Genomic DNA, 228,302 nt, shown 5'->3' with positions numbered 1-228,302 from the left:
CAAACAACTAACAAGGCTGAAAATTGAATGTAAAGACTGCAAAATTCACAGATGAGTCCATTTTTGACTTCTTTCGCTGAGATAAAGCGTTTTGCTCTGGCTTTCTGATACATTTGTAACTTAAGCAGATCAACTAATTTCAGCTTATTACAGCTAGATCTAGTGCTGCTCAGCATTTCGGAGCTGTTCCAACAACTAACAAGGCTGAAAATTGAATGTAAAGCTGCAAATTCACAGATAGTCCATTTTTGACTTCTTTCGCTGAGATAAAGCGTTTTTGGCTTCTGGCTTTCTGATCATTTGTAACTTAAGCAGATCAACTAATTTCAGCTTATTACAGCTAGATCTAGTGCTGCTCAGCATTTCGAGACGCTGTCCAACAACTAACAAGGCTGAAAATTGAATGTAAAGCTGCAAATTCACAGATAGTCCATTTTGACTTCTTTCGCTGAGATAAAGCGTTTTTGGCTTCTGGCTTTCTGATCATTTGTAACTTAAGCAGATCAACTAATTTCAGCTTATTACAGCTAGATCTAGTGCTGCTCAGCATTTCGGAGCTGTCCAACAACTAACAAGGCTGAAAATTGAATGTAAAGCTGCAAATTCACAGATAGTCCATTTTTGACTTCTTTCGCTGAGATAAAGCGTTTTTGGCTTCTGGCTTTCTGATCATTTGTAACTTAAGCAGATCAACTAATTTCAGCTTATTACAGCTAGATCTAGTGCTGCTCAGCATTTCGGAGCTGTCCAACAACTAACAAGGCTGAAAATTGAATGTAAAGCTGCAAATTCCACAGATAGTCCATTTTTGACTTCTTTCGCTGAGATAAAGCGTTTTTGGCTTCTGGCTTTCTGATCATTTGTAACTTAAGCAGATCAACTAATTTCAGCTTATTACAGCTAGATCTAGTGCTGCTCAGCATTTCGGAGCTGTCCAACAACTAACAAGGCTGAAAATTGAATGTAAAGCTGCAAATTCACAGATAGTCCATTTTTGACTTCTTTCGCTGAGATAAAGCGTTTTTGGCTTCTGGCTTTCTGATCATTTGTAACTTAAGCAGATCAACTAATTTCAGCTTATTACAGCTAGATCTAGTGCTGCTCAGCATTTCGGAGCTGTCCAACAACTAACAAGGCTGAAAATTGAATGTAAAGCTGCAAATCCACAGATAGTCCATTTTTGACTTCTTTCGCTGAGATAAAGCGTTTTTGGCTTCTGGCTTTCTGATCATTTGTAACTTAAGCAGATCAACTAATTTCAGCTTATTACAGCTAGATCTAGTGCTGCTCAGCATTTCGGAGCTGTCCAACAACTAACAAGGCTGAAAATTGAATGTAAAGCTGCAAATTCACAGATAGTCCATTTTTGACTTCTTTCGCTGAGATAAAGCGTTTTTGGCTTCTGGCTTTCTGATCATTTGTAACTTAAGCAGATCAACTAATTTCAGGTTATTACAGCTAGATCTAGTGCTGCTCAGCATTTCGGAGCTGTCCAACAACTAACAAGGCTGAAAATTGAATGTAAAGCTGCAAATTCACAGATAGTCCATTTTTGACTTCTTTCGCTGAGATAAAGCGTTTTTGGCTTCTGGCTTTCTGATCATTTGTAACTTAAGCAGATCAACTAATTTCAGCTTATTACAGCTAGATCTAGTGCTGCTCAGCATTTAGGAGCTGTCCAACAACTAACAAGGCTGAAAATTGAATGTAAAGCTGCAAATTCACAGATAGTCCATTTTTGACTTCTTTCGCTGAGATAAAGCGTTTTTGGCTTCTGGCTTTCTGATCATTTGTAACTTAAGCAGATCAACTAATTTCAGGTTATTACAGCCAGATCTAGTGCTGCTCAGCATTTCGGAGCTGTCCAACAACTAACAAGGCTGAAAATTGAATGTAAAGCTGCAAATTCACAGATAGTCCATTTTTGACTTCTTTCGCTGAGATAAAGCGTTTTTGGCTTCTGGCTTTCTGATCATTTGTAACTTAAGCAGATCAACTAATTTCAGCTTATTACAGCTAGATCTAGTGCTGCTCAGCATTTCGGAGCTGTCCAACAACTAACAAGGCTGAAAATTGAATGTAAAGCTGCAAATTCACAGATAGTCCATTTTTGACTTCTTTCGCTGAGATAAAGCGTTTTTGGCTTCTGGCTTTCTGATCATTTGTAACTTAAGCAGATCAACTAATTTCAGGCTTATTACAGCCAGATCTAGTGCTGCTCAGCATTTCGGAGCTGTCCAACAACTAACAAGGCTGAAAATTGAATGTAAAGCTGCAAATTCACAGATAGTCCATTTTTGACTTCTTTCGCTGAGATAAAGCGTTTTTGGCTTCTGGCTTTCTGATCATTTGTAACTTAAGCAGATCAACTAATTTCAGGCTTATTACAGCTAGATCTAGTGCTGCTCAGCATTTCGGAGCTGTCCAACAACTGACAAGGCTGAAAATTGAATGTAAAGCTGCAAATTCACAGATAGTCCATTTTTGACTTCTTTCGCTGAGATAAAGCGTTTTTGGCTTCTGGCTTTCTGATCATTTGTAACTTAAGCAGATCAACTAATTTCAGCTTATTACAGCTAGATCTAGTGCTGCTCAGCATTTCGGAGCTGTCCAACAACTAACAAGGCTGAAAATTGAATGTAAAGCTGCAAATTCACAGATAGTCCATTTTTGACTTCTTTCGCTGAGATAAAGCGTTTTTGGCTTCTGGCTTTCTGATCATTTGTAACTTAAGCAGATCAACTAATTTCAGCTTATTACAGCTAGATCTAGTGCTGCTCAGCATTTCGGAGCTGTCCAACAACTGACAAGGCTGAAAATTGAATGTAAAGCTGCAAATTCACAGATAGTCCATTTTTGACTTTCTTTCGCTGAGATAAAGCGTTTTTGGCTTCTGGCTTTCTGATCATTTGTAACTTAAGCAGATCAACTAATTTCAGGTTATTACAGCCAGATCTAGTGCTGCTCAGCATTTCGGAGCTGTCCAACAACTAACAAGGCTGAAAATTGAATGTAAAGCTGCAAATTCACAGATAGTCCATTTTTGACTTCTTTCGCTGAGATAAAGCGTTTTTGGCTTCTGGCTTTCTGATCATTTGTAACTTAAGCAGATCAACTAATTTCAGCTTATTACAGCTAGATCTAGTGCTGCTCAGCATTTCGGAGCTGTCCAACAACTAACAAGGCTGAAAATTGAATGTAAAGCTGCAAATTCACAGATAGTCCATTTTTGACTTCTTTCGCTGAGATAAAGCGTTTTTGGCTTCTGGCTTTCTGATCATTTGTAACTTAAGCAGATCAACTAATTTCAGGTTATTACAGCCAGATCTAGTGCTGCTCAGCATTTCGGAGCTGTCCAACAACTAACAAGGCTGAAAATTGAATGTAAAGCTGCAAATTCACAGATAGTCCATTTTTGACTTCTTTCGCTGAGATAAAGCGTTTTTGGCTTCTGGCTTTCTGATCATTTGTAACTTAAGCAGATCAACTAATTTCAGCTTATTACAGCTAGATCTAGTGCTGCTCAGCATTTCGGAGCTGTCCAACAACTAACAAGGCTGAAAATTGAATGTAAAGCTGCAAATTCACAGATAGTCCATTTTTGACTTCTTTCGCTGAGATAAAGCGTTTTTGGCTTCTGGCTTTCTGATCATTTGTAACTTAAGCAGATCAACTAATTTCAGCTTATTACAGCTAGATCTAGTGCTGCTCAGCATTTCGGAGCTGTCCAACAACTAACAAGGCTGAAAATTGAATGTAAAGCTGCAAATTCACAGATAGTCCATTTTTGACTTCTTTCGCTGAGATAAAGCGTTTTTGGCTTCTGGCTTTCTGATCATTTGTAACTTAAGCAGATCAACTAATTTCAGCTTATTACAGCTAGATCTAGTGCTGCTCAGCATTTCGGAGCTGTCCAACAACTGACAAGGCTGAAAATTGAATGTAAAGCTGCAAATTCACAGATAGTCCATTTTGACTTCTTTCGCTGAGATAAAGCGTTTTTGGCTTCTGGCTTTCTGATCATTTGTAACTTAAGCAGATCAACTAATTTCAGGTTATTACAGCTAGATCTAGTGCTGCTCAGCATTTCGGAGCTGTCCAACAACTAACAAGGCTGAAAATTGAATGTAAAGCTGCAAATTCACAGATAGTCCATTTTTGACTTCTTTCGCTGAGATAAAGCGTTTTTGGCTTCTGGCTTTCTGATCATTTGTAACTTAAGCAGATCAACTAATTTCAGCTTATTACAGCTAGATCTAGTGCTGCTCAGCATTTCTGAGCTGTCCAACAACTAACAAGGCTGAAAATTGAATGTAAAGCTGCAAATTCACAGATAGTCCATTTTTGACTTCTTTCGCTGAGATAAAGCGTTTTTGGCTTCTGGCTTTCTGATCATTTGTAACTTAAGCAGATCAACTAATTTCAGCTTATTACAGCTAGATCTAGTGCTGCTCAGCATTTCGGAGCTGTCCAACAACTAACAAGGCTGAAAATTGAATGTAAAGCTGCAAATTCACAGATAGTCCATTTTTGACTTCTTTCGCTGAGATAAAGCGTTTTTGGCTTCTGGCTTTCTGATCATTTGTAACTTAAGCAGATCAACTAATTTCAGCTTATTACAGCTAGATCTAGTGCTGCTCAGCATTTCTGAGCTGTCCAACAACTAACAAGGCTGAAAATTGAATGTAAAGCTGCAAATTCCACAGATAGTCCATTTTTGACTTCTTTCGCTGAGATAAAGCGTTTTTGGCTTCTGGCTTTCTGATCATTTGTAACTTAAGCAGATCAACTAATTTCAGCTTATTACAGCTAGATCTAGTGCTGCTCAGCATTTCGGAGCTGTCCAACAACTAACAAGGCTGAAAATTGAATGTAAAGCTGCAAATTCACAGATAGTCCATTTTTGACTTCTTTCGCTGAGATAAAGCGTTTTTGGCTTCTGGCTTTCTGATCATTTGTAACTTAAGCAGATCAACTAATTTCAGTTATTACAGCTAGATCTAGTGCTGCTCAGCATTTCGGAGCTGTCCAACAACTGACAAGGCTGAAAATTGAATGTAAAGCTGCAAATTCACAGATTAGTCCATTTTTGACTTCTTTCGCTGAGATAAAGCGTTTTTGGCTTCTGGCTTTCTGATCATTTGTAACTTAAGCAGATCAACTAATTTCAGCTTATTACAGCTAGATCTAGTGCTGCTCAGCATTTCGGAGCTGTCCAACAACTAACAAGGCTGAAAATTGAATGTAAAGCTGCAAATTCACAGATAGTCCATTTTTGACTTCTTTCGCTGAGATAAAGCGTTTTTGGCTTCTGGCTTTCTGATCATTTGTAACTTAAGCAGATCAACTAATTTCAGCTTATTACAGCTAGATCTAGTGCTGCTCAGCATTTCGGAGCTGTCCAACAACTAACAAGGCTGAAAATTGAATGTAAAGCTGCAAATTCACAGATAGTCCATTTTTGACTTCTTTCGCTGAGATAAAGCGTTTTTGGCTTCTGGCTTTCTGATCATTTGTAACTTAAGCAGATCAACTAATTTCAGGTTATTTCAGCTAGATCTAGTGCTGCTCAGCATTTCGGAGCTGTCCAACAACTAACAAGGCTGAAAATTAAATGTAAAGCTGCAAATTCACAGATAGTCCATTTTTGACTTCTTTCGCTGAGATAAAGCGTTTTTGGCTTCTGGCTTTCTGATCATTTGTAACTTAAGCAGATCAACTAATTTCAGCTTATTACAGCTAGATCTAGTGCTGCTCAGCATTTCGGAGCTGTCCAACAACTAACAAGGCTGAAAATTGAATGTAAAGCTGCAAATTCACAGATAGTCCATTTTTGACTTCTTTCGCTGAGATAAAGCGTTTTTGGCTTCTGGCTTTCTGATCATTTGTAACTTAAGCAGATCAACTAATTTCAGCTTATTACAGCTAGATCTAGTGCTGCTCAGCATTTCGGAGCTGTCCAACAACTAACAAGGCTGAAAATTGAATGTAAAGCTGCAAATTCACAGATAGTCCATTTTTGACTTCTTTCGCTGAGATAAAGCGTTTTTGGCTTCTGGCTTTCTGATCATTTGTAACTTAAGCAGATCAACTAATTTCAGCTTATTACAGCTAGATCTAGTGCTGCTCAGCATTTCGGAGCTGTCCAACAACTAACAAGGCTGAAAATTGAATGTAAAGCTGCAAATTCACAGATAGTCCATTTTTGACTTCTTTCGCTGAGATAAAGCGTTTTTGGCTTCTGGCTTTCTGATCATTTGTAACTTAAGCAGATCAACTAATTTCAGGTTATTACAGCTAGATCTGGTGCTGCTCAGCATTTCGGAGCTGTCCAACAACTAACAAGGCTGAAAATTGAATGTAAAGCTGCAAATTCACAGATAGTCCATTTTTGACTTCTTTCGCTGAGATAAAGCGTTTTTGGCTTCTGGCTTTCTGATCATTTGTAACTTAAGCAGATCAACTAATTTCAGCTTATTACAGCTAGATCTAGTGCTGCTCAGCATTTCGGAGCTGTCCAACAACTGACAAGGCTGAAAATTGAATGTAAAGCTGCAAATTCACAGATAGTCCATTTTTGACTTCTTTCGCTGAGATAAAGCGTTTTTGGCTTCTGGCTTTCTGATCATTTGTAACTTAAGCAGATCAACTAATTTCAGCTTATTACAGCTAGATCTAGTGCTGCTCAGCATTTCGGAGCTGTCCAACAACTAACAAGGCTGAAAATTGAATGTAAAGCTGCAAATTCACAGATAGTCCATTTTTGACTTCTTTCGCTGAGATAAAGCGTTTTTGGCTTCTGGCTTTCTGATCATTTGTAACTTAAGCAGATCAACTAATTTCAGCTTATTACAGCTAGATCTAGTGCTGCTCAGCATTTCGGAGCTGTCCAACAACTAACAAGGCTGAAAATTGAATGTAAAGCTGCAAATTCACAGATAGTCCATTTTTGACTTCTTTCGCTGAGATAAAGCGTTTTTGGCTTCTGGCTTTCTGATCATTTGTAACTTAAGCAGATCAACTAATTTCAGCTTATTACAGCTAGATCTAGTGCTGCTCAGCATTTCGGAGCTGTCCAACAACTAACAAGGCTGAAAATTGAATGTAAAGCTGCAAATTCACAGATAGTCCATTTTTGACTTCTTTCGCTGAGATAAAGCGTTTTTGGCTTCTGGCTTTCTGATCATTTGTAACTTAAGCAGATCAACTAATTTCAGGTTATTACAGCTAGATCTAGTGCTGCTCAGCATTTCGGAGCTGTCCAACAACTAACAAGGCTGAAAATTGAATGTAAAGCTGCAAATTCACAGATAGTCCATTTTTGACTTCTTTCGCTGAGATAAAGCGTTTTTGGCTTCTGGCTTTCTGATCATTTGTAACTTAAGCAGATCAACTAATTTCAGCTTATTACAGCTAGATCTAGTGCTGCTCAGCATTTCGGAGCTGTCCAACAACTAACAAGGCTGAAAATTGAATGTAAAGCCGCAAATCCGCAGATAGTCCATTTTTGACTTCTGTCGCTGAGATAAAGCGTTTTTGGCTTCTGGCTTTCTGATCATTTGTAACTTAAGCAGATCAACTAATTTCAGCTTATTACAGCTAGATCTAGTGCTGCTCAGCATTTCGGAGCTGTCCAACAACTGACAAGGCTGAAAATTGAATGTAAAGCCGCAAATCCGCAGATAGTCCATTTTGACTTCTGTCGCTGAGATAAAGCGTTTTTGGCTTCTGGCTTTCTGATCATTTGTAACTTAAGCAGATCAACTAATTTCAGCTTATTACAGCTAGATCTAGTGCTGCTCAGCATTTCGGAGCTGTCCAACAACTTACAAGGCTGAAAATTGAATGTAAAGCTGCAAATCCACAGATAGTCCATTTTTGACTTCTTTCGCTGAGTTAAAGCGTTTTTGGCTTCTGGCTTTCTGATCATTTGTAACTTAAGCAGATCAACTAATTTCAGGTTATTACAGCTAGATCTAGTGCTGCTCAGAATTTCGGAGCTGTCCAACAACTAACAAGGCTGAAAATTGAATGTAAAGCTGCAAATTCACAGATAGTCCATTTTTGACTTCTTTCGCTGAGATAAAGCGTTTTTGGCTTCTGGCTTTCTGATCATTTGTAACTTAAGCAGATCAACTAATTTCAGCTTATTACAGCTAGATCTAGTGCTGCTCAGCATTTCGGAGCTGTCCAACAACTAACAAGGCTGAAAATTGAATGTAAAGCTGCAAATTCACAGATAGTCCATTTTTGACTTCTTTCGCTGAGATAAAGCGTTTTTGGCTTCTGGCTTTCTGATCATTTGTAACTTAAGCAGATCAACTAATTTCAGGTTATTACAGCTAGATCTAGTGCTGCTCAGCATTTCGGAGCTGTCCAACAACTAACAAGGCTGAAAATTGAATGTAAAGCTGCAAATTCACAGATAGTCCATTTTTGACTTCTTTCGCTGAGATAAAGCGTTTTTGGCTTCTGGCTTTCTGATCATTTGTAACTTAAGCAGATCAACTAATTTCAGCTTATTACAGCTAGATCTAGTGCTGCTCAGCATTTCGGAGCTGTCCAACAACTAACAAGGCTGAAAATTGAATGTAAAGCCGCAAATCCGCAGATAGTCCATTTTTGACTTCTGTCGCTGAGATAAAGCGTTTTTGGCTTCTGGCTTTCTGATCATTTGTAACTTAAGCAGATCAACTAATTTCAGCTTATTACAGCTAGATCTAGTGCTGCTCAGCATTTCGGAGCTGTCCAACAACTGACAAGGCTGAAAATTGAATGTAAAGCCGCAAATCCGCAGATAGTCCATTTTTGACTTCTGTCGCTGAGATAAAGCGTTTTTGGCTTCTGGCTTTCTGATCATTTGTAACTTAAGCAGATCAACTAATTTCAGCTTATTACAGCTAGATCTAGTGCTGCTCAGCATTTCGGAGCTGTCCAACAACTTACAAGGCTGAAAATTGAATGTAAAGCTGCAAATCCACAGATAGTCCATTTTTGACTTCTTTCGCTGAGTTAAAGCGTTTTTGGCTTCTGGCTTTCTGATCATTTGTAACTTAAGCAGATCAACTAATTTCAGGTTATTACAGCCAGATCTAGTGCTGCTCAGAATTTCGGAGCTGTCCAACAACTAACAAGGCTGAAAATTGAATGTAAAGCTGCAAATTCACAGATAGTCCATTTTTGACTTCTTTCGCTGAGATAAAGCGTTTTTGGCTTCTGGCTTTCTGATCATTTGTAACTTAAGCAGATCAACTAATTTCAGGTTATTACAGCCAGATCTAGTGCTGCTCAGCATTTCGGAGCTGTCCAACAACTAACAAGGCTGAAAATTGAATGTAAAGCTGCAAATTCACAGATAGTCCATTTTTGACTTCTTTCGCTGAGATAAAGCGTTTTTGGCTTCTGGCTTTCTGATCATTTGTAACTTAAGCAGATCAACTAATTTCAGGTTATTACAGCTAGATCTAGTGCTGCTCAGCATTTCGGAGCTGTCCAACAACTGACAAGGCTGAAAATTGAATGTAAAGCCGCAAATCCGCAGATAGTCCATTTTTGACTTCTGTCGCTGAGATAAAGCGTTTTTGGCTTCTGGCTTTCTGATCATTTGTAACTTAAGCAGATCAACTAATTTCAGCTTATTACAGCTAGATCTAGTGCTGCTCAGCATTTCGGAGCTGTCCAACAACTTACAAGGCTGAAAATTGAATGTAAAGCTGCAAATCCACAGATAGTCCATTTTTGACTTCTTTCGCTGAGTTAAAGCGTTTTTGGCTTCTGGCTTTCTGATCATTTGTAACTTAAGCAGATCAACTAATTTCAGGTTATTACAGCTAGATCTAGTGCTGCTCAGAATTTCGGAGCTGTCCAACAACTAACAAGGCTGAAAATTGAATGTAAAGCTGCAAATTCACAGATAGTCCATTTTTGACTTCTTTCGCTGAGATAAAGCGTTTTTGGCTTCTGGCTTTCTGATCATTTGTAACTTAAGCAGATCAACTAATTTCAGCTTATTACAGCCAGATCTAGTGCTGCTCAGCATTTCGGAGCTGTCCAACAAACTAACAAGGCTGAAAATTGAATGTAAAGCTGCAAATTCACAGATAGTCCATTTTTGACTTCTTTCGCTGAGATAAAGCGTTTTTGGCTTCTGGCTTTCTGATCATTTGTAACTTAAGCAGATCAACTAATTTCAGCTTATTACAGCCAGATCTAGTGCTGCTCAGCATTTCGGAGCTGTCCAACAACTAACAAGGCTGAAAATTGAATGTAAAGCTGCAAATTCACAGATAGTCCATTTTTGACTTCTTTCGCTGAGATAAAGCGTTTTTGGCTTCTGGCTTTCTGATCATTTGTAACTTAAGCAGATCAACTAATTTCAGCTTATTACAGCCAGATCTAGTGCTGCTCAGCATTTCGGAGCTGTCCAACAACTAACAAGGCTGAAAATTGAATGTAAAGCTGCAAATTCACAGATAGTCCATTTTTGACTTCTTTCGCTGAGATAAAGCGTTTTTGGCTTCTGGCTTTCTGATCATTTGTAACTTAAGCAGATCAACTAATTTCAGGTTATTACAGCCAGATCTAGTGCTGCTCAGCATTTCGGAGCTGTCCAACAACTAACAAGGCTGAAAATTGAATGTAAAGCTGCAAATTCACAGATAGTCCATTTTTGACTTCTTTCGCTGAGATAAAGCGTTTTTGGCTTCTGGCTTTCTGATCATTTGTAACTTAAGCAGATCAACTAATTTCAGGTTATTACAGCCAGATCTAGTGCTGCTCAGCATTTCGGAGCTGTCCAACAACTAACAAGGCTGAAAATTGAATGTAAAGCTGCAAATTCACAGATAGTCCATTTTTGACTTCTTTCGCTGAGATAAAGCGTTTTTGGCTTCTGGCTTTCTGATCATTTGTAACTTAAGCAGATCAACTAATTTCAGCTTATTACAGCTAGATCTAGTGCTGCTCAGCATTTCGGAGCTGTCCAACAACTAACAAGGCTGAAAATTGAATGTAAAGCTGCAAATTCACAGATAGTCCATTTTTGACTTCTTTCGCTGAGATAAAGCGTTTTTGGCTTCTGGCTTTCTGATCATTTGTAACTTAAGCAGATCAACTAATTTCAGCTTATTACAGCTAGATCTAGTGCTGCTCAGCATTTCGGAGCTGTCCAACAACTGACAAGGCTGAAAATTGAATGTAAAGCCGCAAATCCGCAGATAGTCCATTTTTGACTTCTGTCGCTGAGATAAAGCGTTTTTGGCTTCTGGCTTTCTGATCATTTGTAACTTAAGCAGATCAACTAATTTCAGCTTATTACAGCTAGATCTAGTGCTGCTCAGCATTTCGGAGCTGTCCAACAACTTACAAGGCTGAAAATTGAATGTAAAGCTGCAAATCCACAGATAGTCCATTTTTGACTTCTTTCGCTGAGTTAAAGCGTTTTTGGCTTCTGGATTTCTGATCATTTGTAACTTAAGCAGATCAACTAATTTCAGGTTATTACAGCTAGATCTAGTGCTGCTCAGAATTTCGGAGCTGTCCAACAACTAACAAGGCTGAAAATTGAATGTAAAGCTGCAAATTCACAGATAGTCCATTTTTGACTTCTTTCGCTGAGATAAAGCGTTTTTGGCTTCTGGCTTTCTGATCATTTGTAACTTAAGCAGATCAACTAATTTCAGCTTATTACAGCCAGATCTAGTGCTGCTCAGCATTTCGGAGCTGTCCAACAAACTAACAAGGCTGAAAATTGAATGTAAAGCTGCAAATTCACAGATAGTCCATTTTTGACTTCTTTCGCTGAGATAAAGCGTTTTTGGCTTCTGGCTTTCTGATCATTTGTAACTTAAGCAGATCAACTAATTTCAGCTTATTACAGCCAGATCTAGTGCTGCTCAGCATTTCGGAGCTGTCCAACAACTAACAAGGCTGAAAATTGAATGTAAAGCTGCAAATTCACAGATAGTCCATTTTTGACTTCTTTCGCTGAGATAAAGCGTTTTTGGCTTCTGGCTTTCTGATCATTTGTAACTTAAGCAGATCAACTAATTTCAGCTTATTACAGCCAGATCTAGTGCTGCTCAGCATTTCGGAGCTGTCCAACAACTAACAAGGCTGAAAATTGAATGTAAAGCTGCAACTTCACAGATAGTCCATTTTTGACTTCTTTCGCTGAGATAAAGCAGATCAACTAATTTCAGCTTATTACAGCTAGATCTAGTGCTGCTCAGCATTTCGGAGCTGTCCAACAACTGACAAGGCTGAAAATTGAATGTAAAGCTGCAAATTCACAGATAGTCCATTTTTGAATTCTTTCGCTGAGATAAAGCGTTTTTGGCTTCTGGCTTTCTGATCATTTGTAACTTAAGCAGATCAACTAATTTCAGCTTATCACAGCCAGATCTAGTGCTGCTCAGCATTTCGGAGCTGTCCAACAACTAACAAGGCTGAAAATTGAATGTAAAGCTGCAAATTCACAGATAGTCCATTTTTGACTTCTTTCGCTGAGATAAAGCGTTTTTGGCTTCTGGCTTTCTGATCATTTGTAACTTAAGCAGATCAACTAATTTCAGCTTATTACAGCCAGATCTAGTGCTGCTCAGCATTTCGGAGCTGTCCAACAACTAACAAGGCTGAAAATTGAATGTAAAGCTGCAAATTCACAGATAGTCCATTTTTGAATTCTTTCGCTGAGATAAAGCGTTTTTGGCTTCTGGCTTTCTGATCATTTGTAACTTAAGCAGATCAACTAATTTCAGCTTATCACAGCCAGATCTAGTGCTGCTCAGCATTTCGGAGCTGTCCAACAACTAACAAGGCTGAAAATTGAATGTAAAGCTGCAAATTCACAGATAGTCCATTTTTGACTTCTTTCGCTGAGATAAAGCGTTTTTGGCTTCTGGCTTTCTGATCATTTGTAACTTAAGCAGATCAACTAATTTCAGCTTATTACAGCCAGATCTAGTGCTGCTCAGCATTTCGGAGCTGTCCAACAACTAACAAGGCTGAAAATTGAATGTAAAGCTGCAACTTCACAGATAGTCCATTTTTGACTTCTTTCGCTGAGATAAAGCAGATCAACTAATTTCAGCTTATTACAGCTAGATCTAGTGCTGCTCAGCATTTCGGAGCTGTCCAACAACTGACAAGGCTGAAAATTGAATGTAAAGCCGCAAATCCGCAGATAGTCCATTTTTGACTTCTGTCGCTGAGATAAAGCGTTTTTGGCTTCTGGCTTTCTGATCATTTGTAACTTAAGCAGATCAACTAATTTCAGCTTATTCCAGCTAGATCTAGTGCTGCTCAGCATTTCGGAGCTGTCCAACAACTAACAAGGCTGAAAATTGAATGTAAAGCTGCAAATTCACAGATAGTCCATTTTTGACTTCTTTCGCTGAGATAAAGCGTTTTTGGCTTCTGGCTTTCTGATCATTTGTAACTTAAGCAGATCAACTAATTTCAGGTTATTACAGCCAGTTCTAGTGCTGCTCAGCATTTCGGAGCTGTCCAACAACTAACAAGGCTGAAAATTGAATGTAAAGCTGCAAATTCACAGATAGTCCATTTTTGACTTCTTTCGCTGAGATAAAGCGTTTTTGGCTTCTGGCTTTCTGATCATTTGTAACTTAAGCAGATCAACTAATTTCAGCTTATTACAGCTAGATCTAGTGCTGCTCAGCATTTCGGAGCTGTCCAACAACTAACAAGGCTGAAAATTGAATGTAAAGCTGCAAATTCACAGATAGTCCATTTTTGACTTCTTTCGCTGAGATAAAGCGTTTTTGGCTTCTGGCTTTCTGATCATTTGTAACTTAAGCAGATCAACTAATTTCAGCTTATTACAGCTAGATCTAGTGCTGCTCAGCATTTCGGAGCTGTCCAACAACTGACAAGGCTGAAAATTGAATGTAAAGCCGCAAATCCGCAGATAGTCCATTTTTGACTTCTGTCGCTGAGATAAAGCGTTTTTGGCTTCTGGCTTTCTGATCATTTGTAACTTAAGCAGATCAACTAATTTCAGCTTATTACAGCTAGATCTAGTGCTGCTCAGCATTTCGGAGCTGTCCAACAACTTACAAGGCTGAAAATTGAATGTAAAGCTGCAAATCCACAGATAGTCCATTTTTGACTTCTTTCGCTGAGTTAAAGCGTTTTTGGCTTCTGGCTTTCTGATCATTTGTAACTTAAGCAGATCAACTAATTTCAGGTTATTACAGCTAGATCTAGTGCTGCTCAGAATTTCGGAGCTGTCCAACAACTAACAAGGCTGAAAATTGAATGTAAAGCTGCAAATTCACAGATAGTCCATTTTTGACTTCTTTCGCTGAGATAAAGCGTTTTTGGCTTCTGGCTTTCTGATCATTTGTAACTTAAGCAGATCAACTAATTTCAGCTTATTACAGCCAGATCTAGTGCTGCTCAGCATTTCGGAGCTGTCCAACAACTAACAAGGCTGAAAATTGAATGTAAAGCTGCAAATTCACAGATAGTCCATTTTTGACTTCTTTCGCTGAGATAAAGCGTTTTTGGCTTCTGGCTTTCTGATCATTTGTAACTTAAGCAGATCAACTAATTTCAGCTTATTACAGCCAGATCTAGTGCTGCTCAGCATTTCGGAGCTGTCCAACAAACTAACAAGGCTGAAAATTGAATGTAAAGCTGCAAATTCACAGATAGTCCATTTTTGACTTCTTTCGCTGAGATAAAGCGTTTTTGGCTTCTGGCTTTCTGATCATTTGTAACTTAAGCAGATCAACTAATTTCAGCTTATTACAGCCAGATCTAGTGCTGCTCAGCATTTCGGAGCTGTCCAACAACTAACAAGGCTGAAAATTGAATGTAAAGCTGCAAATTCACAGATAGTCCATTTTTGAATTCTTTCGCTGAGATAAAGCGTTTTTGGCTTCTGGCTTTCTGATCATTTGTAACTTAAGCAGATCAACTAATTTCAGCTTATCACAGCCAGATCTAGTGCTGCTCAGCATTTCGGAGCTGTCCAACAACTAACAAGGCTGAAAATTGAATGTAAAGCTGCAAATTCACAGATAGTCCATTTTTGACTTCTTTCGCTGAGATAAAGCGTTTTTGGCTTCTGGCTTTCTGATCATTTGTAACTTAAGCAGATCAACTAATTTCAGCTTATTACAGCCAGATCTAGTGCTGCTCAGCATTTCGGAGCTGTCCAACAACTAACAAGGCTGAAAATTGAATGTAAAGCTGCAACTTCACAGATAGTCCATTTTTGACTTCTTTCGCTGAGATAAAGCAGATCAACTAATTTCAGCTTATTACAGCTAGATCTAGTGCTGCTCAGCATTTCGGAGCTGTCCAACAACTGACAAGGCTGAAAATTGAATGTAAAGCCGCAAATCCGCAGATAGTCCATTTTTGACTTCTGTCGCTGAGATAAAGCGTTTTTGGCTTCTGGCTTTCTGATCATTTGTAACTTAAGCAGATCAACTAATTTCAGCTTATTCCAGCTAGATCTAGTGCTGCTCAGCATTTCGGAGCTGTCCAACAACTAACAAGGCTGAAAATTGAATGTAAAGCTGCAAATTCACAGATAGTCCATTTTTGACTTCTTTCGCTGAGATAAAGCGTTTTTGGCTTCTGGCTTTCTGATCATTTGTAACTTAAGCAGATCAACTAATTTCAGGTTATTACAGCCAGTTCTAGTGCTGCTCAGCATTTCGGAGCTGTCCAACAACTAACAAGGCTGAAAATTGAATGTAAAGCTGCAAATTCACAGATAGTCCATTTTTGACTTCTTTCGCTGAGATAAAGCGTTTTTGGCTTCTGGCTTTCTGATCATTTGTAACTTAAGCAGATCAACTAATTTCAGCTTATTACAGCTAGATCTAGTGCTGCTCAGCATTTCGGAGCTGTCCAACAACTAACAAGGCTGAAAATTGAATGTAAAGCTGCAAATTCACAGATAGTCCATTTTTGACTTCTTTCGCTGAGATAAAGCGTTTTTGGCTTCTGGCTTTCTGATCATTTGTAACTTAAGCAGATCAACTAATTTCAGCTTATTACAGCTAGATCTAGTGCTGCTCAGCATTTCGGAGCTGTCCAACAACTGACAAGGCTGAAAATTGAATGTAAAGCCGCAAATCCGCAGATAGTCCATTTTTGACTTCTGTCGCTGAGATAAAGCGTTTTTGGCTTCTGGCTTTCTGATCATTTGTAACTTAAGCAGATCAACTAATTTCAGCTTATTACAGCTAGATCTAGTGCTGCTCAGCATTTCGGAGCTGTCCAACAACTTACAAGGCTGAAAATTGAATGTAAAGCTGCAAATCCACAGATAGTCCATTTTTGACTTCTTTCGCTGAGTTAAAGCGTTTTTGGCTTCTGGCTTTCTGATCATTTGTAACTTAAGCAGATCAACTAATTTCAGGTTATTACAGCTAGATCTAGTGCTGCTCAGAATTTCGGAGCTGTCCAACAACTAACAAGGCTGAAAATTGAATGTAAAGCTGCAAATTCACAGATAGTCCATTTTTGACTTCTTTCGCTGAGATAAAGCGTTTTTGGCTTCTGGCTTTCTGATCATTTGTAACTTAAGCAGATCAACTAATTTCAGCTTATTACAGCCAGATCTAGTGCTGCTCAGCATTTCGGAGCTGTCCAACAACTAACAAGGCTGAAAATTGAATGTAAAGCTGCAAATTCACAGATAGTCCATTTTTGACTTCTTTCGCTGAGATAAAGCGTTTTTGGCTTCTGGCTTTCTGATCATTTGTAACTTAAGCAGATCAACTAATTTCAGCTTATTACAGCCAGATCTAGTGCTGCTCAGCATTTCGGAGCTGTCCAACAAACTAACAAGGCTGAAAATTGAATGTAAAGCTGCAAATTCACAGATAGTCCATTTTTGACTTCTTTCGCTGAGATAAAGCGTTTTTGGCTTCTGGCTTTCTGATCATTTGTAACTTAAGCAGATCAACTAATTTCAGCTTATTACAGCCAGATCTAGTGCTGCTCAGCATTTCGGAGCTGTCCAACAACTAACAAGGCTGAAAATTGAATGTAAAGCTGCAAATTCACAGATAGTCCATTTTTGACTTCTTTCGCTGAGATAAAGCGTTTTTGGCTTCTGGCTTTCTGATCATTTGTAACTTAAGCAGATCAACTAATTTCAGCTTATTACAGCCAGATCTAGTGCTGCTCAGCATTTCGGAGCTGTCCAACAACTAACAAGGCTGAAAATTGAATGTAAAGCTGCAAATTCACAGATAGTCCATTTTTGACTTCTTTCGCTGAGATAAAGCGTTTTTGGCTTCTGGCTTTCTGATCATTTGTAACTTAAGCAGATCAACTAATTTCAGGTTATTACAGCCAGATCTAGTGCTGCTCAGCATTTCGGAGCTGTCCAACAACTAACAAGGCTGAAAATTGAATGTAAAGCTGCAAATTCACAGATAGTCCATTTTTGACTTCTTTCGCTGAGATAAAGCGTTTTTGGCTTCTGGCTTTCTGATCATTTGTAACTTAAGCAGATCAACTAATTTCAGCTTATTACAGCCAGATCTAGTGCTGCTCAGCATTTCGGAGCTGTCCAACAACTAACAAGGCTGAAAATTGAATGTAAAGCTGCAAATTCACAGATAGTCCATTTTTGACTTCTTTCGCTGAGATAAAGCGTTTTTGGCTTCTGGCTTTCTGATCATTTGTAACTTAAGCAGATCAACTAATTTCAGGTTATTACAGCCAGATCTAGTGCTGCTCAGCATTTCGGAGCTGTCCAACAACTAACAAGGCTGAAAATTGAATGTAAAGCTGCAAATTCACAGATAGTCCATTTTTGACTTCTTTCGCTGAGATAAAGCGTTTTTGGCTTCTGGCTTTCTGATCATTTGTAACTTAAGCAGATCAACTAATTTCAGCTTATTACAGCTAGATCTAGTGCTGCTCAGCATTTCGGAGCTGTCCAACAACTAACAAGGCTGAAAATTGAATGTAAAGCTGCAAATTCACAGATAGTCCATTTTTGACTTCTTTCGCTGAGATAAAGCGTTTTTGGCTTCTGGCTTTCTGATCATTTGTAACTTAAGCAGATCAACTAATTTCAGCTTATTACAGCTAGATCTAGTGCTGCTCAGCATTTCGGAGCTGTCCAACAACTGACAAGGCTGAAAATTGAATGTAAAGCCGCAAATCCGCAGATAGTCCATTTTTGACTTCTGTCGCTGAGATAAAGCGTTTTTGGCTTCTGGCTTTCTGATCATTTGTAACTTAAGCAGATCAACTAATTTCAGCTTATTACAGCTAGATCTAGTGCTGCTCAGCATTTCGGAGCTGTCCAACAACTTACAAGGCTGAAAATTGAATGTAAAGCTGCAAATTCACAGATAGTCCATTTTTGAATTCTTTCGCTGAGATAAAGCGTTTTTGGCTTCTGGCTTTCTGATCATTTGTAACTTAAGCAGATCAACTAATTTCAGCTTATCACAGCCAGATCTAGTGCTGCTCAGCATTTCGGAGCTGTCCAACAACTAACAAGGCTGAAAATTGAATGTAAAGCTGCAACTTCACAGATAGTCCATTTTTGACTTCTTTCGCTGAGATAAAGCAGATCAACTAATTTCAGCTTATTACAGCCAGATCTAGTGCTGCTCAGCATTTCGGAGCTGTCCAACAACTAACAAGGCTGAAAATTGAATGTAAAGCTGCAAATTCACAGATAGTCCATTTTTGACTTCTTTCGCTGAGATAAAGCGTTTTTGGCTTCTGGCTTTCTGATCATTTGTAACTTAAGCAGATCAACTAATTTCAGCTTATTACAGCTAGATCTAGTGCTGCTCAGCATTTCGGAGCTGTCCAACAAACTAACAAGGCTGAAAATTGAATGTAAAGCTGCAAATTCACAGATAGTCCATTTTTGACTTCTTTCGCTGAGATAAAGCGTTTTTGGCTTCTGGCTTTCTGATCATTTGTAACTTAAGCAGATCAACTAATTTCAGCTTATTACAGCCAGATCTAGTGCTGCTCAGCATTTCGGAGCTGTCCAACAACTAACAAGGCTGAAAATTGAATGTAAAGCTGCAAATTCACAGATAGTCCATTTTTGACTTCTTTCGCTGAGATAAAGCGTTTTTGGCTTCTGGCTTTCTGATCATTTGTAACTTAAGCAGATCAACTAATTTCAGCTTATTACAGCCAGATCTAGTGCTGCTCAGCATTTCGGAGCTGTCCAACAAACTAACAAGGCTGAAAATTGAATGTAAAGCTGCAAATTCACAGATAGTCCATTTTTGACTTCTTTCGCTGAGATAAAGCGTTTTTGGCTTCTGGCTTTCTGATCATTTGTAACTTAAACGTCAAAAGCAGAGCAGGAGAGAAGATGAAGATCGATCCCTGTCTAGATCCCTGTTCCAGTCAGCCCCAGTGAGAGTGATTCTGTGTGGAGAGGGATTTGAGACATGGACTCGAGTGAATCAAAGGAAGGTTGTCTTTGCTGGAATCGAGAAGTGGGACAGTTCTCCCAGAGGAAGGGAGGTCCCAGAAGAGTACGGGGACGAGGTCGTGCGGAGCGTGCATGGGGCCCTAGGACATGCAGGCGTGCGATCCACCCGTAAGGAGCTGGTGGAACAAGACCTTTGGACGTCCCTTCAGACCGTCCGATGCAGCTGTGAGACTGTGAGTATGTGGTCCATACGCAGGGCTCTCAGGGCAGCGGATGGAAGGGTTGTTCATCAAAGAGCACATTACCCAGGGCTTTAGTCTGCATGGATGTAGCAGACCCCATGGATAACAGAAAAGAGAGGTCAGGAGTACCTCTTGGTGCTGATGGACATGATGTAACAGTGACAGCTGTAGAAGAGTAGGTCTTCCCCTGCAGAGAAACTCCGTTCACGTCACGGAAAGCAGGGGGCGGAGGCGCTTCTCCTTTTGGCCCAGAGAGGGAAAGGGGAAGTTGCGGTTTGCAGTGTCATTGAAAACAGGGCAGAAAGTTTGGATTAAAGCTCAAGATCAGCCTGCAACAACGGTGATCAAGCTGAAATTCAATGGAAATAATTTTGTGAAGCAAGTACTGCACTGCAAAACAGTACTATTAATGAGGAAAGGGGTCCACAAGGTCAGTGCTCAAGCCAGTTCTTAGCTAAAGTGAACCAGAACATTGCAAGAATCAAGCAACATGCCATCACGTGTTAGATTTTCCACTATTACAGGATGATTGCCATTCAAAGATCAACTTCAAGGCTTTGACTGGGAGGGCCCTGAAGAAATTGGATTATGCTAAAGAAGAACTCCTGTCACAAACGGATGGATTAAAATGGAAAAGGGACTGAAGTCGTGAGGAAGGAGTGGCATCATAGAGAACCACAAAGATCATCCTGCAACAAAGCATTGAACACCTGGAAGGGGAAGGGTCAACAGTTTCCTCCCAGGACCTGAACAACTTCTGATGCCTCCGACAACTCCAGTACCCCTTGATGACCTCCAGCGACGGAAAAGGATTACGATTGTGGATAAAGCATCCTGCTGCTTATGCTTTTTGTGTTGTTCTGCTGAACTTCCAGATTTTTTTTTTTTGTGAAGTTTCTGCCTCAGTCCGTCAACTCATCAACCTGTCCATAAGGAATTGCCACATCCTGAAGAATCGACAGTTCATCCAGCTGAGGATCAGAGCGACCTGGGTTCTCTTCGACATTCGTCACTTCCTGGGAGGCATCAAAACTCCAAGGAGGGGGTGTCAAAGAGCAGTGGAGTTTTGAGACTCTGCATCTTCACATCACAAGCTGCTGTGGCCTTGGTGACGACTGAGGATCTGCATCTTCACATCACAAGCTGCTGAGTCCTTTGTGACGACTGAGGATCTGCATCTTCACATCCCAGAGGACCATCTTCTCTTTCCAGAGGATGAGGACGCAGACCTGCAAGAGGGTGTTGGGTTCCCAGCATGTGAAAGGTCCGACCTCGAGGAGGGGGTGTCGAGAAAAGTCGAGCTCATCCCACTTCCCCATGCTGGAGATTTTAGTTTAATAATAACAATAAATAAAGTTATCTTTAAAACTGATTACACAGGTGACATCAAGACCCAACAGTAGAGTCAGACGGTAATAAAATTAATCTGGTTGTGTGTGTTGTTATTTTGTCCTGCTTTAATTCTACTTTTTTCTATTTAATCATAAAAAAATCATAGTCTGACAGAAGGAGAGTTATGAAACAGGAAAAGCAGGTTTCCTGGAAAAAGAGGAAGTTTCCAGCCTGCAATGATTAAAATAGTTCAGACTGCTCATTTTGGGCATTAAAGGTTTAAAGAATAAAATCTAAACATTTTGAGTAATTGGATAAAACCCAGAGTAAAATACTTGAATTAATAATGATAACTTATAATTAAGCTAATAATTAATATTGGTTGATGTTGGTTTGATTATAAGAATATTTAACACTTACTCTTACACTTATGGAAGTACTTAAAGGTGAAACAAGTAACTGTAACATGGTGTCAAATGATTAGAATAATGAATTATTATTGGTTTCTTTTCAGAAATGTCTGTAAGAACTCACATTATGATTATAAGAGTAACTAATAAGTAATGGTTATTATAATATTATAAGTGAATGCTAAATCAGAGAAACTAAAAGGGTATGAATGTGATTTTGACATTGAACTGGAAATGGTGTAAAATGTGTAACTGTAACTAAAGGTCACTGATGTTGTGTTAGAGGTAGATGGTAGGTGAAAGGTCAGGTGGAAAGAGGAACTGATGGGAGAGCGGAGGTGTCCAACGCCTTATTGCTAAACTTCAACTTTCCTAAGAGAAGGTTAGACACAAGAGGGCTGTTGAGCAACCCTGGGACATTAGAACAGACATCAGGTCATGTCCAAAGATGGTGATGAATATGAGATTATCGGTCCAAGCAGTCAGCCAATGAGACAAAGCTAGCCAATGCAAATGCACCAAAAGGGTGGGTATATCCTATATAAGGTGAGTGCAAAGAGGAGTCTTTGGTTGGATCCTTCAGGCAGCTTCGAGCCAAGATTGAGATGGACAAAGAACTCTGCAGCTGAAGAAGAGCCGGGGCCACAGAACCGAAGACTGTTCTGCACATGGGGACCAACCCGTTAGCCCCGCAACATGTGGCTTCAAATTGCACTTTTCTCAGCTGGGTTCGAGACCCCAAAGACAAAGCCAAAGACAAATACCAAGGCAAAGATGAAGATAAAGACAAAGACAAAGAACAAAGGCAAAGAGGAAGAACTGGTGTGTTCCTTCCATGAGACCAGCCCTTCTACATCTCGAGAGACCAGAAAGATGGTGAGACGAGGAGAAAGGAGCTACAGAGCTGCAAGACAAGAAGGAGAGGGCCGCTACGAGCATGAGGAAGTCACCCTGAGGCCCGAGATCTGCCGCTCTGACTCAGTACTCTTCCTGTACTGGGAGCCTCCTGCTGCTGCAACGCCTTTTTCATCATCAGGCCAGTTCTGGGGTTCAAAATGCCAAACTCCGTCCGTCTCTTTCAAAGTTTTTCTTTTTTAGTTCACAGTGTCAGCATTAGGGAAAGATAGGCTAGATTATTGATTTTACTTATTTGATTATTTCTGCTACTGATTTAAGCTGTACTGACCCTTGCAAAATTGCCTTACTAATAAAATAATTAGCATTAAGAAAATCTAAAAGATGTTGTGGACATTCAGTTAATGAGTCACCTTAAAGTTCTTTGATGGTTGTAAAATAGCTATGAAGTTTGATTCTGGGAGGAGAAGGTGGAAAATGTTTTATAGGTTGCTTTTAGCCAAAACTAAAACAACACCCTTGGGACTCGCCCGAGTCACTAAAACCAACCTGGTTCAATAACAAGTGCAAGTTGTAATAAGAGAAAGAGCGACCGTTAACAGGTGTGCTCTGTGAAACTAGCTGATTCCGGGCTGCTCTATCTGGCTAATTCACAGGGTGAAAAAGGGTGGGACATCTGGATGGAGGTCGTTAGAAACCAGGCTAGTCTTTCTCGCACCCAGCTTAAACAGAGTTTACTTCAGTTCTGGGTAGGGTAAATCTCGGCAGATTTAGGAAACTCAATTCACCCGTTAGACGGAGAGCTGGGAGCAACATCTCCTTCCTCTCAGAAGAGGAAGTAGAGAGAGAGAAGGGGGGGGGTGTTGTGCAACAACATAACTTAAGCAGATCAACTAATTTCAGCTTATTACAGCCAGATCTAGTGCTGCTCAGCATTTCGGAGCTGTCCAACAAACTAACAAGGCTGAAAATTGAATGTAAAGCTGCAAATTCACAGATAGTCAATTTTTGACTTCTTTCGCTGAGATAAAGCGTTTTTGGCTTCTGGCTTTCTGATCATTTGTAACTTAAGCAGATCAACTAATTTCAGCTTATTACAGCCAGATCTAGTGCTGCTCAGCATTTCGGAGCTGTCCAATAAACTAAAAAGGCTGAAAATTGAATGTAAAGCTGCAAATTCACAGATAGTCCATTTTTGACTTCTTTCGCTGAGATAAAGCGTTTTTGGCTTCTGGCTTTCTGATCATTTGTAACTTAAGCAGATCAACTAATTTCAGCTTATTACAGCCAGATCTAGTGCTGCTCAGCATTTCGGAGCTGTCCAACAACTAACAAGGCTGAAAATTGAATGTAAAGCTGCAAATTCACAGATAGTCCATTTTTGACTTCTTTCGCTGAGATAAAGCGTTTTTGGCTTCTGGCTTTCTGATCATTTGTAACTTAAGCAGATCAACTAATTTCAGCTTATTACAGCCAGATCTAGTGCTGCTCAGCATTTCGGAGCTGTCCAACAAACTAACAAGGCTGAAAATTGAATGTAAAGCTGCAAATTCACAGATAGTCAATTTTTGACTTCTTTCGCTGAGATAAAGCGTTTTTGGCTTCTGGCTTTCTGATCATTTGTAACTTAAGCAGATCAACTAATTTCAGCTTATTACAGCCAGATCTAGTGCTGCTCAGCATTTCGGAGCTGTCCAATAAACTAAAAAGGCTGAAAATTGAATGTAAAGCTGCAAATTCACAGATAGTCCATTTTTGACTTCTTTCGCTGAGATAAAGCGTTTTTGGCTTCTGGCTTTCTGATCATTTGTAACTTAAGCAGATCAACTAATTTCAGCTTATTACAGCCAGATCTAGTGCTGCTCAGCATTTCGGAGCTGTCCAACAACTAACAAGGCTGAAAATTGAATGTAAAGCTGCAAATTCACAGATAGTCCATTTTTGACTTCTTTCGCTGAGATAAAGCGTTTTTGGCTTCTGGCTTTCTGATCATTTGTAACTTAAGCAGATCAACTAATTTCAGCTTATTACAGCCAGATCTAGTGCTGCTCAGCATTTCGGAGCTGTCCAACAAACTAACAAGGCTGAAAATTGAATGTAAAGCTGCAAATTCACAGATAGTCCATTTTTGACTTCTTTCGCTGAGATAAAGCGTTTTTGGCTTCTGGCTTTCTGATCATTTGTAACTTAAGCAGATCAACTAATTTCAGCTTATTACAGCCAGATCTAGTGCTGCTCAGCATTTCGGAGCTGTCCAACAAACTAACAAGGCTGAAAATTGAATGTAAAGCTGCAAATTCACAGATAGTCCATTTTTGACTTCTTTCGCTGAGATAAAGCGTTTTTGGCTTCTGGCTTTCTGATCATTTGTAACTTAAGCAGATCAACTAATTTCAGCTTATTACAGCCAGATCTAGTGCTGCTCAGCATTTCGGAGCTGTCCAACAAACTAACAAGGCTGAAAATTGAATGTAATTCAATTTTCTAAAAAGGCTGAAAATTGAATGTAAAGCTGCAAATTCACAGATAGTCCATTTTTGACTTCTTTCGCTGAGATAAAGCGTTTTTGGCTTCTGGCTTTCTGATCATTTGTAACTTAAGCAGATCAACTAATTTCAGCTTATTACAGCCAGATCTAGTGCTGCTCAGCATTTCGGAGCTGTCCAATAAACTAAAAAGGCTGAAAATTGAATGTAAAGCTGCAAATTCACAGATAGTCCATTTTTGACTTCTTTCGCTGAGATAAAGCGTTTTTGGCTTCTGGCTTTCTGATCATTTGTAACTTAAGCAGATCAACTAATTTCAGCTTATTACAGCCAGATCTAGTGCTGCTCAGCATTTCGGAGCTGTCCAACAACTAACAAGGCTGAAAATTGAATGTAAAGCTGCAAATTCACAGATAGTCCATTTTTGACTTCTTTCGCTGAGATAAAGCGTTTTTGGCTTCTGGCTTTCTGATCATTTGTAACTTAAGCAGATCAACTAATTTCAGCTTATTACAGCCAGATCTAGTGCTGCTCAGCATTTCGGAGCTGTCCAACAAACTAACAAGGCTGAAAATTGAATGTAAAGCTGCAAATTCACAGATAGTCCATTTTTGACTTCTTTCGCTGAGATAAAGCGTTTTTGGCTTCTGGCTTTCTGATCATTTGTAACTTAAGCAGATCAACTAATTTCAGCTTATTACAGCCAGATCTAGTGCTGCTCAGCATTTCGGAGCTGTCCAACAAACTAACAAGGCTGAAAATTGAATGTAAAGCTGCAAATTCACAGATAGTCCATTTTTGACTTCTTTCGCTGAGATAAAGCGTTTTTGGCTTCTGGCTTTTTGATCATTTGTAACTTAAGCAGATCAACTAATTTCAGCTTATTACAGCCAGATCTAGTGCTGCTCAGCATTTCGGAGCTGTCCAACAAACTAACAAGGCTGAAAATTGAATGTAATTCAATTTTCTAAAAAGGCTGAAAATTGAATGTAAAGCTGCAAATTCACAGATAGTCCATTTTTGACTTCTTTCGCTGAGATAAAGCGTTTTTGGCTTCTGGCTTTCTGATCATTTGTAACTTAAGCAGATCAACTAATTTCAGCTTATTACAGCCAGATCTAGTGCTGCTCAGCATTTCGGAGCTGTCCAACAAACTAACAAGGCTGAAAATTGAATGTAAAGCTGCAAATTCACAGATAGTCCATTTTTGACTTCTTTCGCTGAGATAAAGCGTTTTTGGCTTCTGGCTTTCTGATCATTTGTAACTTAAGCAGATCAACTAATTTCAGCTTATTACAGCCAGATCTAGTGCTGCTCAGCATTTCGGAGCTGTCCAATAAACTAAAAAGGCTGAAAATTGAATGTAAAGCTGCAAATTCACAGATAGTCCATTTTTGACTTCTTTCGCTGAGATAAAGCGTTTTTGGCTTCTGGCTTTCTGATCATTTGTAACTTAAGCAGATCAACTAATTTCAGCTTATTACAGCCAGATCTAGTGCTGCTCAGCATTTCGGAGCTGTCCAACAACTAACAAGGCTGAAAATTGAATGTAAAGCTGCAAATTCACAGATAGTCCATTTTTGACTTCTTTCGCTGAGATAAAGCGTTTTTGGCTTCTGGCTTTCTGATCATTTGTAACTTAAGCAGATCAACTAATTTCAGCTTATTACAGCCAGATCTAGTGCTGCTCAGCATTTCGGAGCTGTCCAACAAACTAACAAGGCTGAAAATTGAATGTAAAGCTGCAAATTCACAGATAGTCCATTTTTGACTTCTTTCGCTGAGATAAAGCGTTTTTGGCTTCTGGCTTTCTGATCATTTGTAACTTAAGCAGATCAACTAATTTCAGCTTATTACAGCCAGATCTAGTGCTGCTCAGCATTTCGGAGCTGTCCAACAAACTAACAAGGCTGAAAATTGAATGTAAAGCTGCAAATTCACAGATAGTCCATTTTTGACTTCTTTCGCTGAGATAAAGCGTTTTTGGCTTCTGGCTTTTTGATCATTTGTAACTTAAGCAGATCAACTAATTTCAGCTTATTACAGCCAGATCTAGTGCTGCTCAGCATTTCGGAGCTGTCCAACAAACTAACAAGGCTGAAAATTGAATGTAATTCAATTTTCTAAAAAGGCTGAAAATTGAATGTAAAGCTGCAAATTCACAGATAGTCCATTTTTGACTTCTTTCGCTGAGATAAAGCGTTTTTGGCTTCTGGCTTTCTGATCATTTGTAACTTAAGCAGATCAACTAATTTCAGCTTATTACAGCCAGATCTAGTGCTGCTCAGCATTTCGGAGCTGTCCAACAACTAACAAGGCTGAAAATTGAATGTAAAGCTGCAAATTCACAGATAGTCCATTTTTGACTTCTTTCGCTGAGATAAAGCGTTTTTGGCTTCTGGCTTTCTGATCATTTGTAACTTAAGCAGATCAACTAATTTCAGCTTATTACAGCCAGATCTAGTGCTGCTCAGCATTTCGGAGCTGTCCAACAAACTAACAAGGCTGAAAATTGAATGTAAAGCTGCAAATTCACAGATAGTCCATTTTTGACTTCTTTCGCTGAGATAAAGCGTTTTTGGCTTCTGGCTTTCTGATCATTTGTAACTTAAGCAGATCAACTAATTTCAGCTTATTACAGCCAGATCTAGTGCTGCTCAGCATTTCGGAGCTGTCCAACAACTAACAAGGCTGAAAATTGAATGTAAAGCTGCAAATTCACAGATAGTCCATTTTTGACTTCTTTCGCTGAGATAAAGCGTTTTTGGCTTCTGGCTTTCTGATCATTTGTAACTTAAGCAGATCAACTAATTTCAGCTTATTACAGCCAGATCTAGTGCTGCTCAGCATTTCGGAGCTGTCCAACAACTAACAAGGCTGAAAATTGAATGTAAAGCTGCAAATTCACAGATAGTCCATTTTTGACTTCTTTCGCTGAGATAAAGCGTTTTTGGCTTCTGGCTTTCTGATCATTTGTAACTTAAGCAGATCAACTAATTTCAGCTTATTACAGCCAGATCTAGTGCTGCTCAGCATTTCGGAGCTGTCCAACAACGAACAAGGCTGAAAATTGAATGTAAAGCTGCAAATTCACAGATAGTCCATTTTTGACTTCTTTCGCTGAGATAAAGCGTTTTTGGCTTCTGGCTTTCTGATCATTTGTAACTTAAGCAGATCAACTAATTTCAGCTTATTACAGCCAGATCTAGTGCTGCTCAGCATTTCGGAGCTGTCCAACAACTAACAAGGCTGAAAATTGAATGTAAAGCTGCAAATTCACAGATAGTCCATTTTTGACTTCTTTCGCTGAGATAAAGCGTTTTTGGCTTCTGGCTTTCTGATCATTTGTAACTTAAGCAGATCAACTAATTTCAGCTTATTACAGCCAGATCTAGTGCTGCTCAGCATTTCGGAGCTGTCCAACAACTAACAAGGCTGAAAATTGAATGTAAAGCTGCAAATTCACAGATAGTCCATTTTTGACTTCTTTTGCTGAGAAAAAGCGTTTTTGGCTTCTGGCTTGCTGACCATAAGCAGATCAACTAATTTCAGCTTATTACAGCCAGATCTAGTGCTGCTCAGCATTTCGGACCTGTCTAATAACTAACAAGGCTGAAAATTGAATGTAAAGCTGCGAATTCACAGATAGTCCATTTTTGACTTCTTTCTCTGAGATAAAGCGTTTTTGGCTTCTGGCTTGCTGATCATTTGTAACTTAAGCAGATCAACTAATTTCAGGTTATTACAGCTAGATCTAGTGCTGCTCAGCATTTCGGAGCTGTCCAACAACTAACAAGGCTGAAAATTGAATGTAAAGGTACACACAATACCATCTATAAATTTAATAGCACAACAAAAAATTTAATCTTTACTTAAATCCAATTTGCACAATAATTTGGAGCACGGTGTACTATTTTAATCACTGATTGCAATGCATTTTTCAAAGGACTTCAAAGGACCGCACTCTAGGACAGAATATTAACAAAGCCACAAAGCTTTCAGAGTTTAATAAACAATGATAAATGACAAAATTGTGAGATATAAAATCAAAGCTGAGGAAAATTTTTATATAGAGCATACAACTATGCATATGTAAGATATTTTATTAGTAATTTCTTTCTGCAGGTCTATTTTGTTATAGAAAAGTATTGCAATATTCAAACCCAGTGTAATTTGTGTAAAGTGCTGAAGCAGAAATTATACAATGTTCAACGATTTCCGTCATCTGACAAGCAGGAGGTCTACTCAACTTTATTCACCAAAAACATGTTTTTTTAATTCACCAAAAACTGTTCTGTAATCTGGAACGTTCGCTACGTTGAGCTCCAGTTAGCTGCCTTATCTCACTGTGCGAGAGCCAATTGCGTCATGCGTGACGGGCAAAAGGTCAAAGGTAACCAGGTGGGCTTATTATGTTGTACAAAAAAAACCCCAACAAAAACCCAAATAATTTTAGTACATGTCATCATGTGTCAGAAGAGGGCTTAGGAAATAATAATACCAAAATAAAAGAAAATAAAAAATTGACCAAAAGGGCACTTGAGGGCAAGGAGCAAAAGGGCCCTCCTGACTCCCCCCCCCGCCCCCCGCACGTGCCTGAGTGTGACCCTCTCTCGCCCGATGACCGCAGGAGATTGGCACCAACCCAGCAGACCTGCTCGTGACTCTACAATAAGAATGTCATGCATTGATGGGTGGATGGAATAGATTTTTTTCCCCTTGCTCCTAGTGATAAAATTAAGAAGTTAAGGGATAGTTTACGGTTGGCCAACGTTTTAAAAGAAACATGACTAGTATAAAGAAAAGCTTAAGTTTTTGTTATTCTGCGCGTTCAAGATAAAACACACTTATTTATGTTCTTCATTTTTAGTCATGTCTAAGTATTGCGAGAAGGTTATAGGCTTTATGGTCTGTCTTATTCTACGTGGAAGCTGGCTTGACCGCAGCTTACGCAACAGCAGCTGTACCCCCATCTCCTGCAGTTGCACCATCACTGCGCTGCAGTCCTGGACACGCCCTGCAGCATCCCGCAGTGCAATTTCAATGCTCTGACATAAACTCCTCCACGCGATTAAAATAATAATAAATAAACAATTAATAAACTGCAGGACGAACAAAACATCCAAGGTAAGGTCATTTCTGAATTATATTGTTAACGGTTTCCATTATGCAAGCTCTGTGCCTGAGAGATATATCTTGGCCAATTAAAAACATTGAAAAAATTTTTAAAGATCGAGGGTAAATTCTGTGTGCTTTAATGGGAGTTGTTACGGCCGGTGCTCCTGGAGCTGTTCTAACTGCAATCATCGCAGCATCCCTGTACCATATCAGACTAACCGGACAGAACACACAGGGAGCACAGAATTAGCAAATTCTCATTGCTGAGACAAGGATGAGATGTCAGGTGCCGCATGCTTATATTCACTATATGCCACTATATGCAGTAAGCAACGCGGCTTACTGCATATAGTTTCCCAAGTGGTTCTATTTTAAGGAGAAGAGACTGAATGCGGTATGCGCTAACCTTCCCGTTTCAGTCTGTGGGAAACCTTGTGGAGTTAAATTAAAAACAGAGCAACGACGCTAAGTTCTGTCCATCCACTTGCAGAAGAATAGAAATTGCATTGTCAAGATAAGTTAAGATGTTGGTAGTGGTTTTACACCTGAGCGGCAGGAACGGAGACATGCTACTGCTGTGCAGAGACTGGTGTGTGTTAGAATCATGGCACAAACGACTATGCAAAGGCAAAGGCTTTGCACAGTCCCCACCCCCAATCTAACACAGTGAGTTGAGTAATGATGTTTGGATGCAGATAATGTTAGGTATATTATGAATAACATTAGCTAGTCATGTGTGTGAGATAAATGACTGGCATAAGTCAAAATATCGCGTTAAGCTTTTCAACAGTATAGGCAGGCACGTGCAGAAGGTGGTAAGTTGGGGTGGGGAGGTCGGAGGGTGCTTGAGCTCTGCCCCTTTTATCCTTGATATCCCAAGTGTCCTTTTTGAGTTTATTTATTTATTTAACTTTCTTTTCCTTACATTTTTAAAATGTTTTCATCTATGGGTTAGGAGGTTCGCTTGTGCCCCTCAACAGACTGTCACCGCGACGCTTCTCAAAGCCCCCGCCTGCCCACGGTTCGCTCTCTGCTTCATCAGGTAGGTTCGCAGCGCTGCTGACGCTGTTACTGCAGAACCTCAACTGCTGTTATTTATTGATAAACTATGTTGTTGTTGCTTTTTTCTGGATGCTCTTCACTGACGTCATCTTTGTGTAACCTTATTTAAGACATGACAGGTGTACTTGATTAAATGACTGATTATTTGTAATAAAGCGGTCACTTCTGTTTGATCAGCTGGAGATGTAGTGTGGCATTTGTCCGACTTTTCCCTGGCCTTAAGTTGACCACACCAACAGGTTATGGGCTTAGGAGGGAGATGGGAAGTCGATGGCAAAGACTGTGCTTTGACGGAGACGAAAGAAATTATGAGTTGTGGGAGACCATGTTCTTGGGTCACCTCAGACTGCAAGGCTTTAAGGACACGATTCTGCGTAAATTCGAGCTTGATGCCAAGGAAGAAGATGACTCGGAGAAAGATCCAGTTTCTATATGACAACTGTTTGTCTTTAGTCATGAGAGAGGCAGCAGATAACGATGGAAGGCGGTGCAGATCCTGCTAGACCAGTGGTCCCCAACCCCCGGTCCACGGACCGGTACCAATTGGTACCGGGCCAGGCAAGAAATAATTAAATATTTTTATGTATTATTTGAGTCTGGAGGATCTTTTATTTTGAAAATCCTTTAACCGGCTTCTCTCGGTTATTTGCGCGCCAACATTGAGCCCACAAGCCGCAAAATGAGTAAGAAACGGATCAGATGTCTTTGGAAAGTTTCTTTGAGAAGGGGAAAAGGCCCAGAGAAGAGACAGAAGAATGGATTTATTCCAAGCCCGCTCTACGTAACATGCGGCGACCGGCTCGCTAATGAGGTAATGAGCTCTTTAAACTGCTTCACCACTTGAGACGAAGCACGCTGTGCTCAAGCAACACATCTCGGGCATTGTCTCCCATCACTCCCAGATGGGACCGTCTCGTTGCAGAGAAACAAACTCAGAGCTCCCGTTAGTCATTATCATGAGTTAAAATTTTCACGAAAGTAAAATGTTCTTTTTTGTGGCGCATCTGTATCTTATTTTGAAGGGATATGCAAATGTTACCATAGCAACCAGAGTCAGAGAGTGTTTGGGCAGTGGTCGAGAGGAGATGAGCAGAGCTTGTGAGTCTTAAGTCTGGTTTAAACGGCAAGATTTAAGAATTGTCCGCCGATTCTCCAAACCTCTGTGACCACAGAGCTGAGAAAAGTACAACAGGTTCGATCGGTTCGTGTGTCCAGCCACAAGGCAGGAGCAATGCACCACGCAAACCGATTTCAGTCACAACATCCAGTAAAATCCCCAACATTCGGGAATGTAGAATAACCAAACACTGATGACATGTAGAAGCAATAGTGATAGTTTGTGGATTCATTTTAAGAGATAAAAGAAACAAAAAGAAAAGGTGGTGGATAAAAGATGACGGGAGCAGCTGTATTTGCTGCACTATGATTTGGAGGTGAATATGTTTTTTCATAGTTAACATTTTTAACTGAATAAACATAAACATATATAATAATGACCTTTACATATAATAATAAACATTTCCACATATCATCTCCGATATCCACCGGACTCTCAGTTGCGCGATATGTCAGCTATTTGGGATTCCCCCTTTTTCTCAGGTCACGGCGTTTTCTGATTGACACATTCAACAGGTGTGTCCCCTGTCAGGGAAAACTCCACAGGCTGCGATAAAAAAGGCCTAGACAACCCAAATTGGGTATATATACCCAATTTGGCTTTAGCGGGAACACCAACATGCAGAAGCCTTATCTGATGGTTTTTACAGGGCGATGTATATTATTGAGAGACTTTTTGTTGGTAGAGTCTTATATAGAAAAAAATAAGATGAAACTATTTAATCTATCAACGAGGAAACTTTCCTTCGACTCTAAAACGATAAATCGTTTTAGGCCTCTGTTTTAATCACATTATTACACAGCCCATCTGTGGTGACGATACAAAAAAAATAGCCTGCAGAAACTTTATGTGACATACAATGATGTCATGAGGCTACTACTCAAAGTGCCTATGTAACATAGTTAATATTGTATAGAATTCCACTTGTCATTACTTCCCAGTTTGGGTTCATGTGTAAAGGGTGAAACAGCACCCCCTCCTGGTGGTTGGCAGGGTTAAATATAGTGAACGCAAACATCTCGTTGCCAGTTCATGAGAGATGGGCGCGAGGTAGGTTCACTGAGTTTAATGCTCCAGTAAAATGCTGGAGCACCTCGTAAGGTGCTGAACCCGCTGTGATGAACCCGATTCCTGATCAGTCCATATTCTGTTTCGCACAGGTACATGTTGTGTTATTTCTTTGTATTTCTGTCCAATATTAATGTATTAAATACGGCTGTTGGCCAGTTCATGAGAGATGGGCGCGAGGTGCTGAACCCGCTGTGATGAACCCGATTCCTGATCAGTCCATATTCTGTTTCGCACAGATAAACGACGTTTCATCTCATCCTGTCTCCTGGCCCTTATTCACACAACGCAGAACTGATTTATGCTGATCGATCAGAATTACCGAGGTTACACCTAGATCAGGGGTGTCAAACTCAATTTCACCGAGGGCCACTTCAGCATATTGGTCACACTCAATGGGCCACATTGAAAGTTTTCAATAAGCTTCATTTGAAATGGTCACACTAATTTCATGTGTAATAGTGATCGGGTTAAATCAGTTATATGATGCTCAAAGCACAAGTAGTTCAGAATACCAGCCAACTCCTCCTCTATAGTAACAGACAGTTCAACCATGTTGTAGTTCTGACATGCTGCTTAGGCCTCTGTTTTAACTGAGTCTTGGCCATAGATAGAACTACAGCTATGGCAGTTATGGCTGCTGGTTTGTAGTCCAAACCAGCAGCTCTTCCTTTCTGTGTATTCTGTTGCTATAGCGATGAATCCTCAGCTGACTGCTGTGTGTGTGTGAGACAGAAAGCTGGGGAAGAATTTCTATCTTTGAGAGACCCATGAAATGCTAATGTTAATGAACTGCCTTGCACAGCAAGGCAGTTCACTATCCTGAGAAAAAAAACATAAAAAAAGATTTATATTACGGCGGTGCACTTTTGTGAGTGCAATTTTCAGAGTTTTATTTTGAAACTTTCAACTTCATTTTCATAACCACACTAATCCAATGTGTAACAGTGGTTTGGTTAATCCACCTGTATAAAGCCCCAAACAGGAAGTAGTTCTAACTGCCAGCTGAGGCCTCCTCTGTAATAATTGAGTGTTCCGCCATGTTGTAGTTCTGACCTTCTGCTTTGCCCTCTGTATTAAAGTGTTCCGCCATATTTAGAACTACAGAGTCTTTGTAGTCCAAACCAGCAGCTGTGCCTTCCTCTGTATTCTGTTGCTATAGCGATTACACCTCTGCTGTGTGTCAGAGACTTTATCTAACTTTATGAGACACCCAGTCAGTTTTAATGAAAAAAGCAGTCCGAACTACTGCTTCCCGTTCAGGATCCGTAAGGCCGATCCAAAAACCGTTTGAAGCATATGAGAGGGATATTTGTCGTCTCCGATCATACCGCGATTCATATCTGTAGCTCATTCACAGTAATTGCAGTGATGAGAGAAAAATGGTGTGCGCTGAGCTCAGAAATTTTTCAGAAAAGTCTGAAAATGAATGGTGGAGTGCCTGAAGGTACCCTGTCACTTGATTTTGCTCTGAAGCACCTTGACAGAGAACCGTCAGCCCTAGAGAAATTTCGAAAACATTTTACAAGAGCAGGCATGCGTATCAATGTCATGACCGACTTTCATACCAATAGAGCAATTTTTGCACCCATGACAGCGATTTCAAAATTATTTTGGGGTCAAAATTCCACTCTGTTTCTCACTCTAAAAAAGCGGCAGTTGGTGTCAGTTGCACACTGCGTTTCATGCATCTCTGCTTCATAAAAAGGACTGCTCCTCTTCTAAGTAAAAGGTCACATGAACCTCAATGCCTCTTTTATTTGGACAAAAATATGTCTAGAGTTATTTTAAATTATCAAACCCCAAAAATAAAATAAAAGAGCAATGTGAGGTACAGATATATGATTTGTTTCCTGAGGGCAACGCCATGCCATAGAGGGATAATTTAATTTTTCAATAGCCAAGAACTAAAGTCTTTGTATTATAAAATCCCTCTCTGAAATCATTTGAAGTCTTCTGTAAAATTCATGTTTAGTCAACCTGTGAATTTACTACATCAGGATCAAATAACATATTATTCCTCCATGAGAAATTATATTTCATTACATTTATTTTTTTCAAACTTTATTAATTTCTACAATATACGTTTTACACAACTACTACGTATTTCCATCCTGGCCAAAGCCCTATCTAGCAACAGGGTTCAACAGGTTCCACCGTAATAGTGACACTTAGTGGTAGATTCAATTACTTTGGCCATCTTCCTTCAATTAAATTAAGTCAAAAATATTCAAGGTGTTAAACAGATAATTAACCAATAACCAATATAATTACCATTGGAAAAAAAATTATAAACATATAAGTAACACGTTTTCCAAAAACTGGCATTGCCATCCCCCAAAATATCGGCACCAGTTGTGACAGCTCTGAAACATTCTAAACACCTAACGGCAGCTCTAGTGGAAGCCAGACTCAGTTGTTGCAAAGGTGCCGAAACCAATGGCATCCTTGATACCTGTTGTGTATTCGATTAATTCAAAGACGAAAGGAGTCTGCTGGATCATTCAGATGAACTTCAGTGAATAAATAGGATGAACGAATCATACATAATGATATACGAAAAAGTGAAGGAATTCAGCTAACATTAGTCTTTCTGAGAAAAAAAAAAAACCCTACAAAATTATTTTTTCTTCGTCTGGCTTCAAGTTCTTCTTCTACTAGTTATAAAGGATCATGGGATATGTAGTCCATTTGCCGAAGCCAGTGACAACACTTGACAGCTAGCCCCGAAAACAGTGGCATAATGGCAGGAGCCAGAGGAAGTGCCAGTATGAGGTGCCAAAGTCAGCCAAAGTCAGTGACAACACTGACAGTTAGCCCCGAAAACATTGGCACTTGTGGCGCCTAATGACACCTGCCACCGGAAGTACCATTAGTAGGTGCGGTGTCACGATTTGAGCTCCGCCCTGCTGCCTATAAATCTTACATCATACATCTGAAAATGGATTGGGTACTTTGTTAAACAACATTACATCAGAATGATCTTTTTTTTTTTATTCTTTGCAATTTTAACAAAAATAGTAAAAGATTATTAAGGCACCTAAAAAGGGATACTTTTTAGGTCCCTAAGAACTGCTTTTTTAGGTGCCTAAAAGGCATACTTGTGCATATGTATTAATTAGTTTTATTTTGTAACCAGGTTGCTGCATGTTGCAGACTTCTGCTCAGGTCCCAGGTCTTGAACATGAGAGCTGGATCTCAACGGGGTTCACCTGGTTAAATAAAGGAAATAAAAAAGGCATACTTTATTAGCCTAAAATATACACTAAGACGTAATGTAAAACATACTGAAATTAATAATTTAAAGTAGGGTTAAATTAATGAATTAAATTAATAAATTAAATCTATTTTTCTATATTCTATATTTTAAAATATACACAAAATATCTTTGACAGATATTTTAAATATCTTTTAAATATACACTTGAGGAAGTGTATATTTACACTTGGGCAAGTACATATTTTGTTCACTTAAGCAATGGTCCCCAAACTACGGTCTGCGGGCCGGATTCGGCCCGCCCCCTGAACAATACCAGAGAGCGTTTAGACTTTTTTTCATATACCGTATTTTCCGGACTATAAGCCGCTACTTTTTTCCTAAGCTTTGAACCTTGTGGCTTATAGCTCAATGCGGCTTATATGTAGATTTTCCTTCAACTCTTTAGCAGGAAGTGAATCAATGGAAGCCAAAATTGGAAATAAAAGAAGAAAACGCCCGTTAAAACAGAATTAGGTTTTAACAGGGAATTTAAATTTGAGAATGTTGTTGATCAGTTAAATCGCATTGAGGGGAAAAAGAAGATTTTTCATTTTATAAAAATAATACTGGGATCATTATTAGAATTTCAGGTATAGATATTAGGATCCAATAGATGGCAGTAGTGCAACAATAATGGATGCAAGATGCCGTTGAAATCTGAAGAAGAATAAGAAGAAGAAGAAGAAGAAGAAGATTTATTTTTATTTTTAACAAAGCGTTTATTTACAATAATTTAAACAATGAAAACTAAATAAAAACAAATAAATATTTACATTAGCAGCTTGTTAAAATTTAGTTCTCCCTGATTAGAAATGGTGCACAATACATCGTCAAAACCCCATAGCTGTACAAAAGCTCCCATATTGCCAGTGGCTCTGTGGAACCAAAACTCCAGCCTCAGCCTAGCTTTGACGTTGCACTTCCACAGAGCCACGGGATCAAGATGAGGACCAGCCTGGAGTCTGTCTCTTCGAGATAAATAAATAGCCATTTTGGCTTCGGCAATTAAAAAATTTAAAATCTGGCCTTTTGGTTTGTTGGCTTTGTTAAAACGCAGTCCATAAATAAAGAACTGGTAAAAACAATGCCAAAACAGCTAAAAATACTAATCAATAAACTAAAAAATGTCATCAGTCTCTTACAATCAATAAAAACATGAAAAACACTCTCAGACAGACCACAGAAAGGACACTCATTTAAAACCCCTGGACTAAAAACCAATAAAAACAAGTTGGTAGCAATGGTGCCATGTAAAATCCTCCATTGGAGGTCGCCAGTCCGTTTTTTTATCGGCGGTTTGTAAAGCGTCCTCCACTGAGGGGTTTGTCCTCCCAGGCGGTCTGCCCACACGCTCACTTTTCTGTTCCGTAAAGTTCTTTCATTCAGTACTTTGACAAAGTTCTTGTACAGTACTTTTGGGCCTGTACTTTGGAAGCTCAGCTGCGAGTCGCTGCTGGCTAGCAGGGGACCACTGTCCTTTGTGAAGCCGGTGGTCAGTGTCATATTAGGGACCGGGTCTGTCGGGTCCGGTGAAACCTTTTGTTCGTGAAGGAGCTGTAGGAGACACCTCTCCCCGGCCGTCATCATCTCCCTCAAACGGTCCAGTAAGCGCTGCACAAGTCTACTGGACCGGACCCCCATCAGAGTAGCAACTGGGCGTTGGAGAAATCCGGTCCAGCTGCCTCCACCAGATGTTTCATGGTCGTCATCTTGGACTTGCACAGCACCTCCGATAGCCCTGGTATGGTGCCGCAACACACATCCAGTCTGGACCCACAGACCAAAGGCTCTTCTAAAAACCAATGCAGAGAATCATGCGTTTTTGCTCTTTCCAATTTAAAAAGAGCACAGGATTTAAAAACACCCTGATAAAACTGAGACAACCCTTTTAACTTTAAAAAGCTAAAATCAGTTAAAAACAGAGCAGCATCCAGCCCCAGAAAATTTACACGTCTGAGGACGTGGCGCTGTGTAAAATCCTCCATTGGAGGTTGCCAGTCCGTTTTTTTATCGGCGGTTTGTAGAGTGTTCTGCACTGAGGGGTGCGTCCTCCCAGGCAGTCTGCCCACACGCTCACTGGTCTTTTTCGTAGAGTTCTTTCATTAGGACTTTGACACAGTTTTTGTAGAGTACTTTTGGACCCGTACTCTGGAGGCTCATCTGTGAGTCGCTGCTGCCTAGCAGGGGACCACAGTCGTTTGTAAAACCAGTGTTCAGGGTCACATCAGGGATTGGGTCTGTCAGGTCTGGCGAAGCCTTTTTTTCGTGGAGGAGCTGCAGGAGACGCCTCTCCCCGGCCAACATCCTCTCTTTCAAACGGTCCAAGAAACACTGTACAAGTCTACTGGACCGGACCCCCAGCAGAGTAGCAATGGCCTGGGCGTTAGAGATATCTGGTCCAGCTGCCTCCACCAGATGTTTCACGGTCGTCGTCTTGGACTTGCACAGCGCCTCCGACAGTCCCGGTATTGTACCACAACACACGTCCAGTCTGGACCCACAGACTAAAGGCTCTTCTAAAAACCAATGCAGAGACTTATGCGCCTGTGAACGACAAAGTTTAAAAAGGCCACAGGATTTAAAAACACACTGATAAAACTGAGGCAATCCTTTTAACTTTAAAAAGCTAAAATCAGTTAAAAACAGAGCAGCATCCAGCCCCAGAAAATTTACATGTCTGAGGATACAGCTGGCCACATCTTTCCACACAGGAGATCCTGTCAGGTATTTCTGAATAAACTGTAGAAGAAAAGTTGCTGTTCTGCTGGCCAGGTGGACAAGGCCCTGGCCCCCCTCCTCTCTTGGTAAAAAAAAACACAGATTGTGGCACCCAGTGTAGACCATTCCAGAAAAAATTAACCATCTCTGACTGTATTTTTGAAAGCAGGCCAGATGGTGGATCTAAAACAGAAAGTTTGTGCCACAGCTGTGATGCCACCAGGTTGTTTAAAACCAGCACTCTACCCCGGTAAGACATCTGGGAGTGCAGCCACTTCCATTTAGACAACTTGTCTTTGATTTTTTGTTCAACGTTTTCCCAGTTTTTATTTACAATATCCTTACTGCCTAAAAACACACCAAGATACTTAAAACAATCTCTTTTCCAAATAAGCCCTTGAGGGAGAACTGGGAGCCCATCAGACCACTTGCCAACGGCCAGGGTTTCGCTCTTTTCCCAGTTCACCCTCTCAGCAGACAGTACAGAGAACTTCTCTGTGATCTCGGTTAAAACACTGACATCTTGCTCATCTTTTATAAAAACAACAACATCGTCAGCGTAGGTAGATAAAACGATATTGTTATTAAAACCAGGTAAAACCAGACCATAAACACTCGAGCGTATTTTCTGGAGGAGGGGTTCCAGGGAGAGTGCGTAGAGCATCCCCAAGAGCCCGCAGCCTTGTCGAACGCATACACACCCTAAAAGGAGCACACAGGCTACCGTTGATCTTCAGCACACTCTCAATATCACTGTACAGTACCTGGATCTTGGCAATAAGACCCTCACTGAACCCGAACCCCCTCATGGTTTTCCAGAGGAAGCTGTGTTCAATGCGGTCAAATGCCTTTTCTTGATCTAATGAAATCAAGCCAGTTTGTAAACCCAATGAACCGGAGACCTCCAAATCATCCCGAATCAGGTAGATGTTATCTACCATGGACCTGCTGGGGACGCAATAGGTCTGATCCCGGTGGATGACCTGCTCCATAGCTTTCCCCAGCCTAGTGGCTAGGGCCTTGGAGAGGATCTTGTAATCGGTGCAGAGGAGGGACACAGGGCGCCAGTTCTTAATGTCCTGCAGGTTACCCTTTTTGGGCAGCAGGGTGATGACCGCCCTGCGGCAGGACAAGGGGAGTGAACCGGTGGACAGACTTTCATTGTAGACTTCAAGCAGGTCTGTGGCCAGAATGTCCCAATAGGCCTTGTAGAACTCTACCGTGAGCCCGTCAACGCCTGGGGACTTCTGGCCCTGCATGCTGAGGAGGGCTGTGAGGAGTTCCTGAAGCCCCAGGTGGCGCTCCAGCTCAGAGTTGGTCTCCTCAGAGACCTGGGGTAGTTCGTTGCAGAACTCCCTAAACAGTTCCTCATTCTCTTTGTATTCGCTGTGGAACAGAGAAAGGTAAAACTCCACAGCCCTCCTCCTGATCTCACCTGGTTCACCCAGTTGCTGCCCTGTGTCTGACAGCAAGGAGTGGGTCAGCTTCCTCTGCCTGCGTTTCCTCTCCAAGCTGAAGAAGAAGCTAGAGGGCGCATCCATCTCTGTGATGTTCTGAACCCAGGACCTGACCAATGCGCCTTGGACTTTATTCTCCAGCAGGTTTGCCAAAGTTAGCCTTTTAGATTTGAGAGATTCAATATGCTCTCGATTTCCTGTGGATTCACTAACTTGTTCTAATTCCATGATATTTATCTCCAGATCTCTGATAGATCTGGTTATGTCACGGGTGACATTCAGAGTGTGCTGTTGACTCAGCAGTTTTATCTGTACTTTTCCGTAGTCCCACCACTGTTTAAGACAGGTAAAATCAGATTTTCTCTGTCTAAAACCAGTCCAAAAATAATTTAAAACCTCCTTAAAACCCTGATCATAAGTTAATGTAGTGACCATTTGTCCTCAAACTTAAATCCAAAAATCAAAAAACTCAAAAACTCGAAAGTGATCAAAACAAAAGTAGATCCAACTCAAATAGTCACCTGATGCACCGTGGATTCTGGTTTACACAGCAAAAAAGGGAATCAAAAGTCAAAATATAGTTCTTTGGCTTTATTTGCAGTTCAGGCAAAAGGGTTACAGGCTTCTGCTCCTATTCCTGTACCTGTTCTCTGACTGACAAAAGAAACTGATGTGACTGATTGGCTGGTAAAAAACCTTATGACCACCCACGTGCATAATAAGCTACCTAAGACCCACCTATTTATACCGTGAAATACCCACATCCCAACCTGAAATTGATTAACTAATTATGGGAATTCCTAATCAAAGAAATTATAAACAACAAAACAAAAATTCTAATGATAAATCAACTGGAAAAAACAAACAAATAATAAGAATAAACTAAACAATTTAAATTCTAAGATTTAAACAAAAAATGGGAAAATAGCTCCTAAAGTTAAGGCTGAATTAAAATGCCAGTAAGCGCTTCTAGGTAAAATGTTTCTGATAAAAACACTACCTAAAAGCAACGAGTGATCTGTAAAAGCCACCGGTAAGATCTGGCATGTTTTAAACACATTAAAATGGTGTTTAAAGCAATAAAAACGATCAAGACGGGCTAAAGAGATTCTATTTTCTTTAATGTGGGACCATGTATTCTGCCTGGAGCCTGCATGTATCCTCCTCCATACATCCACCAGGCCTTGAGATGAGACCAGCTGCCGCAGAGCATGTTGGGCCGCTAGATGCGGCTCTGCATGGTTACGGTCTAAAAACTCATTTTCAGTACAATTAAAATCCCCACCTATAAAAACATAATCCTCAGACCCAGAATCACCCAACTGTTCCCCGATTTTTTCATAAAAATGCTTTTTCTCTGCATTGGCGATAGGAGCATAAATATTAATAAAAACTATACTAAAATGATCAAACTTTGTCTTGACTAAAATACACCTCCCCTGAATAACATGTTCGATTTCTATTGAGTTTGGGGTGAACGCTCTGGAAAAGAGGAAGCCCACCCCTGCACTCTGGGAGGTGCCGTGACTTAAAATGACCTCCCCCCTCCACTCTCTGACCCAGTCTGTCTCTATTAAATGATCACTGTGAGTTTCTTGCAGGTAAATTACATCAATTTTCTTTTGGTTCAGCATTTGATAAATCGAAGCACGTTTTTCAGCCTCCCTCGCCCCGTTAAGATTCAATGATGCTATTTTAAAAGAATCCATATTGGGTATGAAGCTAAAAACAAAATACCAAAAGACTATAAAAATAATAAAATGCTACTGTGCATCATTTAAATCAAAGTTGTTTTCTAACTGTAGCGAATATGTTCTTTAATCTATAGACTTCTGTGTCTGCAAAACCTGATGCCTCTTTGTTCCTGATGTGATACCTTGCTGAGAAATAAAATAATTTTAAATCAGGAAAAAAAACTTTCAATTTTTATTCCTCTGAATCCTTTAGTTTCTTTTTAAAAAAGTTCTAAAAGACTCTACAGGGTATCTAGGCGCTTTGCAACTCATTTGGTGACAGATATTTCACTGCTGTCAGAGAACCAGCTCTCATTGTTGCTGCTGTCCGACACCTCCTTCCTCTCTGCAGGCAGCTTGCAGGCCTGCTTGCTGGCCTGTACAGCAGTCACCACATTCCTCCTTTTACTTCGCCTCTTTAACGGGCTGAAGCCTCCAGATCCATCGCCTCCTCTGCTTCACCTGTCTCTCCTGTCACTCCAGCTCCAAAAATCAACTGTGCACTGTTCTGTCCTTCCACCTGCACCTCTCCTTTCCCTCCCTGATCCCCACACCCTAAATGCTCCTCATCGCCCCTCACCTCCACCTACTGCTCTCCCTGCACACGGTCTCTCTCTCCCACTTCACTTTCACCCTCAGCACCACCATTCACCTCATCACCACCACCATTCACCCCATCACCACACAACACTTCTCCACACCTACACTCATTTTCACTCCTGACACCTCAACAGTACCTTCCGCCTGCTCCTCTGCAGCGGGTTCCTCTGCCGCAGCCGCCGCGGCAGCGGGGTCCTCCGCTGCTCCAGCCTCACCAGGTGGGTCTTCTACCTGCTCAGCAGCAGCAGGCTGCTGCTTCGCTGCACTCGACAGGGCCGGGCCGGCCCTGTCGGGACACATTTTTACAATGTGCCCCTCCTGACCACAACCAAAACACTTCATGCTAGAGGACGTAGCAAACAAGATGTAATCAAAATAATCTACTCTAACATGAAATCGAAGGTTGAGTTCCACATCCCTCCGATTCAAAATCATAAACAGTTGTCTCCTATGGGAGACAACATGTTTCAACAACGGTGATTTGCACCCAGAACGTACTTTTTTCACCAATGACACCACCTTCCCGTGCCGAGACAGCTCTTTTATCAAAAACTCATCACTTATAAAAGGAGGCACGTTTGACAAAGTGACCTTAGTCGAAGGTAAAGTCAGTGGCGACACCTGTAAAAACAAACCGTTAACAGAGACGCCTACCTCCACCAGCTTTTGAGCCTGCTCCTCTTTCTCAACAAACAAGATGACAGCTCCACTCATGCGAGCTGCCGACTTGATGGACCCATGTCCGATTACCTCTCCCACCGCCAAACAAACTTCCTCCACGCTGCACGGAGAACCGGCACCCACCTTGACGCCGTTCTTCCGTGTCAGCGTGGAGAAAGTCCCACCACCAAACACCATGGCGTCGTCAGACGCCAGCCAGCCTGGCACACCTGACGGCCACACCCGAACCCAAACAAAAACCCCTTAAAACGTGACAAAACTAACACAAATTCACAACTAAACAATTAACATAAACACCCAGTGAAAAAACAGTAAGAAAAAACACAAAGATAGTTGTTAAACACTCGCTCTCACTCTCGCTCTTCTTCCGCTCTTCCACACACCCTCCTCTCACACAAAGAAGAAGAAGAAGATTTTCATTTAGCACATGCTAGTAGCAGACACAAAGGATCAGCACTTTTACTGTTACAGTTACATTTCGGAAACTACCGTAATCAGTTCAGTTAAATCTAAACTTGGCACCTTTTTCTTTTTCAACCGTAATAAATGTGATATTCAATTGACCTGTTATGACTCTCCCTCCTCTGCTGAATGCTGCATCGTTGTGGAAAACCTAGAGCGGCAGAGATATCTGCGGCTTATAGTCCGGTGCAGCCTTTAGTCCGGAAAATACGGAAAATATTTATGAAAATGTATTTCATAAATAGTGTTATTTCATAAATAGTGTTATTTCCTGGATTTTTTTTTCTGTGAAGAACTCAAACAGGGTTATTTGGTTATTATTTATTTCATTAATAGTGTTATTATTTATTTCCTGAGTTTTGTTCTGTGAAGAACCCAGAGAGGGTTATTTGATTGTGCTTTCTAGAAAACAATACTTTTTTACATTTAGGCACTCCTGCAATCGTCACACTTTTTCTTTTACAAACTGACTCCGGCCCCCCACCAGAGAAGGGAAAAGTTATGTTGCCCTCACAGGAAAAAGTTTGGGGACCCCTGACTTAAAGTATACTTTTATTTAATATATTTCTTAAAAGTGTATTTTGGTACAATTATATTTAAGTATGTTTAAAGTGATAATTTCAAAATTGGTTCAAGCATACTTTTAGTATACTTCATATGTACTGCTCAAAAAAATAAAGGGAACATTTCACTTTAATTTTGTGTGTGGCTCCAAATCCAGGCCTCCATTGGTTAATAAATTTGATTTCCATTGATGATTTTTGTGTGATTTTGTTGTCAGCACATTCAACTTTGTACAGAACAAAGTATTCAATGAGAATATTTCATTCATTCAGATCTAGGATGTGTTATTTGAGTGTTCCCTTTATTTTTTTTGAGCAGTGTATAGGTAGTACTCTTAATACTTAGTATACTTAAAATTTACTTTCACAAATGTACGGTAAGTATGTTTGAAATATACTAAAGTATGCTTTTTATTCACTTGGGACATGATGATTAAGCGGCGCAGCAGGTGATGAGTGAAAATTACTGGTGGTGAGGGTCAATAAAAACGATAAAATAAAACTAGCAACAGGAAAGAAACTAAAGAGAACATAATAATAAACCAAGAGAGGATAATACTAATCAGAGAAAACTGAATGAAAATGCATGAAGAACAAAATGCAAGAATAAACTAAGAAACTAAATTAAATATAGAGGAATAAACTGGTATGACAAGACCTTTCGAGTAGAGGTTTTATCTGAAAACAGTGTCTGTTTGTTCTTGCAAGAACAAACGGACACTGTTTTCAGATAAAATATTTTTCAGAAAAAAGATAAAATAATATAGTTATTGTCATGATATGAAGGAAGACAGGAGAAGCAATCGTCGGTTGGAAAGCCGTCTTTATTTAGCTAGAGCACGAGGTAACATGAACAGCTTCTTATTCGAACTCGTTTCCCGGTATATCTTTCTATTTTCCCCCCAGTGGTTAGGAAACCAAACTACCGTTACAATAGATATACAATAGAAACTAATCTCACAACAGTTATGTTATATGTTATATTGGAATATTTTTTCCACTCTGATTGGCTGCTGTTAGGCCTACCGATTTTAAGTTGAATGTCCATTACATTTTTTGTAGACACCTGTAAAAATAATTTCTATTCACATGGCGTTTTTGTTCTCTGGGAAATTATTTTTGATGATAAATACAGAAACAACCATAAAAATCAAAACGTCAACAATAGTGATATAAATATTAACAATAAAATAATATTCAGTGCAAACTAGAATTCAATTTCTTATATGGGGGGCATAAGGGACCTGGATAATTGGCGCTGGCCAAAAAAGGTTGAGAAACACTGTCATAGAACAAAGTCTATGGAAAACACAGAGTATGGGAGAAAATTGGTTCAAAACTAAGTCTCAAAAATTTGTGGTGACATATTTAGTGTTTACCTTTCAGCATTTGTAGATTATAAATATAATCTACATTAAATTAAAGCCTATCACCCCCAAAAAAGGGTGGCAGGGTGGTAAACTTGTGTCCCTGTCTTTTTCTATTTTGTTTAGTCTTGTGACACCAACTGAGCTTCATTACCAGCAGAATGGCTAACAATGATAAAGGTTCAGCACCAAGTCTCTCTGCACGCCAGCTCCAGTCCCACCTCAAGATGGAGCCAAAGACTTTGGGGGTAAAAAGGCATTTGAAATTTGAAAGTTTAAGATTGTATTATGTATATTGTTTTTACACTTTGATAGCAAGGTATTTTTATTGAGTAATAAAATAGGGGGATTACACTTCTCATTTTGTTTTATAAATCTGTGATGATTACTTCCTGTATCCTCCTGTATCCTTTCCAGGCAATCCAAATAGTTATTGGAGCTTTGATCCTATGTCTTAGTGCCTCTGTGCTTCAACTCCATGAAGTACACTTCACTGGGGATGTAGCCCTGTTCCTCATTGTTGTCATGCAGGTAAGACAATTGGAATTTTTAGTTAGCATATTTTTAACTGTGGCAAATTTTACTATATTTTATTGTGCGTTACTTATCTAAGACAAGATATCACTGTGATCTTTACTTTTATTTTCTGTTGGAACAGCAGACTAACCAGATTTTTCTTGAAATGCATCAGGTGACATTGTCTGGCTCAGTATTGGTCCATAGTGGCAGAAAACCAACAATGTTTTGGGTAAGTCTAAATAAAATCTAAACAGTCCTGACCGTCACGTGTAATGAGACACATTGGCTGGTGAGGCACTGACTTAATCATAATCATATTTACAAATGGTGATTGCTTTTCCATTTTTTCTTTCATGAGCTAGAACAATTAACATGCCAACTGACTCCTGAGTATTATGTTTTCTTTGAGTAATGCACAGTCCAGCTATGGAGTAAATTTACTTGGGCATCTATTGTTGAACTAGAAATATTTCCTAAAATTATGTTATTTGATGTCAACCAGAATAACACTGCACATGAATGCTTCTATTTTTATTTCCAGGTAAAATGTGTCCTGGTGCTCCATCTGGTCAGTGCTGCATTTGCTACTGCTGCCCTGGGTCTTATGTCCAAACATCTCCCCTACCGCCAGGATTCTTACCACTGTGAACACTGCCGAAGACTAGAGCAACATGCTGTGGTATTGTGTTTAAAATATACAAAAATTATTTCCTTTTATATTTACATTTTATTAACAGAAAAAACTCTGAATAAATAAACACAGATGTTTCTAGCAATAATGACGCAGAAATCTACCAAATTTCCTGCATGAGGGAGCCAAGATTTGTCTTCTACGATGATGATTTATACTTAAAGTCTTGCCTGGTGCGAGACTGAAACAATGTTTGCGGGACAGAAAGATACCTTTTGTCTGATTAATATAGTCCCTAATAGGATTTAATCAAACTATTAAATATGTACAGTTCAATTGCCCACGCATGAGAAAGGGCCTTACTGATGCCAAAGGCCATACAGAGACTTATTTGTTATGGAATAGCAGAAGTATTTTGATTCTTGAATTTATCTGAAGAGAGAAAACAACTTAAGAAGTGTTAAAATGTTGTGGAAGTTAATTAGTTGAAAAAAGTTTTTCTGTATTTTCTTATTTGAGGTAGCTGTTAGCACCACTGAATCACAGCATAAAGATTCTGGGTTAGATCTCTATGATTTCTTTTTATGTTGTCCCCATGAATACATAGGATTTCTCCATGTACTCTCAATTTTTTACACATTAAAAAACCTTCATATTTATTTGGTGACATGGGAGAAAAAAAAAGGATGTGGCAACGACTCATTCAATTCATGGGAACAAAATTAAATGAAAAGTGAGTCAGTGACTAGCAGTTCATTGACTAGCAGTTGTCAGCTGCTTTGCAAACATGGACAAGTCACTCATTTTGTTTTATTAATCTGAGAATGAAATGTCATCTTGTTCAGTCATTTACAGTTAGGCAAGTGGTAAGTGGTAGCAAGAGACACTTAATTCAAGTGCTCAAAAAGCACTTGAATTCTGAGAACAGAATGGGTCTATGACCCATTCTGTTCTCAGAGTTCTGTCAGAATAATTATTTTTATGTGTTATTTCTTTCCTGGAGAGTTCTAAATTTATTTACAAAGCATTTGAGAACAACATGGTTCTCCAAAGTACTGTGTAATAAGTTACCTGTTCTGTTCATCGTTACACTGTTATAGATTGTAACCTTCGTTGTTCCTGTTCACAGCAGCAGGTCTGTTTATCTCAACCTTTTCTGACCAGAGCCTATTCTCTCCTCTCTGGTCTTGTGCTGTTTTTTGTTATATGCGAGCAGATGCTTCATGGTGGTGGTCTGGATGGACCCAGTGAGGCATAGACTACATCCTGCTCCGCCATTAACCCACTAGCGATAGCCTTAAAGGGCGAAGCCTATACAAAATAGAACGTTGGTTACATATTGTAATCCCAGATTCTATGAGTATAGGTGCAGCCTTTTAGGCTGTGGGCCAGTATTTTACCGTTCTTTCGAAAGAACTGTAATCTACCGTTTTTCTGAAAGAATGATTAATAAAAAATACTGGTAGCTACAGACGCCAAGGTTTTTTTTAACCGTTCTTTCAGAAAAACGGTTAAAAAAAAAGCAGACGTCTGTACATACCAGTATTTTACCTTTTCAATCCTGTAATTACCTTTTAAAGTGGTTTACTGTAAGTAAATTCTGTAATGACGTCAACACACCGCAGATGTAGTACTGCCAACAGGGTTTATTAGAAATAAGAGCGAGCAGCTATTCCTTAGGCTGCAGCTCGCGCCTCTAACAAACCGTTAGACTCAACTGAATAGCTTCACTGCTAACACACATTGAACTCTCCGCTCTTCCGGTGTTCTGTCAGATCATCATCGGTCCAAGTCCTCCCGCTCTCCTGATCCCCCGCCCACATGATAGGTCCATCACATGTGATTGGAAGTCAGCAGTCAGACAGGGGAAGCCTGTCTGACTACGTCAATCCGCGTTTCCCCATCAGATATGGTTCCCCTTGTCTGAGGAATTACGGACACAGCTCAAGCATGTTTCGGCAAAGTTGTCACACTTTCTTCACGTTTTTGCGGGAAACTAATAGTAATAATATTAATAATTATAATAAATATATATGTTATACATATTATAATTATAATAAATAATATATATTTTATATATATTATAATTATAATACATAATATATGTTATATATATATAACAATTATAATACATATGTTATATATATTATAGTTATAATATATATTATAGTTATATATATATATATATATATATATATATATATATATATATATATATATATATATATATATATATATATGTTGTATATATTATTATTATAATTATAATATGTTGTATATATTATAATTATATGTTGTATATATTATAATAGATAGATAGATAGATAGATAGATAGATAGATAGATAGATAGATAGATAGATAGATAGATAGATAGATAGATAGATAGATAGATAGATAGCATAGTGCTATATGAATTAAAAACAGGGCAATGCAATTTAATGCTCAATATTACCCATCAGATACCGTTTCCCCTGTTTTAAAGTGGGGGAACGCTATCTGATGGCCATAAATGTCATCTTGGCATTTACACTACGAACCCACATGCAGAACACACTCCGGACGCGAAAGATCAGTTAAAGTGATTTATTAACAAAAGATTTCCAGGTAGGCTCTCAAACATCGAAGGGACGGCGACAGACGGGTAAGCCAGGACTTCTGGGAACAACAACAGATCGGGAGGTGAGTTCAGGGACCGTGGGGATTTTCCAGAGCTTAAAAGTTGTATGCTTACTCGGAGAGGGGAAAAAATAACGGCGTGGCCAGGTGTGGGGGCGCTGGAGGTGGAGGTTGTGCTGCGGTGGAGGGCGGACAGGTAATAGGATCCTGACGTCGTCACGGAGAGCGATCGGACTGCCTGCTTGGATTCCCAGACACCACTTCTTGTTTCACGGAGGAAAAGGTGAGTGGTGGCCGCCTTGGGCACCAACGGGTAACGTGCCCACAGCGTCGCAAGGGGAAACTACAGCCAGACTTGAAGTTGCAGGAACAGCTGAAAAAAATCCAAACAACAGAGGGCGTTAGATCAGAATCAACAGGAAGCTTGACTAGATCGCAGGAGAGGGCTCTGGGTTACCATTACTGGCTAACACTCAAGCGTTGGTATGCTGGCAGTCACCGTCTCTTAAAGTCCCGCTGACGAGTGGATTGGGAACCGGTGTGACGATGACGTCAGCCCTTCAGTCCTCCTATCCTTGCCTCCACGGTGCCATCTGGTGGTGATGGCAAGCCATAGGAACAGAAAAAAAAGGCAAAACAAAAACCCCCAACTCCTGACAGTACCCCCCCCTAACGGTCGCCACCTGGCGGCCGAGACGACCTGGCAGGCAAAGAAGAGCGATAATCAGTGATCAAATCCAAATCCAAAATGAACGAACCAGGGACCCAGCGGCGCTCCTCCGGGCCATAGCCCTCCCAATCAACAAGGTACTGCCACCCCCGACCTCGTCGACGGGAGTCCACAATCCTGCGAACAGTGTAAACGGGGTGCCCGTCAATGATACGGGCGGGAGGAGGGGGTTCAGGTGGAGGGCACAAGGTGCTGGTCTGGACAGGCTTGACTTGAGACACATGAAAAGTGGGATGGATCCGTAACGAGTCTGGGAGACGGAGACGGACAGCTGACGGACTGATTATGGATTCCACCTCAAAAGGTCCAATGAACCTAGGGGACAGCTTCTTTGACATTGATTTTAACTGAATGTTCCGAGTGGATAGCCAAACCTTCTGACCAGGAGAGTACACTGGAGCCGGAATCCTTCTCCGATCAGCGAAACGCTTGTTCTGAGTCGAAGTTCTATTGAGTGCGTTGATGGTTGATTTCCAGACGTTCTTGCAGCGCCGGATGTGGTGTTGGACAGAAGTAACGGAGATCAGATCCTCCTCAGCGGCAAGAAGTGGGGGCTGGTATCCTAGGGAAACCTCAAAAGGAGATAAACCGGTAGCGGCAGAAACATGACTATTGTGTGCATACTGAACCCATGGCAGGAAAGTACTCCAGTCAGATGGATTGGTGGATGAGAAACAGCGGAGGACCGACTCCAGTTCTTGATTCATTCTTTCCACTTGACCATTGGTCTGAGGATGATAACCGGAAGTTAGAACTACTTTGGCCTTGAGAGCAGCACAAAAATGTCTCCAAACTTGGGAAACAAACTGTGGACCCCGATCCGAAAGTATCTCAACTGGGATGCCATGTAAACAGAAGACATGTTTAATCATCAACTGAGCGGTCTGAAAAGCACTGGGGAGCTTGCGAAGGGGAACTAAATGACAAGCCTTGGAAAAACGGTCTATGATGGTGAGTATGGTCGTCATCCCTTTAGAGGGAGGTAACCCAGTGACAAAATCAATGGCAATGTGAGACCACGGACGCTTGGGAACAGGTAGTGGTTGAAGGAGTCCGGATGGCGGCTGATGAGAGGACTTGTTCTGGGAGCAAACAACACAGGCTCGCACATATTCCTTAACATCCTTATGGATGGATGGCCACCAAAACCTGCGGTTTATTAGAGAAATGGTGCGACTCGTACCTGGATGCCCTGAAAACTTAGAGGCGTGGATCCAATGTAGAAATCTGGCTCGGACAGCTGAGGGGACATAAAGTTTATTAGCTGGGCAATCAACAGGTGTAGATTCAGATGACTGAGCTTGCTTTATGAGGTCCTCAATCTCCCAGGTGACAACACCCACGGTGCAGCTGGGGGGCAAGATGGTCGCAGGAGTCTTGTCTGAGTCATCAGCAGCATATTGCCGGGACAGAGCATCTGGTTTCAGGTTGCGTGAGCCTGGGCGGTAGGAAATGGACAGGTTAAACCTTGAAAAGAACAGAGACCAACGGGACTGACGTGGATTGAGGCGTTTTGCGGTTTGAAGGTAGGAGAGGTTCTTATGGTCAGTCCAAACCAGCACTGGATGTTCGGCACCCTCCAACCAATGCCGCCACTCCTCCAGGGCCAACTTGATGGCCAGAAGTTCCCGGTCGCCCACATCATAATTCCGTTCAGCGGGGGATAACCTACGGGAAAAGAAGGCACAAGGATGTGTCTTATTATCAGTGCTTGATACTTGGGACAAAACGGCTCCCACTCCTGTATCGGACGCATCAACCTCCACAATAAATTGTCTGGACGGGTCGGGCTGAATCAGGACAGGGGCAGCGGAAAAAAGAGACTTGAGTTTCTTAAACGCTGCTTCAGCTGTGGGTGTCCACAGGAATGGAGACTTAGTGGAGGTTAGGGCGGTTAAAGGAAGAGCAGTTTGACTGTAGTTGCGAATGAATCTTCGGTAGAAATTTGCAAAACCTAAAAATCTTTGGAGCTGTTTACGTGTTTCAGGGGTCGGCCATTCCACAACTGCTTTAATTTTGTCCTCCGTAGGGCGAACCTGTCCGCCCTCAAGTATGAAGCCCAAGAAGGACACGGATGATTTGTGGAATTCGCATTTCTCTGCTTTCACATAGAGTTTATTCTCAAGTAGTCGTTGCAGAACCAGGCGGACATGGTGTTTATGTTCAGTTAAGTTCTTGGAGAAAATGAGTATATCATCCAGATATACAAACACGAATATGTTCAAAAAATCTCTTAAAACATCATTTACCAAAGCCTGAAAGCAAGCTGGAGCATTGGACAGGCCGAAAGGCATAACTAAATATTCAAAGTGTCCCAGAGGTGTCTTAAAGGCCGTTTTCCATTCATCACCCCTTCGAATGCGAAGCAAATGGTAAGCATTTCTTAAGTCCAGCTTGGAAAAAACCGTGGCACCATGGACAGGCTCAAAAGCAGACGACAACAGAGGTAAAGGATATTTATTTTTCACTGTGATTTGGTTTAGCCCACGGTAATCTATGCAAGGTCTCAGTGTTCCATCTTTCTTGCCAACAAAAAAAAACCCAGCCCCCAGAGGAGAAGAAGAGGGTCGAATTATACCTGCTGCCGAAGAATCCTTAATATACTTCTCCATAGTCTCCCGCTCGGGCCGTGAGATGTTATACAGTCGACTTGAGGGTAACGGGGCCCCTGGGAGGAGATCTATGGAGCAATCATAAGGTCTGTGTGGAGGAAGAGAAAGAGCTTTAGCCTTACTAAAAACAGGAGCCAAATCGTGGTAGTCAACAGGGATGGACGATAAATCCAAAGGATCCACTTCTTGTTGTTCTGCCGGTGGCGGACCTGGGGGAACAGCAGACCGGAGGCAGGTGGAGTGACAGTTAGTGGACCATGATACAATGTTCTTATCTGACCAGTTTATGTGAGGGTTATGTAGTTCCAGCCAATCAAAACCTAGGATGACAGATGACGTGGCTGTGGGAAAAACAAAAAAAGAAATCAATTCGTTGTGGTTACCTGAACTAACCAGGAGAAGTGGTTTGGTTTTGTGAGTTATGGGTGGAAGTGATTTTCCATCTAGAGCAGAAACTCTAAGAGGAACTGGTAGCTCGACAGTCTCAATTGACATCTGTTTAACCAATTCAGAGTCGATTAAGGTTCGTTCACAACCAGAATCAATCAGGGCTGCCAAAGGAATGGTCTGGTTATTGTAACTAAGGTTTGAAATTATCGAAAAGCGAGGAGAAGCTTGAACATGTCTGTCCACCAGATCTCCCCCCTCTACTGGCGGACTGGGGGGTTTAACCGCACCGGACAGCTCGCAATGAAATGTCCGGACGCGCCACAGTATAGACAAAGGCGAGACCTCATCCGGTTTTGCCTCTCTTCGGGGGATAACCGTGTATGTCCAAGTTGCATTGGTTCTGGTTCAGGCAAGTTGAGTGAGGAAAGGGTTGGGGTCACAGGAGCAGAGGTCTGTACGTTTCTGGTAGATGAAGTTCTGCGGCTCCTCTCCCTGTTACGGGATCTGATCCGGTTATCTAACCGAATAGTTAATTTTATCAGATCTTCTAAGGAATCTGGCTCATCGAGAGTTGCCAACTCATCCTTTATAGAGTCACAGAGCGTGAAAATAAGCGCTCTTTAAAGCTGCCGGGTTCCAAGCTGAGGCTGCAGCCATTATTCTGAAGTCAATTGCAAAGTCTGCTACAGATCTTTGTCCCTGTTTTAATGACCATAACTCTCGGGAGTTGGCGGTCTTATCTGGGTCACAAGTGAAAACCTGTTTGAAGTCCGCCAGGAACTCTGTGAATGTACAGGCAAAATTTGTGGGGTCAGGAAACTTCGCCTCAGCCCAGCTAAGAGCTCTACCTGACAGGTGAGCAATTATAAATGCAATCTTGGCCCCATCGTTAAGAAAGCTCTGAGGAGAATGATTGAAAATCAGTGAACACTGCATTATGAAGCCCTTACATTTGTTAGAGTCACCATCAAACCTTTCTGGCGAGGGTGGGCGGATCTCCGAATACATGGCGCGGCTGACTGGAGCTGGATCGGGAGTGGGGTCCGGAGCAGCGACTGGAGGCTGTTGGGATGAAGTCTGCAGAAAATTAGCTATTTCCTCAAGCCGACGGTTCGTTTCAGCTTGACTGGCACTAAAATCACGAAGGACCTTTTCATGAGACTGAATCGCTGATTGTTGTTCAGCTAAAGCCCTTCTGATTGTGTCTGCTGGGTTCGGTTGTTGGCTTGAGTGTTCTGTCATCTTGGCATTCACACTACGAACCCACATGCAGAACACACTCCGGACGCAAAAGATCAGTTAAAGTGATTTATTAACAAAAGATTTCCAGGTAGGCTCTCAAACATCGAAGGGACGGCGACAGACGGGTAAGCCAGGACTTCTGGGAACAACAACAGATCGGGAGGTGAGTTCAGGGACCGTGGGGATTTTCCAGAGCTTAAAAGTTGTATGCTTACTCGGATAGGGGAAAAAACAACGGCGTGGCCAGGTGTGGGGGCGCTGGAGGTGGAGGTTGTGCTGCGGTGGAGGGCGGACAGGTAATAGGATCCTGACGTCGTCACGGAGAGCGATCAGACTGCCTGCTTGGATTCCCAGACACCACTTCTTGTTTCACGGAGGAAAAGGTGAGTGGTGGCCGCCTTGGGCACCAACGGGTAACGTGCCCACAGCGTCGCAAGGGGAAACTCGGGACTACAGCCAGACTTGAAGTTGCAGGAACAGCTGAAAAAAATCCAAACAACAGAGGGCATTAGATCAGAATCAACAGGAAGCTTGACTAGATCGCAGGAGAGGGCTCTGGGTTACCATTACTGGCTAACACTCAAGCGTTGGTATGCTGGCAGTCACCGTCTCTTAAAGTCCCGCTGACGAGTGGATTGGGAACCGGTGTGACGGTGACGTCAGCCCTTCAGTCCTCCTATCCTTGCCTCCACGGTTCCATCTGGTGGTGATGGCAAGCCATAGGAACAGAAAAAAAAGGCAAAACAAAAAACCCCAACTCCTGACAATAAATCTCCCATCAGATACTGTTTCCCCTGTTTTAAAGTGGGGGAACACTATCTGATGGCCATCTTTCACCCATCAGATATCGTTTCCCCTGTTTTAAAGTGGGGGAACGCTATTTGATGGCCATCTTTCACCCATCAGATACCGTTTCCCCTGTTTTAAAGTTGGGGAACGCTATCTGATGGCCATAAATCTCCCATCACATACCGTTTCCCCTATGTGATGGCCATCTTTCACCCATTACATATCGTTTCCCCCACTTTAAAACAGGGGAAACGGTATCTGATGGGAGATTTATGGCCATCAGATAGGGGGAACGGTATCTGATGGGTGAAAGATGGCCATCAGATAGCGTTCCCCCACTTTAAAACAGGGGAAACGGTATCTGATGGGAGATTTATGGCCATCAGATACCGTTTCCCCACTGTAAAACAAGGGGAACGCTATCTGATGGGTGAAATATGTCCATCAGATACCGTTTCCCCACTGTAAAACAAGGGGAACGCTATCTGATGGGTGAAATATGTCCATCAGATAGTGTTCCCCCACTGTAAAAAAAGGGGGATCGTTATCTAATGGGTGGTTTTAAAATGGGGAACGTTATCTGATGGTTGAAACATGGCCATCAGATAGTGTTCCCCACTGTAAAACAAGGGGAACGTTATCTGATGGGTAATATTGAGCATCAAAATGCATTGCCCTGTTTATATATATATATATATATATATATATATATATATATATATATATATATGCTCAACATATATTTAAATTTAAAATAATCATAATATATACGTTTTGTATTATTATTATTACTCTTCTTCTTCTTATATTATTATTATTATTATTAGTTTCCCGCAAAACGTGAAGAAAGTGTGACAACTTTGCCGAAACATGTTGTTTGAGCTTTCACGGTGTCCGTAGTTCCTCTGACAAGCGCGCCGAACAAGCGCGTGCTTTCTCAGTGCTCGTCACGAGCACGCGCGTATTTTGCCGCCTGGGCGGGGCGAAGCGGCAAGAAGACGAAGGGGGAACCGTATCTGATGGGGAAACGCGGATTGACGTAACACCTGCTTTACGTCTATGGCAAGCCATTTAACATAAATTCGATTTCATCTCACTATCCGTAATTACATTCCAGATGTCTAAAAATGCATTTTGACTAGACAAAACTACATTTTGACCATCCGGAATGGTAATTTAAGATATCTGTATTTACATTCTGACTAGTAAGAATAATAATTCAAGATATCTTCAATTACATTTTGACTAGTCAAAATTTGGATTACAAATAGCTGTCTGGTTGAACGACTAATACTACTACTAATAATAATAACAATAATAATAATAATAATAATATGTTTACGGCTGAACCCCGTAAACGTAATATGGGGTTCAGCCCCGCTATGAAGGCTAACTGAGATTCCGTAAATCTAAAAAATTAATTATTCTCTAACATTGGCTTAGATTATCTGACACAAGAGCCTACATTAGAAATGTGACAATGTAACATATATTATAAAAATTATATTACTTGTTATAACATTCATCAACAAAGTTTACACAGGTGGTAAAGACTGTTATTTATATGTAATTCTTTCACTCTGTCAAACGGAAGATACCTTCCAAATATTCCGTTTCTGCTTTGAAGCTTTCATAAAGACACAATATGAGGAAGAAGAGGGAAATATCTTTAAAGAAAGACGGATTCACTGCACGGCACAGATTAATCTCGCATCGGATTTTGGACTCAATCTCAGCTGCTGAATCACTCTGAAGCTAGAACTCGTCGGCTGGAAAACAGCCGACAGATAATATATATTAGGCTGTACATATATTATTCAGTATTAATCATTATTTATCTGCGTCATTATTAATCATTATTTATTTGTGTTTTATATAAATATGTATTGATATTACAAAATAATTTATTAAATAAATTTTGAACGGCTGTGTGCTTTGTAAAATGCTAATCATACATCAATATCAGAATATTCTATTCCTATTCTATCGTTTTCCCACTAAACATATTAAATATGCTGAACAATGTATCAATAAAATAAAAAAATACAATTGTTTATAAATGTAGCTTTCATAGAAGTTTGAATATGGTTTCCAGTAATAAAAAGCGTGTTATAATCGAATAAATACGCTCATATGTTATTATGCCTGTCAAACATATAACGCTGAGTGGAGCGGTCGACCCTTCCAAGATGGCCGCCCTAAATCTCGTCAACGACAATAGGCGAGAGTGGTCCATGAGGCGTCTATTCTTATATGTCTATGAGTAAAACCCCCAGGAATAAGGTCAATACAGACAGCCAGTGCTACAACCAATTAAATTCAGGCACTTGTGTGGTGCGTTCAGAACCTACAGGGTATACTACCCCACAAAGAAATTAAGTTCACAAATGGACTCAAGATTTTTCAGTTTTGATAAAAAGGAAAATCAACGTTGTTAATTCTTCAAGTAGCTCGATGTCTCATATCTATGCTTTTACCTTGAAGTGCTTCCTTTTATTTTTAAGGTTTGTTCCATTTATTTTCTTCTTGACTTCATCAGCTGGTCTGTTTTCTGTTTACTGTTGATACTGATGTCGCAGTCATTGATGATGCGAGTAGTGGTATTAGTCATGTGACATGAATAGGTGGATGCTAATTATCACTGCTGACAGAGTTGTTTAGCTGCTAGTATATTTCTATAGTTTTGTTAATATCTGTTTTACTCTTAATGTGGTTGATTTTTACTAAAACTATCTAGCATTTAACTATTAGTTTTGAGCTTTGACCAATTATAGCTAGACTAATTCCAGGTTTTTGTATCATATAAATTTAAACAGCCCTTATCACAGAGGGAATTAATGCTGATGTTTTTTACTTACTTGTGAATTGTTAGAATTACATTTTTGCAATAGTAATTTGAAACCTTTATTATTTCTGTATTTTCAGAAACTGCTTCAATTTATTTGCACCTATTTAAACACCTTATGACCAGCGTGTTTTCTGACCGAAGCCCTGTAGTGGTCAATTAAGAAAATCCAACAACAGAGGTCGAAATCCTCAACAGACGTGCTTTAACTTCTGTATGACACAGGTTTGCTCTAATCTCAGTTACCAAGTTTGTGAAAAAAATTTATTGCCTGTAATAATGCAGACTTTTTGATATCTTCAGGGAGTAATGGTAAATATTTCTGTAACAGGGATTATGGCAGTAAAGCTAAAAAGGCAACTAAATGATGGAAATGTTGACATATATTGACCTCTGTCAAAGGTTTAAATGCTTAGCATTTACAACATGATTGTTGTAAGAAGTATATGTTGAACACAAAAACTGGTTTGTGGTTGTTTATTGCATTATGCATTACATATCTTTTATTTAAATAGCTACTTCCACATTTTTTAATAATCAGTGTAAAATGTAAAAATATTTTGTATGTGACCAATAATTACAACTGTTCAAACATTCTACTATGTTTTGTGTTGATTATTACATAATGTGTTTTTAATGACATTTTATTACATTTTTGAAACCAGAATTTGTTACAGAATGGGACGTTACAGGGTAGGCTAAGTTACGTTAAGTGTCTCTTGCTAAAAACTACACTCTAAGAAATAATCTTGTAAATTTACAGTAACATACTGGCAGCTATAGACGCCAGACGTTTACTGTAAATCCACAGTTGCTGTACCGTAATTAATCTTGACGGTAGATTACCGTTCTTCCATAGAACGGTAAAATACTGGCGTCTGTAGCTGCCAGTACTTTACCGTTTTTTCGAAATAACGGTAAAATACTGGCGTCTGTAGCTGCCAGTACTTTACCGTTTTTTCGAAAGAACGGTAAAATACTGGCGTCTGTAGCTGCCAGTACTTTACCGTTTTTTAAAAGAACGGTAAAATACTGGCGTCTGTAGCTGCCAGTAGTTTACCATTCTTTCGAAAGAACGGTAATCTACAGTTTTTCTGAAAGAACGATAAAAAAAATACTGGTAGCTACAGACGCCAGGTTTTTTTTTTTTTACCGTTCTTACAGAAAAACGGTTAAAAAAAAAAAAAAAAAAGCTGGCGTCTGTAGATACCAGTATTTTACTGGACATTTACCTTTTCAATCCTGTAATTACCTTTTAAAGTGGTGTACTGTAAGTAAATACTGTAATGACGCCAACACACCGCAGACGTAGTACCGCCAACAGGGTTTATTAGAAATAAGAGCGAGCAGCTGCACCTCTAACAAACCGTTACACTCAACTGAATAGCTTCACTGCTAAAAACACACTGAACTCTCCGCTCTTCCGGTGTTCTGTCAGCATTGGTCCTCCCGCTCCCCTGATCCCTCGCCCAAATGACAGGTCCATCACATGTGAGTGGGAGTCAGCAGTCAGACAGGGGAACCCCATAACACTCTACACATAACAGTGATCACAATGCAACTTATAACAAATACATACAACCATATGGAGCCCAGCAGAAGTAAAATACAGAATCGTTAAAATACTACGGTGGCCGACAGGTGCAAACGCACAGCAAACGAGAAAAACAAATACAACAAAGAAAAGACGCAAACAAAAAATACATGTAAAAAATATATAAAAATAAGTGTTCCAGACCACTAGAGCTTTGTGTCCGACTTCAGGGTCTGCATCCTTTCAAGCTTATGGGCTTGAGAAACGACCCGGTCAACGAAAGTTGGGTCCTGCGAAGGCAGCGCATTGCAGAGAGAAGCTGTAGCCTTCAGCTAGCTGCCTAGCCTCCACCTCGGGTTATGTTGCTTAGCAGCCGTGACACAACATGATTTAAACAATGTTTGTAGGTGAGAATGTAGATGTACAAATCTCACATTTCTGCTCGGTTCATCAGTGCATCACCTAATTGCAATATCTGTCCGACGTTTTCGGAGACGTCTGCTCCCGCTGTATTAACACCCAGCTCCCCTCGCCTGCTGCCAGCTGGTCCAGGTTTAGTATACCACGGGAGAACAACTGACTAATTTGGGCTTTCCCAAATGACAGTTAAACACATAGTCAGGTAACATCTAGTTGTAATATTTTGGTTCACTCAAATATTTAATATATTCCTGAGCAAATCGGTTTGACTGATTAAAGTTAAGTCTAAAAACATATTAGTACAGTACAGTCTTAGTTTTATACAGTGGCCCTGAGGTGCAAAACACTACAACATTAATGAAGCACAATTACAAAATCACTACAACATTAACAAAAACACAACGACATTAAGAAAAACACAACAGCATTAACAAAAACACAACGACATTAACAAAAACACAAACGACATTAACAAAAACACAACGACATTAACGAAAACACAACATTAACAAAAACACAACGACATTAACAAAAACACAAACGACATTAACAAAAACACAACGACATTAACGAAAACACAACATTAACAAAAACACAATGGCATTAACAAAAACACAACGACATTAACAAAAACACAACAGCATTAACAAAAACACAACAACATTAACGAAAACACGACATTAAGAAAACACAACGACATTAAGAAAACACAATAGCATTAACAAAAACACAACAACATTAATGAAAACACAACGACATTAAGAAAACACAACGACATTAACCAAAACACAACGACATTAAGAAAACGGAAAAGGTAGGTCCCAGTGGAGACCTAAGAAATCGCTGATTGGACTACAGCTCGTTAGAAAACGGAAAAGGTAGGTCCCAGTGGAGACGTAAGGAATCGCTGATTGGACTAGAGCTCGTTTTACTTCTGAACCGGAAATTTTTCTGGAGACCCTTTTCACAGTGATGTCAGACAATGGGCGCCGTAACTCGAAGAGGTGTATCTTTACTTCTGGTGTGATTTTGCCTCGGGAAACCTGACTGAAAAATTCACGGATACTCATTAGCTTAAAGATATACTAAAAGGTAAGGTTAATTACAACAGCATTTACGTGTTAGCCGTTATTACTCATTGTCAATCCACCATTCTCTAACTGTATATATAATAAACAGCCTCCGATCGGAGAATAAACCAGCTAGCAGCAGCTTTAGCCACAGTTGGGAACATATATTACACCGCTGTCAGTGCTGTAACGTTTAGAGGTTCACTTTCTGTATTAACTTTAATAAAACAGTATTGAAGTGTTAGCCGTTATCATTGTCAATTTACCATTCTCCAACTGTATTTAAAGAAACCAGCCTCCGATCGGAGAATAAACCAGCTAGCAGCTGCTTTAGCCACAGTTAGGAAACATATACACGCCTGCCTGTCAGTGCTGTGTTAAGTTTCACTAAAATCACTGACATCTTCCAACAGTTGTTTAGAAAAGCATTTTAAATATTGACTTAAGTGCTATCTGCCAAATAATTTACATATTCTGATGTGATTCATAATTTCTCATATTGTTTTGTTCATCTTTCTCAACAGTAGCCTACATAGCCTACCATATCTGGGATGGTCTTGTTCCTCTGTCCATGGCAGGTTCAGTCAATCAGCTGTGGGACATCTGCTGCCTAACGTCAAACTATCATGAGCCTCTTGATTTAAAAGGAGACAAACCAATACAGAGCCTCCCTGCTCCTGCAAGTCACACTTCTTGGATGAACACTCAATACTGCAGCTGTTAGAAATGAAATCTTTGTGTATCTATCCTTTAATTAATATCTATATGTATCTATTAATAAATTGATGTTGTGTAGAGTTCTGTAAAAACTATTGTAAATAGCTTCTCTTGAGTAATCTACATATGTGCAACTTTTACATTTAAATTGCTCTTTTTTTGTAAATCTTACACATCTGGCAACGAAGTATGTGGAGGAGAGGAAATGAGAAAGGAGAGGAGCTTATTAAAGCTGCCATTGTGGAACAAAGACATAAGGTTTGTGACCGTTTCTTGCAAACATTAAACACTGTACATGGATTCATATATATAAATAGATATATAGATGTAGCAGCCTCTCGGATTGAACAGCCAGACGCAGGGAGTTTCAAACGGGTGCAATTTAATCTCAACCTTTCTTTCCATTGACACCGTGAAAACTGTAGCACAAAACAAAAGAATACAGAACGGTTGGACATACTCAGCTCTTGTATAAAATCAAAATATCAATATTCAGTTATACACAAAAAATACGTTATGTCCTTTAACTCATTAATATACAGTTTCGTTTATAAACCACGACATTCTACTGTTTCTTAAATAAACCTATAACATTTCTTATTACAAATCACAATTACATATATTTATACCTCATTCTGCTTTCCGAGGGCGCTATTTTAAAGATTTTCTCCGGGTTTCTTTATAATCTAATGTTGTTTCGTCTCGCAGGGTGTTGCTAGGTAACCACAGAATAAACAAAGAAGAAATCTACCGTTCTTTAAATGAAAGCATAAATTAACCACTAGGAGTCACTGTTGGACCAATGAACAAGGAGAATTTTCCAATTAAGCAGTTATTTACACTCCCACCAAATCCTGTTACAATGAATGAACAAAGTAATACATAAAGAGTAAATGAATTGAACAGGATTTTTGACTCTACTAAATAATGTAGACTAAATATGGTTGCATAAAATTACCATGAAGTAAATAAACTGTACAAAAGTTGTTCATCCTTTCTCATCAATTTTCCAAAAGAAGAACTAAATTCTGAATTGGCCTCTCAATAATTGAAAGTTTAGAAGAAGAATTTGACTTTCGTTCACCGACTTGAACTTTGGCTCGACGGACCAATCCATCACTGCCTTGAACAGTGTCAACCACTCGTCCTAGTTGCCACTGATTTCTCGGAAGGTTATCGTCTTTGATAATGACAATGTCATCCTTCTTGAGATTGCGTTGAGCTGAGTGCCATTTCTGTCTCATGGAAATGTTCATCAAATATTCCTTTTTCCAGCGACTCCAGAATTGTTCAACGAGATACTGCACTCTCCTCCACCTCTTTGTGGCATATATGTCCTCTTTGACAAACACTCCAGCGGGAGGGAGAGCAACCTTAGATTTCATCATAATGAGATGGTTTGGTGTTATAGGCTCCAATGCTTGAGGATCATTGATTCTATCCACTGTTAATGGGCGGCTATTGACAATAGCCATGGCTTCATATAACAATGTCCTGAGGGATGCGTCATCAAGTCGGCCTGAACACTGTGCGAAGGTAGCATTCAATACATTTCTGATGGTTCTGATTTGCCTTTCCCATACACCACCTGCATGACTGGCAGAGGGGGAATTGAAAACAAATTCACACTGTTTGTCCACCAAGAAAACTTCCAGTAACTTGGTGTCACATTGTTTCAGTGCTTGTGTGAACTCGTTCCTGGCACCAACAAAATTAGTGCCTTGATCACAGTGCAGTTGTCGTACAGCTCCTCTAATACTAATAAAGCATCTCAGTGCATTTATGAATGAGTCAGATGACAAATCTTCGAGCATTTCAATATGGACAGCTCTAGAGTAGAGACATGTGAAAATTAGGCCATATCTTTTGTACTCTTTGCGGGTTTTCTTTACAATGAAAGGCCCAAAACAGTCCATGCCACTATATGTGAAGGGTGCAGAGGATTCAACACGTTCTTTAGGAAGGTCAGCCATTCTCTGCTTTTCCGTTGGTCGCCTAAGTTTTCTGCAAAACACACAATCTCGTATCAGCTTGGCTACCAACTTGCTCCCACCAATGATCCAGAATCCATTGATCCTGAGCTCCATTTGTGTCTGGCCTCGACCTTGATGGTATGTCTTAGCATGGTAGTGTGACACAATCAGCTTAGTAATATGACTGTTGTTGGGTAGTATTACTGGGTGTTTGACTTTAAAACAGAGAGATGACTGCTTCAATCTCCCACCCACGCGGAGAAGCCCTTCAGACCAGATGGGATCAAGACTAAAAAGGGTGCTGGTGTTTGGAATGTTCTTTTCATCTTCTAGTATCTTTACCTCATTTGGGAAGTTTTGTTGTTGAACAATCTTAATCACAGTTTCAGCTGCTCTTTGTACTTCTTCAACAGTTACATGTTCGCTATGCTGTTGCTTTGAGCCTAGTCTCTTGATTCTTGCAATCACCTTGAGAAGTGTTATCCAAGAGGAAAACCGATTCAGGCGTTCGAGGATGTCATTACTGCTTTTGACTTCAGTTACAAGCACCTGAATTGTCTTTACTTCAGGATCACCGACAAGCAATTCTGTTGGAGTGCTGAGTGTTAAGTGTAACTCATGCTCCCAAAGAAACCTTGGTCCTTGCAACCAGTTTGTTGAATGAATATCTGAAGCACATAGACCTCTGGATGCATAATCGGCTGGATTTTCTGAGGTTTCAACATAATGCCACTGATTAGGATCACTGTTATCTCTAATCAGTTGAACACGGTTGGCAACAAATATGTGGAACCTGCGAGCATCATTATTGATGTACCCTAGTACAACTTGTGAGTCAGTCCAGAAAAATTCTTGATCTATCTTCATATCAAGTTCACATCTTAGCATAACACTGACTTTTGTAGAAACCACTGCTGCTGCAAGTTCTAATCTTGGGATACTTGTGATCTTTGAAGGAGCAACTCTTGCCTTTGCTATCACAAGACTGCAGTGGACTTCACCCTTGTCATTTATGTACCTCAGGTAAGAACATGCACCATATCCTACACAACTGGCGTCTGAAAAATGGTGCAGCTCTACTCGGACAACATTGTGGAAGTCAGCGGGATGATAACATCTCGGAATTGAGATCTCTTTCAGTCTCTGCAGATCATTTATCCATTTCTCCCACCGTGGCTTTATATCTTCTGGGAGAGGATCGTCCCACCCTATCCCTCTGTGACAAAGCTCTTGAAGAATAAGTTTTCCACTAAGGGTGAATGGAGCAATGAATCCGAGAGGATCGTAAAGTGAAGCAATGATTGACAAGCAGCTGCGACGGGTAGAAGGTTGATCCTTTAAGCCGATGTTAAAAATGAAGGTGTCATTTTTTATCAACCATTGAATGCCAAGTGCACGCTCCAATGAGGCTGGATCCAAACCATGGGGTTCGATGGCTGTTGCTACTTCTGAGGGACTCAAGCAGGCGAGAGCAGCTTCCTTGTTTGAGTTGAATTTGTGAAGCCGTAAGCCTCCCTGTTTGCACAACTCTTGTGACTCAATGATCAGTTTTTTGGCTTCCTCTACTGATGGAACGCTAACTAAGCCATCATCCACATAAAAGTTTTTCTCAATAAATGTGGCTGCTTGAGGATAGTTAGTCTTGTGCTGCTGTGCTAGATGCTTTAGTCCAAAATTGGCACATCCTGGAGATGAAGCAGCTCCAAAGAGATGAACTCCCATCCTGTACTCCTGTGGTTCTTTCTCCAAGTCTCCTCCTTTCCACCAGAGGAATTTAAGATAATTTCTGGATTCAGGAGTGACAGAAAATTGGTAAAACATTCTTTCTATGTCACAGATTATTGCTATGGTCTCTTTCCTGAAGCGACATAGCACTCCTAACAAAGGATTGATTAAATCAGGCCCAGTAAGCAGTGTGTCATTAAGCGAAACACCATGGAATTTGGCTGAACAGTCAAAAACGACTCTCAGCTTATCTGGCTTCCTGGGATGGTAGATGCCATGATGTGGAAGGTACCACTCTGTTTCTCCCTCAGATGTTGAAGGGGCAGGCTCTGCATCACCCTTATTTATGGTTTCTTCCATGAATGTTTTGTATTGCTCGTAGTATTGTTTGTTGGCCTTTAATTTCCTCTTCAGACACTGCAGGCGAACTTGGGCTAGTCTTTTGTTGTTTGGTAGGTTAGGTAGACTGCTGCCTTTGAAAGGGAGAGGCATTTCGTAATGCCCATCATCTTTCTGTGTGATGTTGTTGCTGAGAAACTGTATAAAATTAACATCATCTTGAGACACATATTTATCTTCATAGCTTCTCTCCATGAAATCTGATTCTAAGACCTTTAAAATGTCAGTCGTCGATGGGATTGCTAGCTCCTTTACTGTGAGCCGATGCACAAAGCTTTGGCTTCCTTGTCTGTCTAGGTGGGGGTTTGATGAGCCTATTATACTCCATCCTAGTTCTGATCTTTGTGCAAAGGGTTGGTTTTTGTCACCTGTTATGACTTCTAGTGGAGCTAGGGCAGCTGGACAGTCATATCCAATGAGAAGCCCTACATCACAGTCTTGAATAGGTGGTAACTTATCTGCCAAGTTTCTGAGATGAGGTCACATCAACGCAGTTTCCTTTGTTGGGATATAAGACTTGTCTATTGGGATGAAGTCTCTGCTGTAAGCTTGGTGTAGTTGGATATAACTCTGAATTAAGTCCTCGAACTTGTAGACCAAGAACACTCTTGCTGGAAATAATTGTGTCAACAGCAGTCATAGTACTGAGTTTCAACTTTGTTGGATGGAAATCCACATTCAGTCTGTCAATGACATCTTCTAACACAAATGTTGAGTCACTCTGTGTGTCCAGCATTGCATATGTTAGTATTTCTTTGTGCGGCTCTTGTAATGAAGACACAAGTACTGGTACAATACTGGTGGTGGCAGAAGCATGCTGTGTTGATGTATGGGACACGACTCTGTGTGTTTCTTGACTAGCATGTTCTTCTGTGGAAGTGGAGCTATTTGTTGTTGTCTCCACAGGTCTTTCCTTCCTCTCTTCATGTAAGCAGGTTGGATGACGACGTCTGCATATATTGCATGTGTGTCGTCTCTTACAATTCTTTGTCACATGACCTTTTCTCAGGCACCCAAAGCAGAGCCGATTTTCATGTATGAATGTCCTTTTGTCTTCAACACTTTTTGATGCGAAAGTAGGACACCCGGTGATACTATGGGTTTCACTTTTACATGCATAGCAAGGTGATTTTGGTTCACAGCTATTTGTATCTTGTGTCTCATGACTGGAACCTTTTTGTGCATTTGTGTTGAACGTTTTGGCTCTTTTTGGGTTTCTGTCAGCTGGAAACTTGACATTTCCTCCTAACAGGGGTGAGGTGATGGAATTGCAGGCTATTTTTGCCTCTTTGCGTAAAAACTCTGTGAAGCATTTAAAATTTGGATAATCACCTGATCCATCAAGTTTCTCTACGACTATTCGACTCCATTTGCGAACAATCCATTCAGGCAGTTTTGTGAGCAATTTATGGTTCTCTTCACAGTCATTGAGGATAGCTAATCCCTTGACATGTGGAATTGCTTCTTTGCAGCCTTGGAGGAAGTCAGAAAACTCACGCAGCGCAAGTGAGTCATTTGCGTTGATCTTTGGCCATCTTGCAAGCTTGTCACGAAAGGCTTTCTGTATAATAAACGCATTTCCATATCTGTCTTGTAAGACTTTCCATGCTTCAATGTATGCACCTTTTGAGTCTCGATAAAAGAAACCTTCAACAGCTTTGCGTGCTTCTCCAGCAAGATAATTTCTGAGATAAAACATCTTCTCACTTGCTGGGATGGGCTTTCTGTCAATAAGAGTCATAAATGACATCTTCCAATCAGTAAACCTCAAAGGATCTCCACTAAATACTGTGGGCTCAGGGACTGGCAAGCGACTCATACTTAATGAGCTGGCAAATGCTTCAGCTAGATTGGATGTTTCTGGATTTATTGTCACCTCAGGAGATGATTGGTAAGGTTGGAATGATGCAGCATCTGGATTTAAGCAGGGTTTAGCTCTAGAGAAGACAGGGTTAGTTCTGTAATTAATATCTTCAATTTCTTCAACATTGTTTTCACAGTGCTCAAATTCCTCATATGCTCTCACACGAGCTGCTGCTACAGCTATTTCCTTTTCTTCTTTTAACCGTTGCAGTTTTGCTCTTTCTTTTTCCAGTTGTTGTTGCATTTCCACTTCCCTTTGCTTCATTTCTGACAGCATTTTTGACTCTTTAAGTTTCCACTCATTTTCTAATTTTTGGAGTTGTGCTTGCTGTGCTTGAATTTCCTTTGTAGCCTTTGATTGCTCCACCTTAGCAGCAAGCTCTGCTTGTGCATCTGCCTTGCTGTTATTAGAACTAGATGAACTGGAATGTCTGCTTGAACTCTCTGATGACTTCGATGAGTTTATGGTTTCAGTTTGAGTGTGACCAAAGATGGATCCATATTCATCTTTGTTTAATGTTTCTCTTACTTTCTTTCTCAAGATGACTATTATAATCTTTATCAATAGTGTCTATACGATTGTTTATGAGGTTGCAGATTTCTTTTGTGAGTGTAACACAGGCTTCCATCTTTTTGACAATCTCTGCTGTGGTGTTACTGTTACGTAGAATGGGTTCGTACTGCAGTCTTACAGCATCATACTCTGCTTGAATGCTTTCCTGTAAATTATTGAGTTCTTCTAATGTACAGAGGGCCTTTAGTTTTTTCCTAGTTTCTCTTGCTACCCACTTCCAAGAATCATAAACTTTGTTGAACGCTTTCTCACGTTTTTTGTTCTCTTGGATGAGCATCTCTTGGCCTTTTTCTGTTAGTTTTCTTTCTCTGGAACTAGACAGCATGTCAACAGGATTTTCTGTTTTCTCTGTTGGAAGTGACATTTTACTTGTTTTCTGTAACTTCTTTGGGTTCACAGAAGACCTTTTAACTATCCCTTGACACTACGCCAATTCAGTTATGCTGTGAGCTTGTCCTTGTGATTGTCCGTTTTAACTTTATGCTTTATCTTGCCTGTGTGAGATCATTGGTGCGAGAGGAGACAGCTTCGTTTCAGATGGGATGGTGTCAGTTTCACCGCAGAAAGATCTGGTCTCTTGCCTTGAGTTTTCACTGTAGCAGCCTCTCGGATTGAACAGCCAGACGCAGGGAGTTTCAAACGGGTGCAATTTAATCTCAACCTTTCTTTCCATTGACACCGTGAAAACTGTAGCACAAAACAAAAGAATACAGAACGGTTGGACATACTCAGCTCTTGTATAAAATCAAAATATCAATATTCAGTTATACACAAAAAATACATTATGTCCTTTAACTCATTAATATACAGTTTCGTTTATAAACCACGACATTCTACTGTTTCTTAAATAAACCTATAACATTTCTTATTACAAATCACAATTACATATATTTATACCTCATTCTGCTTTCCGAGGGCGCTATTTTAAAGATTTTCTCCGGGTTTCTTTATAATCTAATGTTTCGTCTCGCAGGGTGTTGCTAGGTAACCACAGAATAAACAAAGAAGAAATCTACCGTTCTTTAAATGAAAGCATAAATTAACCACTAGGAGTCACTGTTGGACCAATGAACAAGGAGAATTTTCCAATTAAGCAGTTATTTACAATAGATATATAGCTGACTGTATATATACAGTCAGCTACATATATATATATATACATACTGCAGCAGAACCCTCAAGCTCCCAGGGCTCAGAGGATGAAAGAGACCACCTGCGGAGGGTGAGAAGGGAATTTATATATATATATATATATATATATATATATATATATATATATATATATATATATATATATATATATATATATATATATATACACACACTGCTCAAAAAAATAAAGGGAACACTCAAATAACATCCTAGATCTGAATGAATGAAATATTCTCATTGAATACTTTGTTCTGTACAAAGTTGAATGTGCTGACAACAAAATCACACAAAAATCATCAATGGAAATCAAATTTATTAACCAATGGAGGCCTGGATTTGGAGCCACACACAAAATTAAAGTGAAATGTTCCTCTTTTTTTTAGCTATATATATATATATATATATATATATATATATATATATATATATATATATATATAACATTACACAAACAATTATCACAGTTAACAATTTAAGTCATTGATAGAGAAAATTTTCACTCCTCCACCAAACAATCAGATCAACCCCAGCAGCTGCTTCTGCCTGTTAATCACTGCAGGAGGCTGACTGACAAGGAAGAGGGTCTAAGCAAAAATAAATACATAAATAAATATACAATAGATCTATCATTCACATAACCTAGATCTGCGAAAATTAATTTAGCAAAAAATAAATTAATCTAATGGTTAATAGGCTCCAACATATGTGAGTAGAGCTCATCACATTCCTCCAATGAAACTTTAATATCTATCCATCTTCCTACTCGTGTCTCTATCTTAGCAAGAGTTTGACTTCTCAGTTTAGCATAACTGTCAGGTTTTGGACTTGAGACTACAGGTAATGTCGCTACTGAGAGGGTGGTGAAACTAGTGTATGACATGAGGAGGGTGACGATAATGCATTTTACGTGACAGGCGGCAACCCCAGTCTATACTATAAAAATCTGATTAAGATTAGAGCCCAAATACGGCGACGTCGGAAGCGGAGGGGAGGTGTGCTGGAAGGTCGGAGGGAGACGGCTGGAGGAAGAAGGCGGAAAAACAAATTGCAAATTGAAATTGTAAAAGGCGGATTGAGCATAAACTGGTATGTGAATGGTTTGGGTGGTAATGGAGATAGGAGATGAGGAAGATATGGATTTTGATGGGTGGACGCCAGTGGGGAGAGGAAGAGGGAGAGGACGTGAAAGAAACAAAAAAGACGAAGGAAAGGGAATGGGTGAAAGTCAAGGAAGTAAACGAGAACTGGAAGAAAGTAGCTCAGAGGAAGAAAGGATAGTTAGGAGAAAAGTTGTGCGAGAGGAATTTAAAATAATATTAAAACTGAAAAATGAGGAAGGACAAGATAACATTAGCCCCATTGTGGTGTCAAGAGAAATAAAAAAGAAAATTGGAGAAGTTGAAATGGTAAAGATGTTGAGAGATGGGAATCTGTTGGTAGTTTGTAAAAACGAAGAACAAAAGAACAAGGCTCTAAACGTGGAGAATATTTGTAAAAAGAATGTGTTGGAGAAAAGAATCATTGGAGAAAATAAAAAAACTAGAGGAGTGATTTATGGGATCCCTCTGGATGAAGATCTTGATAAAATCAAGAAAAGTGTAGTTGGTGCCAAAGTGAGTAACTTAAAGAGACTGTCCAAAACAATAAACGGGGAAAGAGTGGGGAGTCTGTCAATACTCATGGAATTCGAAGAGAAAGAATTACCACTAAACATCAAAATAGGTTATCTCAGTTTTCAGGTCAGGCCTTATATCCCTCCACCACTTCGTTGCTTTAAATGTCAAAGATATGGACACATAGCAGCAGTTTGCAAAGGAAAGCAGAGATGTCCAAAATGTGGAGAAGATCACAAATTAGAAGAATGTAAAGAAGAAGTACAAGAAAAATGTTGTAACTGTGGAGGGAATCATAGTTACATTTGGAGGATGTGAAGTCAGGAAGAAGGCAAAAGAAGTCACACAGATTAAAATGACCAAAAATATAAGCTATGCAGAGGCAGTTAAAAATGTGAAAGAACTGAAAATAAGAGAGGTTGAAAAAACGAGGCAAATTCCACTGCAAAGTGAGATACAGACAGAGGAAAAGGTTGTGATACCAGTAGAAAAACTAATATTATTCATGGCATATGTCATCAACTGTACTGACCAAGCCAAGAATAAAACGGAGAAGATTAAAATTATAGTGAGGGGAGCTGAAAAGTTTTTGGGGTTTAAAGAGGGATCATGGGAGAGCATAAACAAAAAATTGGAGGTAGACAGGAAGCCAGGAGCATCTGGTGGAAATAATTCATGTTAATAATACAATGGAATGCAAGAAGTTTGATTGCTAACGGACAGGAACTTAAAGGATATATTGATAGTCTTGAGGAAAAACCAGAAATTATTTGTATTCAGGAAACATGGCTAAAAGAAACGTTAGATTTTGTGATTAACGGATATGGTAGTGTAAGAAGAGATAGGCAGGAGGGAGGAGGAGGTGGATGTGGTATATTTGTAAAAAAAGGGATACAATATCAGGTTTTAGGGAAAGGGAAAGAACTTGAATATATAATAATTGAAATTTGGGAACAAGGTGGTAAAGTTAAAATAATAAATTTTTATAATCCATGTAAATTATTATCAATTGAAATAATGGAGGAATTAACTGAATATTTGGAAGGAAATGTAATTTGGTGTGGGGATTTTAATGCTAATAGTACATTACGGGGTAAATGTAATGATAAAAATGGGAAAATAATAGAAGAATTAATAGAAAGTAAAAATCTTGTATGTATTAATGATGGGAGGGGAACTAGACTTAATATAAGAACAGGGATGGAATCAGCTATTGATTTAACAATAGTCTCAAATGGGTTAGCTAGTATTTGTGAATGGATCATTGATAAAAATACAACAATAGGTAGTGATCATTATCCCATTACAATAAAAGTAGGATTAAATATAAATAATAAAAGTAGAAAGGTCAGTAAAAAATGGGATTTTAATAAAGCAGATTGGATTAAATTTAGATTTTTAAGTCAAATAAAATTAGAAAAAGTGGATATGGAAATGAATATAGATGAAATAAATTTAAAAATTTGTGAGATAATCTTGGAAGCAGCAGATAAATCTATGAAGAAAGTAGGTTGTAAAAATTCAAGGAAAATAGTACCATGGTGGACAAATGAATGTAAAGAAGCAATAAAAGCAAGAAACAAAGCATTTAAGGTATTAAGAGGTAACTCAAAGTATGAGAATTTAATTGAGTATAAAAGAAAGCAAGCTATGGTAAGGAGAATAATTAAGAATGCTAAAAGAGAATACTGGAGAAATTTTTGTAGCACAATAGGGAAGGAAACAAAAATAGAAAAAATTTGGAGAATGATTAGAAGAATGAATGGCATTAAAAGAGAATTTGAATATCCTATATTAAAAGTAGATAATATAAATATAATTAAAGATGATGATAAAGTAGAAATATTGGCAAGAGCATTCAGTAAAATCCACAGTTCAGACAATATTAGTGGGGAGGGTAGAAAAGGAAGAGAAAATACAAAACTCAAATATAAAGATGTGTTGCGGAATGAAGAAGAAGCAAATAACTTGTTAAATGTTGAATTCACAAAAGCTGAATTGAACTCTACATTTACAAAACTTAAAAATACAGCACCAGGTAAAGATAAAATATGGTATAGAATGATAAGTCAGCTCAGTGAAAAATCTAAAGAGATAATATTGAAATTATATAATAAAATTTGGGAGGAGGGGAAATTACCAATGGAATGGAAAGAATCAATTATAGTACCAATAGCAAAACCAGGGAAAGATAAATCAATACCAGAAAATTATAGACCAATAGCTTTAACATCAAATTTGTGTAAAATAATGGAAAAAATGATTAACAATAGACTAGTATATTATTTAAATAGCAAGGGGTATATAGTAAATTATCAAAGTGGATTTCGAAAAGGGAGGAGTACTAATGATCCAACATTATGTCTAGAGCATGAAATTAGAAAGGCACAAGTAAATAAAGAAAATGTGGTAGCAATATTTTTTGATATAGAAAAAGCGTACGATATGATGTGGGTAGAGGGATTATTAATTAAATTATATAGGTTGGGCATTAAAGGAAAGATATATCAATGGATTAGAGACTTTTTAATAAATAGGAAAATTCAAGTTAGAATCGGTGAAGTAACATCAGGAGTATATAGAGTAGAGAATGGTACACCACAGGGGAGTATAATAAGTCCGTTATTGTTCTCTATTATGATAAATGATATTTTTAAAGGTATTGATAAAGAAATGGGATGTTCACTCTTTGCGGATGATGGAGCGGTTTGGAAAAGAGGGAAGAATTTAGATTTCATTGTTAAAAAATTACAAGATGTTATTAATGAGCTAGAGAGATGGGCATGGCAATGGGGATTTAAGTTTTCGGTTGAAAAAACAAAAGTAATGGTATTTACTAGGAAAAAAATAAACAGGGAAGTAAAATTAAAATTATATAGTCAAGAGTTAGAGCAAGTAAAATGTATTAAGTTTCTAGGATTATGGTTTGATGATAAACTAAAATGGAATGTACATATTCAGAAAGTTGTTGATAAAAGTAAGAAAATTTTAAATATTTTGAGATGCTTGGTTGGCAATGATTGGGGAGCAGATAGGCAATCTTTGAAACAGGTTTATACAGGTATGATAAGAGCTAACATAGATTTTGGTTGTATTGTTTACGGTTCAGCAGCAAAAGTACATTTGGCTAAATTAGATGTAATACAACATCAAGCATTAAGATTGTGTTCTGGAGCATTTAAAACCACACCAAGAGCAGCAATGGAAGTAGAGATGGGAGAAATGCCATTAGAATTAAGAAGATTAAGGTTGGAATTAAATTATTGGTTAAATTTGCAAAGCAATAATTCAGATCATCCAGCTATGGAAATTTTAAAACCATGTTGGGAAAAAGAAACAAAAGAAATGGGGAGTCTTGGATGGACAATTGAAAACAAAATAAAAGAATTTAACATGAATAGTCTGGAAATTAGTCATACAACACCAACATCAGTAATACCACCATGGATTTTACCAGAAGCAACAGTAGATATGACAATCATGGAAAAGAAACAGGATAAATCTTTCATCATTGATAGTAGTTCAGTACAGGTACATTTAAACAATTACTATCAGTATATTCAAATCTATTCAGATGCATCAAAAATAACTGGAAAAGTAGGAATAGCGTTTGTAGTACCAGAATTCAATATAAGTATAGGAAAACGAATTACTGACGGATTATCAGTATACACAGGAGAAATGATGGCAATTTTATTGTCCTTACAATGGGTAGAAGAGATAAAACCATTAAAAACAATAATCTGTTCAGATTCAAGATCTGCATTATTAAGTATTAAAAACAAGCAATCGGATAGTAGAATGGACATTTTATTAGAAATATTTCACACATTATATAGAATAAAAAATATGGGTGTGATAGTTACTTTTGTATGGGTTCCAGCACATATTGGAATAGAAGGAAATGAGAGGGCAGATGAAATAGCAAAAGGGGCAATTCAAAATCCAATTAGCATTAAAGTTAAAACAAGTAAAGCTGAAGGAAAGAGTATGGTCAAGGAAAAACTGATGGAAAAGTGGCAGAAAAGGTGGGATGAAGAAATAACAGGAAGATGGTATTATAAAATTCAGAAGAAGGTTGAAGAAAGAAGAAAGGGAAAAAGAAATAGAAAAGAGGAAAGGGTGATAACCAGGATAAGATTTGGGCATACAGGACTTAACTACTCACTTTTTAAAATTCAAAAGCATGCAACTGGTAAATGTGAGTATTGTGGAGAATGGGAAACAGTAGAACATGTTATTCTAGAATGTGATAAATACGAAAGAGAGAGAAGATGTATGAAAAAAGAGTTTGAAAGTATTAAGGAAAAGTTTATTTTAATAGATATTTTGAGGAAGAGTTTGGAGAGCAAACATATACAAATAGTTATTAGATTCTTAAAGAAAACTAATATTCAGTAGAATTTGATAGAGTAGACATAAGAGTTAATGTGTGGATGGGTGTATGTATGAGTGTATATATAGGTATATATATACAGAGAGAGCGTTAGACCAACGCGAGCCACACTCCATACCAGTAAGTGGCGGTAATGCTACTAGTAAGTTTGTTGCCAACCGCCAATAAACACAACAAGAAGAAGAAGAGCCCAAATACGTTCTATTTCCAAAACAGAAAGGCTACGTAATGTTAGCCAGCTAACAAATTACTATTGCTAAGTAATTCCCAGTAAGTCAATATTTAAAATGCTTTTCTAAACAACTGTTGGAAAATGTCAGTGATTTTAGTGAAACTTAACACAGCACTGACAGGCAGGGGTGTATATGTTTCCTAACTGTGGCTAAAGCAGCTGCTAGCTGGTTTATTCTCCGATCGGAGGCTGGTTTCTTTAAATACAGTTGGAGAATGGTAAATTGACAATGACTGATAACGGCTAACACTTCAATACTGTTTTATTAAAGTTAATACAGAAAGTGAACCTCTAAACGTTACAGCACTGACAGACAGCGGTGTAATATATGTTCCCAACTGTGGCTAAAGCTGCTGCTAGCTGGTTTATTCTCCGATCGGAGGCTGTTTATTATATACACAGTTAGAGAATGGTGGATTGACAATGAGTAATAACGGCTAACACGTAAATGCTGTTGTAATTAACCTTACCTTTTAGTATATCTTTAAGCTAATGAGTATCCGTGAATTTTTCAGTCAGGTTTCCCGAGGCAAAATCACACCAGAAGTAAAGATACACCTCTTCGAGTTACGGCGCCCATTGTCTGACATCACTGTGAAAAGGGTCTCCAGAAAAACTTCCGGTTCAGAAGTAAAACGAGCTCTAGTCCAATCAGCGATTCCTTACGTCTCCACTGGGACCTACCTTTTCCGTTTTCTTAATGTCGTTGTGTTTTGGTTAATGTCGTTGTGTTTTTCTTAATGTCGTTGTGTTTTTCTTAATGTCGTTGTGTTTTTCTTAATGTCGTTGTGTTTTCCTTAATGTCGTTGTGTTTTCCTTAATGTCGTGTTTTCGTTAATGTCGTGTTTTCGTTAATGTCGTTGTGTTTTTCTTAATGTCGTTGTGTTTTTCTTAATGTCGTTGTGTTTTCGTTAATGTTGTTGTGTTTTTCTTAATGTCGTTGTGTTTTTGTTAATGTTGTTGTGTTTTTGTTAATGTAATGATTTTGTAATTTGTAATTGTGCTTCGTTAATGTTGTAGTGTTTTGCACCTCAGGGCCACCGTAGTTTTACGATAGAACATTAATACCTAACCTAGTGTAAGCTTAGAAGTGCTACAATTGATGCGGTTCTAAAATGCATAATCAGAACTTCACATAACACAGAAGATAAGTGTGATAAGTAACCGTCAGAACAGAATTTTTATTTAAAGGCACCAAACCACATATATTTCCAGTATATTCAAACATTCAAAATGAATAACACAAAACCATTCCTCAGAGAACTGGTAAAAAAAATAGGCCTTCAAAGTCAATATATAGTTTCACTAACACTGGAATAAAAATTGAAGACTTTCAGTTTACAGCGACATAAACTGGGTTTAACTCATTTCTACAATATTATGAACATAACAGTTCTTAAAGAAATATCCATGCTTTGGTTATCACTAAACAAATCAAAGAAAAATTACTTCCAAAACCTAAAATTCAACATGGCTGAAATAATGTGGAATTCTAACAGGGTTTTAAAATGTGAACTATTAATGGTTTTCAAGAGTCCAAGTGGCACTTACTTTATTAGATGCAGATGAAGGCACTGTCCAACATGGAAAAAGAAAAGACAATATAATTTAGATCCTAAATAATATGGAAACAAATATTTCAAATAAAAGAAAAGGACAACAACTAACCTGAATGAGATGCCACTCAAAGTCCATCATGTTTTTGATGAAGGTGGAAACCTGAACATTGACCGTCACTTTTTCTTTTGAATGGTCTTTCCTGTGTTTTTGGATACCATCTTCCCATGACTGGCTTTTGTGCCCCTTTCTGGGTTAATCCCAATGAAGCGACTAAAAAACAAAATTAAAAATGGGAAAATTCCCGAGAATACAAATAGTGAGGCATTTTGAATACAGCTGGTACAATATATAAATAAAGCTGTTTTTAATTACGTAAAGAGAAAACATCACCACTTTTGTCAAATGTTAATCATAACTTGCTTTAAAACCATGTCATTGTAAAAAAAAAAAAAAAAAATACAGGAATGGTTTTACCGTTGAATGAACCAAAGTCTTGGCTGCCTCATTGGAGGCTGAAGATGAAGAAGATGGACAACACTGTGTTGTCTGGAATGTTGGCTGGACCCTCTCAAAGACAATATGGCCTTCAATGCTGACCATGCAGAAAACTGCTTGCCACAGGGACTGTAATAAACCAAGTCCTTAATTGGAAGAACATAAAACAAATCATCTTATTGATACAGTATGCATTTAAATGATCATCATAATAAATAATAAATTCTTGTGGCCTTTGGATGTAGGACGAAGCACATGAACCAACGGAAGAATGCCTGGTTTTCCCAGCCTGGAGGAACAACAGGATAAATAGCAGACACATTAGGATAAAAGAATACAGATTTTAAAGACAAGTGAGCAAAACTAACCAGACCCAACAACATACTTTGTCCACCCGGTTTACCCTGGAGAGCATTTTTTACCACCTACAACATAAAGCATAAAAATGTCAGAAATAATTACCATGAACACAACTCAGACAGTAGGCATTATAGAAATTAGTCAGCTTATAGAAACATTCTGGAGAGGATTTCTTCTACCAACCTGTCAGAAGAAATGTGTTGAAGTCATCATAACAGGCTTCAGTCACCAACATGAAGTACTAATGAAGAAAAAAGAGGCAGCCAATGTCATTATTTATGATTATTATTTATAGAGACAAAAACATTTTGGCTTAGCTTTGCTCGCATAGATCAAACCACCGGTCCAGCACAGCCACTCTCCCCATTATGCCGTCTATAGTCGAAAACTTCAAGAAAACGACTCCGCAGCTAAATAATGTTCACTCAAACTGCCTTTCTGACAGTTTTAATGTTTGTTTAACCACCCGACACCCCGTGCTACACCTGCTTGGCTAGCTTTAACTGCTAACAAAAATAATAACCAAGGGTGCTCACGTCAAGTCCTCGAGAGGTCCTGCAACTTTTCGATGCATCTTTACTCCAACAGACCAGAATCAGCTCCGAACGGACCTGCTAACCAGCTTTTCATTTGATTCAGGTGTGTTAATTGGAGCAGGGAAGCATCTGAAAGTTGCAGAATAGCAGCTCTCAAGGACTGGACTTGAGCTCCCTGTACTGAACAGTCGTACCGCGATATTCAAACAAATAAACTTACGTCAAGCATAAGTTGATACTGTTGCGCAAACAGAAAGTTAATGCATTCATTAAAAATAATCAAAATCAAAAACCAGTGATTCTTGAGAATAGGGACAAAACAGGTCCTATGGATAAAGCACAAAATCTGAATAAAATATACACAAAATGTAATTTTTTTCAAATATCTGACTAAACTAACCTGGGTCATGTGAGCACAACAATGTATGTTTTCCTGGTGTTTGCTGAATATTTTTTTATTTCAAACATTGTAGTCGGTGGATGATGCCTGTAAAATCCCTCGTCCAGGAGCAGAACTCAATAGTCACAGGTGTCAAACTCCAGTCCTCGAGAGCCGGTGTCCTGCAACTTTTAGATGTGCCTCTGCTGCACCACACCTGAATAGAATAATTAGGTCATTAGCAGGACTCTGGTGAACTTACCTACACAAGGAGGAGGTAATTAAGCCATTTCATTCCAGTGTTTTGTACCTGTGGTACATCTAAAAACTGCAGGACACCGGCCCTCGAGGACTGGAGTTTGACACCCCTGGTTTAAAACAATTAAAGAAATACAAAAATTATACATTATGACAATTAAGTATATAAATAATTATAAAAGTATCAATAAATTGAATTAAAAATAATTTGTAGATATTTTCCAACTCCGTTGACATTTGTCCCTAGTTTTTGTCAACACCTTCTGACATGAAAAGAATGTTTAAAAAAAAATAAAAAATCAGGCATTATTGGGGGGCACCAGAACTTCTGAGGACCCCATGACCTCTTCCTTTCTTTTCCTTTGCTAGGAGGGCTAGTTAGCTCTGGTTAGCTTATGTTATTCTTTAGTTTTTTCTTCTGTTTTATTCTTAAGTTGCTTGTCACAACCATGATGTGTCAACTCCATAAGTGACAATTTTCAAAACTGTGATGAAATTTTGTGAAATAAAAGCTTAAGTTTGGTATAATGTAAGGATTTCATGGACCTGATGAGCTACAATATGGCCTCCTTCAGAATAACATCATATAAATTGAGGTAGTTTGGCATTTCGTCAACTCCATCAGTTTTTGTGACTCTTTCAGTGAAATTGTTGACAAATCTCACTTAAATGTGCAATTAATTAATTTTAATGTATTTTACATAAATTGCTCACATGTATCAAGTTTTTCATTTTACTCACTAGTTTGTCACCACCTTCAGTTCTGGGTCAACTCCGTCAGATGGACTTTTTTGTTGTTTTTTGTTTTAAATAATATTTCTTTTGTTTCTTGAGAAGCATTTGTCTGTAAAATGAGTAAAAATATCACTAATAGGGTATTTTAAAAATCATTTTATATTTATTTTTGTCAGATGGTGATGACAAAGTTCTGGGTAAGGTCTATTAAAAATGTAATTTAAATAAATTTGCAACTGGGAGCCTGTACCTTAGCATATTTACATTTCCAAAACATTATTTGTCATATTTGCATACATAAAGTTGAGAAATAATTAAAAAAGGGGAAAATTAAAACCCATTTTGTCTCTATTCTCAAGAATCACATGATGATTTTAACATGGAACTTACCTTTTTTTTTTTAAATAGATCTTTACTGAAATACAGAATACATAACAGTATAAACGCAGCATATATTGTGGTATAATGTCCGCCAGGGAGTTACAAACATTCAGACAATACATCACCATTACATTACATAAATGCATTAAAGAGAGAACATTAAAAAGACAACATAAAGACCAAAGTTTTAATAGCTTTGGGGAACTTACCTTGATAAGCTCCAGACAAGACGCCATACTGCTGTCTCCCGGGCAAACACGTGACGTCACAGATACGTTGCGATTGTGGGGGTGTTCTGTCAGATCAGCATACGTTGTCAGATAGTCGTATGACTTAGCTTAGACATGTATATGCTGTCATTACCATATGATTTTATTTAATCATCAACATAGAATCATGACATAGATCATCATACACTTTGTTATTAACAGTTGTATGGCATCCTGACTTAGCGGTTAAGTAGGTTAATGAGTTTTACACGGGCGTGTGTTGTAGTTGACTGCAGCTGCAGCCAGACCTGCTTTAAATACACTTTGAACCCACGATAACGCATGTATATCTATCTAGTTATCATATTATGTGATATTATAGACAATTTAATGACTTATTTTCGTCATAACTTGTTGCGTATGCTGAACTGACGACTGTGCTGACGGTCTGACTTCTTAATGCGCATGCGCGGGCATGCGTACTGACTGCATGTATGATATTCTGACAGTGTATGGCAATCTGACAGAACACCCGCCTCCTCATTTGGTCCGGCCCCCTGAACAATACCAGAGAGCATTTAGTGTTTTTTTTTTTTCAACCACCAGGGGGGCTCTTGAGCAGATATGAAACTTAGTTTCCCTCAATATACTAGTCAGTACCAGTCACCGTTTCGCTCACGGTTTTTTTCCATTTGCAATTCTAGGTAAAAATCTATCTACAAACGCGAATATGTCGTCGGCAGTAATCCAGCCCCCCGGTCCACAGTTTCACTCCCCCCCCGCAACAAAAGTTTTCTAAGTTTCTTTCTCGAAAAACTAAGACCGGCCCCCGACCAGAAAAGGGAACAGTTATGTGGCCCTCACAGGAAAAAGTTTGGGGGCCCCTACCCTAAAACATTTATTATGGAAAGTATTTTTTTTTCTTTCCGTTTAATATTATCTTTAAATGCTGGTTCTCTAAGATGCAAATACAAGTAAAATGTCTTTCCTGGGGAAAAAACTATATTGTACAATTATTTTACGGTAGTTTACTGCCAGTCATCAGTCTTGATTGTGACAGCAGAAGAAGACATCAAATTGACAATATCCTACCGTATTTTGGAATAACAGTATGTTACTGCTGGAATTCCACCGTAAATTTACAGCCATTTCTAAGAGTGTACTTCATATCTAACTGCAAGTGACTGAAGAATATAACGATTAATTCTCAGCTTAAAATAAAGCACAATGAAATTAGACTTGTTGTGTCAGCCACTTGGAAATATATGGACAACAGCTAGTCAAAGTACAGAGACACTTTTGAAATAATTTTTTCCCACCATTTTTCCCACCAAACAAGTTGTTCCCTCACATTTCTTGTGGTGTTTTTCTCCTGTCACCAGATGGGCTCTGTACATACTAATACAGGGGTGGCCAAGTCCAGTCCTCGAGAGCCACCATCCTGCAACTTTCAGATGCATCCCTGCTTCAACACACCTGAATCAAATGAATGGCTCGTTATCAGGCCTTTGTAGAGCTGATCCCGGTCTGTTGGAGTAAGGATACTTCTAAAACTTGCAGGATGGTGGCTCTCGAGGACTGGACTTGGCCACCCCTGCACTAATAGATCACTCTAAACTGTATCTATATGTGAGTTTGTTTGCATGGCTGTCTGGTCACTCTGTGTTGAGCTGTTGTTTTCAGTTGTACCTCACATTTTGTCCTCTGACTGGAAATAGGCATCATCCTCCTGAAATAATAATTCTGATATGGGTGTTTCATATTATAAAGTAGGTTGTTAAAACTTAAAATCTAAATTTGAACTAAGTGGTTAAATCTGTTGGTAAGTAATTTCAATGTAAGACATCAAATGAAATTTTATGTTTAATTCTAAATTAAATACGGCCAAACGGTTGCAATAAAATAATAGTATCTAACACATTATAACAAAATATACAGCAGATGTAACAAAAATTGTCTGTATAAAAATAAATATATATAAATGAAATATATTTATATCAATACATTAGACACCCCTAACTGATATCTATAAGAGATATATTATAATGTGAAGAACATAGCTTAGGTCTCAAAGATGGACTGTACAAGTTGTGAAGCAGACTTCCTATTTCTCTGTGTTTACTGTCCACTGCAGCAACATTGTTTCAGAAAATGCACCGGGCTGGTCGAGCAAAAGTGTAAAGTAAGTCACTGACTATTGCTACAACTTTGGTCACACATATTTTTAGATTACAGACAGGAGTCTAAGATAACTAGGTTGGAGAATGTATATTTTTGTAGAGGGGTAATGGAGAGGCTCCATAATACATTGTATTTTTTAGAAGCTACTTGTCTCTGGAATATCCACACTAATTGTAACCATGCTAACCTTGAAATTCTCTGGGCAGCTACTTCTTGATGGGATTTTGGGAACTCTGGTGATCTTCCTAGTCCTCGAGCTGCTGATCTGCATCACTGCCATGTTGTTTGGACTAAGTGTTCTAGCTGCAGGAGGAAGCCAGGTAAGGGTTTCATTATTTAAGCAATTTTCAAACAAAGAAACAAAAAAACAAACAGTTGGACAGAAGTGTTCCTCATTAAACTGAATTTGCTGTACTTGCTTTACTGTACTTACTTTACAGTAAATTTATTTTTTTTCTTTGTGTGTCACAACATGAAAACTGATATGCAACTTGTATGTGTCTACTGTCAAAAACAGCCACAAAGCTAAGCACCCAGAAAAACCAAGACCATTTGTAATTTTATAGAGAACAGTGATAAGTATTTTCATTATTTGATTTACAAGGAACTGATACATACTATCAGAGCCTTGTGCAGCAGCATTGTGATTGGAGGGCTGGTGTTACAGGTGGTGTTACTGGTTAGACTAGCGGTTCTCAACGTGGGCGGTACCGCCCCCCAGGGGGCGTTCAGAGGACGGCAGGGGGCGCTGGCGGACATTTTTACAAAAGGGGGGTGCTGGGATGCCTTTGGGGGGCGTTTGGTCGAAGGTAAACTTTACACCTTAAATGCACAACAATGCCAGTTTAGACTTTGAGCAACTTGGTAAAACTGTATTATTTAACATTAAACCATGCTTGGCTGCAACTATATCAATGGCAGCTCTTCTTCTATTCAGTGTTTGTTAGCTTCTGTTAGCTTCTTGGCGCAGCTCTGTTCTTCTGCTACTGGTAGGTAAAATTACGATACCCTCACTGTGTATCCCTCTGAAAAATGAACCCATTTAAATAAAGAAATAAAGAAATCCCTCCATGGTGACAGCACGATAGAGAGCGTTCATTTTATAGGGTTAACATCGGTGATCTAAGGTCCGGTATGAAACGGGGTTGATAGAACAACACAGCACTTTTAAATTTCAATAATCAGACTGCAGAAATTGTTTCCGTTGTTTTAAAAGGTTTACGTCAGTCTGCCTTTTCCCTATCGACACGTTTCCTACGGAGCCCTCCAGGGGACATGGGGAATTTTTTTTGCACTTTAGGGGGTAGAAAAAAAAAAAAAAAAGACGGCACATTGCGCAAAACTCTGAAACAGGAGAACTGTGACATAAAACGGAGCGACGAACTAGATGTGAATTATGGCATAAAAACAAAGAATCCGACGTTGAACAGTGAAAAAAAATCAACACATGATGTGAAACACATCATGACGATTAGACGGAGCAGCAGGTGATGAGTGAAGATGGTGAGCGATGGTAAACGATAAAATAAATGTAGCAACAGGAAAGAAACTAAAGTGGACATAGCAATAAACCAAGAGAGGATAATACTAATCAAAGGAAACTAAATGGAAATGAATGAAGAACAAAATGCAAGAATAAACTAAGAAACTATACAGAGGAATAAACTAGTATGGCAAGACCTTTCGAGCAATAATTAATACAGAGACTGTATGGCAAGAATAAACGGACACTATTTCCAGATAAAAGGTAAAATAATATTGTTGACGTGCCATGGGTTTGTTGAGACCATATCTAGTACTGAGAATAAATATATCTTACAGACCATAACAGTAAAGAACTTATCACTTATTTATGTTTTTAATTAGATTTGATTTATTTATTCAATATTATTTTTCATGTCAGTGTTAATGTCATGAGGCTGATGACTCCATGCCTTTCAATTTGACTCATTAGGATTTGATCAAGAACCATATTTGCTTTTTGTAATTTCTGTCCAGTAAAACTATTAATCTATAAATCAATAGACAGGTCTATATAAAGACATAATCCATGTTTCTGTCTCATATTTGGCATTAAAAGGATCTGGAAATTTTGTTTTTCCACTGACAGCTCTGGTTTGAACAATAAATGCCATGTGGGTGAATTTTTATGGATGATACTCTGATGTCCCATTTTCATGAAGGCAGCACAGAGCTGCGCCACCAGAAACCTACAAGAAGAGCTATGATTAATGTAGTTACAGTTCTATCCATGTTTTAATGTTGCAGAGTATGGAGAGCCATTTCAGCCAAAATTAAATAAATAAATAAATGGGTGAAATAAATAAAAAATGAGTAAAATAAATAAAAAAATGAAGGAAATGAGTGAAATAAATAAAACATTTGTTAAATAAATAATTTAGCTTTTTCATTAAACCAATTTTTAATTTAATGGTTAAATTAAAAAATAGATTAATGAAAAATGGGTAAATAGATAAAGGGATAAATGAAAAATGGACAAATGAAAAATAGATAAATGAAAAATAGATAAAAGAAAAATTGAGAAATAGATAATCTGAAAAATAAATAAATAAAAAAATTGGCTTAATGAAAAAGGGAAATTGAAAAGTGGTTAAATGAAAAATAGATTAATGAAAAATGGGTAAATGGATAAAGGGATAAATGACAAATAGATAAATGAAAAAGAGAAATTGGGAAATTGATAATATGAAAAATAAATAAATTAAAAATTGGTTTAATGAAAAAGCTAAATTATTTATTTAACAAATGTTTTATTTATTTCACCCATTTTCTTCATTTTTTGATTTATTTTACTCATTTTTTATTTATTTCACCCATTTATTTATTTATTTAATTTTGGCTGAAATGGCTCTCCATAGAATGGCTCTCCATAGCAGAGCTCAGTTGGTATGCAAATAGTTCAAAGTTTAAACTGGCATGTTGAACATCTTTTATCTGGTCATTTTGTGTAATATTTAACAACTAGAAAATGGCACAAAATAAGAATATTTTTTCCATTAATTGGCTGCTGTTAGGCCTACCAATTTTAACTTGAATGTTCATTGCATTTTTCATAGACGCCTGTGAAAATAATTTCTATTCCCATGGCTTTTTTGTTCTCTGGGAAATTATTTTTGATGAAACAAGCATAAAAATCAAAACATCTACAATAGTGATAGTAATATTAATGATAAAATAATGGTCAGTGCAAAGTAGCCTACAAATTCTTTGGTGGGGGTCGGTGAGGGACCTGGATAAAGGCTAGGGGGGCGCTGGCCCAAAAAAGGTTGAGAAACACTGGGTTAGACCATCCAGCAGCCTGTCAAAATAGTAAAGATCAAAAGACACAAAGGATGCCTGATAGACTGTTTACAATGTTGCTACATCATAATTGTTGGGTGTACAGACATTCCATTGGCTGAACCGGGAACATATGAGTTTGTGAGAGTACCCACATAGATTGAGTCATCCGGAAGTCCTCTTAAGGACTTAATGTATCTATTTTGCTAGTCCTCATTAAATTGATGTCTCCTCATGTTTATAAAGCTTGGAAGAGATGTTGGAGATTATCTTTTATTACTCAAAATTGCATGTATCGACTTACGGTTTGCCATGCGAACAGGGTAGACTAGCAAGGAACTGCTCCGGATAAATTCAACCTTTTAATAAAATTCACCCTACAGATAGCTACTTTTACGCCGCCCGCCGGTATAACATATTATTCAGTGCTTTCACTGAATAATATGTGCTCTTACAAGCCCTAGCGCTTGTAAGAGCGCTAGGGCTGAAACTAGAGGTGTGCAGATTGATCGGCCACTGATCATAATCAGCCGATTTCCGTGAAAAAGTGTAAGATCGGTGATCGCCGATCACGGTCTCTTGTTGCCGATCATCTGTATCTCATTAGCAGCCTGCGTGCGCTCTCTTCTTTCCTTCACACTGCGCAAGCGTGCTGCAGTCAATCCGAAGCAATGTGGTGAGGAACTTCAACGCTCTGAGAGTGAACGGGGACATTTGCGTGTTGCGGTGGAAAATTACCTCGGGGGTGAAGCACGTCAAAATGCATCAACACAACGGATCTAATGTGACATTTAAAAAACAAGCTCTAGGGTTGCCACCTTTCAGAAATCAAAATAAGGGACACCCACCACGGCGTGTCACCCTACTTTCATGGGGTGGGATGGCCGCATCAGCGATAGACAATATTTATGGCAGTGTTATTTGTTTTTAAAAAGTGATCCAGAGGGGGTGCTGTGATGGTGCAGGTGCAAAGCACAACCCACATAATGAGGCCTTAGTCATCGTGGTGGTGGTCACAGGCCGCATGTCTTCCCCCTCTCATTACTCACTTTCCTCTCAAACTACTTCCAAATAAAGGCAACTACAGCCAGCAAAACCTTTAAAATAAAACTGATCCAGAGAGCAATCATTCATACATAGAGTACTCCAAACTTGTACTCCAATCAGAGTAGCACACTTTAAACATGTTTAATTAAGTAAGTGTTTGGTAAACTGCTCAAGTACTGAGTAACTGATCATAATACCTAATTTAATAATCACAGTGTGTCCTCAAACAGGGCTCCAAAAGTATAAAAGTTATGTGAAAATTCTGGTATAGTAAAGAGTATTACTAAATTTCTATACAAGTGAGGAGTTAGGTTTGGAGGCTGGTTCTAGATCAAATTAACCACGAGGGCCGGGATAGTCAGTGTTTTTCCATGGCGACATTTAAAAAAGAATGGAACAAAAAACAGAGCAATATTTCATCATTTGATATATCAAGTAAGCCAAAGAGCCACTTGTGTCTCCAGAGATACAGGTTGCAGAGCCCTGATCTAGCAGATGGAGAAAGTATGATCCTATCTTAATACAGCAGCTAAAAGTGCAGCACTAATTTTTTATTCATTGTTAAAATAAAATTGTGAAGGTTAAAAAAAATCCACCTCTGAATATTAACAAAATAAATTTATTTAGCATAATTTCTTCTGTACCCCTGCTGGCCCCCATCTAGAACCGTCCCTAGGCAGAAAGTCTATGTCTGACATTAATAATACATTAAATGACTACTGAGCACTGAATTAATATGTCAACATTTCTTAATAAAACAAACACAAAGCCCTAACAAATCTTTTTAAAGTAGGAAATATTTATGTATTTACTGTTAATCTCTTAATATGATTTGTTCTTTAAATGGCCATTTGTATTATTTTGGCTGATATGACTATACATTAAATAAGCAAATAATTGATTATCTGATAATCAAACCATAACAGTCTACTAAAACCACAATAAGAAACTTAATCAATCATAGCAAAATGTTCTATATCATATCAGCCTCAGGAGATGATTGGGGGTTGAAGAGATGCTGATGTCTGGTTCTTTTACACTGAAGACCCGGTTAGAACCTAAAATATAAAATATATTATTTAGGTTCTAACCGGGTCTTCAGTGTTCCTCTCCTAATCCATTCTGTCTGACATCATGCAACACACCGCGGCAGGACGAACACATTTATTTTAATTGCCTGTATTCATCTTCACTAACATGTTCAGCCTGGGATTTGAGTCTTCCCTCTCACGTCCGTAGCTTTACGAGAGGTTTTGGTTCTAAGGACGGCGGAGAATCGGGTTGAGGATGTTTTAAAAAGACGCGGTCGATAGCAGCTCACCGCGACTGCGTATTGTCCGTCTCTAGGCAACCGCAAGAGCACAGGCGTAAATCCCGGGGAGGTCGGGGGTCCATTGGGAAAAGTCTAGAATTGTCTCCTCCCCAAAACAAATCATTGAAGAAACATTTGCATTTAAATTTTATCAATATAAAAAGGCAAAAGAAACAAAAATTTTAGGTCCCTCCCTTTACCATTATTAGAACAATGGTTCAGTCCATTACAATGAGTGTTGTAAGAAGAAGGAGAGATGCCACAGAGTGTTAAAAATGGCCGTGTTCCAACTTTTTTGGGATTTATAGACATTGTGAAATTTTGACTCAACATATATCTCTTGTAAAATGTTACATTTACTCAGATTAAACTTTTGATCTGCCATCTATGTTCTATTATGAATAAAATATTATATGTTGCCACCTCCACATCATTGCATTCAGTTTTTATTCACAAATTGTTTAGCGTCACAACTGTTTTGAAATCTGGTTTGTATATAAGTAGTACATGTATAGGAGATTATAGAAAAATCTGTATATAAATAAGATGATTGAGTAAGGCAGCTCTTTACATTTTCTATTTATTTTTGTATATAAAAGTAAAAACTTATTATTTTAAACTGATTTAATTTTGAAATTATAGATCATATGTGTTTGATATTTTCTGGTTGTCTTCTAGAGGTGTCCCTCTGTCATCCAGAAGTGAGAGAAGTCACTGGAAACAGAAAGTTTTTCAGCAATGTGCACGGCAAATTAGTGGGAAAAACATAACAAATGACTATTTTGAAATGCTTTTATTTTGAAATTACACATCAGAACTAGTTGCCACTTTCTGGTTCTGTTCTAGAGGTGTCCCTCTGTCACCCAGAAGTGGAAGGAGTCTTTGGAAACAGAGTTTCTCAGCAATGGGCAAGGCGACTTAGGGGGAATAGATCTAAACTACTACTTTAATGGTCTTTTATTTTGAAATTACACATCAGATCTAGTTGAAACTTTCTGGTTCTGTTCTAGAGTTGTCCCTTTGGTAGGAGTCTTTGGAAACAGAGAGTTTCTCAGCAATGTGCACGGCAACTTAGGGGAAAAAGATAAAAATGACTTTTTTGATAGACTTTTATTTTGAAATTATACATCAGATCCACTTTCTGATATATATATATATATATATATATATATATATATATATATATATATATATATATATATATATATATATATATATATAGTATTAGTTTTGTATTAGTTTCTCAGCATATTATTTTCTGTTTGCAAATGCTGCGGCTGCATTTGTGTAGCTCAAACATGGACCGGAGGTGCGCTTTTATTGTGAAAGCAGCACGTAAATGGGTGTACCATAATGTCTTGAGCGACCGCGCACTTGTATATTGTGTGCTGGGCCGGCTGGAGTCAGAGCAGGTAACACCGGCTAGCTTTACCGCGGTAAAAGCTATGTGTTTATGTTAGCGACGGCAAGATGAGATTTCGTCTATTAAATTAACTGAAAATGAATACATAAACGAAAAGCTGGAGTATAGGTATTTTTAGTATTTGTGAGCCTGCCTCTTTATTATTAAATTTAATATAATTTCAGATTTTTGTATAACTTTTCTTCAGGTTAACTTAGAAAGTGAGATATTATTGTTACGAATTAATTTTCTAAACTGCATAAAAGTTATTGTTAGGGAAGCTCAACTGTGAAAAATTGGAGTGATGTTGATATGCGATAGCAATACTGCTGTTATGCTAGGTTTACCAATGTTTTACTTTATCTTTTTTTTTATCCGATTACTCATTAATCATAAGAATAATTGATAGATTATGCGATTACTAAAATATTTGTTTACAACAGCCCTAAATGTTACATTTGCGTATCTATGCTCTGTGTTAATATATCAGCATTTATGAAGCCCTGGGGGCCTTATGGAGCTGCTGACTTAATTTGGATTAAGCAAAAGTGCAAATAATTAACATTAATTTTAATTGTGTTTTTGATTTGTTTTTTTTAAGACTAGTAGTGGGTTTAAATATTCTTTCAATGGTGATGTCTTCCTGTAACATATAATTACCCAGTAAAATTCTTACTTTTCCTGTCTACTTAACATCTTTTAATACAAAAACACGGTGGACCACTGATGGACCGCCTCGGTGCCCCGACCACCGGGCTTAGCAAGTTTTCTGGGGGAAACCCTGCAATTCTAACAAGTTGATGATTTCCTAACTAATCTCCTCATTCCCATAATTTCACCAGAACTAAAGAACAGGTTTAAAGGATATTATTTAAAGATGAGTGTTAAGCTATCTCAGATTTTAGGTTTATTTTTTGAAGAAAAAAAAAAAAGACAATTTTTACTTTGAAAATATAAATAAAATCTTTGAAGAAAATTTAATAAATGTATGTACTTTTCCTGTATCACATAAAAATATGTGAACTGTAGAAACCTCTGCTTTGCTCTGTGTATTTATCTCACCACTAGGATTCAAGTCACAGACCTGCCTATCCACAGACACGCCCCCCACTTGCTCCTGCAGTTCAGACTGCTCAGGTTCCTCAATCTGCAGTTGAACCTCCTCAGGTACTTTTTGTCTATTTTTGGTTCTAATCCAAAGTTGCAATTAAACATTTACCCTTCCCTTGTCTAAGCCTATTTATCTATGCAGTCTTGTGGGGTTCTTTTTAGAGAGGTTGCCAATTTATCACATAGCAACACAGAGACACATACATGTTGAAGCAGCCATTATCAGTAACTGAAAAACTATACCATTTTGAGTTGCAGAGTCCCTGATTCACCAATTCTCTGTTTACTTGGCAATAATACTGAGGTTGAAAATTTTCCAGGTAATATGTAGATTCACTTACTGTTTCTCTATTGCTAAGAAAACTGTTTCGCACACACGCACACACACACACACACACACACACACACAGTATTTTCAGTGAGTGATTCCTCTTGCACTGAGTCAATGACAAATATTTATGTTCAATAAAAAAAAATTTAAAAAGTGGAGGAAGTTGTGAGCGATTTAAGCGAAGATTTGAACAATTTATTTGTAGTTCTGGACGAAGAATCTAGATCAAGTGATGAAGAAGAGGGACAATGACGGATCTAGAAAAATAAGAGAGGCATGAATTTCCCAGGGTGGCAGCATATGCCAGAATTATATGTAAAATAATATGCTGTTATTTTACAGCAATGATAATCTAGTAACATTCTACACTGCACTGAATTCAGTAACTTCATTGTTCTCTGTTCATGCATACATTGCACTGACATGGCTTTTACGTCTTGCATGAGAGCAAACACTGCTGTCTTTCATTGTTTCTTTTTTTCCTATTTTGATAGCCCTGAGTGAGGTTAAAACAGTTCTTGGTGCATCAAACTCTGATGCAGATGCCAGATGAATCTATTACATCTTGTGATTCCTCATTCCTGGTCCAATCTCTGTCAGAACAGCTGGTTCTCCCTGGTCTCATCCTGTCAGTTTCCATGCTGACATCAGCAATCCCCGTCCCTCCTGGCTCCTCTTGCTCTGCCCTCCTTCACTTCATGGCCACCATCCTCATTCCTCTGCTCTGGATCCTTGATCACCTGCTCACCTGTCCACCCTCCAGTCTTTTGCTCTCAACCAACCCTGAAGATATCGTTTGGAGATCTTCGTATTGCTCCCCTGCTCGCAGCCGATCTTAGTCTCAGCAGATAGATGACCCTCCTCGGATTTTCCTCACCTTCACCTACAGTAACTTCTATCTCCCTTCCGCCCTCATATTGATCTCCTACTCAGTCTCCTTATTAAATACTCATTTTTCTCCGTCAGTGCAACCGTCTCCAGGATATACCTGATCAACTGACTGCCTTAACTCAAACCATGTCTGAAATGTCATGTCAACTCCAAGAAATATGTACTACAATGCAATCTTCTGGTGCTAATCCAGTGTGTCCCCCTACCTCGTCAGCTCCTGTCGCTACTTCTGCCTCGCCTGCCTTCCAGGAGGCTGTTTTCTGGAGAACTAGATAAATACAGAGGGTACCTCCTCCAATGCAGTTTTTGGCCGATTCCCTCAATCCTCCCGTGATGATTCCAGGAAAATATCTTATATTGGGCTTTTAAAGGATAAGGCCCTAAAATGTATGGAGGCAGTCATTAATGAAACTAATCTATACTTGAGACCTTTAACCTGTCATTCACGAGAGGACCCAAATTTGGGTCCTCTCGTTGTGAATGACAACCTGTGAATGACAGGTTAAACAGACTTTCAATCTGGGATCCAGTAGTGAGGACATAAGCAAAAGGCTCTGGAATTTAAAGCAGGGCAATCGATCTGTTTCAGAGTTAGTCACTGAATTCTGCACTTTAGCAGCTGAAACTACGGTGGCCGACATGTGCAAATGCGCAGCAACAGAGAAAACATGCAAACAAAAAAAGAGACGCAAACAAATGAAATGCACCAAACAAGAAGAGATGACGCAAACAAAAAGCAAATAAAATGCAGCAAACAAAAACAGAGACACAAACAAAAAAAGCAAATGAAATGCAGCAAACAAAAAAAGAGATGCAAACAAAAAGCAAATAAAATGCAGCAAACAAAAACAGAGACACAAACAAAAAAAGCAAATGAAATGCAGCAAACAAAAAAAGAGATGCAAACAAAAGTCCCTCCTGCTTTGGTCGACCAAAACAGCAGAAGAAGGGGCGGATCTACTGGGGTGGCATGGGGTGGCAGTTTCCACCCCAAACGAGAGCTTTGCTACCCCTGTTGCCACCCCAGCTAGCGACAACGAATTCAAAAAATAGTTATGGCAAATCGGACATTAAGCGCATAAAACTCTTTTTTCCGACAACTTTGAATGCAACACGATGTAACCTGACACCTAGTGCTGAGTAGCAGGAAGTGCGAGAGAAGGACAGAGCATGAGGCAGTAGCATTGATGGACATATTATTGGACTATTGTTGGACTTATCGTGCGCCACACATGCACCATTGCTGTCCATTGAGTCAGGAATATCGGTGGTCAGGAAAATACTACAACCACGCAAAGAATCGGAAAAAAGGACGCAATGTTTAGCAGTTAATTCAACCCTATGACAGCTACAGATAACAAGGGCTTCAGATTTCACAGGTGAGGAAAAAGCTTTAATTTAAAAAAACATTGAACAAGTGAGCAGTGGGTCAGTTATACTAGCCTAACTGTTGCTGGCCTGGTATTGACTTTGATAACCTTAACATGTGCTGCGCAGTTCGGTGTGTTTTGGTTCCGTTAGCACTAAATTAAGACAACCTGCCCACCAAGTCGTCAGTTGAGCAGCTGTTTTAATGTCCTGTTTTAGTGTTTTTACTACTTTTTTGTGTGGGAAATGTTTGTTTTTGGTGTTGATTCCCCTGATCGGTAATCTGCTCGTTGAGCTGTTTGTCGGTTGCCATGGCAACGGGTGTGTGTAATGCTGACATACAGAGCGAGAAAAGGCGGAATAGAAGTTGTTGGACCTATTTTTCTTTATTTCTTTTGAATTTTGTTACTCTTAAATGTCTATTTTTTTGTATTTACAGTTTATTTGTAGGTTGATAATTGTTGATTTCATTTATTTATTTTTTTTTGTTTTATTACTTTTCTTATTTATTTCCTAAATTTAGACAGGAAGTAATCTGGGTCATCCACTTTCTATAAGTGTAAGGGCCTGGTGAAGGACCAGCAGGCATTTGGGTTTGGAGTCGATGGTTTTTACCAGAGCAAGAGAGGTAGCATGAGAACAAAGGAAAGTTTGATCTCTGTAATTGTTTGGTAAAAGAGGAAAATAAATCACCAAGAACAATCAATAAGTTTGGACATTGAACCTTCTTTTGCCTGTGTCAAGAAACATGACCCCAGTGCCTCAGTAGTGGCTTGGGTTAAAATAAAACGATTGACCAATATAAATAGAAATTCACCCATTCTTGCATCTTGACAGAACTAACAGAAACTAAACTGTTTATAGATTTGTATCAAGGAGAATCTAATTTCTAATCTTTATTTTAAGTCGTATTTAATAGTATATCTGATAACAAATCATGGCGCTACTAATATTCTCGTGACAGATTTCTGCTCGTCCTGTATTGAAATAAAAAGGTTTTCTGGACACAATGAATCATATAGCGACTAATAGGCGCTGTCCAGTACATATCAATTAGCAGCAGTATGAAAGACTTAAAAATAATTAACTATACTACATTAAGAAATTGTTTTAAGCCTCGGTGCTACATGAAGCTCATTTTGAAACAATGCAAGTTAAAAACAGTATTTTGCAACAAGTAAATAAAGTAAATTAAGTCTAATGTTAGGTCTATGTAAGCTAAACGTGAGAATGAGATGTTTTATATATATATAAAAATTCCCTTCTCACCCTCCGCGGGTGGTCTCTCTCATCCTCTGAGCTTGGGTCCTCTACCAGAGGCCTGGGAGCTTGAGGGTTTTCCTCCAGTATCTTGGCTGTGCCTAGAACTGCACATTTCTGGACTGAGATGTCTGATGTTGTTCCTGGGATCTGTTTTAGCCACTGCTCCAGTTTGGGGGTGACTGCCCCGAGGGCCCCGATGACCACAGGCACCACTGTGGTCTTCACCTTCCAGGCCTTCTCCAGTTCCTCTCTGAGGCCCTGGTATTTCTCCAGTTTCTCGTGCTCCTTTTTCCTGATGTTGTGGTCACTTGGTATTGCTACATCCACCACAACGGCTTTCCTCTGTTCTTTATCCACCACCACAATGTCCGATTGGTTCGCCATTACCATCTTGTCTGTCTGGATCTGGAAGTCCCACAGGATCTTAGCTCGGTCATTCTCCACCACCTTTGGGGGTGTTCCCCACTTTGACCTCGGGGCTTCCAGTCCATATTTGGCACAGATGTTCCTGTACACTATGCCCGCCACTTGGTTATGTCGTTCCATGTACGCTTTCCCTGCCAGCATCTTGCACCCTGCTGTTATGTGCTGGACTGTCTCAGAGGCCTCCTTGCACAGCCTACACCTTGGGTCTTGTCTGGTGTGGTACATCTGAGCCTCTATTGCTCTGGTGTTTAGGGCCTGTTCCTGGGCGGCCAGGATGAGGGCCTCTGTGCTGTCCTTGAGTCCAGCTTTCTCCAGCCATTGGTAGGATTTCCTGATATCAGCCACTTCAGTTATTTGTCGGTGGTACATCCCATGTAGAGGCTTGACCTCCCATGATGGTACCTCTAGCACCTCGTCTTCTGTTCCCGAATGGCCTGAGACATTCGCTGAGCACATCGTCCGTTGGGGCTTTGTCCTTGATGTATTTATGGATCTTGGATGTTTCATCCTGGACAGTGGCTCTCACACTCACTAGTCCTCTGCCTCCTTCCTTACGGCTTGTGTACAGTCTCAGGGTGCTGGATTTGGGGTGGAACCCTCCATGCATGGTTAGTAGCTTCCGAGTCTTAACATCCATGGCCTTCATCTCTTCCATTGGCCAGCTAATTATTCCGGCAGGGTATCTGATTACTGGTAAGGCATAGCTGTTTATTGCACGGATCTTGTTCTTGCCATTGAGCTGGCTTCTCAGGACTTGCCTTATTCGTTGGAGGTATTTGGCTGTGGCTCCTTTCCTTGTGACCTCATCGAGGTTGCCATTTGCTTGTGGTATTCCCAGGTACGCTCTATGTCTGCTATTGTTCCCTCTGGGAGTGAGACCCCTTCTGTACGGACGACCTTCCGCACAGAAGGGGTGTATATATATATATATATATATATATATATATATAGCTGACTGTATAGCTCAGTGGGTAAGACACCAGTCTACCACCTGGGAGACCGGGGTTCGAATCCAGGTTGGGGCAAGTTACAACAGTGCAATTGAGCTATGCAGTGTGGGTCCCTAGGCAAGACCCTTGGAGCTATATAGCCTACCTCATACAATGAGAGACACTGATAAGCATGACATGCCGGCTCAGACGTCGCCCGGCCAAACAAGGTCTGCGTCAGGTGCTGGGGAACCAGAGCACCTTGATGAAAAATGGGCTACTGGAACAAGACGGAAATGGGCGAGAGACGAAAACATGGATCTGTTGGAATGCTACTACTCAAGTAACCCTAGTCAGAGGGGTTACATGCAAAGACTGAGGGTGGAATGGTTACTTCGACACCCACAGTCTACAATGACTGCCAAACAACTAGTAGCTCAGTGCTCCAACATCCGCAAACGGCAACTGCTATCACAACTTGAGATTGACGAGGTACAACACAAATGCTACGGCATAAGGGAGGAGCCCAAAGGTAAGGTCAGGGGGGAGTTAACTACTCCCCACCCCGAGACTGGGTATGCAGCCCCAGTAATGAACGAACTATCAAAGCTGAACGAGACAGCAACTGACCTGAGAGAGAGAATCGTGGCCCGAATGAACACCAGGCAACCCCGACGCCAATTACAACGGCTGAGTGAAGTACCATCAGAAAGTCTCATTGAAGATGTGTGCAGCATTGAGAACAATCCCTACCAACACCATAACAGAAACCAATGAGCTGATATACAACTCAGCATCAGTGATCCTTGAAATGCTCGGCTATAAGAGCAACCATGAGGCTAAGATCAAGATAACAAGGAGGGAAGTGAGCCAGCTGTCAGAGCTCCTAAGGGGTGCAATGAAAAGATCAGTACCCAAGAAGTACAGCCAGATGCCCATACCTGAAGCACTCGAAACTGCCAAACAAAGGCTCCAAGCCTTGGCCAGCCGCCTAAAGAGATACACTCACTGCCCTCCATGAGCGACTGGCAGCTCAACTGAACCAGCTGCTACAGAATGGGACTCACCCTGAATGGTTAACTGAAGGGCGCACAATCCTGATCCAGAAGGATCCCTCAAAGGGTTCAGTCCCATCCAACTATCGGCCAATAACCTGTCTCTCTACAACATGGAAGCTCATGTCAGGCATCATAGCGGCTAAGATAAGCGGACACATGGATAAATACATGAGCACGGCACAGAAGGGCATCGGCATAAATAGTAGAGGAGCCAAACACCAACTCCTTGTAGACCACACAGTCGCCCGAGACTGCAAAACCCGACACACCAACCTGTGCACCGCTTGGATTGATTACAATGCCACACACCTGGATCATTGAATGCTTAGAGATGTACAACATCAATAGGACTCTAAGAGCCTTCATTGCAAACTCGATGGGGCTGTGGAAAACCACCCTTGAAGCCAACTGCAAACCGCTTGCACAAGTGTCCATCAAATGTGGCATATACCAAGGAGATGCTCTGTCCCCACTGCTGTTCTGCATAGGCCTGAACCCCCTCAGCCAAATCATCAACAAGACTGGCTACGGATACCGACTTAAGAATGGGGCCACAATCAGTCACCTCCTCTACATGGATGACATCAAGCTGTACGCCAAGAGCGAGCGAGACATCGACTCACTGATCCACACCACCAGGATCTACAGCACTGACATTGGGATGTCATTCGGACTTGAGAAGTGTGGCCGGATGGTTACAAAGAGAGGGAAGGTCGTCCGCACAGAAGGGGTCTCACTCCCAGAGGGAACGATAGCAGACATAGAGCACAGCTACAAGTACCTGGGAATACCACAAGCAAATGGCAACCTCGATGAGGTCACAAGGAAAGGAGCCACAGCCAAATACCTCCAACGAATAAGGCAAGTCCTGAGAAGCCAGCTCAATGGCAAGAACAAGATCCGTGCAATAAACAGCCACGGATGTTAAGACTCGGAAGCTACTAACCATGCATGGAGGGTTCCACCCCAAATCCAGCACCCTGAGACTGTACACGAGCCGTAAGGAAGGAGGCAGAGGACTAGTGAGTGTGAGAGCCACTGTCCAGGATGAAACATCCAAGATCCATAAATACATCAAGGACAAAGCCTCAACGGACGATGTGCTCAGCGAATGTCTCAGGCAATGGGGAACAGAGGACGAGGTGCTGGAGGAACCATCATGGGAAGACAAGCCCCTACATGGGATGTACCACCGACAAATAACTGAAGTGGCTGATATCAGGAAATCCTACCAATGGCTGGAGAAAGCTGGACTCAAGGACAGCACGGAGGCCCTCATCCTGGCCGCCCAGGAACAGGCCCTAAACACCAGAGCAATAGAAGCTCAGATCTACCACACCAGACAAGACCCAAGGTGTAGGTTGTGCAAGGAGGCCTCTGAGACAGTCCAGCACATAACAGCAGGGTGCAAGATGCTGGCAGGGAAAGCGTACATGGAACGACATAACCAAGTGGCGGGCATAGTGTACAGGAACATCTGTGCAGAATATGGACTGGAAGCCCCGAGGTCAAAATGGGGGACACCCCCAAAGGTGGTGGAGAATGACCGAGCTAAGATCCTGTGGGACTTCCAGATCCAGACAGACAAGATGGTAATGTCGAACCAACCGGACATTGTGGTGGTGGATAAAGAACAGAGGAAAGCCGTTGTGGTGGATGTAGCAATACCAAGTGACCACAACATCAGGAAAAAGGAGCACGAGAAACTGGAGAAATACCAGGGCCTCAGAGAGGAACTGGAGAAGGCCTGGAAGGTGAAGACCACAGTGGTGCCTGTGGTCATCGGGGCCCTCGGGGCAGTCAGCCCCAAACTGGAGCAGTGGCTCAAACAGATCCCAGGAACAACATCAGACATCTCAGTCCAGAAATGTGCAGTTCTAGGCACAGCCAAGATACTGCGCAGAACCCTCAAGCTCCCAGGCCTCTGGTAGAGGACCCGAGCTCAGAGGATGAAAGAGACCACCCACGGAGGGTGAGAGGGGAATTTTTTTTTTTTTTTTTTATATAATGTTTTCCAGCCTACGAGTTCTGGTTTAAGAGTGATTCAGCAGCTGAGATTGGGTCCAAAATCCGATACCAGATTCATCCGTGCTGTGCAGTGAATCTGTCTCTCCCTTCTTCCTCACGTCGTAGGAAACCTTCAAAACAAAAACGGGACATTTTCGAGTTATCCTACGTTGACTGAGTTAAATAATTAAATAATAGCCATTGTCATCTGTGTAAACTTTGCTGGTGAATGTTATGATTTTTATAATATTGTTTCATTTCTATAGTAGGCTCTTGTATCAGATAATCTAAATGTTGGAGAATGACTGAAACATTTTAAGATTTACGGAATCTCGGTTAGCTGTCAGAGCGGGGGCTGAACACCAAGCACTATAGCTAGCATTAGCTGGTATTTCGCCAGTGGACATAAATACAGTATAGTAATATTCTAATCACAAAAATACACAGTAATATGTCCATCTTACTTGCGAAAAGTCTGTCGAGCCCTCACGTCAGTAGTCCGTCGATCCGATCAACAATATTCCGCAGTGCTGAAGGCATCTTCTGCTGTTTTGGTTGAGCAAAGCAAAGTGTATTTGCGCCGGAGCAGCCAATCGTGGGGGGGAGGGTGTACTCTTTTATTATGTCTATGCTTCGAAGGATCAGTTTCTCAGGGCCCTTGAAAGGATGCAGAGCCTGAATTCGGACACAGCTATTTTTTGTTAGACTCCCCATAGTGGTCTGGAGCACTTCCGTTTTCAACACTTTTTGTTTGCTGCATTTCATTCGGGGGTGTTTTCTAATTCGGGGGTGTTTTCTAATTCGGGGGTGTTTTCTTTTTTGTTTGCTGCATTTAATTCGGGGGTGTTTTCTAATTCGGGGGTGTTTTCTAATTCGGGGGTGTTTTCTAATTCGGGGGTGTTTTCTTTTTTGTTTGCTGCATTTGATTCGGGGGTGTTTTCTAATTCGGGGGTGTTTTCTAATTCGGGGGTGTTTTCTTTTTTGTTTGCTGCATTTAATTCGGGGGTGTTTTCTAATTCGGGGGTGTTTTCTTTTTTGTTTGCTGCATTTGATTCGGGGGTGTTTTCTAATTCGGGGGTGTTTTCTAATTCGGGGGTGTTTTCTTTTTTGTTTGCTGCATTTGATTGGGGGGGTGTCTTTTCTTTTGTTTGCATGTTTTCTCTTTTGCTGCGCATTTGCACCTGTCGGCCACCGTAGTAAATGTATAACGAGGCAAAAACTAAAACCTTTCTCCAGCTGACTTGTTGGGGCTTCGGATCGATGTACAAACCTTGGCCAAGCCCTGCAAGCACCTATTGTAAAAGGGCATTTTCAATAGATCGGAAACAATCGAGCCGCTTTTCCCCAAACGTGGAAGCTGAGGTGCAAAGAGCCCATTGCTGCTTTTCTAAACACCCGTTTTAAAGGATGCAGACCCTAAATATGGACACAGCTGTTTTTGTTTGACTCCCTCTAGTGGTCTTGAGCACTTCCATTTTCAACACTTTTTGTTTGCATCTTTTCTTTTGTTTGTTGCATTTCATTTGTGGTTGTAGTCGAGGAACTGAGAGGGTTTTTTATATTATTTAATTGCAGACAAATGTCACATACAGTATGTCAGACACAAAATGACTGCTTGGTCCATTTTGTGATTATATCAACATTCATCTAGGTTTTGATTCAATTATAAAATCTAAATTTTTTTCATACCAGAACAGATTTATATCAAATTTTTTATTAATTTCTTTTTTTTAAAAAGAAATTACAAATTATAGAAAATATATTACAACATAGTTACTATAATTTGGGATATTTACAGGAAAATAGTAATATTAATGAGCACAGCAGGAAAGAGGGTTAGAAAACAGTAGTTTCCTGGCTAAAATGGGAGACTTGACACGTATGGATCATCTGAAGTAAGAGTATTCTTTAAAGACCATATGTCTTAATAGTCAATCCTTTCTGCAAGCTATATTGACCTCTGACTGTTTTCTTTGTGTCTTCAGGTGGCAGTAGTTGTGACAGAACCTGACTCGGAGCAAATAGAAGACATTTCCACACCACCGACTGAACCTCAGGTGGAACCAATTGAAGACATTGCCACAGAATCCTGAACTGAGCTTTCACTGCTCTCTCTTATTGTTGTCATGTTGTTCTCAGAAAGAGAAGAAAATTTGATCATCAGTAATGAAAATTTTGTTTTCAGGAACTCCGTATGATTACACATTTGTTGATGGTTGCATTTGAAGGTAAATGATTTTAAGTTAAAAAAAAATAGCCCTAGCAATTTTTGAACCCTTTCCAATCCATTTCCCTATACTGAATTGCAATACAAGTTTATAGAGAAATTTGGACTGAAAAGTTAATTCAGTTAAAGTCAATTAAATTAATTTTATTAAAGACAATTAAACTTGGGAAGCAGACATACAGTAACTGTTGATTGAACTTAAAGCTGAGACTTTGAGGTTGGTAAATCTTGTTAAGAAGTTCAGGAATCAGGATGTACTATATTCTGTGCATAGATGTGTCCACTCTATAATTCATCTTCATAATTTGTGTTGTCTGCTAAAATATGTTTTTATATAGCGCTTTCCTTGTCCGGTTGGTCGTCCAATTTGCTTTTCACTAGCAGTACTGTTCACTTGGCACAACTTCATCTGTACAGTTTTAACAGATATTGACATACATCCATTCATCAGCAAACTTAATCATACCACACACCTTCTAATTGGCACACAGCGTCTGATCCCTAATCTATAAGTCTTAGCTGCACTTTAATTATTAGTTAGAAATGTGAGAAATTATGCACAGAAATACTTGTATCCAAGTATTATTTATTTTCTTTTTCAAAGTGTTAACCACTGAGTAATCACGGGTTCCACGAAATGTAAGCGGCCATTATTTTACTTGTAATTATAGAATAGAATTTAATTTAATTCTGCTTATAATCCAACACAGCTTGCTACTCATATGTATACTACGCACTGCTGTCACGTTTGGTCTACTGACTTGTCAGTTATTATTTATGAAAACCACATAATTATCAATTATCTTGATATGAGTGTATAAACATTGCAATCTCAGTGAAAATAAAGTTAATGATTTGAAAACTCAAACCGTATTCATAATTGATTTTTCGATTACCATGAATTTTACTGCTGTTGTGAATAAATAATACTAATAGTATGACAGCAGTTGAAAGGCCTTTAATTTGTCTTCGCAAATTCTCCCTTATCCAAGAGTTTCCTTTAGATCCAATGGAAACACCTAAAACACAAGGTGAATGTTGTAGAAGATATGTTAAAGGGAACACCAAGTCAGATAAATATTTTAAAGCAATGGAAATGGTTAATAAGAAAAGTGAATATTCATCAATGTGGAGGTGAAACATTTTTCGTAGCAGCTGTATTACAATACCAAAGCAATTGGTTACTTCTGGCAGTGATCAAAAAAAGTCACGGTTAACTTTTCTTCGTTAACTTAACTTCTTCTGAAAACAGAAGTCAAAAGGTGAGTTCTGAAAGTTGTAGAGAATGAATTTAAAGCCTACACATGATGCATTGACATAAGCAGAAAGTGATGAATCTCATAAGTGGTATTTTATTAGGTTGTATGTATTAAAATTCCTACCCCACACTGTAAAGGATTTCATTGTAAAAAACGAGTAAATTACTGGCAGCAGGAATGCCAGAAATGTACCATTTTTAACAGGTCATTCACTGTAATGTAATTTAACAGTATTTTACTGTAAATTGAATAACAGTAAATCAATGGCTTGTTGGATAGAGGAAAATGAGGAAAAACCCTTCTTTAATCTTGAAGTAAGAGGAGCAAGCAAAAGATAAAATTCACATGCTAGTTATTAATGATATTACCATTAAAACCCAAGAAGAAAGAAACAAGAAATTTTATGGTCATTTGAATAAATCAAACTATTCAAAGGATGATTGAAAACATTAAAAAGTCTCATAAAATAGTAGATGAAACAACTTCTAGCAGACAAATTATTTGTCAAGCGCATTTCCACTGGTGAACTATCTCCAACTATGAAACGGCCTCATTACTCTTATTCCTAAATCAAACAAAATAAAAACTTTTGTTGGAAAACTGGAGACCAATAACATTAGCATGTAATGATTACAAACTCTTAGCGTATGTGTATGCAAACCGATTCAATATAAATAAATAATTGAATGTCAGTCAGCTTTTAATAGAGGCAGAGTATTCACAGTCATTTACTTGTTCTTGATATGTTAGATTGAGAATCCATTGATGGTTTAACTTTATTTTAACATTTTTACAAGATCTTTGATATGGTTGAACACAACATTTTACTTGCTTTAAACTTATAAGGTTTTGCTGAAAATTTTTGGAACATTATAAAAATGTTTTACACTGATGCATTTAGCTCTGTATCTCTCAACCCTGATATGCAGGGGCACTACCAGGAATATTGGGCCCCATGACAAAAAATTAGATTGGGCCCCCCCCTGCACAACTACTGTTACAGTTTTTTGAGTCTATCTAACCCATCAAAAGCATCATAATTTTAAAGGCTTGCCACTGCCTTGCTTCCTTTGGTCCAATACTGATACTAGCACAATATTTACTGCTATTTTACCTGCAACAGTCCACATACAATACAGCAAATAGGTGGCTGAAATTTTATTATTATTAGTTTTATCTCATTGAAATGTCTCTTCCCACTTGCAACAGTCACAAAGTGCAAAATATACATAAAATAATCCAGACTTCTCAAAAAAATGCTATGTAGTTGCATTTCATTCAAGCTGCAGTATGTAACTTTAATAAAAAAATATGTTTTCTCCACATTTGTACATTTGTTAAAGCTGTCACCATGTTATGACGGTTTGCTATGAGACAGATAATCTGTGAAAAAAATCAATCTCCTCCACCTTCTCCCTGATCTACTGTTGCTAGCTAAAGTAATGCACCATTCTGACCAACAACAACCAATCAGAACCAGGAGGGTTTTAGTGTTGTTAATCAACTTCATTCACTCACTGATAAATGTGCTAATGGTGGAGAAACAACTTATTGTTTCAGGAAAACTGTTTATCTGCCGTCATTGATAGCTTTGTTAACTAAACTGAGCATTCACAGTTTGAATCTGCATAGCTGTGTGCTATGCTGACTGCAGCACAGCACAGAGCAAGGGGGAGGAAGGATGAGCAGCCACATGAGATTGTGATTGACAGTGCTAAAACCCTCTTCCTGCCTCTGGTTGTTTCTAGACGGCATTGAGAGAAGGCAGAGGAAATAATTTTTTCACAAATTATCTCTCATGCCATACTGTCACAACACAATGACATTTCAAACAAATATGTAAAACAATATTTTTATAAAAGTTACATACTGCAGCTAAAAAACAAAACAAAATATATACTTTTCTTGACAAAAATGCATGTTTAGGGAAAATGAAAAAGAAAAGATATACATTTCTTGACGGCATCAAATGTGTAAGGACAAGGAAAAACAAAATGTATATTTATGCTTTAATTTTTTATTAAGTCAGTTTTGATCCTCCATTGTTAAAAAGTACAACTACAACAAAATAAATTATTTTAAATGTACAGTAAAGGTATTTTTGCTTTTCTAAGTCATTATTAGAGATATTTGTTATGACTAGTAGTTGAATACAGAAAATTCTATGTAATCACACATGTTCAGCAGAATGAAACAAAAACTATTTCAATACTTTAGTTTTGAAAACTGATTTTATTCTATTTTTTTGCGACAGAGCTTACTTAATGAACTTTGTCATATTTCCAAGATGGCAAAAAAATACACATTAAAATTTATTAATTTAACAGTCTGCCATTTGACTATAGAAACATGTTTTTTTACTCATATAACCATCTCTTCTATGCAGCTAAGTTGGTTTGGTATAAAGTGGAGCTAATGTGCTAACAAAGGTCAAGTTAAGGACAAACATACAGCATATATAAAAAATTAAAAAATGCCTGATGTTACATTTGAAAAATAAAGACTAATGGAACTAATTTTAGTTCCATTAGTCCTTTTTAAAAGAAACTGAATGTTGTGACCAAACATTCATAGACCAAATATGTAACAAGAAATTCATCAGGAACTCTGACATCAATTGTCTTCCTGTTGGGAACCTCTGAGGGAAGGAAGGGACTTACACCCTTACACTTACGGCTGTAAGGAAGGGACTTACAGGTATACACCCGTAAGTCCCTTCCTTCCCTCACTAGATGTCCTCAGGGAGCAGGTTTGGAGCTGAGCCTCTCGGAGGTTCTCCCGCACACCTGCTATTCATCTTCCTTCATTAGATGAGGCATAAGAAGAGCCGGCTGCTGGTTCTCCAATGCCAGAGTGTTTGCCTACCTCTCAGAGTCTCAGCTCTTCGTCTGAAACCTCTTGAGTTCAGAGCTCTCCTATGTCTGTGTTCTGCCCTAGGTACGCTTCGACTCGGGACTCAGATCGTGGTTTCCTCCCTCCTGCTCCAAGTTACCCCCTACAGCGGTCTCCACCCCGCAGCAGCCCCGGCTGACTACTGCTTGACCCGAGCCCAACTGTCGCCCCTCCCTGGTGGGTCACCCTGCCCACACGAATAAGTGCCACCGGCGTTATCCAGCCTCAGCATCCCTGCTCACGCCTCTCCTTTGTCCCCTAGTGTTCCGAGCCAGCCTTCCAGTGTGGGTGTGTATCCTGGACTCCCTCATCATTACACTGTCAACTTCTTGTAAATAAATCTAAATAAACTGTTCTAATCTCCTGATGGTGTTTCTGAATGTGGGTTAAACAAATTCCCAAAAGCGTGACACTTCCTTTTCTAACCTAAGAAGAATTTTTTTAAAAAAATAAATAAATAATAATAATAATAATATCTTTAAAGAAAATAAGTACCAAATAGCTTTCTATTGCACTCCCACAAAAAACTTAAGATATTAAGTATAAAATTTTCCCTATAATGACCTTCTGCAAAAATAAAATTCAAAATAAATACCAATTCCTGTGCGTTTTGTGACAGATTTTGAGACGATGCACTTTTTTTTTTTATTGCGACTTCATTAATGTTTTTAGAAAGATTTCTGTGGATATTGTACAAGAAATCTATTCCATCTTTAAGTTTTAATATCACAAAATTTGATCTTTTAACAGGGGAAGTAAGAGCTAAATTATATTAACAATGTAATCCTTTGGCTAAGTTTTATTCACAAACAACTGCTTTCTAAAAATCACCTCCATTTTTAAAGTGAAATATTTGATTTAAGAGTCATTAAACGTTGCAACATCACAAAAGCTCAATCTTTATACAGATATGTTAATATCTTAATTTAAGATTTTAAATTTGTCTTGCATTTATGACATTTTGTTTTATTTTCCTCACAGTTTATGATTATTTTTTTCTGCTCCATACAGTTCATCATATTAAACTTTATTACTAATTTGTGCCTTGTCATGCTATTTTCTTTGAATTTTCTAAGACTGGCCATAAATCCGCCTTTCAACTCAAAACGTCTCATGCAGCAATAAATTGTGGGTAATACATTTCGAAGTCCATAAAAATGCGGACTTCGTGTAAGGGTGGAAATAGTACCCAAAATGGGCAGGGCGAAGGGCGGATGTGGACAATGTGGACACACTACGCACTCAAACCCTTTAACATGAAGTTGAAGGACATTTGAAGGACACAAGGGCGGAACGAGAGTGGGAGTGCGTGTATTGCTACAGGGCTTGTGTATGGGTCAAGGAGGGTTTTCCGCTATTGTGAGGACAATTACCAAAGATAAATAGAAATCTTTTTCTAACTTCAATATCAGACCTATGTTTTATTCACAAGCCAGGGTATATTGGAAAATTAATATTCTTGCTCATAGGAGGAGGGGACGGAATTATGTCCCCCCTAACTTTCTGTGCTACCCATGAATCTGGAGGCAAAGGCACTGAGAATCGTTCAGTTATTATTAGACTGAGGGGAGCCTGACTAATTTATTTTGTTAAATTGTTGCATAGATAAAAACAAAACAAATGTAAGAAAAAAAGTTTAAAACAAAACAAAACAAAACAAAAAACAATAACAACAAAGGGCACTTGGGGTATTAGGGTATAGGCTCAAGCTTTACTTATTGCTAATCAACCAATAAGTGAAGTTGAAGCTTATGACATCACCCCTCCTCATTTGGATAACAAAGCAGAAACACATACTTCATGTAAAAAGAGGAGACAGAAAAATCAAAACGAACAAATGAAAATAAATGACGTTTGGGCAGAGAACTAAATAAAATTGGAAAAAGGTAGGCATAAAACATAAAAATATAATTTTAAAAACATATATTTTTAAATTTATAGTATGTGTTTATAATTTGATTCAACTGAACTGAAAAAATTAATATGAAGGTCAGCTAAAATGTATAAAACATATGGTAAAGTCCTCCTTTTTAAAATTAATTGGTGCATTTTAGGTGTATTGATTTATTTATTGTGCCATTTATGTATTCCTGCTTTTGTTTTTATTTTTGTCATTTTCGGTCCTCTCTATACTTCCAAAATGAAATCCTGCATTGAGACAGTGGAGCATGTAGTAGTTGCTCCCAGCATACGGTCGAGACAACAAATTGCAGCTGGACATGCAAGGCCTTTAGAACAAAGTTTTCAGTTCAGGATATTATTATTTTTGTCGAAGTATCTTTAAAAGACGAAATGAATGGGAAGAATATCGATTTTTGTCTATTTTACAAATATGATTAGTATCTAGCGACCCGAACCACACTCAATTCCGGTAGGTGGCGGTAATGGGCGAAAACGTTGCTTTGCCAACCGCCATTCAACAAAAAGAAGAAATCGGAACTCTTTGTGTGCTAGTAACGCATTGGGTGCTGTGGTAGCTTCAACCATAAAATCGGTTTATAGCAGTTCTCTCTTTATTTTTTACAACAATATTCAAAACGTCGTACGCAATGAGGTAAATATGGTTTAATTCTATTTGGTATAGTTCATACTTTAGGAGCAGTTTGCTTACTGATATAGGTGATTATGCGTTAGAAGCCTAGCTTGGTTTAGCTTGCGCAACTGGAGGCTAATTTGAAGTGAGCGCTGTAATTAATGTATGAATCAGCATTAAGCTAGAATTACGCCAAAGAAAAGAGTCAGTTTTTCGCTGAACCTTGATCCGTTGTTCTATGGTTTGCAGTAGATTATCTGTAGTTATTGACATCCTTTTAGATTGACGCAGTGCCTGTTAAATACGGCCGTTTTTACACGAACTAATGAATTGCCCGTTTTATTTCTTTATTTTTACTAAAAATTACATTTTTAAAACCAAATTTTATTTTACCATGTTTAACTTAATGACTGGCGTGTTTCTCAAAATGCACTTCCAACGTTTCGTCCGAGTAGTCTAACATTAGCTGCATGTATTTCCTGTGGATTATCTAACATGTTTCTGTGTTAATATGCAGAGGAGACCGCGGCAGAGGCCGAGGGGGCCGCTTTGGGGGTCGTGGAGGATTGGTTCAGGGGTGAGTGTGTTGTTAAATAAGAAATGTGTACGTTATAAATATATTAGAAACGGTGCACTGATCAGATTCACGGAAATTTTGTAACAGGTTTGCATCGAGATTTTACGGGCTAAAGAGTGTAGAAGTTGCAAACTTGATTTAATGGTGGGAACAATTGTTTCATTGCAGGGTGATTTGATTGAATGATTTGATGTTTATTGCATTATAAATAATTTTATAAAGAAAAAAACATCTATAATAAAATCTGTCTATATGTATTCTTGTTTTCTTTTTTAAATTTTTAAATTTTCTTTTTTTATTGATTTGTTGGAAATAAACATATTCATATTCAATCTGGCACCGGAAGGTCCACTACTAGCTGCCACTGCCACAATTTGAGTTTGCTGTCTCTTTGGTCTTTGGAATATTTGCCCTGATGTTTACTTCTATAGCAAATGTAGAACCGCTAATGTTTTCTTACTTTCTTTTTTTACTATTTAGATATCGCCCATTTGTCCCACACATCCCATTTGATTTTTATGTGGTAAGTGATGGAAATGCGATATGGTATTACAGTAGTTCATTACTGTAATACCATATGGTATCACTGTAACAGTGATAGTAATATCACTATTACACTATTACAGTAAAATTAATCACTGTAATAGTGATAATGGACATTATATGTAGATTGCAAAGCTAGTTTTTTAGATGTGAATGGGTTCTAAGGTCTTAATGACCTAGTGTAATACCATATTGCATAGTGCTGCACAATGATCACCATTAATCACACAATAACTGTCTTTTCCAATAATTACAATAAGCTGTTAGTGAAGTAGAAGTATTGATGATCACCCATGGGTACTGAAGCAGGTTTCTGTTTGGCACCAGTGTGAGATGGCATTCCCCAGAGTAAAGCCTATGCCTGATGAAACTGCTTTCAGCGAATGTCTCCTGAAGAGAAACCAGGACCTGAGCCCCACACCTGCAGAGCAGGTCTGCCCCCGTCAACGTACTATCAAATTTTTTAATCAGACATCATGCTCTCTGATAATCTGACCACCTTCCTTTTCTGTATCTCTTAGTCCTCCATCTTATCTTTAGTCACAAAGATCAATAATGTCATTGACAACCTGATTGTAGCACCTGGGAACTTTGAAGTAGTAAGTAACATGTCTTACATGTAGACCGGTTATTTTTTTCAAAAAGTAAGCATACTTTTCTGACAAACAAAAAAAAAATAAAATCTCTGTGCAACTCTTGATAGCAAATTGAAGAAGTCCGTCAGGTTGGCTCATACAAGAAGGGCACTATGACGACAGGACACAATGTTGCTGACTTGGTTGTCATCCTAAAGATCCTCCCAACACGTGAGTTAAGGTTACAGTGAAGGAACATAAGCTCTTTGTTGCTTATTCAGTATGTATCACTTCTCCAGTGTTACCTTTGAGTCATTAAGGCTTCAAGTTTCTGCTGTTTGATTATCACTACCTATTTTCCAAGTCTGAATGTCTTTGAGAAAATATTTGTATTTCCATACTATATTCCTTATCCCATTGTCTAAATTAGGGCTGTTGTAAACGAATATTTTAGTAATCGAGTAATCTATCGATTATTCTTACGATTAATCGAGTAATCGGATAAAAAAAAAATTATAAAATGAAATATTGGTAAATCTGGCATAATACCGGTGTTATTATCAGATATCAATATCAGTCCAATTTTTCATATTTGAGCATCCCTAACAGTTGCTTTTTTGTAGTTTAGAAAACTAACCTGTAACAATAATAGCTCACTTTCTAAGTTAACCAGAAGAAAAGTTATAGAAAAATCTGAAATTATATTGAGTTTAATAACAAAGAGGCAGGCTCACAAATATGCTTATAAAAAATGTCTACAATCCAGCTTTTAGTTTATGTATTCATCTTCAGTGAGTTTAATAGATTAATTAAACTCACCTTGCCACCTAACCTGTCACGCTTTGGGTTTGAAAATACGGGAAATGCCGCCTGGAGTGGGAGGAGAGGGCGAATGAACGAACGTAAGATGGGGTGGAGGGGAGGAAATAGACCAGCGGACTGACGAACCGTTAGACCGGGGGACGAACACGGGGGGAAGCAATACGGGATATTTACGACACCTTCACTGGTCACACTCAGAAACTCAGCTACCAGCCATGTACGATGCGCTCCGCCACCCGTTTCTTCAGACCGGGATATGAAGTTTATTGTGCGGTTCGTCGGTAAAGCTACATTTACACGGTAAGCATCAGCTACTCAGCCGCCCGCCCTGTTCAGTCTATCCGCTCACCTCAGCGCTCTTCCCGCCGTTCGCTTTCAACCAGCAGCCCCGGAGGAGAAATGCTGCCGTACTCCAGGCATTCCCCAGTCATTTTAAGGATGCTTATTGGTTCCCCAAAAACGATAAAAAGTCGGGCATTATCATCAATCAATAAAATCCCCACGGGCCAATCTTGAAGATTGGACTTTATGCCGCTGAGACTTAGCTTTTGTCAACAACTCAGAGGCGGAAGTGAGAGCTCCGCGCAACGCAAATGAAGTCCCGGCCGGAACACGGTGCGCTAACTAATAAAACATAAATTAACGAAGCTTCGAGGCAGGTAAATTTTCCTCGAGGAATTTTAGTAATCGAGGTACTCGAATCATTCGAGGAATCGTTTCAGCCCTAGTCTAAATGTAAAATTTTTTCATCCAGTTAGTTCTCTGTTAATGAATAAGCACTGGAAAAGTATGGAATTTGACAAGAACCCTGAGGCAATGGCTTAAAGCTTACTGATGATCTAATATTCCACTGGTTTCAGCCACTGATGTGTGTAGACAAAAAGCAACGAGAGATCAGTTCATATGGAAGTTTTTCTCAAAAAGATTTACAAATGTATATGAAACAATGCATAACTGCGTATCTAAACATTCACATGTATAAACAGTTTCACCAAATTTTACATGTTTCATGCTTACACATGTTGTACACTTAGAAATGTTGTGGTATGCTTTGTGAATTTTTTTGAGTAATTTAGCTCCATAAGTTCAGTTTAAAAATGTCCTAGTACAAACTTTTAATCAACGCTACAAGGTAATCAAGGGTTTTTATGGAAAGCCATAGGTAATTTAGTAATATGTGTGTGTTAATCTTAAACAGTGGAGGCAGTAGCTGCTCTTGGAAACAAAGTTGTGGAGACCCTTCGCACCCAGGACCCCACAGAAGGTAAAGTCAGTGGAGAATACTGAGAGAGTTGTATCAGTCATTGGCATTTGCTACAGTCATTTCCTAGGCTTTTTCATAAAGTTGTGAAATACATTTTTAATACATTTTAAAGCCCCTGGTTAATACACATTGTGATATTCAAAGTTACTTATCACCTAAAACCTCCAACCTTGTAATGTAATGTTAAATCATGATTCAGACTTGTCCAAAAACAGGAAGATAAAAAATAAACCTTACATTTATCAGCTATGTTCCCAGTTTTGTCCAACTGTTGCAATACACTTTAACCAGCATTGCTTAAAAACAAAGTTTATTGTGTAAAAGTAGAGGTAACACTTTATTTGAAGGGGGGTGAATAAGACTGTCGTAACACTTTCATAAACATGACATAACACCTGTCAAGAGCATGAATAAACCTTCATGAATATTTATGACTGTTGTCATAAAGCATCATTCGGTAAATTATGACACTTTTAATACAAAGTTGACATTATTCAAAATGTATTTGTTATGACAACTTGACATTAATCGATAAATCATTACTGTTTAAACTTTACCTTTAATAACAAAGTTATCTAGTTTTTAAAGTGCAATCAGTAATACTTTTATAACAAATTTATAACAGTAATGATTTATTACTGTTATAGTGGTGGTAGTAACAACTTTTTCAGCATGTCAATGTTCTTCTTAGGCCTTCTAATGAGCCATCATTTTCTCCAGGTGCGCTAACCCAGGGAGAGACCTAAAACATGCAGGATGCCGGCCCTCGAGGACCCACTTTGGGGACCACTGTGTTAGAGCAATAACCGTTTATAAGCATCTGATTTTGGTTGCATAAAAATGCATCACCGTCCTATTTGGAAATGAATTGTCAACATTTAAAACAAAATTAGTAATTTAAGATTACATTAAATACAGTTAGAAAGAAATCAGAATAAAAGCTGTTTTGCAAAGCAGAATAATTAGACTTTTATTGGGGGAATGAACAGTAACAAAGTTCACAACTGGATCTGGTTGGTCATTAATTCTTTATAAATCTGTAGACCAAGTTAACTCCTTGCTCATGATGTCAGGTTCTCCGTTTGGTGCTTGATGCTTCAGCCATGAACAGCCGCCCAACAATGTTCTGAGTTTTCTAACTTGTTTTAAGATTATCTGACAAACCATTTCCGAAAACTGATTCAAATTTAAACGAGCTGACATCTCTCTCCAGTGTAATTCTGCAAAATAGTCCTGATTATTTAAACACTTTGGTTAACAATAACCCCCTCAATTTAGGTCTCTTTTTCTTTGCAATTAAGCCCTCTGCAAGTGGAGACTTGTTTTAACATCTCTACCTTAACACTCATGTTAATTCTTGTTGGATTACTTAATTGTTTCTACTGATGCCAGGATTGGGCCGCTCACCTGAAACGGACAATATTGAATCTAGATGGTATTTCTAATATTTTCCACATCACTACATTTTTTATTATTGATTTTTATCCAGGATTAAGTTTAAATTAACTGTGAAATTGTTTCATACCCTAAATGTCCTGTGTGTATGTTTATTTTCAGTGCTGTCCATGCTGACCAATGAGACGGGCTTTGAGATTAGTTCAGCTGATGCTACTGTTAAGATTCTCATCACCACCGTACCACCGAATCTCCGCAAGCTTGACCCAGAACTGCACTGTATGACCATTCACATCATGCATCATGTGCATGTCCAACACATGTCTGCAGGGATGACTACTTTGTGATGTGGCAGTGGGAATGAATGTGGTTATTTCAAAGTTAGCACCTAAAAAAAGAATGATTGACACATTGTCTGTTCTATAAAAAAATGTAGACATTTTTTACAATATAATTTTCTTAAGGAAAGTTGGTGACCTCTGTATGTTTCTATAAATTTGAAGAAAAAATTAGTGCATGACATTTTTACACAGTACGGCCTGTTCAATGTTTTGGTTCAACGCAAAAATATTGGTAACCATATTTTTCTATTTTAAATTTATGATGACTTACACAATGTTCTGACAGACTTAGAAGACAGAAGTGTCATGAATCTCGGGATAATTTAAAATGTTGGATGTTGAAGTAGGTCAATAAAAATCAAATTTTCTATGTGTTAGTGGACATCAAGGTGCTACAGAGTGCCCTTGCTGCAATCCGCCATGCGCGCTGGTTTGAAGAGAATGCTTCTCAGTCAACGTAAGAACATTTGTCAACACACATCACCACTTTTTTTCTGTTCTGGCTCCTGCATTACAATTCTGATCACCTGAACTTTCCCATTTTGTTTCTAATTTTTAGAGTCAAAGTATTGATCCGCCTCCTGAAAGATCTAAGGGCTCGTTTCCCTGGTTTTGAGCCTCTGACTCCATGGATCCTGGACCTACTTGTAAGTTCCATTCATCTGACGTTTTATAAACTGTATTGTTCTAAATATGTCAATTAGTAAAGTGTTTCCTAAAATGTTGACATGTGAAAATACGGGACTCTTTGCTGACTTAAGCTATTGTGCTTAAGTCTGCTACAAGTGATGTAGAGGACATCGCTTATAGCAGATCTAGCTGTTATTCAATCTGTGCAGTACGAATGCATAAGCATGTTGTTGTTATAACTCTGTTGGGCTTTCATTTGTCTTGTCTGTGTTTGTTTCTACTTAGTTGTGTATATTGAGAATTTTTTCAGTTACCCAAGGTTGATGTCAACTGTAAAGCAACCATCCGTCCATTAGTCAGCAAACGTCTGAGGTTGTGTTTTTTTTTGTAGAAAGACACACTCCTCTTCCTTCACATTAAAAACAAACTTTAAACAGAACGATATCACCAACTCTTGAAGTTGCAGTGTGCAAGTTTTATAATAAATATTTTTCACATGCATTTTTTAAACTGTCACTATGTTGTGACAATATATACTGCTCAAAAAATACACAACTTAGTCAGAAACAACCAATCATAGCCAGGAGAAGAGTTTTAGACCTTTTCCTGGCTAGGAGAAGGGTAGCCTCCAGTGTATCTCAGATCAAGGTTGTGTATGCGCTGCACACAGATTCCATTTCCTCTCTGCAATGCTACAGCTTCTCTCTGTCAGCAGAGCCTTTTGGAAATGCTCAGTCTAGTTAGCATGGTCACTGGTGACAGCAGATAAGCAGTTTGCACAAGAGAATTGTAAAAACACATTGTGCAAGGCTGGTCATTGTTCCATGCATTTGTGAAACAGGACTCATTCTTTGACAGGAAACCAGTATGTGGAGCAATGTGTGATATTTAACTGAAATGGTTAGGGCATAGGCACACTAAACAGCGCATACATGAGATTGATCAACAACACAAAGACACTCCTACATATTTATGTTTGCAATGTTATGTTGATTGTGTTCCAGGGTCATTCTGCTGTGATGAACAACCCATCCAGGCAACCCCTGTCTCTGAATGTAGCCTACAGGTCTGTTCTTAATTTAAGGGGTTCTTACACCTCCCGCAACTTTTTAAGCATTTTCAAATTATATTTAAAACATGCCCAGGTAGTAATAGCAACAGCAAATTGTGCATATAAATGTCAAATTCTATGGGGAGGGGACATTATGCAAGTTATCACCAGTGGGTCCTATGCTTCCGCCACGTGTCCCTTTAAATCAGGAGTGCTCAGTACGTCGATTGTGGGAAGATTTTGAGGCAATCTCGGCAGTAGGTGACAAACAACGCAGCCAGGACGCTGAGACAAGCATGTCATCTTCTAACGCGCTTATCAAAAATATTCACTAAGACCCAAACATTTGTAACTTTATTAAAGAATAAAAAAATCAACAAAACGTGTATAAATTAATGGCCCAACAAAAATAATAATCTCAGTAATTATTGTTTCAACTAGGTGGAGCTCAATTCTGTGCGTTTTGGTTCCATTACCAAAATAATAATAAAAAAGGGCAACTCAAAGATTGACTGCGACTAGCAAAGCAGGAGCTTAAAATTAGCTAATCAATTAGGTAATGAGTGGTTTTGAGTTGATCATCTATTCGAGTTATTTTACCTTTGTTTACCTTTCCTGTGGCGCATTACAGCCTTTGTTATTTCTGAACATTCAATAAATGACAAACTTGGACTAATCACCTCGTTCCCTTGCAAGTATACGTCATTTACAACAAACATCAAAAACAGTAAATATGTTTCATTAAGTATTTTACAAACAAATGGCTTCTACCGCGATAATTATGTGAAATTAAATTGTCTAATTTTTTTTTTTAAATAGTATGGTGCTCTCTGACATCTTGCTTTGAGCTCAGAATCTGAGAGGCTTTTCCATGCATAAATAGCATCAAAAATTTTCCATTTATGCATGGAATAGCATGAAACATGCTATTTATTGTTGTCTCTTACTTAGTTTAAATATTGATGTTGAGATTTTTTCCAAAATGACAACCTTTTTCAACCTTTATAGCACCTGTTGGAGGAAAAACATCCCAACTTCAGAAGATGTGCGTTTATCTCAACAGTACTCTGGTTCCTCGTGTCAGTATGAAATTTCTCATTTCATACTGACTTCAACTTTGGTTTGAAGTCATCAAAGTTCAGATCTGCCATAACTGACTGATGCCTGGTGCCCTCAGGTTTGCAACCAGCGTCTGACTATGAGAAACCAGCGACCTCCTCCCAGTATCAAAGTTTCACTGAGGAAGAAACTGAATTAGGTTTTCTATCACTTTAATAGGTCCGTTATAACTGATTTATATTCGCATATAAGATAATTAATAGAGTTTCAATTACAATTTTTATATCTTCATATCATGTGGTAGATCTCAGTTGGCTGATGAGAAACAAGTAGATTTTGGTCTCAAAAGTTTGGGCACCCGTGCTTTAAATAGATTTGATAGTTTTCACACATATTGCTTACATAAGCTTAACTCGACTTATGTATCAATAAGACTGGAAAAAACATGAACATCTAAATTTAAAAGACAAATCAATATCCCCCCCCCCCCCAAAAAAAAAAAAAAACCTGCAGTTTGATTATTGTAATTGGGGGTGGGGGGCTATTTGTAAACCCTTACCATACAGTACATTATTTGCTTAACAATAATGCCTCACTTAATTCTAGGGCTGTTTAAACAATTATTTTAGGAATCGAGTATTCTATTATTCTGAGGAGTAATCAAATAAAAATGTGATAAAATAAAATATTGGTAAATTCTACCATAACAGCAGTATTACTATCGGATATCAATATCAGCTCAAATTTTCATATTTGTGCATTCTTAGAATTACTTTTCTTTAGTTTAGAAAATTAACCTGTAAAAATAATGACTCACTTTTTAAGTTGACCTGGACAAAAAATAGACAAAAATCTGAAATACTCAATTTAATAATAGAGGCAAGCTCACAAAGACACTTCTAAACAATTTCTATACACAAGTCTTTAGTGTATGAATTCAATGTAGTCAATTAAATAGGTGAACTCTCCAAGCCATTTGTAACTTTTATGTCTATATGAAGGACTGGATGGCTCCTTCATCACACACAGTAACACATCTGCCAGCCACAGCCCACTCTCCCACCCATTTTTTGCGACAGGGGTGGTGTTAAATTTATTTTCCGGTTTGTCCTTAAAAGCTACACTTACGTTAAGCATCAACTACAGAGCAGTAGCCCGCTGTGTTTACTTTATCTGCTCACCTGTTTAAATACCGCAATCTTCTCTGCTGGGAGGAGAAAGACTTCCATACACCATGTATCGCATTAGTCAATTTAAGGATGCTTATTGATCCCCCCAAAAACTATAAAAACCCAGACATTATCATAACTCAACGAAATACCCCCGGACCAAACTTAAAAATTGAACTTTATGCTACTAGCACTTAGCTTTCGTCAACAATTTGAAGGGGGGTGAATAAGACTGATATGACACTGTCATAAACATGACATAACACTTGTCTTGAACATGAATAAACCTTCATGAATATTTATGACTGTTGTCATAAAGTGTCATTCGGTAAATTATGACACTTTTAATACAAAGTTGACATTATTCAAAATGTCTTTGTTATGACAACTTGACATTAACCAAGAAATCATTACTGATATAAATTTGTTATAAAAGTATTACTGATTGCTCTTTAAAAATTAGATAACTTTGTTATTAAAGGTAAAGTTTAAACAGTAATGATTTATTGGTTAATGTCAAGTTGTCATAACAAATACATTTTGAATAATGTCAACTTTGTATTAAAAGTGTCATAATTTACCGAATGACGCTTTATGACAACAGTCATAAATATTCATGAAGGTTTATTCATGTTCTTGACAGGTTTTATGTCATGTTTATGACAGTGTTACGACAGTCTTATTCACCCCCCTTCAAATAAAGTGTTACCTCAACAACTCATAGGCAGAAGTGAGAGTGTTACGCAAAAGAAATAGTCACTGGACCGAAACACGGTGTGCTAAGTAATAAAACAATTTAACAAAACTTTCCTCGATGATAGAAGAAAATTGCTGCAGCTAAAATTTAAGTATCGTTTGGTTTTTATTTATACTATTAGCTTTTGGTGTTTTTGCCAACTTTATATACCCTAACCCCTAACCCTAACTTAATTTTAATTTTATTTTATTTGTCTACCTGTGATGTATTTTGTGATTCACTTTGGTAAGCTGAGGCTGTTGTAAATGTGCTATGTAAATAAACTTTAACTTGACTCGAGAAATTTTAATAATTGCGGTTCTTGAATCATTCGAGGAATCATTACAGCCCTTAATAAAGCTGCTGATTAGTTAGCCTTTGCACCGTGCAATTGTATTCTTTCTTTGACAGGACGCCAATATGTGGAGCAATGTGTGATATTTAATTATACACAACTGTCAATAGTTTTGTCTAAGGTTATTCAATTTAAAATGTTGGTAAGCAAATAAGGTATCCAATCTTAGTTTTGTTTTGAGATATTTGTTTGCCTTTACCTCAGAAAGTTTTCATACTTTCACCGCTGGGCCTATATGAGGAACAGTACAAATCTCAGTATAGAGGATCTTGCTGATTACTGGTTGCTAAAGCACTTTCCCCCTTCTATGACACACTTATCTATGCACTTCATGAGCATAAATAAGTGCATACTTTGAAATTAGAATCTGCTGCCCCTTATGTGGGTTTGTTGACAGTACTGACATACTTTGTAACAAAAATGTTTATGCTTCTCAAAATCTGCACACACTAATCTGTCTAAATAGAAACGTTGTTCTGAATTTGCTTAGGCGTTGCCTTCAGATGTTGGCTGCTGGTCTCTTTCTTCCTGGCTCTGTGGGAATTACTGACCCCTGTGAAAGTGGAAACTTTAGGGTGCATACAGTCATGACTCTGGAACAGCAGGTAAATGCTTGACTCTGCAGTAGCAGGACATCCATGGTGTTAGTCAATATTTATTATTATTCTTAATATAGGATTCCGATAAATGTCTTGCAAATAGAAAAAATAAACTTGCCGCAAGAGTGGTTGTTGACACAAAGCAGCTGAACAGAAGTAAGAACTGAAATATGACAACCTGATGATGTTTCTTTTGTTTTTCTTTAGGACATGGTGTGTTTCACTGCCCAGACATTAGTAAGGGTGCTCTCTCATGGAGGTTACAGAAAGATCCTTGGCATGGAGGGAGATGCCAGCTGTAAGAAAATGGCTTTTCTTTGCTGCCTCCTGGAAATAAGAAGGATTTCCGATTTAAAACAGACCATTAGTTATTATTTTTCAGTTGGAATTTTTTACTTTTTATTTAGAATTACCCGTAGGTAAACCAGAACATATTTTGTGCAGATGTGCTGTAAGGATATGAAACTTTTACTACCGCTTTACTGCTCTGTTCAATGCTTGCTAATATTTTGAAGTAAATAGTTTCATAACATCTTTAAAAGCTGCCCAGAATGTTGAGATAGCTTCAGAGGTGGAAAGAATACCAAAATAAAGCATTTGAGTAAAATACAAGTGAAGTTGCCAAAATAAATTGTTACTCAAAAGTAAAATTTTACTTTTTTATGCTTGTGAATTTCATGAAGAAAATTAGAACATATTGGTTTCAAACTATCAATTGAAGAACTTTTATAGATATCCATCAAAAAGAAAACATACATAAACATACATACAAATGTTTAATTCCTCATGTCTTTTGTCAGCTTCTGTCTTTACAGTTCTCTACAGATAATCTCCCCCATCTCAGCATCCATCTCTTATCACACCAAACCTGCTGCATCCTTCAGTACTTCTACAAAGCTTTCCTATTGTTTTCCTCCTTCTCAAATCCTGGCAATTCTGATCTTCATTGCATCCTTTATCCAAAATGTCCACTGTCCTTCCTATCTTAACAGTTTTAAATAACAGACTTCAAATTAAGGACCTGATGGTCTGTTTTCAATTCAAATTATAATCACAAGTACCAGATTAAACTGACGTTATTTACATTTGTTGTTAAAATACTATTTAGAATGTTTACATGGTTACAGTCTTGAACATAAACCAAGCTAAATTTATAATGTATGACAAAGCTGTTGCCTTTCTGTTTATCTGTAATATAATATAGATAAACTGGTTCCATGGGTTTTTTTTCCCTCAGAGGATGATTTGAACTGCACTTCAGTTTTTTGGATAATGCCTCATGAGTACTAGCCAATCATCGTACTGTGCAAACCACAGTAACTGATCCTAGCAGAAGGATCAATGTTGTTTTTCTGATGTTTTTTTTCTTGCCATTTTAGGTTTTACTCATAAATCGACATTTAAAATGTAATTGAGTACTTCTCTAAAAAACAAAAAAAGTACCCATAAAAGTTCAGGTTTTTAAAAACAACTTAACAAGTACATACAAATACAAATTTCATTCAATTGCTGTAGCTTGAGTAAATGTAACTAGTTAGTTTACACACTGGATGGGTGTACTGCTGCCTTTTAAGTTTTAGCATCACCATCCACCTTTCCACATCTGCAGAACTGGAAATCAAAAGCTGGTTCCAAATAGTGGGTCATATAGTGATATTGCCCTAGGTTCAGGATGAGTTTTGGTCTTTTGTGAAAATCTGTTGTATTTTCCAGTTGCTTTTCTTACAACTGCTTATTTCTATGGAGGACCAAAACCGACATAAGAAGAAATAAAAGAATAAATATATAAATAAAAGAATAAATGTATAAATAAAATCATAAATATATATTTTGAGAAGAAATGAAAGCATAAATATATATTTAGTTTTTCCTTTTCCTTACACATGGGTTTCTGACAAGTAATGTATATATTTTCTTTTTCATTTCCTCTAAACATGCGTTTTTGTCAAGAAAAATAGATATTTTGCTTTGTCTTTTTTTGCTTCTCCCTTTTCTGCTTGCTGTATTTCCGTTTGCTGTATTTCTGCTTTGTCCTTTTTTGTTTGCTGTATTTCTGCTGCATCAATATGTTAATGAGGAGAGCTGTCCAACTCCTCTACTATTGGCCAATAGAGCTTTGGAACCAACGTCACTGCGTGAGACGTTGTTGGGCGTTCAGCTCGCTCGGTGCATTCTTTACAGGCCACAGACTAAAACAAACTTTATCCCGGTGGTTTTAATGTGTTACCAACTGCAGTGACGTTAGTTGTGAGTTGGATATTCCAATGTCCACCGAGAAAGTAGCGTTTAGCTCTAGGTTGATCCGATTTATGGACGCTAATTTCGGCCAGCCGTTCTCCAGCTCCCTCTTCAGCCCTCGGAGGTTCACTTAGGGCTGTCAACAAATTTCCGAATTGAACACACCTGTCAAACAAATGTTAATATTTGTTAATGACTTGCTAAGGCAAGTCATGACCAACTGATACAAAAAAGTGGTAATTCATGCTTTTACATGAAATAGACTAGCCTCTTTTAAAATGTGCTACGACAAAAGTATATGTATGTATTAGAGATGTGCCAATCAGGTTTTTTCCTCCCGATACCGATACCGATCACCCATGAGGGCCGATCACCGATACCGATCACATAATTATTATTATTATTATTTTTATCATAAACACTACTGGTTACATTATGTGGAAAAAGGAACCATGAATTCACCTTAATTTAGACAAAAACTTGTTTTTAATAACTTTTTTTCAAGAAGAAAACTAAACAAAACAGGCATTGTGCAAATTGTACTGCTATTGATAATACTACCTTTAACAGACTGATAACATATGAAGGCTCTGAAGAGGCTAAATAACACAAAGATCCAAAATAAAACCTCTCAACATTGCCAAAAAAATTCAAGTATAAAACTTAACATTCAAAGGCAAAAACTGGTTCCATTACAATAAACAATCCAGAGTTACTGAATGAAAACTTCCTGATAGCATGGCGGCTAGCTGATTAGTGCTAGTTCTGATTGGCTGTTTCTCACTGAGCGGAGTAATTATGCAGATCAGGGAGGAGATCGATTATTCTTTTTTTAGAGATTATCTGTCTCATGTTAGGACAGCGAAAGTTTTAATAAAATAAAATAAAAAAGTAAAATGTATTTTTTTTAAGTTAGATGCTGCAGCTTTAAGCAGAGGTTCGGTGAGAGAGTCACTACCAGGTGGAGCAGAAGCGAAGCTCCGTCTGTCAGATATTACTACCTGTAGCGTAGCAGCGGTTCAACAGCCAGAGCAGAACCAGCGTCTTACATCGCAGCTCGAAGACTTAAATAACTTTGCGGGTTATTTGTTTAGCTTTCTGACCGTCATGCTAATCCGGGTGAGTGTTTGTAGCTGTGCGCTGCTTTACCTGCTCCGTATGTCTTTTTTACTGCAGTGAGCCTCGATGTAGCCAAACTCCGTCAAGTATGGCATTGTTTTTATGTCGTATTAGCTTCGTTGTGTTGCTGCATTTTGACCTGCTTCAATTTTTCGCCGCAACACGCAAACTTCCTCATTCACTCAGTGCGTTGTAGTTCCACATCGCTTAGGATTTGTTGCTGCGCGTTTGCGCAGAGTGAAGGAAAAAGGAGACCAGCTGCACAGGCAGGCTGGAAATGAGAAGCAGGCAAGGGTGTAGGAACGAGTCTGTCATTGTGGGGGACGCATATCGGAAACCTGACAGATCAGTAAATAGCTTGAGCAGAATTGTCAAACAATTATGCCATCCAGGGCCGTGCAGGGACCACTAAAGGGGCAGGTGCTCAAAAAAAAAGGGGGCACATCTCATCGCATTCTAGGACAGAATATTAACAAAGCCACACAGCTTTCAGAGTTTAATAAACAATGATAATTTACAAAATTGTGAGATATACAATCAAAGCTAAGGAAAATCTCTATATAGACCATACAGCTATGCATATGTAAGATATTTTATTAGTAATTTCTTCCTGCAGGTCTATTTTGTTAAAAGAAAGTATTGCCATATTCAAACCCGCAATTTAACAGGATGTGTAAATCAGAGCTGGACCACCAGACATATTTTGTCTTTACAGAATTACACTATTAAAAATGTAAACAACAAATAATTTTCGTACGTTATTATGTGTCAGAAGAGGGCTTAGAAAATAAGACCAATTAAAAAAAAAAAAAGTTTGAGCAAAAGGGGCAGGTGCTCAAGCCCCCCCAGCCCCTCCCCTCTGCACGTGCCTGATGCCATCAACACATCAGTAATGCGTTACTCTAATCTGACCCTTGTTTCAGTAACAAGTATTCTAACACATTACTATTTACAATCCAATAATCAGATTAAAGTTATGCAGCATAATGACTGTCATTCCAGGATGAACACTCACTTTAGCATTTGCCTCACAACTAGCAAGCTAAATACTCTGGTAGCACAGAGCCGACCAGATTCTGATGTATCTTATTGGTCAAAATGCATTGATATAAATTGACTGGCAATTGAACAGGTTCTACTTATTTCTAAAACCAAAATAGAAAACAGCTCATAAAATAAGACACAACAGTTTTAAACTCAATACAGCAGTTTGACCAACCAGTACAGTGTCAGAATGTGAACTAAATATATAAAAAATGTTTTTATCATACAGAATGAGAATTTAAACAACTTAATTTTCAGATGTATACATTATTATACATCTCAACTCTATTTACCGTGTAAATAGAGTGCCTTCAAAATAAAAGCACGCGAGTGGAAGATTTTAAAATTCTTCGCAACAGCGGTGAAATTATTGGGGGGGACGAATGTGACTCTCTCCAATATTGGGGGGGACATGTCCCAAAAGTATATTTATGCTTTTATTTCATATCAAAATATATATTTATTCTTTTATTTAAATGTTTATTCTTTTATTTCTTATGTCGGTTTTGGTCCTCCATATATTTCAGATAATCAATTGAATATTTCATGTTTAATCACAAATCTAAACAAAAGATTGTCTTATCTGTTCTTTCCCAGACTTGGCCATAGAAATGTCTACTTGGGATGGAGTAATTGTCACTCCATCAGAAAAGGCGTATGAGAAACCCCCAGAAAGAAAAGAAGAGGAGGATGAAGCTCTCGAAGAAGGAGGAGATGGAGAAGATGAGAGCATGGAGACTCAGGAGTAGGAAGGTTAGAGCAGTTTGACAAATTACTGAAACCAAAACACAGCTTTGGCTTTCATATGAGTCTTCAGAAGGAGATGAATCTCTGTAATACAGTGCTACAGAAAAGGCTGCATTGTTGAAAAATGTTTGTTGTTCCAACAAGCCTTATAATTTCTGAAATGGGGTCATCACTGAATTTTTGACCTATCAAAATGTAAGTGTTCCTTTGTCTGGTCATAGCTCATAATCTGGTTAATAGCTTAATATTTTATACAATTTTCACTTTTTTCCATTTCATTTTTATGGAGTGAAAATAGTCTTATAATACCTGTGTGTGTAATACTGGATTTGTAATCTGTGTAAGCATCTTTGTGTGTAACTTTTGATAGTTGTATCTGTAAAACATGATTTGTAAACCATAAAGAGGAAATGTCTGCATAACTCCAGGTACTTGTAAGTATATGGTGAAATGCCTAATCAAAAATTAAGAAATTACGAATACAAGTACACACACACAGTTACAATTTCTACAAGCATTAAATTTCTGCACACAGATTTTTTTATCTCACAAATCTGATAATTTTGAATTCAAACCTTTTCCTACGGCTACAAATGTTTAATAAGTATGCAGTTTTGTCTGTGTATATCAGGTGGCTACCTGATATACACAGACAAAACTACATTTACGCACAGATTCAGTTAGTGCACAAGGATTTTTGAGACTCATTTCACGCTTCCGACAGCCTCAGATTCATGCGCAAGTCGTGCTTTTAATGCTGGTAGAAAGCTGGGTCATCTGATTTTTGCTTGGAGTGTAGTGTTTTTATCCTCTGAACGTCTGTCACTGTGCTTGTGCCGAAGTAGCAAAGACGTTTGCCACTGACAAACCTGACCTTGACAGTTACTGAACCTGAAAATTACTTGTATCTTCACAGTGTATAAGTAGAATTTTTTATTTTTATGTTGATTAAATTTATATGCATTAAATGTTTTGCTGTGAAGGCTATTTTGGCAGCAGCGCTTTAAATAAATGCATAAAATATTTATTTTTTTAAGTATGTGTTTATTAGCTGTTGTCAAAATATCAATTGAAAAACAAATGTGCTGTCTTCTGAAAATCTAAACCATCTGAATATATTTACCATCTGCATTAATCAACTTGACGAGAACAATGAAAGGACAAGAATACCAGGTTTGTCCTGGTTTGCAGATGAAATTTATATATATTCAAGGGCTGATGAAATGGGGTGCATTTCACAGAGATCCAGACACAAATACTGTTTGATCTGAAGATTCTGGAGGCTGTGTGAACATTAGTCTAAATCATTATTTACGTTGAGAAGTCAACATAGATAAAGAAGGTCCCTTTCAGTTTCTTCTGGTAAATGTCTAGCTGCAGACGATGTTCCTGGATTGTTGACGTTTTGCATTTGCCAGCATGTGGTGCCAGCATTAAGACGTGAACTATCTTACCATTATTTGGTGCAGGCCAACCCTTTTTTAACCATATGAATGCACTGCTATCATCACAGATGGTTTTCTGACTGCCTTCACCAACAATAAATAAAGAGCAGATGATCCACAATGCAAAAGAAGTGTATAATTATGCTGCAGAGGGAAGGTAAAAGGTGGGACAGATTCATTTCCTAAAGATACTTGCCGACTTGCTTGTTGGCATGAAAGTAGATCAGCCTGGGTTGAATTAAGATTGAAGATGGTCTCTTCAATTGTGCTTAAGTGTTGACACTGGTGAATAAGGTCTAGCAGCAGATGATGTTGTTCCTGGCATCGTAGCTAGAGTTAGCTACGAACAGCTAAAGTAGCATAGCTCACATCTAGACATTAGCTCCCAGTAACAGAAAAGTATGTGGAGGAAAGAGTATCAAACTACCAGACATATAAAACGTAATTTGAAATGATTTATAATTACTCTGTCTCATTATAAACGAAGAGCAAAGCGTGCAGGTTTAACTTCTACTTACTTCTGAGGGCAGACCACCAGGACGCTCCGTCTTCTATGACAGCCTGTTTTTCCACCCAGCGAACCATTCCACCACCCTGTGGTCATTTTTAAACCACGTAATCTCATCTGTACTGCTCAAAAATGCACAATATGTCTATAAACATTTTGAAGTATTATAAAGAAGTGCTGAGATATTCAGTTTTCCAACGAAATAACGTATTTACCACTTCAGCACAAGCACAGTGAGAGACATTCAGAGGGTAAAAACACTGGACTCCAAGCAGAAATGCTGGGTTTCCACGAGCATTTAAACGCACCACTTTGCGCACAAATCTGAGGCTGTCGGAGGCATAGTCATAATATAAGGATAGACCCTCATGGACCGCTCTCGCCTATTGTCGCTGACAAGATTTAGGGCGGCCATCTTGGAGCGGTCCACCACTCCACTCAGCGTTATGTGTTTAGCAGCACAATGACGTATCAGCGCATTTAATCGATCATAACACACTTTTTGTTACTGGAAACCATATTGAAACATCTATCAAAGCTACATTTATAAACAATTGTATTTTTAAGTATGTTTTTAATACATAGTTCATCATATTTAAATATGCTTAGTGGCTATAACAATAGAATAGGAATGGAATATTCTGATATTGATGTATGATGAGCATTTTACAAAGCGCACAGCCGTTCATAATTTATTTAATAAATTATTTAGTAATATCAATACATATTTATATAACTATACAAACACTAATAAATAATGATTAATAATGACACTAATAAATAATGATTAATACTGAATAATATATATTGGATATACGTTTATATGTATGTATGTATATACATTAGAGATGTGCCGATCAGGTTTTTTCCTCCCGATACCGATCACCCATGAGGGCCGATCACCGATACCGATCACATAATTCTTATTTATTTATTTTTTTAATCATAAACACTACCGGTTACATTATGTGGAAAAAGGAACCATGAATTCACCTTAATTTAGACAAAAACTTGTTTTTAATAACTTTTTCCAAGAAGAAAACTAAACAAAACAGGCATTGTGCAAATTGTACTGCTATTGATAATACTATCTTTAACAGACGATAATATATGAAGGCTCTGAAGAGGCTAAATAACACAAAGAGCCAAAATAAAACCTCTCAACATTGCCAAGAAGTTCAAGTATAAAACTTAGCATTCAAAGGCAAAAACAGGTTCCATTACAATAAACAATCCAGAGTTACTGAATGAAAACTTCCTGTTAGCATGGCGGCTAGCTGATTAGTGCTAGTTCTGATTGGCTGTTTCTGACTGAGCGGCATAATTATGCAGATCAGGGAGGAGATCGATTATTTTTTCAGAGATTATCTGTCTCATGTTAGGACAGCGAAAGTTTTAATACATATGTAAAATGTATTTTTTAAGTTAGATGCTGCAGCTTTAAGCAGAGGTTCGGTGAGAGAGTCACTACCAGGTGGAGCAGAAGCGAAGCTCCGTCTGTCAGATATTACTACCTGTAGCGTAGCAGCGGTTCAACAGGAGAGCAGAACCAGCGTCTTACATCGCAGCTCGAAGACTTAAATAATTTTCCAGGTTATTTGTTTAGCTTTCTGACCGTCATGCTAATCCGGTGAGTGTTTGTAGCTGTGCGCTGCTTTACCTGCTATCTGATCCTCCGTATGTCTTTTTTACTGCAGTGAGCCTCGATGTAGCCAAACTCCGTCAAGTATGGTATTGTTTTTATGTCGTATTAGCTTCGTTGTGTTGATGCATTTTGACGTGCTTCAATTTTCCGCCGCAACACGCAAACTTCCCCATTTCACTCAGTGCGTTATAGTTCCACATCGCTTAGGATTTGTTGCTGCGCGTTTGCGCAGAGTGAAGGAAAAAGGAGACCAGCTGCACAGGCAGGCTGGAAATGAGAAGCAGGTGATCGGTATCGGCAACAAGAGCCAATGATCGCCAATCACCGATCATGCACTTTTTCGCGGAAATCGGCCCGATTATGATGGGTGACCGATCGATCGGCACACCTCTAATATACACTGCTCAAAAAAATAAGGGAACACTCAAATAACACATCCTAGATCTGAATGAATGAAATATTCTCATTGAATACTTTGTTCTGTACAAAGTTGAATGTGCTGACAACAAAATCACACAAAAATCATCAATGGAAATCTAATTTATTAACCAATGGAGGCCTGGATTTGGAGCCACAAGTGAAATGTTCCCTTTATTTTTTTGAGCAGTATACATACATATATATACCACTTTTACCAAACTATATTACCATATGTTTATGTTTTTCAGCCGACGAGTTCTAGCTTCAGAGTGATTCAGCAGCTGAGATTGCGTCCAAAATCCTATGTGAGATTCATCCGTGCTGTGCAGTGAATCAGTCTGTCTTTAAAGATATCTCCCACTTCTTCCTCACATCATGTCTTTAGGAAACCTTCAAAACAAAAACGGAAGATTTGGATGTTATAACACATAATATAAGTTTTATAATATAGGTCACATTGTTTCATTTCTAATATAGGGTCTTGTATCAGATAATCTAAGTCAATGTTAGAGAATAATTAATTTTTTTTAGATTTACGGAATCTCAGTCAGCCTTCATAGCGGGGCTGAACCCGGTATTACACCAAGCACTGTAGCTAATATTAGTTGGTATCTCACCGGTGGACATAAATACAGTAAAGTAATATTCTAATCACAATATATACACAATAATATGTCCATCTTACTTGTGAAATGTTGTCTGTGGAGCCCTCGCATCAATAGTCCATCGATCCGAACAACAATATCCCTCAGTGCTGAGGCATCTTCTGCTGTTTTGGTTGAGCAAAATAGGAGGGACAACCGCTCCAAGATGGCCGCCATCTTTCCAGCGCCGGAGCAGCCAATGCGGGGTCTACTCTTATAGTAGTCTATGGTCGGAAGCATGAAATGAGTCTCAAAAATCCTTGCGCACTCTAACCGGATCTGTGCATAAATGCAGTTTTGTCTGTGTATCAGGCGACTTGTGCATACTTATTAAACATTTGTAGGCATAAGTATGTGGTCAGATGCATACAAATACAAAATAAAAGTACACACACACAATTACAATTTCTACAAACGTCAAATTTTTGCACACAGATTTTGTAACTTCAGTCTCATAAATCTGATCATTACGAATTCAAATCAGAGTTATGCACAAATTACCTCTTTAGGGTTTACAAATCATGTTTCACAGATACAGCTATCCAAAGTTACACACAAAGATACTTAGACTGAGTGTAATAAGGCAGCCTTTTGTGGCTGGATTTTACAGTTAGGAAGAATAGTTGAGGAAGAGTCAGGTGGAAACAGCAGTGATTTATTCTTCTCACAGCATCAAGAACCAGAACAATTTCACAAGTGAAACGGCAACCTTAAATAGTCCCTGCTGTGACGGACCAAACCAGCGGTCCGGTGAATTGAGGGAGATTTCAATTCACCAATCTCCACCTAAAATACCTTTCACTAAATACAAACATTTCCACTTACTTTTTATAAATATTTTAAGTATTATCTTACACCATAATGAAGCGCCATAAAAACCCATAAACAATTCTCCCCCCCACACTTTTCAATGGTCTCTCCTGGAACCTATATATGGTCTCTGGACCCCTGGGGCAGTATTTGTCCAAACATCCCAGAGAGAACATAGAAAAGGCAGGTGAGTCACTTCATATTAGCACTCCACACTCAACAGATTATACACAAACATTTCCTCAGTTTTACCTACCAGTAGCTCTGAGTAACGATTATCCTCCCTTCACAGCAACCACCTCACTTCTCAATGAGGAGCAGCTGTACCGAGCCCAGAACAAAAGGCTACATGCTAACCACTAAAAATACTCAATAAATACAGTTAAAACTTCTTGTGTGCAAATTATTTATGTGCAAATCTCTGCTTAAAGTGCAGTGCTAAATAAAGTGGTTGTTAATAAAGTGCAAAAAGTGCTTTTAAAGTGCTATATCATGACTTGAGTAAAAATAGTCCCAGTAATTACTGGTAATTACTGGGACTATAATATAATAGTATAACAGTATATATTATTACTATATATAATATGTTATATATATATAATACATATATTATATAATATATATAATATATAACAGTATATATTATTACTATATATAACAGTATAATACCCAATACTGGTATAATGAAGAGAGCTTCATGTGAAGCTCTCTTCATTATACCAGTATTACACACTCACAGGTATTTTGAGACTATTTACACTCCATATATTTGCCTGATTTCAATTTATGTATGTTAATGCAGATTGCCAGGATGGTTTTTCAAACCCTAGTTTCGAATGGGGTTTTGTTTTTTCAAAATACAGTATGGGTCAGCATTCCTTTTTCTTTTTTTATCTTTGATATTGTCTCTATAAAGATCCTTCCCTCACACTGCATCGTGTGTGGACATGGCTGCCAATAAATGAGCATTTACAGTGAAGGGAATGTTAAGGCCCTTTCAGCTGTTGTCACACAGTTTTAGTATAGCTACACAAAACTATTTTGTATCTGGGTGTATAATATCAGAATTTACAAGGGATTATTTTGTGCTTTTGTTCAGCGTCATAGTATCATGTTGTGTTACTATTGGGTGTTAAATGATGGTACCTTAAGAATCCCCCAAAATGACCACGTCTGTACTGCTGTTTTTTCATTCACAGTGAACTTGGCTAATCTTAATAAGGATGATGTGGGTACACTGAGGAACCTATCAGAGGAACTCCCTTGGAAGTCAGAATTTCCTGGAAATGGGACTGTATTGTCTTTTAATTATTGAGATGTTTTTCTTTCCCTTGATTTGGTTTTATATTTGTCTTTGTAAAAGTTGAATAAACATGTTTCCAGATTGGGTTATGTGTTTGTTCATGAAACAATCAAGTGAAATATGAAAATAGCAGAGCATCATGCAAACAAAGCAAAGCTTCCAATGAAGCATAACTGCACAATAATGTTAAGGAATGATTTCTAACTGACCCTGGAGACATCCCTTACAAAATGTTTTAATCAACATGCAGCAGCGTGTTGGGTTTCCTTTGAACAGGGGCGCGGTAAAGGGGGGAAAAGTGATGACAATTCTAGGGACCCTGACCAGCACGGGGCCCTCCACAATTTAATTATTTATATTTTGTTCATAGACATAAAATAAAAAATTTGGGGTCCTGTCAAATACAAAATTAATCATATTGTATTTTCAAAGTAAAAATGTAATGTTGCCACTCCCAGACCAAAAAACACACATTCATTTTTGCCCTGAGCCCCCTATCTGCGTTAAATGGTTCATTCCTGCTTGGAGCGCTTAACAGTGACATATGCAGCTGCAGTCAGTAGAAGCTGCAGCTGAATACAGCGGTGACTGGCAGTTACTATGCTGCTAAGAAAAGTTATAAAATCAGGTTTTCAAAAACGAGAGAGTGAGAGAGAGAAAAAGGCAGGAGTGTTAATTTATAACGCAGTTTTTCTCCAAGAGAGGTGGGTAGACTGTGTGAGATTATCAACCTTTTAGCATAATTAGCTTAGCTACAGACTACTGTTTGCCTCCATTTCACTAGCATTTAATGAATTAAGGCAAAAAATTACCAACATATTCATATATTTAACTTGTTCCCTGTGCCTTTTACTACTTAACAGATGAGTGAGTAGAAGCTCTATCCCACGTCCCTCCTGACCTGTTCTCTCCTGAGTGAAAGCTGCAGAATGTAACTTTTTTAAAACAGTATGGTATGAGAGGTAATCTGTGAAAAATCTATTTCCTCTGCTTTCTCCCAGTGCTAGAAACAACCAGTCAGAGGCAGGAGAGTTTCAGTGCTGTCAATCACAATCTCATGTGGTGCTGCTCATCCTTCTTCCTCCTCAGTTTGTGCCGTGCTGCAGCCAGCATAGCACAGAGCTGTGCAGATTCAAACTGTGAATGCTCAGTTTAGTTAGCATGGCTACTAATGATGGCAGATAAATGGTTTCTCGTAATGATAAGTTGTTTCTCCACCATTAGCACATTTAGCAATGAGGGAATGAGGCTAATTGACAGCTCTAAGGGCATCCTAGTAGTTCTGATTGGTTGTTTTGGTCAGAACGGTGCATTACTTTAACCAGTAAAAGTTAAAGTATCAGTTCCTAGTAACTCAGGAACTCAGGAAGTTCCTGAGTTACTAGGAACTTCCTGAGTTCCTAGTAACTCAGGAAGGAGATGGAGGAGATTGATTGTTTTCACAGATTATCTGTCTCATAGCAAACTGCTATGACATTGTGACAACTTTAACAAATGTGGAGTAAACATATTTTTTATTAAAGTTATGTACTGCAGCTTGAATAAAATGCAACTGCAGAACATTTTTACAAGTCTGGATTGCTTCATGTGTAGTTGCACGTTGCTTTTGACTGTTGCTCATGGGGAGAGACATTTCAGTATCTAAAACTAATAGAAAAAATTTAAGCAACCTACTTGCATACTGGATGTGGACTGTTGGATGTTAAATTCATGAGTAATAAATATTGTGCTAATTATCAGTATTGAACCAAAGAAAGCAAGGCAGATGCAGGCCTTTAAAATTGTGATGCTTTTTTGGGTCAAATAGACTCAAAAAAAATTGTAACAGCAGCTGTGCGGGGGGCCCAATCCAATTTTTTATCAGGGGGCCCAAGATTTCTGGCAGCACCCCTGCCTTAGCACAGTCTTCGATGAAGTTATAATAGACTAACTGCTAACATCCAATCTTTGCACAACAGTTGATTGACTCAGCAAATTGTTTTTTGCGTAGTAGCACCAATACAGTGCTTCTAACAAAATTAAATCTATTATGTTAAAGCTTTTCTTTTTTTTTAAAGGTTTTATTGGCTCTAGTGGCCTTTATTTGATAGTGAATTGACAGGGAAGTGGATAGAGAGAAAAGGGGGAAGACATGCAGCAAAGGTCGCCAGCCCTCGAATTGAACCTGTGACAGACCTCCATATGTGGGTTGTATTTAACCCCTGCGCCACCACAACACCTCATTATGTTGAAGCTTGATGGGGGAAAGAGGGACTTCCTTTCTTTTCTGTAGGAAGTATTGTTTCCACTTGTAGATTTTCAAGATAAAAGGTTTTCAAATGAATTATGAATATTCTATTTCTGAAGTATCCCATTAGAAAATAGTGTCTTGAATCAGTTACCAGCTTTGATTCCCATCCAGTGTACAGTAACTTCCATAATCCCCAGATTGATTAACTTAAAGGAGTAGCATAGTGTTTTCCAGGATTATAGTACCATTTTATAGCAGAATCAAGTAATTATGTAACCTTCAGTTGTTGTAAAAATAATGTCAAATGTGACTTTAAAAAAAATTACCTTGCAATTTAATATCTTGTAATTGGGCCTCTGTCTCTTTAAGAAGCTGCTCTTTCCAACACTCATCATCACAACAACATTTCAACATTAAGCTGCTTAAAAATGTTCTTCAGAGTATTAGATTCAGAAATGGTTACATATTAAAAGCTCCACTAGGTGTGTAATTGCTGCAGTCGCTAATTTGAAGAAGCTAAGTGGGGAAGGCACGAGGGAGGGTAGCTCTATATGAGGTGGGCTTGGTGAGAAAGAAGGTATAGGCAACCCCAAATGGTTGCCACAAGAGATTCAAGAATTTTTCAAACATGCATGAAAGAATCAAAGCAACACTCCATGTATATTTTTGATGAAGGTCTAACGTGATGCGAAGTTTAAAAAAAAAAAAGTCAATATTACAGCTAAGTTGCAGAAAGAATGCATGAGATACTGTGATTATACTGAGCTCCAAATATAGAAAAACTATTTTGTTTCACAAATTGTTTGGTGATGGAAAAAAAGCAATTTGTGAAAGGTTGAGCTGAGAACTAAGTGAAGAGATATCTAGCTTTATTTTGGCAATTAAACTTCTTTAAGAGTTGAAGCTAATGTCTCTTCTTTGAAGTTGATTTCTACATGTGGCACAGATGTGCCATAACAAAAGTAGGTGAATCCAAGATTAAAATCATCTTGATCAGAAAATTCATTTTTATACTTTTTTTAATCATTTAATGACAATTGAAAAATCTGATTTGTACTATGCATTTTATTAATAATTTGGTTGAGTTTGTTGCAGTGCAGTTTTAGAAATTTATAAACTTAAAATGTCAAAGTAAAAATTTGAAAATATTTTTTAAATATTGCTTAAAAGCAACTATTCACTATAATCTAATAAAAATCTTGTAGGCAATTATTTAAAGGGTAACCAATTATTAAAGCCAACAGAAATTCAGAAATTCTGCCATTCATCAGAGGAAATTAGAACTATATTTTAGAAAACCAGAAACATGACTACTGGGTTAATATTTACTGTTGAACAGCATTCTTGGAAACTACATTTTTATGAATTAAATCAATTTATCATTCCTATTATAGTTTTACTTTGACATTTGCAAAACAGGTGTATTCCTCAAACAGTAACATACCATGTCTTTCTAAAAATTCTTAGTTCATCGGTCTTGAAAGTAAATATGTGTCAAAGAACATGTTGGTGCGCTAGCATAAGTCCCTGTTTTATTGTGTAAAAACACAAATTGATTAGTCATCTTGTCAATATGACAGTGTACTCTGGAACTCTGTACTCAGTGTATTCTGTTGTAAACTATAGCTAAAGTTTTTATAAGTATTGTAAATTTCAATTGTAGAAGATTAATGGCAAGAGACAAGATTCACATTCACTTTTACTTTGTTCAGTAATTTACTGACAGATCATGTCATTGATAGAAGGAAAAAAAGAGCACAAAGAAGTAAAAATGGGAATATAAGATTTTAAGGAAAATTGTACATGCAGTGCCGTGGGAACTGCGGTGCATCTCCATATTTCCATCTCCACATGCTGAGAAAAAATCTAAAATATTCCTCATTGGGGTTGAGAAATGAAGAGTAAAGTGATAGGAACTCCACCGGCATCCTGTTGTGGGACACAAACCTTTACATTACAAACTACCATATGATGGTGTGATGGAAATTGGCATCTCCTCCTCTGCCTCTTCCTATTTTGCCTCTTTACTCCTCCCCAACGACCTCACTCTTCCTCTCTCTGGTTGTTGATCCCGTCCAAATTGTCAGCCTTCCATTGTCAGAAATGTAACATTGTGTTGTGCTCCAGCTACATATACTAACTTAGGATTCATCTGGGAGAATATATCAGTTCAGGCAAAAGTTATAAAGTCTGATGAAAATGCATAAAAATATTCTTGACCTTACAAAGAGGTTGGACAAATGTCCAACCTTTTTGTATGTTTACTTACAGTGGAGGAAATAAGTATTTGATCCCCCACTGACTTCAAAAAATAATGTATACAAAAAATGAAACATCTCAGAATTTTATGCCAGCTTTATTTTAACAGTGACACAGAGTATCAAAAGAAAAACAGAAAATTACATAAAATGAGAAATTGAATTCTATTGAAGGAAATAAGTATTTGACGCCCCCAGTGAAACATTTAATATTTGGTGGCAAAACCCTTGTTGGAAAGCAGTAGTTTTTGTTTTTTTAATAAGGTGTGCACACCTATAAGGAGTAATTTTGGCCCATCTCCAAATTCTTATTTTTAGGCTTGCGTTTGTAAACCTGGAGCTTCAGCTCTCTCCATAGATTTTCAATGGGATTGAGGTCAGGAAACATATCATGGCCATTCCATTCCATGACCTTGATATGTTTCTTCTGGAGCCACGTCTTTGTTTCCATAACTGAAAGATATAGTCTGGGTGGGAAATTTTCCAACCAAGATGGCTCATGTCTAACACTAAATAAAAAGGAAAGATTTAACATTGTCTGAACAAATTAATACCTGTAATCACAGTAAAGTTAAGTATTTACTGAGGTCATTAGGTCGAATCCCCTGAGTCCAACACCGGGATGTAAGTTTGAAAATATTTTACTTTTTTCTGAACAAATTTTAGTCCAGATTTTTTTTCCCTTATTGACAAACTAACCCCTGGAAAAAAACATAAGGGGAGGGTGGGTACTTTATATAACATAACATATCATTGTGGTTTTTCATCAGAGGAAATACCACAAGGTAGAGAAATAATAGACACTGCATCTTGTTAGCATACTCGAGTTGCACACTGATGAGTTAAAAGTCATGGTGTATCAAACGAGTGTGAAATAACATATTTCTTGGATATTAGTACCTGATAATTATTTGAAAAACTGAAATTTAGACTGCATCAACAGGGGTCAGATGCTAAACTAAATTTCCAACAAAGCCATCCACCTTTTTCAGTACATTTTAAAGAGAAAGTCACATTGTCCAGTGAGATTAATTACTGGTCTGTAGACAGAAAAACAAACTCCTGCTATGTGATTTCTGTATGTTTGGAAACTATTTTTAATTATCTTTATGATATTATGAGTTTCAGTAAAAAAAATTATATTTTCCAATAAAACGAATAAACCAATGAACCAATAAAAAAATGAACATTTAAACTGTCAAACATTTCTGTAGTGTGCGCACAGTTTTAGTGACATGCATTTGTTGGTATATTTTTTAATATATTTGGCCCCAGGTGGAGCAAGGAAATGTTTTGTTTGGAATGACAAACCACCTACTGGTGGATGGAACCGAAACATCAAACAGAGATGGCAGGACACCCTTTCTTTCACAGAATTTGGTGCGATGACCCATTGTGTATGGTTTATCTGGGTTCATGGCTTGAGTTTCAGCCATGGGTGGAGCATGGTGACAATAGAGAGGACTGATGACAGCAACCCACAAGTCCCAACAAACCCTGGGCCAGTTTGATAAATCCCCAGCTTATCCAGTGGAATAAAAATATCACAGCCATTCTTCAGCAGGTCCAACAGGAGTGGTGGGTTGTTGTACAGGACAGTTCCTATTTGATGGATGCGTTTGCGGAGCCAGACCCACATGACAGCAGGAGTCGCAGTGACTGGAATGGAAGAGGATGATGATGATGAAGACAGTTGGTCAGCCAGGATGGCACTGCTGGGACTAGTAGACAATGGTGATTTGGTACTTCTGTAACAATCCTCGCAGTCCAGGAGCAGGCAGAGTTCATACACATCTCGAGTGACATTGAGAATCAGAGCAAATAGGTAGTACCTGTCAAGTTCAACACATATGTTTCAATTGTAGATTTATATTTATTTATTTCATTCATTTACAGTTTAAGATGAACATATCACATGTTGACATAAGTTTAGAATTTTTATATATAAACACACATATGTATATATATATATATATATATACATATGTGTGTGTGTGTAAATGAAAATTTCAGATTCTTCCATGATTTCTAAGTAGGAGAACTTGCAAAATCACAGGGTGTTTAAATACTTATTTTCCTCACTATATATATATATATATATATATATATATATATATATATATATATATATATTAGTTGACAAAATAATTGACTTGACATCTTTAGGGTTTTCATATTCAAACATTTATAAATCACATCTGATCCTAAAACATTCATTCAGATACATTGACTCAAGCTGCACTATAGACTATAGGTATGTAAAAAACATACTACATTACTTTAAACGTGTTTGCGTCATCAGTAGGAACCTTGATCCTGTTGATAAACGGTCTCAATTTACCTATTTTTCAAAAGGTAAATTGAGAGCTATGCTTTTTGGCTCAGCTCTCTTTACTACGGTGCCCTCATCAAAGCACCAATTCGCCTATCAATATCCCACTCTGATTTTACCTGATTTGTGTGATTCATAAAGTGGACCCAGAGATACTTAAACTCCTCAACTTGGGGCAGAACCTTGACCTGAAGATGGCACTCTACCCTTTTTCATCTAAAGGCACTGATCCTTGTCCTGTCCACTTCACACTCAGCTGCAAACTGCTCCGGCAAGCCCTGAATGCCTATTCCTGATAAATATCCCTGATAGAAAAATGGACGGAGCTAAACACAGGGCAAGCTGTGAAAGACTTGATACAATATAGAAGAGTTATCTTCAAGCTGGCCCTAAACATATTTGTGTCATTTTAAAAGGCTGTAAATCTGATTTTTTAACAGACACATGATTTCTGTATCACTGTGATTTAAAGGCCTACCAAATTAATTGTTTGCTTTGGATATAAAAGTTGCTAAGAACATACCAATAACAGACAGTTTTAAATAGTGAAACTGTAGAATTCAGAGAAAAACCCACAGAAAAAATAATACGTAACTTACCTGAAAGATCTATGATTCCATTTCTGTTGATCAAGTTTGGAAATTATGCCAATTTTCCCTGCCCACACAACATTGTCACATGCAAAGTACATGGCTCTGTTCAGATGACCAATGGTAAGGCACAGTCTCAGAACACTGTCAGAAAGGTGAATGGTCGTCTTGGCTGCCTGCAGAGCCTCCACAGAGTTCCCCAGACGCAGCACTGTGGGACATCACACATGTCAGAACCGGCAGAGCTTCTGTACTCAAAACTCATACTGAATTTTTACACTTACACTTTCTTGTCAGGCTCATATGTGCTTCCAGTTCACTGATAGTTCTTTGGAGGTCAGTGGCTACACTGCTTTTGTGCAGAGTGTAGCCCAACAACATGCAAGCATACTGTGCAGCCCTGTGGTGGATGAAAAAACAGTCAGTAAGCAGATAGCTATTTCTCAGGTGAGAACCAAATTAAAGAAGGATGATCACAGATCAAACTGAGCTAAATTTTAAATCAACTGGATTTAAAAAAATAACAAAACTTAATACTTTAAAAACTGATTCACCAGCACATAAAGAAAATGAGCAGCTACACATTCCTAATACCATTGATCATTTTAATTGTAAGGTAAAATATTCTAATATCGACTGAGCAGGAAATGAAGGGCTTTCCTGCTCAGGTTATGGTTCATGAAAAGACTGAGTTAAATACTTTACTGAAAAGCTCAGGTTTTGTAAACAAACTACAAAGTACAGACAAATTCTGATTACAGCTATGCAACTAGTTACTTTCCATCCTCTGTGTGCCAGTACTTTATCAATCAAAATATTTTTTTTCACATTGAATTGCTTCTACTTTCTGCTTTATCTATACAGGTGCCCTACAGTAATATATTGATATGTCTTTATTTGTTTTGGTTTGAACTTTGCTTTTAGAGAAATAGAACAAATATATGTTATTGTAAAAAATAAACATTTTTATAGAACTTTGTAGAAATCATTCTTTATGTGGGCAAAAAGAAAAAAAATAAATTGTCCTTAGAGTCTCCCTAGTGGCCACGATAGGTCACGCTTCACTGGTAACATGAACTGCCGTGCAATGTGCAGAGCACATCCAAAACCTCAAAAGCACTGGTGGAAAATATGTAAGCAAAACTATTTTGCAAAAGGACTTATCCTTCAGGGACAGAGAAAATAAAGGGAAAGAGTAGAAAAAACCAACATATAAGTTTGCATGTCTCTTGTTAATGTAATTCATCCACCCATTACTGGATGGTAATGGATGGATGCCACCAGCATAATATGGATATATTATGGCAAGCCATTTTAACATAAATTCAGTTTCGTCTGACTATCCGTAATTACATTCCAGATGTCTAAAAATGCATTTTGACTAGACAAAACTACATTTTGACTATCCGGAATGATAATTTATGATATCTGTCTTTACATTCTGACTAGTAAGAATAATAATTCAAGATATCTTCAACACAATTATGACTAGTCAAAATTCCTTTCAAGATATCTCAAATGACGTCACTGGTCTGACATTTGACGAGACACATAATTACGATTTAAGACATCTTCAACACAATTATGACTAGTCAAAATTACAATTTTAGATATCTGAATTAAGAATGATGTGGAAGCCCCTTTGTGGTGTCCAAACAGTTGCCTGCAGAATTTAATGTTTCCTGCACAAAATTGTCAGTAAATGCCACAAATTAGAAAGAGCTCGACAATGTTGGAAATGCGGAGATAGCAAAACTTCATAAAGTATAAGAGTGCTTCTGATATCTGCAAAGAATTTTCTTTTCATTCATTTCCGACAAACCAAATGCACTTAAAAACAGCTTTGAAAAGCTAAAATTGCTATTGTCAAACCATTTTCAAACATCTTTTGTTGTGTTCTCTATTTTTCATTGTTTTATTAAACTTTCAAATTGCTATGCAAGTCAGGGACGTTTTGACTAGATAGAATACTAATTCAGTAATGTCATTCTGGCTAGTCAGAATGTCAATTTAAGATATCTTAAATAGAAAAGCTGTGTAATTCAAGATATCTAATTCATTAGAGAATTCAAAGGAATTTTGACTAGTCAAATTTACAATTCAAGAAATCTTTAGTTTTGTCTAGTCATTATTTGATTTTAAGATATCTATAATTTAGTTTTCACTAGTCAAAACTACATATCTCCTATCCAAAAATACATTTAAGATATCTTGAATTATGGAATCATTAGAGATATCTTTAATTGGAATTATGACTAGTAAAAACCAAAATCGAGATATCTTGAATTTACTTTATGACTAGTACTAACTTAATTGTAGATATTGGAAATGTGTATTTCAGATAGTCAGTAATTAATTTTAGATATCTTGAATTGAAGTCTCCATACAAGTCAATGGTAAATCTGACGTCATTTCGACTAGTCAGAATGTAATTAGAAATATCTCAAATAGTTATTTTGTCTAGTCGAAATATAATTAGAGATATCTTAAATCGCTGAAACGTCTAGTCACAAAACAATTTGAGATATCTGGAATGTAAGGGCGGTAAAACCGAATTTATGTTAAAACGGCTTGCCACAGATATATTAACCCTAACCCTGAGTTTGTTTCCCCCAAAGCTTATGGTTTTAGCGTAGCACAGTGTTGAGATGCTAAAGGGGCAGGGTGGAGGGGACTTTTATTGGCTTAGTCCCTCCAACTGGTCTCTAAATTTTGGTAAATGTAAATATTTATAGTCCGAATTACAGTATTAACTTAAGCATCTCACAGAGGCATATTATATACAACCTCCCTTCAACCCCCCTAAAAATATACTTCAGACCCATACCCAAAATATACTAAAATAAAACTGAGAATGGACAATGAGTAGCCTCAGGGGCACCGCTTCTTTAATACCGACAACACTGACCGTGTTACCTCAAAACTCTCTCCTTGCCCTGACTCTGGGTGTTGAACCGAACCCAGGAGTCCATCTTGGATGATGGTGTTCCGGGCCTAGGACTACTTGGCTGGCTGTAAACCTACGGAGCAGTTAATGCTACTTGTCCTTTTAGTCCTGAGCCAGTAATGGCAGGCTTAGAGCCCCCTCTTTAAGTCTGCACGCTGAAAACACTTCGTTGAAACGTTTTCTGAATTTCCGGTAGTAGACCTTGTTGTTAGATTGTATACTGCCCCCAACAGGCAAAACAACAGGTCTTTCTAAAATGATAGAAAGTGAGCGGGAAAAAATTATAATCTCATCAAGTTAAATAAATTGTTGCCAATGTGGAAAAACATCGTCTGGAATTTGGTTCTGTGTGGACCCGAATCTGGTAGGAGACAACATATAATTGATATGGGAGGTAGGTCTTTAACTATGTGTATCCAAATTTAAAAAGAAAGGAGTAACAGAAATATTTACTCTAAGCCAACAGTCGTTAATATAGACGGGCTGACACCTTCTCAGGGAACAGCAGTTGTGCACTTCTGACGACGACAATCACAAAATAATATTTAAGACTTCACCATCACATATTGACACAAAGAGTTTAATTGACATAAAATTACCTTTATTTTATTGGTACAAAAACCTGGAATCACTGTTCTTGTGTCATGTTTGATCAACTGTCTAAATTGGATCAAACATCAATGAGAAATAAAAATGAGGGGTGGGGGAGGAGAAAAAAAATCACAAACATGGCAAAAAAAAAACTTTAAATTTAACAACTGAGTTGTCATTTCATCTACAAAAAATTTGATAACAGAAATGACAGTTATTTATGGCTGTTTTTTATTTTTTTAGATTACAAATAAATTAAACATGCCAATTGATGTCAGGGTAGTTCACCAAAACAAAATCCTGCTTGTGAACAGAGATAAACTTAATCCAATCACTGTCAGTAAGAGACATTCCACATTGATCCTATTTATAAAACAACAGGGAGTTATTAAGTTCAGTTTATCATCTAATTTGTGAAAATGTTTCTATCCAAATAGCCCCAATTGATTGCATCAAGTAACTGACTGAAGCAATCAAGTTTTTGCATCAAGTTGTTACCTAAACAGCAATATTTTACTGTGTAGTACAAAAAGTAGCAGGAAAAGGAAATGTGCTCAACAGACTCAACAGACAATACAAGCCTAGCAAAAATACCTATAGAAGTAGCTCGGGATAGCATAAGATACTCTAACAGTATGCTTTTGTAAAACAAAAAGTTTTATGCTGTAGACAGTATTTGTCTACTTCACAGACAAAAATTGGATCATGCTTCCGTAGGAGGAAAGTCTGACAACTATAAGATCTGCCTCCCATTTTACTTTCAAAACATGGAGCAATCAAATTTCTGAAAAATGACAGAGATTTGTTATTATTGTATTGAAATATAAGGAGAATTATACATTCTGGTCCGGATTTAACAAGGAGACAATGAAGAGAAACTAAAATACAAGAAATCTCTCCTTAATTTTCATTCGAACTTTCCCTGCCACTGCAGGGAAAGCCGAATACTCTGAAGGGGAAAAATGAAGCAGGGTTTCCCCCGGTGTATTACAAGGCTGATGGGTCACGAGGTTTTACTTGTACCCCACCAGGCTAAGCATTGCTAACCCTAACCCTAAGTCTTTTTAAAATTTTTGCATTTTTTAAGACTTTATAGTTGCTGTTCAGGTATTAATTTTCCAATCTTTCAATAACACATAATTATCAAATGATATTTTCAAATTTTCTGTCAACTTTAAACATTTTTTAATTCATAAACACAATGAGTCGATGGATGAATGACTGCCCTAGCAGTCTTAACAAGTTTTCTGGGGGAAACCTAGATTAAGTCCAACAAACCCATTTAATATGATATATAAATGGCAAACAATGCTTTAATTTGGTTCCTCATCAGTTCATTTACCACTTTTAGGTGTTTCAAACAGCCAAAACCTTGCTGTTGCAAGACTAACTTGCAACTTCCAAAGTAAATTTCCATTTATAAGTTCAGCTTATATTTCCTCTATTGATACAATGAAAAATCTTAAATGCCATTATCTGATTAACAAACTATTCTTTGGAATACCCAGGAATGATATGCGATTTCAACTTACAATAAATACCACACACAAACAGCAACTCTTAGCAACGCAAGCAGCTTATCATTCGTTTCTCATGCAGTATGCACTTTTCACAAAGGTACCAAGTTTGAAGTCCCTAAAACTATTCATCAACAAAGAAAGTATAGTCCCCATGAAACCCTCATTTGTATGTGACCATAGATAAACTCAATACTGCCATTCAAACCCAGAAAGTGTAGGTCTGAATCTAAAGTTTAGAGCTATCCAAAACAATTAACATTACCATCATGTATGCCTTTCAATGGAAACAAACACTTTAGTTGAAAACAATTTTTGAAAATTACTAGAATGAGAGACATAAGGGGTTTTAAGTAATTGTTACAAACATTATTTTGTGCTCATTTTAAACACACATTTTTAATTTAAAGACAAAAACAAAGCAATGCAAGATAACATCAAGTTCTTCAGCAAACACATCTAAATATTCCAGAGAGATGGGCCCACTGAGTATTTGAACTTTTAGTCCTTCATGCCTCAGTGGGACAAATCATGCGGCACAGTGGGGAACAGGGCTCATGGTTTACTAGGTGATCGAGGGGTGAACACTCCTGATGCTTCAAGCATGGTCTTCCTTCGTGCTGTCTCCTTGGCCACATTGTGATTTAGCCTTCTCAGGCGTTCCTGTAAATAGAGTATTTATTTAGTCTATATTTTGCAACTCCTTGGGCAATTAATCTCTTAACTAAAATGATAAAGGAGAAGATGAATGAGAAAAGAAAGGAAAGCCTGCAGTTAAAGTAGAAAAAATGACAGCATTTAAAAATTACAAAATATATGGTAGCTGTAATGATGTTGCTAGTCATGGATACTATGAATGTCATAATGAACTGGCTTGTGAAATTTATTCTTCTGCTGCTTCACCACATTGAGAGGAGGTGGCTTGGACGTCTGGTATGGACGCCTCCCTGGTGAGGTGTTTTTGCATGTCCCACTGTGAAGAGACCCAGAGGAAGACCGAGGACATGTTTTTCAGCTGGCCTGGGAACGCCTCGGGATTCCCCTGAAAAAGCGGCCCAAGTGGCTAGGGAATGGGAAGCCTGAGTCTCCTTGCTTAGACTGCTACTCCCGCAACGTATAAATGGTTGGATGATACAAAAATGTCAAACTTGATATTAAGAAAAATACCTAATGTCATTTTAGATACCATGGTAACATTTTTGAAGGCACAGGGTTGTTTCTAGCTAAGAGCAAACAATTGGAATAATTACCATGTGACTAACCCTAACCTCCTTAAGTGGAGTTCTCCAGTAGTGGAGAATTCAGTCCTCAATTATAAAAATATATGATTTAAAAATGTCACTTCCCTGTCTGGCAAAATTGTAGACAAGATGGCACAGTTGAAACCAGATATTTACATACACTGGATAAAAAGACACATACAGGTCTGAAGCAAAATCAGCCCAAGCTTAGAATTACCTAAATTATTTCTATTTTTTTTAAATGCTGGAAAACTTAGTGAGATTTTTTTTTGTCACTAGCTTTAGCACGTGTATTAGGGATAACTTTTTAACTAAAACACAAAAGGTCAAACCTTTTGTGTTTCCTTCCACAAACCGTTAATGGCACATTTGAGTTATTCAATTTTTTAAGGCTACAGCTGGAACACATTGATTTCTTGTTTTACACAATTTGAAAGTCAACAGAAATCAGACAAGATATCAGGAAGAGAACTGTGAAGCTGCACATGTATAGTTCATTGTTGGGAACAATTTCCAGATGCTCGAAGGTGCCGCATTCATCCAGTCAGACAACTATATTCAAGTATAGGTATGATGGGAATTACACCGCTCAGGAAGGAGATGGGTTCTATGTCCCAGAGATGAATATATTTTGGTCCAAAATTACAACAGAACAGAAGATGTTAACAAGACAGCGTCATTATCCACGGTAAAATATGTCCTGTACCGTCATGGCCTTTCAGCGAGGAGGAAGCCTTTACTTCAAAAGAAACATAAAATGCCCGAATACAGCTTGCAAATGCAATATACAATATAAATATAAAAATTATCCACCCATTTCTGTCAATTGCATTTATCTACCGTGTTCGCCATTAAATCGTTTAAAATTAAATAAAAACAACAATAGCTGTTGATGTGTGTGAGAGCATTATCAGCAAGTTAATCCTTGTGCGTGCGAGGACTATGGCAAATGATACAAGTTTTACATGTGTAGGGTCGGTTTGACCCCATTTCTACATACAAGGGTTAAGTAGTAAAAAAACGACTTAAGTCTCTCACTGACTGAGATTTGAGTCCTGCTGTTCATGGCATAGAGCCTATCTGTGCTACCTTGTTAGATTTTACTACTGTAGATAGCTATTTCCCCCAGTAGGTGCTACGCATTACCACAAGGGATAGGGAGCACAGATAGTCAGAACACTGGAACAGATTGAGTAAAGTGTTGGAGATGTTAATGAGCAATGAGCCATGTGCTTACATCAAACTTGAAACTTATTGTTCAAAGCCAAAGTAAAATTGTGTAAATACCCAATAATGCTTGGTATAATAATTAACTCTAAGCTATCTTTCTGCAACTATTGAAACAGTGAAGGTAGACAGGCAAGAGCCAGTGTTATGCCAGATGTTGGTTTTCCAAAAAGTAAAATTTGGCTGCTTTGGCTAGTATAAATGTGCAAACCATATCAATCAATCAATCAATCAATCATATCTTTATTCCAGACACAAAAAGGTCCATGGTAAAAAAGGTAAAAAAAACCTCACAAAATAAGAGAAAAATAAAAAATAAACATGACATATTATTCACCGAGTCACAAGTTGGCATGATGATGCCAATGATTCCATAATCCTGAAGAAAATCTCACTGTATTAAAAGCAGGATTTACTAAAATTGCAATTATATTATTGCATGACATAGATAATCTACACATGCATTTACACATAAGATTCCTGAGCACAACTGCACATGTGGGAACAGCATTATGTACAAACATATGGCTAGCACTACTCCATCTAGGCACTTTGAGTAGTAGCCTCATGACATCACTGTATGCACAAAATGGAGTTCTTTAAATTAAAAGAAAAAAAAGTTTTGGCTCCATAAAAACTATGCTTGCTCACTGCATGCATGTAAGAGTTACTGAGTTCCACATGTCTTTTGGTGATCTAGGAAAAAAATGATAAATTTGACTAATTATTGTTAAATCTCTGTTAATCTTCAGTATGGAAGAGGTTTAGTCAAGAAAAAGAAGGTCCAAAACCAAGGTCAGGCACTAACCTGAGCGTTCTGTAGAATATTATTCACAAGCACCACTCTACGTCTCGCATTAAGTAGCTTCTTTACGTAAGGATCCAGGTCTAGTGCAATCTTCTGGTGTTCATTTATTCTGAATAACTCTGTGAAACACATACAAAAAATATATATAATCATTACATAATCTTTGTCTAATTGTCAATATTAAGTATTTTGTTTTTGTTCGTAAAACAATAGTACAGTTTTGTGTTATTTTACAATTAAAGATTACCCGTCGCCAAGTTGTCTATATGTTCTCTTAATTCCACCTGGCTTTCTCTGCAAAAGACATTTGTGAGAACAGTCAATAAACAGGAAATTAAATCGTTTATATATATATATTTTTTTTATATATATATATATATACATATACAGAGAGAGAGAGAGAGAGAGATTTTTTGTCATTCAACTGTACATTTAAAAATGTACAAATTGAAAGAAGCTGCTGAACCTTTTCCTAGAGGGCAGCAGGGAGAACAAACTATGCTCAGAGTGGAAGAGGTCTTTTATAATTGCCCGAGCCCTGGACAGGCAGCGACTGTGAGCTGTGTCAAGGATAGAAGGAAGCCAATGATTTTCTCAGCTGTCCTCACCACTCTCTCCACACATTGCCAGTGTTGCATGATCCAAACCAGACAGAGACGGTGTTGGTCAGTATGCTCTCTATTATCCCTTTGTAGAAAGTGGTGAGAAAGGGAGGGGGGAGGTTAGCTCTTCTCATCTGACGTAAAAACTGCAGGCGTTGCTGAGCTTTCTTCGCCAGACCAGAGATTTGGAGGGACCACGTCAAAGTGTCAGTAATCTGTATCCCCAGGAATTGAATGTTCCTGACCTGTTCCACTGCAGCATCATTGATAAGGAGGGGTGTGTGACTTGGCTGATTTTTCCTGTAAACAACAATTTCTTTTGTTTTGTTGACATTGCAGTATCACACTAGTCCACCAGATTTTTCACCTTCTCTCTGTAGGCCAATTTGTCCCTGTCCCTGATGAGCCCCGTCACAGTCATATCGTCCGCATACTTAATGACGTGGTTCGTACTGAACCTGGCTTGGCAGTCATGGGTCATCGAGGTGAAGAGCAGTGGACTCAGTACGCAGCCTTGGGGGAAGCCAGTGATGAGGGAGAAGCTTCTTTACCGACCCTCAGAGTTTGTCAGAAAATCTAGCAACCAATTGCACAGGGGGTTGTTCAGCCCAAGGCTCACTGGGTCCTGGTGATTGTGTTGAATGCTGAGCTGAAGTCCAGAAACAGCATTCGCACATGAGTATTCTTCTCCAGGTGTTTCAGGCTCAGGGGCAGTGTGGTGGAAACAGCATCCTCTGTGCAGCGGTTGAAGCTGTATGCAAACTGGAGCGGATCAAAAGAGGAGGGAAGTTTTGAGATGATGTGATCCTTCACCAGCCTCTCGACATACTTAATCATGATGGGAGTGAGTGCATCAGGGCGATAGTCATTCAGTGATGAAATTGTGGAAATTTTGGGCACTGGAATGATGATGGCCGTCTTGAAGTAGGATGGAATGACAGTACAGCTCAGCGAGGTGTTAAATATGTCATCACTGTTCTTGAGAACCAGACCTGGTATGTTATCAGGCCCTGCTGCTTTATGTATTTTGACTCTTCTCAAGGTCCTCAAAACATCAGCTGTCTCAAACAGAGTAATCTGTTCAACTGGTTGAGGGGTGGATTTTCTCACAGGAGTGTTGTTGAAGCCCTCAACAACACTCACAAAATCCTCACAGATTTTGTGAGGACAAAATCTGTTCTGTCCTCACAGGGCAAAGAAGCAGCCTTGTCTGTTATAGTCTTGGTGCCTTGCCATATGTGCCTGGTATTTGCTGACTCGTGGGAAATTTGTCAAATTTTCTGACCATAGGCACGTTTTGAAACTCTGATGATGTGGTTTAGGTTGGCTCTGGCTGACCTGAGCATCTCTCTGTCCCCACATTTAAAAGCAGCGTTTCGTGCCTTCAGGAGCTGACGCACCTCCTTTGTCATCCAGGGTTTCTGATTTGCCCTGGTGGTGATGATCTTGGTCACAGAGACATAATCCATGCACTTCAGGATGTTCGTAGACACAGATTCGGCATACTCCTCAACATTGGTGTGACTGTTTACAGTTGCAGTTTCCCTGGACATATATGCATTCAAAACAGTATTGTAATGCCGACATGGATCCTGCAGGCCAGACTCACCTGCTCCTCAATCGGTTTTCCTCTGATGAGCAGGGGCTTATATGCAGGAACTAATATTACAGAAAGATGGTCTGATGAGCCAAAGTGGGGGCGGGGTGCTGCCTTGAATGCTGCCTTAAGATTTGTGTAAGCTCTATCCAGTATGTTTGAGCCTCTGGTTGCAAAGTTCACATGCTGATGGAAATGGGGGAGAACTGTTGGTAACACTTTATTTGAAGGGGTGTGCATAAGACTGACATTGCACTGTCATAAACATGACATAACACCTGTCATGAACATAAAGAAGTCTTTATGAATGTTTATGACAGTTCTCATGAAGTGTCATTCGGTAAGTAATGACACTTTTAATGCAAAGTTGCTCTAAAAGTTACATTGAAAGTCCATTAAAAATGCCAACTTTGCATTAAATTATCATAATTTACTAAATCATGCAAAGCTGGCACTTTTAATGGACTTTTAATGCAACTTTTAGAGCAACTTTCCATTAAAAGTGTCATTATTTATTGAATGACACTTCATGACAACTGTCATAAACATTCATAAAGACTTCTTTATGTTTATGACAGTGTCATGTCAGTCTTATGCACACCCCTTCAAATAAAGTGTTACCGAACTGTCTTCATATTGGCCTGATTGAAGTCTTCAGCAACAATGAAAACACCCTCTGGATGTATAGATCGCTGCTCGATCGAGATATATATATATATATATATATATATATATATATATATATATATATATATATATATATATATATATATATATATATATGCGCGTCCAGGGAATTTAGCGTCGTCATCATCACTGCTTGTAGCAGCTCCCCAGTACTTGAATTAATTTGCGCGGTCTCGACGGGTGATTTTCAAGGTTTGTTTATTTTTCTTTGATGTGATGTGACTGATGAGTCACCGTAATCACCGTGAAAACTAAACAGATATACAAATATTAGAATATAAACATAAACTTACAAACAACAAAGTAAAACGTACCTCGCTGCTTTCACCGGGGAACACTAAGTGTTGATAGTGCCAAGCACATCTCTGACAGTTTGTTCTAATCATTCATTGGTACAATGATTTGCCAGCTTTTATAGGGCCTGCCCTCATTTAGCTACGGCAGCCCGTGAGGTACATAACAAAAAAACCCCAAAACTTTACAAAGTGCAAATACAGTTAAACAAAACAAAATACAAACCACCAACAGACATAATATTAAACAATCTGCAACATCCTTTAAATAATTTACAATAAATAGTCTACAAGTTTGAATAATTTAGGCAATTTAATTTAAATGGTTCACTATCCATTACACTGGTGTTTATATCCCTCCTAGTGCCATTATTAAGGAGGTGCTTCCATATAAAACATGAATAACGAGTATACTATTGTAGCAAACGGAGTTTATTTATTCTTGACCGAGATGTCACGTGATTGTCAAGGCAATTGATCGCATTGTGTTGTGATCCATAATCCAGTTTACCTGACTGAGTGGACGTGTAAATCGAGCTGATGAATCGCAGGTTTGATGAGTTCGAGAAGTCCTTCTGCAACAGGATCTGTACCGGAGAATGCGTCCACCACAGCGACAGCAGCCATTTCGCTCAGAAAGCAACAACTGCAGTCAGGAAGTCACGTGTTCGTGACGCTAGTAAACCGTCATCAATGCTACATTCTATTAAACTACGGGAGTTGGAATTTCGACCTTCCTATGTGAACAGATAATTTAGTAAACCGTCAACAAATCGATTTTAAAACTTTGTGACATATTAGTAAATGTATGATTTAATTTAAACACATAACAAAAACAAACTTAGTTGCGAGATCCTTTAGGAGACAAATTAAAATACCAAAAATGCTCTCGGAAGTGACGTCAATCTTATGTGCGGTTTCTTTATTCCTACATACATTGAACATATCTGTTTCTCCATTTTCCTGCCCAAGTCATCCCAGCAGCACCATTTTAGCCACATAGGTAGTTGAACCGATGCGGGACGAGATTCTGTAGTTTTCTTCATTTACTTTGAGGATCTTTAATTCAATTTTTACTTTATGCATCTACTGAATAGGAAACCAACCTGTTATATTTTATTTAAACCGAGTATCACAAAAATACCTACTGGAAGACACTGAAGCTAGCTGATAAAGTTAACCGCACCAGATTCCTTTCTCGTAAGACGCAACAGTAAGTACAAACAAACACTATGCTACCATTATATATATCAGATCCCCCAAGAACAAGTATATTTGTTCGTTAGGGTTAAAGAAGAACATCTATGTGTAGTGCTAGTGATACGAAAATATCTTATTAATTGTGAATCGACATGATAGGAAACCGCGACTCACCGGTTTTCTGTGAAAGGATATTGTACATTTATTTCAGTTACAAGTAGATATTCAAGGAATTAGATTTCTCATCACAAACCACAGATTTATATTTTGATTTCTATATATATGTGTGTGTGTGTGTGTGTATTTGTATGTAGAGAACATTTTTAAAATATGAAAAACTTAATATCTCTGGATATGTCTGGAGCTGCTGAGTAGATTTAATTTCTAAAAGTAAAAAAAAAAAATATTGAATTTTTATAACAATTTGAAAAGATGTACAATTTTGGGACACAGTTAATCTCCAGGGATTAAAGGTGCAGTAGTATGTATTTTCCATCTTGCCATTTTATAGCACGATCATAAAAATGCTGTACATATCAAACATAATTTAAAGAACTTTGACTTTGCAATTGTATGACTTGAAATTGGGCCTCTGTCTCTTTAATTAGCTCCTGCTCCGTCCAACACTCTGCCTTCAGGACATTATCATAATATAATTCCTCTATTAGCTCTTTAATATCGTTTTTAGGAGTGTTGCGCTGAAAAGTTGTTAGTTTGGTAAGCTCAGCAGATGCGCAAGTGTGCTGTTCACTGCTGTTGCTAGTTTGAACGAGCTGAGTGGGGGAGAAGGAGGGGTGCTCTTTGGGGTTGGAGCTTGGCTTGGAGACTAAAGCTCCAGGAAGAAGTTATTTGGAATAGGTAGCATTTGATGATTCCTTTTGTGGCTCCACAATCAAAAAATGCTCTGATTTCAATTTTCTGTCTTGTATTTTATTGCATAAATTCAAGGACTGTCTTTAGTTTCTTGTGAGAAAATCTGATTGAGATGTTGCATATAAAGCCCTTAATCCATGTTATTTAATATAATGCAATATAATAAAATATAATAATTTGGCAGATGTTCTGTAGGGCTGGAGATATGGTTGAAAAACTTATCACAATATAAATGTTTAAATTCAGTCAATAAACTAATTTATTGATTCGTTTTTTGTTTTAAATATCTGAAATACTGTCAAACTAGTGGCATGACCTTTTCTTGTTTCATCCACAGTTTTCACTCCATGCCATATTTTAAGCACGGTGGCAAAACCTGAAACTGCTGCTGCGCTAGAGTACCTCGTGCTATTAAGAGCACTAGGTATTCTTAATAGCTCAACAGCTATTAAGAGTACCTAGTACCTCTCTTTTGTTGCTAGGTAACAAAAGAGAGGGTGAGTGATTTAGTTGATGCCGCCACACTTTCACATTGAATCCGAGCAGCAAAGTATTTCCGAGTATGGTGGGCGCAACATGGATTTGCTGCTGGGCAAAGTACTTGACTCCACCAGCCTTGTTTAGGTTGGCTGTAAGGATGCATTTGCTTAGCATTATTGTTTTGTGTGTTAATATTAAATTTTTCCTCACCTTTTTTGTGGTAAAAAGCTGAGGAAATTGCACCAATTTCCTACATGGTGCAAGGAAATTGCATCTATTCCCACTGGCAGAAAGTGTGGGAAATGTAGAAAGTGGATTGCTCGGCTAGATCTGTCACCCAGAAATTAGTTTCTGGACGATAAATTGTCCCAGAAGTTAATGCAATAAACTAGGGCTGAAACGATTCCTCGAATGATTCGAGTACCTCGATTACTAAAATTCCTCGAGGAAAATTTACCTGCCTCGAAGCTTCGTTAATTTATGTTTTATTAGTTAGCGCACCGTGTTCTGGCCGGGACTTCATTTGCGTTGCGCGGAGCTCTCACTTCCGCCTCTGAGTTGTTGACAAAAGCTAAGTCTCAGCGGCATAAAGTCCAATCTTCAAGATTGGCCCGTGGGGATTTTATGATGATGATTTTATGATTTGATGATAATGCCTGACTTTTTATCGTTTTTGGGGAACCAATAAGCATCCTTAAAATGACTGGGGAATGCCTGGAGTACGGCAGCATTTCTCCTCCGGGGCTGCTGGTTGAAAGCGAACGGCGGGAAGAGCGCTGAGGTGAGCGGATAGACTGAACAGGGCGGGCGGCTGAGTAGCTGATGCTTATCGTGTAAATGTAGCTTTACCGACGAACCGCACAATAAATTTAATATCCCGGTCTGAAGAAACGGGTGGCGGAGCGCATCGTACATGGCTGGTAGATGAGTTTCTGAGTGTGACCAGTGAAGGTGTCGTAAATATCCCGTATTGCTTCCCCCCGTGTTTGTCCCCCGGTCTAACGGTTCGTCAGTCCGCTGGTCTATTTCCTCCCCTCCACCCCATCTTACGTTCGTTCATTCGCCCTCTCCTCCCACTCCAGGCGGCATTTCCCGTATTTTCAAACCCAAAGCGTGACAGGTTAGGTGGCAAGGTGAGTTTAATTAATCTATTAAACTCACTGAAGATGAATACATAAACTAAAAGCTGGATTGTAGACATTTTTTATAAGCATATTTGTGAGCCTGCCTCTTTGTTATTAAATTCAATATAATTTCAGATTTTTCTATAACTTTTCTTCTGGTTAACTTAGAAAGTGAGCTATTATTGTTACAGGTTAGTTTTCTAAACTACAAAAAAGCAACTGTTAGGGATGCTCAAATATGAAAAATTGGACTGATATTGATATCTGTCCGGTACCGGTATTATGCCAGATTTACCAATATTTCATTTTATAATTTTTTTTTTATCCGATTACTCGATTAATCGTAAGAATAATCGATAGATTACTCGATTACTAAAATATTCGTTTACAACAGCCCTACAATAAACAATAATATAGTTATTATGAGACCCTTTTGAAGTTATGGTAATGGAATAGTAATGCAAGAACGTCTGCAAGGTCCTTCATGTAAACAACCATTAATTTGCCATGATAAAAGCTCCAACTGTGATGATACAGTTAGCTTAGCAAAGGATTGTGTTTAAAAATAATAATGGATAAACGGCTTAAGACCAGGTCACAAAAAAAAAAACCTGAAGATACTGGCAGAAAGTTTTTCAGGGTGAGTTTCAGAACTTTTGTTGATGAACATTATTTTGATACATTGTATGCCACAAGCATGCAGGCCTAGGTCTGCGCTGACTGTGATATTATGGTGACAAGGCTTTGAACAGAGTCCACGCTGACTCTGAGAGCTGCGCTACTGTTAAGCTATGAGGCTTGTTGTGCTTCGTCAGGCTTCGGAAGCTAAAAAGCCCGAACCGTAACCTCCCCTATTAGTCTCTGACACTAACGACAATAAACACATAATATACTTGAAAATAACATAAAAACATTGTCCATTAGAATGTTTAGATACTTAAATAGTAGAGATGTGCCGATCAGGTTTTTTCCTCCCGATACCGATACCGATCACCCATGATGGCCGATACACCGATACCGATCACCGATACCGATCACATAATTATTATTTATTTATTTTTTATCATAAACACTACCGGTTACATTATGTGGAAAAAGGAACCATGAATTCACCTTAATTTAGACAAAAACTTGTTTTTAATAACTTTTTCCAAGAAGAAAACTAAACAAAACAGGCATTGTGCAAATTGTACTGCTATTGGGAGTGCTATCTTTAACAGACTGAAAACATATGAAGGCATAAAACCTCTCAACATTGCCAAAAAGTTCAAGTATAAAACATTCAAAGGCAAATACAGGATCCATTACAATAAACAATCCAGAGTTACTGAATGAAAACTTCCTGTTAGCATGGCGGCTAGCTGATTACTGCTAGGTCTGATTGGCTGTTTCTGACTGAGCGGAGTAATTATGCAGGACAGGGAGGAGATCGATTATTTTTTCAGAGATTATCTGTCTCCTGTTAGGACAGCGGAAGTTTTAATACGTAGGTAAAATTTATTTTTTTAAGTTAGATGCTGCAGTTTTAAGCAGGTTCGGTGTGAGAATCACTACCAGGTGGAGCAGAAGCGAAGCTCCGTCTGTGAAATATTACTATCTGTAGCGTAGCAGCGGTTCAACAGCGAGAGCAGAACCAGCGTCTTACATCGCAGCTCGAAGACTTAAATAATTTTGCGGGTTATTTGTTTAGCTTTCTGACCTCATGCTAATCCGGGTGAGTGTTTGTAGCTGTGCGCTGCTTTACCTGCTATCTGATCCTCCGTATGTCTTTTTTACTGCAGTGAGCCTCGATGTAGCCAAACTCCGTCAAGTATGGCTTTGTTTTTATGTCGTATTAGCTTCGTTGTGTTGATGCATTTTGACGTGCTTCAATTTTCCGCAGCAACACGCAGCAAACTTCCCCATTCACTCAGTGCGTCATAGTTGCACATCGCTTAAGATTTGTTATTGCGCGTTTGCGCAGAGTGAAGGAAAGAGGAGACCAGCTGCACAGGCAGGCTGCGAAATGAGAAGTAGGTGATCGGTATCGGCAAAAGAGCCAATGATCGCCGATCACCGATCATGAACTTTTTCACGAAAATCGGCCCGATTATGATCGGTGACCGAGCGATCGGCACACCTCTATTAAATAGCACATTTTACAAGAACAATGTCCGAGAATATTGCCTACTAGCATAAGCTAAGGTTAATGTTAGCCACAAAGTTTAAGTAAAACTCACCTTCGTATCAGTAAATGTATAACGAGGCGTACATCTTAAAACCTTCCTCCAGCTTACTTGTTGGGGCTTCGGATCGATGTACAAACCTTGGCCAAGCCCTGCAAGCACCATTTTCAATAGATCGGAAACAATCGAGCCGCTTTTCCCCAAACGCGGAAGCTGAGGTGCAAAGAGCCCATTCCTTAGTGATGTCTTTTTTTCTGTTTTCCAGGATTCTACAATCAAACTTCTCAAAATGAGTGCTGCTGCATCCCAAAAAGTGGTCCTGAAAAGCACCACCAAAGTGTCTCTCAATGAGCGGTGAGGCACCATGCAAAGACCAACTTTGGCTTGTTAAGATTGTAATCTTTTCAAGAGGCTGCTGTGTGGGACTGAACCCAACATGGATACTGTTCTGACCCTTCCCAGTGTGTGCACTGCTCATTCAACATTGTCCGAATCAGTATTTTCTAACACATTGGGTGGATTTAATGTCAAAGCCATAGTAGGTAAAAGAGGGCTGTCCGGGCTAACTTACTTGTGTAAGCAGTGTATACATGTAGATAAGGGAAAAGGGTAGCGGTCATGCATGGTAAGCTGTTAACCCTGTGCTGAAACACACCACTGTCCATGGCAAGCTCTCATGTTTATGAGCACACAGAACTGTATACATGATGTATACATATTTAAAGATGAGCAGGAGGGCTCAAACAGGACTGAGAAATACTGCAGCTCCATGTGCTACTGATTCATGTTTTTCCTCTCTCAATGAAGCGTATGCTAATTTATTCACACATTCTATTATTGTTTCTCTCTCCTTAAAATTCACAAACTCAGTCCAAGCCTGGACGTGACAAAACTTTTATTTCTTTCCCCCTTGACCTTCCCTGCCCAACACCACACATTCAGTGGGCTCTTTGCAAGTCACGGTCCATGCTGTAAGTGGCTGAGTCGCAACTAATGTCCTGGGCCTCTGCTGTAGCATGGTGAAATCCCTGCCAATCAGCTGGAGGCCTGTAAGTGGCAAAGTGTAGCTCTTTTTCTAAAACCTTTTGTCTCGTCTTTAGATCTGTTTTCTCGCCTTTTTTTTCTAATTCACCTCTCCTGTGTAAAATTGTAATGCTAAGCCTAAACATGAATAATTTCTGAATAATTTAGTATATTATGCGAAAGAAAAAAGGTGCCCTCTAATAATCAGAAATGAGCCCTGACAATCTTTATAGCCGCATCTATAATGTGAATAATAACTTTGATGTGGAACCATGCTTCCTCCTCCTGCTCCCATCCCATCCCTGTCTTTTACTTCCTTCCTCTTCTTCCCTCCCACATCTGAAGCTTCACTAACATGCTGAAGAACAAGCAGCCTACTGCAGTAAGCATTCGAGCCACCATGCAACAGCAGCATTTGGCTAGTGCCCGCAATCGCCGGTTGGCCCAGCAGATGGAGAACCGGCCCTCAGTCCAGGCAGCTCTAAATCACAAGCAGGTAAGATGAAACATCTGATCTTTTGATTTCCTTTTCTGCATAGGGGGTTGTGGTGTTTGGTCAGAAAAAAGGCTGAACCACTTGTTTGGGTTTTGGCTCTCTTGGAATAGGCTACTGAACAGGTAACATAAACTACGGCCTAGTAAGGTTACGTGACTAAATCAAGTTCCGATAATGCTCTGCTGAAGCTCTATTCCCTTTTATTACGTAATAATAAAACTAAAAATTGCTATGTAGCCAAAATAACTTGTTGCCAGTAGTTAATTTTCTCCAGAAGCACTGTAAAAATATTGAATCTTGTTTTTACAGCTCAAGCGAGTTAAGGAGATGGATCAGCCTGCTCTTGCATCAGGGGAACTTCCTGGTGAATAAAATAAAATTAAGACAAAGCCTCAGCTAGTCTCAGTGGTTACAGTTTGAAGTAATATAAGTACAGTGGTGTGAGAAAGTGCTTACCCCTTCCAGATTTCCTATTTTGTTTTGCATCGTTGTCATACTTAAGACTTTCAGAACATCTAACCAATTCAAATGTTAGTCAAAGACAGACGTACACACAAAATGCAGTTTTATTCATTATTAAGGAAGAAAAAAATCGAAACCTATATTGCATATTATCAAGTTGAGCAGCAGTTACCCATACCAACTGCATAGATGTAAGAGGTTTTTTTTTTTTATATGTGCCTATGTTTCTAGAACATAACAAAACTGGAGTAGTACCCTGAGTGATAAATAGATGAGTAAATAAACAAAGTCTCAATCAGTTCTTAGGATGCAGCAAATGGTTTGAGTGTCCTGAATCTCCTCTCTGTCCAGAGTCTCATCATTGTTTATTATCAGACCCACTAGGTGGCATCATCTGCAAACTTCAGAACCCTGTTAGAAGAGTGGATGGCCACACAGTTATGAGTGAACAGAGGAAAATGAACCAGACAAAGCACATAGCCCTGTGGTGTGTCTGTATTGAGGACCAGGATGGATGATGTTTACATACTTTAAAGCTAAAGCATTTAAAAGAAGGATGTCCCAATCACGTAGTTCCAGACTCGATTGGAGTCAGGAGTTAAATCATGATCTGGGGATATGTACCCTGAGGACAAATGGTAATAACAGCAATCTGCTACATGGTGGTACAGAGTCAGAATATTATTATTTATCACAATAACTTCCGGGACAATTTATCTTCCAGTAACATTTGTTATCTTGACAGGCCTTGAAGCAATCAGTCTAACAGCAAGCTCAGCTTGGAGAGGAGATCCACTCCATTCTGTTTCCACATTGCGATGGAATCATGCAAGCACATGATTAAATATGTAAAAAAAGGAGCATTAGGCAGATCTGAATCTCCACTGAATTACACAAAGGGATATTGATTGATATTTGGGAAGATATTTGCAATTGTTTAATTTTCAAATCTCATGTGAAATAAATTGATATACAGAGCCACGATCTATTCCAAACCACTATAAAAACAGAAGCAAGTGTTAATAGGACTAAGTGTACATAGAAGGGGACCCAACACCTGTTCAAGTGAGTGGGAGATGGCCAGGCTTTTACTTCAAATGAAACTGTTGACAATAAAAAGCATGGGTTAACTGTTGAGCTTATCCTAATTTGACCGCTGCTCTCATACTGAACAAATACATTTAAATGTTCTATTTCTATGTGTATTTTCTATTAATTTTCTAAACCACAAGCTTTGAAATAGGCTTTGACTTCATTGGAATGTTATGCTCCTTCCAAGTTGTAACTCTAACAATTGGGTTTGGAGCCAATATTTTAGGGCAACCCCCATGCTTGCTGACTGCCCTTCTGTTTTGCCAACAAGTAGAGGAAGCACATTGCCCTTTAAGTATGATTCTGCTCCATAATTAGTCTAAATGACCTGAGTATATATGAAGAAGCAGCTTCATTCACCATTTATTTAAAGTGGATATTTTTCTTATGGCTTTCCATGATGCAAACTTTAATGATTGGTTGTTCCAGGTTGAATTTTCCTGTGTTGATTGTCACAAATGCATCTCCTTAACTCATGTCAGAGCCTAAAGCAACGCCTGGGTAAGGGTAGCATCCAAGCCAGACTAGGCCGGCCCATAGGAGTTCTAATGCGTGGAGGACCTGCTGGGAGCAGAGGTGGCTTGCGGGGACTGGCCAGAGGAGGATTTAGAGGAGTCAGAGGAGGAATCATGCGAGGGGCTTTGTCCCTGAGGGGTGTGTATCTACAGCTTTGCAGCCGATGAAGCTAAATGATGATTTTGCAAGATATGAGCTAAGATACAATGGCTTTTATTAATTCAGGAAAGCGAATTCCTACAGGTGGCCCCATGCGAGGCCGGGGTATAGCTAGCCGCATGCCGATCCGTAGAGGAGGCCGCTACCGTGGAGCACCTGCTGGACGAGGAGGAGTGATGTCCAGAGGAGCAGGTCGAGGTGGAGTAGCAAGAGGCAAGAGCTGACTTGCTTTTTTTATTTTTTATTTTTTGAATTAACCAAGAGTAGTTGCCGTCTCACCATAGAGAACATAAGCCCCTTTTGCACTGCACAGCTGAACCCCCGGTCGGCCCGGCTTCAAAGTCGTTTTTGCATTAGCACTTCCAGACCGGTACCACCCAGCTCCCTGGAACCATGAGAGCTGCGGTTCCAATCAGGCCGGCCAGACCGGGCCTGTTTGGTGTTAGCTGTTGATTGGTTCATTGGCTGTGGGGGCAGAACAAAGACCAGATCTCTGGATCAGAGGAGCACTAGACTTTCTCGATGGCTGCATCAATAAATTCCCATCATAATCTATTCTTACCCTAATTGTGCTGATTACAATCGCCTCTTCAGCCAAAGATTATAATGGTAAATGTAAATAACATTTCTCCAATTGAACCGATCAGAAGTCGGCTAGGCTAGCGGTTCTCAACGTGGGCGGTACCGCCCCCCGGGGGGCGTTCAGAGGGCGGCAGGGGGGGTGCTGGCAGAAATTTTTACAAAAAGGTGGGGTCTGGGATTCCTTTGGGGGGCGTTTGATTGAAGGTAAACTTTACACCTTAAATGCACAACAATACCAGTTTAGACTTTGAAAACTAAGACTGTATTGTATAACATTAAATCATGCTTGGCTGCAACGGTATCGATGGCAGCTCTTCTTCTTCTTCTATTCAGTGTTTGTAGCTTCTTGGCGCAGCTCCGTTCTCCTGCTACTAGTAGCTTCACCGCATCAGTTCAGCGTTACACCGGCTGATGACGTTGCTGTGATTCACTTTGTCTGGTATTTTTGTACAGTACACATGTTTTTGCAGTTCTGTGATCATGTCAAAGCAGCAACTTGTATTAAAAAGTGTTTTATTTCCGTTTGAAGGCTGCCCGCTTCCATGGAAGGACAACAGGAAATCGCTCTTATAAACATGTAATTACTAAAGTCACGATACCCTCACTTTGTATCCCTCTGAAAAATGAACCCATTTAAATAAAGCCCTCCATGGTGATACCTCGATAGAGAGCGTTCATTTTATAGCGTTAACATCGGTGCAGCAAGTGGTCCGGTATAAAACGGGTGTGATGGAACAACACAGCACTTTTAAATTTCAATAATCAGAATACCGAAATTGTTTCCATTGTTTTAAAAGGTTTATGTGAGTCTGCCTTTTCCCCATCGATACATTTTCCGATTGCTGCACACCATAGGGGGTTAAAAAAAAAAAAGATGCGCACATTGCGCAAAACTGAAACAGGAGAAGCGGAACATAAAACGGAACGACGAACTAGATGTGAATTATGGCATAAAAATAGAGAATCCGACACTGAACAGTGAAAAATCAACGCATGATGATTAGGCGACGCAGCAGGTGATGAGTGAAGATTACTGATGGTGAGCGTCAATAAATAAGTGATGCCCTTCCTGAAAGCTCTGGTTTGCACAATAAATGCCATGTGGGTGAAGTTTTATGGATGATACTCTGATGTCCCATTCTCCCGAAGGCAGCACAGAGCTTCACCACCAGAAACTCACAGAAACACTGAAGAGAAGAAGAGCTATGATTAATGTAGTTACAGTTCTATCCATGTTTTAATGTTGCAGAGCTCAGTCGGTTTTAAAGTTTAAACTGGCATGTTGTACATCTTTTATCTGCTCATTTATTTAACAACTACAAAATGGCACAGAACAAGAATATTTTTTCCACTCTGATTGGCTGCTGTTAGGCCTACCAATTTTAACTTGAATGTTCATTGCATTTTTCATAGACGCCTGTGAAAATAATTTCTATTCCCATTACTTTTTTGTTCTCTGGGAAATTATTTTTGCTGATAAATACAGAAGCAAGCATAAAAATCAAAACATCTACAATAGTGATAATAATATTAATAGTAAAATAATAGTCAGTGCAAAGTAGCCTACAAATTCTTTGGTGGGGGCGGTGAGGGACCTGGATAAAGGCTAGGGGGGCGCTGGCCCAAAAAAGGTTGAGAAACACTGGGCTCAGAGACAACATTCAGATGAGATTTTTTTCCCGTTAAATGTAAAGCTGAGATAAATGTTTCTCTCAGCTTCCTTGCTCATGAGCGCATACAGAAAAAGTGGGATGGGAGACTCAAGAAGAAAACTGTTCTGTGGTCGCTGGGGAGATCGCCTCGGTAGCTTTAGCAACAAGTCGATTTATGTGACGTATCCAACACAATGCAAAACGACCAGAGCCATGGCACCAATGGGACCGGGTCGAACGGAGCCGGGCTGGGCCAGGCCAGACCCTGCAGTGCAAAAAGGGCTATAATGTCACTTAAAAAAAATTATGTTGCTTTGTGTGTTGTTGTACAGGCCGTGGTGGACTTCGTGGACGTGGTGGATTCGCTGGTAGAGGAGGACGTGGTCGTGGGCGGGGTAGAGGAAGTGGTCGGCCAGCTGTAACCCGTGAACAGCTCGACAACCAACTTGATGCCTATATGTCAAAGACCAAAGGTCACCTGGATGCAGAGCTGGATGCTTACATGGCCCAGGCAGACCCAGACAGCATGGAGTAAAGGACTGAACATGAACTATGTAGTTGAAGTCAGGGCTATAGTTTAGCAGTAGATGGAACTGCTGACAAAAGAAGCAGTGTCGCCTGACCAATATTAAACACTGCAATAGCTACCTGTTGGAAGAACCCTTTTATTGTGGAATAGTCCTGATGTCTACAGATCTTGATTCTTCATCGGTAGCAATTTTTTTTTTTTTGAGTCAAAACTGTGTTTAAAACTTGTAAAACTGGTCCATGATCCTGGAGATGTCCCTCCCTGTGAAATCCATTTATTATTTCTGAAATGAGTTTACTGTTTTTTTGTTTTTGCTTAGACCTTTGGAGGAGATTGGTTGACGTGTCTTAACAACTGTATTCGGAAAACATTGTTTAAATTATGCATCAGATTGTCAGAAAAGAGTTTTAAGTCTTTTTTTTTTTTTCATTTTATATTTGGAAATTTTGTGAAGCATTTATAATTGTTTTCCCTGAAGCAAAACATTTGTTTTCAAATAAAAAAGTCTCTTTAGGTATGGTTAAGTTCATTTCTAAAATATTTTTCTTACACTGTCACCATTAACTTTTTCTTTTGAATTGTATTAAGTTGATAGGGAGCTTTATTTTCTTACCATTGATTGGTGCTGAATAAAATATGAATTTCAAGGGCTAAAGATGTATTGACCATGGCCAGTCGCCATTAGGAATTAGGAAATATGGATTAAAAATTAGTAAAGTTTTTTTTTTTTTTTTTTTTTACCTTTGGAGAGGCGGGCTCAAAGTTAAAAAGGAGCATAGAGAGCCATAGACATAATATAAGGATAGACGCCTCATGGACCGCTCTCGCCTATTGTCCCTGACAAGATTTAGGGCGGCCATCTTGGAGCGGTACACCACTCCACTCAGCCTTATGTGTTTAGCAGGCATAATGACGTATCAGCGCATTTAATCGATCATAACACACTTTTTTGTTACTGGAAACTAGGGCTGTTGTAAACGAATATTTTAGTAATCGAGTAATCTATCGATTATTCTTACGATTAATCGAGTAATCGGATAAAAAAAAATTATAAAATGAAATATTGGTAAATCTGGCATAATACCGGTGTTACTATCAGATATCAATATCAGTCCAATTTTTCATATTTGAGCATCCCTAACAGTTGCTTTTTTGTAGTTTAGAAAACTAACCTGTAACAATAATAGCTCACTTTCTAAGTTAACCAGAAGAAAAGTTATAGAAAAATCTGAAATTATATTGAATTTAATAACAAAGAGGCAGGCTCACAAATATGCTTATAAAAAATGTCTACAATCCAGCTTTTAGTTTATGTATTCATCTTCAGTGAGTTTAATAGATTAATTAAACTCACCTTGCCACCTAACCTGTCACGCTTTGGGTTTGAAAATACGGGAAATGCCGCCTGGAGTGGGAGGAGAGGGCGAATGAACGAACGTAAGATGGGGTGGAGGGGAGGAAATAGACCAGCGGACTGACGAACCGTTAGACCGGGGGACGAACACGGGGGGAAGCAATACGGGATATTTACGACACCTTCACTGGTCACACTCAGAAACTCATCTACCAGCCATGTACGATGCGCTCCGCCACCCGTTTCTTCAGACCGGGATATGAAATTTATTGTGCGGTTCGTCGGTAAAGCTACATTTACACGGTAAGCATCAGCTACTCAGCCGCCCGCCCTGTTCAGGCTATCCGCTCACCTCAGCGCTCTTCCCGCCGTTCGCTTTCAACCAGCAGCCCCGGAGGAGAAATGCTGCCGTACTCCAGGCATTCCCCCAGTCATTTTAAGGATGCTTATTGGTTCCCCAAAAACGATAAAAAGTCGGGCATTATCATCAATCAATAAAATCCCCACGGGCCAATCTTGAAGATTGGACTTTATGCCGCTGAGACTTAGCTTTTGTCAACAACTCAGAGGCGGAAGTGAGAGCTCCGCGCAACGCAAATGAAGTCCCGGCCGGAACACGGTGCGCTAACTAATAAAACATAAATTAACGAAGCTTCGAGGCAGGTAAATTTTCCTCGAGGAATTTTAGTAATCGAGGTACTCGAATCATTCGAGGAATCGTTTCAGCCCTACTGGAAACCATATTGAAACATCTATCAAAGCAACATTTATAAACAATTGTATTTTTAAGTATGTTTTTAATACATAGTTCATCATATTTAAATATGCTTAGTGGCTATAACAATAGAATAGGAATGGAATATTCTGATATCGATGAATGAAGAGCAAAAATATATGGTACTAGCTTCTGTCAAATTTTAATTAATCGAGTTTGATGGATTAAAATGCCACGCCCAAATCAAAATCGATGTTATCCCACACAAACATCTGTTTATTTACGTCATAAAATGCTTATCGCACACAAACACCTGTTAAATCTGCGTCATCAAATGCTTATCGTATAAAACGACCGTTAAATCTGCGTCATAAAATGCTTATCGTATAAAAACATATGGTTTGATTTAAATTAAGCTCTTATCAATGTAAAACAGGCAGCATTCTGGAATATTCTCTCTCTTGCATCATATTAAATTCTTATCAAAATAAAACAGACAACATTCTGGAACCTTCTCATTCTGGAACATTCTCTCTTGCATCACAATAAATTAAGTTCTTATCAATGTAAAGCAGGCAGCATTCTGGAACCTTCTCTTTTATATCAAATGGTTAATAAGGGGTCAGGACCTCTTTGTGACTTTTGACCCAGTTATACCAATGCAGCTCCTCCTCAAGCAGAGAATAAGGGTCAAGGAGCCTCTTTCAACATATAAATCTAAGTTCTTATCAATGTAAAGCAGGCAGCATTCTGGAACATTCTCTTTTGCATAATATAAATTAAGTTGATATCAATGTAAAGCAGACATGATTCTGGAACATTCTCTCTCTCTTGCATCATATAATTTCTTATCAAAATAATACAGGGAACATTCTGGAACCTTTTCATTCTGGAACATTCTCTCTTGCATCATATAAAATTAAGTTGATATCAATGTAAAGCAGACAATGTTCTGGAATATTCTCTCTTGCATCACAATAAATTAAGTTCTTATCAAAATAATACAGGCAACATTCTGGAACCTTCTCTTTTGCATCATATAAATCAAGTTCTTATCAAAATAAAACAGACAACATTCTGGAACCTTCTCATTCTGGAACCTTCTCTTTTGCATCATATAAATCAAGTTCTTATCAATGTAAAGCAGGCAGCATTCTGGAACCTTCTCTTTTATATCAAATGGTTAATAAGGGGTCAGGCCCTCTTTGTGACTTTTGACCCAGTTATACCAATGCAGCTCCTCCTCACGCAGATAGACTCCACCCCCAACTGCTTTTATCTTCCTGCTCCTGGCAGATTCCCCAGCCCACTTTTATGAATGAGCCAATAGAGATAAAGGGGTGGGATTTCTATTTTTCTGCTTTAAATAATTTTCGGAGGCCCTGTCATTCTACTTGTTGCATTTGTTAGAGGAAGATCCACTTTGATCTCACAGAAAACAAACAAACAAACAAAAAAATAATGGTTCGCATTAAAAGAGAAAAGCCTCAAAAGAGAAGACATCAGGAAACCAATCGACTGCCATGTGGCTCATCTGCAGATGGACAAACCATCACGAGACCCTGCTTCATCACTGATGCTTCATCCTCTACACTCCTGGATAGAAATCTGATCCTACCTCCATCAGCATTCGAATCCTCAATTCAGCACGAGATTCCCACCTTCCAGGACTCCAAGCATCCCCCTACGCCTGATTCCTCTGGAGCACCCCCTGCGTCTTCTGAAACTCCTTCATCCGGCGTGGGAAAAAAACGACACCGCACAGTGTTACCCAGTGGGACATCGCTCCTTTGTGAGAACCCAGACCGCACATTGGGTGCACCACGCAAGGCTACCTTTTTTCTGTGCCGAGTGCAGAATCCATCATGCCATGTCCTGCAACAGGAGTGGTCATTGAAAGCTTATGGAATGTCTGGAAAATGGGGATACCTTTTTCGTTATGAAACAGGAGAACTCTCTGTGTATCAGCTCGAGGAAGAAAAAGAACAACTAACAGCCTCATCAGTGACATGCAATCTGACCTACAACGACTGGGCAGTGTTAAGGTTGGCAGTTCCTCGCAAGAGAAAATTAACCCCACAACCAGAGGACTATAAAGAAAGGCAAGAAGAAGGAGGAGAAGAAGGTGAGGAAGGAGAAATTAAAGATTCCCCTCCACCTTTCAAGCAAGCTAAACTGCAACCCTTTCCCTCTGATCCTGAACTTGCTAAAGGTAAGATTATCTTTAGTGCGGTCTGGGAAAGCAAAACTACTCCATCTGGGCGCTGGTTTTTACGCGCCAGCATCCGTGAGATCAACTCGGACACTACCTGTGACCTGTTTGTGCTGGAAACTTTCAATTCAGACACAGGAATATTCAGGACCATGCTGGCTGTCCCGTTTCAGGTATGGTCAGATAAAATCTGGCAAGTTGGAGATCTGATCTCCAACTTGTTTCGAAGCTCCCGCACTTGGATGGATATTTTAACTGTCAAGAAAAGATTGAGATTTTTAGCTCCGCCTCCAGAGCCAACCTCCTCTGAGGACCCGCCCCCTCACCACTCTATATAATGAGAGGATTTCAGAGGGGGGAGGCCTGCCACAGACCATCTTCTGCTCATCAGGGGAGCTGGACTTCTCTTCCATTTGAAATACCAGTCATTCTTAAAAACTTTCAGAGTAGTGTATGACAAGCGCAGACTCTTGGCTGATGGAAAAACCCTCCCTTTTGGATACTAAAAGGCAGAGAGAGAGAGAGAGAGAGAGTGACACAGAAAATAAAATAAAATGTCTCAAATGATGGATTTTCAAGAGGTGAAAAACTTTGATCCAAAATTGCAGTGCCCTTTTTCATGTCTCATTACCGGACCCAGCGGTTCTGGGAAAACAAACTTTGTATTCAATGTTCTTGAAAATTGTTTGTCTACTATGAGTGAAAAACCAGAAAATGTTGTGTACTTTTTTGCCTCTATGCAGCTGAAAAAAACAAATAAAAATTTAAAACTCATACAAGGTCTTCCAGATGATTTTATAAATGACAGTACCCTCTTTCCTCCAGAGGCCTCCTCTCACTTAGTTATAATTGACGACTTGATTTTTGAGGCTGCAGAGCATCCGGATGTAGTAAAAGTTTTTACACAGTACCGGCATCATAAAAGAATCAGTGCATTTTTCTTGACCCAGAATCTTTTCCTTAAAGGAAAACATACCAGAACAATTAGTTTGAATTGTACCTACTTTGTTCTATTCAAAAATCCGAGGGATAAATTGCAAATCAGTATTTTAGCTCACCAAATGTTTCCCAGTAAAAAATCTTACTTCCTGGAGAGCTTTCGAGACGCCACCAGCGTTCCGTACGGATATATAATTGTTGATTTCACACCAGACTGCCCAGATGAGTACAGGTTACGCACTGGACTACTTCCAGGGCAGTTAACCACTATTTATTTGCCACAAAAGAAGAAGAAAAGCTACTGATGCTTTTGCAATGTCTGCACGTATAAAACGCAATGCCCATTTTCTTAAAGCTCTCTCTCAATCCAGCCCTAAACAAAGAAAGGATTTTTTGAAAACCTGCTCTGCAGACTTTATTCAAACCCTGTGTGAAGTCGCGTTAAATGTTCTTAAAGGCAACATTCACCTTTCCACTTCACATTTCAACGCCTTGAAGAAACAAAAAAAGTATATCAGAATTTTAGCGGATAAAAAGGTTGGAATCAAAAGAAAAAGAAAAATTCTGAGCTCTCAGAGTGGAGGATTCCTTCCATTAATTGCTGCGGTTGTTCCCATTCTTGGTGAAATTTTGTCTGGCATAATTAGAAAATAAAACATGGCACAAAAAATGTACTTGATCTCTCCTGACCAACTCAATCAACATCTGAGTCAATCAAAAAACACTACAATAAGAGACAACGCAGAATGGAACCTGGATCAAGAAATGAGGCTGATTTTAGAACATCCCACCATGTCCTCTTATGAAAAGATAAAAAAATATGATGCACTTTTACAGCGCTATTTGACTTTAATGAAACAAGGCCAGGCCGAAGAAGAACGGGTCACGTTTTCACTCCGAAAGCAGGCCACAGATGAGTCAGCAGAAACACAGCAAGGAGAGACTCTGCAGCAGCAGCAGCAGCAGCAGCAGCAACTTGAGGCCTCAGGGCCGTTGGCTGCAAGTCAAGATAAGGTGTCAGAGGTATTGATAGCCATTCCTAAACAATCACACAGGAATGCAGAGTATATATTAACAAAACTGAGTCAAAACAGTGACGGATGGACAGCAAAAGGTGAATTGATCTATAAAGGGAATGTCATCCGTGGCTCACACATCTTAGACTTAGTGAAACATCTCTTGCTTCCTTTTAAAAAACAAAGCCTAGCCACACCACCTATGGGTTGGACAAGTTTTCTAGATTCTTTAAGGGAAATAAATATTCCCTCATCTTTTGTGAAAAACCCACATGCTCGTGAGCAGTACAAGAAACTACACGGGGAGACTTCTACTTCTGAAAAGAGTCCACTTTCTGGTCCTTTCAAGAAGGAAAAGAAAGATTATATTTTGTCTCCTAGCTGGACAGCAACTGCCGGTAATGATGAAAAAGACGGCAAGCCAATAAGGAAAATAAGACATCCTCCAAAATGGATCACATTTTCCCAATAGCAAAAGAACAAAAAAAAAATGACATGACATGTATTGTGATTGTTCAATAAAATGTTTTATTGATCAAACATTTTTCTTTGTTTTTGGTCATTCTTACAAACAAAAAAATCATTGCTCTTTTTTAATTATTTTTTTAAATAGGGGGGAAAGCAACAACAAAAAAAACACATTTATTTTTTAATTCCATACATTTCTTTAAACATCTGCAAAGAACAAGCTGAGTGAGTGAAAAAACACAGACTGTCACCAGTGATACATTTCTGATATTTTTTGACAAAATTATAAACCATCTTATCATTTTTATCCACATCATCAGAGTACTTTGATAAAATTTGCTTCAAGCTCATACCACAAGCACTGTGGGTCACAAAAAACACACAATGCTGTCCACAAACCATAGATTCCATGCTCTGAAGTTGACAAGTGTGGAATTCTATGTGAGAAGCTCGGGCCTTCATAAAATCCAAGATACTTTCTGGGTAATATAAAAATTCAGGGCTAAAACCATAGGGGTCAAAGAAAACTGCCCTGTCATGTTTTTGCAGTGCAATGGCTAACCAGTGTTGTCCAGGAAGATTTGATGGATCCGTATTGACAATCAGGAATTTTGGTCTTGGAAAGGTGACAGGTAAATATGAGAGATAGTCACAAGGAAAAACCCCACCAAATGCATTCCCCAGCAGGTGATCCAGTAACATTTCAATTTCCTGGTTGTTCATTCTTCTTATTTTTTTTTTTTTGATAGAGAAAAACAAAATTAGACTCAATAATAATCTACCAAAATTCTCCGCTTCGAGTCCACTTCTAGGATCGAGTCATAACATGCATAGATGATCAAGGTGACTGTGGTTGGAAGAGGTCTCCGAAATCTTAGTTCCAGTCTCAGGGAGCCGCTTGACTGTGGAGACAGAGCATCCGTGTCTCCTGCAGGATTTAAATTAAATGCAAAGAGTGAATAACCTCGGCAAAACTCTGTACGGGATATACTCAGGGGTAAGTCCTTAAGATGTCTTCCTGTTGCTGTTACCAGATTATAGTATTCCCTCACAGTATCACCTTGCTCAAAGTTTGGCTGTAAGGCTTTGGCTGGAATCTGCCTTCCGTTTTTACACAGAGCCAGAAATTCAAGGTCATAGTGTTTAAAGTTGAAGGGGTTTAATTCTCGAGCACCAGTGAAGGCCGCATGATCCACCATTCCAAGTACCACATATTTTGGAATCAAACCCAGGAACAGATTTTCTTGTGTGCAAATTCTAGATCGCTCTGGAATTGAAAAAGTCTTGACATTAACTCGGGAGAGGTTGTACAAAGCATTTCCTCTGAGCAACGCTGATGCGTGTCCGATCCGCACAGCTGGGGACACAGTCACTTTCTTGATAAACAGAGACGCAGATAAAATCTTGAGCTTGAAAGTTGAGTCTCTGGCACACATGAGGCAGAATGCATCGTCTGCGCGTGTAAGCTTAATTTTCAGATCCACCGCGTTTATGATTAGCTTTTCAGAAAATGCCAGGTCAAAATGCAACACTCCAAGCAGGGAACATGGGGTGGACTCTCCTGTAAAGTTTGCTCTCTGATTAAGACCCAGGTTAGGTCCATCATCGGTGACAATGGAATCCATCTCGCCAGCTGTATCCTTATAAAACAGTCCCGTACTAAATTGGGATTTCAAAGAGTCCTCGGAATAGTTCAGGAGTGTCTCAATGATTGCCCGGTACGGATGTGTTGCACTGGATTGAGATATCAGACGATCACCAAGTGTAACATCAACTTGACCAAAAATTGTGTTAAGTGGGTAGTTAATAAGTCCCACGGCAGCATCATCAGCAATGTTGGAGCCATCTGCATTAGTAATCTTAACTCTGAGATACAATAAACTGTCATTAAGATCCACGTAAGAGTCACCTTCACTGCTGATGTAAAATTCAATGGGTGAGGAGTCACTGATGGCAGACAGAGGGTGGATTTCTGTGTAGATCTTATCTTCGATGGAGAGCTGAGTCATTGGAGCTGAAAATAAATCCAGTTCAGTCAGTGTGCATTCTGCAGATTTGTTGTGTAGGAGAGACATTATGAAAATATGTCAGAAGTTTTGGAGCGCTTCTTTCCTCGTTGCCTTCTCGCGGCATCTGATTTCTTTTTCTTCTTTGCAGCTTGTTTTTTAGCCACCCAGACACGTTTACCTGGGGGTCTGGTTTTCCCCCGTTTAGAGAGCATCATTATTCCTGAGCCTTCTTGCTCAGCTCTGTTCTGTGCAGGACGGGTCATTTTACTAACAGCTTTACTTATGACATCAGATGCGATGTTTGAAGCTGCAGTTTTCAGGTGGGGTTTAGCTATAGAAAACCCTTTTCTAACAAGTGGGGACACAAATCGGAAAAGCCTGGAAAACAACGAGCCAAGGCCCCTGCCATACATGACAGGTGCACCCTGGAAAAACGAAAGGTCGCCTCCAGTTTGGCTGACATAATAGTGAACAAATCTGTTTGGGTCATTGACCATGTGTGACTGCGGAAAAAATGCCATTTGAATCTTGCTAAATGGATCGTGGGGGTGACACAGGTTTAAAATGCAGTTTTATTATCGATTTCCCATAAACAAAATCCACAAATCTATTTCGATCTGTTTTGATCTGAATGGAAATTGTTTTGATGTAACTTTTTGACACGGGTATATAATGCGTAGTGTTGTATCTTATGCTAATTATATCACCGAATTTCCCTCTCACTGTCACAACACCCAGCAGCGGCGAGAAGCTGTCTCCAACTATTTGGTGGTGCACAATGTCAGAGTATATAAACAAATTTGCAAGCATGCCGGCCCCTGAGGGGTATGTTGCGCTCCTGTTGGACACTGTAAACCATTCGTTCACTTTCAGTCCGAGAATGTAGGCGAGTGGAGCCCCCACTTTGATTTGAAATTGTCCATTTCCTTTAAATTCGAAGCGCTTTGTCACATTATTGTAAGACACATCTAAAGTATTGCTGTACTTTTTCAGTGCAGGCACAAAATGTTCCAGTATGTCTTGTGGTCTGTCATAATAGCCTCCAGCACCAAATTTCTGGCTGTAGATATCAAATCCATCCTGGCCTTCAGTCTTGTCTGATGGTTGAATTAAGACTCTACGGAGCTCAAAGTAGGCCGAGTGAGTAGGCAGGTTGTACCAGGTATGTGGTATTATAACTTCACACAGACCTACAACCCAATGACCTTTTAAATCAATAGCTTTGGCCAACTCTGTTTTAAAGTTTGAGCTTGTATTGTCTTTAAAGAGCTGTTTGCAAGCATTAGAAGGCAGGGTCACATAGAAACTTTCTTGTTCTCTGTCTTCTCCTCCTGCTGACATGTTGTTGTACACTGTAGGCCTTCTTTACACATCTGAGAGGTCACTGAGCCGGACCCAGCTATTAAATTTTGAAGGCCAGTTTTTCCATTTGACAAACACTTGCTTTTCTCCCCTCACAGTCCTGCGTTTCAAGATCTTATCAACGTGATAAACTCTCTCTTGACCCATCTTTACTTTCTGTAACTCCTCCTGGTAGAAAGATCCTTCTATAGCTTCTCCATCATAATCTTGAATTTTATAAACAGTAGGAATGCGTGGGATAACATCTGTGACTTTAAACACCTCATCCGTAAAGGTCTGTTCATAACCTTTCTGAAAAACCCCTCTGACTTTTGAAAGTCTGACTAAATCTCCAGGTTTGAACTTGGCTTGTGTTTTTTTGTTTTTTTTGTTTTTCCTTCGGGGTTTATTACCATAGAGATTTCGCAGGACTTGAAGGGAATTCTCTGCAGTGACCTCCACAGGTTTCATTTTTATGCTGGAATGAAAACTGTGATTGTAACTCGTAACCAGATCTTGTAAAACATCAACATATCTGCGTGTATTATTTGCGGTAAAATATCTCCACATTCTGCTCTTGAGGGTACGATTGAATCTTTCCACAATGGAGGCCTTGAGGTCACTGGCTGTAGCAAAGTGAACAATTCCATGTTTTCTCATTAAGGCATTGAAGCTCTTGTTAAAAAATTCTCGCCCCAAATCTGTCTGAATCTTCTTTGGTATTTGGCTCTCTCTAAATACAGACTCAAAAGCTTTCACCACTTCTCCAGCTGTTTTTCTTTTTAAAACTCGAGCAAAAGCTTTTTTTGAAAATATATCAATGACAGTCAGCAGATAATTGTACCCATCATTATACTCAGCCAGGGATTGCATGTCACAAAGGTCTGCTTGAAATTGTTTGTTAGATATTTTTTGGTATTATCATTATTACTTTAGTACATATTCAGTCTAATGTTAATCAGTATTATTGTGATTTTTAGTTTAAAGTGTTCTCTTCCTTATGTGTGTATAAACTGACCTGGAGGTTACGACTGACTGTTTCATCTTCATGTGAGACAGTTAACTCTGTGTTTCCCAGACCTTAATTCTTATCAACCAGAATACCTCCTAACTGCCTGTGAGCAGTCGTATTTTGTCTCTTGTTTATCCTCCCTCTTTGTTGACAGTTTGACCGAGATTTGAACTGGGCTCAGACCGTAGATCAGATATCACACCTGGAACTGAGTTGCTGGTTTGTTTAGGTTAGAAGTTTTACGACCTTTGTTGTTCTTCCTGACTGCCCCTTTTGGTTGTTCTGCTTGACAATAAAACAGGGGCTCACGTGGAAGGAGATCAGAACTTTCTGTGAACGGCTGATGAGGTTGTTGATGGAAAGTTCTCCTTTTGCAAAAGCTTTGTCTATAAAATTCATATACGTTGTCTGTGGTCTTTTTATGTAGGTTCGAGAAAAGTACCTATCATTGTTTTAAAGGTGCAGATGCAAAAACACGGTTTCTCTGAAAATGCAGCCTGGCAGGTTTGTGTAAGGTGTATGCATCTTGCTCTGAAAGAAAGTCTTTTATTTTGTCAACATTTACTTTTTCCCCAGTTTCATTTTCAAGATTCTGTTTCAATCTTTGAACACCTCCAAAGCTACCGGGATTAGATGGGTCAAAATAGACCTTTTTCATTAGCAACTCTTCAGCCATTCCCTTGACACTCTTCTGAGCACTTGTTGAGTAATGAGAGAATCAAAAAACAACACAGAGAATTTAAGAATTTCAGATTTTTTTGTCTTTATTTATATCTTTTTTTTTTATTATTTTTTTATTTTAAAGATTTCACTCCAACAAAAAACATTGCAAGCAGAATAGTTTCAAAAAAATTGTGATAGTTTTTTGTGTGTAAAATATATAAAAAACTAAATGAAACTTGTCACACTTTTAAATCACTTAAAGTAAAAAATATATATATATTAGCTAAACTTGTCACACTTTTATAAAAATGAAAAGACAAACATTGCGGATCACTTCTTCTTCTTCACTGGACTGAAGCATTCTGAAACCCACCACAGCTGTTTGAGCAGATCAGAGCTCATGTTCTCATACATGTCAGAAATTGCAGCATGAAAGTGATCATCACACATTAGTTCGTGTAAAATTGTCTCTGCAACTATCTTGACTGTCAGGTCGCTTGCTTGAATTTTGTGTTTGGTCAGAAAAAGTTGAATTGCTGGAATGAACTGAGGTACAAATAGTAGAGGCATAATGTTGTGGTAGTTGTCCTGGTAGAATCGCTCCTGAACAGGCTCCAGACATTCGTGCTGTCTCTGACTCGGGTGTCCGGTTCGGCATCCATTGCACTTTTCTTGTAGGAGCTTTGCAGCAGTGAGGTGCAATAGATGAAGCACAGCGGTTCTCACAGCCCCAATCAACTTAGTAGCAATCCATCCATCAGTTCTTGCTTCACCATCTTGAACATTACCTTGCTCCGGAGATGTAGGAGGAGGAGGAAATGGAGGAGGAGGAGGAGGAGATGGAGGAGGAGTGGGTGGAGTAGGGTCAATACTTTTTGAAGATTGAGAATTGTACTCTTGCTGTTCCTCTGGCTCCTCAGGGATGGTCTCAAGAGTTCCACCTACCATCCAGTTTTCAGTTTGAGTTTGCTCTTCTAAAAACTGGGATGGAGAAATAGCCGGAGATGAGGATGAGGAAGAGGATGAGTAGAAGACTGGAGAGGGTGGGTGATAGGGTTCCATGTTGAAGACTCCTTGTGAGACCTTTTTGATAGGGTCCCAGTATGCATCCAAAGTCCGCTGGTTGCCTTTTTTTTTTTTTCTTTCTTTCATGGTAATGAAGATCTGAAGTCCAGCTCCCCTGATGAGCAGAAGATGGTCTGTGGCAGGCCTCCCCCCTCTGAAAATCCTCTCATTATATAGAGTGGTGAGGGGGCGGGTCCTCAGAGGAGGTTGGCTCTGGAGGCGGAGCTAAAAATCTCAATCTTTTCTTGACAGTTAAAATATCCATCCAAGTGCGGGAGCTTCGAAACAAGTTGGAGATCAGATCTCCAACTTGCCAGATTTTATCTGACCATACCTGAAACGGGACAGCCAGCATGGTCCTGAATATTCCTGTGTCTGAATTGAAAGTTTCCAGCACAAACAGGTCACAGGTAGTGTCCGAGTTGATCTCACGGATGCTGGCGCGTAAAAACCAGCGCCCAGATGGAGTAGTTTTGCTTTCCCAGACCGCACTAAAGATAATCTTACCTTTAGCAAGTTCAGGATCAGAGGGAAAGGGTTGCAGTTTAGCTTGCTTGAAAGGTGGAGGGGAATCTTTAATTTCTCCTTCCTCACCTTCTTCTCCTCCTTCTTCTTGCCTTTCTTTATAGTCCTCTGGTTGTGGGGTTGATTTTCTCTTGCGAGGAACTGCCAACCTTAACACTGCCCAGTCGTTGTAGGTCAGATTGCATGTCACTGATGAGGCTGTTAGTTGTTCTTTTTCTTCCTCGAGCTGATACACAGAGAGTTCTCCTGTTTCATAACGAAAAAGGTATCCCCATTTTCCAGACATTCCATAAGCTTTCAATGACCACTCCTGTTGCAGGACATGGCATGATGGATTCTGCACTCGGCACAGAAAAAAGGTAGCCTTGCGTGGTGCACCCAATGTGCGGTCTGGGTTCTCATAAACAGAGACCGGTGTCTCACAAAGGAGCGATGTCCCACTGGGTAACACTGTGCGGTGTCGTTTTTTTCCCACGCCGGATGAAGGAGTTTCAGAAGACGCAGGGGGTGCTCCAGAGGAATCAGGCGTAGGGGGATGCTTGGAGTCCTGGAAGGTGGGAATCTCGTGCTGAATTGAGGATTCGAATGCTGATGGAGGTAGGATCAGATTTCTATCCAGGAGTGTAGAGGATGAAGCATCAGTGATGAAGCAGGGTCTCGTGATGGTTTGTCCATCTGCAGATGAGCCACATGGCAGTCGATTGGTTTCCTGATGTCTTCTCTTTTGAGGCTTTTCTCTTTTAATGCGAACCATTATTTTTTTGTTTGTTTGTTTGTTTTCTGTGAGATCAAAGTGGATCTTCCTCTAACAAATGCAACAAGTAGAATGACAGGGCCTCCGAAAATTATTTAAAGCAGAAAAATAGAAATCCCACCCCTTTATCTCTATTGGCTCATTCATAAAAGTGGGCTGGGGAATCTGCCAGGAGCAGGAAGATAAAAGCAGTTGGGGGTGGAGTCTATCTGCGTGAGGAGGAGCTGCATTGGTATAACTGGGTCAAAAGTCACAAAGAGGGCCTGACCCCTTATTAACCATTTGATATAAAAGAGAAGGTTCCAGAATGCTGCCTGCTTTACATTGATAAGAACTTAATTTATTGTGATGCAAGAGAGAATGTTCCAGAATGAGAATGTTCCAGAATGTTGCCTGTATTATTTTGATAAGAACTTATATGATGCAAGAGAGAGAGAATGTTCCAGAATGAGAATGTTCCAGAATGTTGTCTGTTTTATTTTGATAAGAATTTAATATGATGCAAGAGAGAGAATATTCCAGAATGCTGCCTGTTTTACATTGATAAGAGCTTAATTTAAATCAAACCATATGTTTTTATACGATAAGCATTTTATGACGCAGATTTAACGGTCGTTCTATACGATAAGCATTTGATGACGCAGATTTAACAGGTGTTTGTGTGCGATAAGCATTTTATGACGTAAATAAACAGATGTTTGTGTGGGATAACATCGATTTTGATTTGGGCGTGGCATTTTAATCCATCAAACTCGATTAATTAAAATTTGACAGAAGCTAGTACCATATATTTTTAAGAGCATATTACAAAGCACAGAGCCGTTCATAATTTATTTAATAAATTAGTAATATCAATACATATTTGTATAACTATACAAACACTAATAAATAAAGATTAATAATGACACAAATAAATAATGATTAATACTGAATTATATATATATATATATATAAAAATTCCCTTCTCACCCTCCGTGGGTGGTCTCTTTCATCCTCTGAGCTCGGTCCTCTACCAGAGGCCTGGGAGCTTGAGGGTTCTGCGCAGTATCTTGGCTGTGCCTAGAACTGCACATTTCTGGACTGAGATGTCTGATGTTGTTCCTGGGATCTGTTGTAGCCACTGCTCCAGTTTGGGGGTGACTGCCCCGAGGGCCCCGATGACCACAGGCACCACTGTGGTCTTCACCTTCCAGGCCTTCTCCAGTTCCTCTCTGAGGCCCTGGTATTTCTCCAGTTTCTCGTGCTCCTTTTTCCTGATGTTGTGGTCACTTGGTATTGCTACATCCACCACAACGGCTTTCCTCTGTTCTTTATCCACCACCACAATGTCCGGTTGGTTCGCCATTACCATCTTGTCTGTCTGAATCTGGAAGTCCCACAGGATCTTAGCTCGGTCATTCTCCACCACCTTTGGGAGTGTTCCCCACTTTGATCTCGGGGCTTCCAGTCCATATTCTGCGCAGATCTTCCTGTACACTATGCCCGCCACTTGGTTATGTCGTTCCATGTACGCTTTCCCTGCCACCATCTTGCACCCTGCTGTTATGTGCTGGACTGTCTCAGGGGCCTCCTTGCACAACCTACACCTTGGGTCTTGTCTGGTGTGGTAGATCTGAGCCTCTATTGCTCTGGTGTTTAGGGCCTGTTCCTGTGCAGCCAGGATGAGGGCCTCTGTGCTGTCCTTGAGTCCAGCTTTCTCCAGCCTTTGGTAGGATTTCCTGATATCAGCCACTGCAGTTATTTGTCGGTGGTACATCCCATGTAGGGGCTTGTTCTCCCATGATGGTACCTCTAGCACCTCGTCTTCTGTTCCCCATTGCCTGAAACATTCGCTGAGCACATCGTCCGTTGAGGCTTTGTCCTTGATGTATTTATGGATCTTGGATGTTTCATCCTGGACAGTGGCTCTCACACTCACTAGTCCTCTGCCTCCTTCCTTACGGCTTGTGTACAGTCTCAGGGTACTGGATTTGGGGGGGAACCCTCCATGCATGGTTAACATGCATGGAGTCTTAACATCCGTGGCCTTCATCTCTTCCATTGGCCAGCTAATTATTCCGGCAGGGTATCTGATTACTGGTAAGGCATAGCTGTTAATTGCACGGATCTTGTTCTTGCCATTGGCTTCTCAGGACTTGCCTTATTCGTTGGAGGTATTTGGCTGTGGCTCCTTTCCTTGTGACCTCATCGAGGTTGCCATTTGCTTGTGGTATTCCCAGGTACTTGTAGCTGTGCTTTATGTCTGCTATTGTTCCTTCTGGGAGTGAGACCCCTTTTGTGTGGACGATCTTCCCTCTCTTTGTAACCATCCGGCCACACTTCGCTAGTCCGAATGACATCCCAATGTCAGTGCTGTAGATCCTGGTGGTGTGGATCAGTGAGTCGATGTCTCGCTCGCTCTTGGCGTACAGCTTGATGTCATCCATGTAGAGGAGGTTACTAATTGTGGCCCCATTCTTGAGTCGGTATCCGTAGCCAGTCTTGTTGATGATTTGGCTGATGGGGTTCAGGCCTATGCAGAACAGCAGTGGGGACAGAGCATCTCCTTGGTATATGCCACATTTGATGGACACTTGTGCAAGTGGTTTGCAGTTGGCTTCAAGGGTGGTTTTCCACAGCCCCATCAAGTTTGCAATGAAGGCTCTTAGAGTCCTATTGATGTTGTACATCTCTAAGCATTCAATGATCCAAGTGTGTGGCATTGAGTCATAGGCTTTCTTGTAATCAATCCAAGCAGTGCACAGGTTGGTGTGTCGGGTTTTGCAGTCTCAGGCGACTGTGTGGTCTACAAGGAGTTGGTGTTTGGCTCCTCGGCTATTTATGCCGTTGCCCTTCTGTGCCGTGCTCATGTATGCATGTGCCCGCTTATCTTAGCCGCTATGATGCCTGACATGAACTTCCATGTTGTAGAGAGACAGGTTATCGGCCGATAGTTAGATGGGACTGAACCCTTTGAGGGATCCTTCTGGATCAGGATTGTGCGCCCTTCAGTTAACCATTCAGGGTGAGTCCCATTTTGTAGCAGCTGGTTCAGTTGAGCTGCCAGTCGCTCATGGAGGGCAGTGAGTTTCTTTAGCCAGTAGGCACGGATCATGTCAGGCCCTGGTGCTGTCCAGTTTTTCATACCCGAGACTCTTTCTTGGACATCTGCCACAGTGATGGTTCAGGGAGGCTGCTGTGGTCCTCTCGTAGAGAGGTTAGCCACTGTGCATTGCTGTTGTGGGACGCCTTCCTTTCCCATATGCCTTTCCAGTATTGTTCAGTCTCCAGCCTTGGTGGGTCTGCTCTGTTGTTATTACCCTGCCATTGAGAGTACACTTTAGCTGGTTGGGTGGAGAAGAGCCGGTTAACCCTCTTGGCTTCATTCTCTCTTGTGTATCTCTTTAGGCGGCTGGCCAAGGCTTGGAGTCTTTGTTTGGCAGTTTCGAGTGCTTCAGGTATGGGCAGGGTGCAAGATACCGGCAGGGAAAGCGTACATGGAACGACATAACCAAGTGGCGGGCATAGTGTACAGGAACATCTGTGCAGAATATGGACTGGAAGCCCCGAGATCAAAGTGGGGAACACCCCCAAAGGTGGTGGAGAATGACCGAGCTAAGATCCTGTGGGACTTCCAGATCCAGACAGACAAGATGGTAATGGCGAACCAACCGGACATTGTGGTGAAGGATGAACAACAGAGGAAAGCCGTTGTGGTGGATGTAGCAATACCAAGTGACCACAACATCAGGAAAAAGGAGCATGAGAAACTGGAGAAATACCAGGGCCTCAGAGAGGAACTGGAGAAGGCCTGGAAGGTGAAGACCACAGTGGTGCCTGTGGTCATCGGGGCCCTCGGGGCAGTCACCCCTAAACTGGAGCAGTGGCTAAAACAGATCCCAGGAACAACATCAGACATCTCAGTCCAGAAATGTGCAGTACTAGGCACAGCCAAGATACTGCGCAGAACCCTCAAGCTCCCAGGCCTCTGGTAGAGGACCCGAGCTCAGAGGATGAAAAAGAGACCACCCGCGGAGGGTGAGAAGGGAATTTTTTAAAAATAATTTATATATATATATATATATATATATATATATATATATATATATATATATATATATATATATATATATATATATATATATGTTTATGTTTTTCAGCCAACGAGTCCAAAATCCGATGTGAGATTCATCCGTGCTGCAGTGAATCCGTCTCTCTTTATAGATATCTCCCTCTTCTTCCTCACATCGTGTCTTTATGAAACTTTCAAAACAAAAACGGAAGATTTAGGATGTATCTTACTTTTGACAGAGTGAAAGAATATAAATAATAGTCTTTACCACCTGTGTAAACTTTGCTGGTGAATGTTATAACGCATAATATAAGTTTTATAATATGTGTTAAAAAACAAAAATTTTTGCTGCACAAACCAGTACAAACGTAGCCAAGTTGATTGACACCCATTTTGTCTGATTTGAAGAAGGTGGAGGGCTGGTTGACCTTTGATGACCTCTAGAAACATTTCTTTATATCTTTAAAATGATAGCGGCACAAACGAAAATTTTTGCTGCACAAACCAGCACAAACGTAGCACAAACATTTGACACCAATTTTGTTTGATTTCATAAAAGTGGGGGGGCTAGTTGACCTTTTGACCTTTACACTTTCCATTAATATCTTCAAAGCCAAAGCAGCAGAAACGAAAATTTTTGCTGCACAAACCAGCACAAACATAGCCGAGTTGATTGACACCCATATTGTCTGATTTGACGAAGGTGGGGGGGCTGGTTGACCTTTGATTACCTCTAGAAACATTTCTTTATATCTTTAAAATGATAGCGGCACAAACGAAAATTTTTGCTGCACAAACCAGCACAAACGTAGCACAAACGTTTGACACCAATTTTGTCTGATTTGAAGAAGGTGGGGGGGCCATCTTCACTCAGGTTGCCTTTTCCCATCGATACGCTTCCCGACCGCCCTGCACCTTAGGGGTTTAAAAACAAAACGACGCGCACATCGCGCAAAACTCTGAAATGGGAGAAGCGGGACATAAAACGGAGCGAAGAAATAGATGCGAATTACGGCATAAAAACAGAGAATCTGACACTGAACAGTGAAAAACCAACGCATGATGTGAAACATGATGATTAGGCGATTAGGTGATGAGTGAAGATCACTGATGGTGAGCGTCAATAAATGATAAAATAAATGTAGCAACAGGAAAGAAACTAAAATGGACATAGCAATAAACCAAGAGAGGATAATACTAATCAAAGGAAACTAAACGGAAATGAATGAATAACAAAATGCAAGAATAAACTAAGAAACTAAAGTAAATAGAGGAATAAACTGGTATGGCAAGACCTTTCGAGCAATAATTAATACAGAGACTGTATGGCAAGAATAAACGGACACTATTTCCAGATAAAAGGTAAAATAATATTGTTGAAGTGCCATGGGTTTGTTGAGACCATATCTAGTACTGAGAATAAATATATCTTACAGACCATAACAGTAAAGAACTGATCACTTATTTATGTTTTTAATTAGATTTGATATATTTATTTCTTCAATATTATTTTTCATGTCTTTGTTAATGTCATGAGGCTGATGACTCCATGACACTTTCAATTTGACTCATTAGGATTTAAGAACCAGATTTGTTATTTGTAATTTCTGTGCAGTAAAACTATTAATCTATAAATCAATAGACAGGTCTATATAAAGATATAATCCATGTTTCTGTCTCATATTTGTATGGCATTAAAAGGATCTGGAACGTTTGTTTTTCTACTGAAAGCTCTGGTTTGCACAATAAATGCCATGTGGGTGAAATTTTATGGATGATACTCTGATGCCCCATTTTCCTGAAGGCAGCACAGAGATGCACCACCAGAAACTCACAGAAACACTGAAGAGAAGAAGAGCTATGATTAATGTAGTTACAGTTCTATCCATGTTTTAATGTTGCAGAGCTCAGTCGGTTTTAAAGTTTAAACTGGCATGTTGTACATCTTTTATCTGCTCATTTTGTGGAATATTTAACAACTAGAAAATGGCAAAGAACAAGAATATTTTTTCCACTCTGATTGGCTGCTGTTAGGCCTACCGATTTTAACTTGAATGTTCATTGCATTTTTCGTAAACACCTGTGAAAATAATTTCTATTCCCATGGCTTTTTTGTTCTCTGGGAAATTATTTTTGATGATAAATACAGAAACAAGCATAAAAATCAAAACATCTACAATAGTGATAATATTAAAAATAGTAAAATAATGGTCAGTGCAAAGTAGCCTACAAATTCTTTGGTGGGGGCGGTGAGGGACCTGGATAAAGGCTAGGGGGGCGCTGGCCCAAAAAGGTTGAGAAACTGATTTAATGTTGCATGTTCTAAATTACTGGCACATATTTACTTCCATAGAAAGGACTCTTATTTAATGTTGAGGGATTTTTGCCTGTAAGACAAACCTTTAGGGCACAGACATTTTACATTTTGTTTTGAGTTGACATGTACTAAAGTCTTATTTAAGTTTGAGTGTTTAGCTTCTTAATTGTATTGTTAGAAGCAATTGTTTGCACTATTCAAAGACACTTTTTATTAAACTGTGGCAATAGCAACACTATAGTTAATTTCTATCATAACTATAAGTTTCAGGCTCAGGATTTTTTTTTTTACTTTAAGCCCTGTACTATATCGTCATGTGTGTTATGTTGTCAAGCAAAGCAAATTTAGTCTTGCTTTCCCTGGTGGGTATAATGTTTCTGCTGCTGACTGCTGGAGGATTGTGTTGATCTGGTTGATCTGAGAGAGACCATAGGAGAGAAGGTCGCTGGTTATGAAGTGTGTTATGAAATAAGCAAATTTGCTGCTATTTTACAAAATAAATCTTAATATCTGTTTAACTTCCACAGCTGCAGACTGCTTTAAAGATCAAAAAAGCTCAGAGGGATTAATTACATATTTTTTCTGTTAGCACCTCTGAAAGATCTAGAATTGTAAGACATCAAGGCAAAGAAATCTCAGTAGTTGCTGGTAGCTGCTTCACGCCTACCAGGTTTATGTTACCATGGTCATTTTTGTCATTTTTGTCTTTGAACTGGTGTAACCTCTCTCATTCGTCACAGCACCAATGTAGCCTTCCTTAGTTGTTTGTCACCTTCAGAATTCTGGTGGAGGTAGGTCCCTCCTCACCTTCAGGGGTCCTCACCAATTCTGGTGAGGACGCCTGAAGGACCCGTTGCATTACTCAGCACACCACTAGGTGGTTCTAAACATATGCATCAATTAAAATCTCATTATAAATGCATATTATTGTTATTATTATTATTATTATTATTATTATTGTTGTTGTTGTTGTTGTTATTATTATTTTGGGTAAAATTCACATACACACTTTTCTTTCTGTGACACTGGGTTTGTTCACAAATGCATCATAATGCCCAATCAGTGATTGATTTTAAACTCGGCCAATTAACTGGGCCCCCTCTGGGGGTGAAGGTAAATCAGATTCTGCCTAAAGCCACATATTACCTTGGGCTGCTTTTACGGATTTCCGGCCGGGTAAGTCGCGGTGACAGTCGCGATAGTTAGGATATCTGATTCCGCTGTACTTTCTGCTTTAATACAAGTTTATAAGGTTTTTCCATGGACTATTGAGTTATTATCGCGGGGTAATAGGTCATCTGATTGTGTCTCTGTTGTGTTCGTCTGAATGGTTTAAAGTGCTGCTTTCAGTGCCGTTCCATCTGAGCCTTAATAGACAAAAACATGCAGTAAATAAATCGATTTTCAATAGGTTTTTTGCACCAAAGAGTTAATAATAATAATAATAAACACGTTTTCACTGAGGCTTTATAAGAGCCATATGAATGAAATAAGTAATTATTGATATGATATGAGCAGCGGCTTTGACACCTGGTGATGGTGCAAAAAACTGATTGAAAATCGATTTATTTACTGCATGTTTATGTCTGTTAAGGCAGTGATTCTTGAGAATAGGGACAAAATGGGTTTTAATTTTCGCATTATTTTTTTTTTATTTCTCAACCTTATGTATGCAAATATGACAAATAATGTTTCGCTAAGGTACAGGCTCCCAGATGCAACATTTTTTTTTAAATTACATTTTTAATCGACCTGACCCAGAACTTTGTCATCGCCATCAAGAAACAAAAGAAATATTATTTAAAACCAAAAACAACAAAAAGTACATCTGACAGAGTTGACACAGAACTGAAGGTGGTGACAAACTAGTGAATAAAATGAAAAACTTGGTACATGTGAAGTAATGCAATTCATGTAAAATACATTAAAATGAATTAATTGCACATTTAAGTGAGATTTGACAACAATTTCACTGAAAGAGTCACAAAAACTCTGACGGAGTTGACGAAATGCCAAACTACCTCAATTTATATGTTATTCTGAAGGAGGCCATATTGTAGCTCATCAGGTCCATGAAATCTTTACAGTATACCAAAATTAAGCTTTTATTTCACAAAATTTCATCAAAGTTTTGTAGTATTATTGAGTGGCACAAGCCACTTACAACAAAAAGAACTTACAAAAAAAACTCCTCAAAAAAGGGCACTTGGTGCATCAAGAAGTCCCCTCTGCCCCCAGCGCCTCTGAAAGACACAAATTGCACAAACAAAGCCAAATAATTATATCCAAAACATACAGTTATATCCAGGGGTGAAAGTATAGTTTTAAATTCTTGGGGGTAGTATGACCAAAAGATAAGATAAAATAAAATTATATATATATATATATATATATATATTGTTGTTGCACAACACCCCCCCCCCTTCTCTCTCTCTACTTCCTCTTCTGAGAGGAGGGAGATGTTGCTCCCAGCTCTCCGTCTAACGGGTGAATTGAGTTTCCTAAATCTGCCGAGATTTACCCTACCCAGAACTGAAGTAAACTCTGTTTAAGCTGGGTGCGAGAAAGACTAGCCTGGTTTCTAACGACCTTCATCCAGATGTCCCACCCTTTTTCACCCTGTGAATTAGCCAGATAGAGTAGCCCGGAATCAGCTAGTTTCACAGAGCACACCTGTTAACGGTCGCTCTTTCTCTTATTACAACTTGCACTTGTTATTGAACCAGGTTGGTTTTAGTGACTCGGGCGAGTCCCAAGGGTGTTGTTTTAGTTTTGGCTAAAAGCAACCTATAAAACATTTTCCACTTTCTCCTCCCAGAATCAAACTTCATAGCTATTTTACAACCATCAAAGAACTTTAATGTGACTCATTAACTGAATGTCCACAACATCTTTTAGATTTTCTTAATGCTAATTATTTTATTAGTAAGGCAGTTTTGCAAGGGTCAGTACAGCTTAAATCAGTAGCAGAAATAATCAAATAAGTAAAATCAATAATCTAGCCTATCTTTCCCTAATGCTGACACTGTGAACTAAAAAAGAAAAACTTTGAGAGAGACGGACGGAGTTTGGCATTTTGAACCCCAGAACTGGCCTGATGATGAAAAAGGTGTTGCAGCAGCAGGAGGCTCCCAGTACAGGAAGAGTACTGAGTCAGAGCGGCAGATCTCGGGCCTCAGGGTGACTTCCTCATGCTCGTAGCGGCCCTCTCCTTCTTGTCTTGCAGCTCTGTAGCTCCTTTCTCCTCGTCTCACGATCTTTCTGGTCCTTCGAGATGTAGACGAGCTGGTCTCATGGAAGGAACACACCAGTTCTTCCTCTTTGCCTTTGTTCTTTATCTTTGTCTTTATCTTCATCTTTGCCTTGGTCTTTGTCTTTGGCTTTGTCTTTGGGGTCTCGAACCCAGCTGAGAAAAGTGCAATTTGAAGCCACATGTTGCGGGGCTAACGGGTTGGTCCCCATGTGCAGAACAGTCTTCGGCTCTGTGGCTCCGGCTCTTCTTCAGCTTCAGAGTTCTTTGTCCATCTCGATCTTGGCTCGAAGCTGCCTGAAGGATCCAACCAAAGATTCCTCTTTGCACTCACCTTATATAGGATATACCCACCCTTTTGGTGCATTTGCATTGGCTAGCTTTGTCTCATTGGCTGACTGCTTGGACCGATAATCTCATATTCATCACCATCTTTGGACATGACCTGATGTCTGTACCAGTGTCCCAGGTTGCTCAACAGTCCTCTTGTGTCTAACCTTCTCTTAGGAAAGTTGAAGTTTAGCAATAAGGCGTTGGACACCTCCGCTCTCCCATCAGTTCCTCTTTCCACCTGACCTTTCACCTACCATCTACCTCTAACACAACATCAGTGACCTTTAGTTACAGTTACACATTTTACACCATTTCCAGTTCAATGTCAAAATCACATTTATAACCTTTTAGTTTCTCTGATTTAGCATTCACTTATAATATTATAATAACCATTACTTATTAGTTACTCTTATAATCATAATGTGAGTTCTTACAGACATTTCTGAAAAGAAACCAATAATAATTCATTATTCTAATCATTTGACACCATGTTACAGTTACTTGTTTCACCTTTAAGTACTTCCATAAGTGTAAGAGTAAGTGTTAAATATTCTTATAATCAAACCAACATCAACCAATATTAATTATTAGCTTAATTATAAGTTATCATTATTAATTCAAGTATTTTACTCTGGGTTTTATCCAATTACTCAAAATGTTTAGATTTTATTCTTTAAACCTTTAATGCCCAAAATGAGCAGTCTGAACTATTTTAATCACTGCAGGCTGGAAACTTCCTCTTTTTCCAGGAAACCTGCTTTTCCTGTTTCATAACTCTCCTTCTGTCAGACTATGATTTTTTTATGATTAAATAGAAAAAAGTAGAATTAAAGCAGGACACAATAACAACACACACAACCAGATTAATTTTATTACCGTCTGACTCTACTGTTGGGTCTTGATGTCACCTGTGTAATCAGTTTTAAAGATAACTTTATTTATTGTTATTATTAAACTAAAATCTCCAGCATGGGGAAGTGGGATGAGCTCGACTTTTCTCGACAATATATATATATATATATATATATATACTGCTCAAAAAAATAAAGGGAACATTTCACTTTCATTTTGTGTGTGGCTCCAAATCCAGGCCTCCATTGGTTAATAAATTTGATTTCCATTGATGATTTTTGTGTGATTTTGTTGTCAGCACATTCAACTTGGTACAGAACATAGTATTCAATGAGAATATTTCATTCATTCAGATCTAGGATGTGTTATTTGAGTGTTCCCTTTATTTTTTTGAGCAGTGTATGTGGGTGATTCTATAATTGGAGATACATTTGGCACTTCAAGAAATGACAAAAAAAAACTTTTCATTTCTTAAAAATTTTCTTAGGTAGTCTATTGAAAAGGCATTAAACTTTAAAAAAATCTGTAATTGCCAAACATTAGCTACATATTTTATAATTTTTTCTCAGAAAAAACGTATATTTTGCGGTATGTTATGTCAACTCTGTTACGGACAATATAGACAGTGAGTGAAAAAAACAATAAATTCTAGCAGACTAAAATATTTTTATTCCATTACACCAAGTGTCCTACTACCCAAATACTTTAAATGGAGATGTTTTACTTAAAAATACATTTTAAACAATCAAAAGATACTCAACTTTTCACAGAGTTGTTTGCATAGGGTCAAACGTTTTTCATTAAAACTCATTGAAAACCATCATTCTTTTAGAAATAAAATTGGTCAGTAATACTAAATCACAGCAGAAGTCAACCAACAATGTATATGGTGCTCTAGACAACAGTTTTCCTTTTTTTTTTGGTGAAAGTATGTCATAAACATGTCAGCTCTGTTACCTAACAGAGTTGGTGTTAGTAACAGAATTGACAGGACCATAATAATTTAGAACTGAAAACTCTGTTATTGTCAACTCTGTTACCCTATTTGGTAACAGAGTTGACAGTAACAGAATTGACAATTTCAAACATTTTTATTAAAAACTCCACTTGTGAGTAGAAATTGTGAAAAAACATGACACCACTGAGATAATGGTTTAAAAACCATTAAAAAAACTTGTCTCTGATCAAAAATCTGTTGTATTTTTCTCATGATTCTTTGGTAACAAGATTGACGTTGAAAACGATAACACCTGGTGATTGTGATTTTTAAACTAAAATATTTCCCAGAGAATGGCACATAGACCTCTGTGTGTTTCAGGTCTTATCAGTAAAAGTAAATGACTTAATTTTATGCAGTTTATATAGCCGTAGAAGGCAATTTCCCAGATTTACAGGGACAAAACCATATGGTAACAGAGTTGACAAAAAATTCTCGGACACATATTTTTTCAAAAATAAGGGTATTTTGAGTTAATTTAATGTGATGTTGTTATTAAATTGACCTTTTAGGCAGTTTAAAAAAAGACAGAAAAAACAAATTCACCAAAGAAAAATAATAAAACATAGGTTTTTGCATCATTTTTCAGGTTAATAAAAAAGACAGTACCCAACTCGGACGACAAGAAATCTTGGTTTTTCAGCTATATAAAACAATTTTAAATGTATTTACTTAAATGTTTTTACTTGTTAAATATTATGATCCATTAAAATGAGTAATAAATTACGAAAACATTTAAAAATTGAAATATTTTAATATACCAGACCAAAAATAATGACTCTGGACATCAAATGTATCTGCAATTATAGAATGACCCATATATATATATCAGTGACGTGCGGTCAGGGGAGGCAGGTGAGGCAGAGCCTCACCTGTCATCATGGAAAAATAATATATAATAATAAAACCATTTATATTGCTATTTTCACCCTGTGGTTTGTACTATAAAGTATCTATTTTTTACTTAGTGTGGCAGGAAGAGGGTGGAGGCTGCACCTGCTGGTAGGGTGATTACAAGTGGGCCAATAGCGCCAGAGGGCGCTCAGTATAAAAGCCAAGGTGAGCTGCAGACTGACACTTGTTGTTTTGCTGTTGACACGTCGCGCGCCGCGCTTCCGTGTGGAGTGTGCCGAGTACTTAACGCTGCTGCTTTGCGGGACTGAGTCACCCCTTATTTAGCGGTCAAGAGAGATCGGCGTGTGGGACACCCCACCCACCCCCAGACCAGAACAAGGACCGGCTGATCGCGCTCGGATTGGATTGGATCGCTCATTTTGCCGTGCCTATCAAGCACAAGGACTTTTATGGTGTTATTTACACACATTTTAATCTCTTTTATTGCCTGTATCTTAACAATTTGTCTGTCTTTTCTTTTAGTTTCTAGACCACCGGTGGTGCGCGACGGGCCTGGATGCGGCATCCCTTTTTGGTGTGACTGTGCAGTGATTAATACCAATAGGTGGAGGGAATTGCAAGGAGTGAGTGACTTCACGGGTGTTTGTTTTGATTTCTTTGTTTTGGAGCCTACCATCCAGGACCTGGTCGTACCCACCCGTAAGCCTAGTTAGATTTAGCTTGTGAATTTTCTTTTTGTTTAGATGCAGGTATTTTTATTTTATAATAAATTATTATTGACTTGAAACCTGTCTCCTGCTAATTGCAAAACCGGACCTGTGTCCTTTTGTTAATTCCTGGGTGATAGCCCCAGGTGGCGTTGTTGGCAACAAACTAAATTAATTGTATGGTCAAAACCCACTGAGTGCCACATTTGCTTAACCAATTCTGATGATTTTTTCTTCAAAATCGCTGGATTTTCGCATTTTCCCATTAAAATTCTCAGAAGCAAAGCCGGTGAAGCAGCAGCGAACTGAGCCTCACCTGGGATTGCGCAACCTCTCGCTGCACTGGCTGCCATTCTGAGAGCAAGTTCGTCCTGTCTGTACGCCGGTAATAAAATGGCTAAAAAACATTTAAGCACACCCGTTGCCATGGCAACCTCCTGCGCTCCGCAAGCCGACCAGAGAAAACATAACATTCAGTCCGTTACGATATTAGGTTTACAGGCTTGATATTTACTTTTGCGATCATTAATAAGCGCTCCCCTGAACACAGAGGTGGTTGATTAGTTAATTTTAAACTCCTGCTCTGCTAGTTTGTAATGGAACCGAAACGCACAGAATGCGCAACACCTTGTTGAAACAATAATCACTGAGATTTTGGGTGTGTTCACACTGCAGCCTGAAGTGACTCAATTCTGATTTTTTGGCAATTCCAATTTTTTTGCCGGGGCCGTTCACACTGCCAGTAAATGCGACCTGTATGCGTTCTGCAGTGTGAACGGGCAAACGACCTGAAAGTGTCCCGCATGCGCAGTAGAGGGGCAATAGCGTCAGTGTTCTGCCAACCGCCATAAAAAGAAGTGCTCAGTGTTTGCGGAAGTAAACATGGAGGCTAATTGTGGAGCATAGCTTATATATTTGAAGTTGTTGTCCGGCTGGAGCAGCATATTAACAACTTAATTCTCATATAATCCGTCTTGGTTGTTTTTCTTCCCACTTGCGCGTATCAGGACGCAGAATAGTGAGATTTGTTGAGAAACTGACGTTCAGTTCGGATGAATGCGACCTGGACGTTAGGTCGCATTTGAATCGGATACGTATCGGATATGGGTCACATTCGAAAAAGAATCCGACCTGTGCTGTTCACACTGAGATTGAAAAGATCGGATACAGGTCGCATTACGTCAAAAAAATCGGAATTGGGTCACTTCAGGCTGCATTATTGTTGTTGGGTCATTAAGTTTAAAACGTTTTGTTGATTTTTTGTTGTTGTTTAATAAAGTTATGAACGTTTTAAGCCAGTCAGAAGACGTGCTGGTCTCAGCGTCCTGGCAGTGTTCAGTTTGTCACCTAATGCCGAGATCGACTCAAAACCTTCCCCGATTGACTTGCAGCCCTGCTCTAGCAAAGCACGAACAGTTCAGAAACAATATGAAATGGGAAAAAAGTTATTTATTAACTGATTAAATCGTGTTTTAGATTGTTCTTGAAAAATTAATCAGTCACGGCTAATTAGTGGGTGCACTCACTAATTAGCACAGTGAACCTGTTGATTTTTTTACAGCAGACAGCCGCTCCCCTCTCTTGCAGGTACTGCGTACCCCCGCTAAATCTTTTAGTGGTACGCAGTACCCTACCATACCTCCTACCCCCTTCACCCCTCAATGAGGCAGCTAAAAGCTAGCACAAAGCGATAACATCTGAGATGAATGAGAAGGGCTTCACTCCACCCTCCCATCCTCTCCACCTTCTACAGAGGAACCATTGAGAGCCTGCTGACCAGCAGTATGTCCTGGTCTGGGAGCTGTAAGGCCTCAGACTGGAAGTCTCTGCAAAGAGTGGAGAAGACAGGCAAGAGGATCGTTGGGGCTCCACTCCCCCCTATCCAGAGCATTGCACACAGACCCTGCTTAGCCAGAGCAAACCAGATCCTCTCTGATTCCACCCATCCTCTCCATGGTCTGTTCATCCGCTTGCTGTCTGGGAGGAGAGTCCGTAGCATCCGCTGCAGCCATACTCAGAAATAGTTGTCTCCCACTGGCTATCAGATTGCTCAACAATCCTGTCATGAAGACTCTCTGAGACTGTTTGAAAATAGTAATTATTATTTGCATATTATTTAATTATAGGCACACTTGTGTTTTTGTGTGTGCTCCGGTGGCCAAGCGATGACATTTCATGCCAATTTTACTTATGTTTCTTTGTGCAATGACAATAAAAATAAGTGTAAGTCTAACAGAAGCAGAAGGCTCAATGATACTATCAAATCAATGGCCAGGTCGACATTATCTATACACAATATTCGTATCTAAAAAAAAAAAAAACTTCTGTGGTGTCAGTGGAAGTCTTCAAAGTGCTGATGTGCTGCTTCAGGGACAAAAGCTCTGCAGGCCGGACTTCAGTTGAGGATTTTATTACAAACTACAGCCAAAGTCAGTACAACAGAAGGCATGAGGAAATCATGGCCCAATTGTAGATAATTCCCTTACAAAAGCACTGGTGTTGTGCTGTCCTGTAGGGCAGAATACAACACCATGTCTGATTTTCCTTAAGCTGCCTCTTTGAGCTTAAGTCTGATAAAACATACTCTAACCGAGTACTCTGTCCTTAAGAGAAAATGTCACTATAGTGTTCCATTTTTAATTTCCTCAGTGTCTCAAAAAACACAACATAGAATGTTTTCAATTTCTGTGGAAAAAGTAAAACTTCCATCCATTTTCTTTACACCCTTGTCCCTAGTGGAGTCGGGAGGGTTGCTGGTGCCAAACATTTCGGGTGAGAGGCGAGGTACACCCTGGACAGGTCCCTAGTCTGTCGCAGGGCAACACAGAGACAGACAACCATGCACACACACACCTAGGGAGAATTTAGAGAAATCAGTTGGTCATGTTTTTGGACTGTGGGAGGTACCCAGAGAGAACCCACCATGCAAACTCCATGCAGAAAGATCCCAGGCCGGGAATCAAACCCGGGACCTTCTTGCTGCAAGGCAACAGTGCCACTGTGCAAAATGATCAAAATGAGTTAATATTAAGCTAGAGCAGGTGCTAAAAATCTTACATTTTGATGCAGTTGTATTCTGTTTTGCACACAACAAATGGAACATAAATGCCACTTGTCAGTCAGGATCTATATGGTATCAAGATCCCTCTTAAAAAAGTAGAAGGCTTTGAGTTTCTGTTAAAATCAACTTAGATTCCTGTGAAGTTATGACAAATTTCCACTGCTGTGGAAATTTGAAAGGTGTTATTTGTCCACAACTTGCCCCCACATCAATTTTGTTGAACACAGTGATGGATCTAGAATATTTTCCATAGATTGGGGCAGAGGGAAAATTTTGGATCTCTTCTGCGAAGTATGTGAAAATCATCTGTATGTAAATGGAGTTAACAAAATCCAAACAAAACATTAACTGGGTGTGCGTAATTAATTAGGCTTGCTTAAAAACTGTTGTCGAGGGTGTGCTGTGGTGGCACAGGGGTTTAAGCCTAACCCATGTATGGAGGCCTTAGTCCTCGTTGCAGGTTTGATTCCCGGCCTGGTGACCTTTGCTGCATATCTTTCCCCATCTCTCATTACCAACTTTCCTATCAAATAAAGGCCACTAGAGCCAATAAAACCTTTTAAAAAAGAAAAAAAAATGTTGTCAAAATTTGTGCAGAATTTTCAGTGTGCCACCAGAGGGAGCAACACATTAGACCAAGTCTACTGCAATATTAAGCAAGCATAAAGAGAAGTTCCTTTCCCACACCTGGATCAATCAGCTCATATTCTACTCATGTCACTGTTTCTCTTCCTTGCATGCAACCCTGTCAAGCAAAAATTCAGGCCCACTACCAACACTATTCAAACTTGGCCAGATGGGGTTCTGGCTAAGCTGCAAGACTGTTTTACACACATCAAATGGAACATAAATGCACACCAGTCCCTGGAAGAATACATAGATGTTGTACTGTTATATCAAAAATTATACTGAAAATATGACAGCATGCAAAAACATCAAAATTTATCCAACTGAAAACCATGGATAAGCAATGAAGTCCAGCATCTGTTGAAAGCCAGAAATGCAGATTTCAAATCTAGAGACAGAGCCTGCTACAACTAAGGCAGCATCAAGACTGCAAAAGCAGAAATTATATTGAAAATGAAGTTCAGTTGGCTCAAAAGATTCACAGCAGATCTGGCAGGGCATACAATATCTACCAAACTACATTCACCAGCCACTTTATTAGATACACTTGCTAATACCGGGATGGGCCCTCTTTTGCCTTCAGAACTGCCTTAATCCTTCGTGGCATAGATTCAACAAGGTACTGGAAACATTCCTCAGAGAGTCTGGTCTGGTCTGCAACTGGTGATAGCATCACACAGTTGCTGCAGATTTATCGGCTGCACATTCATGATGCAAATTTCCCGTTCCACTTACATCCCAAAGGTGCTCTATCAAGCTTATGGCATCATAAGCCATGCAAGCTTAAGATCCCATAAGCTTGTCATGTTCAAGAAACCAGTCTGAGATGATTCGCAGTGTATGACATCGCAGATTATCCTCCTGGAAATAGCCAGTGTTTACATGATGCTTAATGGGCCAAAACTGTGCCAGGAAAATATCCCCCACACAATTGTTGCACCACCACCAGTCTGAACCATTGATACAAGGTAGGATGGATCCATGCTTTCATGTTGTTGACGCCAAATTCTGACCTTACTATCCAAATGTCACAGCAGAAATCAGGACTCATCAGACCAGGCAACATTTTTTCAATCTTCTGTTGTCCAATTCTAGTGAGCCTGTGTAAATTGTTCTTAGCTGACAGGAGTGGCACCCGGGGTGGTCTTCTGCTCCACCTGCCTCAAGGTTTGACATGTTGTGTTTTTAAAAAATTTGAGATGGGATGGTCCCACTCCCGCACAACACTGCCAGTCTCACGATTCTCCAGCCCTTATCCTACAGGAACACCAAGTATATTGGGTACTTGAGAAAGCACACCCAAAAAAATCACCTGTACCGGATGGAGGAAACAGGAAACTTGTGCTATCAATGTTTCTCTGGCACAACAAGATATCCCACACCTTGTCTCAAGTTAGCAACCCAGTAGGCAAAGAAAAAAATCTGATATACACAACCTAATGACAGGCTTATTGTTCTGACATCATGATGAACAATACTGCAGATTTATCTGCAGCTCAGCATACCTGTTTTGGATTCCCACCAGTTTGCACAGGGCAAATATGTCAACCAATGATGCCATAAACATTGCATGTCCCACCTAGAACATTGGGGGAATTATGTGCAGATGCTTTTTGTGGACTATTCCTCTGCTTTTATCCACCTGTGAATGATCAGAAACTTCCTCACTGCTTGTCCTCAAACCAACAGACTTGGGGCCCCACTGGTTCTCCTCTCTCAAGCTCAGCACAGGTTCACCACAGGGATGTGTGCTTAGTCCCCCCCCTCCACACCCTGGCATTCTACTCATCCTACAGTCATCCTGCAGACACCATCATCACCATCATATAATTTGCTGATGTTACAACATGGCGACAGTTTTAACATGCATAACACATATTTTTGTAAAAAGTACACAGTAGTTTTAAATGGCTGTAGTTCTACAGCCATTACTTTTCTAAAGTCATCAGCTCTGGAACAGTATGCCTCAGTCTGTTCCAGTATTTAAAAGCTAATATAGCTCTACACCAGAACAGAAATTGTTCATTCCAAGGTAATAAAGACAACTGATAATAGAAACGATTTTATTTAGTTTATTTGAAGTGACGCTGTATTGTATTATGTATGACGACCGAATCAAGATCGTCCATCCCTCCATCCCTTCATCCCTCCATACTTTCATCCCTTCATCCTCTCATTCCCTCATCCCTTCATCCCTCTCCCCTTCCTCCCTAATGCATTCATAAATAAATCTTTAAACGCACATACATGTATGTATTTACATGTATTTACATACATATGAATGTACATACATATGTATGTATGTATGTATGTATGTACGTACGTACGTACGTACATACATACATACATACATACATACATACATACATACATACATACATACATACATACATACATACATACATACGTATGTGTATGTAAATACATGTAAATACATACATGTATGTGCGTTTAAAGATTTATTTATGAATGCATTAGGGATGAAGGGGAGAGGGATGAAGGGATGAGGGAATGAGAGGATGAAGGGATGAAAGTATGGAGGGATGAAGGGATGGAGGGATGGACGATCTTGATTCGGTCGTCTGGGAGAATGACGGAGGGCTTGGGATGTGGACACTCTGAGTGGGGGTATGTCTCCGGGAGGCAGTTCCTCTTATTTATTCCCGAGCCAATATAGGAGCCCCCAGACGAAACCTACGGCAAAAGGAAAAAACAATGCATGGTTATGCATAAAGGTGTTAAATGAAAGAGGTAAAGGGTAAGGGAGGGTGGGTTTGACGAAACACGACAGACTGAGTAGAGTGGATGGGCAGAGTATAAATAGGCTGCTTGGAAAGTTAGAGGTGTGGTTTGGGCGTGGCCCTGCTCCTGAAATTAAGTTAAAGTATTAACTTCCACTTTTGTTAAACAAGGAAAACTCCAGTTCTAAAGGACAAACTCAAAAAGAAACAAGTTCAATGAGCTCAATTCCTATTTGACATTCCCAAATAGGTTGTCGTACTCCAACCACATGCCCATAGACAAACAGTGATAACAGGGATTTTAATAATATATTTATGTAAATAAAACCTTTCAGTGTATTTTCTGACCTGTCCAATTAATTTTAAAATTGTACAAGTATGGTGTACTTCCTAACCAAAAGCTTTAATAATCACTGTCTAAATCACTGTCAAATGAGGATATTTCCAGCACAACCAGGTGATACCACCTACATACGTGTACGTGTAAAACACATGAAACTACAATGACTCATTTGTCTCAAAGTTTTCAGCTTCAAGGGTGTTTACTACAAATGTACTTTCAGTCTGCCTTCAACATCCCTGTTCTCCTGACATCTGCTGAGCACGCTCTCTGTTCTCAGAAACATGCACTGTCCACGCGTCGGTTCCATGTGTTGATTGGCTACACCCGAGACAAACAAAGATTTTCAACCAATAGGAACAGTGTGCACGCGCTGAGCCATTTCTTCCATCCTGGCGGCACATGCTCAGCTGGGGTGCGTCATATAAAACCTCTGCGCTGTCTTTGTTTACAGTAAAGGGAAGTGAACGGCGAAACACAGGGTTCTATTACGTTCAAGCGCTATTATTCAAAAAAGTACACGTTAATAGCATCGACTATTACTCGGATCACATCGCAGTTATGGTGGCAATGACGAAGAAGGTGAAAACCTTCCAAATCACCTTATCGGATTCAAACAAGTCCTTCTACTGCGGCGGGGACAAGGTGTGTGGCCGAATTGAAGTAGAGGTGAGCGAGGTGACTCGGGTGTCTGCAATGAAGATACTGGCTCTGGGCTGCGCCAAAGTGGAGTACGCTAAAGGCAAGCAACGGTGCCGCCAGGAGGCCGAGTACTTACGCTATGAAGAGGTCGTGCATTTGAGCGAGCAGCCCACAGGTTCGGACTTTCTCTCTTTTGTATGTTAACTTATTATTTTCCATATTCCAGGGTAACGGTAAAACATTGAACTTTAAATGTAGCTGTTTTTTCTTCGTTTTTTAACTAATGAAGAAAGGCATGAGTTAATTCTGCCAAAGAAGTGGCAGAGTGGGGCACAATTTAACACCACCTTGTATTGAAACAAATATTTTCTCAGTAAAGAGTTATTAAAATCTCTTTAAAACTTCTCTTTGCAGATTCCGATGGCTCAGTTGTCTTAAGGCCTGGTAATAAATATGAGTACAAGTTTGGATTTGACCTTCCTCAGCAAGGGTAAGAGTCTCAGAATTCACTTTTTTTTTTTACATGGAATACATATTTCTCCACTGAATTCTTGCACAGAGCCTGCCTTTTGAATTGCTCATTTCTCTACTCACAGGCAGCTGGTGTCTTCATACAAGGGGAAGTTTGGTTATGTCCACTATTATGTAAAGGCCTTGATGGAGAGGCCACAGCAACCTACTCTGGAGTGCAAGAAATGCTTTGAGGTGGAGGAACCTCTGGACATCAACACACCAGACCTGCTGGTAAGTTGACCTGAAGTAAGATATTTTTTGCAGTCATCCAAGTCAAATCAGTCAAAACACACACATAATCCACAAATTATATATCTTTATCTATCTTTTCAGTCAATTTCAATTGAATTGAATTATTCTTCTTTTAAATAGTATGAAATATCCCTATTAAGACTAAATTTAGTAATGGTAGAAAAGCCATATGAACTAAATGTTACCATTTCAGTGTATTTTTGGTAAATAGGTACTCAGATATTCTGATCTGATACAGTAGTAGCAAGATGGATGTCCTCCAGTGTATTGTATCATGAAAAAATGATGCATGTAGAAAATGGTGGCTACTTAAACCTTGCATCTAAAATGCATCTTTCACTTGAAACACATGTTGAAGCCTTTATATCGTAATCAGTCTAAAATTCACATTTTCAGTGCAAAAATGGCATTTCAAAATAAAAGATATACTGCCTCTACCTAGCCTGCTTACTGTTCCACCTAAAAATGGTGCCCCTAGCGATGACCGTTAATGACATAGATGGAAGAGAACGTTCCAATAAGACCTGGAGGAGGTGACCAATCCTGAGCATTAAATCGGCCACAAGTTTAAGATTGAAGGCTCACAGGTGAGCCAGAAGCTACAACTGTTGACTACATAGTAAACAGAGATAATTTAAATGCAGATATTGGAATGGAAAGCAACTTGCACACAGACCTTGAAATGCTAACTGCAGTGTTAACTGGTAAGAGAATTTTGGAAATGTATCTTTACATTTCCAGATCTTTACATGTTTTTATGGGAATATATCTAACAACATAAGCAATACATACAAGTAGGCTCAAAAATATTTATATCTCTGGAAGATTATGGTGTTACTGCAGTGGATTTCAGGCTGATTTGGTCATTTCTTCTGGATCCCATCTGGTGTTCACAGGGGTGAAAGTAGTTTTAAATTCTTGGGGGTACTATGACAAAAGTGTGTGTGTGTGTGTGTGTGTGTGTGTGTGTGTGTGTGTGTGTGTGTGTGTGTTCACACACACACACATGCATGCACACACACATATATGTATATATATATATATATATATATATATACACACACATATATGGCTGCAATGTTGTTGACACCTTGAGATGCCATGAGACCTAAATTCTGAACATCATGGCAAGGGGTACATCTCAGTTTTCCATGTCTGGCATACAACCATTCATTTTAGCTTTTAAACTGGTTCTATTGATCCTGTGTCCAGACAGAGGGATAATCAGTAGCCCAGCATCATGACCTGTTTGTTCTGAAGATCCTGCAGCTTCCACTTCGTCTTCCTAACATGGCGCCTCTTCACCCTGAGGAGGCGCCATGAGCTCTGTTAGGTTAAAGCTCATCTTCTGAAGTTGGGATATTTTTCCTCTAACAGATTCCAGAGGAATCACCTCAAACCAGATGTTGGACTGGATTATGTGATCTGTGAATGTTAGAGCCTCAATTTCAAAAGTGAAGCTTTAATGTTAAAAAAGGTTGTTATTTTAAAGAAAGTCTCATCAACATCAATATTTCCACTAAATAAGAGGCAAAAAAACCCAAAACAGTTTGATAGAGGAAAAGCCTCTCAGACTCTGGGCTCAATGCATCATTGAGCTCAAAGCAACAAACTTTTATTTTCAAAATTAGACAATTAATTTAATTTCACATATTTATCACGGTAGAAGCCATTTGTTTGTTAAATACTTAATGAAACATATGTGTTTGATGTTTGTTGTAAATGACGTATACTCACAAAGAACGTGGTAATTAGTCCAAGTTTGTCGTTTATTGAACGTTCAGAAACTACAGCGGCTATAATGTGCAACTGCAAAGGTAAAACAACCCGAACAGGTGATCAACTCAAAACCACTCGCACCTTTTTATTCTCCGTCTCTCTTTGAAATTTAAGCACACCCATTGGTGTGCAACCGCTTGCGCTCCGCAAGCCGAGCAGACAAAACATAACATTCAGTCTAGCTGTTGTAAACGAATATTTTAGTAATCGAGTAATCTATCGATTATTCTTACGATTAATCGAGTAATCGGATAAAAAAAAATTATAAAATGAAATATTGGTAAATCTGGCATAATACCGGTGTTACTATCAGATATCAATATCAGTCCAATTTTTCATATTTGAGCATCCCTAACAGTTGCTTTTTTGTAGTTTCGAAAACTAACCTGTAACAATAATAGCTCACTTTCTAAGTTAACCAGAAGAAAAGTTATAGAAAAATTTGAAATTATATTGAATTTAATAACAAATAGGCAGGCTCACAAATATGCTTATAAAAATGTCTACAATCCAGCTTTTAGTTTATGTATTCATCTTCAGTGAGTTTAATAGATTAATTAAACTCACCTTGCCACCTAACCTGTCACGCTTTGGGTTTGAAAATACGGGAAATGCCGTCTGGAGTGGGAGGAGAGGGCGAATGAACGAACGTAAGATGGGGTGGAGGGGAGGAAATAGACCAGCGGACTGACGAACCGTTAGACAGGGGGACGAACACGGGGGGAAGCAATACGGGATATTTACGACACCTTCACTGGTCACACTCAGAAACTCATCTACCAGCCATGTACGATGCGCTCCGCCACCCGTTTCTTCAGACCGGTATATGAAGTTTATTGTGCGGTTCGTCGGTAAAGCTACATTTACACGATAAGCATCAGCTACTCAGCCGCCCGCCCTGTTCAGGCTATCCGCTCACCTCAGCGCTCTTCCCGCCGTTCGCTTTCAACCAGCAGCCCCGGAGGAGAAATGCTGCCGTACTCCAGGCATTCCCCAGTCATTTTAAGGATGCTTATTGGTTCCCCAAAAACGATAAAAAGTCGGGCATTATCATCAAATCATAAAATCATCATCATAAAATCCCCACGGGCCAATCTTGAAGATTGGACTTTATGCCGCTGAGACTTAGCTTTTGTCAACAACTCAGAGGCGGAAGTGAGAGCTCCGCGCAACGCAAATGAAGTCCCGGCCGGAACACGGTGCGCTAACTAATAAAACATAAATTAACGAAGCTTCGAGGCAGGTAAATTTTCCTCGAGGAATTTTAGTAATCGAGGTACTCGAATCATTCGAGGAATCGTTTCAGCCCTAATTCAGTCCGTTACAATATTAGGTTTTCAGGTTTGATATTTATTTTGCGATTATTAATAAGCGCTCCCTCTGAACACAGAGGTGGTTGATTAGTTCATTTTAAACTCCTGCTCTGCTAGTTATTCTGGTAATGGAAGCGAAATGCACAGATTTGCGCAACACCTTGTTGAAACCATAATTACTGAGATTATTGCTTTTGTTGGGTCATTAATTTGAACACATTTTGTTGATTTTTATTTCTGTTCTTTAATAAAGTTATGAACATTTTGATTAGGAGTCAGAGGAGGATGTGCTGGCAGTGTTCAGTTTGTCACCTAATGCCGAGTTCGACTCAAAACCTTCCGTGATCAACGTGTTGCAGCCCTGCTCTAATAAAGTACGAAAAGTTCAGAAACAATATGAAATGGGGAAAAAAACTATTTATTAACCAAGTCGTGTTTTAGATTGTTCTTGAAAAACTAATCTGTCACGGCTGATTAGTTGGTGCACTCATGGCTGCACAGTGAACCCGTTGATTCTTTACAGCAGACAGCCGCTCCTCTCTCTTGCAGGTACTGCGAACCCCTGCTAAATCTTTTAGGGGTAACCGTACCCTCCTACTTTTACCTCTGAGTGTTCATTCGGATTACTTTGTTTGTAAGCCTGCTCGCAGAAATGCTAACTGCAGATTGCCATGTTAGTTGATATACTGTTTGTGGCAAAATCTTGCCTTCCCACCTGCATGAATCTCACCTAAGTTTAAAATACGGGGGTTTTTTTCTGTAGTTTTTTTCCCCCTCACCATGTCCAGATCAATTGCAGCCTGAACAGCCACACATAAACAAGTTTTAACCAACCTGAGCGAACAAAACCTCCTTGAGCTCAGGAGTCAGACCGCAGCCGGTGGGCTCCAGTCACCTCCAGTTACGTCACGCAAACTGCACGTCTTTTCAAACCTTTTTTGTTGATTCAACACTTCAAAACATTCACTGGCTGAAGAGACCAGTGAATGCAGCAACCAGATTTACAGTCTCACCTCAGAAAATATTTTTGTACCATTTAAAGGAACTTCAAATAGGCATTTTAAGCATATCTGTACAAAATCCTTGAGGATTAGCTGGACATAAAGTTACCAGTAGAGATGATTTGTATTTTTCTGTGTGCCATTAGTCTCCCACAGGTGGCACAAAGGAGAAGAAGGTCACCTGCATGTTCATCCCTGACGGTCAGGTGTCGCTGAATGCAAAAATTGACCGGCGTGGATTCTGCGAGGGCGAAGACATTTGTATCAATGCAAAGTTTGAGAACACTTGCTCACGCATTGTGGTGCCCAAGGCCGCCATCATCGCCAAACATACGTACCAGGCCAATGGCCGCACCAAGGTCTTCCGTCAGAAGCTTTCTTCGGTGCGTGGAAACCATATTATCTCAGGCATGTGTGATGCCTGGCAGGGAAAGACTATCAGGGTGCCAAAGATCAAACCATCCATGCTTGGCTGCAACATCATTCGTGTGGAGTATGCACTAATGGTAAGTCTGCTGTGCCAGTCTGAGTGCTACCTACATGCTTTTGTTGGGAGAATGTTCCTAATTTATGCCTTCCTCATTCATTTGACAGATTTATGTCCACATCCCAGGTAGTGAAAAGCTAATTCTAGAGCTACCTCTGGTTATTGGAACTGCTGGTCTTGGTAGCCGTAGCAACAGTGTTAGCAGCCAAGAGGGTTCAGTCAGCAATGCGTCTCAGAGTTGGGTGTCCCTCAGGATGCCCTCTGAGCCTCCAAGTTACTGTGACATCACTAAGGACTGCCGTCTGGACCAGCCTCTTACCCCGCTGCTGGATGATGTTGACTGTGACGACAGTCCCATCTTCATGAGTGCACCCAGCTTCCAGTTCCCATCACCTCCAACATACACTGAGGTAGGCATCTCAAGACAAGTTGGTTCGCTTAGTGACAACATTAGACATCGATGCCTGATATTCACTGCAGGATTCTTGGTATTGCACATTATATAATAGATTCCTCAAATCTAGTTTTTATATTATGGAAAATTCATGCACACAATTACAGCAATGTGTAATAATGTGGATGTTTGCAATGGTGCAATAAACAAACCCTTCTCTTTTTAAAGTACGAGGTTAGTCCGCTGTCCCAGTATATCTCTTGTTAGCAAGCCAAGTGTTTGCTAACAGTTTCTAACCGTAACATAATCAAAACTATTTGTTAAAAAGTTATCCAGCTGCAAGGTTATAAGAACACTAGAGGCGTTGCTGATTCCAGTGGCGTAGGAGGAAATTGTAAGTCAGGCCCAAGTTAGCCTGGCTCAGGCTAACGGATATCATATCCGTTATATCCGTATGTAGCTAAAGCAACAATGCTAAAATGTTGCAGCAGTGTTGAATCTCCATTTGCAAAAACTAGCCAAAAAATGTTAACTTGATGAACATTTGGATCCTGCCAAAATTAGCAATAAAAATAGAAATAAATCACTGGCTTGACTAAGTAGTTCATCTTAATCTTTGTCCCAAAAATTAAAGAGAACTTTCCCAACTTATTTGATTTATACATCTTGACATAAAGTGGAATTTCTTTATCATTTTCAACAGTATTAACAGTATTAATTTACATTATCACTAATTTCTAATTATATTTATGTTGCTATTAATTAATTTCAGTTTATATTTTTTCATATTTTGTAATTATTTAATAAAATGTTTCTATTTATTCTCATTTTTTCCCCCCAAAGATTTAAGTTGGAAAAGATCTTATTCTTACTTGTGGAGTGTTCTTTTTGCCACCTTAATTACTTTATCAATTCATTTACTTCTAATTTTATTGCAGTTTTCTCAGGAAATGTCGTCCAAAGGCATACTAAAAATTGGTTACTTTTTATTATTTTGAAAAGAGATGAAAAAGGGGAGAAGGAAAAGGTGGATGCAAGAAAAAAAGGATTCACAAAAAAGATGCAGTCCAAAAACTGGGAAAAGAGACAACAAATTATAGTAATGTAACAGTTTAGATGATCTCCCATGCAAGTTCAGCAAAGATCTGAGCACTTTAATTATTTAAGATTTTTTTTAACAAAGTTGTAACTATAGAGGGAGATATAGCGGAGAAGAGTGAGAACAACACTTTTCTCCGCTTGCGGAAATAAAAGACAAGAAGCCACAGGTGCAGCTATGATAAGCAATATGCAAGAAAGGAACAGTAACTAATGTGTTAAACAAAAGTAAGAATAAGACAACATCCACATTTAATCTCACAAGTTGTACCATTTCTTCTTTGAATAGTTTTCCATGCTTACAAATATGTATTTCCTTAATTCCATTTGTTTTGAAGTAGAAGCGGTGAAGGAGAGAAAACCAAAAGGGTAAATAACAACCAGGAAGGAAGAAAGAGACAAATTAGAACCTACCTCCTAAAAAGTATAAATCCCCCCAATACTTCCCCAATTCACTTTTAAAAATGGATATTCTCTTGAAAAAGAGAATACCCTTTTAAATCAAAGTGCTCCTTAATTCACCCCTTTTTAAAAAAGTGAATTTCAGGCTCTGCACTTTGAGGTTAGACACAGTTAAACCAGAACTAAACTGTGCTTATTTCTTATTTTTCCAGACAGAGGAGGAGTACAATGGGAATTCAGTCATGCTTCCTGTCTGCTGAAGCTCATCAGTGGGGATCCTGGAGATATATTCAAGCACTCACTGACTATTCTTCAAAGGCACTAAGAGTTGAGTTGCCCACACCATATGAAATGAGATGGTGGGATATAAAGATAAAGAGAAAGATTCTTGCTTATCACCGTGCTTCATCACCTATGTTGATCCAGAGTCTTCCTTCTGGTGCTTGTTGGGCATATGGCCTGATGTCATAGATTCTGTGGCACATTCTGAGTAAGCTCTTCCTTCTTAAGACTGTGGGGCTCGAGCATCAGATGTGTCAGAGCCCAGCCTGCTATAACTTGTTTTCTTTTAATCATGAATCTCTGTCATTCCAATCAAATCTTGGATTTTTAAGAGAATTTAGAGGAAGGCTCACTATTTTGTTAGTGTTGCAGTACTGTAAAGAATTTGTTGGGAACAAATTTTTAACAGGCATAAAAGAACCATAAACAGCATTCTTTTTTCCATGTATGCCAGTGTTTTGAGCATCCACTTAAGCCACATTTTATACCACAACTCTTGACTTAATCTTGTTTGATGCTTGTTGGTTTTTGATGTAAAAGTAAAATATTTCCTGGGGATAAAAATCCACTTTGTTAAAAATGTCTGTATATTTGACTCCCATTTAACACTGCAAGTGCCAAAATTCATTCAAGTGGCAACATGCCCAGATTGTTTTCTTGTAAAAGCACCTTATGTGGACACAAGCTTTGTATGTAATTTGCAGTTGTCTAAGAAGGCATTTCACAGTAACGTCTACTTTGTTCTCATTCTTTAATTTCTGAACTTTCAGGGCCCAAATGAGTTCGTTGTGAAATACTGTATATTTGCAATGCTTTCTGAGTTATTTTTGTATGGAACCCTATGGGTCATTTTTTGAATAAAGAAATGTCTAAAATGAGGCATAACTTCTGCTCTTCAACATGTCTGAAAGTGTTTGTTTCAGTTTCACCTTTTAAGAGTTGTTCAAGATGCATAATCACACTAAATTCAATTCAAATTAAAAAATACTTCACTTATCCCAAAGGGAAGTGAAATGTTGTGACTCATTATCTGAGTATCCTCATATGTGGATGACAAGCCACCAGTAGCAATTAATCTTTCAATGAATCTAAAGAAGCCTTTGACTGAAGAAAAAATATGATGATGTGATATGAAAGTTTCCCTCATTGCTGTGAGTTGATCACAGTGCAACCATTATAATTTAATATTTATCATGACTGTTGTCTGTTCATTTAAAGCTGAGAGGGAAAAAAGTCATTTTAAGTTCAGTGGCATCAGTGCATTGGCAGCCTGGCTTCTGTCAGACTGCCCCAGGGCAGTCTTAGCTTCTAGCTTGCCACTGTCACCATGTGTGTGAGCATGAATGGTTAAATATTACATCATGTATTTTAAGTGTGTTCTTTAGATGAAATAAAAATCACTAGGGCGTCCTAACTGAAAGAAAAGATGGTTTCTGCTTAATAGTAACAATGGGTGGAAATTTACCCTTTGGTTAAAATTTTGCTTGTGTTAAATCTAAGCTGCATTTTAAAGCAAAACTGTCCAAGTTTGCCATAATGAGTCTGCAAGTCATAATGTAATGGAATATCGTTTTTGTTTTTGCTTGTATGTCTTCTTCCGTGAAACTAACCTCTAAATGACTTCTTCAGTAGAGGTAATGACCATTTGTATAAATTTCTGATTAGAATGTATCCAAACATTGCATATTTATTTTGTGCTTTTAGTGATTTATTTAACCTATTCTTATTCCAGGATAGAATGACTATGTATATAGAGATTTTTAAAAACTAGACTTTGCTGCACAAATCTGAATTCATTGTGGATCAATAAATAGATTGTTTACTTATACAGTTTATACCTATATAAACTGTACAAGTACATTTAATTTAAACATTTATTAGCCAGATATCAACTGTCAAAATACCACATGGATATCTGACCACTCTTCCTAGCAGCGTTTTTTGGAGTTTGTTTGTACCGTCCCAATAACCTCCTCTGTCTCTTTGAGAGACACTCAAATGAGTGAAACTTGGAAATAACTAGTACACCTAATAGTAATGACACTTTGGTTTCAGGTGGACAACTAAAAAAGACAACAGTTGTACATTGCTTGAGGCAGCAGCATTTAAACATACGCCACCCCCCCACACACACACACGCTTGCTCTTCTGCTGACAAAGCCTCTCCTCAATTCTATGTTCGCTGTGCTTACTATTTAAAAGGGTGTGGTGGAGAGGAATTTATCACAGTTATTTAAAAAAAAAACTTTTACTAAATTGGACTAGCGAGAGCTTGATCTACTCTATAGTGTTTATGATTTTCACAGGGTTAGTTAATGAGGAATGAATCTGTCACACTCGCAGACAGCAAGAATTTGTATTGTTGTCTGGCTACATCTCAAGTTACTTAACTGCAAACTGTGACTTGTGATAGCAATAAAGAAATATGTGTTTGTTTAACTAACAAATGGCACTCAGATGAACTTAAGTCACTACCTGTAAACTGTTTTAATGTGGTGACTGTTATGTGAGCTTAATGACTGTATAAGACTTAAGGTGCACATTTTAAAATGGGTGCATGGTTTCATAAATGAACTCCAATATATATATATGTATATATATATATATATATATATATATATATATATATATATATATATATATATATATATATATATATATATATATATATATATGTATGTGTGTGTAAATATATATTGTAAATATATGTATTGTTTTTTATTAGAGGGTTTAAAATTATTTTATATAAATGAAAACAGTCCATGTAGATACATATTGGATACAATTGGATATCCACTGGAAATGAATGTTCAAGGCAAAGAAGTTCCCAGGATGTGTTTTGTTTTCAATTATTTAATTTCCACTTTTGTTCTTGGTTAGTGAGATTGGTTGAATGTTGCTTAAATGTTTTGGTTTTGGGGGGTTTTGCAACTAAAATTGTGCTGCAGCACAGCATCACTCACTGGTTTTCTAGTATGCATGTGCATTTAAATGATTACACTTAGCTGACTTTTGTTGTTTAAATTAAATTTCAGAAACATTGTAGCAAAAATATTTTGTTTTTGGTAGATATGTATTCTACCAGTTAGACATGTATTGTCTTGCTGTGGGGCTGTCATTAAGGCAGAATGTCAGCTTAAACAAAGAAAGAACTTCATGTTCCATGCGTCCAATGACACATTTCCGTTACACGGTGTACTCTAGCACAGCACAAGGCCTCACGTCACTCAGTTGCTCTGCTGCAGACACATCGCCAGAGGAAGGCTCCTCTTTGGGCACTGCCAACAGAGAAAAAAACAGATTTTATTGGTATGTTTACCTCTTATTATATCAAAAACTAATATAGACTGATCAAATGTCATTGCATTTGCTGTGTACAAAATCAATCAGTAACACTAACAGAAACACTATGACTTTTAGCTATTTAACAGAACCTGCATCAGTTAAGTTTTCTTTGTAAATATTTAGAAGAAGGAAATATCTACAAAGAAAACTTAACCAATGACTCTCTTCTGTTTGATGAGTCCTCAGAGAACACTTAGAATGTGTGAAAATAAACTGTAAAAACATCTATTTTGATTGTATTCAAATTCAATTCAATTAAAAAAATACTTTATTGATCCCAAGGGGAAATTAAATGTTGTTGTACTCACATTAATTCAAATTTTTCAAAGAGTTGTTGTAGATAGTGATGGCTGTTGGCAAGGAAAGATTTCTTGTAATGGCAAAGTTATGGTAAAATGTAATGTAAAATGTGGTTTAATTTTATTTTTTTGTGTGTCCAAGCTGCACCACCAAAAATGACTAGTAAGTAGCAATGAAAAACAAAAGTGTTTTACTCAGTAAACAACCTGTTGAGACCCATAGAAGTCAAACTAAGATTCAAATGTTGCTTAGATATGAGTTTGATTCAGTGTCACAGATCTACACCTTTACAAAAACTTAAGGCTCTAAGTAAAAACTAGAAAATTCCTGAAGAAATTTAATCGGGGCCTGCCAATGTGTGCCCATCGGTTGGAACCCAGCGTTCTGATGCTAAAAATAATTATCAATGCTAACCTGAGCTAAATTGTACGGAAGCGCATTGCTATCACGCAGGAAAAAAAAAATTTCGAGCGCTATCACGTTATAACGTGATACGTATGTCGTTAAAACGTGATAGTATCTCGTTAAAACGTGATACGTATGTCGTTAAAACGTGATAGTATCTCGTTAAAACGTGATACGTATGTCGTTAAAACGTGATACGTATGTCGTTAAAACGTGATACGTATCTCGTTAAAACGTGATACGTATGTCGTTAAAACGTGATATGTATGTCGTTAAAACGTGATACGTATCTCGTTAAAACGTGATACGTATGTCGTTAAAACGTGATACGTATGTCGTTAAAACGTGATAGTTATCTCGTTAAAACGTGATACGTATGTCGTTAAAACGTGATACGTATGTCGTTAAAACGTGATAGTTATCTCGTTAAAACGTGATACGTATCTCGTTAAAACGTGATAGTTATCTCGTTAAAACGTGATATTTATCTTGTTAAAACATGATAATTTTAGGTCCAGGAAGTGGCGGTATTATGCTAGGCTAGTGCAGTGGCTAACATGAATTGGTCAGGTTTCCTTTCATGTTTGGTCTACAACATGTAGAGATACGGATGCTGCTTTGCACTGTGGTTAAAACCATTAATAGCATGCGTACTCTGAGCAGGATCCTAAACAGAACGGGACTGCACCGAAGGAAACGTCAGTCCGGTCCTCTAGCTGTAGCGGCGTTCCTGACTGTCTGGATCGAAGCTCAAGTTGGCTTCCGATTGTAGCTTCTGATTTGGGAAATGGCTAAAGGGAGATTATAACGGAGGCTCAGACGTATTTGCTGAACAGTTTCTGTTCAGATTTGTTTTAACAGTACACTTGCTGAACTACGGCTGTTCGTAACCAAGCAACCGAAATCAACAGAAGGCTCGATAGTGGCAAAAGACAAAACTAGATCCTGTTAAGCATTCTTCAAAATAAAAGACTTCCTCTCTCCAAAATAAATCATAAATCAGCAAAAGCTGAATGGCCTCCTTTAAGCGTCCTGAGAAACAATCACCTAATGATCGTGATTCATAAATCTCTACTCGGCTTGGCTCCAGCATCCTTAAACTTTCTTTTACATAGGTCTGTTAATTCCCATTCTTTACGTTTTAACAATATTTTTCTTTTACATGTTCCACTTTTCTGAACTGAAAAAGGGAAGCAAGCTTTTAGTGTGATGGCTCCTACAGCCTGGAAACAGCTCCAGTCTGAAATAAAGATGTCAAAGCTGGTTTCACTGGACTTATTTCGAGCGATTCTTAAAAACAGACGAGATTCTATTAAACAGTGTCACTGTTTTTAAATTCTTTTCTACTGTTTTACACTTCTGCATATGCATTAATTAATTTTATTTTGTAACCAGGTTGCTGTGTGTTGCAGACTTCTACCCAGGTCCCTCTTGAAAATAAGATAAGATGTGTATCTCAACGGGGTTTACCTGATAAAATAAAATAAATAAAATAAAAAAATAAAATAATAATATTTGTCAAATATTGGTCAACAATTTTTAATATTTGTCGACAAACAAGGAGCAAAGAAGAGACACCTCTCCTTTACCATATAGGTGACTTAAAATAATGTTTTCTAATGGAGACAAAGAGGGTAGATAAAGATTATTGTGTTGCTTTGATAAAATAAAACTCTGAACTTGAAGATAGTTATAGAAATATTTTGTAGGAATATCATGTTTGTTTTTAATTTCTTCAAGTTACATAAATATCTTCCCTGAAAAAAGATCAGACACTTTAGTTATATTCTTAGCAGTTTAAATCCTGCTCTACATGGATGAACATTACATCGGATAGTTGTTGCATTTCTCCCAAATAATCAAGTGTTTTTTGCCAGATCATCATTGTATTTTTCAGAAATGGGTATTTTGTTTGCTTAATTGACCTTTTCCTGCCTGATGAGTACATGTACAAGTCTATAGCAATAGAGATCCAGTGGGACACAATAGTAACCCATGCTGGGGGCTGTCTGGCAGTAAAGTAAAACATTGCTGCCCTGATCTGGGTTGAAATAACATAATAGGTTTGATAATTGTTAACACCCTCTGTCATATGGCTGATATAAGACAGACAGTTTCATTCTCGGGCGTTTACCATTTAAGTGAAGTTGGAAAAAGTTATATTTAGCTCCTTAAAGAAGAAGGGGAGTGAGGAAATTGAAACTGATTGGAAAACATATAAGAATTTTGGCAATATTGTAATTTTTATAATATTGATGTGACCAATTAAGGAGATGAGTAGCATCTTTAACTATTAAACTTTTAAAGCTAACATACTTAGACACTTCTGATCTGGAATAGATTATTCATCTCTGATGCTACGTTGCATCACTATAAATCGGAATCTGAAAAGTTGTTGGCATTATTATCCCAGCTGATGGATCCTTGTAAGCCACACAAAAAGGCAGGTGCTCTAGGACAAAAAAGTGAAAGAAAACAGAAGGTTAAAATAATAACAAATATTGTAAATGTGATAGGAGTTTATTTCTAATGCATTCCAGATGCAAACATATTTTTAAATCTCTCATTGCTGAGGTTTCAATTCAGATAAAGATTTCACAAATCACAAACTAGGTTTGAAATATTCTGCCATTAGCGTAGATTAGAATAATCTACTCCAGATTTGAAGTGTCGATGTATGTTCGTTTTTAAAGCAGAACAAATTATTTCTTAACATTTATATGTTAAATATAATTTCCATGATTAGTTACTTATTTACAGTCATATGTCAAGTCATATGTTAAGTATAATTTACATGATTATTATTATTCACCGAATTTAACTTGATTGTACACAATTCCAAAAGGTGACGTGAAAAATAATTAAATTCAAAGCTTTCTGTATGATTTATTTTGGAGAGAGGAAGTCTTTTATTTTGAAGAATGCTTAACAGGATCTAGTTTTGTCTTTTGCCACTATCGAGCCTTCTGTTGATTTCGGTTGCTTGGTTACGAACAGCCGTAGTTCAGCAAGTGTACTGTTAAAACAAATCTGAACAGAAACTGTTCAGCAAATACGTCTGAGCCTCCGTTATAATCTCCCTTTAGCCATTTCCCGAATCAGAAGCTACAATCGGAAGCCAACTTGAGCTTCGATCCAGACAGTCAGGAACGCCGCTACAGCTAGAGGACCGGACTGACGTTTCCTTCTGTGCAGTCCCGTTCTGTTTAGGATCCTGCTCAGAGTACGCATGCTATTAATGGTTTTAACCACAGTGCAAAGCAGCATCCGTATCTCTACATGTTGTAGACCAAACATGAAAGGAAACCTGACCAATTCATGTTAGCCACTGCACTAGCCTAGCATAATACCGCCACTTCCTGGACCTAAAATTATCATGTTTTAACAAGATAAATATCACGTTTTAACGAGATAACTATCACGTTTTAACGAGATACGTATCACGTTTTAACGAGATAACTATCACGTTTTAACGACATACGTATCACGTTTTAACGACATACGTATCACGTTTTAACGAGATAACTATCACGTTTTAACGACATACGTATCACGTTTTAACGACATACGTATCACGTTTTAACGAGATACGTATCTATGGCAAGCCATTTTAACATAAATTCGGTTTTACCGCCCTTACATTCCAGATATCTCAAATTGTTTTATGACTAGACGTTTTAGCGATTTAAGATATCTCCAATTATATTTTGACTAGACAAAATAACTATTTGAGATATCTCTAATTACATTCTGACTAGTCGAAATTACGTCAGATTTACCATTGACTTGTATGGAGACTTCAATTCAAGATATCTTAAATGAATTACTGACTATCTGAAATACACATTTCAGATATCTACAATAGAATTATGACTAGTCATAAAGTAAATTCAAGATATCTCAATTTTAGTTTTGACTAGTCATAATTCTAATTAAAGATATCTCGAATTACTCCATAATTCAAGATATCTTAAATGTATTTTTGGATAGGAGAAATGTAATTTTGACTAGTGAAAACTAAATTATAGATATCTTAAATTCAAATAATGACTAGACAAAATTAAATTAAAGATATCTTGAATTGTAATTTTGACTAGTCAAAATTCCTTTTAAGATATCTCTAAATGAATTAAAGATATCTTAAATTATTCACCTTTTCCATTTAAGATATCTTAAATTGACATTCTGACTAGTCAGAATGACATTATTGATATCTTGAATTAGTATTCTGTCTAGTCAAAACGTCATAAATTTACGTAGCATTTTGGCGGACAGTGTGTAAGACATTCTAGGCTTAGGCTACTTGGTTGTACTATTCATTTGTCAGCAATGTCAGGTCAGTCCAGCTCAAATACTCGTGTTTTTAACACAATATTCAGCGCTGCAGCTCGTGCTCGACATGAATTAAGAAATACCGATACTTTATTCTCTGCAACAAGAAGACTTTTTCGACGTCAAGTGCAGCGAAGTCAAGGTAAGTGGATGTTCAGATGTCGGTTCATATAACTGTAGCTTTCCAGATAGGCTACGTTAGCTTCATGCTAGTGGAATAAAGAAATATTAATTTGGAAAATATAAGTAGCCTATTTAGTTGGCACTGGAGTTGTCTCCCGCCTTATAAAATATGGATTGTCCAGTATGGCAAGTAAATTTTGCTTCCCATATGAAGCGGTATGGGAAGCGATTTGTTGTGTTTGATTTGTGCCCGTCTCGCACCAGCAACGGGCGAGAGGCAGGAAACACCCTGGACAGGTAGCCAGTCCATCGTAGTCTTTGTTCATTATGAGAAATGAAAATGTTGGCTTTGAATTTTTAATTTCACAATTTTTATAATCTACATGATTTTTTTAAATTTGATTTGTGAAACTTCAATAAGCAGCTTTTTCAAAATAGTGAAGTATGTAATGTAGCCTTACTTAAAATCACCTTATATGCAGCAGTTTCTCTCAATAAGGTCTTCATTGCCAAAAAAAATATTTGTATGTATGAGTAATTGCTTTCTTGATCACGTCATTACCAAAAAAACAAACATAACAAGTAATGTGGTTAACTTTGGGCATGTTGGCAATGGCCATGAGAAGCTGTGGTGGGCATTCTTTATTGAAACTTATGAAAGGTGGCAACCCCAGTTAGCACACTCGATGCTATAGAATATCAGTTTGCATCTATGGTGCATCTATGGTGTGATTCTGTTGTGTTCATTGCAGGCTCAGCTGGGAGGCGGCCAAGCCCTGTATGGAAGACAAATATTTTCTTGCTTTCTGGCCCTAATATTGACATCCTCCCTTCTCCCTCGGATGTACAAAGACTGAAGAACCATGGATTAGGTGGGCATGTTTTTTTCAATAAAGACATTATTTCATATACCTGCATAATGTGACAGAAGGAGGCACTTTTGCTTTTAACATCTCCATTTGGGTTTTAATTCACCACTTCATGATAATTTTACTCTTTCACCAGAGTCATCTGGTAGGCTGATGAGTTCAAACTTAAATGGAGTGTTCTTTGTTATTGTGTTCAATATTGCTTTGTCACCATTGATTATTCAGGCAACCCTGTGCATGAGGGGACAGGAACCACGAGCTCCAAAATTAACCTGAATTGGAGCTTGTCTGAACTGAATAACTTTGTGTGTCAAAGTTACCCAAACATCAGCCTAAATCTGGTTGGCTTTGAGTTGGCAAGAGCTGGAAAAGGACGAAAGTTAAAAAAATTACAAGTGAATTCTGTGAGGGAGCTGAAGGAAAAGGTTGGCAAAAGCAGACTCTACATTCTACCACGAGCAGATGTGTCACAGGTATGGTTGTTTTGTACACAAAAATTATTTTGTGTAGTATGGTATATCCAGAGTAATGTGTTCCACCATAATGTGAAATGTCTTGGCCATCTGTAGGAAACCTACTCAACCTCAGCAATGTCCAGGAGTTTGTTTCCAGAACCCTCAACTGCACCAGAAGTACAGGATATCTCTCCAGAGGCTGAGAGCACCAACAGCCAACATTTAGGAGTAGAACAGGTTGACCATTTCAAGAACAATATATACGTTTTAGCTTTGTATCTTATTTCTGATGTTGACTTTAACAAGCTCTGTACTGTATTCACAATAGACACTTCTAGATTGGCGATCTCTGCGGTCCCAGCAAGACAAAGAGTATGAGGAGTCTTTGTTAGCAGACCAAGAAAATGTGACTTAACATTTTTGTTATCAACATTTGTTGTTGCTGTTGTTGTTGTTGCTCACATTTTATCTTCTACCAGGAAAGGAGAAGACAGTGTTACAAGGCCTGGGAGGAAAGACGCATAAAAGTAAGAACTATTACATTGTTAGGATGATAGTGGTTTATGGATTACCTACAGGTTTTAGTGTTCATGTTTTAGGCAATTGAAGAACGCCAGCAACGACTTGCACAATATAAAGAACCGTCAAGTGGACTGCTGTTGAAGTTCAAATATCCGAATGGATTTATCAGAAAGAGAACTTTCAATGTGTCTGACCCAATTCAGGTAATGTGTTCATTCAGAGCATGTATATTATTTATTTTCAAGTGACAGAAATTGCACTACCTTTTTTTTAAGGTCTTGTTTGACTTTGTTGGACAAGATGAAATGGCAAGTGAAATATTCAGTGTTCAACAAGCAACATCATCCACACCAATTGAGAGTACCTCGTCAGGCTCACTTATGGATCATGACATAACAACATCTGCCACTCTGTACGTGCTTTGGATTTCAACTCTAGATATTCAGGTAAAGTAATTAAGTCCAAATTTCATACAATGTTGTCTCAGTATTTTTTTCCCCCAAAATGTTTCAGAATGCCACAACTAGACTTTTGACTTTAATCCCAGAAACGAGAGCATGTAACACCAGTATCAACTTCTCTGCATTGACTACCAGTTTGTTATCAGATTTATTTTAAGTCTTTCATTGGTTTTTAAAACTTTACATGGCGTAGCCCCAGCTTTTTTTCAAGACCTTCTTCACAACCATTCCACCTCTAGAACACTTCAGTCAAATAATAAATTACTCTTACATATTCCTGGGACCAGACTAAGTGACAGCGAATAGGAGCAGCATTTGCTGTCACTGCTCCTAATCTTTGGAGCATTAGATCTGTCCGTATTCTGGAACACTTCATATCGCTCATTAAAACTCATTTTTATACTTTGACTTTTTGTAAGGCCTGACATTGTAATTCACTTGTCTGTTTTAATTTGTGTTTTATTCTTATGTGTTTTTGTCTGTGCTTCATGAAAACTGTATAGACCTTTTGTGCAATTAATATCTGTTTTTAAAGTGCTTCATAAATAAAATTGACATTGACATGATTAGATTTTTGTTTTATTTTACTTAGGAAAGGTGTCCAGTTCAGGCGAATGGGGTCCTGGAGCAGTCACTGTCTTCTGTCCTAAGCCTACAGACATTGCTTTCTGACCAAGCACTGACATCTTTGTCAGCCCAGTCACCACTGGCCCCAACATCTCCTCAAATGCTGTCGACCATGCCCAATTCCTCAGAAACATCAACTTTGTTCTCCTCCCAGGCACCTGTGTCCCAGCCCCCCACTCAAATACAACCAATTTTGCCGTCTTCTGAAGTTTCTTTGGTTGCAGCCTCAGGGCAGCCCCTTTCCCCCCACTATAACCTAACTCCACATGTGATGACCATTGAGGAACAGGTACCAGCTTCTCCATTTACTGAGCAACCTATAATTATACTGGAAGACCAAGAAGAGCCACCTGAGTCTCCACAACGTCCACCAGAGTTGCCTTTGGATGAGTGAGTCAAAATTGCATATTCTGGCTGTCTTTTGTAATTAGTTTTGACAGTTTCAAACCATTGTTTACTCCAACAATGCACAATAAAATAGATTATTTTTTGCAGGACAGATCTTCAGACCATATTAACAAAACTATACAGCAAGGTTGATATGACTTTCTGTCCTACAAGCAACCAAATAAATGTGTGCAGAGACAGGATTTTAGAATGTAGCCTGCATGCCTTCAGAAGACGCCGTTTTGATCCAGCAGCAAAACTGGATGTTATTTTTGTGGATGAGGAGGGCAGCGCTGAAGGGGCAGTTGATGAAGGTGGTCCCACACGAGAATATCTCAGACTGTTAATGAGGGCAATTCATCAATCTAATGTCTTTGAGGGGCACGAGAATGACCGCCATCTAGCTTTGGACACTAGTGGTCAGTATTATTATTTATTTATTTTTCCCAATTCTTAAGGATGGAAAACTGTCAAGTAACATTTTTTTTTCTTTAGCGTTGGAGTCAAAAATGTACAACTGTATTGGAAAAATGATATCAGTCTGTTTGGTGCATGGAGGCATTGGACCACATTTCTTCTCTCAAAGGCTGTATGACCACATTTGTGGCACATTGTCTCAACCTACCCTGGTTGAGGAAGTTGTTAACCATTCATTCAGAGAGCAGCTGATCAAAGTTAGTCACAATTTTAAGCATTTTGAATATTGATCATAAGCTTAAATTCAGTTTCACATAATTTTTTTTCTTTTTAGATTCAGGATGCAAACACAGTCGTGGAGGCAAACGAAGCCATTATGCAGGCAGCAGATACCCTGAGCATTGTTGGAGCATTAAGGCGTGTGACTACTCTGGAAGAGAGGGACTCCCTTGTGCAATCTGCTGCAGACTTCTTTGCAAATGGCCGAGTGTGCACTGCATTGCAACAGTAAGCAAGATCCTAATTTTTTCTATTAGAAATCTTGTTGTATTCTAAAGTATGACCATATTCTCATTTCTTAAAGGTTTGTGGAAGGTTTGAAGACTCTCAATGTGCTAGATGAGATTCAGAAAAACCCTGCAGTCTTTCATGAATTGTTTGTCTGTGAGGAGAAACCACTTTCAGCACGAGACCTGTGCACACTTTTCCAAGTGTGTTTTTCTGTGCAAGGCAGCAATAAAAGGAGGATAGAAAATCAAACCATATGCTACTGGAGAGACTGGTTGGTGGATATTGAAGGTACATTTATTGTGATACTTTAAGCACAACCGGTATCAATTAGATTTTGTGACCAATTTATCACCACTGTCCAAAAAGAAGCAATCATAGTTTGAGTATAGAAGCAGGCTTTTTAAATGACTAGTGACAGGACCAAAAACAGTTAAATTGCTGGAAATGTGTCTTTCCTGGAAAGTCTTTTTCTTAAGCTGCCATAGAAATTGTCTTTTATCAGTGAATATAAATTGGATAATTTGTTGTATAAATGCATACTTTTACATATTATTTACAATGATCATGCTTAGTCATGGTTCATCTTCAAAATGTTTATTGATTTGTATTTACTAACAAGAAATGCATTGTCATCACTGATCTAACAAGATTGAGGAGGAACATGGGCAGGCATTTAACACATTTTCTTTCATGTCTTTACAAGTACACACTGGATACCTTATATCAAACGTCATAATTTCAACATTTTGTCTTTCAGAAGGAGAATGCAGTCCCGTTACCCTTGAAATGATACTGGAGTTCGCTTCCGGAGCATCCACGGTGCCTCCACTGGGCTTTCCCCATCGTCCTCAAATAGAATTTCTCCATGAGGCTAACAAAGTCTTCCCAGAAGCAAATACTTGCCTTATAATGCTCCGCCTTCCTGTACACTCAGACTATGAGTCTTTCACAAAGTACATGAAAGAGGGGGTGCTGCAGTCACCTACCTTTGGTGTTGCATAATAAGCCAATAAGTGTAATAAGCAGTTCTTTTAAAAAAGAGTTGGAATGTTTTGAAAAGTTAAGTGTTTTAAAGCAAGTTATAGTAAAGGTAATGTAATGGACAAACTTGGAAAATATTGAAATGTAAATACAATATTTGCATTTTTTATTTTTTTGCAAATAGATGTCTCTTTTAACCACTTTTTGGTTTCACAAATTTAAAGGTGTTTGAGCCACACTGCAAAAACAAAAGGTCTTATCAAGTATTTTTGGACTATTTTCTAGTGCAAATATCTTAGTACACTTTAGATAAAACTAACTTACATGTAACTTTTCATTAAGATATGAGCTTGTTTTAAGTCAATAATTTAGTATTGATGAAAAAGTAGTCCTTACATTGGCATATTAATTTCACTTCTAACTAGACATCTTTCCCTTGCTATAAGTGAAATAATCTGCTAATGTAGTAAGTCCTTTTTCATCAATATTAAGGAAAAAGTGGATTAAAACAAGCTCATATCTTGATGAAACATTAGTTATATCTTACTTGTGTCTTATTTGAAGTGTAGAAAGATTTTTGCACTGGAAAATCTTTGGTAAATTTTTTATTTTATTTTTGGCTGTGTAAATGGGCATTGTAGTTTAATCTTTTGTAATGGTTGTTCTAGTTCATGCAATGAACACTGCTCATTTGGATTAAAAACAACAAAATCAAATTCTAATGAAGGTCAAAGGGTCCAAAAGATGCATTTGAAAATGGGGTTGGGAGACACTAGTCATTTATACATGAACATTTTCAAAAGTAGAATTTTTATTTTTCCTGCAGAATGTATATTTAATATGTCATGTCTTTAAACACCGTAACATTTTATAATTGCATCTGTAAGGTTACCTACTCACGTTAATTCCAAGTTTTATTTGTAGTACTTGTATCTTAAGACAAATGTATTTGATACAATGTATTTGTTCTTGATGTTTGTCACTCCTTCTCAAACATAGTGACATGTATTTAAATCAATAAAGCATTTGCAATTTCTGCACAACAGGCCTGGTATTTTGCCTTCAGATCAGAAATATGATTGACTGCATGATTAACTGATTGAAGTTGCTGCTGACTGAGCCTGGTTTGAGGTGGTTCTACAATTACACTAGGGACCTGCTCAGCATCAGTGGTTGGTAGTGGCCAAAGGCCATGATGTTGCAGAAGTTCTTCAAGAGTCTCTGGTGCACTGGAATTTTCACCAAACACGTTGTTAGTTGCTGTGCTGTTGGCACCCATGTTTGCCAACATCCGTTCAGTCCAGATTTGTGTTGGTGTTTTGTTGTTTTCTGTACGCAGGGAATGGTGGTTCCATGCTTTCCTGAATTGTTCTAGTCGGCTTTGAATCTCAGGAAGAAAAACTATGAGAAGAGAAAGTTTGTGCACATCGTCGCTGGGATCCAAGAGGGCTGAATCTTCAAGATTATAAAACATGCTGTAAAATGGTTCCAGAACATGTAAAAACACATCCCTCCAAAGACGCTCTATTCTCTGATTATGGATGGATTTCCCAGTGATATGACTCCGACGTTCAGTGCCCTGTAGGAGGTTCATCACCAGTGCCACTTGCACATTCTCGCCACCATGATCTGACCTCACTCTAGAAGGTAAGCCATAGAGGCCTGTTGCCTTGAGAAAATGAAATAGCACTGTTGAGGCGCGATTGTCTGTGCTACAGTTCAAGTAAGTAATTAAGCGAGAACATCCATCGATGCCACCATGGACCACAAAGCCCCACCTAAATGGAAATACAAAAAAATTTATAAGGAATAATGTATGCAAATGTGTATAGTGAATTTAGCTTTAAAAAATTTACTCTGAAATACATCCTTGATATTTTCAGATACCTTATGAGACGCATGTTGCCATCAATATGCCATAAACTGTTGGGATACGGCACATGATAGACACGTCGAGTCACTGCGCTGCTCCACCTCCTTGCAGTCGCCATTGGGTTGATTCGAGCCATCATCTCACGGACTTTGCGCCGTGGAACCACCAGTCCTTGTGCATGTAACAAGCCTCGCATCATCTGGTTCAATGAAGGACATGTGGTCTTACTATATCAAACCACCACACAATTTTACATTTTGAAAGTAATCTTTTACAAAATATACATTTCAGATTTCACATCTGGTCATAAAATGAATGAAATTTTTAATCATCATTTGTGACACTTAACATTAAATAATTAGTATTCTGCATCAACACTGTTGAACATATTACATATATTTGTTCAGAAGCAAGATATTTAAATTCCATACCTCAGTCCCAGAATTTGGATACAGGGATTGAAGTTGTCTGATATTAGTTTCAAGGTCTTCATCAGTCACTGCAGCCAGCCTTCCCCTTATTGGTACACCAAGTGCTTTGGACTTCTTATAAAGAAATGATGCTGAGCATCCAAAGATGTTTGCCATCCTCTTGACCGTGTGTCCTTGGGCCAGAAGAAAGTCCATCTGCTCTCTTGTAATATGAATAGCCGGTCTCCCTCGACCACCTAAAATAGATTCATATTCAAATGCCTCAGCATAATATTTACTTTATACATCTGTTTTCCTCTATCCATATGTCTGTCTATCTATCCTCTAGGTATCCCTTTGTCTTCTAAGGGTGACACAATGCATTTCACACAATATACTTATTTTGATACATAATTTCCTGTTGCATGAACAGTAAGCTTTAAACTTTTGTAGACGCTGGAAAGTAAATTAAAGTGTGAATCACAAAAAACTGGAGGTACGTTTTTATTTTCAGAGGAGCTAAAGGAGGGCGCTATAATGCCTGGTGCCGTCTAGCATGTCAAAATCGAGAGCTGACTGGCTTTATTATCATTTCCGATGAGGCAGACAGCTTTACCACAGTATGAAAACCACATTTAGTTATTACCTGAACTGGCCCGAGCTGCGGAATATTCCCCATTTCCAGCTTGGACATGGGTCGATAGTAGCACTTTCAGCTCCTCTAAGCCGTTTTTCAGGGCATTGTGTGTGTCGGCAGAAAGTAAATCAGAAATTCTTTGCAAATTCCTTAAGCATTCCTCAAGTACACGATTTTCGCGCTCTCCGTATATCCCATACTGAAAAGCTCTTTCTATATTGTGGCATTTTCTTACAATTTTGTCCAAAACTGCCAGCTCCATTGAATGTTCAGGCAATTGTTTGGACAGCTCAGTACAAAGATGGGCTTACACGCAATGTCTTACTTCAGATATCTAAAATTGTAATTCTGACTAGTCATAATTACGTTCGAGATATCTTAAATTATAATTACGGATGACTGACCCTTTCAATGACGAATCCGGTGACGTCATTTGAGATATCTTGAAAGGAATTTTGACTAGTCAAAATGTAATTGAAGATATCTTGAATTATTATTCTTACTAGTCAAAATGTAAAAACAGATATCTTAAATTCTGAATTTTGACTAGACAAAATATAGTTTTGTCTAGTCAAAATGCCTTTTTAGATATCTGGAATGTAATTACGGATAGTCAGACGAAACCGAATTTATGTTAAAACGGCTTGCCATACGTATCACGTTTTAACGACATACGTATCACGTTTTAACGACATACGTATCACGTTTTAACGAGATACGTATCACGTTTTAACGACATACGTATCACGTTTTAACGACATACGTATCACGTTTTAACGACATACGTATCACGTTTTAACGAGATACTATCACGTTTTAACGACATACGTATCACGTTATAACGTGATAGCGCTCGAAATTTTTTTTTTCCTGCGTGATAGCAATGCGCTTCCGTAAAATTGTAGTCAATAACCTGTGGAGAGGCAGAAGCATGTTGACTAAGCTGTACTTGCACCAGTCATTATGTTAAAAATAATGCATAAGCTAAAATTAGACAAAATGCTAATGTTAGCATGAATGCTATCAGTAGCATGTGGGGCATCACTAGCATGTTGTATAGTAAGTAAGAAAATTAGTTAATAGCTAAATTTAGGGAAAAGGCTAATACTAATTAGCCTTTTCACAAGGCAGTGCACTAATTGGGGGGCAGTGAAATGCTAATATTTGTGCTAATGTTAATCCTGACAAAAAAAAACATAAAAAATAATATTATTATTAGCCAGTTTTGAAACTTTCAGTAAGCTTCGTTTTAATTACTAATTCAATGTGTAACAGCGGTTTGTTTAATCCAGCTATATAATGCCCCAAACAGCAAGTAGTTCTAAATGCCAGCTCATACCTCCTCTGTAATAATTGAGTGTTCCACCTTGTTTGTAGTTTTGACATTCTGCTCTTTGTTAATCCTCTGTATTAACAAAGTGTTCCACCAAGGTTAGAACTACAGAGATGACGTCTTTGTAGTCCAAACCAGCAGCTCTGCCTTTCTCTGTGTTCTGTTGCTATAGTGATTAATCCTCTGCTAACTGTCATGTGCGTAGCATTCCCTTTGTGTTTTCTTTTTTTTCCCCCTTCTGGGTTATTTTGAGTTTACTTCAAATTGACTTGTTTGGACATTTGTAACTTTAATTTGCACTTGACATTCTTGAGTTCGTTAATCCCTTTTGTTTTGCATTAATTGGGCTAAATTGTATTGTTTTGTGAAACCTTCTTTTGTAATAAATCATTTTATTGGCAGAGTTAACACAATTAAAATTAATATTTCACCAAAATGTATTTACTTATTTCATTGTTTCCCCTTAAAAGATCAAATGTCATTTTTTTAAAGACTTGGATGAGGTAATATTTCTATTTTTAGGGCAAAAAAAGGTTCCAAGACTTAAACTTCTTACTTTACACACTAAACCTTTCACATTTCTGAATATTTATCTTCCCAGTTTTTCACACTGTGGATGTGGATCAACTCAAAAGGCAATGATGTGAGGTGGAATTATTCAAGTAGTTGGATATTTGAAGATGGTAGATGGATTTTGAAGGTTTCCTCTCTCTTCTTGCCATTCTGCAACCAATTAGTTTACTGTTTAAAGTGGCGCAGCAGTCACTGATGATATGAGTGGTGATATTTGTCATGAGATATGCTAATTATAATTTCTGACAGTGTTGCTTGGCTGCTACTAAATGCTGCTTTAAATGTCAAATTTTTACTGTTAATATGGTTGTGATTTGGTATTTAACCGTTAGTCTTGAGCTTTGAGCAGTTAGAGCCAGATTTGATTCCAGGTACTATTCTACAGGATTCAAATTTAAACAGCACTTATGACAGAAGGAATTAATGCTGATGTTTAGGTCTATTTACTCACTTGTGTTAATTTTTTATATTTAATTTATCACAATAGTAAATCAGAAATTTATTTCTTATTTCTGTATTTTCAGAAACTGCTCTATATATTGGAATGCACTGTTGTAAACTACAATTCTTCAGTAAAACCCACTTAAACAACTGATGACCAGCGTGCTTTCTGACTGAAGCCCTGTAGTGGTCAATTAGGCAAATCCAGTAACAGAGGTCAAATCCTCAACATGAATCTTGATAGAGCAACAATAATTAAAGTACACTTAGCAATTATCCCCTTCTTGGGTTCAAAGAAGCAACTTTCTGCATATATGTCAAACCCATTAATTTTAGTTATCTAAAATTTAAATGTATATCTAAATTATAGATTTAGATATACATTGGTTATCTAAATGTATATTAGATAACCCCTCTTAAAGACATTGCCACACATAGCATATGGTCAGTTGGTGAGCTCTACACTAATGTTTTTGTCAGCTTCAGGCAACTATCTGACTATTTTGGTTTGCACAGCCATATTCACTCACTGGCCACTTTATTAGGTACACCTTGCTTCCTTTTGCCTTCATCCATCCATTTTTTTTACACCCTTGTCCCTTTACACCTTGTTGGGAGGGTTGCTGGTGCCTATCTCCAGCTAATGTTCTGGGCGAGAGGCAGTTTGGACAGTTTGCCAGTCTGTCAAAGGGCAACACAGAACAAACAACCATGCACACACACACTCACACCTAGGGGCAATTTGGAGAGGCATGTTTTTGGACTGTGGGAGGAAACCGTAGTACCTGGAGAAAACCCACGCATGCACAGGGAGAACATGCAAACTCCATACAGAAAGACCGGGGCCGGGAATCAAACCCAGAACCTTCTTGCTGCAAGGCAACAGCTCTACCAACTGCGCCACTGTGCAGCCCGTTTTGACTTCAGAACTGTCTTAATGCTTTAGACTCAACAAGGTACTGGAAACATTCCTCAGAGAGTCTGGTCCATATTGACATGATAGCATCACACAGTTGCTGCAGATTTATCTGCTGCACATCCATGATGCAAATTTCCCGTTCCACCACATCCCAAAGGTGCTCTATTGGATTGAGATCTGATGACTGTGGAGGTCATTCGAATACAGTGAACTCATTGTCATGTTGAAGAAACCAGTCTGAAATGATTTGCATTTTATGACATGGAGGGTCTGGAAATAGCCATCAAAAGATGGTACACTGTGGTCATAAAGGGATGGACATGTTCAGCAACAATACTCAGGTAGGCTTTGCCGTTGACACGATTGGTACTAATTGAGAACCAATTAAAAGTGTGCCTGGAAAATATCCCCCACACAATTGCACCATCACCAGCCTGAACCGTTGATACAAGGTAGGATGGATCCATGCTTTCATGTTACTGATGCCAAATTCTAACCTTACAATCCAAATGTCGCAGCAGAAATCAGGACTCATCAGACCAGGCAACATGTTTCACTGTTGAGTTTGTATTGGACAGGTCCTGAGCATGGTATGTGTGGTTTTCTCCACACTTAAAAACCACATGTGGAGAAAACCACACATACCACTTAGAATTAACACCAAAAAATAAAATCTTTGTTTCGTCATACCAGAGAATTTTATTTCTCATAGTCTGAGAGACTTTTATGTATTTTTTGGCAAACTATGCAGGATTTCATATGTCTGACAGGAGAGGCTTCCGTCTGCCATAAAGCCCCGACTGGTGAAACTTTCTCCCATCTCCATCTCTGGAGCTCAGCTGCAGTGACCTTTGGGCTTTTCTCCCACGCTTGCTCAGTTAACTGGACGGCCAGGTCTAGGAAGAGTTCTGATTGTCCCAAACTTCCTTCCATTTAAGGACTATGGAGGCCACTCTGCTCTTATGAAACTTGACTGCTGCAGAAATTATTTTGTAACCTTGGCCTGATCTGTGCTTTGCCACAATTCTGTCTCTGAGCTCCTTGGCTTCCACCTCATGATCCTTATTTGCTCTGAGCTGAGTTCTCAGGTGTTTGCCTTTCCTAATCAAGTCCAATCAGTTTAATTAAACACAGCTTCTTCAATGAACTCTTAAGTCCTCAGCCCAGCTGAGTACTGGGACTTAAGAGTCCCAGTCCTCTTAAGTCCTCAGCCCTTAAGAGTCCTCAGGGCTGCAAGTCTCAGCAAAACTCACATCCAACTTGCAGTCTCTGTCCACACCAACAGTCTGAGTGTTCGCTAGTTTGGCCAGTTCCGTCACAAATTTGTCAATAAGCCAGGAATCCATGAGCTCCAAACAGCATAAATCCTGTTATCATGATTAAATCCAGGGTGACCCGCCGGGTGTGTCCACGCAGGCAGGGCCGCCCCAAGCCTCCATGGGGCCCTAAGCGAAATTTGGTTCTGGTTCTGCTAACAATGTGGACTGGCTGCAATCAGCAGTCCGATCATTAGATCATTCACACACCTGCTATAAACTTACTGCATCTCTGGCAGTGCTGTTTATACATATATAAAATAGGATACATTTATTGGGCAACTGATTTATCCACCAGTCGATTTCTGGACGCCGATTTCCTTAATTTTGGGGGATTGTGATTGGTGGCCCTGGGGCCCTAAGCGGCTGCTTAGTTTGCTCATGCCTTGGGCCGGCCCTGTGGGGATGTGTTGTTTGCTGTTGAGCATAAATGTGGCTGTTGAGCCACAAAATGATTTTTGTGGCTAAAACAAACATTATTTTTACATCAACTTCTAAGTTATGGGAAACTTCTGTAAAAAAAAAAAAGGCTCAGAATCCACATTCTCAGGGGAGAAAGACTCACCTGGTATAAATTAAATTTTTAGCTATTGGAGTTACACTTAAGAGAAATTTATTTAATCAAAGAATGTCATGAATATGTGTGTAGGGCTGCACCAATTGCAGTTTTCTGGCCGATCCCTGATTACTGATCTTTAAAAAGCCTGGCCTGCCGGGTTTGATTTTGGCTGATATTATTTTTTTGTCTGAAATAATGCTAAAAGTCACTGAGTTGGCAACAGGGGGGTGAATATTGTTAACTCCAAATGTTCAGACCTGACCTGGTTGGTCTGTCAGTCAAACCTCTCACTGTAGAGCAGAAGAGGACAGAGGATGATTTTTAAACCTTTGCTGACGAAGATAAGATTAGGGGATAAGATGGGGTCCACATGTAAGTATCGGCCGATCACGATCCCCCAAAATTAAGGGAATCAGCACCCAGAAATCGACTGGTCGATAAATCAGTTGGCCAATAACTGTATCCTATAATATAAACAGCACTGCCAGAGATGCAATAAGTTTTATAGTAGGTATATGAATGATCTAATGATCGGACTGCTGATTGCAGCTAGTCCACATTAACAGTACTAGAGGGGCCCAAAAACAAATTTTGCTTAGGGCCCCATGGAGGCTTTGGCTGGCCCTAACCCCATCCATAAGCTTTTATCTCTTTTGGTTTGTTTGTATTTCCTTCTAATTCATGTAAAGCACTTTTAACTGCCTTGTTGCTGAAAATGTACTATACATTTGTGGTATTTAACTGCTGCTCCAAGTTTAATCTCATTATCTTTTCAGATAATGCTGAAAAATGAAATTGCTCATTTCCTTGATACAGGTGTAGGATCCTTGTAGGATTTCACCTTTAATTGCACCTTAATGATAACCAGTTCCTCAAGCATCATTAAAGATTTCATAAGATTTCTTATGAAATCTCTTTAAGACTTATGAAGTGGGGCTTCTGTTCGAAAATACTACTAAATTCATAAGTTGTACGCTTTGCATGTACTGATGTGAAACTACACAGCTAAATCAGTGACTTCACAGATATGAGTCACTATAGCTGTATATGTTAGACTTAATAGTAGTTACACAGACCACTATCCCAACTATCAAATGTGAAAGTGCATTAGGCCCCTCCCCAATTAGTTCTTTTTATTTTTTGCATCTTTGTCACATTTCAGTCTTTCACAAAATCTTTTGACTCATTTCCCAGCACAGCACTCAGTTAGCACACCCCAATCACTGTCATATATATTAAACACTCTCTAAAGGACACACACTGACAATTTAATCTTGTGATTCATGCAAAACTTAATTGAATGCAATGTTAATATTTATCCACTTACCACAATGTACTTCACTCTGTGTTGGAAATAAACCGTACCTTTGATGAAAGTATGCAGGGGATAGCTGGTTT

At 38.8% G+C, this 228,302-nt stretch overlaps 9 protein-coding genes, 3 long non-coding RNA genes and 1 pseudogene across 16 annotated transcripts; 7 read left to right on the top strand and 6 right to left on the bottom strand.

Moving 5' to 3' along the window:
- Positions 1-42,103: 42,103 nt before the first annotated feature.
- LOC148156341 (uncharacterized) lies at positions 42,104-43,722 on the bottom strand (annotated as a pseudogene).
- A 2,278-nt stretch (positions 43,723-46,000) lies between these two features.
- On the top strand, positions 46,001-102,614 carry LOC148156339 (uncharacterized). Of its 3 annotated transcripts, XM_088010028.1 has the most exons (8): positions 46,001-46,185; positions 46,355-46,468; positions 46,629-46,685; positions 46,998-47,135; positions 83,029-83,076; positions 83,282-83,395; positions 91,205-91,303; positions 101,505-102,614. In XM_088010028.1, the coding sequence occupies exons 1-8, from the start codon at positions 46,099-46,101 to the stop codon at positions 101,610-101,612; spliced, it is 765 nt and encodes a 254-aa protein (XP_087866154.1). In that variant the 5' UTR covers positions 46,001-46,098; the 3' UTR covers positions 101,613-102,614. The 3 variants fall into 3 exon arrangements, 1 of the variants encoding a protein (XP_087866154.1); XR_015764593.1 differs by lacking the exons at positions 46,001-46,185; positions 46,355-46,468; positions 46,629-46,685; ... (2 more) ...; positions 83,282-83,395; positions 91,205-91,303 and adding an exon at positions 92,558-93,847 and having other exon boundaries at positions 101,505-101,576; positions 101,705-102,614; XR_015764592.1 differs by lacking the exons at positions 46,001-46,185; positions 46,355-46,468; positions 46,629-46,685; ... (2 more) ...; positions 83,282-83,395; positions 91,205-91,303 and adding an exon at positions 92,532-93,847.
- Positions 54,733-55,626, bottom strand: LOC106913023 (uncharacterized). Its single transcript, XR_001417095.2, has 2 exons — positions 54,895-55,626; positions 54,733-54,818 (listed from the first exon to the last, which is right to left on the bottom strand). It is a non-coding gene; the product is annotated as an uncharacterized LOC106913023 (long non-coding RNA).
- On the bottom strand, positions 76,837-78,328 carry LOC148156340 (uncharacterized). The gene is made up of 2 exons (XR_015764547.1): positions 78,016-78,328; positions 76,837-77,811 (listed from the first exon to the last, which is right to left on the bottom strand). It is a non-coding gene; the product is annotated as an uncharacterized LOC148156340 (long non-coding RNA).
- A 5,686-nt stretch (positions 102,615-108,300) lies between the features above and the next one.
- ilf2 (interleukin enhancer binding factor 2) lies at positions 108,301-131,554 on the top strand. The gene is made up of 15 exons (XM_088010027.1): positions 108,301-108,451; positions 108,948-109,007; positions 109,488-109,530; positions 109,878-109,982; positions 110,072-110,149; positions 110,254-110,356; positions 112,146-112,211; positions 113,769-113,885; positions 114,326-114,404; positions 114,507-114,594; positions 115,582-115,643; positions 119,438-119,552; positions 119,754-119,844; positions 124,545-124,700; positions 131,366-131,554. The coding sequence occupies exons 1-14, from the start codon at positions 108,447-108,449 to the stop codon at positions 124,694-124,696; spliced, it is 1,164 nt and encodes a 387-aa protein (XP_087866153.1). The 5' UTR covers positions 108,301-108,446; the 3' UTR covers positions 124,697-124,700; positions 131,366-131,554.
- Positions 131,555-136,036: 4,482 nt separating this feature from the next.
- On the bottom strand, positions 136,037-142,020 carry pex11b (peroxisomal biogenesis factor 11 beta). Of its 2 annotated transcripts, none has more exons than XM_014975293.2 (4): positions 141,788-142,020; positions 139,164-139,279; positions 138,889-139,090; positions 136,037-137,789 (listed from the first exon to the last, which is right to left on the bottom strand). In XM_014975293.2, exons 2-4 carry the CDS (start codon positions 139,258-139,260, stop codon positions 137,372-137,374), a joined length of 717 nt encoding a protein of 238 aa, XP_014830779.1. In that variant the 5' UTR covers positions 139,261-139,279; positions 141,788-142,020; the 3' UTR covers positions 136,037-137,371. The 2 variants fall into 2 exon arrangements, with proteins under 2 accessions (XP_014830779.1, XP_014830778.1); XM_014975292.2 differs by having other exon boundaries at positions 141,796-142,020.
- Positions 142,021-142,405: 385 nt separating this feature from the next.
- On the bottom strand, positions 142,406-151,060 carry snapin (SNAP associated protein). Its single transcript, XM_014975300.2, has 4 exons — positions 150,901-151,060; positions 147,458-147,504; positions 147,211-147,329; positions 142,406-144,597 (listed from the first exon to the last, which is right to left on the bottom strand). The coding sequence occupies exons 1-4, from the start codon at positions 151,014-151,016 to the stop codon at positions 144,490-144,492; spliced, it is 390 nt and encodes a 129-aa protein (XP_014830786.1). The 5' UTR covers positions 151,017-151,060; the 3' UTR covers positions 142,406-144,489.
- A 271-nt stretch (positions 151,061-151,331) lies between these two features.
- Positions 151,332-163,255, top strand: chtopa (chromatin target of PRMT1a). Of its 2 annotated transcripts, none has more exons than XM_014975295.2 (6): positions 151,332-151,602; positions 156,497-156,585; positions 157,600-157,750; positions 159,787-159,958; positions 160,064-160,192; positions 162,546-163,255. In XM_014975295.2, the coding sequence occupies exons 2-6, from the start codon at positions 156,521-156,523 to the stop codon at positions 162,746-162,748; spliced, it is 720 nt and encodes a 239-aa protein (XP_014830781.1). In that variant the 5' UTR covers positions 151,332-151,602; positions 156,497-156,520; the 3' UTR covers positions 162,749-163,255. The 2 variants fall into 2 exon arrangements, with proteins under 2 accessions (XP_014830781.1, XP_014830780.1); XM_014975294.2 differs by having other exon boundaries at positions 160,046-160,192.
- A 144-nt stretch (positions 163,256-163,399) lies between these two features.
- LOC148156338 (uncharacterized) lies at positions 163,400-167,625 on the top strand. Its single transcript, XM_088010026.1, has one exon. The coding sequence runs from the start codon at positions 166,273-166,275 to the stop codon at positions 167,359-167,361; it is 1,089 nt and encodes a 362-aa protein (XP_087866152.1). The 5' UTR covers positions 163,400-166,272; the 3' UTR covers positions 167,362-167,625.
- A 29,763-nt stretch (positions 167,626-197,388) lies between these two features.
- txnipa (thioredoxin interacting protein a) lies at positions 197,389-206,008 on the top strand. Its single transcript, XM_014976598.2, has 6 exons — positions 197,389-197,763; positions 198,003-198,078; positions 198,185-198,332; positions 202,593-202,952; positions 203,041-203,343; positions 205,040-206,008. Exons 1-6 carry the CDS (start codon positions 197,508-197,510, stop codon positions 205,085-205,087), a joined length of 1,191 nt encoding a protein of 396 aa, XP_014832084.2. The 5' UTR covers positions 197,389-197,507; the 3' UTR covers positions 205,088-206,008.
- An 8,035-nt stretch (positions 206,009-214,043) lies between these two features.
- On the top strand, positions 214,044-215,890 carry LOC148156337 (uncharacterized). The gene is made up of 3 exons (XR_015764546.1): positions 214,044-214,486; positions 214,709-214,956; positions 215,736-215,890. It is a non-coding gene; the product is annotated as an uncharacterized LOC148156337 (long non-coding RNA).
- Positions 215,891-216,338: 448 nt separating this feature from the next.
- LOC106910233 (G2/M phase-specific E3 ubiquitin-protein ligase-like) lies at positions 216,339-219,886 on the top strand. The gene is made up of 5 exons (XM_088010025.1): positions 216,339-217,354; positions 217,431-217,609; positions 217,687-217,859; positions 217,936-218,150; positions 218,620-219,886. The coding sequence occupies exons 1-5, from the start codon at positions 217,090-217,092 to the stop codon at positions 218,862-218,864; spliced, it is 1,077 nt and encodes a 358-aa protein (XP_087866151.1). The 5' UTR covers positions 216,339-217,089; the 3' UTR covers positions 218,865-219,886.
- LOC106908860 (uncharacterized) lies at positions 219,623-221,438 on the bottom strand. The gene is made up of 3 exons (XM_088010024.1): positions 221,148-221,438; positions 220,731-220,915; positions 219,623-220,621 (listed from the first exon to the last, which is right to left on the bottom strand). The coding sequence occupies exons 1-3, from the start codon at positions 221,340-221,342 to the stop codon at positions 219,853-219,855; spliced, it is 1,149 nt and encodes a 382-aa protein (XP_087866150.1). The 5' UTR covers positions 221,343-221,438; the 3' UTR covers positions 219,623-219,852.
- Between the last annotated feature and the right edge of the window lie 6,864 nt (positions 221,439-228,302).

Source organism: Poecilia mexicana, unplaced genomic scaffold, assembly GCF_051168715.1.
Source record: "Poecilia mexicana isolate PSO_F unplaced genomic scaffold, ASM5116871v1 scaffold_11, whole genome shotgun sequence".
NCBI lineage: Eukaryota > Metazoa > Chordata > Actinopteri > Cyprinodontiformes > Poeciliidae > Poecilia > Poecilia mexicana.
This window is presented reverse-complemented; position numbering and strand designations above follow the sequence as displayed.

What these genes read in the sequence shown, in the direction of transcription:
- LOC148156339 (XM_088010028.1), top strand. Translation starts at nt 46,099, where the DNA reads ATGGCTAACAATGATAAAGGTTCAGCACCAAGTCTCTCTGCACGCCAG. An exon ending in GAAAACCAACAATGTTTTGG is followed by an intron (nt 46,686 to 46,997) that starts GTAAGTCTAAAT and finishes TTTTATTTCCAG; the next exon opens with GTAAAATGTGTCCTGGTGCT. An exon ending in TGGTCGAGCAAAAGTGTAAA is followed by an intron (nt 83,077 to 83,281) that starts GTAAGTCACTGA and finishes TTCTCTGGGCAG; the next exon opens with CTACTTCTTGATGGGATTTT.
- ilf2 (XM_088010027.1), top strand. An exon ending in TCCCATTTGATTTTTATGTG is followed by an intron (nt 109,531 to 109,877) that starts GTAAGTGATGGA and finishes GTTTGGCACCAG; the next exon opens with TGTGAGATGGCATTCCCCAG. An exon ending in CATGGATCCTGGACCTACTT is followed by an intron (nt 114,595 to 115,581) that starts GTAAGTTCCATT and finishes ATTGTGTTCCAG; the next exon opens with GGTCATTCTGCTGTGATGAA.
- pex11b (XM_014975292.2), bottom strand. Translation starts at nt 141,851, where the DNA reads ATGGACTCCTGGGTTCGGTTCAACACCCAGAGTCAGGGCAAGGAGAGA. An exon ending in GGCAAGGAGAGAGTTTTGAG is followed by an intron (nt 139,280 to 141,795) that starts GTAACACGGTCA and finishes CATCCACCACAG; the next exon opens with GGCTGCACAGTATGCTTGCA. An exon ending in TATGAGCCTGACAAGAAAGT is followed by an intron (nt 139,091 to 139,163) that starts GTAAGTGTAAAA and finishes GATGTCCCACAG; the next exon opens with TGCTGCGTCTGGGGAACTCT.
- snapin (XM_014975300.2), bottom strand. Translation starts at nt 151,016, where the DNA reads ATGGCTGCTGTCGCTGTGGTGGACGCATTCTCCGGTACAGATCCTGTT. An exon ending in TTACACGTCCACTCAGTCAG is followed by an intron (nt 147,505 to 150,900) that starts GTAAACTGGATT and finishes TGTCTTTTGCAG; the next exon opens with AGAAAGCCAGGTGGAATTAA. An exon ending in ATATTCTACAGAACGCTCAG is followed by an intron (nt 144,598 to 147,210) that starts GTTAGTGCCTGA and finishes CTCTATTTACAG; the next exon opens with GAACGCCTGAGAAGGCTAAA.
- chtopa (XM_014975294.2), top strand. Translation starts at nt 156,521, where the DNA reads ATGAGTGCTGCTGCATCCCAAAAAGTGGTCCTGAAAAGCACCACCAAA. An exon ending in AGGGGCTTTGTCCCTGAGGG is followed by an intron (nt 159,959 to 160,045) that starts GTGTGTATCTAC and finishes TTATTAATTCAG; the next exon opens with GAAAGCGAATTCCTACAGGT. An exon ending in TCGAGGTGGAGTAGCAAGAG is followed by an intron (nt 160,193 to 162,545) that starts GCAAGAGCTGAC and finishes GTTGTTGTACAG; the next exon opens with GCCGTGGTGGACTTCGTGGA.
- LOC148156338 (XM_088010026.1), top strand. Translation starts at nt 166,273, where the DNA reads ATGGTTCGCATTAAAAGAGAAAAGCCTCAAAAGAGAAGACATCAGGAA.
- txnipa (XM_014976598.2), top strand. Translation starts at nt 197,508, where the DNA reads ATGGTGGCAATGACGAAGAAGGTGAAAACCTTCCAAATCACCTTATCG. An exon ending in TTTGAGCGAGCAGCCCACAG is followed by an intron (nt 197,764 to 198,002) that starts GTTCGGACTTTC and finishes TTCTCTTTGCAG; the next exon opens with ATTCCGATGGCTCAGTTGTC. An exon ending in TTTGACCTTCCTCAGCAAGG is followed by an intron (nt 198,079 to 198,184) that starts GTAAGAGTCTCA and finishes CTCTACTCACAG; the next exon opens with GCAGCTGGTGTCTTCATACA.
- LOC106910233 (XM_088010025.1), top strand. Translation starts at nt 217,090, where the DNA reads ATGACTTTCTGTCCTACAAGCAACCAAATAAATGTGTGCAGAGACAGG. An exon ending in TCTAGCTTTGGACACTAGTG is followed by an intron (nt 217,355 to 217,430) that starts GTCAGTATTATT and finishes TTTTTTCTTTAG; the next exon opens with CGTTGGAGTCAAAAATGTAC. An exon ending in GTGTGCACTGCATTGCAACA is followed by an intron (nt 217,860 to 217,935) that starts GTAAGCAAGATC and finishes CATTTCTTAAAG; the next exon opens with GTTTGTGGAAGGTTTGAAGA.
- LOC106908860 (XM_088010024.1), bottom strand. Translation starts at nt 221,342, where the DNA reads ATGGACTTTCTTCTGGCCCAAGGACACACGGTCAAGAGGATGGCAAAC. An exon ending in ATCCAAATTCTGGGACTGAG is followed by an intron (nt 220,916 to 221,147) that starts GTATGGAATTTA and finishes TCATTGAACCAG; the next exon opens with ATGATGCGAGGCTTGTTACA. An exon ending in GGCAACATGCGTCTCATAAG is followed by an intron (nt 220,622 to 220,730) that starts GTATCTGAAAAT and finishes ATTTCCATTTAG; the next exon opens with GTGGGGCTTTGTGGTCCATG.